The 288,358-nt window shown below is 44.7% G+C and overlaps 1 long non-coding RNA gene across 1 annotated transcript; it reads right to left on the bottom strand.

Annotated features, from left to right (window-relative positions):
* Window positions 1–84,714: 84,714 nt before the first annotated feature.
* On the bottom strand, window positions 84,715–284,084 carry LOC146862382 (uncharacterized). Its single transcript, XR_014978120.1, has 3 exons — window positions 283,713–284,084; window positions 213,039–213,203; window positions 84,715–85,810 (listed from the first exon to the last, which is right to left on the bottom strand). It is a non-coding gene; the product is annotated as an uncharacterized LOC146862382 (long non-coding RNA).
* Between the last annotated feature and the right edge of the window lie 4,274 nt (window positions 284,085–288,358).

Below are 288,358 nucleotides of genomic sequence, written 5' to 3'. Positions count from 1 at the left end.
ACGAGTCGAACAAGGATGTCCATCAAGTACTTGTCATTCCATACTTTCATGTGCAGGCCCTAGGTGTGTCAGCCAGTGATATTGCACAGGTCATCTCATCTAGTTGCACAATTGATGTGTGATGACCTGTGGACACATGTCATATGTGATGGGGCACTATGTGGCACACATCACCTTGACACTTGCCACATGTGTGTCTGTAGTCCAACTGTGTCATGCACAGCAGCAGTGGGATGGCACAGTCATCAACACCCGCACCTGTGTCCTGATGCCAGGGACAGGGACACTCTATCAACTGACATGTCACGATCAGCGTGCCCCTATGTGACTATGTCAGGTGTGTGTCATGTGTTCCCATGAGCTTGCTGTTAGTGTTCCATCAACTGCATCTGCTGTTGGTGCATCCAACATGGGTCTGTGTGGAGATGGGCATGGCACACATCTACGCACACCATGCCACATGTGGATTCCCACGTATGTAGGGTCTGTGTGCATCAGACATCATATTTTCCCAGGCATACATGTCTGCGTCGTCTCAATGGCTGTGTTTTTTTGTTGTCACGTGTACCCCTTCATCGCAATGTGTTTGATATGTACATTTGACATTCCATGTGACCTGTGCGTGTGCCTTGCAGTCAGCTGTCTGGATGAGATGACATCCTTCCAATACAGCTATGTGGATGTGTGTCACTCCGGTGATATCTCTGGCTGTTCACTCAGACTGGCCCCCAGCTCATTTCAGGGCATGTCATGTAGACTTGACAATCAGCAGATGTATCTGGCTTTTCGTAGGAGTGCCAGCAAGCTGGCATATGTGTCCTGGATGTATTGCACACACCAGACTCCATAGTTACCTGATGTTTAGTAGCAGTTTAGCATGTGCCATGTTCATTGACATTGATGTTGGCAGACTCTCAATCTTCATTATTCCCAACAATGTCCTGCAGGGCACCGGCTGTCCCAAGACCAATGCCAGACTTGGCAGCCCTGAGGGAACGTGCCTGCATCCGACATTACAGATTCACTTGACAGTTGATTGAGGACTTGACTAACAAGCAGGCACCACACCTCCAACCGTGACACAGGTATCCTACTGCGCTGACCCCTAAGATGAAGGTGATGGCAGTGCTACATTTTTTTGCCACAGGTACGTTTCAATTGACTATAGCTGATGTTGGTGGGATGTCACAAACAATGTTCCGCCGTGTCCAGCATGATGTTTTGGCAGCCATGTTGGAGCGCCGTGATGAATTCATAAAATGTCCTACTCCTGAGGAGTTGACAGATGTCAAGGGTGATTTCTATGCCCTGGGAAGGATGCCCCATGTCATTGGGTCCATTGATGGGACACATGTGGCTTTGGTACCACGACAGGCACAGGAGCAAGCCTATCGCAATCGAAAACATTACCACTCAATAAATGCCCTTGTGGTGTGTCTTGCTAACATGCTGATTTCCCATGTCTGTGCACGTTTTCCAGTATCAGCACACGATGCCTACATCATGAGGCGTAGCAGGGTGACACAAATGATGCTGCGGCTGCACAACGAATGAGCATGTCTTGTTGGTGGGTATACTCTGTTAGTCCTGTGTGTTGCGGTATCTTTGGCTCTTACGGCATCTCCTGACCCACTTATTTACATGATGTTTCCATTTAAGGGAATCTGGATATCCCAACATGCCATGGCTACTGACACCGCTCCGCAATACAAGAACAGCTGCAGATCACCGGTACAACAATGCACACGGGCAGACCAGGCGAGTGATTGAGAGGACGTTTGGCCTCCTGAAGAGCCGATTCCGGTGCCTTGACAAGACAGGCGGGTCCCTCCCATATGCACCGGAGAAGGTCTGCAAAATCTTCATCGTGTGCTGCATGCTGCACAACATGGCAGTTGAGAACGCAGTGCCACTCATCCTGGATCCGGATGAGCAGAAACATCCACCCGTAGAGGATCAAGGACTTGGTCACGAGGAAAGTGATGAGGAGGAGGAGGATGATATCCGGAGTCAACTCATTGCAACTTCTCATAATGGTGAGTCACTGGAAATGAGTGTGCAATCTTGTAGCATTGAGTGGCATGTGTTGCAATGTGTGTGTCCAGCTGACTGAATGCTAAGTGACTTTGATGTGTGTTCTGATGTGTCACTCGAGTGATGATGTCATGACACACAGTTTTGCGGAGAGACTTTCTTTGAAATTTGTATGTGTCAAACATTGTTCATGTATCGTAACTGACCATGTGTGCGGCGAGAATTGTTTTAGGTGACTTCTTGTGTGTCTGTCATTCCCAGGTTTTTGCGCCTGTTGTCTGCTCGTGTCATCTTTGTCCTCCTGCTATTCCTCATGAGGATTGGAACATGTGCTGAATCAGCGTTCCATGCACGGACATGTGGAAATGTCAGTTTGGGTAAGGACTGCAGCAAGGCTTTTTGGTGGTGGTACAGGTTGGGGAAGTGTGGGGACTGCTTCTGTGCATGTTGTGCTACCATGCATACATGTCTTCTCACCATGGAGCATATAACATGTAGCATCACTCCCATGACATGATAGTCACCCTTCTTGACAGTCATCTGTAGTGGAGTGTGGAGTCTGATGAAGGCATCAATGTGTGTAAACCTTGCCTCTGAAATATTGCAGATGCTACGGGTGGACATAGTGTGGGACATCACAACAACAGGCTCTATGGGGAATTGCAGCCTCTCCGTGTGCAGCAGGATGTGTTTGGCTCATCCCTTTAACTTGTGTGCCAGTTCATTGGGATTAACAACATCCGTGTTGTGAAGGGGGGGTCCAGCGTATGTCCCACATGTTATGTCAACTGACCTGTGAGTCTGTTCATATGGATGCATTTCCCGTTGTGTGAGTTTGTGTAATAAAGGTGTTCACCACAATCCAAAGTGCCTCATCTCTGTCACTGCAGATCTCTTGCCAGTTTACATGCGTCATCTATGGCATGATTGTCAAAGATTGAGCATATGAGTGTATGTGTACTTCGGCAACATGCATGCAGTTCTTAATGGCTAATAATCTCTATTGTGCATGAAGTACCTGGTTGTGTATGTATTTGTGCAGGTTGCTCCCCACAACGGGACGTCAACGCCTGCTGACGATGTGTCTCCTGTGCACAGCTCCGCATTTTGTTGCCTGATCCTGTGGCCATCATTTTTGGTGATTGTTCATACATTTTCTCGGAGTGGCCCATGAGTAACCTGACACTCCTTCCTTTAAATACACCTTTTGCACTGTGCCTTTCTGACCTCCTTGTCTTTGTGTGCTACTTTTTGCCTAGTTTCTCACCCCTTCCGCCTGCTGCTGCCTCACCTGCGGCACCGCCCCACCGAGTGCCCTGATTCTGCAACCCTAATGCCTCCAAAATGCTCCTCCCTTCCCCCCTCCACCCATTCTTAATGAAGCCAGCAGCTTGTCTGTGCCACTGTTGCGCCAACGCCGTGCCAATGGCATGACCGGCGGCACCTGCAACGTGCACAGTGCACGACCCTCTGGTCCTTGCATGACCCACGTCACACAACAGGCTCATGCAGCAGCCTCCCTCCAAGCAATGTCCACCAGACAATCAACCGCCTGCTATCAGGCAACCCCTAAGCGCACACACGACACCTTCGCATGCTGAGTGTGCAACTCCAACTGCCTACACAGCGCTGCCCCGCCTACCAGACCCACCGGCCTGGGCACCGCACCAGCACCCAGTGGCCACGCACGCAAGCTGGTGTTCATCATGGACTCATCGCTCACAATTACCATGCAACTCAACACCATCTGTACCTCATGCTGCAACACCCTCCGCATGCTGGATCCACTCCAAGGCAAAACAGACCGTCCCCCAGGTCCACGACACCAGCCGGGTCAACTAGAGCACCACCCTCTACGGAGGAACAACAGCAAAACTGCAGGAGAACTTGTCCACATCCAGGGTGCATCCGCACACCTCATCTTCAACATCCCCGCCCCAGCCACATCACTGTCCACCTGAGATAGCTACAATGGTTTACTGTCTGCTGCAGGATAACCTTCAGACTCCTCAACCACACTCAGGAGGCAGTCCACAACCCCAGACCCAAAACCGACCTTGGACATCTGTCATCCAACACACCGTTGGCCCAACTCCGTGCAGCGAACCTTACCCTGACCACCATTCATCACATCCACAGAACAAATGCATGCAGGAGATAGTTCTCCCACCTCACCAAAGAGACTTGGGACTCCCTCCCCGGGCACCTCCACATGACCCATGACCTCTACGTCTTCATGATACTCTTCCAAATTGGTCTGTCCGAGCAGTATTGCAAGCCCCCCCTCAGCAGCTTGAGGCCATCACGGGTGAGTATTGGGCTCCATGTCTGTGTTTGATGATACATTGTGACTCATGTGTGTCCTCGACCGGACTCAGATCCCAGTGTATGGATGGCTGGAGTTAGTTCCACACTCAGGCATACTTTGAGAAATCCCCACACGTATGTTGTGGACTCATGCTAAATGACTGCAACATAAAATTTCAATTATTCTTTTTTGTATTATAGGTCTGGGGCGTGATTTGTGCAAAGAAAAAGGTGCAATACAGGGACCATAGAATCCAAAGTTCACAGGGGGAGATGGGATCCTTGGCATTTGAAGTGAGCAGAGTCCAGACCACAGTGTTTGGCATCATTGGTCAGACTGTGACCAGCAAGTCCATGTGGCAGATAATGTCAGTCAATGAGGTGATGCTGTTGCACATGAAGGCCAGGTGACAGGCCAGGTGACCTGGGAGATGTGGATGGGCCGCTGCCTCTCACGGTCTTTTCCGTGGACGACCCACCTTCCTCGGGGGACCCTCAGATGCACGCCTTGACGATGCTTGGGACGCTCCGTCGGACGAATCCTCCTCCTCCTCCCTCCCTGTGGCTGGTGGTGGTCTTCACCTGGTGGCACAGGGAGGGTTGCCCATGTTGTCGGCGATCCGACGGAGTGAATGGCATATGTCCCTTTGCACCGCCAGGAGCTCAACCAGTCTTGCCTCCATCCGTCCTTGGTGTTCTTGTTGACTGGCGTGTTGCTCGGCCTGCTGGTTCTTCATCTCTGTGATGGTCCCCTTTATCTCTGTGAGGGTCCCCACTACCTGGCTGAACTCCCTGGTATCACGCCGGTATACGTCCATGATGTTATGTATGTGTGACATACCAGTCCCTTCAGCTGGCTGATCAGGTTCTCGCCTCCGCCTGCCTACACTCCCATCACCCCTGCCGTCACGAGCCTGGGCTGCCGTTGTGGGCACATCGGGTCTACGGGACCCCTGAGAGATGGCAGTGGCGGTGTTGTCTGCCTCCTCCTGGGTGCCCGGCGCACCTTGTCCCTCCTGGTCAGACTGGCTCAGTTGTTCACTGCAGGCACGGCTCCTTGGTGTCTCCTGGGATGTGGCAGGAATGGGGGTGGTGGTTGGCACAGATGTTCCTGAACCAGGTGCTGCAGGGGCTTGGACACCAGAGGGTCCAGATCGGTCGGGGTCATCCGCGGAGTGTTGAGAGGCATCGCTGCCGGTGGGATCAGGTTCCTCCCGAGCCTGGGACTGTGATTCTTCACCCCCATTGTTGAGGGGAGATTCATCACGTTGCCCTGTGTGTGAGAGACAGATAATGTTAATGCCGTTTCATGCAACATCCATGTTTCATACACATTCAAGTTGGCACTGTTCCTCCAGGTAGTTGTATGTGCCTAGCATTCTCCTCGATGTTCACTTGTGGATGGGTATATTGCGGGGGACAGATTGATATGTTCTCCTGAGTCTTTGACATGTAGATTTTTGGCTTGGATGCTTCTTCGGCTATGTATTGGTCTTGTTGTGTTACATGTCCATTGTGACAGTGGGTAAATCCATTGCCTGTCCCGGGGGTGTCTGCTTGTGTAAGGGGTGTGTGTGACAGGGCCTGCTGGTGGGTGTAGTGTGATTTGGCACTGGGGCTCCCAGGTGATGTAGCTGTCCCCCCATGGAGCATGCTGCCATGACAGTGAGTGTGAGTTCCTGTCCTAGATATCTGACCTTGTTGTCTTGGTGTTTGTGTTTGCACTGGTCACAGGAGGGCCTTGTGCTGCCTACACCAGGGCCAAGTGTAAGCTATCTTGTCAGTACTTTCCCAGTCCCTGTGCATGGTGCATGGGTATGTACCTGGGCCATATGGGATGAGGGCAATTGTGTCTGATTTGGAGTTCAATAATGCGTTTTGTGACACCCACCCTCCCAGCATACCGGACATCCATTCTTGGGTTAGTGCTTCGTGTAGCATGGGACATAGCATCGCCTTGCTTTCTCAATGGGGCATACACATGTTAGTGGCATTATCATTGTTTTTGACTGTGGTTCTGGCCGGTGAGGATTTGGGGGTAGTTGCGTGCATTTCGTGTAGTTGAAGTGTGGATGCCATTACCCCCATGTTACATAAGTTGTTTGTGTACTCACCAGGCTCTGGAAGTCCTTGAAGTCCATGTACTCCCTCCGGCGGAAGCAGGGCCATCACCTTCTCCTCCCAAGGATGGAAATGTACTGGTCTGCGAGGCCCACCACCTCCAGTGATGTTGCTCTGGGCGTAGTCGTCATTCATTTTTCGCTTGACTGACCTCCGCAGATCGTACCACCTGGCTTGGCATTCAGTCCTGGTCCTTCTGATGGGTGCAACAGCATTCACCCTATCGACGATCCTCTGCCACAGGCGTGATTTGTCACCTATGCTGGTCTGTCTGACCAATGTTCCAAACAGCTGTGGCTCGACTCTGATGACTTCATTGACAAGGATCTCCAGCTCCTCCCTTGTGAACTTTGGATTCTTGTCTGTGGGGTGAGGGTGTGGATGGTTGTGGGTGTGTGGGTCTGAATGTGAAGGTGTGGGTCGGAATGTGAAGAGGAGGTATGTGTGAAGGAGGTTGTGTGAAGGTTTATATGTTAAGGTGGATGGGTGCAGTTGTTGGTGTGTGCTCTCTAGCTGCAGTGAGTCTGTTGCAAAGGCTCATGGTTTGTATGTGAGGGCCCTTTTTATTGGTCCATTTGTGGGTGGGCCTCAGTTTGAATTTTTGGTGGGTGTGTTATAAGGGGTGGTTGTGAGTTTGCCCCTCTGTTTGCCTGTTTGGATGTGGCCAGGTCAGTCATTTCCATGTTTTGTGCACTGTAGACGTGTTTTGTGGTGTTGTGCGAGTCGAATAGACCCTCCATGTGCTGTTTTACAGTGTCCGTGGTTCAGTACGACTCGTTTTGTTGCATTTGCTTCTGTTTTTTTGTGTGTCCTGTGGTAAATAATTTAATTACCGGGACTTAATTTGATACAGAACATAATAAAAATAGCTCAGTAAATAAGAGGCAAAATCCGTGATATTAGAGGTTCAGAATGGGCTTTATTCTAATGGACGATTTCGAAATCGTGGCCTCCAAGTTCCATCACCACGGAGGTTCAGGAAGTGAAGTACATACATTATTGATAATTATTCACTTTTATACAATAGGCATTACAGTGAAGTAAATGCGAGAGGCGTAACAATTGATAGTGTAGATAAGACATACATACGTAGCAAAAGTAGGTGGAACTGGGAGTAACAGAAAAAACGTCATTGGTTGTGATGTCACATATGGGTGGACCTATGAAATAATTTCGCAATGTCAGCAGAAATACTTGGCAGAGATGCGCGCACAGCAGCATGACGTGTGATTGACGTGCAACTAGGGGGTGAAGGGGACTTGACATTTAGCTCTACATGTGGCGACAGAAGTCTGGAGGGTCAAGTCAACCTAATCCCAAATCATATCTAACATCCTATGTTTAAAGAACTATGTTATCCAGAAGAGAGGTCTCTTAGAGTAGAATCTTATTCTATACTGACTATACTGACTGTTAGTGCGTGTACAAGCGTCTAAGTGTCTACACTGGATGCGAGGGCAGGAATCTTCCATAGTAACAGGGCTATGAATTACTTGCATGAAGACAGAGAAGCCGGGCCTTTGCTCGGTAGCTGGCAGAATGTTTACTTAAACTACTAGACAGGAATGCATTGGGCAGGGATCGGAGCAGATAATTTCGAAGGTGAAATACAGTTCTTGGCAGGCAGCAAGCTGATGTCAGGCTTCGTGAGCCGCGCAGGGAATGAGACAAAGTTCATGGTCACAGATGCAGGCTCAGACTGGAGCTTCAGAGGCAGAAAGCAAGGAAAGCTTGATGACAGAATCAGGGCCTACTTGCCTGGACTGTAAAATAGCATAAGTGAACCATATAAAGGCGGTGGCCTTTTGTACTTAGGAATGGAATATCCGGCCCATTCATGGCGGATCTGAAAGAGGACATGTTAACGGTGGACGCACATGTATTTGCGTCTTCATAACTGGAACTGGAGGGAACATACATGTACTTGTAACATGCACATAGAACCGTTGGGGTCCAAGATAGGGGACATAACTGACCAGAAAAATCCATATTTCCACATTCCCTCCTTGTCCCCTACTTGCCCGTCAAGAAATATCAATCTTCATCAATCCATTGATCTGTTCATATAGCATCATTTGTTCTTCTTTCTTCTTCCGGGATTTTGAACGAAAATCTTGATGTGGAATGCACGATGTGGCACACAGACCACAAATCGCTGGTCCACATTGCAGGCATAAGCAGCAACTGAATAGTATGAGAAGGCCAATACCTAGGAAGGATAGAACTCTCCATCCCCAGGCGGATAACACGCTCCAAAACCACCCGGACCAAGTCCAAGTGCCTGGATTCTGGTGTATCTGGCTCACAATCTTATGAAGGCGGGTTATAGCTTTATATACAGATGGCGAATTTTCTGGTATGAATACGCAGCAGCTTGATCCGATGACCCTACAAGCTCCGCCCCTATCGGCCAGGATGACGTCAAGGACAAGACGATTTTGAAGCACAACAATCCGCATAGCAGACTGCTCTTCTGTTAAGTTGCCTAAGGCGGAAATAGTTTCGTTCACTACTGCTTCAAGGGTTCTGGTTAATCTACGTATCAGCTTACTATTAGTAACTGTACCTATATAGGGAAAGAGACCTTTATTGAAATCTGTGTATTTTTCCCATGCTGTTTCAGTGTAATCGACTATTGGGAGATCTCTCCTTTCTCTATTGTGTACTAAATGAGTATTTCTGTGATAATCAGGAGGAGCTAGAAAAACAGGTGGCAAAAGGAATCCAATGTAGCAGGTACCATCCCAATCTAGAGGCAAACGTACATATGCCGTCTGACCACATATAAAATAGGAATGGCGGGAAGCTCTAAATGTCGACTTGCCTTGATCACTAAATTCTATTACAGTGGTGCATCTACTATGGCCCATATGTATGGAACCATTCTTTCTTACACATAATTCACCTTTTACTGGAAATATTGACATAGCGGGCAAAATTGGAGTAGCTTCGGATTCGACATTTAGGATCATAAGATTAAGCGTGAAATTACCTAATCCATATACTTCATTTTCTAGATCAGTTCCTGTTCTTTTGGGAAGTCCCTCCTTGTTGGGGTGGCAGACTTTAAGTAAAACTAAGTTCAGATTTCCCCATACCCAGTTGTCTTGATAAACTGCAGAATTTGAATCTAAGGAATTAATTAAGCTAAACCATGCTCCACAGGAGCCGTTGTGTGTGAACGGGTATGGAAAAAGAGGTAGAATTCCTTTATAGTTCTGATAGGGAGGGAGTCGGCCACATATCCAACAATTTGTAGCATTGCTAACCTGATGGGAATGATGTAACATACTAATAAAAGTGTTATTGCGCAGCGCAAATCTGTATGACAATTCATGCGGAGGTAATTCACTAAAAGAATGTTCAGCAGTAATATTATAAGCATGTCTAGAAATAGGATAATATATGTGCAACAATATACTCGCAATAATTATAAAAAGACTTAAGAAAAACAAAATTAATAACGTCACTGTGCAATGACTACGCAGTGATTTACAGTATGCATGTCGTTTCAACATTTTTCGGGTTTTTCCTCTATTCAGATCTAAGGGATACATGTCGGAGACAAATTCAACCGCTTCACCTTGGAGAGGACTTAAACAATCAAATTTCCCGACTGATTAGATCTGAGTTTTAGTTTATAATGTTCGTGACTACTTGAGTCAACCAAAGGAAGTTTTGAGTCAATGGGTGAAGACACACGAGGTGTAGTTTTTATATCCGATGGTAGTCCATAAAATTTCTTGATATGACTTGAATGTACCCAGCCTTTTCTGCCTTCGATCTTCACGGCTGTCCTTGTGGTGAGCAAGACCAATTGTGGCGACCTCCACCTAGGATCCAGCTGGGTCTTTCGATCAAAGTTCCTCACTAAAACGAGATCCCCCGGAATTACGTCATGGGGTTTCACTTCAGTGTTGTCAGGAAAAGCTGCAGCTACCTGTGAACGACAAGATTGTAGTGCAGACATCAAGGAAGCCAAATAATCTGTCAGCATATTACAGTCAATATCAGTTATTTTACGTGGTATAGGCGTCCCCCACATATTTGGTGGTCTGCCAAAGATCACCTCATACGGGGATAGCCCTGTTCGAGAGTGTGCTACCATTCTCATGTAAAAGAGTGCAACTGGTAATGCTACTACCCAGTCGACACCTTTCTCCCTGCATATTTTGGACAATCTGATTTTCAAAGTTTGATTATGTCGTTCCACGAGACCTGCTGCCTCGGGGTGTCGGACACAATGAAACTTCCACTGATATCCTAACAAAAGTGAAACGTGTTTCATTAGTTCGGATGAGAACGGCTGGCCGTTATCTGAGTAGACAGCACGTGGTAAACCGTACCGTGGGAAGAATTCTCGAACTAACTGTTTGGCAGTAGTCGGGGCAGTGTAATCTGATACTGGGTACGCCTCTGTCCAACGGGAAAGAGCACAAACAACTACGAGAACATATTTGAATCCTCGACATCGTTCCATCTGGATATAATCCATCTGGAGGACTTCAAAAGGGTGATCAGGAGGCTGAAATCCACCCTGCTCTACGGGGATGCTTTTTCCTGGGTTGAACTGACAACAGATCATACAGGTACGAACTTTTTGTTTCGCTGCTGCTCGTAAATGTTTATTAAACCAAATGTATTGAATGCTATCTAGCATAGCTTTTTCTCCTAGATGTGCTGGACTATGTACAGTGTTAATTATAACCTGGACCATTGAATCAGGAAGGAACCACACAGACTTTTCCTTCATCAACCATCCTTGATCCGTTTGGATCCCTCCTAATTCAATCCATTTCTTTATTTCGTCTGGTGTAGCATGTGTCTGTATATCAATTACGTCAAGAGTAGGATCTTTAACCGTCATACAATGTGTTGGCGTCAGGACTATTGTCTTTGTCATGTCGGATGTTTGAGTTTGAGCAGTCTGTTTAGCTGTTCTGTCAGCTAAATCATTGCCTTGAGAAATGATATCAGTAACTTTCGTATGTGCTTTGCATTTCATAATCGATATTGCAATGGGTAAATGTATTGCATCTAATAAGGCATGAATGAGGGGTCCGTGCTGAATGTGGGCACCGTGAGAAGTTAAATAACCTCTCTCTCGCCACAGCACGCCGAAGTCATGTACAACTCCGAATGCATAACGTGAATCAGTGTATATGTTGACTTTTTTATTTGTGGCTTGAATACAGGCTTGTGTCAGAGCGACGAGCTCTGCTGCTTGAGCGGACAAGGTATTTATGCAATTTGTTTCAATAATTTCAGTGTCTGTTGTGACTGCGTAAGCGGCTACTAACTCTCCTGTACTTGTTCTCATACATGAGCCATCTACATACAACGTCAGGTCTGGGTCTGACAATGGGACATCTGTCAAGTCTTGTCTGGGTTTCGTCGTGATTGTAATAACATCAATACAGTCATGGGCTAGTGGGTCTGTTCCGATTACAGGTAAAAGTGTGGCAGGATTCAATGTGTTACAACATCTGATTTCTATATGTGGCTGAAACAATGTTAGTTCATACCCTGTAAGTCGTGCTATAGTCAAGTGTTGTGTTTGCGTTCGATTCACAAGAACCTCTACTGCATGTGGTACTTGAACTGTCAATGGATGTCCTAACACTATAGCATCGCTTTGTCTGATTGCTAAAGCTGTCGCTGCCACTGATTTCAGGCACGCAGGCAGAGCCTGAGCTACGGGATCTAATGTACTAGAAAAATAAGCACACGGTTTGTGTGATCCTGCTTGTTCCTGTGTGAGTACTGACAAGGCAGTACCTTCTCGTTCTGTAACAAAGAGTGTAAAATGTTTTCTGTAACATGGTGTTGCTAAAACCGGTGCTTGACATAAGGCTGTCTTTAAGCTTTCAAAAGCTTGTGTATGTTCCTGAGTCCAAGGGAGAACAGTCGATGTGGCTGCCTCCTGTGTTGTCAACTGAATGAGTGGTTTTGCTAGAAATGCATACTGAGGGATCCACTGTCTACAATATGAAGTGAGGCCTATGAAAGCCCGCACCTCCTTTTGTGTCTTGGGTATTGGCATGTTAGCTATTAACTGAATGCGGTCGGGTGTAAGCTGCCTTCCCTCCTTGGACAGCGAGTGACCAAGGTAAATAACTCGCTGGACACAGAATTGCAGCTTAGAAGGGGACACCTTGTGCCCCTTTTTGGCTAGAAAGTGTAAAACTATCAGTGATGCTTTCTCACATTCGGGTTCGCTTCTAGCGGTGATCAGTAGATCATCGACATATTGAAGCAAGGCAGTGTTAACCGGCATGTGGATGCTGTCGAGTTCTCGTTTCAGTGCTTGGCTATAGATGCTGGGGCTTTCTGTAAATCCTTGAGGTGCGCGTGAGAATTTGAAGCTACGTCCTTTTAAACTAAATCCGAACAAATATTGGCTTTCCGGATCTATTGGGACGCTGAAAAAGGCATTTTTGAGATCAATTACAGTAAAGAATGTTGCTTCGGAATCAATAGCTGTCAGTAATGATGAGATATCTGGGACCACAGGGAATTGTGGCATAATGCATTTGTTCAATTCGCGCAAATCAATAACCAATCGATATACTGGCGGGGCCTTCGGATCTGTTCGTTTAAGAATCGGAATTATCGGTGAATTACATACATTGGAGTCTGTTTCTACAACCACTCCTTGGGCAATGAGCTCGTCAATGATTTGTAGTAAAGCCACTACAGCATCTGGTGGTAACTTGTATTGTCGCATTCGTGGTAGTACCACTCCTGCCTTCAGTGTAACTCGATATGGTGTAATATTCATGCAACCAACATCAGTAGGGCCTTGTGCCCATAGATGTGTAGGTAAAGTCTGCAGTCGGGGATCCATGTCTCGAGACACATAGTGACCTTTGAAATCACGTAAAAACAATCTTACTCCTTCCGGAGAACAACATATTATAGCTCCTAGAGCTTTCAGTGTTTTTATACCTAACAAGTTTTCTGGACATGATTTAGTAAGCAATAAATCTGTAGTTCTGGTCAAAGGTCCTATCGTGAGTGGAAGAGGCTGTGATACTTCATTAACAATAGGTTTTCCTGAAAAACCAAGGGAAATATTCTGTGAGCCTGAGAGGGGTGCCCCTGGAACTTCACTACGTTTTATAGTTGTTCGACTTGCCCCTGTATCTAGTAAAAATTTTCTATCTTGGCCTAATAATTCACTATGTACATAAGGTCCTTCTTGATCTATAGGGACCTCGATAAGGGGTAAGTCAACTTCCCTCTCTAGGCTGGTTCATGCATATCGTTGGTAATCAGGATAGTCATACTGTGCGGTCTGGTACAGCTGTCGTGTCGTGGTTTGTGTGGCAGCAGCAGGCAACGCTGGTGCGGCTGGCACAAACTGTATAGACTGTTGTGGAGCTGGCATGGACTGTGCATGCTGCGGTGCTCCTTGTTCATTCTGATCCTGTCTAGGTGGCCGTGGTCTTTCTTTTGTAATACCTGTGGCGATATTACACTTCAGGACTGGGCAATCGTGTATGTAATGTCCTGGCTGTTTACAATAGTTGCATGTCCCTTTTACAGGTCCTGCTGAATCACCGGAATGTGTCGTACCCTTTTTATGTCCTTCAGCTGGAACTGTCTGGGAGACCAGCATTTTCATTTTTGTGTCTTTCATGCGTCTTTGTTCATGTTCTTGTTCTTCTCTAATTCTATTGTAATGGTACTGTAACATTTGTAACATTTGTGATGGGGTATTACCTTGCCAGGTACTCTCGAATTTTAATACTCTATTCTTCACTTGGGGCAAGGAATTTTCCACTAATTTTGTCACAAACAGATGTGGGTATGACTCGCTACTTGCTTTTATACCACTATTTATACCAAAACATTTTTCGAATCGGGCATAGAAATCACTAGTGTCTTCATCTTGCTTTTGTTTACAGGCTGAGATTGCACCCCAGTCTTCCTTTTTCGTGGTTAATAAACGTGGCAGTACCTGTACTAGTAAACCTGGCAGTGCTTTAGTTTTGTCCCCAAGCCCCGAACCTGGGCCTCGGGCCTTTTCTTCATTTTCTAATGCTGTCCAATCTATCTTTTGGTCTCCCACCTCCCACTCTTTTTCCTTGAGTTTTCATAAATGCCAGCAGGCATTAATACCTTTAATATTGTCATAATGTCGGGATAGGTATACTCTCCCATGAGTAACATGTCTTTAATTTCTCGGTGGAAACCCGCTGGGTCTTTGTCATGACTGGGTACCACTTTCTTCATTTCTAACAATTCTATTTTCGATATGGGCGTATATACATATACGCGTTTAAACTGATTGTCCTCGCCCTTTATTGGGTGTACTTCTCGTAAGGGATTCTGTCTGTCCACGTAATACATCGGTCTTTCCTTGATGGGCAATGAAACATGTTCTGGACATACAAAAAGAATGTACTGCCTTCTGGATTCTAGTATTTCCTTAATTAACTTAGTACCTGAACCTTTCCATCTATTCGTGAGTAATTCAGTCAATATGTCAGGTAAGGGACCAGGATCTGAATGTTGGCTTTTATATAGTATAAGAAGTTGTTGAATCATATAAATCCCAGCTAAACGCTGTTCATCTGGGGTGAGATTCAAAAATGTGTGTGCTACTGTATCATCATCATACTTTCCGGGACTGTCAATCCAATGAACGGCTGACCTGGCTAATTCTTGTTCATCCATAGAATCAAGAAAATGATAACCCCTTCGTTCTCGCAGTAATTTGTCAGCGACTTGGAACGAATGCTCGGGGGACCTCATATTTATTATAGGTGTTTGGAAATTCCTGTTATTATCTGGACGTATCGGACGTATCGGGTCAGTAAGACATCTAGTACTATTACAAGATCTTCCTCCACCTACATAGGCTATGGTTTCTGACTGTCCTGTGGGCAGTCCTGATCCTTCCTCCTCCTCATTTTGTTCAAACTGGTCTACCGCTAATCTTTCTTCGTGTAGACGTTCTATTTCTTTACGGATCTTTCTGCACATGGCTATTATACAGTTTTGCTTATCATGTCTCCCTTCTGATATATTCTGGCTCCATCTGGTAAGAATCTGCATTGCTTCCGGGTCTACCCCAGGTCGGTCTTGATTTCTGATCACACAATTTATGAGAAAACGTAACAGTTCCCCCTGTATTTCCACTTTCTGGTATTCCATAGCTCTGTTAATACTTTCAGAATCTCGCCCTGTTTGGACAAAATGATATATATTATCTAGATGCATAGTCATTCCTGGTAACTTCCCTAAATACACCGCGGCTCGTCTGATACGCAATGACGCCAGGATCATTTCGTCCTCTTTGCCGGGCACAGGGTCATATCTACAATCTACAAGAAGTTCCTTAAGCGTGCGGGAATTTATGAGTTTGGGGGTACGTGGATGTGCTGACACTTGAAAGGTAAGTTTATTTATTCTGGGTGGCGTAGAAAAAATATTGGTAGCACCTCCAGTAGCCCCGTCTGGAGTATCGGGCGTGAAAGGATTCGTTGAACGCGATACAGCAACTATAGGTGTGGACACAGCCATAGAAGTAGCTGTAGGAACAGATGTAGAAACGGACGTGCTTGCCGGAACTTGTGTCAGGTTTTGTTGTTGTAAAGGTATAGATACAGGATCTTGGCGTTGAACCTCCCCGGCCGACGGTCTGTGTGGGGCGGGGTTAGCATACTCGGGAGCTGCGTCATCTAAATATGAGGAAAGAAAAACATCTTCTGCGGTTCTAGGATGCCCTTTAGGATGTACCTTTATTGGAAATAATGGGGGTGGCAAGTCTTTTGGTATCCCCGCAGTAGCCTTAGGTAATCCCTCGGCCAGAAGGGGATACATACCCTTCATAAGGGCATTTCTTTGTCTGTTTATTTGTTCTGATTTTACTCGTGTACCTTCTTCAATTAATAGATTTTCTCGAACTTCATTTGAATTCTCTTTACTCTTCTCTTCCTGTCTACGTGCTTTTTCTGTACGTCTATATGATTCTTTACGCCATAATTCAATGGCGTCTTTCTGTGATTGTCTAGCTTTCTTTTTCCATAATTCTTCCTCTACTTTCACGATGCACTCTGCATCCCAGGTCCCAGCTGCGGGCCACCTCTGACTTTCTGGTAATTCCTTAGTGTAGTCTACCCATAAATCAAGAAATAATATAGCGTCTAAGCCGTGTTTATGATACATGAAGTACCCTGGAGTGTCCCTAGGAGGAATAGGAACAGCTTCTTCGAGTACCCCTTTTCTAGTTGTGATCTGTCTTAATTTCGAAAAGAGCGGCATATTGAGAACTGATCTGATACTTGATCTTGAACAAACTTAATACAGTAATCACAATAATGAACAGTCATTCATACCACAATATGCAGAACGTACTAAAAACATTTAACATTTAACATTCCTGAGCAACAATGATGATACGATCTAAGGAAACTTAATTACTGAACATAATACTCGGCATTAACTGAATTATTCTGAATTTATATACTAGATATACTAGATGTACTGCTAAACAGTACAGATACACTGCTAAAACAGTGCAGACCGGATTTGTGTACCCAAACCCGTCTGGACCGGCACAACTTATGTGCACGCCAGAACGCCTCCCCAGTAATGGTACTCACCGGGTAGCTCGGAACGGAAGGCCTCGGAACGGATCTGAACTGAACTTGAACCGGACTGGACTCGACTCGAACACTTCGGAAACTGGACTCGACTCGGGACTTCGGAAACTGGTGGGCCTCTGTATACCTCGGATCTTGCTCTCTCAGCTAGGCTCTGGTCGGGATACTTCGCACTTCTCACCGCCTCGTCTGGGTGTTGATCGCAGCCTCAGTCGCCCCCGCTTGACCGGAGGGAGATACAGGAAATCCTGCTGGTACGCGTTGTTGTCCGTCCAGCTGTGGCAGGAGACCGGGCCTGCAACGCACCACCGGCGCGTGAGATGAGAAAGTGTCCCTGTTCGGGCGCCATTTATGTGGTAAATAATTTAATTACCGGGACTTAATTTGATACAGAACATAATAAAAATAGCTCAGTAAATAAGAGGCAAAATCCGTGATATTAGAGGTTCAGAATGGGCTTTATTCTAATGGACGATTTCGAAATCGTGGCCTCCAAGTTCCATCACCACGGAGGTTCAGGAAGTGAAGTACATACATTATTGATAATTATTCACTTTTATACAATAGGCATTACAGTGAAGTAAATGCGAGAGGCGTAACAATTGATAGTGTAGATAAGACATACATACGTAGCAAAAGTAGGTGGAACTGGGAGTAACAGAAAAAACGTCATTGGTTGTGATGTCACATATGGGTGGACCTATGAAATAATTTCGCAATGTCAGCAGAAATACTTGGCAGAGATGCGCGCACAGCAGCATGACGTGTGATTGACGTGCAACTAGGGGGTGAAGGGGACTTGACATTTAGCTCTACATGTGGCGACAGAAGTCTGGAGGGTCAAGTCAACCTAATCCCAAATCATATCTAACATCCTATGTTTAAAGAACTATGTTATCCAGAAGAGAGGTCTCTTAGAGTAGAATCTTATTCTATACTGACTATACTGACTGTTAGTGCGTGTACAAGCGTCTAAGTGTCTACACTGGATGCGAGGGCAGGAATCTTCCATAGTAACAGGGCTATGAATTACTTGCATGAAGACAGAGAAGCCGGGCCTTTGCTCGGTAGCTGGCAGAATGTTTACTTAAACTACTAGACAGGAATGCATTGGGCAGGGATCGGAGCAGATAATTTCGAAGGTGAAATACAGTTCTTGGCAGGCAGCAAGCTGATGTCAGGCTTCGTGAGCCGCGCAGGGAATGAGACAAAGTTCATGGTCACAGATGCAGGCTCAGACTGGAGCTTCAGAGGCAGAAAGCAAGGAAAGCTTGATGACAGAATCAGGGCCTACTTGCCTGGACTGTAAAATAGCATAAGTGAACCATATAAAGGCGGTGGCCTTTTGTACTTAGGAATGGAATATCCGGCCCATTCATGGCGGATCTGAAAGAGGACATGTTAACGGTGGACGCACATGTATTTGCGTCTTCATAACTGGAACTGGAGGGAACATACATGTACTTGTAACATGCACATAGAACCGTTGGGGTCCAAGATAGGGGACATAACTGACCAGAAAAATCCATATTTCCACAGTCCGACTCGGTCATACGCGACGTTCTCCGCGTACGAGTCGTACTCCGACACATTCCCAGGGGTGCGAGTCGTACAGGGGTACGAGTCGTACAGGCATACATCCCCATGCGTTGTGTATGTACGGTGCATACCCCAACATTGCGTATGTATGGTGCGTACATACGCGATGTTGTTGTAAGGTGCATACATATGCATGGAGGGCCTGTACGACTCGTATCCCTGTACGACTCGCACCACAGGAACAACTTTTCCCAGGATACGAGTCGTACAAATTTCGCTTCGTAGCGGTTAAAGTCATTCCCTGTGTACGGGACGTTTTCCGTAAATCGGAAAGCCGGTCCGGATCGTACTTGTACGGTCGGACTGTATTTTTACGATTCGTACGGAAAAGTGTCCGGGTCCGTCTCATACAACTTTTCCCGATCCGATTCATACGGATCGGGCCGATCCATTTGTATTTTTCCCGTACGAATCGTACTTCACAGGTCAGACGGGACTTGCACGATTCGTACGGAAAAAATTACGGATATGAGTCATACGGAAAAAAAAAATACAGGATCGGAATCGACCCCCTAGTGTGCCATTTTTACCTAATAAAATCTAGGTAAAGAGTCTCTTCGAGTGCTGTACTTTGTACTTGGAGCAGGAGATGGTGGCTATCCGCCCGCCAATTCCCATCGCCCGCCTACCATTTCCCCCCGCCACATTACGATGGCGGGGGGACCCCAGGGGAAGGAAAGACCGTCCTCCCATTTTCCACTGGTCAGACAGGCGACCGGGCGGAAATGGCTTCTATATGGTGGTGGTGTCTGCAAGACACTGCCATCCATATTAGGATGGGTGGCGGTGCAGGGCTTTCCATGGCGGAGACCTTGCCATAGAAAGCCAGGCAGAGTTTGCTTTCAGGGGCCTGTTGTGGGCCCCCAGGGGTTGGGGGTTGGAGGTGCACTTGGGGGGTACCCATGGTTCCCCCCTCCATTTGCATGCACAGTGTGGCAGGCACCGCGCGGTGCCTGCCACGTTGTGAATGCAAATGCACGACATGCATACATTGCATAGTGGCGGGTGCTGCTTACAGCACCACCCGCCACAATACAATATATGCGGGATGCCACGGTGGCGGTGGCATCCTAATTTCCATGGCGGGACCACCGCACCTATAGCGGTCGGTCCCGTTTTCCGGTGCAGCATCGTAATAGGCCCCTAAATGATTTATCAATTTTTAAACTTTCATTTTGCACTCCGTTGAGTGCAACAGTAGGAAAATTGTTGAATAACGTAGGGTTAAATATTTACTATTCCCACTGCAATTACTGCAACAGTAGGGAAAGTGTTGGATAGCGTAGGGGTAAAAATAACTATTGTCACTCGAGACAGTGCAACAGTAGGGAAAATATTAGATAGCAGAGGGTTAAAATGAATATTTCCAATAAATTAAAATAGAAATTAAAACGAAACAAAATACCAACTACAATACAAAAATTGTTACTAACACAAAAATAAAAAATATATAAAAATATAATAAATTAGAATACAAAGTGCTAAAAATTAACTACAAACCTTATTTTATAGAAGTTAAAAAAATCTTTTTACAAACAAATAACTTTATTTAATATAAATACATTTGAATCCAAAAAATCATTAATAATGATTTCAAAAAATATTTCTTCACACTATATTCCCCTATAAACGTATAAAAGACTCCTACATAATTAACACAATTAACATATTTAACAATTAATTAATGATAATTAACAAACAATTAATAATTAATTAATAATAAATACATTACACAAACAACACTATAAAATCAAAATATAAAATAAATAATAATAAATAATGATTATTAATTACTTTACTCAAATAAATTAATTCCCACCCTATTCCTCTATACACCCACAACTCACTCCTAACAAAAACATAACACCATTTACATAATTAATTAATCAATTAATAAAATGTAATAACTAATTATTACTTAAATCATAAAAAATTAATTATAAATGCTCATCAATAAAAATATTAATTACTTTATTATAATTGAATTGCTTCCCACCTTATTCCCCTATAAACCCACAACCCTCTCCTAAACAAATAACTAAATTTACATAATTATCAATTAATTAATTACCTTTGATAACCAATTAATAAATAATTAATACAAAATATTTATAACTACTAATATATCAAAAATTATAAATTACCTTATTATAATCAAACTACTGTCCACACTATTCCCCTATATACCCACAACCCCCTCCTAAAAAAACATAATTTACATAATTATCAATTAATTAATTAATAAAAAATATTCTCCAATTAATAATTAATTCTCAAAAGATTCATTATAAATACTAATATATTAAATGATGAATTACTTTAATTAATGAAATGACTTGCCACCCTATTCCACTATATATCCACAACCCCCTCTTAAAAAAATGAACACAATTTACATAATTTTCAATTAATTGATTCATGAAAAATATTCACCAATTAATAATTAATTCATAAAAAATTAATTATAAATACTAATATGTTAAAATTATTAATTACTTTAAGATAATTAAATTACTTCCCACCCTATTCAACTATAAACCCACATCCCACTACATAACTAAAATAAGCAAAATTTAATTGACATAAAATAAAACACTTCTAAAAATTTCACACATACATTAAATAAAAACAGATATACTTACACAAAAAACATTAGATCACATACTTTTAACATACATCCTAAAATACAGAACAGTAATATAAATATCGATATTATTAACAACGATATTTTGACAAACGATATTACTGACCTCGATTTTACAGAAAACGATATTTCTTACCTTCAAGTCGATATTCTGGTCACAGATATATTTGAAGTCAATATTCTGCCACTTCGATATTTCCAACTCGATATTCTGACACTTCGATATTCCAGACTCGATATTCTGTCTGTGCACCAGTCTCTATGTAACAAGGGTTACAAAATATTTTGTGGGTTTGAGAGAGTGCAGCTCAATCAATGTAAACATTATGCAGAAAATTGGAAACGCAGAATTGAGGTGAATCTCATTTAAACAAAATATTTGCTAAATTACAGAAATAAAGTTGCTTTGCAGTTGAGGAAATTGCTAAATTAATATGTTAAGGTAAAATGTTTGAATGCAAGACGCGCAATCAGGAGCAAGGTAGTTTGACTGAAAAGCATGTCGAGTTCTGCATGTGCATATTAAACATTTGATGGAGATTTGAGACAGTCCCCTGATCACTCCTACATTGCACAGAGGTGTGCGTCTGCTAACGTTCACAGAGAACCTTCAGGATCCATTTTTGGTACCACTCCAATCTTTCCAGGAAACCGTAAGACAGAGGTAATAGCCAGCTCTCTCGAATGTCAGGTTCATTAACTTGATTGGCAGCCTTGCCTCTGTCATAAAGCACGAGCTGCAGCTGTCTGGATCTTTGTTTAAAACCTTTGGGAGATCTCTTGAGATAAATGATGGGGTTTCTTCTCCTCTTTTAGCGAGAATGCAACTTAATTACATTGTAAGCAAGCAACTATGCCTGGGGCGGAAATAATTGTCTCTCGACGCGAGCTCAGTGGGCTAAGAAGGTTCATCCTTGTTTCTACAAAGCAGGTGTTAATGTTATAAAAATACAAGAAATAAGACCATTACCTGCACACGTCGTATAATTAAGCATACATTCCTCGGACCCAGTGTTTAATTTTTAAAATAATGAATGCCTGTGAGGATCGGGGCCCGAGCTGTTAAATCTCAGTGCGCCGAATACCAGTCTTCAGTCGAACTCACGCTTCATTAAGGGGCTACCAGCCCCTTCCGGCCCCTTTATCTAACTCTTGCACGTCTCTGGGTCCCACCCTTGATGACGGATTTTCCTTCTTCCTCTTTTCTGAATTTTCACACATAAGTATAGGGAGTGCGTAAACGTAAAATTCTGCATGTAGTTTATGAATTGCCTTTTATAGTATGTTTTGTAGTATAACAAACATACTACAAAGTACAGTTTGAGAATCAGGCCCTATGTTTTTTCCCACTCATGCTCTCGGGAAATGGCTGATGAGGAAAAATAAGAGCCGGTCTCCATACATGAGTGAGTGGGCCCCACTACTATACCACCTTGCACATGCCACACTTGCTTATGACAGACAGCAGTATCAATAAACACATCAATGTCAATATTCAGAACATGTAAACCAGCATGAAAAGCTTTAAGTAATTATACTTCCTCACAGTCAATAATATCTATTAAGAATATATCGAACTAGTAAAAATTCTTCCTTACAACGGCAGCTGTCCTAGTGATGTCAGGCATTTCTTGAGACAAACTTGAGACACATCACATATGATGCAATTCCAAGAAAGTCCTGTGCAATCATACGTTACTGCCCAAGCAAGTATTTGTCACACTTGCCTTTTTGGACAATTGACTCTTCAGCACAGTCTTGAACCAGTATCGGTTGCTACCGGACCCGAGCGGTGGAGGCAAAAAAAGTAAAAAAAACACTTACCTGTCGCGGTCGGCCAGCTCCTCTCCTCCGGCCTCTTCCTCCTGACTCCGATTCCGCAGCAGGAAGCAGCAGGAAGCAGCAGGAAGAGATTGGCTCCCAGCCTCCTGATAGTCATTCACAACGCTGCCATGCAGTGTTGTGATTGGTCTGATTGCCGTGGGTCAGCCATGGAATGGGGACCTGGGTATGTTCTTCACACAGGCTGTAATGCAGCCTGTATGGAGAAGATGCAAAGTGCAAATAAATGCTTGGCCAGCCTCAGAGGGCCGGACCAAACAGTCATGTCCACTTAGGAGTGGGCAAACCACTCCTCCCCTGCTCTTCTGTGGTCGGAATAGCCCCACCCCAAGAGCAAAAGTTGCAGCAGAAGGAAACATAAAATGATAATAACACGCGTTCTTATAATTTATATTTCCTTGACTTCACTGCTGGGAAGCAGCGGAGCGACGCTCCTCTGCCTTAGGGGAGGAGCCGCCTCCCCTGAACTGAACCTAGGGCAGATTTGAATAAATTAATTACTACACAATCCGAAGCCCTTTTACCAAAGCACAAATATCGTTCTAAGCAAATTCATTGACACCCAATAGGTAATTCACATAGAAGGAAGACACCCAATAGGTAATCCACATAAAAGGAAGCAAGCAAGGCCAATAAAAAGCAAGGTTCAACTCACATATTTCAAGAACCTTGTCTGTTTCTGTTATATATTGCTTATGATACTATCAGCCACCCCTTGTTTATTTGTGTTATATACTGCTTATGACACTATCAGCCATGGCAATCTCCGGACCACCTTGGGGCAGGTAAAGTAATTTTTCATGTAACTCTGCATAGTAACCATATTTGATGGACTGCGTTGCACAAGAGAAAAACAAAGGACAGAGCTATATATACTAAGATCGGTTTGATGCTGCTCTCAGCACTTATGCTGCCACTTTATTTATGTATTCATCATGATGCAATCTTGCACATGGTGCAGAGATGGATGTGCTGCTCTTCGGGTAATAATTCCTTTGCCTAGACAAACTCAGAAGCATCTCACACATTTTATTGAGTCACAAAGTGCACATTACAAGCCAGAAAGCCATTTTTGACTCTCAATGTACCTTTAGTTCATTGAGACTTGGGGCCTAATTTGACTGCAGCCACAGTGGCGATGCAGGCACCGCCGGTCCGACGGCCCTATTACAAGTTAAGCAGTCAGACCGCCGTGCGACCTCCACAACCACCAGGGATCAGAGATCCCTGGTGGGGGCAGGGGTCTTGAGGCCGCAATATGATTGGTAGTTCAGCTGCAGCACCGCCAAGCATATTATGAGTTTCCTCTCTGCTGTAGTTTTAATAGCGGTGAGCCCACCATGAAAACTGTGGTGGAAAGGAAATAAAGGGGGCACTACAGAGCCACCTGTTGCCTCAAGGGGTGCAGGCAGGGGGCACATGTTGTGTGACCCTGTGTGCATGCATCCCAGTTCCTGCACAGCATGGACGGCAGAATCCATGCTGTACAGTAACTGACTTTGATGCTCCTACTGCAGTGCCCTTTTTCAGAGGTTCCTTTGGAACCACCAAAGCATCAAAGCAGCCTTCTGAAGTACACACCAGGCCACAGCAGCCAGCAGTCCCCAGAGAGTCCATCCCCAGAAAGTTAACTGAAGAGTGGGTCTGAGGGTCCTCTTTTTATACATGTGCTTTCCTTGAAGTAGGGGACATTTCTAGAGGTTCCCCTTGTAAAACAGCTAGAAATGTCCTGCCTCTCTGCCCAAGTAACAGTCTGTCTGAAGGCACCAAAGTCTACTGTGAAGTTGTTTGTGTGAGGGCAGGGCACAGCCTATTGACTTGCACGTGGGGCTGTGCCCAATTCTGCCCCCCATCCTGCCTGAGATTGCCCTTTCATGCACACCTAATCCGTGGCTCTCTGAGAGGAATATACAAAAGCCCAGTGCCAACTAAACCCTCTCCTGTGAAGAAAAGGAGAAATCCTGGAGTTTTGGACTCTGTGCAACAATTCACAGGCCCGTTTGTGTGGATATCTTGCCGCTTGTGATGAACATCAACGCAAAGCTTCAATTGACCCGACTCTTTGCTCTACTGCAACTGCCAGTGACGACTGGAAAAGCAAGATCAGCACTTCATGCTACAGGATCGACAGCCCGTGAGCATGCCAATGAAAAGCTCAAGCAATGACCATCTCGGAAGCACAACCAGAACTTTACACCACAGCGATAACAATCTGCGATACTCAGTTTGCTCTCAGTGGTACAGCGATGAGCATCCGCAGCGCTTACCTACTCCTCGCGGCCTCCTCCACCACGAACTTGACTCTTCACGCCACACTTTGAGAAGGTAACTTTTTCAGCTGGACTAATCTGGTCCTTGTATCTAGCTCATACTCCATTACAGTGTGTCTCAACTTCTGACTTTCCCTCAGTTTAGCACAATCAGATGACAGCAAGTGGTGCTTTGTGCTTTTAGGTGCTATACCTATTTTAATCTTTGAAATGTCATAGCTCCGGACCTACTGTTTAGATTTTTGTCATTTGAGTCTAATGTTTGTTATTACATTTTACTCTGTTTTTCTGAATTGGTGTGGGATATTTCTTGTATTGTGTTTTCACTTTGTTACTGTCTGCATGCTGTTTAAATACTTTACACATTGCCTCTAAATTAAGCCTGATTGATTTTGTGCCTAGCTCCTGGAAGGTTAAGCACAGGATAATTTAGTGATTTTTGTGGTTTGCCCTGAAAGAAATTATGGTTGCTGCTTAAAATGGGTATTTAACCTTCTCAACCAAGAACTAATTTTCTAACACCCGGAAAACCACAACAACATGTTTTCAGCTTTATATCCTGAATAAAGCAGAATAAGATTTCAAAATGTCAGTGTAAACCCTGGTCTAGTACTCAGCGGCCTTGAACATATAACATTGGTGAACTTAAAATGCATCCTACATTTAACATAACATCCTATCACAAACGGGTAGTGTCCAGCCCGCAACGTACCTCAAGCCTATTGTCCTTCACTGGGGTGGAACTCGGTCCCCCAGCCAGCACCCGTGCTCCTGCGAGTGGGAGGGGCCACTCGCTAAAGAAACGGACCCCGATCTTCCACAGCGCAGGATGCATGGGGGCTGGCACATCTGTGCCAGTCAATGTCCGGAGGTGGCTGGGATGAGCCCAGTCTCTTGGTTCTTCTGCTTTAAGTCTCCCTGCATCTGGACTTAGTCTGATTATCTGCAAAGAAGTGTCCCAAGATCTGACAGATCTTCCTAAAAGTAAATCTGTTGTGACCTTAAGATTGGAAAGAAGAAGGGAAGCCACTTAGACCCAATAAGGGAAAAGGGTGAGGCCCAATGTAATTCAATTACAAATTATTTAACTTCTGTTATTGGCGTCATTGAAAGTGACATTGGTAGGGTTGAGGCAAGGATGGACTCAGCAAACAAAAGTCTGGTTCTTCTATTGCCAAAACTACACAGGTTCATTATCCTGAATATGTACTGAAGGGCCATGATAGTCGGACCACCTCTAAGACCACCTCTTATGTGTGATTACAGATACACAATCATTATCTGCACTGAAAATTATATCTTGGTTGAAAAGCCCTCCAAGTAAGAAAAGTAGACAAGACCTGAATAGTGGGAATCCACAAAAGTTCACCCACCCTAACCCTAACTTCCGTCCTCTGACCATACAAGGGTCAAATAAAAAGAAAACCACAGGGGAAAAATGCTCAAGAAAGATGGCCAAGGGAGAGTCTGATATGAAGAAGCCGGGCACAAACTCTTCAGCCAGTTTGGATCACTTGGGCTAACAGCTAATCTCCATAGTTAAATTGTGTTCGGGGGCAGTTGAAAAATTACCTCTCCTTGAGCGAAAGATTGAGAAAGTGATATCAGCTCAAAAAAGGCTCATAAGCACAGTAACTGCCCTGGAAGAGCAGGGGACTTGTCAAGGGATTTGAAGGGCTAACATTGGACCAGAAAACAAAGAACATACCATTCGTAAAGGAGAAGAACTAAGACATATGCAACCCTCAAGCCCTGAAACCCCATTGGCAGCCGTCAGCTAACCAAGTGGTACGAGATTTATCAGACATTGACTACAGGGTGCCCCAAGTATCCAATAGTGTCAATCAATCAGATTTAAATAAAATGCGATCCCATATTCCACCGGCATGTACATCGTATATGATAGTATTGGAAAAGGCTTGGCTAATTTTATATAAGTGTCCTTGACAGACATCTCAGTTAGAGAATTATGTACATCCCAGTATTTTCAGCAGCTGATAATTACTAGGGGTGGGCGGAATATGCATAGTCGCGCTACGCAAAACTCCGTGAAACGGTAAAAAATCTCCGCTAGCACGCAGAAATTCCGTGAACACGCGGAATTGCTTTTTTCCTGTTCGCAAATGCTGTTTGCGTGCTCGGGGGGAGATATCTCGTGAACACACATTTTGAGAACGCGACCAAGCAAAAAATTCCACGAAGCCGCGGAATGCAGAATGTTGGGCAATTCCGCGTTCTCCGCGAAATGCGAAATTACCCAAATTCCGCGAGCGGAACGGAATTTACCACCCAGGCCTAATAATTACCCTGCCTGAATCATTTGATTTGGTCCTAATCAATTACTGTTATAATGTATTCGTTCCAACTGTGACTAAGATCATAGACGATCTAGAGGATGTAGTATATCAATCCCAGCATGATCATCTAAAGGACTTTCAAATAATCTGGGCCAGGGATTTTAATAGAGGAATCTGCGACCTTAGAGTTCAGGCATTGTGTGGTATCTGTGATGAGAGGGATCAGACCCTAATGCATTTTAAACATTCGACATATGGGGATTCATTGAAAAGAGTTATTTTTGTTAGGAACCTGAAATTTGCTCAAGATCTGGACAAGGCCATTTCACCCCAGATTCCTTCATATATGGATCCCACAACCAACTCGACTATCGATCATATTTTAATCAGTGAAGATTTATCACAGTCTCTTAAGGGATGTGTGGTAATGGCCAGCTGTAGAAGCAACCACAATCTCATTGTATTAACCCTAAATTTAGCCCTGAATAACAAGAGAGATTTGAAAATACAACACAGGGCAGTATATCATAAAGGTGTGAAAATTAAATGGGAGAAAATGGATAAGGTGGCCTTCCTTATAGATTTTATGGCAAATAATCAGGCACAAATTGAGATAGACCTCTCAGACTCTGCCACCACAGATGATGTTGTGCTGGCTTTTACAACCTATAACAGCTGAGTGGGAGATAAACTAAGTAAATGGCGAAGAAGAGCACCTGTTAGCCCAACATAGTTTGACAAGGCTTGCTCAGAAGCCCATAGGATACTACGGTGTGCTCTAAAAAAGATCCAGAGGAATAAGCTTGAAATATCAAAAGTTAGGAATAACTACAAAGAGGTAATTGGGAAAAGGAAATTATATTTGAAGGATGAGGCTTGGGAAGATCTAAAAACTACCTCAGCACTAAAAGATTCACATGCCTTCTGGTAGGTTGTAAACTCTACCGCCATGCTTGGTGATGAAATGCCCAAACTAGATTTCACAGTTTTAGCTAAAGATTGGGTAAAGCATTTCTCAGAATTATTCTCCCAGAACTCTCAGCTAGTAAATATGCCTTTGGCCCCAAAACTCCTTTTGACATGAGAGCAGTTCAGGCTCTGAGTAACTCATTAGAGGTGAGTGATGTACTCATTTCAATTGAGAATAGCCACACAGAGAAAGCCCCAGGTCTGCATAGAATTCCAGTTGACCTGTATAAGTATTTACCAGATTTTTAGGCCCCGTTAATAACTATTGTTTTAATAGCTGGTATAGTGGGACCTTTAGTAAAGACATGGCAAGAAGCCATTATATTTGCGATCTTCAAAAAGGGGAACAAGAGCCAACCTCATTGTTACTGCCCAAATTCCCTGCTCGACTGTTTAGTTAAAATCCTGGGCAGGGTTAGTCTGACGAAATTAAAACTTTGGGTGCTTGATTCCCAAGCACTCTCAATCTATCTGTTTGGATTTCGGCCACGACTTGGGACCGTGGAGTAGACTCTAAATCTGGCGTTAATTGTCCAAAAATATACAAAGGCACAAAAGGGCTGTGTACATTTAGCCTTTATGGATCTAACATGTGCCTTTGACACAGTGAATCGCTCCAAATTATTGTCCATAATGGCACAGATGGGGGTCGATGGAGAAATTATTACCCTGCTTAGTAGGCTTCATGAACACACATCAGCCTCAGTACTCTATAACAGCTAGGGGGACCTAGCAGAAGAATTCCCCACCGGTATGGAGGTAAGGCAGGGTTGTGTCCTGGCCCCATTCCTTTTTTATTATATATTAATGGGCTGGGAGAACAACTATGCAAGGTGAGAAAGGGCACCCCGAGGATTAACTCATGTCTAACCCCTGTAGTACTATATGCTGATGATGTGGTTCTTATAGCCAGGACAGCTAATGGCCTACAAATACTGCTTGATTCCTTCAATGTTTTCATGAATGACTTCGGACTAAAGGTCAACCGTACCAAATCATTTATAATGAAATGTGGGCCGAAAAGTCAAAAACAAAGACATTTTTATTAGGGGGTGAAGAAATTAAGGTCTCCCACTTCACCTATTTGAGGGTGCCATTTGATGTGCACTTTAATTGAAAATCCCTATTAAATGTCAGACCCATGCAATTTCAAAAGTCGATTGATGCCATTTTTAGATTTGGTAAGAGACTAGGCCATTAACCAATTAAAGAACTTTTTATGTATTTATAAAAGTAAAAGCCTCTCAGTGGTAACCTCCGGAGTAGGTTTCTGGGGATATGTAAACTGTAAATCACTCGAAATAGTAGAAAACAAGTTCATAAGAAGACTTCTCAATGTGCCCCAAAGTTCCTCTGACTCTTTTTGTCATGAGGAAGTCGGTTTGAGCTTTTTAAAAGATTACATCATGTTACAGCCATTGTTGCTCTGGGCAAGAATTTGGAATAATCCAGAGGCTGATTTTGGTAGGACAATATTAGTAGACTGTATGAAACTGGATAACAGCTTAGACATACCCTGGTTAAGGTTCATCAAAATGAGTTTTGCTAAGTTAGGGGTCTCAGAATACTACACAAACCCTGATACCTTGAGAAATGTGTCACCTGGTACAGTACGGTTCCGTCATGAGCAGGGAAGGGGTTAATCTGTATTTTATGCTTATCTTTTTGCAAATGAAAACGTTTGTATGTAATCTTTTATGGCTCTTTTTGAGTCGAATAAAGTATTTTGATCTGATCTGATCATCTTACCAGGGATGAATAAGAGTTTAACCACCTCATTTCAAATCCCAAAAAAATACCATTGCACCATATTTAAGACCTGTGAATCAGCTAGGAGGCTACAGAAAATGACATACTAGCTGATCAATGTAACCAACCATTTCTGATGGATGTGCCACACTAAGAGCTTGCACATTCACAAATTGAAGAGAAAAATTTGTGAGTAAATAAACCCCAGAAGACAGCATTCTTCGATTTACAAAAATTCCAGGGGTAGCGGAAGTGATATCATATGTACTTTAACCTCAATGACATCAGAGGAAGTAACATCATTTGAATCCCAGGAATTAATGCCGTGACCCTGAAACATATTTACCGTGTCACCAATCCCTTCCCAGAAAAATTTAAACTTTGGAGACGTTATATAGACGACATTCTGGTCATCTGGGAAGGTGACCAGATGTCTCTAGACGTTTTTTCCACTTGGTTAAACTTACTTGACAGGAATTTGAAATTTACTGGAGAAGCAAGTACATAATCCGTGTCTTTTGTGGACCTTTTACTGTATCCTAAAGAAGGAAGGATCTATACAGAATTGTTTCAGAGACCCATGGCGAGGAATTCATTTTTAAGTTATCATAGCTTCCATCCGCGCTCCCTACTCACTAATCTCCCTGTGGGACAATTCCTTAGGCTACCCAGGAATTGTACTGAGCTGACTATGTACAAAAAACATGCAAAAAAGTTAAGTGTCGAGCTAGCAGCAAGACAATATCCAAATCAACTTATACAGGGGGTGTCTAAGAGAGCACGCAATAATAACAGGGAGGCAGTGCTTGAATCACATGAAAAACCAAAAAGTGATAGAATGGTTTGTGTGACTACCTTCAGTAACCAAACAGATAACATTAAGAAGGCCATTAATAAAAATTGGCATATCCTAAATACAGGTAAACTGAATTTGGAAAAACCATTGTTTGTGTTAAAATGCAGTAGCAATTTACGTGACTTATTGGTACATACGAGACCAAGGACAAGACAGGTCTTGGTTAGACAGCCAACAATATGGGGAGCTTCCCCAGTGACAGGACACTTCCCGTGTTGTACCTGCTCTGTGTGCCCTTTCACTCGACACACCACACAACTCGACACACCACACAACTTGATATGGCTTTAGAAACACCATGGCAACTTAATAACCATACCAATTGTAATACAAGCGGAGTAATTTATATGATCATGTGTCTGTGTTCACTTCGGTATATTGGCATGACCACTCGGGAGGTAAAACATAGGATTGTCGAACATCGGAGTGCTTTCAGATATAAGAAATCCAATACCTGCATGACCGGACACTATCTAGAAATGGCCCACTCAGAAGATGACTTGACGTGGGTCATTGTTGATAAACCTACATATGACATCAATATGGGCCGTTTAGACGTGAATAGAGATGGGTGTTCCGTACCAAGAGTCATATTACAGGGCTCAATGAAGACATTCCGTGGTGCTCGCTCTGAGATAGACATTGAGTTATACGAAGAATATAAAATAATCATGTCCTTAAATTATGTAGTACCATGTAGAGAAATATATGTATGAAATTACAACAATAATTAACTCCCAATATACTCCTATAATGAAGTTCATGTTGCCTAAACCAACACAACGACAATATATTACAGAAGCTACTCCTGGAGCACTGTGGAAGATGCTATGTAATCTCTCTAATATAATATCAATCACACTAGTTAACTGCTAGTATGGTTTTTGGATAAGATGATCTGTCAATCGTAATCTTTATATAGATAGACATTGTGTCAAAAAACAATGAGCTGTTTAATTTAATCTATCATCTTAGAAATTTAACATTTTCATTTACTGGACATAGTCACCCTATCCAGTGAATTACCTTCTTAGTAAATCCTCTCATAATAATTATACAGAGTACATGTTTTCGATGATATTTCAAACCAAACTACAATTCCCATGACCACTAGGACCAGGAAGTGTAAAGCAATACTTCCAGGGCAGGACGCGAGCAACAGTGAAACTGACGTTTTTAAAGTGGAGGGTAATGAACATCCTTCCCCTTTGGTCTTTACTTGAAATGAGGCAGAGCACGGAGATGGAGGTGTTGCAGGGATTCTGCTTATGCACAGAACTATGCACAGGAAACCAGGACCTCAGTGAATTGTGGTGTACCAAAAACTCACCTCAGAACCCAGAACCCCTTATCCGACCAGCATCAGTGTCCCATTTATTATCCGAGTTTTATCTCGGCGGTCCCAATGTATAGACAACCCAGAACAAGCAACTTAGTGTATTTCTCAGGAATGGTGGGAATCAGAAATACCTGTTCGTAATTATTCTCATAGCAGTCCACAACAAGAGTAAACAGAGACACGGTAAAGTTCAAAGAGTTTATTTTATAAACCTTGTGTCTTAAGATGCAGTACTTTGGCTAACATAAGCAGACAAATTATTAAGATCAAAACCAACAGCATAGTTACAATACCATAGGGGATGAAAGGAGAAATCATAATCAAATGACAGTGGGTTACAGCCACCTTCCTTTCGCTAGTAAACTAATATTATTATTATTAGACTAATAGAGGGTCTCTAGGCTTGAATGGGGAACCCCATACCGTAAAAATCAGCTTAGTGGAATCACATCACAGCATCAGGTATACTCTGCTCCTGGGAAAGCTCTTCTTCCGAATGTGTATAAAGCCTGCAGCCTGCAATATCAAAAGCACTCATCTTTCAGGTATTTGCAGCTGCGTGCGTGTTATGGCTAAATAGTGGGCCGATCAACCTGAACCCAACAACATGGACCGTCTAGCGACCCAGACTGTTTCTTTACACAATGTTCAGACCAAGGTCGCAGCTCACTGTTAGGGATGTGAACAACAGAGAGTTCTCATGTGAAGCAGAGGCTAGCAAGCATTTATCAATTAATAACATGTAACTACAGTGTCGTGTGCAAAAGCAGCAAAAGTGGCAAGATGGCTTTCTAACATCTAACGCGGTTGTGCTAACTTAGCATTGTACGTATATAAATAGCAGTCCTCACTACACCCCCCCTTGATCGGACCACTAACCAGTAGGGGCGCAATTTCAAGAACGCAGAGTTCAAGTCCGATAGAACGGAACTAAGGGCACAAATTGTAAATCCATATAAGGTAAGTGAAAAGTTTGAAGAAAAAAAGAGAGAGAAAAAAAAACATTTAAAGGGGAAAAAAATATCATCGATGGATTTTCAACGAGAAGAAAAAAAAAAAAAAAAGGCATCCCACAGGAATTTCGGATGACTTCAAAGATAATCCATCAAGGTATAAGCACAATAAGTTGCAACGGCTTCCAAGAGGAAATCATTGGAACGTTCTGCAAAATTATCTGCCATCCAATTCAGCAAGGGGAATGAACATACATGTTCCTCGACAACCGGAGCCAGAGCACCATCAGAGGACAACTGGCGTGTTCTTCAAGATAACTTCTTGCCAAGAATTCAGCTGCAGCCGTTCCAATGTCCCAATTCCCTAGGACTCCATGTGCTGCTCCACAGGCCATAATCCTGACACCAGAACAGTCCAACTCATGAGCCACTAAGGGGCTCATTAGTCGATCATAATCCGGGGCGGGAGACACCGAGTTCGACAAGCACAAATCCAGAGCACATTGGAACGGACACTCTAGGCAATGAAAGACAGGCTATACGCAAGTAAAGTAGGGAAACCGGATGGACAATCCATAGGCTATGCTTAAGGTTGGCAGTGGTAATGTTCCATAGTATTCAAGCATCCGGTTACGAAGATGGAGCAGCCGGGACATGCTGTCGTGTGACGCAAGTTGTGCATCCATAGCGTAGTACGCAGATCAACATAAGTACCCCAGCTACGAGGGCGAGAATCAAAGGGAGACCTCCGAAGACGCTGGAAAAAATAGAATGAAAAAATGCCGGGATCACACCAAAAATAGTTTGAAAGGAGGTCACGAGACCGGAGCCCACAATTTTGAAAAAATGTGCCAGGCCACTTGTTGATGAGGCATTAAAGATAGTCTGAATCAGGGCCCCAAAATGAAGTGGGAGATCAGTATTCAAAAGCGCTTGCACCTCCGTGCGCATGTTTGCTACGTGAAGGACACATGTTTCCCGGGATGAAGTCAACGCGACTTCTTTTTGAGACAGTAGAGCCCTCATTCTGCTCATCTTGTTGAACTCTGTTTTCAAGGTTGGAATGGAAGGCCAGATGGATACATCGAGCCGTCCATGCGGGGGTGGGAAAAGGACGTTATTACAGCAGACTACTCTATGTGATACAGTCACTATGTAGGGAATTCCCACTAACATCCCACAGCAAGCTTAATTATTTAATAGCAAATAACTACCGTTAGCCAGCAGCGTAAAAGATGGTGTTATAACTGACACCGGGATCCCTTTCAGGACGCATGCTAAATTAGGAGCATGCACATTACATGCACCATGCAATTGAATGTGCCGACACACCACGGAGTTGTCCGGAGTTGAAGTGCACTCTTCTCCTTTTAAGTAAACCTCTTTTCCGTCCCTCACACATCTGTAAGTGAATGGGAGTGACCAAACTTCGTGCAGAAAGGCAGTACCCAGTTTTTCATATCGGCCTAGGGCATAATGTTTCATGCCTGAACTGAACTTGAACAGGGGAAATGGTAATGTGATTAACCCATGGATAAGCCACACAGGGGAGTTTAATTCGGCAACAGAAAAAGGTAAAGGTTCTAACTTTTCAATGTGCAGCAATGAGTATGTTGCATCTTTCATGGACATGAACTGTTGTTTTGCAGTTAAATTGAAAGGGAGGAATAAAGATGAAGTATTCATGTAATCCCAAGGGACTTTCCCAGCCTTCAACGTTTGCAATGTCCATGCAAACTGCATAATAGAACGCAATTGGTTTTGACCATGAGACAAAACAGACAAATCATCCTGCACAATGTCAATAACAGATGAAACAATATTATCTAACGTATAAATTCTGGAAGACAGGGTGTTAATGCTATTATCTATAACAGCCAATACTTTCTCCATATTGGCTTGGTCAATAGCTCATAATCTGGATGCAGCTTCAATCTGGGATAGCTTCCAAACTTTGTTGTAAACAGCATATACCCATCTTTTGGACCTGCCAACCGCAGGACCCTTAACAAAATCATTCAAATCTATTTTGTCGTTCAATTGTGATAAATGAAGTTTAACAGATGCTAAGGTGGAATGTTGCAGCCAAGATTGGCATAACTTCCCTACTGAGTAGGTAGTTACAGTGTGAGAGTATTCAAAACAGGGGTCTACACGAACTTGTTTATACTCCAGTCAAATCCAGAAACCGATGTTGACAGGAATCTGAGCTCGTTTGCCATATTAACCACCCTTCCGGATTTCATTTGGAAATATTGATGGAGGTGTTGGATATGTATGACTGCAACGTAGCAAGGGACAGATCCGTATGATTATCCCAATTAGGATAAGCACCCAGACCCGGAGTGGAGGGAGAATTTAATTTTTTAGAGGTAGCCAATCCAAAACAGGTGGTCTGAAAAGTTGACGAATTCAAAAATAACATGTGGTTTGGGATGAGGCAGGCACGATGCAAAGCTTTTGTTCCCTGTACCTGCCACGGTTTAGAACCCCAAACCGATTTTAGATCGATAGTAGATTTCCACAGATCATAACCTCCGATTGCCGACTCGTCCATAAAGGACTTGGAATACAACAATTTAGTGTGTGTCAGCCTAACTTTAGAGGCAGACTCAGCCGCAACCTTAAAATAAAAGGAGGCCGGATTCGACACACTGAAGTCAGAAAAATATGTGAATTTGTCCACTAACGTGGTGGAGCTGCCCAGCCTAGGGGCTGGACAGTGTTCCCATTGCGTATAATTTACAAAATTTCTAAACGTATTTGCTTTGTGTAGGAAATGCGTGCCATAATGTTGATAGCAAAATTGCTCATCATAATTAGCAGTGTCTAAATACAAATCCTCAGCATCAAATGCAGCATATTATTTCAAATCAGAAAACAGTGCTTCTATGGCTTGAACATCCCAATCGTCCGAGTGTATGTTTTGCTTAACTACATCACCCATAGAAACACGAAATACATTTGGCACATTGATTACTTCAGTGGGACCATGAATTTCAAATTTAACAGCATCCCACGCGATCCCATCCAGTACAGGCCAGGCAGTAATGTTCACAAAAGTCTGGTCCCTTTTCATGATATGTGATGAGGAGTGGGGGGGCAAAGTTCCATCAATTAGACTAATTGTAGATCTTTCTTTCAGGTAGTGTCCATTTATAAGTCTATAAAACACTACCACAAAGCCAATGGACATAAACAGAAAAATACATATGAGCACCAGCCAAATGTAAGTCCAAGGGGGAATTAAAAAATGTCTTTTAAACCAGATAGCAAAAATTGAAACTTTTGATGGGGCAATGGAAGTCATTGAATTAGTGCCAAAGGAGTAGCGCGACTGGTTAACTGTGGTGGATTGTAAAACAGGCAACGGGACATCCGCAGGATAAGCATACTCAATATCTTCAGGTAGACCACCAGCTGTCGGTGGCAACAAAGGACCAGTAACTGTATGCATCTCGATGGCAACATCAGGCAAGGTGGTAGAAGCTGGGGCCAAAACAGAATTTCTCAGCATCGCAGGGCAAGAAGAAGAATCGTCCACTCGCTGTAGCTTGACATTGTCAATAGAGATGTACCTGTTATCCTTGCGACCAGGAAGTGGAGGTAAAATGACTGTATGTGTACCCTGTACTCCAAGCACCGGAACTGGTGCACGATAAGAGGGGCCGAACTCCTTCTTGTTCTCCACCTTCTCAAGGACCAGATCACCAACTCGAGGTAGCCAGCCGACTACCGGAATCTGAAGCGCAGCATCAGATGTGGAGGGCACGTGTTCCTTCGCTAGACTGTCTCTGGCTTCTTGTAGATTCTGCAATACAGCACAGTGATCATCTACGTCAAAGGGTGCAGCCGACGCCGCCATGTCTACACCATCAAGGTCCGGGACAAACATTTGCATGCCAAAGAGCATCATGTATGGGGTCCGCCCACCCAGAGACCTTCTAGGGAGATTATTAAGTGCACGTTGTACGTTATACAAGTGGGCTAGCCAGTTCCGGCCAGTACCTAAAACCCTAGCTGTCAAAGATTGCTTTATGTCACGGTTCATTCGCTCCACCACACTATTACCCTCAGGTCGGTAGGGAGACGAAAATTTGACTTGGACCCCCAAATTTCTCATGGCTTCTTTGTACGCCTTAGAGGCGAACGCAGGGCCCTGATCAGAATGAAAGGTACCACATGCAAAACTTCCAACAAAGACACGCAAATCCCTGATGACAGTACGGGCATCAGCACTCCTTTGTGGCCATACCCACAGAAAACGTGTGCACGAATCCAATGCAACCAAGATGTACTTGTACACAGTATCAGAGGTGAATGGACCGCAATGATCTAAATAAACACACCCTCGTGGTTTATTAGATATGTACAACTGAGTCTGAGAGGGCGCGCCACAGTTGAAGGTTTTATCTGCTGGCAAATGTCACAATTAGGAACATAAGCGCAAGCTTGTTTATATAAACCGTACCACCAGTAACGTTGTTGTAACAGAGATACAGTAGCTGCAACGCCGGCATGGGCAGACGCCATGCCCTTGTGAGCCGCTAATATCAAAGATGGTCTGCAGTCCGCGTTGGGAATCAATCTGTCACCAACGTCGTTAATCCTCACTAACGGGACGTTATCACGACTTAAGCGATAATGGTAACGAGAAGGAAAACCTCTCGGGTAATTTGTTCCCTTCTCTGTAGCAGCAATAGCCGCCAAGATGTCATCATCGATCTTACTTTGTGATCTTGTAACTGCTGCTACTAAATATGTCGCCACTGCTGCTTTTGCTGCCTCGTCAGCTAGGCTGTTGCCAACAGCATGGACACCAACTAGTTGGTGACCAAGAGTGTGAATAACATTCACGAGAGGAAGATGTTCTTTAAGTTCCGCCACTCGAACCCAAAGCATTTTATGCTTAATTGTGCTACCTTTGAAATCACGGTAGTCATTTTGAGACCAAAAATGTAGATTGTCGTTGTAAGATTGAACACAATAGAACGAGTCACTCACTATAAGGGTAGTGACTCGAGGATCAGCAAACTCCAGTGCAAGCACCAGAGCACGAAGCTCCGCCAACTGTGTGGTACAATCACCCAATGACCGTGTATGCACGACATCAGATTGGAATTCACCATTCACGAAAGTACCGACCACAATTGCGCGGGCCGCTGAATAGGTATGCTTCGATCCAGTAGCCAGTTGCGCAGAACCGTCAGTGTAAATGACACAATGGTAATCCTAGAGCGGGCGCAAAGACAGAGGAGCTGGATGAACGAATTCATACTGTAAGAACTCCTGAGTCTGTAGAGCCGCGTCAAAGATATATGTGACGTCGGGCGATGTCAAGGAAGTGGCCCATTGTATCCACCATGGATGCAAAGCTTTCGAATTTGGTACACTTGCTTTTGTCACCGCCTCAAGGGCAGGATATGGTGTGACCACCAACATGCGTTTCCCTTGCGATAGTGCTCGTTCTTTCAGAATCGCCATCTGCACTGCCGTCAAAACTTTCTCGACAGCGGAAAATCGCAGTTCAGCCGAAGTGTACAGGTGCGATTTGTAGGAAATGGGGACAGTGTTGCCCTCATTGAACGTTAAGTACGTGAAACCCACTGCGCCTGGCACAATTCCAATGACCAGGTTAGTGTGGTTATCATGCGTCAGTAAGTATTTTGTAGCAAGAAGGTCCGCTTGCAAAGATTGCAATATAGCTGAATGCTCTGGCAGCCAGCATGATTTGGAAAAAGTAGGTTGTACCAAGGCATAAAGCGGCTTGATACGCTGGGCATAATCAGGAATGTACGTGCGACCGAAATTCAGAAAGCCCAGCAAAGATTGTAATTTTTTCAGTGTCGTAGGAGCACGTAGGCATGCACATTTCTCTAGGAAGTGCGGAGCCAATCCTCAACCTTCATTGTTGAGTTTGTATCCCAAAAACAACACTGTATATTCTGCAATGTGAGACTTCGCAAAGTTGAATTTGTAACCGAAGTCTGCAAACAAAACAATAATGCGATCAACGCGACACAGATGCGGCCATAACTCGTCATCTGTGAGATAAATATCATCTACATACGAGTACGCATCAGGGTCAATGCTCTCTAACAGAGAGACTACACGAGCGGCAAAGACACCAGGGCAGTTCTTATAGCCCATCGGTAATCTTTTGAAATGTTTTTGTTTGACGCCCGAGCTAAATGCTGTCCATTCACTACTAAGAGAGGACAGGTTATGGCTGTAAAAGCCATTGGAAATGTCAAGTGTGGTTTTAAACTGTTTTCTCATGAGACTATTGACGAGAGCCGAACTGTGGGTATTCTGTACTGCGCATGTCCGGCAATGAGAGTTTAAATGCTGGTAATCCAAAACGAGGCAGTACGACCCATCAGGCTATGTCACAGTGAATAAAGGATTATTCATCGATGACACATATGTTTCAATAACACCTTGATATTCCAATTGTTCAAGGATAGCCGCGACGTGAGTTCTTGCTTCGCGACGCATGGGACATTGGGGTTGTGGCTGGGGCGTGGACCGTAACGGAATCTCATGGCTGGGGGACAATTTATCCCAGCCTACCTGATTACGATACAAAGCAGGTGCAAGCACTAGAGCCCACTCCTCTGCGAACTTCTTAGCTTGGTCCTTCGGCACTGTGTGCGCAAAGGATGGGAGGATCACTTCCTCCCCTCTAGGAGCATCTAAAATGAAAGCCGGGGGCCAGTCTGCCTCCACCAATAAAATTTCGTACGAAGAGGTCAGATTATCCCAAAAAAAACCTTGGATCGTGCGTTGTATGTCACCTTCAATTAAAAGGACTATATTATACAGTCTGTCAGGGGGAGCCACTATAGTGTCAGCAGTTTCTACAGTAATGAACGTATCAGTTGCTGTTGCCACCAGATATGGAAGCGGTGCTTGTCGCACTACTGTAACTTCCGCCGCGCTGTCGAGCAGCGTTAGTGCCCATGTCAGGTTCTGAAGCTGCGTCCGCACTATCTGTGGCATACCTCGCTGTTAGCGCAGCAACTTTCTTCTTCTGAAACGGGGGTCGTTGACGTGCAGACTCGTCCTGCTTGCCTTTGCCGTCAGTCTGACGGGGTTGCTCCCGACCTTGGGCACCCCGTCCTTTCCCACGATCTCTGCCACCGGATTGTGAAGCCGATGTTTCCTGTGAAGAACGAGGAGAACGTTGTTCAGAAACCTGAAACCTATCAGGTGACTTAATACTAGATCGATCGCGCAGATCATATGTGCGTTCACTAGACGACTGTACGTGTGAGGCAGGACGAGACCCCTGTTTCTGTTGCTGCTTCCCCTGTTTCTTTGCCCGGCAATTTTGTTTAGGAAAATTTGGGCGTTCGTCTTTACCAGATGAGCTCACCTTAGTTTGCTGTACTATATCAGGAATTATCACAGTTGGTTTAACACCTAAGGCACTGCGGCCTATGGTCCTGTAGGCTTCCGCAATTATTTTAGCGTACTCCTTAGGCCTGTCGAGTTCATCCACGCGGTCCAGCTTATTAGCCACTTGGAACTGCATGGCATTGCCTTTGAGGTTGCCCATTACCATGGAAGCAACCACATCGAACACCCCGACAAGCCACATTCCCAATTCAACAGCAGCCTCCGCTCTGTGATTCTCTTGAACACGTTTAATGACGGAGGGTAGTACAGACATAGACGGAGTGCCGAAGCACTTCAAGTAGGTAGTGGCAAAGACCTTGCCCCAGTTTGCAAACTCGGCCATATCTGGGACCAAGTCTTTCGGCAAACTAATGGTGAGAATCCTGTGTTTCTCCACAGGAGTGGTATGCGGAAAAACCGCCTCTAGTTGGTCAAATTTCTCAGCAAGCCAATAAGGCAAATTATCCTTATTTTGGGGGCGCTTGCCCATCACCGAATTAACCATAACAGGACTAATAACCACCGCGTGGTGGTCCGTGGGTTGTCCCGCAACAGCAGGTGCCCCCACCTGCACGTTGCGTGACACGTACTGCACCAAAGCCCTATGTACTGCAATCGGGGCTGTGTGTAGTACCCGCAACTCCGCCACCGCCACTGTGAGATAGCGGGGATGAGGCGTAAATCCGGCCAGCACCGGCCATGTGGCCCCTGCAATCGACAACGGGCCCATTCTAGCCGGTGCAACCGCATGTGGAAGGGTGCCATTAAACCAAATGGTATGCTGCCAGGCAGAAATAGGAATTTCTTGTGTCCTATACGGTGTATAGACTGCAGGTAGCTGCGTGGGAGTAAAGGAATGAAACGTATCATCGTCTGCATCCACCACCGGAAAAGTCACCCAAGAGTAAAACAACTCATAAGGGTAGGACGCATCAGCGCTCATCACAAAAATAACAGCCATCCCATCATCCGGCACCCCATACATCGTCAAATGACGGCGCAGAGGTGCACGACTATGTGCGGCAATGTCAACAGCCATAAGGACACACCAAAGAGTAACAACTATATCAACAGTAGCACTGGGGTTCAGAAAAAACCCTTTTTAATGATCAAGCTTGAAAGAACCTATTAGTCGAGATACAGGTAGGTTAAACCCGTCACTCCCGTTATCCGGAAACAAGAGTGAGGGTGACGTGGACTAATATAAGCACTACTTAGGCGTTTCAAATCAATCGACCAAACGTTAGGTGCGCCATGTTGCAGGGATTCTGCTTATGCACAGAACTATGCACAGGAAACCAGGACCTCAGTGAATTGTGGTGTACCAAAAACTCACCTCAGAACCCAGAACCCCTTATCCGACCAGCATCATTGTCCATTCGTTATCCGAGTTTTATCTCGGCGGTCCCAATGTATAGACAACCCAGAACAAGCGACTTAGTGTATTTCTCAGGAATGGTGGGAATCAGAAATACCTGTTCGTAATTTTTCTCATAGCAGTCCACAACAAGAGTAAACAGAGACACGGTAAAGTTTAAAGAGTTTATTTTATAAACCTCGTGTCCTAAGATGCAGTACTTTGGCTAACATAAGCAGACAAATGATTAAGATCAAAACCATCAGCATAGTTACAATACCATAGAAAATGAAAGGAGAAATCATAATCAAATGACAGTGGGTTACAGCCACCTTCCTTTCGCTAGTAAACTAATATTATTATTATTAGACTAATAGAGGGTCTCTAGGCCCATACCATAAAAATCAGCTTAGTGAAATCACATCACGGGATCGGGTATACTCTGCTCCTGGGAAAGCTCGTCTTCCGAATGTGTATAAAGCCTGCAGCCTGCAATATTAAAATCACCTAACTTTCAGGTATTTGCAGCTGCGTGCGTGTTATGGCTAAATAGTGGGCCGATCAACCTGAACCCAACAACATGCACTGTCTAGAGACCCAGACTGTTTCTTTACACAATGTTCAGACCAAGGTCGCAGCTCACTGTTAGGGATGTGAACAACAGACAGTTCTCATGTGAAGCAGAGGCTAGCAAGCATTTCTCAATTAATAACATGTAACTACAGTGTCGTGTGCAAAAGCAGCAAAAGTGGCAAGATGGCTTTCTAACATCTAACGCGGTTGTGCTAACTTAGCATTGTACGTATATAAATAGCAGTCCTCACTCAGTCCTCAGTACCTCACTTACCTTCTTAGTAAATCCTCTCATAATAATTATACAGAGTATATGTTTTCAATGATATTTCACACCAAAACTACAATTCCCATGACCACTAGGACCAGGAAGTGTAAAGCATTACTTCCAGGGCAGGACGCGAGCAACAGTGAAACTGACGTTTTTAAAGTGGAGGGTAATGAACATCCTTCCTCTTTGGTCTTTACTTGAAATGAGGCAGAGCACGGAGATGGAGGTAAGGTTTAGCAGCCCGGGTTCAGCGTAAGAGACACGGTGACTATGCGAGTCCGGGATTTCCTCCAATATTGGCATCCGTTGTTTGCCTTTCCTACGTTTGGTTGTTTGCTTTTCGTGCTATGAGACAGATACAAGGTCATCTTTTTTGAGTAAGAAATACTGTTAGTCATGTTATCGAATCTAAGCATTGACACAGTCAGATTGAGGCACACATTGGACAGGATCAGTCCTAGATAAAAATATGCTGTGTCATTTAAAACTTTCATCACGTATAGGACTCCACATAGAACAAATAACACACATTATCAGGAGATTACTTATGCAGGGGAAATGTTTCTAACGCGGTATATATTGAACATGCATGAAGCATAATCAAGGCAGACGCATACACCCAAGAAGAGCTCTGAGAATATAATACGAGAGGTTATTAGATTATATTAGATATTTGTTTCATTAGTTGGGATTGACATTGAGGAAAATAACGAACCTAGATTAAACAAGAGTTTTATGGCTGTGTAAAACAGTAGTGAGTGTATAACATGTAAAAAGCATTAGAAGGAACATGATGCCATATGACAAGCTTAATGCCTATGTTTAAAATAGAGAGGGTCTGTGTTTTTAAATTGTAAATCTTCATTTTTATGTTATGACTTTATTTTCATGTCTACACCTTCAGACTTCTGAGATCTGTCAGTAAAGGACCCCTGGAAGGTGGAGGTAAATTAGTAGTACCCAAGTGGTGAGATGTATAACCACTACAGCATGCCCCAAAAAAACATTTTGTCACATGTGCTGTGAGGTGGGATTCACACTGGTGTGTGTGTACACAAATATTGTGGGAAATGTATTTACTATGTATCAAGACTAATGATTGCAGATTGTGGACCATACTGCAGCTGGTACCACTTTGACTGATGACATTACATTAAAGTATGGCATTGTTCACATTATAGAATTTATTTTTTTGCACGAAAATAGCAGAGTGACGACAAGTGGGTCCTGAAGAGTGTCATGAACCAGCAGGTCACACAGGCAGAAACATGTAAACCTTACCTTAATAGGGAATATCTATAGCTCTAATTTCTCACTTAGCTCTTTTAGCTCTAACCATCGGGGACACCTATTAAAGTCAATTTAGTCTCCCATGAGTTAGTTTTAAATCACTTTTTACATTTAATTTGCATTCTGCCCCTCATTCCGACTTCCATTGGATGATTTAAAAACACCTCACGCTCGTCTCCTGAGGGAGAGTTGTAGCCCACACTGTGTACCTTGGGGTCACAGTGTGCAAGAGGGAACCCAATGATGAAGCATGTCACCTTTGGGTGAGTGAGGGTTCTCGTCTTTATAAGACTAATGCCCCTTTTTCCCTACACCTACACCGCAGTTAATTATTTTCCATAAAATTTACAGACGTCCCGGTACTTTTTTGTGAGTATAATGACCCTGATGACATCACAATAATTGATGCTTCTGAAGCCTGATATCTAGCTCTAAACGAAAATGTTTTGCTGAGACACACGGAAATGAACATAGAAGACATATGAAAAACAATAATGGTCAAGACAAGCCCACAGTTACGAATTTGGACACCAAATATAGCAAATGAACTACCTAATCGGTATAAATTACCCCTTACCCTTTTTAACACAGTTTGTTTCACAACCACTAGTAAAAACTATCACAATATATACATTTCATGTATTCAGAACAATGAATTGAGGCAACATGTTTAAAATAACATGCATGTTTTTTAAATTGCCTCATTTTATTTTACATTATAAAGAGTGCGCATTACACTTCTGAATGCATTTATTGTACCCGACTGTTATCTCCCATTGGAAGCTGCAGAAAGTAAACCTTCCTCATCAGAAAACTATTTACCTTCTATTCTTGGAACTGTTTTTGCAACCTCTGAGGTCAGGAGTCGCAAAGGCAGTGCCAGACATCTCAAGGGATAAGACAGGGGTTGCTGCGACCCCTGGCAACCCCTAAATGGCGTCCATGGAAGATATTTGTAATTGCTTTAATTGCTTGATTCCACCTATCGTGGACACCTTTAAAACATTTTGTATTGTTTGCGGTTCTGAGAATGAGCAGTTGTGAGAAAAGTAAGGGTGGTTGCTGGTGTTTAGAGCCTGTGGAATAATGGCTATGTTCACACATCATCACTCGGTGTTATAAACTGCAATCTTTGGCGACTAGTTTTCCACGACTCTGTGGCTGTCTCCATATATTACTGGCTGCGCTTCTCAGAAGATTTTAATGAAGATTGATGGCATTCCTGTGAAGGGGATGTGAGCAGTTCTTTCCTGCAGGGTAAATGACAGTACTTTCAACAGGCAGGTTTTAGGTTTTGGCTGGAAGGAGCAGTGGCTACGGGGCTATCATTGCTGTGCGAGGTGGTTGTAGCAATGTTGCTCCTGCATGTGAGCTTCAGCTGAAACGTCACGGTGTACTCACTTATCAAGTGATTGATAAGAAGGAAATGTAGATTTTCAGTGTGCTGTCTATCTGTGTTTTTCAGATGCATGTAACGCTGAGTGTCTTTTTGGTTGATCAATATCTCAACTGAGGATGGACTAACTTTTTTGTTCTGTTTGTTTGGACAGTGATAACATGAAGACTAGCGTCTGCAGTCCTTCTTAAATGCAGTAACAAAGCTGGATGACTCGCCGAAGGATCGAGGGGACATAGTTTGTGGTGAAATTAAGTTCTTCTTGTTGCCTACTTTTAATAGAGAAAACAATGAGAAAAAAACTGCTCCTAAACACAAAGATAAATCCTCATTTTCATTGTGGATGTTTGCTTTGAAAAAAATGTTTAAGAGAAAAATTATTTTCAGCTTTGTTTATGCTTTGGGTAAAATGTGTGACGAAGGAAGGAATCAGTTCTTTGGGGGACAATTTGACGCAAAGCAACACAAAGTGACAAGAGTGATTTACTATCCAGACCAAAAGGTGTTTCACATTAGAAAGATGCCCTTTTCACAGAGTCAAATCTACCTAGTTAAATTACGGGGCACAGACCAGATTACCATCTGGTCAGAGGGAAAAACATCTCTCCATACCCAAACCCTTTGTCCACTGCCTGGAGCAATATACATCTAATCCCAAGAGAGCCATTAGCACAGCAGCGGTCCGTGGAGGGAGTTCCGTGGGGAGGAAAGGCGGGGCGGGTGAGGGGCAGGGTTGGGGGGTACTAAACACCGGAACATGGATATTTGAAGGTAAGTAAACAATTAAATAAATAAAACGAATTTCGTAGCGCGCCCTGATTCACAAAATGCAGTGCAGCGCGCGCTACGAAATTCGTTTTATTTATTTAATTGTTTACTTACCTCCAATTATCAATGTTCCGATGTTTAGTACCCCCCACCCTGCCCCTCCCCCGCCCCACCTTTCCACCCCACGGAACTCCCTCCACGGACCGCTGCTGCATTAGCAGTCAGGTAACACTGGACCCTGGCAGAAAGGCACATTTGACTTATGCAGGAAAATGCCAACTTTTGAAAGTGGCATTTCCAAAATATGAATCTAAAATCCCACTTGACCATTATGTTGAATTTTAAATTCCGATTAAAATCAGTTTTCATAACTAGTCTCAAACAAAAGTCATGCATTATAAGGCGCTTTAATATAACCTAGGGCTTATATATGGGCGACCCAACTTTGCAACATTGAAAAAATGACTTTATAGATTTTTCACTACACTGTCATGCATAATTTAAGCACACTTCTTTTTCATCACTAGGTACCTTTACCTATGGGCACATAGGGCTTACTTTAGTGGTGACTTATAAGTATATAAAAGGAAAGTTTAAGTCTTGCAAAAAAGGTCATTTTGCCAAGTCAAATTTGCAGTTTTAGAAGCATACACTTAAGCTGCTGTGGAAGGCCCAGGGTGCCATTGTACATGGTCACTTTAGTGGTGGCACATGAAGTGTAGTAGTCACCAACTAGTGACATTTAACTTACGGGTCCTGGGTATCTGTGGCACCATGTATCAAGGATGTATAGGTAAGTTATGTGTGTCATTCAGATTTTTTAACCAGGTCAACACGTTTTTAAGAGGTAAAGCACATGCACTGGGGTCTGGTAGTGTTAAAAAACAAACAGCATCAGTAAAAAAATAAATGGTGCTGAAAAGAGGCATTTTCTTACATGGCCACCTTCAACAAATCATTTCATTAGTAGTTCTTAGTATTTAACTGAAAGAACCTGGAAAGGCCATCTGCATTGGCATGGTCAATTCCCAACCTGTGTTCTACTGTATAGTCCACTCCATGTAGGAAGATGGAACATCTCAACAGATTGGTGTTTTCCCCTTTCATCTGCATTAGCCATCTGATAGGCATGTGGTCACTGTGAACTTTGCAGTGAGTCACAAACTGGTAAAGTCTTAGCTCAGCTTTTCCAGTGACCAAACCACAGCAAAGGCTTTCCTCCCAATGGTACTCCAACACTGTTCTCTGAAGAGCATTCGCCTATTAATAAAGGTAACTGGTGTATCCCTCTTTCAGATGTGACAACACTGTCCAAATCCAATGTTCTGAAGCTTATGCCTGAATTACAAACTCTGAGCTAAAGTCCAGTGCCTTGCCTACAGATGTCAAATGCCTTCTAACAATCTTCAGTCCAAATTACTTTCTTGGGCTGTTTCTTTGAGGTCAGGTCTATTAGGGGGCAACATTTTGCCATTTCCCTTCACAATCCTGCTATAGTGCCCAGTCAGGCCCAGGAAGGCTCTGCCCTGAGTCTGCGTTTTGGTAGCTTGGTTCTTGGGTTGCAGAGGCTGTGCATGTCCTCCATCGACACAGTGGCCTAGGTAAACTACAGATCTCTGCCCTATCTTGCACCATCTGGCTTGAAAGCCAGGTTTGCCTGCTGCAGGGCCTGAAGCACTTCTCTGAGGTTGGTCAGGTGGTCCTGGCACATAGAACCAAGCAGAGCTACATTATGCATTTATGCTGCACTAAAGGTCTCCAATCCAGACAGTATCCTGTTTACCAGTATATGCAAGGTGGCAGGGACATTCATAAAACCAAAGGGAATACCCTCAACCTGGAGGTGACCCCCAGAAGTGGAAAATGCTGACCTCTCCTTTGACTTCTCATTTAAGGCAATCTGCCAGTCCCCAGAAGTGAGAAAGTACTGGGGTGCTCAGCAGCTCCTAGTTTGTTAATAAGCTCATCAGCTCTGGGGATAGTATTTGCATCAGTCTGGGTGACAGCAAGGAGTACTCTGTGGAGTACACAGAACCTGAGCAATTGGGTCCCCATTTATGTTTGCTTTTGGGCACCGGCACCACTGGACTAGCCCACGGTCTACTAGAGAGTTCAATCACTCCTAGGCCCAACATTTTGGCAATGTCTGCCTGAATGTTGGCCTTGAGTTTGTTTTTGACAGGTAAACTGTCACCAGTTTATATATCATGGACATACTACTGGGTCAGACCAGTTGTCAGGGTAAACAGTCCAGCAAAATGATCCAGTAACTGGCAGCAATCCTTCTGCTGCTGTTCGGTCAGTTTTGGAGAGAGGGCTACTCTCATCACTGACCCATCCTTGGCATTTTTAGATAAGAGGTATGGGAGAGGCTCACTTTCCTCTTCCTCTCCTCTATCAGTCACCATGAGCATAATCACGTCTGCCCTGTCAAAGTGTGGTTTTAACTCGTTGACATGAATCACCAAATGGGGATGCCTGGGAGTGCCCAGGCCCATCAAGTAGGTGTGCTCTTCAATTTATTTCAGCATCATGTAAGGCCCAGTCCTGGAAAGTCAGGAGAGCCACAGGCTCCACCACCCACACGTTTTGACCTGGTATTCTAGCAAGGATGCCTTTTGGTCATGTAAGTGCTTAACAAGCTCCTGGCTGGCCTCTAGATTGTGGGAGGCCTTCTTCATGTACTCTTGAATGCTAAAGTGCAAGCCTAGCCCACAGTCTACTATGTCCTATTTGGCTTCTGCTGCCCTCCGCAGACTAGATTTAAAGAATCTCTAACACGGTGCCTATACAAACATTTGAAGGGGCTGAAGCCCAAACCCTTTTGGTATTTCCCTGTAGAAAAATTAAAAACATGAGAGTAGGACATCATAATTCCATCGGATTTTCTCAGACAAACCCATAATCATGCCTTTAAAGATCTTGTTAAATCTCCCAATAATATGATTTGTTTAGGGGTGACAAGGGTTGGTGAACTTATAAGTAAGCTGACACTCATCCCACATAACCTTCAAGTACGTAGAAAAGACATGTGTCCCTCTGTCAGATAGTCCCTCTTTGGGGAACCTTAGTCTGGTTAAGATACCATGCAGGGCTCTGGCCACTGGGGGCATAAACACAGTTCTCAGAGGCATTGCTTCAGGATACCTTTTTGCATGGTCTACCATCATTAAAATGAACCTATTCCCTGAAGCAGTTGAAGGGTCCCGGGGACCAACAAATCAATCATCACACTCTAAGAGTGTATCACAACCACAGATAGTGGAATTAAGGGAGCCTCGGGTCACCCTCCTGTCTTGCCACAGGCTTGATAGATTGTGCAGGTGTGAAAGAACTGCTTCACATTTTCAGACATCTGGGCAGGGGCTGGCATGTAACGAGGGTGGTGGGGTGGGGATGCACAAAAAAAAAATAGATTTACCTTCCTGGCTTGCAGCGTGACATTCTCCTCCATCGGGTGTCCTCTCGGTGCTCTGTACCCATTAAACTGCACTAGCCAATCCTGGCTCTGCTCTCACAGCATGAGAGAAGTACCAGATTTGGAGAGAGTAGCCTCACTCAGCACTCTCAAGAGCACTGGTGGCCTGCCCTTTTTCTAACCAAACTGTCTAAGACAGCTAGGTTAGAGACGTTTGAAATGAGCATGTCTTGCTGGTTGTCGCAAGATGACCGACCAAAGAGACATGCGTATTTTCAACGTTAGCACACAGCTCCCTGCTGCTTCCACTCGGCAGCAATGGCCCTGCCCCTTCCTGACACTTAGGTCAGGATGGGTTGATGAAAAATTAAATGGTAATAAATAAACTTTATTACCATTTTATTTTTTAGCTTTGGGGCTTGTAGGACGATGCTTCTCTGCTCAAAAGGAGGAGTCACCCCTGCATCTGTTGCTAGTAAAATTGGTTGACCAGCTAGTCTGAGATCTTGGTCTGCCTCAAATGTCCAGCAAACAGGATATTATAGGCTACATTTAGAAGGAAGGCCACATGCATTAGGGGGACCACCAATCTCCTGGTTGCCCCATGTTTTGGGCCCTAGCTTCGCTGTACAAGACACCTTCCTCCCAGTAGATTTACTGGTATCCAGATGTGCACGTGCTTCAGCCTGGTGCTGAATCCCCTCAATAGCAGGACGTGTCTTCTGCCCTTGGCCAAAATATTCCCTGGAGCATGTCTCAGAGGGGCTTCTTCCCCTTTAGTTTCCAGATCCTCCACATTCTCTTTGGATCAAGGAAACAGTTTAACTTAGTTTCATGTGCCTCTTGCCCTTACTCTTGATTTTGGGGATGTGGGCCATTGTTCCAGATTCAAGGCCCACCTCAATCCCCTGACGTACTATCTGGGCTCTTGTAGCCATACACATCCACTCCGGGGACCCAGTATTTCTGCATGGGTCTTTCTTCTGCTGAAGTCCATGCAGACTCTTCTAGGTAATTTCCCATCAGACAATCCACTGGACTAGCAGGTCTGGGAGCTACCTTCTTCAGGACAGTAATCCCTCCCCACTCAAAGCTGACCTTTGCCAGGGGATGAAACTTTACCTCATTGTCATTGTTGATACTTTATCAAGAACATCTGTGATACTTTGCCCTTAAAAAACTAGTCAATCCACCACAGTGGTCATGCTCGCTCCTGTACCCCTGAGAGCTTCTACTTTGGTCTTGTTGATGTCCTGTACTTCCCATACTGTGAGATAAGGTGGCCGGGGATTCAACATCGACCTCACCCACAAAGGTGAAAGTGACTTCGGTGTAACTCGTGGTCTCCCCATGGCAAACCTCTACCCCAATTTCTACACTTGCAATTCATTAGGATGAACCACTTGTAGTGGGGATTCTAAGAACAGACAGTGTTCCTTCTTATACCCTAGCTGATGACAGTCCAGCCATAGCCGAGCCTTCACAGGGCCAAAAGGTTTCCTATACTTGTGCACTCCCCACTAAGTTTTGGCAGCGGCACAGGACTTTCCCTCTTGGACTGGCTTTTGGAGCCCTTTGGGAACAACTCCTACTTTTTACTCGTGTTGCCCCCCTTTTTTCCTTGTTGAGGGGGCTTGATCTCCTTTCTTAGGATCACCCCCAAGGGCAGAAGTATTCTAACTGTGGGGTGTGCACCACTGGAGGTCCATGGCTGCATTCCCAGGGGGGTGTAAATGAGCCTGCAAGGACTTGTAACTGGAGATGGCCAAGATGCACAATCTTGTTTAGTTAGCATGCTTGTAGCCTGTCTTCATCTCCATGCGAAGATTTAAAGGCTTTAAAAAAGTGTGAGATTGTACCCCTGAGTGCGCTGGGGCAGTGCCAGTGAATAGTGTGGAGTGCTCAAAGATGTGGGTAACAAGAGGAGCATATTTAGTAACTATTTTGGTTTTTTCACCTTGAGGTAACTGCATTTGAAAAATATATGCGCACACTTGAAATAAAATATCAATGAAATTTTAACAAATTGGTGAAAAATTAACTCTTTTACCTTATAAAATCTCAGTTAGCTAATGCGATCAGTGCAGAAGTCGGAGCATGAATAGAGAACCAAAGAACTGAATCCTGGTTGGCGCAGTGTGGAATAGTGACTTGTCTATTTATAGTGTTATGAGGTGCCATCCTGTGGAAAAAATGCACTGTGCACATGTAAATCTTTATGTATATCTCTATGTTTTATATAATAAGTAATTAGACTATACTTGCCTCCATTTAAAGGACACACTTTGGAACTCAGCTGGTAACATGCTTACATTACCCCTCAAGAAGTGCAAATCTTTGTTAAGGTGGACCTTCAGCTGACTCCGTCAGCTAAAGCCTATGCTTACTCTCAAGCAGCCTTTCCATTTGATGCTTAACCAATTGTACGCCTTTGCTACAAATAGGAGAGCCGTGGGAGTTTATTTTTCCCTTAAAGTAGAGAGATGTGGAATAATGGTGAGAACAGCCACGTTTGGATCTGGAGAACCAGATTAAAGGCTGTGGGCTCAACATTCTGTGATTCGGGGCAAATCACTTAATCTCCCTGTACCTGAGAAAACATTGAATATGACCTTGTGCAATTTAACTGGTATTCATGTAAAGTGCTGTAATGCCCTGGGCCGAGTCTGTGCTATATAACACTACCACACAACAGTGACAGGAAGCCTGTTTGAATATTGAAGCGATGATCAACCATAGTGAGGAAGGGGTGAAAGAGTAAGAAGACACAGCCTGCTACTCAGGGCCACAACTATAATTAGTGCAGTAGGGGAAGTTGCATTGGCGCCCAGGAATGCGAGGGTCTCAAAATACCAAAATTATTGGGAGCAGAGTTTTCTGGTCAAATTCTGTTTATGTCTAATGAACATGCCCTTTTGGTCTCACATTTAATGTGGATTATGAACTAAAGAAAAAGCACTGATGCAATGATCTCAAACGTTCCTCCCCCTACACTCAGCACTGAACTTCCGTTTCCCCGAACCTTTCAATAATGTTTAGACGGGAGCCCATCTTCAAAACATTTTGATTGTGGGGCTCAGAGCAAAAATATTTGAAGACCACTGTTGAGGTTCCGTGAGAATCTGACTGACATTTTGGGTATGTTCGAATATGGATGAGTTTGGTATCTACGAACCGCAAATGACGAGTTTAGTGGGTGTACGCGTTTTCGCTACGCTACTATGTATGGTTCGTCTCATTCTTGGGTATGTCCATCTGAACCCTTGGGTTCCATTTTAGATACAACGTCCATTTTGTCTCTTGCCCTCAAGTAGCCAGCGAACGGACACTGTCCGCTTCGTGACCCTGGGATTCCCAAGCTTTCGTGGAGGACACATGTTCCTTTGAAGGTGTCTTTTATGGTGAGGGGGCTGACACGGCAAAGGCAGATGGCCCCGCTTAAGGCTCATCTTGCCATGCCGTTTATTGTTTCAGTCGTGCATACATTAGGCACGAGTCCTTTGATCCTGCAATCAAGTTTCCGTTATTGCTCTCTACACTGTTTTTTAAACTGTTGTACATCCATATCTATTTCCTTTGCATCTGTTTCTGTCCCTTCCTCTAATTCGTTATAGTCAGAATGGAATGTGTTTAATGTGCTTTTACAGTTGGGAACCGGCAATGCTGCTGTAATTATGTTTCGGGTTTCTGAAAACATGAATGCGACCTTTTTGAAGTTTATTGTGGGAACTGAGTTGTAACCTTTGTTTGTTATGTTGTGCAATGACGAAAATGTGTATAAAAGGAGCGATCCACTTGTGCAATTCGAAGCAGTCTCTCAGAACCTACACGTTGTGTACTTCTTGCGATTTCTGTATCCCTGCAGTGAATAAATGCTGATCTTTGACGCCGCAGGAAGTGTCCCATGTCTCTGTGTTTTGTACGCCGGAACAGGTAACCCACGAAGGTTTCAGGTGTTGTCCCCTGGCACCGCTGGGCCTTAGAATAGCCCAGTCCTTCACTGTTCTGGGGATTTGTTAGATTCACATGTGCGCACCCACTCATGAGCTGTCTTACCCAGCTCTCTGTGATTAGACAACTTTAAAGCCACTAGATACTTGTGTAACAACTCTGTAGAGCAGTTAATTTTAGTGCCTTCATTGAAATATCTACAACGTCTACCCAGGGCTGTTGTGCATCTTTGTGGGTGTCTCTGGAACTTTTGCAATACTAGTCAGGTGTAAGCCTCAAAGTTTCCACTATGGCATCTCTTGTGTGTGTTGATATGATCCAGCTACCCCTTCATTGAAGGTGAGGAGGCTATCCCTCCCTACCACATTCACTAACTCCCACTGTAAAGAACCCTAGCATTGTGGTTCCATCTTGAATATTCTGCAAGCCCTCTCAAAACAGGCAAATCATTTATATATGTCTTTCCCCACCACAAAGCATGGCACAATGCCCTTGGGCAAGCGAGAGTTGTGTGATCCCCCTGCAGAAACCGCTTCATTGCTGCCTTCATGGCTGCTGTGCTTCAGGCCCAAAGTTGACTCTTTTCTTTTCCCAGAGCCAGTTTCCTTTCCCCCAGTGCCAAGGTTTGCCAGAAGGGCATCCAGCTCTCTCTAATAGAAGGCCATCACGAAAGTGTTGGTGCTGGTTGACATTAGCTAACACCCTACCCAGGAGGGTACTCTTGAAATGGTAGGTTGGGACAAGCTGTCCTTGTCTCCTTCCTCTTCATTTACTGGAGTTTCCTCTGTCTCAGAGGTGATCTTCTTACCAGGCCTGGGAGCTTTTTAATAATATTTGTCCTAATATTCACTGTGGCTCATTTTCAGTCCCCTGTCTTTGCACAAGTCATTTAGCTCTGCTACTTTGAGAGTGAGAAGGCTAGAAGGAGCTAACTGCATATTCCCATTAAACTTTTAAAAGGTGCAAAAATTAATGTCAGTAATAATTTAGAAAAATCCAAATGACCCAATTAAAAACGTAATACTAATTAAACATCAAAACACATTCAGTGAAATTAGGGATTTTTATTTTCTAACTTGATAGCTGAGTGGCACTGCTCAACACAAAAAAGCATGGATTTTTCTGGGTGAAATATGATGTTTTCAGGTCAGGTTTCGGGGCGGTTTGTATCGCAATCGCTACGCCCAGCAGTGGCGTAACGAAACCTGAGGGGGCCCCCCTGCAAATTCCAAAGAGGGGGCCCCCCGATTCCCTGGACCCAGTAAGGAGCTTTGAGGACAGTGACCTCATCGCCCGTGCACAGTGCAGTAGGGGGCACCCTGAAGCCCGGGGGCTAGCCTGTATGTTTGGCGCACAAAACATCATCTGTGCTTATTAATGCTGCAACTCACGTGCGATTGAACCCCGCCCAAACGTCAATGGTACCAGAGGGTGCTTTGGTATTATCATGTAAGCACCTTGCTTCTCAGCACACCCTGTTCGTTGCCATTACAATTACGTTTATCCAAGCATCAATACCTGATATTCGATATGCATTTTGCAGATTTCAATTAAGGATATTTAGGTCGGAGAGTTATGTTTTTTTATCCTACAAGCAGGTTCATGCCTTTCCAGACACCTATAAAATAATTACTTTTTTATGGTCGGAGAGGTTATCTTTAAATCATTATAACATTAACTACAGCATCCGGTCTATTGCTGCGATACCTTGGAACAGTTACGACAACGGGGCATGCGTGAGTAATCCAAAGGAAAGCGACTAAAATCAATAGTAATTAAGCAGAGGTACCGAGGTCAAGTATCGCTCACCTCAATGCACAGGTCATCTCTATGGAGGCGAGAATTAGGGCCCACCTCCTGTCAAACGGCGAAGGCGATTGGGCAAGGGCAACAGAGCCCTCAATGACAGCACCTGGCAGAGAGACACTCGCCTATTGGTGGGGGGCGGGGGAGACTAAGAGCTTCACGTAAGAAACACAGCCCATACTCCATACCCTAATATCCCCTGCCCTCCCCAGTGCAAGAGAGGCCATGGACACAAGTCCTTTCCCCACGAAATAGCCACTCCTTCATAAGCACATGTTCACCGCTTAACAGTGTCTTAGAGCTGATCAGGTTTTTTTGTTCCCCAACTCAACCATGAAATTGTATCGGCCCCAGAAGATGAGAGGCTGAGTAGGTCCATCATCATTCTAACTTATGAAGACATGGCTGTAGACAAGCTCCTGCTGTGCCGCATTAATCTACGAGCCATCAGTAGGAAACCCGAAAACAACCAAGGGGAAAAAGCCAGTTCCCAGGTTAGAATTTGAAGACAGGAGGCCCTTGTATATTTAGAACCATTAACAACTACTTTTCACGGTAAGCGCCAAAGCTTTGGTAGCATTGGCATTGAAGGAGTGCTCCCCTTCAACATAACTCCTCATATTCCATTCTTTGTCCACTCAGGAGTAGCACCCACGTTCAAAAATGTCGTTCGAATCGATAGCAAATATCACGGATAATAGAGCCACCACGATGGTTTATACGTCAGATCAAGCCACCGAAATCTATTCATTAATACAGGAAGTCAAAAGCATGGATACCCACAGCGGCTCGATCTCACAACTCAAACAACTTGAATATATCACCAGACGTCAACTGAACCAACAACTACACGCATCCACTTTGGTACAGTACCATAAAGCTAAACGGATTCCCAGAGGACTCAGGCTTTCAATAAAACCCATGTTATTCCGTTTTCATCTTAATCCAACCTTCATGAACAAGTGGTATTCAATTTTAAACAAATGTTCTTTGGACCTTATCCTATTGATTATAGAGGAACTTTCTAAATCCATTAAAGACCTTGAGGAGGAAATCAATACAATCAAAGACGAACTACAACTGAGGTTAGAACACGATACTTGGAAAATCAACCTGGAAGGCCTCAACATAAAACTTGATAAATACAGTAAAGAACTCCAAGAGGGCAAATTAAGAAAATACAGAAGAGATACCATCGATTACAAACTGAACGAGGTATACACTTGGGCCGAAATATACGCACGCAAGAGATATGAACAACGTAAACCGAAGCGTGGGTGTGGTTCTTTGGGGACCTTTTTCCATATTTTGTGGGAATGCCCGGAGGTGGAGCGATTCTGGCGTGGTGTGCATGAGGTCCTGCGGGTGGTTACGCGTGTGTCGCTGCTGCCCGAAGCGAGGAGATGCCTGTTGAATGTGTGGGAGCCAACCGACTACTTGGTGCCGCAGACGCGGTGGGTGACTCTGGGATATATGGTGGCCAAACGCGACATTGCTCAACTGTGGGGTTCCCAGAGGTCGCCGACTGTCTTGGCATGGAAGGATAACATGGACTGGTGCATGTTTCGGGAAAAGGTGGTGTATGTTGCGAGAGGTAAGCCTGGGACATGGGTGAACGTATGGGGCCCCTGGAACGCCTACCGCGGGGGAATCTGTACCCCGCCGTTATTGCCCGATCCGTCACCGGCCTTATCCCCTTAGCCAGTTTAACTCCCCGGTCCCGGGCACTGAGTCCACCTAATCCCAGTCTTGACCTTTTTCCCCCCCTTGCTACTCCTATGGATTGGTAGGGTCCCCCCCGCTAGGGGAGCACATGCTGCTGTTTCCGATTGTGGGTTGCCTTGTGGATTTGTTCTTTTGTTGTTATTTCTATTAAAATGAAACCGTTATGTGGGCCCGGATGGTGTGGCTACCACCGCTTCTAACTCCTGTGCATTTCCCTTTGCCGCGGCATGCGCGCTATTGTTTGTATCACATGCTCCTCTTGCTTGCTAGCGGCCGGCCTGAAGGTTGTAGGCCCATCTTTGTATATTTTTTGAATTTTGTAATAAACGGCTTCAAAAAAAAAAAAAAAAGAAAAAAAAAAAACAACGTAAACCGAGCACACATTCTTCGGAAGAAAGTCTGGTCACAGACAAGGACATTTCATCATCTAGAATACCCGTTCAGCCTGGAACTTCATCTACAAGCCATCAAACAGCAACTATGGACAATACTGAACATTCAGAAAAGTCGCGAGCAGTGTCTTTTTTATCACAGGCACCGGATCAAGGTTTATCTCCAGCTCAACCTTTAGAGAAACCAACCACCACAGACCGACCAGGCGAGGAAAGGGGAGGAAAATCGCTACGCAGCGGGAAGAACATTCCTTAATTGTTAATATTTCCTCCATTAACATTACACCTCATGAAAAAGCAGTATTGAATAAAGGATTGTCATTCGTACCAACCCACCACACGAATCGCTTGGAAATTGATGTAGCCGTGTACAGATTCATGCGCACCCTGCGCCTCCGTCACTTTTTCACAAATATTGTGACTCAAGAAGCAATCCCATCAACTTCACTAGCCACTAAATTTAAACCTAGGAGCACTTTTCAAGCTCCGGTGTCACATAAGATGTTAGACACGTTTGAAATCATGGTGAAAAAAGACATACAAAATTTGAACTTGACCAAGAACAAACACCAAAACCTCACCAAACATGAAAGGATTACCCTCAAAACTTTAGCCAGTAAACCTCAAATCACGATCCAACCAGCTGATAAGGGAGGAGCTATTGTTATTATGGACTCTGAATTCTATCATCAACAAGTCAATATTCACGTAAGTGACCAAAACACGTATTTACCACTACAAACTGATCCAACAATGCAACTTCAAGCTATCCTACAAGAGATTCTACACAAAGCTCTCACTGAGGGTTGGATTGATGAACCCACTAAACAGTTCCTTACCACTTCGGATCCTCGTAGACCACATCTATATATGATACCGAAGATACACAAAAACTTACACAAACCGCCATTTAGACCTATAGTATCTGGCTGTGGATCATTGTTTGATTCCATTGGCAAATACCTAGATTACTATCTCCAGAAGTTCGTACAAAACTGGTGGTCATATGTCAGAGATACCACGGATTTTCTTACTCAACATTCATTCCAACATTGAGCCCTCATGGTTACTTTGCACAATTGACGTGGTGGCATTATATACCTCAATTCCCCACACAGCTGGCATGGAGGCGGTTGAATGGGCCATCCTACAAAGAGAAGATATTGAAATTGACAAAGTGTTTTTATTACAACTATTACATTTTTGTCTACATCACAGCTACTTCAAATGGGAGGAGAAGTACTACGCTCAGCTCTCGGGAACCTCTATGGGTTTTCCAGGGGCACCGTCGTACGCCAATATCTTCATGGCAATGTTCGAACAGGAATACATCATGGACATTCCACAATGTTGGTCTAACATCTATACTTATTGCCGTTACATTGATTAAATTTTTCTTATCTGGACAAACTCACAACAATCACTGGAGCATATGATTACCACACTGAACTCCCACAACCCCAGGATTCAATTCACGTATAAAATTGACAAACAAACCATTGAATACTTGGACGTCACCATCAACAAAGCTCCAGGAGGCCACAGTTTAATTACCACAGTTTACACTAAACCAACGGACCGAAACAACGTACTGGAACACTCAAGCTTTCATCCAATAAGTCTCATTAACAATCTCCCATACTCTCAATTCATCAGGATAAAACGCATTTGTTCAGACACACAGGACTGTAGAGCAAAAATCACAGACTACAGAGAGAAATATCAACAACGAGGCTATCCCATAAAAATTCTTCAAGAATGTGAACAAAGAGCGCTGCTAAAATCGCGGGGAGAATTATTAGCAACCACCAAATCTTCCAGTAAAAACAACACAGTATTCATTTCTAAATTCTCTACAAGTTCAAGAGCCATCAAAAAGATCATCAACAAGAGATGGGAACTTTTATCCAACGAACCTGATTTCAACAACATCTTTCAGCAACCACCATTACATGCCTACACAAGAGGTCAAAACTTACGGGAACTCATAGCACCAACTAAAACCTCAAAAAACAGAACAACAGACAAAGGAACCTTGAAATGCCACAATTGTTCACATTGTAACAACATAATCCCAGGCAACATCTTGACACATCCAACTACAGGAAAAGATGTTTTACTTAGACATACCAGTGACTGTAATACTACCAATGTAGTATACGGAATCAAATGCCCATGCGGCAAATTATATGTGGGTAAAACGGAACGTAAAATTAAAGTACGTCTCACAGAACACAAGAGCCGCATCAGAACTAAGAACACAAATTCTCCTCTGGCTATCCATTGGAATGAAGCCTGTCACTCGATATCCCAACTCAGATTCCAGATCATAGAACACATTGTGCCACAACATGGAGTAAACAATCACCGCAAACTATTGTAGAGAGAGGTATACTGGATAAAATATCTAGATACAATGTCCCCAAAAGGATTGAACGACAGATTAGACATGTCATGCTTTATTTGAATATACATGCATAGACATTTTCCTCACAGGACCACCGCGAGTCTCAGTAATCTCACTATATTATTCCCCTCTTAATTTACTATTCTCTATCCCATGACATTCTGCCCTTACTGTTATACAGGGAGGAACACAGTGTATGAACTTGACCTATAACACCCAAAACACACTATCTACTTCAGATACACCACATGTAACTCTAGCAAGCTTATTCAGGTTCCTTCCACCTTATTTTTAGCACACCATAGCACCGAGCTCTATTACCACATGTCATCACCAATTACGTGACATCTCTTATTTTCCACCAATCCATCCACATATGTTCGCGGCCTCTCGTAATATTTTTTGTTCGCACTTTAGAACGCAGCCCTTTGTTTATTCTATTTCCATCCTCCAGATGTCAGTGCACCAACATTCTATATTAACGTTCATTTCCAAACGATCATTTTCTGACGTTCTTCACCCAAAGGCTCAAATATAATGTATATGCATCCACAGCCACTGTTAACGGCGTTTTAGACAGACCGTCTTTAAATTCTTTATTACAAAACTTTATCAACATCAGCTCTCTTCCTTTGAGGATGTTTTACCATTCTAAGATGGCGTCTATCTCACAATGTCATCACGTATCTCTAACATAGTCCTCTTTCGATATTTGGAATCGGAGTTTCTTTCCGGTTTCCTTTTCACTCATATATTTGAGCCCGCTGGCGCATTATACTTACCTCTTCCATTGACGGTGCACTGCAATTCACGTTACGATCTTCTTATTAGGTAAGACCTTTATGAGGTTTTCATGCTAGACTTAAACACTTTTTTGTATCTTCACTCCGGCATGCTTACTCACGAGATGTTCCCTCTTCTTTACCTTCCGTTTTTTTAGAAAACACCGTATGCATACACTCAGGTAAGCTTTGTGAGCGCTAAATCTTCTGCTTCAGTTTAGTCCCACATCAAGTATTTCCTTCATGGAATTTTATAACGAAGGTCAGTTTTACTCTCCCCTTATTGTTTGTGTTCACACAGATATCGACTCACATGCTCTCAGGTAAGCATGACTTCCGACCTTATATATCCTACTTCCTTATGACACAGAGACTCAGACACTAACGTTCAATTCCACTCCTTGTTTTCAATACAGTGCACCCTTCAGAGTATTGACACAGGTAACTACATTCAGTTAAGTCGGTGTTAGACCATCACATACAGTGATTGAGCCCACTTATAAACATTTATCCGCATTTGTTTATTCTATTGCAGATTGGCCCCTGATGAAGGAACCGGCTGGTTCCGAAATGCATTGGGCAACTCTATATGTGTTCTTATTAATTTGTTAATGTCAAACAACTTTATTTGTATGTTAATCTATGTATATAGCACAACAATGATTGCGAAGTGTTACCATGTTTAAAGCTGATTGTATGGCTCACTGATAAGTATGCTTGAAACAGCATTGTTGAAAATGGTACACATTTACACAAAGTGCCAGTTGTTACTTTGAAAAATAAAAGTACAACGTGTGTAAAAACAATATAGTGTCGGAGTAGACACTTTGTGAATAGTGCACAGCTAAACACAGGTCCTTATCCTGTCTTTAACCAGTTTTCACGTCGTAGAAGAGGACAAACTTCTACATAACTGTCGCACCACAGCCAAAAAATGTATTCAAAGAACAAGAACCAGTTTATCAAGGAGTGCTCCCCTTCAACATAACTTCCCTTTCAAAGCAGTAGGGCACGCCATGGGTGCAGCAAGGTCCAGAGTTCTGCACGTTATTCTACACAAATTACTGCATTAGGGGCTCTCAGGAAGAGAAGTTGTCAGTTAAAGAATTCAATATGCTGAATATGAAAAATATGTAAAAAGATAAAATAAGATTTATATGCAGAGATCTTAAAACTTTTTGTACGGAGTATTGGGGAAAAATAGATGGTTTGTAAATGTGAAGCCTGTAAAAATACATTGTTTGATTGTACATATTGTATATTAGGCAAGTCAGTAGTAACATAAGGTTGTCAGCAAAATTAAATATCTCACTGTAGTTGCTTAGATGTTAAATCTCTGTTACAGTAGTGATGTGTACAATGTGCAGACTCTAGTATTGTCAAATGGGCTGTATTCATTGTGAAATGTGCACAACTGACTTTACTTCTTTTGTGATTAACCTATAGGAACGTTTTCTGGTTTTTAAACGCTTAGCATAGGACCCAAGAATGCAGATCTGAATTTGGAGTCAACACGACTTGCATACTAGATCTTTGAATCCAGCGCCGAAAAGAAAAACTGCGTGTCCCAGAATGCAGTTTGTTTTTGGCAAGAGATGTCAGAAGTAGCAGTTACCATACATAAGATTGTGTCAACTTGGCAACTCTTCTTTGACTCCTGACACTAAAAACACAGATTTTACATTAGTTTTAAGACAGGCTGGCCAGGTTTCATAGCTTGTACCATGGACAGCAGGATATTTGCCTAACGTGCAGAATGTTTTTTCTGTAGCGGCCCCTCTCAATATAGGGATGCGTATTTCAAGGAGATTTGTTGTAATGCTGACTACTTAAGTCAGAAATTGTGTAGATATTATGTTGGTAACACTTACTAACATAGGGTCTCATTTATGAGGCCCTACCGGCACTATTACACCGCTGGACCGTCACTTTTTTTTACGATCCGGTGCCACAGTGTGCCACTGGCATATTTATAAGGCCACGTAAAGCAACGTTACGTGGCTTTTCATGGCCTTATAAATATGTGCCCCAAGGGGTGTTACTGGGGGAATTCCCACGAACGTCAATGGCTTTTGGACAATGCCCCAGAATTACGAGAAATCGTAGGTCTGAGGCAGCGCCAATACCGGAAGCCTCCCAAGGGGAGGTGTAAGGGAGGCACAACGAGGAGAAATATATTTATTTCTCCTTGTTTATCCTCTTTCTATGTGTGCTGCTTACTGCACACCCATAGAAAGAAGAAAAAGCCTCTTGTGATTGTTTTTGTGCAGGAAGGTTTTACCTTCCTGCACAAACATAATCATCCCCGCAACGCAGGCACCCTTTCACCCTGGTGCAATGGTGCCTGCATTGGTGCACGGCAGCCCATTGTGCGCCGGCCCAGCGGGGAAGGACAGGAATGCGCCGTATCTAATAGATACGGAGCATTCCTGCCCTTTTCTTTTGCCGTAAGGCAGTGCAGCAACAAGGCCTGCTGTGCTGCTCTACGGCAAAAAACCCATAAATTAGGCCATAATATCCACTTTTTAAAAGGCAGCTCCATATTGAGGCCTTTCTGTCAACTGTTGTCCATAATGTCAAGGTTGCAAATTTTAACACTGGCAAGGCCTACTCAGCCTTTCATCGGTATGAGCTTAAACAAAACTTTGCTTTTGATTGCACATTGACACGTCACTGATAAGTCTTCAGTTCACTTGTGAACAATACCTGCGGCCAGTCCAAGCTTTATAAGCAACGTCATGTTGCATGCTGGATTTTTTTGTAGACCATTACTTGAACAAATGGGGGCTTTTTCTAATATTTCTCTCATTAAATTGACATTACAGCTTTGTTCTACTCACAATGAAGTGGCACTCAAAGTGGCCACATACGGCATGAAAGCTCCCACATAAGCGCTCTAAAACATGAAAATGTCAATCATAGTCAAACTATAAACTTGTCGGCCATGCACTAGGTTAACCTGTAATCTGGCACTGAAATGACTTGTAGATCGTATGAAAAGCATGAGCTTAAAAATCAGTGGACGAAAAGTAAACATCGCAGCATAAGAATAAGGGGAACAAAACTGAGCGGCTAAAATCTGAATTTTGGAGCGGGGACGCCACCGTTTTATGCTAAGGGTAAGAGAACATTTCATTATGAATCGAGTAGTTTGAATGTATGCTCTGCCGCAGCTATTGAATAAAAACCTTTCAAATTATTCTTCTAAAGAATAACCGCAGCATAGAAAACAGCCTTGTCGCCAAATCTACTTAACAACCTGGCCATTTTTAGTAAAAGATTCTAAAACAAATATTTTTTGTTTTTATAAAAGACACAGAAGGCTAGATCTAAAGGCCACGTCTCAAAGCAGAATATATTGCAATAGAATTACTCTGCAACATTGACTTTACATATAGATCATCATACGTCAGCCATAACTCAGTGTGTGCGCGCGTGTGTGTGTATGACAAATACAGTATGAAATATTATAAAAACCCATTTATTACCCTGAGATATGGAAAATATTTAATGGCTGCCAGTAAACTACGTAATTCATCGTCAAAATGACAGCCCCCAAAACAATCTGCAGAGCTTTAACAATGACAGGGCTAATAGGAATTATGCAGGTAGGTTAGCCAAATTAATCAGCAAAAATGCAAATTATGTGTTATATCCTCTGCCAGCAATATTTTTATGTATTTGAGCTGGAACATTTTTTGGTTTGATCTGCAAAGTATGTGGCAAATATGGTTCATCCATAATTACATAGTAAATGCTGCTGCCATAGAATTACCTAAATCCAAAATTACCTGATTCCACCTCAGTATATTAATTCAGTGTACCTCCTGCTAGGTATCATATAGACGAGCACTTTGGTCCTACTCTTCTGCTAAAGTTCACAGAATCAAAAGCACTGGTTATGAGGTTATGGATTTCCGGTATAGGGTTGGTCTAGAGTTGGCTCTAAAGAAAGGCAAGACTAGGCAACTGCCTTCCATGGGAGATTGCTGACATTACGCCCGGAAGATGAGTGGCAAAATATTGCTGTGACGGAGGCAGTCATAGATCCTTGCACTGAGCAGGAGCCCCTCTGTGTGAAATTATCGGTCTTCCCAGCTAAATTCCAGCGCATTATCTGCTTTCCACTAGCCACAGTGAGCTGGCATGCTAGAAGTTGGTACCATATCCAGCAACTTCTTTTTTTCTCTGACCATGTGTAAAGCGGCTCAGTACACACAAGGCCTTGTGATTTTAATACCGGCTGCCACCGCGTTTTACTATGGAAGGCAGATATAAGCGCGGTGCCAGCCGACGTTTAAAATCAAAGCTCCTTGCATGCATGGGGCCAGGGGCCGATTTACTAAATATGCGCCCATGAGACCAGGAGTTGAGTTCACTAACCGATCTGCTGCTCTGCTGCTCTGCTAGGCGTAGGATCAAAAGGCAGATTTCTAAACATGCTGCAAGCCTGGAAAAGGCGGATAGTGTGGTTCCCGCTTGTGCCAGACTTTAGGAAGAACGTCATGTTCTTCGGCTTGCCCCGCCCCAGCTCAGCTCAGCTCAGCCAATCTGAGCAGCTATTTTGTGTTAGGGCGGGCAAACACAGAAAACAGGGTAAAAAGACAATGAAGGGCAAATAAATAAATGCTGGAGCTCCGAACAAAGCCTTAATTATTAGATGCCGGCATGAGATAATCCCAGGGGGGTACAGGTAGCTCGCGATCGACTGTTTGAGACCCCTGGTTAGTGCTAAGTGCTGCGTGACGGCGGAGGGGGCCCCTGTAGCATAGGGGCCCTCAGGGGCCCTCCCGCAGCGTGGGGGCTGCGGGGGCCTGTGTTACGCCCTGACGCCCAGCTCCACAAGTGGGTTACTGTTTTTATCAGGAGACGTGGAAACACAGGACAGTAGAACATTTGTTTTTATCAATTGAATTTCTCTCCATTGGGGCTTTTCAAGTGTAGGGCAATGTGTAAGAAAAGACATTTTGCAAAATGTCCTCTAGATCACATGATAGTATGCATAACCACAAATTCAGAGGTGCACACATAACCGCTAGTTGTAAACTCAGTATCATTTGAATGTTGCAGAAATACATAGATTTGCTTCATACCAATTTTCCATTCTTTACATTTTACCATGTAAATTGCTCCATAGTCTGTACACAATGAAAAATCATTGTAAGGTACAATTCAGTTGTAGGCTCTGGCTGTCACATGTTTCCTGTGAACCTACAAACCATATTATTTGCCACAACCAGAAGGGCCTGTCAGACGTGATGCATTGCTTTTGTAAATTGCTCATAGTGACAAGAAGTTACAGATGAAACTGTTGTCACAAATGGCTGTTTAGTCCTGATCATTTTCCTTATTGTTTTATTTCAACCATTAGCTTATTCAAGAAAACATTAAGGAATCTACACAAATTACCCCTTGTTGAATTTAGAATGTTGTCACCTTTTCAGAAATTTGTAGCTTTCTAGGATCACCCATGGCTTTCATCTCTTTTCCTACAACAATCTGACAACAGGTTAAAAGCACAAACATTATGAAAAATGGACTACCTCTTAGAAAAATGCAAAAACGGTGGTGAAAATAAAAAATAACAAAAAACGTATAACTCGGCTTTCCCCACAAAGCTGATAAACTTTCATTGATGCAATTTTTTGAAGGAAAAAAAATATGCTTTCTTGTACAGCAACTTTTTTCATTTTTCCCCAAAAAACCCAAACATTTAGCTGTATGGTGGCAATTTTCTCAGTCCCCTCCAGAGAAGTCTACAAACCCTATTTACAGTTACAATCACCAGGAGGTTGGAAAACAAGGAAACAATTCTGGTGTGGATACCTGTTAAAAAAAAATATATATGAAGGTTTAAATGGGGAGTATCCCTATCATACGAAAAAGGGCTTAGCAGTGCTGTGGGTACGCCCTAACAGTCAAAAGACTCAACGATTATTAAAGGTTCTTGAAGATAAGGGTGTAATGTTTAGATTACTAAATGCTGGTTTGCCAATCAGAGTTTAATTAATCTTGGTCATGAAGTCACAAAAGAGGGAATGAGGCCAATACGCAGCCGCAGCCCATGCAGGTGTGAGCGGTGCGGAGGTAGGGCTGGGTGGTGGCGGGATTTCGACAGACGACCACAAGGGAAAATTAAATAAATAATTATTTTTCGCTCGTCGTTGTCTGTCGAAATCCTACCCCCACCCGGCCCTACCCCCACCGCCCTTACCTGCATGGGCTGAGGCTGACAAGCTGTTATAGAACCACCGCCTCTAGTGAGTAAGAACGAACTTTGGTCTTTTTAAGGCTTGCCGAGTATTTTTATAAATGTGTGCAGAATGTTTCACATAATAAGTTTTCCTAGGTGGCGGTTAATGTATAAAGGGACCGCGTTTGAGTCGAGTGATGAGTGGTAAAGGGTAAAGATTGTATCGTTTTATCAGATTCTCATTCCTTTTCTAATGGTGAGGTATTCAGTAATTGAGCTGTAGATTCATTTTCTGTGTAGGAACTGAAAATTGTAGGCAGTATGTGTGGGCATTTATAATTTAAATAGTAATCTTAAATCTCTCACTCTATGTTACATTAGTGATGTGCATTCGACATTAATGTAGTTCCTCAAAGCTGTGCAGTACCATAGCAACAAAATGAAAAAAATGAACAGCGCTCTATTCCTTCCGGCAATGAAGCCTCTTAAAATGCTGCTTCCCGAATATATAAGTCCCTTCTTGATCAACTCTAATTTAGAATTTTTCCTTTAAAAGTATACGTGAGATGAAATGTTCTTTTTATTAGTGGCTGTGTGGGTTTTTCAAGTGCAATGATGGAGGATGTTTAGTTTAATAGATACGTGATCTCAATGGTTTATCTTGAAGTGCATGTTTTCCAGGAACTGTTTGGAGAGCGCAAGGAGAAACTCCTGTGTGGGATGACTTCATTTAATGCTCAAGTTGCGCAGATAGTTACGTAGATGCACTGCTTTTGACACAGTCCTTCTGACAGCATTAGAACGGGGTACCTTTTGGCACAATATGCAATCCTGGGATGGTCAGTGGTAGGTTTGCCAGCATATTCCTTTGCATGACAACAGCTTGCCCAAGAGGAACGCTCAGATGCATTTGGAAAGCTGACTGTTATGTGATGGTAGTACAGAGTGCGAAAAGAGAGAACGGACAAATTGTGCAACCCGTGATTGACAGCCATTTTAATCTGGATGCTTTCGTGGTATAAATTTAACATAAATGTGCACCAGTTAATTCTAAATTGGTCCATTTGGCGTTTGGTCCCAGAAAGTTATCCTCTTTGATGTTGTTTTCCAGTCAGCTTACATTCAGTAGGTCGTCTTGATTTGTAGTTATAACTGCAAATCATGTTTTTCAAAGATTTCTGGAACTTAATCGGATCTAACATCAGCCAGATGGTGCTGAGGCAGTGATGATAGTGTTCATCACACATGCGACAAGAAAGGTGGTGAAGGGACAGGTTCAATTAGACCTCTCTGAGTAGATACCATCCTCATCATTATTTGAATTAGAAAAGGAACGAATAACACAAGGAAGGCTGTTGGTGGAGGCCGCTTTTTTGATGGAAAAAAGTGTGGAAAGGAGAAAGACTTCTTGTAGTGAGTCTGATGATATTTATTATGGATGTGCTAATTCTGAAGGATTTAATATGAAAGTTAAACTTGTTTGTAACTGCCCGGGCGAGGTGCCACCTGACCCCATCTCAACTTAGCACAGCAAAGAAAAAAAAGCAACCTGTTAATAGGACAGCATACATGACAGTACAACATGTAAACAATCAAAATGCACTTAAAACGACTAACTGCAAATAATATGCAGAAACAATGGGGCATATTTAGAAGGAGCTAATGCCACTGCAGGGTCACTTTTTCGACACTGGATCTGCTTTTTTGGTGCCATATTTAGAAAGTGACACTTAAGCCCTTTATTGTCACTTTTTCACGGCTAGAGCCTATTTTTTTTGTCGCCAGATCCACTAGCAGTAGTTTTCGGTAATGATATGCAAGTCAGGCCTTCCATCGCACAACCGACACAACCGTATGTACAAGGATTCCCAGAAATGGAGCTCCTTTTAAAAAACAGGCGCAGTCACATTAGCGGCAGTTTTTTACTGCTACAGAAAAGCAGGGTTGAAAATGACACATGGGCACTGGCATATAAGCCAAAGATACCCAAATCAATTTGAGAAGCTCAACTACACCCTGGATCTACTACTATTGCAGCTCAGAGCACCAAGGAGACCACCACCACCACAGAGGAAGAACAGGGGAAGGCAGTGGACATACCACCAGCAGATTACCCTCATTGACCTCAGGGAGGAGGAGGAGGTCATTGCCTGTTGGACTTGGCCCTTCTGGCAGGTTCACCCCTGAACTTTTTTGCTTTTATTGGTGACTTGGTGATAGTGGTTTTTGGTTCCTGCGCACTTTCCCTGTGTCCCAGGGTAAAGTGCGTGCGCACTCTGAGTGCATGTGGTGAGATAGGCCTGCCCTCCCATAGGAATGCATGGGGAATGTATGCGTCCCTGGTAGTTCCTGATGCGTGGGGTGTGCATGGTCGAGTCTGGTATGTACAGATTCGTGTGGTTAAATGCTGCGCAATGATGCGTGCGGCATGCGTGTAGCTAGTATGGAAGTGCCACTTCCAGAAGTGGGCACTTCGGTGTGCAGTGTAAAATGTGTGCCGTGTCGCGTGATTGGCTGGCTGAGGTCATGTGACGGGCTAGGGATTCCCCAGAGTCAGGAGGAGTCACCCGGTGGTGAATAGGGAGATCAGCAGCTAGATGGGTGGGAGGAGTACACCTGGGTCCTGAATAGGGCAGGGCTTTCCCCACACAATGCTGGCTCCGCCCCCTGTGGTGCGACTGACGACCCTAGCCCTGCCAGTGAATAGAGTGAGGGGCTGAGCACATCAAGGGTGCTCCCCAACCAGCTGCGACTGGTTTTCCCCCTCACCCTGAACCAAGAACAAAGGGTTTTACAGTATAAGAAGGGGCATTGCCACTTTAATATGATTTTAGTAGCTGCTCCACCAGAGCATCATGAATATTGATAGTCCATCCACACAGTTCACTTGCACATGTTTCCCACAGAGGCGTAGGCGGTCTCAACATATGTGACTTATAGGATTGTGTAGCGCATATACCATGTAGCATGCTGCCATATGTAGGCCCACACAAACTACATATGCTCTGTCTCATTCAACCATATTTCAACGCACTCCTACATAATTGACTGTCATGTGGTCTTTAATGCGCCAACCAGGAGGCCAATTGTAATGGGCAATTTCTAACATTGCCCATTACAGGCTCAGGATGGAGTCCATTGTCTGCCTCCTGTGCCATATTTTACTAAAGCTGCAGCAAACATTGCAGCGGTGCACCAACATACCTCCGCAGGCCAAGCTACTGACTGTCCTACAAATTCTGGCATCTGGAACTTTTCAAAACACCGCAGCCAGAGTGGCAGGAGTATCCCCGGCATCCTTCTCTAGGTTCCTCCCCTTGTGGAAACTAGCTGTTAGCATCTGCTGAAGCCATTTTGTTTGTGGCAGCTATTTTAGTTAGCCATGTGCTCGTCATGTGCTTTCTCCCTCTTCACTGCAGACTGCCCTTGTATTCTGCTTGTGTCATGTGATACAGTTAACTCCTTCAGCACTGAGCCAGAGCCTTGCACATGCTCAGAAAGACTTGTAGCTGACAATACATCTGCTCCTAGTGTATAACTGTCAGGCTGTTCTTACTGATGTAAGGAGAAATGTCTTCCCTCCCACTTTGTTGAGCAAGCAATTTTTGTATACCCATATTAGTCAATAACTATTCTTGTATGTGCCAGTACTTCCCCTTGGTCTCATGCTGACTATGCAACAAATGCATATATAATGCCCCTGTTCTTTGCACTCCTTAGACTGCCTCCTACAGTGGCCTGAGGGTACCGTATTGACGCAGTCTCCCTCATGTGAGGTTAATAAATGCATTCTTTTGATATTACAGCTTCCGTGCCAATCTCTTCTTTGTTGGTTTAAGGACCAGGTGCATCAGTGAACCCCTTAAAATGTTTTTGATTTCTACACCCTTCATCCTGAATGCCATCATCAGCCTCACACCCCAGTACCTGCACTTTCTTAACACAGCACAGTAATAGCAGGAGAACAAGCAAGGCTTTTATTCTATTGCAGGATTTTCACATGTGTTGGGGGCAATGGACTGCACTCCTGTGCAACATGTGCCTCCAGCTGCAACATCGCAGCTCTACTGGCACAGTAAGCACACCTATCCATTGAACGCGTAGGTAATCGTGGACCATCTAGGCCTCTTCATAAATGTCCTTGCAAAGCACCCTGGCAGTGCTCATGACCCCTTCATCTTCAGGCATTCCACCATCAATGAGCACCTCCAGGATGGGACCTATCGGAATGGCCTCCTGGTTGGCGCATTAAAGACCACATGACAGTCAATTATGTAGGAGTGCGTTGAAATATGGTTGAATGAGACAGAGCATATGTAGTTTGTGTGGGCCTACATATGGCAGCATGCTACATGGTATATGCGCTACACAATCCTATAAGTCACATATGTTGAGACCGCCTACACCTCTGTGGGAAACATGTGCAAGTGAACTGTGTGGATGGACTATCAATATTCATGATGCTCTGGTGGAGCAGCTACTAAAATCATATTAAAGTGGCAATGCTAAGTCTGTCTGCATGACATTGCATGGCCTCATAGGTATGCAGTAAGGCCAGCCACAGCAAAGTGCAGCATTCATTCACCCTACTTTAAGGATGTGTACAATAGGGCCTGTGGTGGATTTTCCCATGCAACACCAATGAAGATCTCACACATTCGCACACATCCTGTTCAGGGACCCTGGGACTATGTGAAAATAGTGTGCCTCCCAAGGAGAGGTGAAATAAAGATACATAAAATGTCTCTTTGTCATGTCCAATTGCTATGTGTCTTGTATATCATGTGATGGTGCATATACGGACAAACTGTGGATGTGCTGTATGTCAGCAAAAAGGCACATTCCAATTCTTAACTTTGGATGCAGGTCAGCACAGCCATGTTACATCTGTTGCTGCTCACTGACAATCACTGCTAAATAAGGCCATGTGTGTGCATTCAAAACTATCAAAGGCCTTCAAAAATGTAACATCTTGCAAAATGATGCACCCAAACACCCTGTTGTAGCACGACAATTTCTGTCTCTAAACTGTGTGCCCACGTGTAAATCCCATGGTCATGAGGCATGAGATATATCCGAGATCTGTGAAACTGAGAAATATTGTCTTATAAGGACCTCACAAGATCATGTCTACCATGATACATAATATCACTCATCTTAATAAACACATCACATACTATGTGCACAACATTTTTTTGCACACAAACCACTACAGCACTTCCTCGAAGGCCACAAACTATGCAGCAAGGTGCAGCCTCTTGCACAAACTGCATCTCCCAGGACAGCCAACAGCACTGTTATCTGTGGAAAAATGTGCCTGTCTTGGAGCAATGCTGCACAGGTCCTGCCAGCAGAGCCACAAAACCTTGGACACTGAATAATGTGGAAAATAAAGCCTACACCGTCCACAAGTCCACCGTCCACAAGCAGTGTGGCACTATAGTGTAGTTAGTCTACCAGTTGCACTGTACAATGCACAATTAACACATCTCTCAAACCCCTGTTGTACTGTCACCATAGTGGACACTGTGCACTGCCATGTGTACACTATCATGTCCCACATTGATATCCATTCACTATCCTTCCCATGGCAGTAAACATTGAATGACATTTACTCAAACTCTCAATGCCAAATATGTGTGACTGAACCACCACATCACCTGCTCCAGTTACATGTTGTCAAATCAGAGAGGTATCAGTCCAGGAATGGCAATAGTAGCCAAGAATAGCCAAAGCATAATAAATGAATGTGAGACGTGTCTACTCAATGGCAAATTGACTCTCCTTATTGGTGACAAATCATCACCTGCATGACATTGGCACTCATCAGTATGACAAATAGTAAGTGAATTACAGAGAACAGCACTTCTGCATATTTAGCATAGTCTCAGTTATTTACAATCCCTACTTGCTTGTTTTCCACACAATGTCATAGGACGTCTGTTACAGCAAGCAAGGTGTATCAGTCAATCCTGACACATGATGGACATGAATGTTGGGCCATACCGTGTCATGACTCTTAACTAATTGTATAACTCCTGTTTTTGTACTAGACCATGACCATGACTCCTCTGTAAAACACACAAACGGAAGCCCAGTGAAGCTACAATCATGCCCTACGCAGCACTAGGTCTATCACTTAATGGACATTTGGAGTTTTAAAATCGCTCTTCAGGAGCCTTGACATATCTAGGGGCTGAATGCTATACTCGCCACCCAAGGTGTACAAAATATTTTGCTGTGCTGCACATTGCACATCATATGTGTAAGGACAAATGTGCCATGGGCCGATGACAATGGGGAGCAGGAACTGCCAGACAATGAGGATGAGGCATATGAGGAGCCTCATTAAACTGTACCATTCGTTGTCGCAACACTGCGGAGGGACCACATCATCAATAATTTGTTCACAGAAGCAAGAGTGATGTACATAATGTCACACAATGATTGCAGATTTAACTTTGCTAATCTATATGTAAATAAATATCTGAGTACCACCACTGTGTATGCATTTTTATTCCATAGTCACAATAAACACCTAAGCAATCACATTTGACCTGCTACTAATTGTCACACAGATAATGTATGTAACTATGTGTAACAAACACCATTGAACACCATCTGGAGCAAATGAAATAGTGTGTATTGCAACTACCTGTAGCAAATAGTCCTCCATTGCCGGACACGATTAACATGGTGTGGTAACATAAATTGTGTGCAATGACATTGTGTGTGGCTCTGCTGCTGCTAGCCATTCGTATGGCCTCATACTTGTGGACAATATTAGAGCCCACTCTTAGTATGATGACTGCGTAGTGTTCCACAAAGTATGTGCATAGGAACACAGTCCCAAAACTACAGTCTATGTATGCTACATCAATAAGTGTATCCACATATTAAATCCATTAGGTGATCTCATATCACACATACAAATTCTATATACTATACTTTGCCTGTGCAACTATATTGCATGTGAACACCTACTGCTATTCAGAAGCAACACCGCCTTGATGCAGAGCATAGTTATGGTGTGAGTTATGCACTCTAATTATCAGCAATACGTAGGAGGTCACACAAAAGCATGCATAGTGATCTACTATAGCACCATCAGCATGGGTAAGAATCATGCTGGCCACAAATGATGACACTGTTATTTTTGCATGGATATTACCCTTGGGTATGATTGGCTAGTACACAAACAAATTTCTCCATCCATACATCCCCTTCCAGGTGGGTGCTGTTAATCACTGCACACTCCCAAATTTCTCCACAGCCTGATGCGTTCACTGTGGGACATGGCACTTTTTAGCAGTATGCTGAGCTGTCGTTGATGTTGGTGCACTGACCCCATGACAGTGCTAGTTTGTCACACCCCTAGGGTAAGCTATTACAATGTAAAGGGGTACTAACAATAAATTAGCACTCAGGGCACCTCTGGTAAGGTGTGCTTTTGTGCTACCACAGTGTTTGGGCACTATGCGTAGTATGATCCCTGAACAGCATTAACTCACACATATGTTCACTGTCAACACACATAGTAAACACATTTAAAGACTGTAAACAGGTCAACTCCACATTTCACACCCAGCACAGCAATCCCTTTACATTATTGCATGCATTGTGCATCCCAATACACAAAACCCACACATTTGCCCAATTGCATAAAAAAACAAGCATTTGCAATGCAATAGGTCTCGCATTGTTAAAACTTTGACCTATTGGCATCGTAAATGACAATGTCTTTTATTATTACAGGTTTCTGAAACCCATAAATGAAATGCATTGTTATTTACAATGTCAATAGCTCAAATGCTCTCAAATGCGAAACCGATTGCATTGCAGAAGCGAGTTTATTTTCTCTCGAGGGCTCCTGCACTTTATCACGCAAGGTGCCAAATGACATCTTCATGATTAAATGAGCAGTAGCAGCCCCAGCCTGCACTGTTTGGACATTCCCACTGCCTGCTGCCGAAAAATGGAAAGAGGCTGGAGAACGCAGTGAAGGTGTTGCGCACCTGTGTTGAGGCGTATAAATGTTAACAGTTTCCAGCATGGGCGGCCCTTTCACCTCAAACTTCACTCCCTCCACACTGTAATTGCCCCGCCTCCAGGAGACACAACGCCCTTTTAAATGAAGTCATTAACCGGACAATGTTCACGTCAAAAGTGAAAGAACAATGTTACAAGTTAATGAATTTGCCATTTCACCAGTGCAATCAAATGTGCACATTTCACGCATATAATACAACTCAGTTATCAAGTTGAATTACATTGAAACAGCAATTATTTGCGAGAACCTGTGTGCATGCCGTTTATGTTTGTGTCCCCGCCAGGCATCGAATCCAAAGCATGCAGGAATAGCTTTGGAAAGACGCCTAAACATGCTCGACTCCTATCAAAAGACGCCCAACGCTAGGAAAGGTAAGGACAATAAATGCAAGCAGCGGCAGAAAGTAGCAATCGTAAATAAGCTGAAGAAATGCTTCTTCGCGAGCATATGCTGCATTCAAAGGGCATTTATGTGATTCAGTACCAGTGACTTTGCCACTTCCGACGCTATGGCGTTTGCAACCGGTGGCACTGCTGTTTGTGATTAGTGGGGGCGGGGTCAGGGGGTGTCATGTGGTGCCGGGGCCACAGCAGTATCAGAGGACATGGAGCACATCCGATACAATGAAGTGAAAGCACGGTATGCAGCGTTGTTAACAAGAGAAGCCCGGCGGAGCGTGGCGCGCGTGCTTGGTGGGGGCGGGGGAGCGGACCCTTTGAAGTGCTCCCAAAAAGCGGAGCGTGGCGCCCGCGCTTGGCGGGGCCGGGGGAGCGGACCCTTTGAAGTGCTCCCAAAAGGCGGATTGCATGGCGGCACGATGCGCGTGATTGTGCGCGTGCTAGCAATGCAATACGCTTTTTGGGAGCACTTTTCAAACCCGCTTTCTATAGTCTCGCTTGGCGATCGCTTATGCGATAGCAAGGTCGAGACCTAACAGTATGCATGAGCATAAAGTGTGATTTTTGCTTACACCACATCAGCGAAAATTACTCTTCACAGACGACACGTCTAAAAACACATTCTAACTTGTCAGGCCCTGTGTGAAAATGATGTATTGACTGGTAGGGTTAAAAAGAAATGACCCATCAGCTGAAGACGTGCCGCATCCACTCAGATAGTGATGTTATGGATAAAGAGAAGTGATGTAATGGATCCTGCATTCTACAAACAAGTAACTGTGAAGTTCCTTTCATTTTCACTTTAAAACACAGTTTTACTGTCTGAGCTTTGGGGTGGCTGTGTTTTACTTGTGCTGGAGAGTGGTTTTGGTGTGGTTGGAGCTGGTTCATCATGTTTGCTGTCCCTGTTGTGTCCTTCAAGTCCTTTTCATGCGTAATTGCTGTATATTGTTGTGTATTGTTCTGTGTGCTGTCAAGTGTTTGTCTTTTGTGGTATATTTGTTATAGGAGTAGTAGTGGGTTTTTGAGGCGTTTAGCTGTGTTTGGGTGTTATATTTTGGGTGGGATCATACTGGGAAAGCGTTGGTCTTGCCCCATGACTGAGCAGGAGTTTGGGAGCTTCCTGTAGCTGGTCACACATTACCTGACTGCCATGGTAGACAGTGGGGGATGTGTCATCCAGGGCTATCCCATGACGGTCTGCAAACAATGGATATTTTTGCAGACCGTCATGGGATATTTTAAGGCTCCAGATGCAGAGAATGTTCGAAGTGAACGGCAACACCCATCAGTTAAAATATCTCTTGACAGATGTGGTTGGCAGAGAGTCTGGCCTCCTGGACTATGGTGGCATAGATGTTGGTGGTGCAGTTGATAATGTACATGATGTAGCTGCTATCCTATGTCTCTCATGTACCTATTGAGGATTTTTTTTAACATTAACTATGGCTTGTGTGAATTTTGCCACAAAATAGCAATGCCCCGATACAAAAGCAGGAAATGTCATCGCTATAGTGCTGAAACGATCTGTGTACCAGTGCTATCTGTGACACTAAGCAGGCCACACAAGTTTTCACTTCCCTATAGGTGTTATGAATGAGCCCTAGGGAAGTATTGAGCTGATGTACATTCCCATAGCCCATCCAGACAACTCATTTGATGACAGACCAGGTAGTGCACATCAGCACCAGAGCTGCTTATTTTGCAACAAGCATTTACCAGGTACAGTTGTAGTAGGCCATTACAGAACATACATTACCCATGAAGTGATTTATTTACAAGACCCTTGCACTGCTGGGTTTTCACTTCTTACATTGTCAAAAGTGATGCACCAGCTGCTCAAGGACCTTATAAATAAACCCAATAGTGATGTGCAGATGATACTCCTTGGCATAAATCCCCTGGGTTGTCAAGGATTAATGAGGCCTTCCATGGCTTACATTGCTTAGCTAACCTCTGAATGTGGCAAACACATATCACTGGTCTTGAACAGCATTTCCTATATAAAAGGTATGGCTTCTTGATATCCACTATAGTTATGCTGTGCTTTGCACTGATTTGCCTGACTACATAACTCTGAATGCATAGCAAAGCCCACATGTTGCCTTTGCATGGCCTCATGGAGGAATGTTTTAGACCAGATCCACTGGAGCTGTCCTTACATATGAGGCTCACAAGTACATGCATCTAGTATGAGAGGCCCAATGTATATCAGTTGGAAGCTCACTTGCACAGTACTGTATCCAAGGTTATGCTAGCCTGAATATAGCACATCTCAACCCATACCATATGTGTTGATGTTCTATTCTTCTATTTCAAACTTTGGGATGCATGGAAAATATGTGAACAATATCATGTACTCAGCAGTACTGACAGGTACAGAACTCCCCTAACTTAGAGAACAAGTGTGCATGATGTGAGGTGTATGAGATATATGTAGCGTATTCATTTCCTGGTCTCAGAATTTAAGAGAGCCTGGGTATTGCTATATCTCTCTGAGTATGGTATGTGATTTATGTAGATGCAGAGAATCATAAAAGTCAGCTACCATAATGAAATTTGGTAGTGATGAGGTTCATGACCTGCTTCCGCAAGTTGACAAAGTGGTGCATGTTTTGGTTCTTCATATGTATGTACACTTCAGCCAGCCTTACCGATGTGCATCATTCAGGCATGCCAGCTGTGTTATTTTATTACTTACAACCTGAAGGGTTACATAGTCAATAGCTATGCATATGTATTGTGCTTCTGCTGCATATAAAATATGTGTTCTGAGTTTACTGCTGTGTTTTACATGTTATGTCTTGGAGCTGGACCCCCATCATTCACACATGGTGAGGTGAATAACTTCAAGGGCCCCAACTTCACCAGTAAGTGCCTTCATCAATGGTAATTGTGTAGTGCAAGGATTGAGAGTTACATCAGATGCTGTGTGACTTGCCAGATTCAATGTGCATAGATAGATATATAGGTCAGGAAAAGTGGATGTTAAGTATTGCATGTCTATCAGCCTCTGACTACTGTCAAGGAGGGCACATTGCCAATCTGGGATGGACCACAAGATAGAAGCTTGACAGGAGAGCCATAATCACAGTGGTGGACTATGTATATATGGTAGTGGATACACATCTGAACATGGCTGTGGTTGTGAAGTATTCGGATTACATGTCAGTTGCACATGCTATGATATTGGGAGCATGTAATGAGAAGTGGCATGGTCAAATATGGACTTACAAAAGTTCAGATAGGAGATATTTCATGGGCATCTGTGCAATATGAGGTACTTATCCAGTGTCCATTGCTACATGACATACCTACCAAGAGTTCAGTATAGTTAGCAGTGTGTGCTGATATGGGTCCTTGCCATATCTGTTACACTACGTTATGAGACAATACATGCACTTTGCAGATATTGCACATCTTACTGTGGCACATGCCTATGGCATAAAGGCCATTGCAGGATGCAGAAGGCACACTAATGTACAATAAATGTGATATGTGTACCATTCTATAGCTACCAAAGAACATTGTTGGCAAGCATACTAAGTACTGACATGGTCATACTAAGTTGTACCATGGAGTTGCAAGTGCATTGTGCAACAATTGCCCTGCCTTTGTAATTAGGGCTTAATACATCTGATATGATAAATAATAGGCATGTGTATGCTCACTCTAACTGCAAGATAAATGTAGGCTGTATGGGTGCTACCCTAGATGTTGTGGAAATAATATTGTTTCATGATATTTGTACCTGTTCCTAGTCACCCTTTGACTGACAGCTATCCTTATTGCTTCAACAGACAAAATCACCCCAGAGCAGAGGAGGCAGCATAACAAATGAAAGGAGTGCTACCACCCCCTCAGACGATTTGCAAAGGCACAGAGGGTCAAGAAGAAATGGTTCGAGGAGGAAAAGGCTCAGGGGAAGTGGAAACGCTTTCCTCTAGGACCACTGACCTGGGAGCAGAGGGGCTCAGGCAGGAATGGAAAATCAGGGGAAGGTTACTCCAAGGCAGTCATACCCAGACCATCCACCAGTGGACCTTCCCAACCACCTGGTCCCACACCTCAGACCACAGGAGGCCCTAGCTCTTTGAACTGGACATGAAGAAGGACAGAGCCGAATTGAAGTTGCGGGTGGCTGGTTTGGAGAACAAAATGGACCAGGCATTGACTTTGCTCCATGAGATCACGCACGCAGTGTGAAGACCCAAGCAACAATAGGCACAGAGAGCCTCTCTGTTCTTCCCCTTGTTTATAGTTTTAATGTTTTTATAACATAGTTTAGGTTAGCTAGTGTAGTGGTAGTGTAGGGATAGTGGCTTTAGGGGTTTTGTAGGAGTGGGTTAGAATTTTAGTGGGTAGGCTTACTTTTATTTTTTTGGGGTGGGGGTTTGATGTGTTTTATATTTATGAAAGAAAATACAAAAACAAATATAATTTCTTTTAAAAGTACATAAAATAATGTGATTGTTTAGGATTCTATGTGTAGGTAATTGATGTTTGGGTGTAGTTTCTGTTGTCCTTGTGTGAAGACGTGTCTTAAGGGTTGGGGGTTAATGTTTATCATGTCATGCTAAATGTGTTCAGTAAGCTAGGTTAAGGTAGTTTTAGATAGTAAGTAGTATAAGATAGTGTAGGTTAGGATAGAACAGTTGGTTAGTATAGGTGAGGTAGTTTTATAATTTGTTTACTTTTCTATTGATATTAAATGTCATTGTTTGCTACATACAGCTCTGTGTCATGATTTACTGGGTGGGGGTTAGCATGTGTGCTCAGTTAATGTTAGGTACATGCATATGTCTGTGTTAGCAGTGTTTGGTAACATGTGTGAGTAGGTGTCTTACCTATGGAGAGGGATCTGTCTGGTTGGCAATGACTTATAACATCTTAGTATAAGACATTGTTGAGCAGTGGACATGGCAATCATGATGGAAATAGTACACAGTTATTATTTACTTATTTGTTTATTTGAAAAGTTTTATAATGCGCAAACAAGACCCAGACGGGTATCAGAGCGCTGTACAAAATAACTAATGTTGACCAGAGGAAACAGCATGAGTACAAAACAATAAGGAGACATAAGAGGTACCTGAAACATAAAATGCAAGGGGAAGGTTAAGTTGCAAGTGATCAACAGGTAACAGCCCTACTAGAAGGCGCTATGAAGTTTTAGCAGAGCACTATGTCAAAAGGACAACAACATACATTTTGAAACACAATGTAAAACGATTGACAAGCAAGAGAATGAAGTGACTTGCAAATGTCATGGAGGCTATTGCTGATGAAGTTCATTCGAGAGTAGCCATTTTACATGTTTTTTAATTCTTGGAGCCAGCCCTGAGAAGGCACGGTTGTAAGTTATTTTTTTGTTGAATTTAGGAGAGTTCAGTAGTAGCGTATAGGAGCTTCTTAATTTCCGACTAGAACCGGAGAGCTCAAGCTTTTTTGCCAGGTAAACGGGGGTGTTGAAGTGAATAGCTTTATGCATCAGACATGCTATCTTGAAGCGGATCCTTGCTTCAATGGAAAGCCAGTTAAGTTGAATGAAGTCAGTTGTAATATGATCATGCTTTCTGGAGCCCGTGATAAGTCTGGCAGAGGTGTTCAGAGTAGCTCTTAGCAGAGCTAACCTAGTCTTAGGAAGCCCAGCTAGGGTCACCAAACCATACTTTAATCGTGAGATACCCAGAGATTGGACTGCTGACTTGATGTCCTCAGGAGGTAGGAAAGGCTTGATTTTCCTAACAGTGTTGAGCTGATGATTAACACTCCTAATGGTGGCATTGATGTGCCCTTGCATATTTAGGAATTTGTCCAGGGTGACGCCTTAAGAACAAGCTGGGTCCACCATATGAGGGGGCAGTTGAGTGCTGAAAGATGTTTGATCCAGTTTTACGTAGGGGCTGAGTGGTTATGGACTTAATCAGGAGAAATTCTGTTTTGAGGGTATTTAGTAATAGATGATTATGCGCCCCATTAAGAGATTTAATGTCATCTAGAGAGGAGATCTTCAAATATAGTTAAGTGTCATCTGCTTACATATGGTACTGGATGCTAGCACAGTTCAGAATAACAGTTAGAGGTTCCATGAAGCGATTGAAGAACATGGGCGAGACTACAGATCCTTGAGGTACCCCAATAGAGACCGGGGTACTGGCAGCCAGAGATTGGTTGACTTTGATTCTTTGGGGGTTGTTATGTAGGAAAGAGGAGAACCATTTTAAGACAGGGCCAGATAACCCATCCTATGTTGAAGAAGAGTAATCAAGTTATCATGTTTGATAGTGTCAAAAGCAGATCACAAGTCAAGAAGGATCAGAAGACAAGGAGCATCTTGGTCAAGAACCCTCAAGGCGTCATCAACGATGTGAGTAAGAGCTGTTTCTGTCCTGTGCCCCGTTCTGAAGCCTGACTGGTGTCGGTCTAGGAGCTGAAATTTCTCGATGTGGTTGCAAAGCTGTGTGTGAATGCATTTCTCGAGCAATTTCACTAAAGACATGATGCTGGTGATAGGAGGGAAATTATTGGGATCCGCTAAGCCTGCATTAGGCTTCTTGGGGATGGGCGTGACTTGCCCAATCTTAAGGCACTCAGGAATCCTCCCCTGTATGAGAGATTGTTGAATGATCCGGGTCCAGAGAGGGAGAATGTCAGAGTTGAGATCTTTGAGAAACTTAGCGGGAAGTGGATCACTGAAATGGTTAGATGGTTTAAAAGACGCCAAAGAATGTGACAGCTCCTGCCCATCGGGAGCACAAAGGAATTCCAAGAGGCATTGTTTTTGGGAGTGTACTCTGTGGGGTGGAGAGGAGCACACGCTGCTGTAGGAACTGCCGAAACCAGGGCACTCATAGACAGCAAGTTAGTAGCTGTACATTGTAGCTCTTGTTCAATAATCCTAGACTTTTCTCTGAAGTGTGCCGAGAAGTCCTCCTCACTGGGGCCATCAGTCTTGATTGTCGGGATAGGATTAGTAGATTGGTTAGCCTGTTGTTTGATGATATCAAACAGTTTCTTGGTTCGGTTTTTAGCACTGTCTAGCTGAGCCCTGAAATAATCTGTTTTAGCAATGCAAATGTGTTTGTTGTATAAGTGGAGGGAGCATTTCTCCAAAGTCTCTCAGAGAGCCTCAGTTTACGACGTTCGTCATTAAGGGAGCCATTGAACCAGGGTATGGATTGTTATATTCCATATAGGTACTATAATATAGGCCTTGGTAAACTTGTTACGCTTCACCCATATTCTCTCCCTACATTACACTTGTCACGGTTTACAGGGGCTGACCTTTTACCTGGATATTACACTGCATTCAGAACGCAGGCACTGACCTTTTACCTAGATATTACACTGTATTCAGAACGCATGTTTTCACGAGTTAGAAATCTCCTGAGGGTTCTTGGAAGCACAGCAGGACTGCCATCTCTTGTATAAAATCTATGTACAAAGTTCAGGCCTGACATCATTCTTAGGCCGACAGAGTAATACATGCAAGTTAGGACCACTGGGGAGACTATGGGTATATATACACCACATTTGCTAAGAGAACTAGAGGAGATCGAGACTTCCCGACCGACACACTGACCAGAGACGCTGAGGTTCCTGCATGCAGACACTCCAGCTCACAGTGGTCTAATATCCCTCGTGGGGTGTCCAGCCCGAGACCAGGATGGGGTTCCACACTCTCACTTAAGGTAATGGGGTTGAATCCTAGAGGAATTCTTTACTTAACACCTACACCCATGCTAGGTACACTTAGGTACATCTAGATAGGGAAGCATTGTAGGAGTACGCATTTTTTATCATGTGTATTCATGATTTCGGTAAGATGGTAGAACTATACCATCCTTTTACTTTCATAGTACTGTTAATCATTTATATCTTATAGTGTCTAACGGTTGTTGCAGCACATCTATTTTACACCAGAATAACAACTGATTATTGAAAATGCCCAGCTTGTTTTATTCGGTGCATCTCTCTGAGACAGACTAAGTAAGCACAAGTGACTGAGCATAAGGTAGTACATTGGTTCCACAGTCCTGAGGGATCAGGGTTGTCATGTTCTGAGGTTGCCAGAATCTATTCTCTCCTTGGTAAGAGGAGATTATAGTGGCACTGTGAGCTAGCTGATACAGACAGGCTAACGTACCCGGTGGGGGTGCACGGAATCAGTCTGCCACCTGTCCCGCAGTTTATGTTATCCAAACGCACAGATCCTGTATAGGTCATATAGGAACTACACAACATCGTTTTATGGAATCCTTTTGAGTTGCTTCGGAGCAGCAGAGTTGAGAATACTTGACATGGAGTTGATGTAATGATCCGTCAACTCATCCAAAATGTTCATGTTAGGGGGAGGTTTCAGCAGATTCTTGCTCAAATTGGATAGATTGGAGATGTTGATGTGTCTCAGATTACGAGGCAGCTGTTTGTTTTTCAGCGTTTGACCTTGTCTGAGCAATACCTTTTCCAAAATGTGAAAGGAGATTTAAATCATGTGTTCACATACAGTATCTCTGTGTGGGTACGTCATGGAACATGCCTTGAAAGATAGTTGTAGTGAAATGCAATTGCCAAATAGATAGGTTTTTAGACTCACACACTGATTGCTGCCCCTAACCCGCTCACACTTGCAGCATGTACTTGTCATCCCAATGGTGTATGCTTGCTAGTAGCCATGGGTGGGCCCGGCACTTGTGAGATGACTTAAATCACCATTAACATAGACTGCATAACGCCAGTTGAACTTCATACTTGCAAGCTTGAGTAACCACTTGCTAGTCAACCCACAAATAGTGTTTGCCAAATATGTTACACACTCACTGCCTAGCATTGTCAGTGACTGCACAAAACACATGTCACTTTGGTAAGTAGTTGGTGTATATGCCTCACAGAATAGCCAATGGTCAACCTGGTCCTGACTCCTACAGACAGACAACACACTGGGAGTTCTAAGTGCATTTATTTACATGTGCAACCGCTGAAGCAGCATACAGGTAAAGTTCATTGAAAAACAACCCCAAAAGATGTTTAGAGCCAGTGGAAGACCAGACAGAGTCCATGTGGGGAACAGTTCATGAGACATGTGGAAGAGATGAGTCAGGAGGATGACCACAATTTCATTAAGGAGGATCGGTCACATTGACCGTCCACAAATGGTCAAGGTGACCAGGATAAAGTCAAAATGAGGACACTGGCAGAAGATGTTCCCTGGCATCTTCATAAGCACAGGGTAGAGGAGAAACTGGGTATGTGGCACAGATGAATGCTACCGGACACTTTTCCGTTGGAAAGAGGTGCAGTCCACATCTTCCTTCTCTGTTGTGTGCAGTGTCTCCGGTGACAGGGGTGTTGTAGGTGCCACAGCCAAGGGAGGCACACACATATCAGAGGTGAAAGATGTGGAAGATTCATCCATGCCAACACATGAGGCAGCACAGCAGCAAGAAGGATCTGTTGTTTTGCAACACAGCAGCAATGTCATGGTGGTAGACAGCCATGGCAGCAATGTGGGAATCCTGCTTCTGCTCCATGGACTCCAAGATGTTTCTCATTGCCCCCAGCTGGTTGTTCATCTCGCTGGTACCACTTTGGCTGGGCATTTGTACAAACCTCTGCCTCATGACACCAACAATGTCAGCCAGGAACTGCTAGTTGCCACGAAGCGGAAAGTAGGTGCCTCTACTTGGACTGAGGCACCCACAGACTCTCCCTAGGGTGGCCCCCATGGTCTCCATCCCCACCCAGACCTATTCTACCAACTCCTGTTGGACTCCTACTGCAGTATGCTAGAAGGAAATGTGTGGGTCACTGGAGTCTAGGGATCTGGGTGGAATGGCAGGTGGTGCCTGTTGGTTGGTAGATAGGGGATGTTGGGACCCTGTGACATTGTTGACCCTCCCCGTCTACAGAGATGTTGTCCAGATGGAGTCTACGAGTTCTTGGAGAGTGTCCTGGTAGATGGATTGCAGGTTGCCATCCTCCCCATCATCACTGAAGTCCAGAACATCTTGCTGACCAGGACGTTATGGTTCCTCCTCTGCAATGAGATGGAGAAATGTTATTGCTGATCTCTCTTAAATGTTGACATGAGCAATACAGTTGACAATCAAGGTAAGATACATTTCACTATCAGTTCCTCATTGATGCATAGTACACCTGTTATTCAAGGGTATGGATTGCAAATCTCACTGTATTTACCTTAAATATGGCTGGGTCTCAGCATTGTTCTCACTCCCAAGGTGTGCCTACTCTGAGTAGCTAGGTCCTGTCATTGTAGTCAGATTACGATCACTGACGTTCAACCTATTTCATCAAGACTAGAGTTGGTTATCTGCACGGTGTCACACATCGTTATATTCAGACCCATCCACTTGTATGTGTACATGCCTTCTCCTTCCAAGTATAGTCCAATCAGTGGGACAGGGAGCTATGGGTGGAGGTGTAAACCCTACCTCTATTTCTGTAACAGTACCTCCCCAGATACCTTTGGCAGTTCCCGAACGTTTCTCTGGAGACCCTAGTAGAATTCAAGTCTTTCTTATGCAAATTGAGTTAAATTTTACTTGCAAACCTCCATCATTCCCTGATGCTCAATCAAAGGTGGCATTCCTTATCTCCTACCTAATTGGCAGTCTCATTAGTTCGTGAGGATAACGCTATCTTGCATAATTGGAAAGCCTTTGTCAAAGAATTTGAAAAAGTATTTGACCGCAGAGCAGCTACCCTGCCCGCAGATAGGGAGTTATTAGAACTACGTCAAGGCAACCGAGATCTGGTCACCTATTTAACTAATTTCAATCGTCTAGTGTCTGAAACCAAATGGCCTGAAGAAAAAAGAGTCACGTAGGAAGAACTGATTGTGTCTGTACTGTGGCAAAAAAGACCACTTTGTAAAAAAGTGCCCTAGCAAACCAAAGAATAAAACCTTTCAGCCAGCCAGATTCAACTCCAACCCTGACGGGAAACTAACTGGCTCAAACGATATAAAGGGGGCTCTTTTGAGTATTGGGCAAATCCCCTCTGTTCATTCTTCAGATAATGATCGAGTGACTCATTTGACTTTAGACATGCTTCTAGAAATCACTCCCAAAATTAGACATCAATTACTGTACTTCTTGATTCTGGAGCCACAGGTAACTTCGTAGACACAACCTTGGCTCACTACTTATCCTTGCCATGTGAACTGAAGATCAAAAAAGAAATTGTTCAAACTGTTGATGGAAGAGTTTTAACCTCAGGACCAATTACTGAACAAACCAAGGCAATGCAATTGGAATTTACTGTAGCCTCTTTAAAACATATTGAAACCATCTCTTTCAATCTCATTGGTGCCCCTCAATATGGGTTATTTCCAGGAATGCCTTGGCTACAATCACATAACCACAAATAGATTGGGTTCAAAAGAAAATCATTTGACTTTCTGACTTTTGCAAACAACATTGTGTTTTAAGTGATTCAGAACAAAAGAAACGTGTTCAAGTACAGGATTATGCTCTTGCTATCGCAGAAGAGAAGGAAACCAGTTTGCCCAACAGTATGAGAAATATCATGATCTCTTTAATGACAAAGAAGCAGACATCTTACCTCTTCATCGGGCATACGATTGCCAAATTGACTTAATACCTGGGGCCGTGGTTCCTAATTGCCGTATCTATGCCCTGGCCAAAAAAGAGAATGAACACCTGAGAGAATAGCTGGAGAAATACCTGGCCAATGGTTTTATTCGACCCTCTAAATCCCCAGCAGCCTCTCCACTTTTTTTCGTGCCAAAAACCAACGGCGAACTTCGCTCTTGCATAGACTATAGAGCAGTGAACAAAATCACGATTAAGAACAAATACCCACTCCCGTTCATCCCTGTTCTGCTAGACCAAGTAAAATCAGCAGTGGTATACACAAAATTAGATTTAAAAGGTGCGTACCACCTTGTACGCATGAGAGCGGGAGATGTGTGGAAAACGGCATTTAAAACCCGATACAGTCTCTTTGAATATACCGTAACACCGTCTGGTCTGCAACGCCCCAACAGCGTTGGAGTTTTTTCTTAATGACATTTTGGAGAGTTTCTTGACAAGTTCGTCATTGTTTACATTGATGACATTTTGATCTATTCTTCTTCTCACAAGTTACATGAACAACACGTTTTTACGATTTTGGACCAATTTCAAAAACACGGTCTTTACTGCAAACTGAAAAAATGTGACTTCCATGTCACTGAAGTAGAATTCTTGGGGGTTATTTTAACTCTTGGAGGGTTCCAGATGGCACAAAGAAAGATCCAAGCAGTGCTTAATTGGCCAAGTCTGAAAACTGTCCGAGATGTCCAGTGTTTTCTGGGCTTTGCAAATTTTTATCGATGGTTGATTGATAATTTTTTCCAAACTACAGCTCCAATTACTCAACTATTGCGAAATAACATTCTTTTTCAATGGAACTCGGAAGCTCTGAAGGCTTTTGATCAACTTAAAAGAGCTTTTACTACTGCTCCTTTTTTAGTCCATGCTAACCCAGGACAACCATATACCGTACAAGCTGACGCTTCTGACATTGCAATCGGAGCAATCTTATCACAACGAAGTATAACCACAGGCCAGCTGCATCCAGTCGCTTTTATGTCCAAAAAGCTATCTTTGGCTGAAAAGGATTACACAATCGCTGAAAAAGAATCATTTAAAGAATGGAGACATCACTTGCTTGGTGCACGACATACCATCACGGTGTTCACTGATCACCGCAACTTACAATTCATGGAAACAGCTCGAGTACTAACACCTCGTCAATTGCGGTGGATGCTTTTCTTTTCCGAATATGATTTTGTGGTCACATTTCACCCTGGCGTTGACAATAAAAAGGCTGACGCTCTAACCCGTCAAGATTCAACACAACTCCCCCTGACTGAGAGACCACAAGCCATTATTGACCCAGATAATGTTATTTGTATTGTGACTACTGAGACCCTTTTAGACTAGACATAACTTTCCAGTACAAACTTGGAAAGCCTGGTTAACCAAGGAGGCAATTAGACAGATTATCCAAGAATTACCTTTCCATGAAAATGCCTTACTTCTGCCTACAGAACAGTTATGTAAGACAGTATGTGGTTGGCACCACAATCATCCCTGTTCAGGACATCCTGGTAGGTTAAAAAATATAACTGCGATAAAAAGGAATTTTTGGTGGCCAAAATTAACTCAGGATGTTTCACAATTTATTTTATTTTTGTTTAATTTATTTTATTTTATTTTATTTTTATTTATTTTATTTATTTTTATTTAACAATGGGTTGCTGATTGTGAAGTGTGTGCTCGCAATAAAAGTGAACATGGAAAATCCAGAGGTTTGCTACTACCCCTACAAACGCCACGAAGACCATGGGAACACTGTTCAGCAGACTTAATTACTGAATTACCAGCAGATCAGGGTCACACATGTATCCTTGTAATTGTGGATAGCTTCACTAATTTAGGACACTTTGGGGCATGCAAGAAAGTACCTACCTCTAGTGAGTTGGCTAACTTACTTCTTTTTCATGTTGTTCGTTTACATGGCATTCCAAAGAAAATTGTTTCTGACCGCGATACTCAGTTCACTGCTACATTTTGGTCTCAATGGTGTCGAGCTCTGCAAATCTCTCCAGCTCTATCTATAAGTTACCATCCACAGACCGATGGTCAAACTGAGGGACTTAATCAGACTTTAAAACAATATCTTCGTTGTTATGTTTCATCCACAAAAGATTATTGGGTGCATTTACCCTGGTTAGCAGAAATTGCATACAATTCAGCTCATCATTCATCTCTACAAGCCTCTCCCTTCTATTCTACATATGTTTTCCATTCCACCTACTTGCCTGTGGTTCTCCCTGACAACCAAAGCCTGGTCCCATCAATTACATCAGGAGTAAAGCAAATCCAGAAAGTACATTCCTCCATTATGCAACAGCTTGAAAAAGCAAAAGTAGCATACAAATCCTCTGCTGATAAACATCGCAATCCTGGCCCTCGTTATGCAATAGGTGATAATGTATGGCTTTCCACCACAAACATTACTTTCAAGAATAAAAAAGATTTTCATCCCAAGTTCATCGGTCCATATACAATCCTTGGACAAATCAATCCAGTGACATACAGGGTGCAATTACCTCCTCCCCTAAAGATCCACCCTGTTTTTCACACCTCGTTATTGAAACCTGCAACTCAAACTTGCTCTTCTCCCCCATGTCCTTTATCCATCAAGGGACATGCAGAGTTCGAAGTCCGTCGTATTTTAGATTCCAGGCGACAGGGTTCTCTGTTGTGGTATCTGATCTCCTGGAGAGGCTACGGTCCCGAACATGACTCTTGGGAGCCTGCTGCAAATGTGCACGCACCTTGCTTGGTGCGACAGTTCCATGACTCCTACCCTCATCTCATAAACCTGCCCCTAGAGTCCACTTGGGAGGGGGGAGTACTGTCATGGTCACGGGATGTGGTTCTAGGGGCACCTCCAACACTCGCCACGCCTCAGACAGTTTATGCATCGACTCTGTGACAGGATTCATTATCCCTATCCCTTGACCCGCTATTGGTGGTTATGTTGTCGATCTGCTCTCTCCAGAATGTATCACTGACTATTATGGTGCAATTGGCCCTCCAAGTACTTTAACATGTTTGTGCCCACCTTGGTACTTCGACTCTGCAACAAGACTAGTGTCACAACTGCGACTTTGGCAGAACGCGGTATCCAGTTACTCAACATTGTTTCATCTGGTGTATAGACATTGCTTCATCTGATGTGCTTCAAAGAAACAGTTACTTGTTGTGCTTTTAGTGAGGTATTTTTGTTTCCTTTTATTTTGTGCAAAAAGGGCCGGTTCTGAACATTTCTGGTTCTGTTGTGACCACGCCCCCGTGCAACGTCACTGGAGCGTCCCTAGCAGCGTGACATCCATTTTGGGCGGGTCTCTCCTATAAAAGGAGACCACACCCAATGTTACGCACTCGTTATTCCTCAACCTTGCCGGAGCAAGGATCTTCCCGGAGCGAGGAGTTTTTTCTTTGCTTTTTCCTGGATTAGGGCAGGGACTTCCTGGGCAGCTGACGGAGCACAGAGCGAGCGCAACAGAACAGCAGAAGGAGCGGGCTCATCTGAACCTGGGTAAGAACATCCTTTGCTGTACGTTCAGGAAAAAACGTAAGCATTGTATGCATTTGGTAGTGTCACGTTCACGATGATCTTTAAACTCAGGTTATTATATGAATCATAGTATCCGGATCCTTGAGGATAATATTTTTGGGGACATTTCGGTTTCGAACTAGAGACACAAAGTAAAAGCTCAAGGCCTACAAAAAACATTATGTACAAAGTTGCGTGGCAGGTCCCGCATGTTATTTCTTATTACCCAAAATGTCTAGGGAGTAAGAACATTGAAAGACTTTAACCCCTTCGCCGCGGCACGAATTTTGCTGCGGCGCTGGGGGGGTTTGGGGGGTTTGCGGCGCCGCCATGCTCGTAACGGAACCACTCCGTCATGAGCCACGGGCGCGCTGTGCTCATGATGGAGTGGCTCCGTCACGACTCCGCCCACTTGCATTGTTCGCCTGCACAGGCGGGGAATCAGTGCCGCGTGGGCGGAGCGGCCGCCAACGGCCGCAGCATGACGGAACCACTCCGTCATGAGCACACGGCGCCCGTGGCTTATAACGGAGTGGTTCCGTCATGAGCAGGGAAGGGGTTAAAGAAGGAACCTGGTGGGTATCATTCATATTCCTGTTTTATAAATCTACAAATCAAACTGTTTCATCAATGTGCTGAATATACTAAATGTTCTCCTATGTTCTATTTATAGCTTATTTTAAACTCACTTCCTGGCAGAACAATAGGGAAGGAACAGGAGATTATAAGTATATACATATACTCAAGTGAAATCTAAATAGCAATAGATGTTAGAGAAAACTTGTCTAAAGTATTTAATTAATTGTTACAGGTCTCCTTCCCAGCAGTCCCCTTCCCAACACCCTTTCCCCCACCTGGCCACTCTAAAGCTCTGTGTGATAATCACAAGCAGAGATTGGAGCAGCCTGGAGGTGGACCCTTCTAGCATCGCACAAGTCCTGAGGAACTTAGACCTGACAGTAGCTGATCACATCCTGTGGGCCTTACTGGGAGCTTGCTCCCACCCCTCCCACCCCTCCTTTCCCAGATTGAGTTGTCTTTGCACTGGGCTCCATACTGAAGCTCAGAGGACCTGAAGCCAGCCACTTTCTGGGGCACCTCCCAGTACGCAAACAACAGTCAAGGCAAGAGAATGCCACATTCTACCTCAAGGGCTCTGACAGGCCCATGATCATGCCTCTGAGGATTTTGTTGAACCTCTCAACAAGCCCATTGGTATTGGAGTAATAACGAGTGGAGAACTTGTAGGTTACCTCACACTCCTTCAACGTGGCCTTCACGTATGTTGACATGAAGATAGTACCACAGTTTAACACCACCTCCTTGGATAACCCCACATGGGAAAACATCCCCATTAGTGCCCTGGCTACTGCAGGCGCGCTGCTGTCCTGAGAGGGATAACCTCCAGGTACATGGCCCACCAAAACCAGAATGAACCTGTTGCTCATGGCTGTCTTGGGGTCCAGAGGCCTAACAATGTCAATGCCCACACTTTCAAGGGGGGTACCAATGACAGGAAAAAGTTGCAGAGGAGCTTTGTGCTTTCCTCTTGACTTGCCACTCCCCTGGCAGGTAGAACATGAACTGTAGAAAGCATCTGAGGATCTCCTCATCTGGGGCCAACAAAAGTGTGTGACAAGCCTATCAAAGGTCTTATCCTGCCCTGGATGACATGCTCATGAGCCAGCTCAAGTAGGAAGGCCCTGTAGCACAGGGGGGCCTCTAACACATGTGTTGCCCCAGGCTCAGGAACTTTAGGCTCAATTTGCAGGAGACTATTCTCCCAGTATATCAGGTAATCACAAGAGGTATTGACAGCTGCCTGGGCCATGACCAGCTGCCAACGGTCCTCCTGAGTAGGGCACTCCATCAGCGCCTTGCAGAACTCTTCCACTGATAGGGTACCTTTCCTGCTGCCAGTTGACCAGCTCAGGTAGGTTCCCCAGGGTGGCAACAACTTCCCCTGTAGGCTCCGGGGCATACCCCTCAGGTTCAGCCTCCACCCAGACAGTGGGAGTTTCAGGAGCGGGTTTCCTGCACCCCTTAACATTTCTCTTTTTGGCAGGCACTTGGGTCGTTTCCTAGGCTCCAGGTCATCCTGACTGGCCTCTCAGGTGGCCGTTCACCGCGGGGTCAGTCACACCCACTCAGGCAACCCTAGCATCTCCAAGTCTGACCTGTGTTCCCCCTCCTTCAAAACAGTGTGCTCCAAGTCATTGCCCAGCAGACAATCCACAATCATGGACGGACTCACACCTAACCTCAAGGAACCTGAGAGTCCTCCCTTGAAAGGGAACCAGAGCCACTGGGTAGTTACTCTGATGGTTGTGAGCTGCAACAACTTGGTGGAATACATTAGGAACTACCTGCCCTGAGGTTCTCAGATGAACATCTAATTGTTGTCATGCTTGCTCCAGTGTCCAGTCTCTGTGCGTGGATGGTGACCACCTATCAGTATTTCCTAGTGTTACAAGACATGCAAGTTCTCTTCACCATTTCTCTGTCGCCCAGGCACTCTAGGGTGTCCTCTACACTGTGCCCCAGTAACTGAAACAATCTCTTTAGCAAGAGCTACACTAGTCAGCCCCAGTGACTATCCACCAATGGTAGCTTGAGACACTTGGTATCCCTCTTGAAGAGCCCTTCCTGCTGGGATAGCACTCGGGGTGCCTTCCCTGAGGATTTATTGTTGGGAACCACTTCTTTTTTTTCTCGGTTGTGGATTTGGAGTCCTAACCCATGGAACTGGTTTTAGGTCCTTTAGAGAACTTCTTAGGTTTTTTCCCCCCTCGCCTTCTGATGGGAACCCTGTCCACCCTTGTGGTGATCCCCTCTGATACTTTTTTGTGAACCCTGGCGCTGACTCAGTGGTCTGCCTCCTTAGTAAGCTCCCTGGATTCAGTGAGCTTACTATCAATGAGGCATTTGTAATCAAATTGTGCAGCCCTTGATAATCCTTGACTTCACTGCTCTTCTCCCAGACATAAAGTGCCTTGCAAAATGAATCCACACAATCCACCCAGGTCTGATGGGCCACTTTCTTTTTTGTTTAAATATTCTTTATTCAGGTTTTGCACAGAAAGAAAACAGAACGTAAAACAGGATACAAAGTATGATGCAATGCCACGGGAGCTCAACAAACACAGGACACAAGCAGGAGTGCAGTAGGGACATAACTGAACAGGGAAGCACTGGCCCAGAATAGACGATGGAGGACAAGCTAGCCAGGGCACATGGAAGGAGTAGGTAGGGGGACGGGGGCTAGAGGCCCAGGGGTGAAAAGAAGACAGAAACAGCAGAAAATTACAGAAAAGTAGAACAAGGAAAGAAGGGGGAGAGCGAGCAGGGAGTGGAGGGCGGGAGGTATGGGAAGGAGGGTGACAGGCAGACAAGGGGAGGATAGAGAGAAGAAGACATGTAAAATGAAATGGTTACAGGGACCATCCATGGGGGATCCCTATTGTCCCAGGACTGCTGCAGTGGGATGGGGCAGAAAATAAAAAGACGGGCCGTAGGGGCAGAGGAAGTTGTGAAGGGCCACAGGGGCCCCAGGGTGGGGGGCAAACATCTGACAGGGGTCAATGACTGCTCAACGTCTATAGTCTAGCAGGAAAACTCCCCAGCCTAAGAGAAAAGTCTATACCTTGCCTTGTAGGTTACAAATGATGGGCACGATTCACAAAGGTAAACTAGGAGGAAAGTCAAACCTTACGACTTTCGTAATATACACAAAGGGAATTTACTACTTGTAAATGCTCTTTGTGAATACCAAAAGTCGTAAAATTCAACTTTCGGTATTCACAAAGAACATTCAGGAGTAGTAAATGCCCTTTGTGAATACCAAAAGTCATAAAGTTCAACTTTCGGTATTTACAACGGACATTTACGAGTAGTAAATGCCATTTGTGAATACCGCAAGTCGTAAAGTTCGACTTTCCTCTCAGTTTACCTTTGTGAATTGGGGCCGATATGTTGACCTGAGGCTGTCTGGCACATGACCGAAAGCCACACCTCCTGCATGGGGGAGTGGGAAACGTCAGTGTCAGAAGACACAGTTCTTGGCCATAGCAAGTACCATGTGGAGCAGCCCTCCCTCATGCCTGGACAGGACAGGAGAGTCTTTGTGATTATGGAGCAAGATTAGGGGCTGGGCCAGAGGCACAGAGACCTGCAGGGTTGCTCAGCGTGCCACTGACTGTCTTCCAGAAGGGTTGGACAGTAGGATAATCACAAAGGATATGGACCAGAATGCAGCATTCACAGTCATAGTGCCAGCACTTAGAATGAGGCAGAAAACCCACCACCAGCAGTTTTCTTGTGGGCCTATGGTGTAGGGACTTAAAGAGACTAAATTTCAGCTGTGCTTCTTTGGCCCCTCAGTTCTGTGCCTCCAGCATTCTGCCCCTGTCCTCTGGCTTGCACTCCACCTGAAGGATGGACTGGCACTTGATGTGGAGACTTTCCAACAGGGACATAGAATAGAGGTGATAAGGCAAAGATGATAGAAGCCCAACAGCACCCCTCGCAACTGGCACAAAATCCTGAGGTCGGAGACCATGGGGGAAGGCTGGAGGACCCAGGCCATAGCACCTAAGTGGCAGGTGAGGCAAGGGTGCAGCTGGAGGTAATGCCACAACTAGTTAGGATGGAGGCTATACTCCTATCAGAGAGTTGTGATGGACTTAAGGGTACCCTGGGTGAGCACGAGATCAAGGGAATTGATTCCTGTGGCATGACATATGCCTCAATTAAGCCCCTTACCCCAACACACGGGCCACTATTGCCCTTTAAGGATGCATGATTGTGCAAGCGGATGTACACAGAGAAGAGACAGTGGGCTTGTGGCTAGGACTTGTCCATCACCTGCAGCATCGGATTCTGTGAGCCAGGGGCCGAGGCTTCGTACCGATTGAGCAGGTAGAGCCCTGAGGGCACTCCATAATGATAGGTTCATTCGTGCCCCACAGCAGTAGATCTGGGTCCTGGGGAGACCATGTAGGCCAGCTGCATCAGATGCAGTGTCAAAGCATAATGCGCCTCTAAAGGGAGTCTTAACCTTCCCCATGAATAGTGGGCCATGACTCTGCTGCCAGCCACCAAGGGCTGAGATGACCCCCAAATGAAGGATCTAATGTCGCTGTCCAGCATACATAAAAGCGAGAAAGACATGAGAATGGGGAGCATGCCCAGAACATATGTGAACCTCAGCAGGTTCACCATCCTGACCGCCTGTGTCCAACCCCATAATGAGAGGGCAAGATGAGGCCATTTATCACAGTCCAAAGCATCGCAGGCCGCAGCGGCTCAAGGTTGTCTGCCACTATTTGCTCCAGGCCAGAGTGATGTAAATTCCTACATATTTAAGACAGGAGGGCTTCCCCTGAAACGGGTAGGCTGACAACACCACACAAGAGGCAAGTCATTGGCAAGGCCTCACTCTTGTTCCAATAGATCCGGTATCCTGAAAGGACCACAGAGTCGGAGATGAAGTCTAGTAGGGCCGGGATCGAACCAGGAAGGTCTGAGAGCGTTAACAGGGAATCATCTGCATATAGGTATAATGGCGGAGCCCCCCAGGTTGGGATACTGGTTATCCACTGTAATTGTCAGAGGAAGTCTTCCAGCGGCTCCATAGCAAGGAGGAAAAGGGAGGGTGACCAGTGGGCACCTCTGCCTCTTCCCCAGCAGACTAAGAAGGGGTCAGAAAGGAAGCCCCTGCAGTTGACCTGGGCAGTAAGAGAAATGCTTTCACAGCATCCAGGGTGAGAGCTAGTGCATCCTCTGGCAAGTCCCTGGAGGATCATAGCGCTGTGCGAGGGAGCAAAGATGATTCGGGATGAACGCTTAGGGATGAAACCCACCTGGGAGTGTTGGATCAACTTGGGATCACTGTCCGAAGGGGAGTACCTGCCTGGATCTTTACGTCACCATTGAGCAGAGATATGAGCCAGCAACAGCCACAGAAGATGGGATCCTTCCAAGTCATGGGGAGGACTGTGATCATAGCCTTATTGTAGATAGAACAGAGGGATCCCATGTGTTCTTCCCTCCCAGAAGGTCTCATTGAGGGAGTCCACCACACCCTCTCCAGGCCATTTGTACAACTCCATTGGGAATCCATCCTCCTCCATGGCCTTATAACATCACATGGGGGTTTATAAATAGCGTGCACTATCTATATCTTGATGACCTCTCCCTGAAGGAGAACTCTGTAGGTGTCATTAAGGTGCAGGAGGCATTTTCCATCAAAAACAGCGTCCAGGCGAGCAGGGTCTACTGCCACCTCCAGAGTGTACAAGGCCTGTTAGAAGGTTGCAAACTCATTGACAATGTCCTGCAGCTGGCTAAGAATGGTGCCATCTGCAGACCTTAGAGCCAGGATAGCCAGAGCTGTCTCCTGTTGGCGCTGCTGGGCCACCAGTAGTCTCCCTGCCTTCATGCCTTGCTCATAGCACTGGCCCTTCATCTGCTGCAGCACATCCTCAGCCTTGGATGTGTAGAGTGTATTGAGGTCCATGTGGGCCTTCTACATATGGGGCCAGAGAGAAGTTGCCCTTTAGGTTCTCTGACGCGCCATCCACTGGCTGTTGGTGAGGGCAGCATCTCTCATACATTGACCCCAGATAGTCAACTTTGTGGCCGCCCATAGGGTGCTTGAGGAGGTGAAAGAAGAACCTTTGTTAAGCTTCATATATGAGGAAACATGCACCCAAAGTTGAGAATTGTCCAAGGGGGAATGATAACATGAGATTCTGAGGCACTATAGCTCAGGGCCCCGGGTGGACAGCCCAAGGTCCAAGGACAGATATATGTGGGAGTGATTTGAGGGCACTCCCTCAAGGATCCACACGCCCCACATAAGGGCTACCACAAGTTGGGAGATGAAAAAAATCCAGACGGGACTGGGTGCTATGCACCGGTGAGAGAAAAGCAAACTCCTGCTTCCCCGGTTGGGAGAGATGCCAAATGCCCATAAGACCATGGTCCGCGATTACATCACCTAACACAACCCAGTCCACATTGTTGCCCACAGCCAGCGAGCCAGTGTAGTCTAAGACAGCATCATGGCTCAAGTTCCAATCTCCCTCAATGAATCAGTGAGTGGCAGCAATTTTTATTAGAAGGTGGTCAAGCTGGAGATAAAGTAGCCATTTGTGTCACTTGAGAGCATATATTGAGCCCACGCAGAGTGTCCTTCCCCCAGTTTGATGAACATTTGATGGCTATCGGGATCTATCCACATTCCAAGGAAAGTAAAGGGCAAAGACGTATGCAAGAGGATCACGGCACTGCATTTCTGAGGCTGCCCTGACCCATCTCCAAGAGGAGGAGGACAGCTGATGTGTTTAACCCTTCCCACCTAGTCAACACATAGCTTCTCGTACTTCTTTGTGGAGAAGTGGGTCCCCTGAAGGAGGGCCACCTCAGCACCCTTGGATTGGAAGTACGCCATCACCTTCTTGCATTTGATGAAGTGGGTGAAGCCATTCTCATGCCAGGAGATGGCAGTCAAAAGTCTGAGGGGACAGGGAGCACAGGTGGTAATCTAGATGTAGGGGTGCTAAAGAGGGGTGAACAGAGAGGGCAGGGCAGTGGTAGAGGAGGGACGAAGAAGAAGGGAAAGCAGTGAAAGAAAGCAGGGAAGGAGAGAAAGAGAGAAGACCCCAGGCAGGGGGAGCGGAGAAGGTGGGAGGGTGGGGGAAGAGAGAGGAGAGCGAGGAAGAGGAGAGCGGGGAAGGGGAGAGCGGGGAAGGAAAAGCTGTGGCATGAGAATCGTGTAAAATGACATAACTGTCCAGGTACGAAATCGGGGCTCCTTGCATTATTTATCATTATTAATTCACAGAGAGATTAGTTGTTCTTATACTTTCATTGTCTTGAACTCTCTTCACAGAATACAAACATGTAACTCATGTGAACTACTGAAAGGTATCGTATACCTCATTATTAAATTAAAAAACACGACATTCTGTTCACGCACCGTGCAGATTCTGACATACACTCTCCTTTCTTCTCCAACAGCTTACCCCTGAAGAAGGGACCACAAATGTCCCGAAATGCATTGGGTGTTTGAAAAATTATTTCATTAGTAACTTGTGTTTATTACTGTATAAATGTATACACATTGAATGATCATGTATATTGTGGAAGCTCACATGATAAAATTGCATACGATCATTGTTTATTTTGAAGTGAAATGAATTAAATGTTGAAACAATTTTATAGCTGTGCATATTGCAGTCCTGGTAAATTTTATACTAGGCCACCCCCTTTCCTTCATACTACGTGCCACGCAAGCATAAGGCAATATTGCACGCCTACCGTCATAATCTCAGTTTATCTCCTAAAAAACGAGTGCGCCCACCACCCATTTTCAACGTTTTCACTTTTGCGACTTTGGTGGACTGCACCGCATAAAAATGTCTTTCGAATCTATCTCCAGTATTACTGAAAATCGAGCCACAACTAAAGTTTACACAACAGAAGACGCAAATGAAATTTACAACTTAATTAAGGAGACAAAATCATTTGACGCACAGAGCGGATCAGTCACACAACAATTACGCCAACTGGAATACCTCACCAGAAGAGAATTGAACCAACGTTTACACGCTTCTACACTTATACAATACCATCGAGTCAAACGGATCCCGCGTGGTTTAAGACTATCAATACGTCCAATGCTTTTCAGGCTTCAAAACAACCCACAATTCATGGAAAAATGGTACTCCGTTTTAAATAAATGTTCTCTGGATCTGATACTGCTGATAATTGAGGAACTGTCCAAAACAATTCGGGATTTAGAAGAAGAAATAAACACTTTAAAAACTGAATTATCAACAAGAATGGAAGTTGAACCATGGGGACAATTCCTAGAAAGTCTCAACCTTAAACTAGAGAAATATGGAAAAGAGTTACAAGAAACCAAATTGCGAAAATTTAAGAGAGATACAATTGATTATAAGCTGAATGAAGTTTATACTTGGGCCGATGTATACACACAACGAAGATTTACCACCAAAAAAACCACCCAAGCATCCTCAGAGGAAAGTGTTGTATCCGATTCAGACATTGATACTCAGAGAGCTTCATTTACAGGCAGCGCCAGTTCAAAATCTACGACCAAACCACCAACAGAAAGTTCGTCAGGTGCAACACCTAGCACTTCAGGTTCTTCATCTTCTTTTTTGGACTCCAGCAGAGAGCAAGGGAGACCCCCAGACAAGAGTCAAACCAAAACAATCAGCGGTACCGAAAAACAAGGAGAGGAAAAGGACAAAGACAAAAGCAAAAAGGGCCTGAGGAGCCAAACAAAAGCCTCATCATAAATATCTCTTCTCTAAAACTAACATCGTTCGAGGAAAAAGTACTGAACATAGGCATGTCCTTTGTGAGCACCTATAACAGCACAGAATTGGAGACAGAAGTAGCTCTATATAAATTCATGAGAATCTTGAGACTTCGTAACTTTTTCACCAACATTTGCCCCCAAGACACATCGGATAACTCTACTACAGATGTATCACTCCCAATTTTCAAACCAAAGAGCACTTTTGTTGCTCCAGTGTCCCACAAAACTCTGGACACATTTGAACTATTGGTACAACAAGACCTAAAAAAGATAAAATATTCTAGTAAAACAAACAATCTGAGTAGAGCGGAAAAAAGTGTTTTAATCAGACTCGCCAGAAACCCAACAATTACAATATCAAAAGCAGATAAAGGGGGAGGATTAGTAATCATGAACTCCGAGCATTACCAAAGGAAAGTTCTCGAACACATCACAAACGAAGACACTTATGGAAAACTTGATAAAGACCCTACAAAGGAAATTTCCAACAATCTCAATCTCATGTTGGATAAAGCGGAAGAACTTAATTGGATTGACCTACCAACCAAAAAATACCTTTGGACTGACTTCCCAAGGAGACCCAAAATTTACCTACTACCAAAGATCCACAAAAATTTGATGGATCCTCCATTTAGACCTATCGTCTCCGGATGCGACTCAATATTTGAAAAACCAGGCAGGTTTATCGATACATTCTTACAGTCATTTGTTCAAAATTGGGAGACTTACATTGAAGATACTACGGACTTCCTGAGAAACTTACAAATGTTTAATCACCTAAATACAGAAAATTGGATTTTATGCACTATTGATGTAGTAGCATTATACACTTCGATACCACATGCTAACGGAATTGAAGCAGTTGAATGGGCTTTATTGCAACAAGAAAATACACAAATACCTAAGCATTTCATTATACAACTACTGGAGTTTTGCTTACAAAACAGCTACTTTTGTTGGGAAGAAAAGTTCTACATACAACTAAATGGAACATCTATGGGATTTCCAGGAGCACCAGCATACGCTAATACGTATATGGCAAAATTCGAACATGACTATATCCTCCGGGACCCCACATGGAAAGAAGGTCTTATATTCTTCAAACGCTTCATAGACGACATCTTCCTCATTTGGAATCAGTCAGAACCAGAACTTATCAACAACATACGTACACTTAACCTGATCGATCCTCGAATTCAATTCACTCATACAATAAGCCGCAAATCTATTGCTTTTTTAGACGTATGGATTGACATTGGACAAGGCGAAATACAAACGAGTGTGTACAAAAAACCAACAGACAGAAATAATGCTCTGCTTTTCAGCAGTTTCCATCCTCCTTCGTTGATCCGGAATCTACCAGTGTCCCAATTTTTGCGAACGAGAAGAATTTCTTCTACAGATATGGCATGTGAATCCACATGGCATCAACAAATAACGAACTATACAGACAGAGGATATCCTGAGAAACTTGTTTTAGAACAACTAAACAAAGTCAAGACCCGACCACGTGAAGAGTTGCTGAAGAAAGTTCCAAAAGACACGAGCACACGTACAGTTTTTGTCTCTAAATACTCCACAGCATCCAGGAAGATTAAACAAACTATCAACAAGCACTGGAACTTACTCCAATTGGAAACGGACTTCAAAGATCTCTTCAAAGAGAAACCACTATTCGCCTTCACAAGAGCCCAAAACTTGAAAGAATTATTATCCAAAAAACAAAAACCAATAAGGTCTCTTGAACCAAGTAAAGGCACACAGAAATGCTGGAACTGCACACATTGCAACAATGTAATAACAGGTGATACTTTATTGCATCCATCCACGGGTCAAAAAATTAAAATTCACAGCAACACAACATGTAACTCAGAAAATGTTATTTACACAATAAAATGCCCTTGTGGGCTACTATACGTCGGTAAAACAGAGAGGAAAATGAAAATTAGATTGACGGAACATAAAAGCAAAATACGCACCAAAAGCACGACGTCTAGCTTAGCGACACACTGGGAGGAATCACGGCACCAAATTGCCCAACTGAAATTTCAGATCATCGAAGAAGTACCAAAACACACAGATCGCGACAATACAAAGTATCTTTTACAAAGAGAGGCATTCTGGATTAAGAAGCTTAAAACTCTTACTCCGCACGGACTCAACGACAAATTTGAGATGGCTTGCTTTCTTTAAAAGAATATTCATATCTGATACTTGTACTCCACCCTGGGACCCCGACTCCATATGAAAGCACTTTAACTTCATAATGCATTCAACCCACGTTTATTTCCTACCTGACATTACACGCACATATATTTCCCCACACACTGGTCCTTTTTTTTTTTTTTTTTTTTTTTTTCTGAACTCCCTTAGACATAGACCATAAAACGTAATATTTGATTATGATCATGTTTTTTATTTGTTGACGTTATGTTTGACCATATGATTCATATGTATTATTTGATTATGTTTAAATTGATATACTGTTGCTGACATTCAGAGTATAAACTACGCTCACTCACACTATTTTATGAAGCCAGGTACACTCTGGCGGTCACATAATTTATATACATCCATCAACAACATTCGTTCAGGTTCCATTTTTTTCAGAACTTTATTGACATACGACCCGGGCACACTAAGCATGCTTCATCGCGTCTTCATTCTACTCTGAAAATTATTCGAACCATTTTTGATGGTTCTAATAACATTCTATTTTTCAACCAGATGATCTATACACTGCACTTAAGGTGAATAGATTTCGTAGATTTGTATTGAGCGCAGAGGTAACGCTCGAATCTTTCTTCGCGATCATGGTGCTTCGTAGTCTTTTTTTAGTTTCTATGTCCACGCTTTACAGCGCGACTATTTACTCACCTGATACTGATGAACTACCAACTTCGACCGAGACATACTTCATCACGAACGTTTCTTCGAATCGGTAAGGACGTTATACTCTACGACCCCATTTCTATGGGCTTGCACTTAAAAATTTGACTGGAATGTAAGGTTCGTCCTTTATTTTCAGATCAGTAACATACTGCTCCAGTAACGGTTTTCACCGCCACCTGAACTGTTGTTATTAAGGTGAGCTTGGCTTTAAGCATTGAGTGTATCCAGACATAATGCTTCACACAACGTAGTTAATATAGAGTTTTTATTTCTGCAGATTCTTCCTCGTTAGCAACATGAGAATCGTGTAAAATGACATAACTGTCCAGGTACGAAATCGGGGCTCCTTGCATTATTTATCATTATTAATTCACAGAGAGATTAGTTGTTCTTATACTTTCATTGTCTTGAACTCTCTTCACAGAATACAAACATGTAACTCATGTGAACTACTGAAAGGTATCGTATACCTCATTATTAAATTAAAAAACACGACATTCTGTTCACGCACCGTGCAGATTCTGACATACACTCTCCTTTCTTCTCCAACAGCTTACCCCTGAAGAAGGGACCACAAATGTCCCGAAATGCATTGGGTGTTTGAAAAATTATTTCATTAGTAACTTGTGTTTATTACTGTATAAATGTATACACATTGAATGATCATGTATATTGTGGAAGCTCACATGATAAAATTGCATATGATCATTGTTTATTTTGAAGTGAAATGAATTAAATGTTGAAACAATTTTATAGCTGTGCATATTGCAGTCCTGGTAAATTTTATACTAGGCCACCCCCTTTCCTTCATACTACGTGCCACGCAAGCATAAGGCAATATTGCACGCCTACCGTCATAATCTCAGTTTATCTCCTAAAAAACGAGTGCGCCCACCACCCATTTTCAAGGCGGGGAGGGGACAGGAAGGGAGGTCATGGAGGGGAGGGAGAAGGCAGGGGTAAACCTAGAAGAAACTTGAAACTGGTGCCTTGGGGAAATCTGGAAGCCTTGTGTTGCAGGCCCAAACCTGGGAGTAAATAAGTCAGTGAGGACAACAGGTGAGCTGCATTGGCCTGACAGAGGGCGGGTGAAAAGCAGGCAGTGGGGCGAGGGTGGAGGGGAGACAGGCAATGAAGTGGGGCCAGCAGGAGAGGATAGCCAGGTCTGAAGCTGCAAAAATAATCATAACACCTCAGGAGGGGGCAAACAGGGACCCAGCCAGGACTACAGGACTGGATGGGAAAAGAGGAGGGAGGGGAACAGGATGTCACCGGAAAGGATCAGGCCAGAACAACATTGGCACCAGGAAACCTGGGGGCACCAGGCCTAAACATGGCAAAGCACGGGCAACATGTGAGGGAGAGGTGCTGCAGAGCATAGCGGCCCCAGGGGTAGGCAGAGGGCAAGGAATGCTGCAGAAGAGAAGCAACCAAGGAAAGTTTTCTGGCAAAGCGAAGTGGGCATAAGGCCACACCCTGCGCAAGCAAGTGGCAACTTAGAGCAGAAGACAGGAACATAGCATATAAACAATGGAACAGCATAACAATAGCCAATGGGGCAGTCTCCTAAGCAGAATGCCAATTCTCCTCCAGCCGTCCGGAGGATATCGAGGCCACAGGCAAACAGCTGGTGGATTATGCCAATAGCAGCAACTGAAACGAGATGGGGGGATGGTTCCTCTGTCCCCAGGCAGTCCAGGCTTCAGCGGGGAGCGGGATGTATTATGTCTTTTTCACTCTGGTTCCTGACAGGGCGGTCCTTCAACCTGTCCATGCATCTACCCCCTTGGGGGCTGTGCTCCTCTTGCTAAAAGGGAGGGGCATCCTCTGAGTGAGGCCCCACTGAGGAGTCCACAGGCACCGTGTTCATCCCCTGTGTGCGGGTTCATAGAGAACGAACTTCTTATACAGTTTAGGAGGCCCTCCTCTCATCATTGGTTTCCTGGGACAAGTGTGCTGCAATTCAAATCTTTACAGTCATATGGACCATGGGTCCGGGCCATGGAAAGGAGTTGCCAAACTTGCTCATGATGAAGGAAACAGACGATGAGGGGCAGAATCAACCCTGGCGCAATCGAGCATTGTGGGCCAAGTCGATGGGCCCTCTAGAGGAGGGGAGAAGGCTAGCCCAGTGAGGGAAGGGAGGAGGTCCCTCAGAAAACCACAGACTTCAGACCCTTCCATCCATTCCAGAAATCTGAAGAAACTGAGATTGTACCTGTGGCCCAGCCTCAAGGTAAGTAATTTCATTGAGGGGGTGTGACAGTTTTGAGTTTCGGTCCGGAGCCCAGTTGAAACCCACTTCCACAATCAACTAGTGGTGCTCCCCTCCCTCTACTCTGTCCTAAAAAGAAGTGATGTCTGCCCTGGATAAAACTTGATTCACTAGTGAGGTTGGTCATCTATACCCTCCAGGCATTGACCCACCATGGTGATCTCCTGAAAGATGTGATCCATTGTGAGGTCTGAAGGGGCAGCAGCCGGGGCTGGGGCGATCGAAACAGGCAGGACGGTCAGTGAACTCCACAATGAGACCACCTCCATGAACAGCAACTTTCAGCTGGACTTACCGGAGGGCATCACTGGGGCCAAGGGCAGGAGAAGAAGCTGCAACTCCCAAACAAGGCTACTGAGGACCCCAGCAGCCAGATATGTGGGCCGTGCTGTGACAAGAGGAAGTTGACAGCAGACACCCGGAGCCATCCGTGGTCAAAAGGCTGGGTAGGGTGGGTGGGCAATGAAGAGGATCCCCCAACACAGTTACCGGTGTCCGGCACAAGAGATCCAGCACCCAGGGCATGTTACAGCATATAAAAAATTCGGTCAAACCCACACAGAAAGCTCTCGGAATCCAAAGGAGGTTGTAGGCCGGACACAGCTGAGCAAGGGGTCAGGAATCGCCGAGTCACAACAGGCAGGGAGAAGACAGAGCATCGGGGACCGGCATCAGACTAGAGAGAACAAAGAAGGTCAGTCCAGGAGGCGCTCAAGGGTGCTTCAGGAGAGCCACAGAAGAGGGAATTGGTAGGTGGTTGTGTAGGTATTTTTAACTATATACCCTTCATGTGGCTCCCTGTTATCCAGTTTGATTTAATTTAAGAACTCTCATTCTATCTTTGGTTGAGTCCACCCTGGTGGTATTATTGTGCCAGGCTGTGGATAGGTGCTGATGATGAAGCATTGCATGATATGTGACTGAGGCGTCTACTCCAATATCTTGGGATACCCCAGAGGTGTGAGGAGGGACCTCCTTTGAACAGGGCATAGATTCCCCCCTAAATTCATTTGAACATTCCAGTTGTTCTTATATGTGATATTAACTATGGGAAAATGTAACTGGTCTTATTATCTCTCAAAAGGTTGCCAAAAAGGGATGCAAGTCTGGGAGATGTCCTGGGGGCCCTGCCACTGGTTGGAACGCTGCTGATGGTAGAGGGCGATGACCCCGACAGAATAGGGAATAGGGCATGTGGGTCACTTCTCAACCACACAGCCCTCTTATTGGGGACAAGCCTACCCTCCTAGACAGGCCCGTTGGATGAAAGCTGGAGCCTCTTGTGAATAGAGGGAATGGTCCCGAAGCTAAGGCTCCGACTGCTTCAGGGCGAAGAAAGTCGGTGGGCCCTGGGGACTGTCACGGGGCAGCAAAGTCTGGATCTGGTGCCGGGAATACAACAGCAGATGCGGTGAATGCAAACAACAGGCCATTCCCAAATCACATGACCTGTGATGCCCGACTTGTCGGAGCTCCCCCAAGTAGGCCCTGCAAGCCTGCAAAATCCCCATCAAAGGTGGGGCCCGGGAGCTTTGTGCAACAAGGATTCACACCTCTCACAGCCTCCAAGGCTCCCCAGCGCTGCGGAGCTCCATCAACTGGCAGCCATCTTCGACAGTGGCCCGACTCCACCCTGCTGATGGGCCAGTTTCTGACTGTCCCTGAACTTCCGCCTATACTTCTCTGGGATGAGTCCATACTTCCTGACAAGGGCTTCATTCATGGGGGAATACCTCCTTCTGTGTCCCTTCTCTAGGGCCAGTGATCCTCCCCTCACTAGGGATGTGCATCCATGGACTAGCCCTCAAATCCTCCTAGGCAATCTTGTAAGGCAACCTCATAAGCTTCAAACCACTTGTCAATATGGTCCCCCACAACAATGTCAGGCACTAGACCTTTAGGAATAAGGATCCTCTAGTCTCCCGAGGGCACTGTAGAAATGCTGCCACCATCACTGCTGGATTCTGCCTTCCTCACCTCGAGGTCCAGTTCATGAGACTGTAAGACCCTTTCTCCTCCAGGACTCTCTCAGCCTTCTTCTCTTCCATGTCCAGTTTCCCTATTTCCATCTTTAATGGGGTCATCTGCAGCTTGAACACTCTCTCCTACCTCTGTTCTGCCAGTTCCTGTAGGGACAGACTGTGGGAAAAACACTGCTCCTTGTCCTGGCAGGGGATCCACTTTAGGGGTCAAGTCATCCCCCTCAACTGTAGGTAGCACCACAGGGCGGTCTTCTCCAGGACTTTCCATCTCCATATCATCATCATCCCATGTGCCTTCAACCAATGACTGATGAGCTTCTGCCCAGGCCTTCAGTGCCTTCTAGAGCTCCACCTTCCTGGTTGTGCTTTTAGCTGGAAGAACCCTCACCTTGCAGAAGTCCTTGAGCTGGGCCACAGTGTTGATATCAATGTCTGCCAGCTCAAACTCCTTTCTTGCAGGTGTGATCTCAAGCGCAAAAGTCAGGGAGAGAATTTAGAAATAGCAAAAACGCCAATCATTGAGAATTAATGATTCAAATTGATCTCAGGTATTTGATTGTAATGTATACCAAATCACTGTATGGCACTGCACAAAAACAAGTCCTACTCCTCACCACCGATCACCAATGTGAGAAATTGGGTTATTGGTTGAGTGGGGTGTGAACCCCGGTCAAGCAGGAGCCACGGTCCTTGTCAGGGTGAAGCACAAGCTAAACCTAAAAAACACCTGTGCTGAACCCTCTGACAGCTTGGCACAGAGCAGTCAGGCTTAACTTAGAGGCATTGTGTAAAGTTTTTGTGCAACACTTTAAACAGTAATTAATTCAAAACACAAACAAATATAATTCTTTACCACCAATTTAGGAGAATACTGCAAAATGTAATAAATAAAACAAGACACAAATTACAAAATATACAATCAGTAGAACTGGAGTTATACATTTTTTAAGAATTCAGCAAAATTTGCACCAAAAAACGCAAAGCGCCAAGATAAGGATATCTAGTTGTGCTGGACCGGGTCACAGTCACACTTTCAGATGGTGCGCAGGTCGGTTACAGTCACAAGGTTAAGCCTGCTAAGGTTTACCTTTTGAAATCCGTGTCAAGAGTCCCGCTTGTAATGGAGGTGGCAGCGAGCCATAGGAAGAGCAGCACAGTAGGCTAATGGCGTATCATGAAGAGCACGCCAGGCATGGTAGATGGGCATTGCTGGAGCTTCGTGGTGATGGTCCCGTGATGGTCGATACTGTATCCCAAAGGGTCAGGCTGCCAGCGCTTCATGCTCAATCACGCTGCAAGCGATGAGGTCTTGGTGCAAATGGGTCTGTTTGCGGTCATGAAGAGCTTCCCGCTTCCTGCCAAGATTTTTGAGAGACACCTAAATGACCACCTGATGGAGTTTGTAGAAGATCGAGGACAGTTGGACACATCTCAGTTTAGTTTCCGTAAACCTCATCGAACAGAAATCGCATGGGTTTCTGCCACAGACTATTTATGTGGTCAATGGACTAAGGGTGTGGTGTGGCTCTGATTCTGTTAGACTTGTCCGCAGCCTTTGACAGCATATCCCCTTCTCTGCTGATTGAACACCTACAACAAATAGGCATTACAAATAGGGCTCAGGCACTGTTGTCTATTTTTATTAAGGACCACTCTCAGGGGCGATGCTAAATCAGTACCACTCAGATGTTTCTTTATTGCCATGTGCAGTACCACAGAGCTCATCTTTGAACCTTACTTTATTTAGCCTTTAGAGTAATGTAACCCTGCGCAAATTGCTGCTTTGCATTTCTCCTGAGACAGGAAGGCATTTCCATGGGTGTTGCATGGAGGTTCCCACACAATATCCATGGATTTTGGCACATTTCCAGATTTAAACCTGGGAATACGCCCAAAAAATATGCCTCCTCAATATCCTTATTTCTCCTCGTTATTTCCTATGTGTGCTGCATTCTGCAGCATACATAGAAAGACGAAAACGCCTTTCAGGACTATTTTGTGCAGGAAGGTGCCACTACATGCACAAAACAATCCTGCATGCAATGCAGGTATCCTTGCACCATTGTGCAAGGGTGCATGCATTAGTGCTAGGCAGCCCATTGTGGGCCAGCACCAGGGACAGGACAGGAATGTGTTTTGCTATTTTAAATATGGCACATTCATGCCCTTCCCCTGACACACAGTGCAACAAGGTGACTTTTAAATACGCCCCTAAATGAACATCTGTTTCTGGCCTTGTTTATTTATCAGTTTTGTTTTCAATTTTTTATAAATAATTCTTATTGAGGCAACACTGTCCTTTTGCTTAAAGTTATGTGTGCAACAACTTTAGTAAACAGAGGATATGCTTCAGGCCTGCACCATTATGGGTCAATTTTCTGACTGCACAGTTCCTGTCAATATCAGAGGCTCCAGCAAGCATCTCAGTGCTATATCTGTATTGGCCTTTTTGTGCTTGTAGTAGTTCCATGTGCATGTTCATCAATGCTTTGCCTTCTGCAATCCTAATTTTAATAAGTCCTTCAACATGTGTAAGGCTGCTGTGTTTAGGACACCATCTATGGAATGCTGACTGTCAATCAGTACAGTTAGCTCACGACATCATAGCTCTAAGGGAAGGATAACAAAATATTCCCTACAAAACATACGTCACCCCCAGTAGATCAAGGTAAATGTGCACATTCAACCCCAATTCACTGCTCCTCTTCTCTCTATTCATTCTCTGTACATATCTGAGTCAGTGCATTTAGAGCCCAGTTTTGAAATCACGTGATCTCTATTCTGCAGTACGCATAGCTTGCAAAACTTACGTCCCTCATTAATGGGATTTTGGCATAGGGCAGCGCAGCAAGTCAGCTTGCTGCACTGCCCTACCCCAAAGTCAAAGGGCAGGAATGCGCAGTATTTATGCATTGTGGTGCATTCCTGTCCTTCCTCCGTGTGCTGGAGCTGTTTTGGCAGTCCAGCGCCAACATAGGCACCATGGTGCAAGGTGCTTCTGTTGCATGCAGGATTGTTGCTGTTCATAAACGGGCACCTTACTACACAGAAACAATCCTAAGAAGTGTTTTCCTTTTTCTGTGTGGGTTGCAGAATGCAGCACACATAGAAGGAGGAACGAATGGGGAGAAAAAAAACATATTTATCCTCATTACGCCTCACCTCAGGAGGCGTAAGGATTTGTTGCTTCTCCAGGTTTACCTGATTTTTTTAATCTAGGGCAGCATCAAAATCCATGTGTGTTTTGCTTGGAAACACCCACCGCAACGCCCATGGAATGCCATCCGAGCGCAGAGTAAGGTGACTTAGCGATTTGGATGCATTGCCTTACTCAAGATTTATGAGGTCGCTCAGAGCCATGAAGGGTGGCTTTGCCTGGCTTCATAAATCTAATTCAGAGCCACTTTACATGGTGCAAAAGTGACGCGAGGCTCTCATAAATAACCACCTACTTCTTTGAAAAAAGGGCTGCTTAGCGAGTAACTGTCACAAGTGCTAAATGCATATTTGTAATCTTGCTATGGCACCTCTTACTGTAACAATATTTTAACATCAGTAGGACTAGCCATTAGAGAATATGCCAGGATTGCTGCATCATCAAAATGTTGTCGGAAAACGACTGTGCCAGGATAAACATGTTAATAAATATCCAGTAAAGATGAATACATTGTAAAACAGTTTTTAAATGGGTTACGCAGGTCTAGTTCTTGTGTAATCTGCAATGCTGCATTCCATGTTTGGAACCTAACCAGAGGAAGGGTTTTATTAACGGATTTATTAGTTCTATTCTTTTTTCAAAAATCTACTTTTAGAGTCAGAAAATTTCACAGTGTGTTGTGTGCATTTTTAGACATTAATAAGACAACATAAAAACATTAACAGAACAAAACTTAACATAACATCACATAACAACATAAAATGGCATGACATAACATACCATAACATACCATAACATAATATTACATACCACACACTGGTTAAAAGGTCCAAACCACAATATCAACAAGCATTGGCATGGCTAATACGTCTCCCTTTTGGGACCTTATAAGTCTTTAGCCATGCAGCATATTACCCTGTGTATAAGTGTTTAGCCATGAAGCATATTACCCTGGGTGCTGTGCCATCAGGGATTGACGAACTATGCAATTACTACACAGTGGGTCATGCAGTTTGATTCATAAGTATTAAGCCATGCAGCATATTACCCTAGGTGCTGTGCCATCAGGGATTGACGAACTATACAATTACTACACACTGTGTCAAAATGTTGATTCAGCAATACATGTTTGCCTTAGGAAACAGAGTCAAACCTTGGTTGTTGTAGTAGAGAATAGTGACTTGTGAATTGTTAGTGCTACGAGGTCAGAGCCTGTGTGACTATGCAAGTTATTATTAAAATCTGCATCACACACAGTATAATATAGACTGATACAAAATGTTTAGGATAAAGTGGTGAATCCAAATTATATATGTCAGTAATTCCCACAATGTAATTTTTTTTAAGTGTGAGTGTATGTGTCTTTATGAGTTTGTGCATGGGCCTCAATGTATAATTCAGTATGTAGGTGTCTATGTGTGGGTGTGTTCAACTATATTGCAGCATTTGTATAGCAGTTGCCTCTTTGTATATCTGTGGGTGCCCAATTGTTTCACTGTATCTTTATTCATGTGTCTGTGAGTATATGTTTGTATGCCTGTGTCTGTATGAATCTGTATGTGTTGGTGTATGTTTGTGTGTGTGCGTGTTTGTGTGTGTGTGTGTAGGTGTATTTGTCTTTAAGTGAGTGTGTCTATTATGAATTTAATTTGTATGTGTGTCTATCCATGTGTGCAGTGCGTGCAACCATGTGTCTGTTTTGATGTGTGTTTGTATCTTCCTGTGTCTGTATATCTCTGTGTATGTTTGTGTGCCTCTGTGCACCTCTGCGAATCTCGGTATGGTTGTCTGTATATATCTGTGGGTTTGTGCACGCCTATGTTTATACGCGTGTGTAAAGCCATTATGCACCTGTATATGCCTTTCTTTCCCTCAGTGTATATATGTAAGTGTCTGCATCCCTCTGTGTCCTGTACATAAAGTTCAGGAGGTTAAAGCACCTGCTGCAGCTAAATATCAGATCAATAATGGAAGTTCCATTGTACACAGGGATTATTGTTCAACAAACTACACATATGCAGCGGTAAAATGCAGAGCGTGTGCTAGAATTTTTGCCACCTTAAGGTAAGCAACATTTTACTAGCCCTTCCCCATCGAAGTTTGGCCCTAGTTCATGATTCACCAGCCTAGCTGGCAGGTCCGTAGTTGAAGGCATCACATTCAGCATTGGAGCTGGCCGCTCTGGAGAAGGAGGAAAAGAGCCATCAGGCCCGCTCGCCGTTGGTCCACTCCATGAGTGTGAGAGAGCTGCTGCCAGGCTCCGTCACTGTCCCTGGACACAGGCAGGAGAAGCTGCTGGGAGCGGCTCGGAACCTGATTCCTGATCAATAATCCTGCAGGAACTGGATTGGACAGTTGCCATGCCATTCCTGCACTGCATTCTACACAGAAAGAAGGACAGGCTTCACAAAGAACCGCCTGATATGCCACGAGCTGCGGCAGATCAAGCATCCCTCGTACAGGAAACAGATCCAGAATGGAAAAGAGAAGTGCAAGCTTCCATCACACACATCAGCCTGATACAGCACAGAGAAGCAGCAGCTCAACTTACCACACAAGCAGAACAGAACAAGTGAGGAAATAAAAAATCCGAGCTTATCTGACACAAAATACTGGTATGGGAGTACACGAATCACAATGGCAAACCTGGACTCATCATAGAGGCAGAGATCCCGCAGCCCACGGCAGTGCCATTTCGCCTCTTTTAACTGTCGGGCCGAGCAATTACTAGTGTTCTTTGCATAAAGTCAGCACTGGCCCCTGAGTGCTGCCTGTGCACTATTCACTGCATCACCAACATGACTACCTCATTAACCCTGCAGCGGCGGTAGTTTGAATGTCCAGATTTCCAAACGCAGAGGATATAAGCTCTTCTGCTTATAAGCTTTAAATGCACTTGTTTTGAAGTAACCTAACAATACCACCATTTTAACAAGGCAGACCTAAAGCTGAGACCAGCTCCCACTGAAATGGAGAGTTACTCTAACGGGTTTTGGAAGTAACATGCTTCTGGTGCACTATGGTTAATGTAGTCATCAAATGAGTGCCTGCACTGTTCTCACAGTTGATTCTTGTAGCTCCAACAGCAGGTTTATGTCTATTTTAAATATGCTGCCTTCCTTTCTTCATACCTTTCATCTGTTATAAAATCCAAACTCTAGACAACCACCCATTTATATAAGCAGCAGTTGCTTGTGCTTCCCTCAGCTTCATTTAATGATGTCAAATGAATAGCGTAAGCAACTTTCCATTTTTAGTGTGCAGGATATTTGCTCACGTGAAGACTCTTTTACATGCAAAAAAATGTTTACAACCATATCAAAAGATATTTATTTTACGGGGATTATGATTCACGGATCACATTTTTCGATTTCCATTTCATGACACCATCTTCTAAATCACACGGCTAGGCTCTTTGGAAGAGATAGGTCTGACCAGACATTGAATTTATTAAGTGTGTTTACCCTGTTATGTTGTATCTGAGCTGCAGTCCTTCTACCAACTCCTAGAGATAGTCTTTACTACTCATTAATACCAACACCACCCTTGTAGACTCAAACATACAAAGAGAATAGCTTGGGTATTCTGTTGAAGTTAAATAGTATCTTAGCCATAGGACACCAATGGAAAATATATAGAGGTATGGATGGGTAACAGTGATTTACAGACATGTCTTTTACTAAGGGGTTCCTACTGACATTGAACAGACAGCAAGCATGATTTTTCAATAACTCAATAACTCACTATTTACCTAACTATAATGTTGTTATGTTTGGCCCTTAAAAACATCTGCCCTTGCTTTCGATTGGTACGCAAGGGCAGCGGAGTAATGGGGGAGTCATATGTGACATGGCTTCTCCTTCCTGACCCAAATGTAAAAACAAGTAATTTCCCTACCATTCTTATCGAACGCGCACCACCGTCCTTGCCTTCCTTTCCCCTCCTGCAGCTATGTTTTTTGTCTTTAGTCAAAGCAGACAAGCAGCGCTGCGCTGACTTGATCTCAGAGAGCCCCGTCAGCCTGGCGGTCTGGAAGGCCTTTATAGCCTCTATTGCTTATTTCACTTTCTAAATGTCATAACTCACTGCTAAGATATAGCATCAGTTGATAACACAACTGGCTACCCACTGTTGTGATGTCATAAGGGCCTTCCAGGCCAGACTGACAGGGATCTCTGAAAACCTGCCAAAGCAGCACTGACGGTCTGCATTGACTGGAAGCAGAAAGCACAGCTGCAGGAGGAGGAAGTAAGGCATGGAAGGGGGTGGAGGCCGGTCAAGGATGGCAAGTAAGGACTAGTTTTACTCGGACAGAGATACATGATAGAGGCCATGTTATGTATGGCTACCCCATTACTCCTCTGCTACTGCATAGCAGCTTAAAGCAGGGGAAGATTATTTGGGGAGACATACATAACATAAAATTATAGATGGATAATAGGTGAATTATGGGGATGTTTCTCACCTCAGGATTCTGTGTGATGGCATAGACAACACGAGCTTCACTCTCATTGTCTATTTGATGTCACTAAGAACCCTCTTGATGAAAAACATCACCTTAATTATCATGCCATTAGCCACAAAAACTCAAGCCTCTTAGAAATAGGTTCAATGCTGTTGGGGAGTGCTACCAAAAAACAAAACGTGATATGACTCCATAAAGGTGAGGAGCTTATTAGGGTGGGCAGATGGCACAAATCCCTACACTCGAGGCTGTCCAGTAGTTGCATTTACAAAGAGATGTTGATAATAAGCATTGCATTAAAATATGTGCAGGGTTCCCCACACAGTGGCTTTCTCCATGGATAGCAGACCATGGGCCTAACTGTCAAACCTTTCCCTTACCCTGCCAATAGGTAGTGGGTAATTTGGAGTATTTTTTGTCTTGTCTTGGGCAGTCACTTTTTGAATATATTCTTCTACTCCCACTTCTAGGTTGTATTGGAGAGTGCAGCTTTTGTCCAAGCGTTGCCCCCCCCCCCCCATTAGGTAAGAGAAGCGTCACCCCCCCTACAGCCAAATGCAGCGGAAGTGAAAAATAAAATGATAATAAAATGAATTACCATTTTATTCTTCACTGCTCCCAGCCCGAGCAGTGTTTGAGGTGGGGCATTGCTGCTGAGTGGCAGCAGGGGAGTGGGCCTCACTCCAACAATTTACACTGCACAAGTCAATTTGGCCGACCAGCTTGCGACGGTTAGCCTGACTTGCGCAGTGTAAACCTCTCCACCTAGCTCTCTCAAACAGCTGGATGGAGAGCAGGCACAGGCCTCCTGTGCCTTCTGGAACATCGAGGCAGCCCGCTCCAGCCAATCCTGGCACTGCTTTCATGTTGCTCATCTGCAGCATAAGAGCAGCATCAGGATTTGCAGAAGGGTATGCCTCAGGCTCCACAAGGTGCTGTTACGCTGACGGCCTCCAAGAAGAAGGAAGAAAAAGATGGAGAAGAGTGTAACACAGATAAGTGCATTTATATTTTTATCTTTTTGGACCCCACAGGGTTCGTCTCTCAGTCCCCTCAACGTCCCTCTAGTGTTGAGGGTCACCGCTCACCACTGTTTCTGCCTCACCTTATGTGATAAACAAGAATATTAGTGAGAACAGGACTTTGGCTCTACCCACATGTTAATCTGTCTACTGAGCAGAAGTTGCATGCTTCTGCTGGAAATGAGTACTTATATTGCACAGATTATGAATAATATGCCATATATAAATTGATTATGGTGACAAGCAAGAAGTCAAGGCCATGGGCCTGATTGAAAAGTTATGTTAAATGCCATATATGTGATTCGTTTATGATTATGGAATGTTAAGAAAATACATCAGGCCTGATTATTGTGACATTCAAGTATTAAAGCCAATTGGCCTATTTGAGTGGCTGTATTATTACACTGTGTTAAAGCCTACCTTAGTATTCGAGGATTTTGTTTACGTACTGTGAGTCAGCGGATCCTTGGGCACACTTCAGGTAGCCTGGGATGAAGGGAGCAGGTCCAGTCTTCCTTCTCAGGCAGCAGAGCAAGCCTCAAGCAGCAGGGCAGTCCTCTGGCAGCAGAGTGGTCATTCTTCTGTAGTAACTACAGGTCCAGGAGTGTACAGATGAGCAGGTCTCAAGGTTCAATATTAATACCTGGTGCCAGCTTTGAAGCAGAAGAAACTTCTAAACTTTCCTATCATATGCCTCTCGAATTTCCTTCCTTCCTCTACCCAGGCCCCAAGGTGTCTAGGGTGACAAAAGGCTAGTGTTGGTACTTAGGTACCTCCTTTGAAGTGCAAGTGTGTTAGGTGACAGATCTATTCCCACCCAATACTGTCAGGATTGCACATACTGTCAACACCAAATCCCCCTTTGTGACACTGTCCAGGAGGAATAAACTGCACCTAGTCATGTGACCGAGGATACACAGGCTGGAAGCAGCAAGTGGTTAGGACAAGTGAATGTACATTTTCTAGAAGTGCCATTTTCAGAATTGTGACTGAAAATCCGACTTAACCATTAAAGAGGGTTTTAAGTTGTCATTCTTTAGAGACCAAACATGGCATTTTAATGTTCCCAGACAAATGATATCACCTATCAAATGCAGTAAGGTTACCCGATGTTATCCTTTAGGAGAGGTAAGCTTCACAGTAGTCAAACATGAATTTAAGACGTTTTGACCACCAGAACATGTAAAACTTAAAAGTAGATGTCCCACATTTTAGCTACAATACAGGTGGCTCTATGGACTGTTTAGGGCTTAGACTGGGGTTAAGTTATAGATATTATAAAAGGAGGTTTGGCCTTGGCAATGGTTTATTTTACCAGGTCAAAATGGCAGTTTAACATGGCACACAGGATGCAGTGATGCATGTTTTAAAAGGCTATTTAAGTGGGTGTCACAATAGGTGCTGCAATCCCACTAGTACCATTTAATTTACTGGTCCTGTGTACATGTAGTACAACTTTACTAGGGATGCATAATTAAATTATAAGTGACAATTTTGTGTAAGCCAAATTTATGTGTTAAAATGCAAGAGCAATGGCATGTTCACACTGGTTAGCAGTGGTAAAGTTAAAAGAGTCCTAAAAACCAACAAAAATTGATTCAGAAAACACTAGGGGTGAAGGCAAATGGTTTGGGGGTGACCCTGCAGAGAGGGCAGAGCCCATAACCTACTTTGGATAAAACCCTGATTTTTTAGGAATTGCTTTGGTTTTTAGACCTGGCCTGCCTGTGAAGGTTTATGTTATCACCAGAGAAAGAGCTGTTAGAAGTAGACAGGGGGTGGCTCTGCATACATGTTGATCATTTTCTCCTCAAACATTTGATTGAAAAATAGTTCTGTTAGGCTGCCTAAGAAGTAGTTCCATGGCTCATAACTAATTGGGATATAGTTAACTTAGTCCCCAGGTCAAGTACAGTAGGAAGGGTCTGCACAATGTAACCTTTTGACCAATACAGTGGAAAGGTATTTCACATTGTGAAAACAGTTTTACAATTAACTCCTTGACAAACACCTTATGCAGAGGCTTTCATTGATAAACCCCGACAAATGCAATAGCAAGCGATTTGCATTGTGAACTTTGACAAATATAATAGGAAGGGGTGTTGCACGCTGAATGCCATGGCAAACACCACTGAAAGGAGCTTTATGTTTTTTTGTTGTTGCAAATTCTGTTTATTGAATATATAACAAACGCCAAAGATCAGACAAACTGAGGACACATGTCCCTGTAAGAAGAACAACAAGTTAAGGCCATTATCCACATTGCATAGTACGACAGTGTGACAAGAGCATACATGGTAGAATCAATACCATCTAATACATCCCTCAATCAGTCTCCTCAAGCTAAGCTAGGGTAGAAAGGAACAGATTGTAGTATCCCCCCATCACACATTATCTCGAAGGAAACTTTAGTGTCTAGCCATGTGGGACATTTCAATATACACATACTGTCCTCTGTTCATGGGGCCCTTTAAACTATGGAAGCAGCAGGGAACTGTCATCAGTGCCATGCAAATAAAACATGGGAAAGAAAGGAAAAAAAAGAACTCTCTTAGGGAAGAAAGGAAAAAGGAGAAGATGCGCTTAGGGGGTATAATCTCCATGAGAAGAATGTCGAAATCGTCGGAAGGGAAGAGAGGAAGTCCTCCGACCTAAGTGGGTCTTTCCGGGGACTTCAGCTTCCAGCACCTGGAGTATGGTTCGAGCGAGCCATCAAACAGTTGTAGAGCGCGTAGTTGGGGTGGAACCAGTCGGGAGTAAAATAGTGCATGAGGGGCTGCCAGATCTGAGTGAATCTGGCTTCTGTGTAGTTAATGCGAGCAGTAATCAATTCATGGGCTAAAACATTCCACAAATGGAGGAACGAAGTGGCTATGAGGGGGGGGGGTGCGGTTTCTTCCAGAATAAGGCGACTGACTGCCTAGCCGCCCCTAACAAATGTAAAATTAAGCGCCAGTCCGTGTGTGTCTTCGCAGTTAGTGTTGAAGGCTTAATGCCCAGTAGGGTAACTATCGGAGCAGAAGGAATAGGACACTACTATCTATTTAATGTGACTGAGGACTTTCTTCCAGAACATTGTGAGGTTCGGGCATGACCACCATATATGTATAAAGTCTCCTCTATCTCCCTGGTACCTCCAGCACATTGGGGGGGGGGAGTTTGGAAACATTTGCTGCAAGTGGGTTGGGGTATAGTATCATCTTATCATTACCTTGTGCGCTGATGCGCTTTGCAGCGTACTCTGGTATACTTTTGGGGTATCCCGCCATAGTCGGTCCCAACCCTGTGGTGGTATATCCTCTTCCAAATCTGAAGCCCACTTTGTCTGATATCCATGAGGTATGGGGCTCTGGGAATGCTGTAGTACAGAATATGTGTAGGGCAATCAGACCCTTTGAGCCCTCAAATTTGCGAACCAGGGATTCAAAACCAGTATGTTGTCTGGTGGCCCCTTGGGTGAAGGTCTGGGATTTGAGCCAATGACGTATCTGGTAATATTGCATTTGTGTCCCTTCCGTGAGGTGAAAAGCCTGTCTCCATTGATCAAATGTAAGGAACTTGTCGTTCCGTAAAAGGTCTTGAATGACTCGGCATTCACCATCCATCCATGCATGCAATGCCTGTGGTTGCATGCCAGGGGAAACATAGGATTACGAGTTATAGGTGTATTGGGGGAGGGGAATGTAGTCAACCCTCGGGGTATTGCTAACTTATCCCAGATCTCCAGGACTGTCCTTGTGGGGGTAGCTATGTATGTACTGTGAGGTCGAGCCCCACACGAGAGTCAAGCCAAGTCCCATAAAGGTCTACAGGATACCGCACGGTCAAAGAGAAACCAGTGTTTTTCGCTCTCGCAAACCATCCATTCCGATATGTGCTGAAGATGACAAGCCCAGTAGTATTCCAGGAGATTAGGACATGGCAGTCCCCCCCAGTCCCGCGGCAGCATCAAGATCCTATTGGAGAAGCGTGGTCGGGTGTTCCCCCATATAAATTTGGTGAATTCCCGTTATAAGGCCAGGATGTCAGACTGTGGTATCATAATGAGGAGGGACTGAAAGAGGTATAATATTTTGGGGAGCGGAGACAATTTAATGGTGTTAATGCGGCCAAGCCATGTAAGAGGAAGGCCCTTCCATCTATGCAGTTCCTCCCGGATAGCGCGTCTATATCTCGGCTAGTTGGACCAAGTCCATGTTGAGAGCATGGGAGTTAGATCGAGGCCCAGGTACCTAATCGATTCATCAGTCCACTGTACCAGGATCAGTTCCCTCAGGATATGGACCTCTTCAGTCGGAAGAGTAAGGTTAAGGGCATGGGCCTTATTTCGGTATCCTGTTGCCTCTATGATAGACCACAAGAGAGTAGCTACCTCTGGGAGGGAGGTAGAGGGGGAGGAAAGAGAGAGAAGGAGGTCATCAGTGAAGAGGGTGGCTTTATGTTCATAACCCCCCCATAGGGATACCCCTTATAGTCTGGTTGCGGCGGATGGCAATGGCCAGAGGTTCTACTACTAGGGAAAACAATAACGGGGATGGGGGCATCCCTGCCTGGTACAGCGATGGATGGAGGTAGGGGCAGTAAGATGCCCCTGGAAGCGAATAAGAGTGGTAGGTCGCGCATAGGGCACCATTAGTTTCGACATCATCTCCAGGCCCAGTCCCACCCTTTGTAAAGCCGCTCTGAGGAAACCCCAATCCACTCGATGAAAGGCTTTCTCCGCATTGAGGGACACCAGGCAGGCAGGGATGTTTCTATAGCATGCTTTTTCCACCAGGTGGGCTACCCTCCGGATATTATCCGCTCCTTGTCGCTGGGAGATGAATTCCACTTGATCAGGGTCAATGAGACCCGGAAGATGAGGTTCCAAGCAGTTTGCTAGAATTTTCGTGTAGATCTTGGCGTTGGTGTTTAAAAGAGCAATAGGGTGATATGACGTAGGTAGGGAATGATCTTTACCTGGCTTGAGGATAAGTACTAACTCCGCTTCAGACATAGTTGGAGTAGGACCCGAGATATTTGTGTAGCTTTTCAAAAATGTTGAAAATGTTCCCGTAGTGGAGGGTAGAAGACCTGATAGAAAGTGACTGGGAGGCAATCCGGGCCCGGCGTTTTGCCAATTGGGAGTCGTTTTAGGGCCTTCGCGATTTCGTCATGGGTGATAGGGTCTTCCATTAATTTCGCATGATGGGCATCAATAGGATCCCAATGGCAGGAATTTAGAAAAGCACTGACAGCTTTGAGAGAACAAGGTGTATTGGCGTAGAGTTCTTTATAGAAGGTTTCTAATTCCAAGCTTCTATCCGCCTCCGAAATAGCCCATGTGCCGTCCGGGCATTTAAGTTTAGCAATATGAGCTCGCGTGGTCTGTGCACGGAGGCGTCGTGCCAAACATGCCCTGACCTTATCCCCCTGTATAGACTTTTAGCTTAAGGGCAAGTAAGAGTCTCTCTGCTTTATTGGTGCGGTGCCAGCGCAGTTGGCCCTGCAATTCAGCCAGGAGGCATTTATTTCGGAGGGATGGTTGCAAGTGATCTTTGCGTTCTAGGGTTTTATCCCTAGAGAGGGTGGTTTTCACTATCCGGGCATCTCTAGTTCTAGCGATAGAGATGGACATGATGACCCCTCGAATGCTGGCTTCAAAAGTGTCCCACCTAGTGGCTGCTGAGGTGTCAAGAAGGGTATTGGTCAGAAAGAAGGCCTCTATCTCTTTTCGAATATCTGCCACATCTACAGGATCTCGCAGGACCTGACGGGGTAATTTCCATCGAGGAATGGGATCCCTACGTGGGTTGGGGGTTGTATCGATATTAGAACATGGGCATGGTCTGACAGAGATATGTCAGATATTTCAGCGCTCCTCAGTGCGTATATCAAGGGAAGTGAGAGAAAGTAATAGTAAATACGAGAATATGACTGGTGTGAATGAGAGAAGAAAGAGTCATCTTTAGTGTCCGGATGTAGATGTCTCCATGCGTCAACTAAGCCTACGACGGTAATGACGTTCCTCAGCGATGCCGACATTGCTCCAGCTCCCTGATGTGCCTGTGCGGAGCGGTCCCATTCCTAGCCCCAAACCAGGTTAAAGTCACCTCCAAGGAGAATCGGTGCTGTGACTGTCTGCAAGAGATCCCTAAGGTGTAGACTTAAGAAAGTGTCCTGATTTTTTTTAGGGGCAACTATATTAATAAAGATCAGGAGGGACCACCTACCCCATGTCAATTGAGCTTTAATAAACCTCCGGTCATCATCCATCACAGCCCTAGTATTCATTGTCTTCCAGCTGGGTTTAAAAAGGATTGCTACTCCCCTGGTTTAAGAAGAGGAACAAGCCCAATATTGAGTGGGGTATTTAGGGTGGGCCATGAGGCAAGTATCTGATGAAAGCAAATGCGTTTCTTGTATAAAGATAACATCGGGATCTTGATGTAGTAAATATCAGCAAACCTGACGCCTCTTATTAGGGGAGTTCAGCCCTTTTACATTGAGGGATAGAAACTTAATAGGACTAGCCATAACAATCCCAGAGAAGAAAGGAACCCTCTGTAACCTTCACAGTAATACCATAGGCATGCACCTTCCGCCTCAATACCCCACCACAGGCACGTAGGTATTCTTCACGAAGCCCCATAACAACACAAGACTCTTGAGCCAGACCAGAAATGCCACAATGACGCACTCCCATCCCGCAATCCCCCAAAAACAGTGCATCCAGAAAAAAAAAATAAACAAGTGGGGAAGGGAGAAAGCTAGGGAACATAAGAAATACAATAACAATTGGCCAACTGGGCCACACAATATCAGAGTCTGTCGAGAACAGCCCATTGTCAATCCGACGGGCCATTCAGGAAAAGTCACTCTCCTAAGAAACTCTGGGAAGGGGGGGTGGCAATCAAAAGAAGTTTGCGGGTCTCCGCTACCACTGGCTCATGACAGTACAAGAAAAGGTAGTGGTTGCTCCCACCATCGGGCCATCTCAAAGAAAATATACATCAATGTTGATGGCGGAGGTCTCCCAAGCCATCTCTGCGCCCTGCTGAAGATCCTGGTGCTACCCTCAGGTGTATGCAACATCTCATACCTCATCGAGAGGGAAAGTGGAAGCAAGACTTTATGTCCCAGGATGAAGTTTAAGCATTGTCGGAAACTAGCTGTAAGAATCGCTAGGGAAGATCTGAGAACAGGCATATCCAGAAAATGTCAATCCTTGTGGTCTGGCGATCGAGCTGGAGAAGAGGAACCGCTCAGAGAACGAATGTGGCTTATGATATCTTGCTTGACTTGGGCAAGATTCAAGTTCTTGCATGCGGCGCTTGGACCTAGACGACATGCCTGTGGAGCATATCGGGTGGAGGGGCCCATCTCGGCGTTCCCACGGTGACAACAGGTCCTCTCTTTCAAGCTCCGAGGGAAGTTGCAAGAACTGTTGAGCTTCCCTCAGAGACCGTAGGACATGTTGTTTGCCTTCCCAGACAAACATCAGAGCAAAGGGGTGGCCCCACTGATACTTAATGTTGAGGTTCCTGAGCTTGTTTGTTACGGTTTTAAAGTCATTCCTCCGCCGGAGAGTGACTGGGGTCTGGTCCTGAAATATTTGAATTGAGAGTCCATTATACGAAACAGATTTGATCCCTTGAACTTTTTTCAAGCTGGCTTCCTTGTTAAAGTAATGGACTCTGGTAAGGATGTCTGGAATAAAGTCAGGCCGATTGCGAGGGCCAAAGACTCGATGAGCTCTATCAAGCAGAGGTGGAGAAGGGTCTTCGTTCTCTCCGATAGCCTGTAGGAGATCCTCCGTATATGCCATAATGTCCTTTCCTTCCATACCCAGTGGGACCCCCCTAATGAGCAGGTTATTTTGCCTTCTGCGATTTTCAAGATCTTCTTGCTTCAGCTTTAGGGTGAAATTTTGCTCTTCTATTTCTGTCAGTTTTTTCCACAGGTTCTCATGATCCCCCGCCCTTTTGTCCCTGGTGCGTTCGAGGTCGTCCACTCTACCACCGATCTCTGTGACCTCCCGGCAGATATCCTGCATTCCAGCCTTGAAGTCCTCTTTAAGGGATCGAAATTCGTCCTGAATTTCCTGCAAAAAGGACGCCATAAATGCCTGGGTGATTGGCACTTCTGAGCTGGGTTTCCCTGACTCTGGGATGGAGGAGTTAGAGTCTTCCTGAACCTTCAAGTTCTTTTTGGACCAAAGGGACATCACGAGGTTGCGCCTCGACATGACGGATTCAGCATCCTTATTTGCTTTGTTTTTAGAAGGCATGGCGGAATGCTTGGTGGAGACCACAGTTCCAACCGTAGATAAGAGCCAGCCCCCAAGGCAAAGTGAAAGGGTGGTTAATAGCGCAGGTGTGGCAATCCCTTCCCTATATGGTCAGATTAGTCTTGGGTGCGGTGAAGGTGTCTAGCTGTCCAGCAGCTCTCTACTTGTCCCTAGCCGACTATTCCATTGCAAGTATTTGCCAGGTGAGGTCCCCGTGATCCACAAAAGGCCCGTGAAGTGGGAGGTAGCTCGGGATTCCCCTCCGTTCCACAGCTCGCGGCACAGATCTCAAAGTCAAAAAAAGAAAAAGGGGGACTCCCGCCTCGCATGGGGGGCTTCAGGACCCAGTTGTAACCTATTGGGACTCTCTTCTTCGCTCAAGCCTCAAAATGGTGGCGGGAGGCTGTGCTTCCAAGAACCCCCGTACAGTCAGACCCGGGACGTCGTGTAAGGCTCTCCAACTGCTCAACACGGCTCCCCAGTGCAATCACACCAAAAGAATCACTGTGTTTCCCTGGTCTGTATGCCACCACTGCACCATCCACATCCAGTAGGCCGGGCCTAGCTATGTCGTCGTCGGGGATCTCTTGGGGGTACAGGCCGCCCGCGCACCGCCCCCAGCATCCAGAAGGCCCCAGGGGACAAGTGCCAACTCCGGGGCCACTCTTTTGCGCTATCCCCTCACTAGCGTGTCCCGGGTCTGGGCCTACGGCCCAGAGAACTGTCTCGCTGTAGGACTTGCCCCTTAAGATGGAGGCAGAAACGAACAGCAGGGGAGCCACCAAAGTTCGCAGGCTCCCAAGCACGGCAGGATCCCCCTCAATCTGCCAGGAGCTCTTCTCAATGCCCCCACCTCCAGACAAGGCGCCCTACCCCAGCTAGCAGCCCCGGAGGCAGGGAACAGCAGCAACACTGGAACACAATGAGGGTACGAGGCGCCACCGCACCATCCCCGGTGTCCAGAAAGTACTTTGGGGCAAACGCTGACTCCTGGGTCGCCCTGGTGTGTTATCTCCTCACCTGCGCAACCCTGGCCCAGGATCATGGCTCAGCGGCCCTTTACACTGCAGGACCCTTCTCCCAAGATGGTGGCCTCCAAAGTTCCCAGTCTGCAAGGCACGAACAGCAGCACCGGGATGCAGTGGGGGTAGAAAGTGCCTACGCATGGCCCGCAGTGTCCAGAAGGCCTTAGGGGGCAGGCACCGACTCCAGGGTCGCTCCAATGCGGTATCGCCTCACCGGTGCACTCCAGACCCAGGCTCGCGGCTCAGCAGCCCTTCACGCTGCAGGGCATGTCTCTCAAGATGCGGCGGGAGCAATCTCTAGGGAAAACTCCAAGGATCTCTGGATGTCGAGCACGAACGAGTCCCCTCAATCAGCCAAAAGCTCCCCACAATGCCACTGCTTACAGGCAAAGCTCCCTGATTAGCAGACCCGGCGGCAAAGAAGAACAGCAATATCAGAATGCGGTGGAGCGGAGACCCGGAGTTGCACGTCTCACTCCATCCACGTCTTGGCCACGCCCCGGCTTTATGTTTTGAACTACTTGACAAAGCCATGTAAGAATGGGTTACAAATTGGGACTCTCCAGGGGAGATGGGGGATAATACAGAGCTCTCTATTTAGGTTTGGCTACATGAAGACTTAGGCCCTCATCATGAAGTCGGACGGACTTGCGTCCGCTCGACACCGTTTTGGTGAGGGAACTGCTGGACCACAGGTCAGCGGTTCAGCATACTGAATTAGGATGCAACGCTCATGGTGCAGTCACAAACTTCCAGTTTACAATGGGAGCTTGTGCGGCAGTCCAAAACAGGCCACAGCAAAAGCTCCCATTGTTAAATAGAGGTTTTTGCACATCACTGCACCGTGTGGCAGGTACATCATGGTGCCTGCCAAAGTACAGGGATGTGAAGGGAACACCACAGGTGCCACCCAGGGTCTCAATTGGAGGGCCCGGGGAGAAGGGGGCCCCTAGGGAAGCGGGCCCTGCTAGGGGCCCCCAAAGTCCCTCTCTGTCAGCCTCTCCATGTCAGAAAGGCCGACGTATTAAGGCTGTCGGAACCCGACATCATAAATTTCAATCGTAAAACGCTGTCCTTAAGGGATTATGTGTGGCTTCTGACTGGCCCACGGGCTCCCTGAGCCTGTCGGCACTCAGCCGTTTTCCTCAGCCGGTTTACATTCTGACCGCCGACATTATAATTCAGCGGTCAGAATGTAAACCTACCATGTTGGTTGGTAAGCCTCAGGCGAGCGGAGGCTTACCAACCAACATTGTAATTAGGCTCTCACTTTTCATGTCAAGACATCCGTTGGGCCTGTGTAACGTATTTCAAGAGTCTTTCTACACAATGATCACTTAGTCATTTTTATGTTCATGGTACAGCCAACAGGTTTACTCTATTGATTTTTAAATGTGCCGACAAAGGTGTAGGTTTCTCATTTTACATTGTGTACAACTTGATAAAGACTGTAGACATAATCTTATGATTCTGAAATGCCCCATGTTTTCCAAATAGCCCATATAGGAGCATTACTTTTTTCGATGGGAGATTTCTGGTGTACCAGTCCTCACATATTATCGGACAAATAATTGGAGCAGAATACATTTAGAGGGTTAGTTTTACCCTTCAATATTACTTTATAAAACATGTGTTACAATAGGGTAAGGAGCACCAAGTTCATGTTTCCAAGATAGGCAACTTTTCCCGGTTTTACTTTTTAATTCGATCATGAATATGATTTAATCTTTTTTTTTAGGTTAAATTCCCACAACAGGCACCTTTTCCTGGTTTATATTTTTAATTCCAATATGAATATGATTTCATTTTATTTTTTAGGTTAAATGTGGTACATTTGACAGGTAATGACCACGTGAACCATCACTTTCTTTGATTAATGAAACATTGGAAAACAGTATTTATCTCTTTGCTCCAATGTTATGATTACTATAAAGATGTACAGAAATATCACGATTTCAACAATACCCTGGATAGAGAAAAATATATTGAAAGATTCCTTGAATAACTTAAGACCCAATGTACAAATATTTTGTCTATTTTCAAACCTCTCACAGAATGATTTACAGCAGCAGAAGCTGAACAATAAATTGTAATAAACTCCAAAATTCAAAGAGTGTGCAAACACTGCACAATGATTCGATAATACAGTGACTTGGTAATTTAAAACGTGAAATGGCAATTTCCTAAATATGAATTCCAAATAGTGAATTGCAAATGCTATGTACAAAACATTTGCATTCTATGAATAGTAGAATGCACTCACATATTACCATGAAGTGGAAGCGGGAGGCAACTAGGTGGAAAGTACACAAAGGTGAATTTACACTTTTGTGTAAGTTTACTTTTTTTTGCTAATAAAATTACGAGTTAATAGTAAATTCACAACTGCGAAGACTCCACAGTTGGGGCAGAGAACTCCACACATTGAAAAATAGACCTGTCCTATCTTATAATATGCGGAGGTCTCCGGCCCAGAATGCAGAGTATCCCCAGACGTAAACGCACTATAACTCGTAGTTTATGAACACCCAAAAAATTGTAAACTTACACAAAAGTATACGTTTACCTTTGTGAATCAGGCCATTTGTTTCCTAAAATAGCTCGTTGTGAAATATAAAATAGCCACTTGTAAAGTGAGGCAATCCTGCGAACCCTTGCTGCATTCCTAATCAATTACAGAACAGGTTTGATTCAGAAGTTATCATGACTCATTTGTTCCAAAAGCCACACCATAATTGTGATGTAGGAATGGACCCATATCCCTTCATAAAGCAACAAATCCACGTGTTTCTGCTACACTTCCCAATGATATAAAAAAAATATCCCAACCCTCAATCTTTATTATGCTGTTTTCTATTGGTCATTTCTTAATGATTTGCAGTGTGTGGCCATTTATAGGCTCTTGTTACTGATAACTGTCTTTATTAGCAGAGTGGAATCTGCTAAAGGAGGATTTCCCTTTCGCCAGCTCTTGCATTACCCAGGTGTTTGTGGGAGTCGACCCTGGAGTGCTGGTAGGGTGCCTCTAAGGGAAAGGTTTAAATTAGAAATGGAAAGAGTAAGAGCCATTGCTTGCTGGGGGTGTTAGTCAGATATTTGAACAGCCCAGATTACAGCCACTTGGTATTGGCACTGTAAGTCATCAATATTTGGAATTTGCCCTTTCTGCAGGGAATTCGATTAGGATAGCATTTGTCTGAGGCTGCACAGACGAGGCACACTTCTAATATTTAATGCAACGCCTTCTTTCTTATCCTGCCCCTAGCCGGAGTCATTTTCTGTACTATGGAATCACAGACAGACGGCACAGAATATTCTGGCATTGATTATTCTGCAGCTGATACCCTCAGCGTCCTGGTCCATTTAAACTACATTGTGTAAAATGTAATGCTTTCCCCACAATTTACCAACAATTGGGATCTATTCGTTGCCAGAACACCCATTTTCTCAGAAATAACAGCGTGTCTCCATCTGCGGCACACCGTGGGTCACAATAGTAAGTGGCATAGAATGACTGCATGCACTTGTCCTTGGATTCTAGCTACACCTGCCACAGCTCGCATTATAAAAGCAAAAGCGGAGCTATGGAGGAGTGGAGGCTGGCAGGAGTGTTGCTCTCTCCTTTTGCAAGCTTAAGCTGCTGCGGCTCCTATTAACATACATGGCTGCTTAATGATGACAATACAATTGACATACACAGCTGCTCCACTACCATTACCACCTTCCTTTCAACCCCAGCACCAGCAGTGAGAGAGAGAGAGAGAGAGAGAGAGAGAGATGGTCAGAGTTATCGTTGCATACCTGACCCACATGGCACCTTGTGTCCCCACTTCCCTTCATGGTGGTTCCAAGAAGGTGACTACTATTGGCATAATAGAGCTAGTCCTTTGTTTGGCTTGATGGTACCAACTTCAACCTTAATTCAGACACTTGCATTATAGTCCTAATTATTTGCATAATGTGGATGTCAATGGCTACTTCTACATCAGTGCTGAAACTGCAATGATTTCAGTAATTCCTGGTATACCATGGGCACCCATGGCATGATGGCACTCACATCTGACATAAAGATGTTGCTAGCGGGCTGGCAGTGGCATCACTTTATAGATATACATGGCATGCAGAATCACCACATTATATATTGCTGCTACAAGCAAATTTATGTTAATTCTTGGCATATATTTGTCATCTATCCTCTAATGGTAGCCACTTCTTGCATAATGCTGACCCTCGGATGATTGCACCTACTTCTGGCATTATACCATCCTTGACATCATAGATGCAAATGTTAGCATATTGAGGTCATCCAGTTGCATGCACTGTCAGTCACAAGTAAGGAAATCTGAGGATATTTGTTTATTTGTATCATGTTTTAGTTTTCTAAAACCATTACATGATAAATGTAAAAATATAAAAGCAGATAAACAATAATTGATTGCCATTTACCACCTCACATACGCCATTGAAAGTGATGGGGCAGGATTTCACAAAAGAAACCTGCTCAGTTGAACAACCCTATAATACGTACTAACAGTACGTAATGTTAGAATGATTAATGTGCACAATTACTCTACACGTGGGAAGTTTGCTTTGCGAAATGCATGTATTAACCAAGATTAATGCGTAAATAACCAGAGATGTAATATTCTTGTGTATAGAAGGAATTAAGAAGGTTTGCATGTCAAGGCCGCATGAGTATGTAGTAAAAAGCATGACGTGTATTGCTTTATCCTAATAAATAATGCCGCTCTCCTGCTTATGCTATGCTAGGCTAACAGATAACATGAAGTAGAGTTAAGGTGGGTGGTAAAACAGTGAAAATGCATTATCACATAATTAATAAATGTTTGTTTTCCGTTCTTTTAGTAATGGACGAATCCTCCATTTTGTTAATTTAGCCTCACAAAGGGCGGGTGAAGTTGGGAGCGAGCTGGAACCATGTGACCACATGACTGAACTGCTCTGCAAAGCGGAAAAAAGCGTGACCGGGTGAAGGACAGAACATTGACAAGTGGCCAACACCAGTGTCATCATGGGAAATGGAACCTGAAGTAATTGAATTTATTAAAATGTACAATACATTGTTACATGTGTGCTCATGAGAAAGAAGGGGTATTGATGACTATGTAAAAAAAAATGTGTAGAACAATGTTGTAGTCAAGAGAAATGATTTCATGGTGTGGTGACATCCCACCCCCAGAACTTAACCAATCCCTTAGCTAGAAATTGTTAATTAGCAACTATTGTGGGATGGACATCTATTTTTAGGGTATAAGAATAGGTGCTTTAGGTGTGTGGTTTAGGTCGCTTAGGCTGAAAGTGTCCGAGTGAGGGATGCGCCGCTCCTCGTTGGGTTGTAGAGAGGCCTAACTGTTCCTGTCCTGCCCCTGTCCTGATTCTTGAGTCTTTGATCCCTGACTCTTGGTCCAGGGGTCCCCACTGCTACCTAGGCCTGGAGGGTAGTTTTCCCCTTACAGATCCTCTGGGTTTGTATTTGATCTAATTTAGTATTGCAGAAATTCATTTTTGCAGTCGTATTTCTTTTCTCTGTACCTTTTGTCTCTTCATCTATCCCTCCGAATTGTCAGTTTAAAAATCGATATATTTTTACTTGCATCTAATGTTGCTTCATCTATCCACTCTTTGCAAAGTATATTTGAAATGACAGTTCCGTTATTGCTATGATTAGATTTTTGCTCTCTCTCATGAGGTTTCCAGTATTTGAATTTATAAAGTAATCAATATGAGCATTTATATTTACCACATAAAAATAATTAAATCTCACTGAGAGTCTGTGGTTATTTAGTCAGTATACTGATTAATTTGTTTCTTTAAAACATTTCCATTGCCATCAACTCTTCAACTAATTGCTCCATCGACCAAGTAGATGAAAAGTCGATTGTTATTTTATTCAGATACGCAAAGTACAGCATGATTACATTTTGTGTCTAAATAGCAAGAGTAAATTGAGACAAGGTTAACAAACCTGACCCCAGCGCATCAGGGATTTGGGTAAATGAGTATGGGCCAAAGTACATGATTTATTGAATATTTATCCCTGATCAATTTAGTGGGTTCACGCTGGATCAGTTTCTTGGCAGCAGAGGACAGTTTAATTATTGATTAGTTTGGGAATGGCTATTAAATATGGATTATATGTCTGAACATGAAGAGTTAGTGTCCTGTTCTATGTTGTCTGGTACAGAGTTGCCTGAGGAATCCCGGGAAGGAATTCGCCTGAAGTAGGCAGAAGAAGAATCTGGTAAAGAAATCACACTGCAGAAGTACTTTGTCTGTACTGAAAAGCTACGTAGGGCTGTCAGTGATATATTTAGGGAAATTTCGTATATAAGGAGGCTGTGAAATGGCAAAGGGTCCTCTTCGGAAACTCTGGCAGTAATTCTCGAGGAAGTAACAAGACACATTTTTAATGCCAAAAAGACCTCTTGTGAAACTTGGCTTTATCCCTAGAGGAGTAACAGGTCTTCCCGGAGCTTGTTAGAGAAGTGGGATAGCACTGGTCGTTATTATTACTTGCGTGAAAGGATCTCTTGGAAAGGTGAAGACTATCTATTTAGCGGAGCAGACAAGGCAGCATTGTCTTTTATGCTGTCACTAAAAGAGTTTTGAATTAAGAAAATCTCAGAAAAATATTGTCGTAAGATTTTGTGAAGGAGGGGTCAGTAGAAGGAGTGATACTGACGTCACAATGTGCCGCGCTGGTATTGGACAAAGCAGCGGGTGTGTATCGAGAGCAAATTGTAAAGGGAGGGTCAGTAGAAGGAGTAAAAACTGACGTCACAAAAGGCCGCGCTGGCATTGGTCAGACAGTGGGTGTGTACTAAGCTCTGATTGGTTAGCTAGTGTGAGTCGCGTTGACATTGGACAAGACTGTTGTTGCGTAGTGAGCTGTGATTGGTTGATTGTGTGAGTCGCGCTCGTATAGGAGGGAATTTAGCAATTAGGGAAAAGAGAAATACAGAGAAGTTTTGTTATTCTGTTTGCTGAGAATATTAATAAAAGAGTTTGAAAATGGGTTTGCTAAAAACACTAAAGAATTTATTTGAGAAAGACAAACCAATTGTGACTAGAGAGAGGATTCTGATTCCACCCCCAAAAACGCCTGCCTCTTACATGATGATAGAGCGAGGGTACCATACGTGTGTTTGGTTTGAAAACTGGATGAAATATACGCAGGATGATGGTATGTTAGCTTTTCCTGAGTTTGTTACATTCAATGTAAGAAGTTTACAGAATTTGAGAGCTAGGATGAACTCGCTAGAGCCAAATCCAAGACATACTCAGTATGAAGCATTGGAAGAATGGGAAGTAGAAGCTTATGAGCGAGAAAAAGATCGAGTGGTAGAAGATTCAGAGGCTTTATGCCTAGATATCCATTTGAGAGGCGAGAAGATCAAATGAAAAGATGGAGAAGGGCTGTAGTGACTGAGGGTCTATATCCAGTATTGACAGTTGGGAATAAGACGGGTACTAAGTGTGAGGAGAAAAAGAAAAATATAGAAATGTCTGGAGAATGTTTGGATGAATCTGATGATGAATTATTAGAAGATATGAGGACTAAAAGACCTCTGCCATATGAAGAAAACTCAGGGGAGGTGATTCCAAGAGTCCCACAAATGGTAACTCCCTTGACTCCCCAAGTTACCGAAATAGCTAGAATAGTGCGAGAAAAAAAATGAGTTTGTTAAATAAAGGCAGAATGGAACAGGTACAGAAAATAAATCAGCTACATCTGAATGCAGAAGCTTTGACTGTGCCAGTGACAATTGGTCCTGTGGTTTCATTATTTGGAAAAATATCGACTTTGCCAAAAGTGCACACATTGTCAGTTCCAAGAAGTAGTGTAAGGAGAGAAGTAGTGTCGGTAACAAATGAAACTAGACAAGATGACTAAAATAACACACTGTTAGACCTACCGGTTGGTGACTTTTTAACAGAAACGCAAGGAGAAGCATTCAATTAGACCCAAGAAAAATGAGGGAAAATTTTACTCCATTAGCAGGGAGTTCAGCAGGTCCCTCTCAAGAAGAATTAACTAATTGGATAAAAGAAATTACCAAGTCTAAAGCTCAACCACAAAGTTTAAATGTGAGCCAGTTGAAAGTAGATTTATAGGACATGATTATTGGAACAGTAAGTCCAGATAGACTAGAAGCATATAGTGATGAAGAGTTACAGTTTTTGTGTAAAAGTATTACTTGGAGAGCGAAGAAGTTTCATGAAATACTATTCAGAAGTTGCTAGTGAGTTTGGTGTAGATATAGAAAAGTCGAAAGTGTTGCAGAAATCGTACAGAATGGCTTTTATTGACAAGGATTTAGAGAGTTTGAATATGCCAGGGAGAAGATTGCAGATAAAGGAATTAATGAATATTTTGAAGAAATGGGGAACTGTAGAACAATGGAGGAGAAAATGGGTGAAAAAGAAAAAAGAGACTACTGGTAAACAAGCTTCCATGTTTCTTTTAAAGGAAACCGAGCGAGTTGAAAGGGCATGTCTCATGAGAGAGGTTCCAAGTGGTGGATATGTTCATGTACCTTGGACTAGACAGGATATATTGTCATTCACAAATGATTTTCCCTGATTACGAGAGAAGCCTGTTGAATGGTATAAACAAGTGGACAGATTTGTAAAAGTTTCAAAAGTCTTGCTGAAGGATTTAGATGGTCTTTTTGAAATAGTGGTTCCGGCTGATTTGAAGACAGAATGTAAAATTACTGTCAACTGGCCTAAAGATGAGTATCCCAGGGATGCAAAAACAGGTGCACCATCTGAAGAGTTGATGGAAAAGTACCATCAGGTCATTACTTTCTTGAAAGGAAAGATCTCCCCTTAAGAAACGGATTGGGTTAAGATTGACAGGACGATCCAAGAGCCTTAGGAATCGGTTCATGCATAATATGAGAGATTGTTACAGGTGTTTAAGCAGTACAGTGGGTTCATAAATATTGGAGATAAAGATATGGGACAATTTATGTATTGATTTGTATATGGAATGAAACCAGAGATTAGTGCAATGATACAGCAGCATATACTCTGCTGGCAGAATAAGTCAATAGATGAAATTTTGAGGTATGCAAAATAATGTAGTGATGACCATGAGTCAAGGCTTATAAAGTTAAAGGAGAAAATGATGTGAGCACAAGTGAAGATGGCTGAACCGCAACAGGAAAATAGTAATGTGCAACAAAGTCAGAAGCAGGTTGGTCACGTAAACCGTAGAGGTAGGGGAAATGAGTAAGAAAGAGGCTAAAAAGAAATTTCCTTGTCCTGTGTGCAGAAAGCTTGGACATTGGAAGAACAAGTGTAGATCTGGACAAAAGGGTAGTGAAATAAATCAACATTTAAATCCACTGATTCAGAATGAGGTGGTTGGGAATCAACAGCAGCAGCAGGTAGTTACTCCACAGTTACAGGTGCCACTGCCTCCTGTACCCTGTAATGTGAATACTCATATGCAGATGTACAATGCAAGTTCTGGATTCCGAGGAGAAGAGCAGTTTGGTAAGAATCCACTAGTTTCGCTGTATTTGGTGCATTGCAATGAATGATTGTGATTCGGATTCATCATAATGATGGTGCCTGAGGGGGGAGGAAGAGTGTGTACTTGGCGCATCTTTAGCGGTAGATCAGTCAGGTCCATTTGTTGATGGAAAGATAGAAGGTAAAGATATCACCTTCTTGTTGGGCACTGGTGCTACCCGTTCTACTGTGTGAGCAGCAGAAATTCCAAACCTACCCCTCTCAGGAGAAACTATCCAAGTTGTAGGCATTGCAAATAAACATATCAGATCTCCTGCCACAGCCTGATAGAAGTTCATATTGGGAACTTCAAAGACATGCATCGGGCTGTGGTATGTGATACCAGTCCCGTTAATCTCCTGGTCAGAGATTTGTTGTGCAAATAGAATTGTACTATTTATTCACACCGGATGGTGTTGCATTTATGACACCTGATGAGGATGTTGAATACAAAGTCATGATGGCCTAACAAGAGTCAGAAGTGAGTGAGTTATATTCACTGCTCACTGAGGAAGATTTGCCTGAAGAGTTAAAAAGTACAGGGAGATCAGATGTGTGGGATTTTTCAGGAAAAGAGATTGGGTTAATGATAATGTAGATCCAATTAAGATTACATTAAAGGATGGTGCTGTATATCCCAATACCACACAGTACAAAATGAGTCCAGAAGTAATTGCTGGAGTCACACCTGTGATTGACCAAATGATGGAACAGGGGATTATGAAAGAAATAATGAGTAGTCCCTGTAACTCACCCATTATTGGAATTAAAAAGCCTAATGGAAAAAATAGAATAGTTCTAGACATGAGAAAGGTGAATAAAATTGTACTGCCATGTTGTCGAGTAGTGCCGAATCCAGCAGTAATTCTTTATCAAATTCCCTGTGATGCTGAGTGGTACACTGTCATTGATTTCTGTCAGGCATTTTCCTCCATTCCTTTGCACCCAAAAAGTAAATATTTATTTGCCTTCAGGTTTGAAAACCGTGTCTTGGCATGGTGCCAAGTTCCACAAGGGTACACTGAGAGTCCTTCGATCTTTAATCAGATCTTGAAAAAATGTTTGGAGACTTTGGTTATTCCTGGAAATTCTGTTTTGGTTCAGTATATTGATGACCTACTGGTGGCATCAAAAACACGAGAAGCATGTGTAACAGACACAATTGCTTTACTGAACCATTTAGCAGAAGGAGGACATAAAGTGTCACCATCAAAATTTCAATACTGTAGACAGGAAGTTCAGTATTTAGGTAACAAGATTGAAAAGGGAGTCAGAAAGGTGACGCCAGAAAGAATCAGTGTGATCAAGATAATGAATCCACCCAGAAATCAAAAAGAAGTGCGAATGTTATTGGGAATGGTTGGATACTGCAGGCAGTGGATTTGTGGTTTCTCATTGATTGCAAAACCTCTACAGAGGTTGACACAGAAAGATGTGAAAGATCCAATTATGTTGGACGAAGAGAGTATGGAATCTTTCTCCAGATTGCGAAACAGTCTTTGTAAAGCACCTGCTTTGGGAATGCCAGATTACTCTAAAGAATTTGCATTGTACTGTTGTGAGAGAGATGGATATGCACTTGCAGTTTTAACTCAGAAGCACGAATGGCATGACGCCCAGTGGCATATTGTTGTGCTACCCTGGATTCAGTGGCTGCAGCATTACCAGGCTGTTTAAAAGCAGTAGCAGCCACTTGTGTAAGTCTAGAACAGAGTGAAGCTATTGTAATGGCTTACCCTGTAAAAGTGTATGTACCACATTCTGTTGACATCGTTTTAACTCGCATTCGGACTCAACACATGACCGATAGTCGGCTGACTAAATATGAGAGAGTCATTCTAGGTGCTGGAAATGTGTCAGTGGTGAGGTGCACTACTGTGAACCCTGCCAGTTTGCTACCAAATTCAAGATGTGAGGAGGTGAAAGAGAAAGCAGAACATGATTGTCTGGAAGTGACAGAACTCTGAACTAAACCCCATCATGATATAGAGGATGGACCCTTGGAAGAATCAGATTGTGAGATGTTTGTGGATGGATCATGTTTGAGAAATTAAAAAAGAGTGAATTGTGTGCTGGTTATGCTGTATGCACTTTAGCAGGACCACTAGAAGCCTCCTGTTTGAAGGGGGTAAACTCTGCTCAGGTCACAGAGTTGATTGCTCTGACCAGAGCATGTAAATTGGCAACAGGTCTAAAAGTAAAAATCTACACCGACAGTCAGTACGGATTTGGTGTCGTACATGACTTCAGTCAGCTATGGATGCAAAGAGGATTCATGACTTCCTCAGGTTCCCCAATTCAGAATGGAAAAACTGTTAAGGAATTATTGGCGCTTTGCAGTTACCAAAAAGAATTGCAGTTTTAAAATGTGCTGTACATCAATCAGGAGATGATAATGTGACAAAAGGCAACAGATACGCAGATCAATTACCGCTTTTCTGTACACAAAAAACGATGGCCATAAACAGATCATTTGAGAGAGAAAATTCCGAATGCCAACTTATGCTCACAACCACATTTGAGACTTGGGACGAAAAAAGGCAAATGCAGGAAGAGGCCAGTGATAAGGAGAAAGAAGAGTGGAGTAGGACAGGTTGTAGGAAAAATTTAGAAGATGAAGTATGGGTTTATTACGATGGAAGACGAGTATTACCAGATTGTTTACTTTCTGACATGGCCAGGATGTACCATGGATGACACATGTTGGAAGAGACGCAATGGTTAGACTGTTCAAGCAGACATGGTACAATACAAAGTTCAGGGTCATCGCAGAAAGTTTATGCCAAAGGTGTGCCATATGCCAAAAACAAAACCCCGGAAGAAAGACAGTTATAAGTTGGGGTGTAGTTGGGAAAGCAGGAGGTCCTTTCACTAGACTTCAGGTTGATTTATCGAGTTACCACCATGTAATGGGCTGAAATACGTCCTTGTCATTGTCTGTTTGTTTTCTCGCTGGGTGGAGGCCTATCCAACGAGAAGGAATTACAGCCGTACTGTGGCTAAGCTGTTGTTGAGGGAACTGATCCCTAGATTTGGTTTTCCAGTCACTTTGGAATCAGATAGAGGATTGCATTTCAAAAATGAAATAATTCGGATGATTTGTGCAGCATTACAAATTGAACAAAAGCTGCATTGTGCCTATCGACCAGAAGCATCTGGTATTGTTGAGCAGATAAATGGCACAATAAAATCAAGATTAGGGAAGGTACGTGCATCCACAACACTAAAGTGGCCTGACGCTTTACCCCTTGTACTGATGAGTCTTAGAATTATTCCTGACAAAAAGACTGGATTAAGCCCCCATGAAGTATTAATAGGAAGAGCCATGAGACAAGCATACATACCTGTGTTAGATTATTGCAAAGGGCTGGCTGATCTGGTGCGTTCTGTGTCTCGCCAGGTTGGAGGAGATGCAACAACGACACAGTGGAACCAACCTCATGATTTGAATCCTGCACATGAGGAAAACATGAATAGAACCCCGTTGGAGCGGCCCTTACCAGATCATATTGGTGACGATCACAGCAGTGAATTTTTTGGGCTTACCAAACTGGATACATGCAAGCCATACCCACCTAGTCCCAAGTCCAATTGAAATACCAGAAGAACAGCAACTGGTAAATCAAAATCAAGAACCAACAGCTGAAGTGTGCGAAGCTGAAGAGTCTGGAGTGATGGATTCTGATGAACATTTGGATGATGAACAGCCAAGCACAAGTCAAATAAAATGGACACCAGATACTGGGACAGAAAAGACTGCTGTTGAGTCAGAAGAAGGTGAGGTTGCCTTTGAGGCAGAGGAGATTGAAACAGCTGTTGAGACAGAAGAAAGAGAAACTGGTGATTACACAGAAGCAGGACCAGAGGAAGGAGAAGTCACTAAAGAGCTGGAAGAAGGTAAACTCACTGATAAATCAGGAAAAAGTGTAGAAGCTACAGAAAGAGGAATACAAGAAAATAGAGAAAAAAGGATAGAAAGAAGACTAAATAAAAGAAATGGTGAACAAAACACAGAAGGTGAAAGTGCAGTACAGGAAAAGAGGCCTAGAAAAGGAGAACATTGGCCAAGTGGAGCAAGGAGACTAAAGAATAAAATAGTACAGAGAAGATTGAGGAAAAGACCAGAGCAAAGCAACAAAGTGTCAAGCCAAACAGAACAAGAAAACCCAAGAAGAAAAACAACCCGAAAATCAAAAAGAGCAAGAATTCCATGTAGAAAGTAGAAAGCTCCAGAAATGACCTACATCATACTAGAAGAATTTGAAAGTTTGGATTTAAGAGAAGCACACGACAGTAGTGATATTGAAAAGGAAGATGAGAACAAACTGAGACCACCTTAAAAGGAACTAAAAGAGATTAAGGTGAAAATGTATCAGAGGAATTGAATCAAAGACTCAAGAGAGACTAAAAGGACTGAAAATAAACGAAAGGGGTGAAGAAGAAAGTCATTAAGTGTAGGATTACACAAAATCTATTTTTAGAATTATTATTTTAGAATAGAATTCATATAGATTTTTCCCCGATTTCTAGATTGTAGACTAAAAGATTGTTAGATTTTTGAATTTTTGTAGTATATCAAAATGGCAGAAACAGAAGTGACTGAACAAATAAAATCTTGTCTAAAACGTAGATTTATTAAAACGAGCTTATGTAGTGTTTTCCTATTAACCATCATATGGGTCCGGTTAATTATTTTCATACCCACTTTTAATGTGAATAACGTTGGAAATAATACTAATGATGTGTCAATTAAAGGAATTAAAGATGTTTCTACACAAACTATGAATACTAATAAGGAACAAATGGATTGAAGCATTCTCCATCATGACAAATCAATTAGTGATTTTTCATTAAATGTTTTTACTAAGTTGTTGTATGAATATACTAATACTATGAATGTGAGTGATTGGTATGTCTGCATGAAATTACCATTTTCTGTCTCTGAAGGTATAACATATCATCATCTTTCACTAATATGTGGTGTATCTTGTAGTGTTCGTAGCCTATTTTACATGACAGGTAAGCTGGAATATCAATATAATGATATAGATTTAGTATTTTCAGAAGTACCAATTGTAAGGGAACTAAATAAAGTAGTAAGTGAAAAAAATGCACGCTATTTGGGAGAGTTTTTCCATATCACTAAACCATTAGATGTAGAACATGCTAACAAAAATATTCTAACATGTAGTTTGCATATTGAAGGAAGGCTATTTTTGAACATGGTGGAAAATAGAGAAGTAAGTTTCCAGAAGAAAGCTGATGAACAAAAATCACCGGCACCACCTTGGGCATTTAGAGAGAGAAATTATGAGAAAGGTGAGACATACGCTGCGATGTCCCTGGACTGGTCACAGAAAGGGAAACTATGTTTGTTTTGATCAAAGACTAACTATAATAATTATTTCATTGGCACTAGTAAATGTGAGCATACTTTACAAATTACTGGAGGATGGGATTAAAGGGTGGAACGGATCCTGTTTTCCCTGGAATATATTATGTGTGTGGCAAGAAAGCCTACTATAGGTTACCTGCACATTGGTACGGGAGCTGGTATTTTGGGATTGTTTTTCCAAAGATTTATCATGTAGACCGTGAGGACAATAGTGTCAATGAAATAAAACAAGGACTAATACGTATTAAGAAAGAAACTTTGTAGAAAATAGTAGGTGATATCTTTGGTGCACAGATACCCTCAGTTGGAGGTGTTTTAAATTCACACAAAATTCGAAAATTGTCCACAGTGGTTGACCATTTATGAACAGATACTGTTGGTGGTTTCTTGATGATTGATACCGAAATGGTGGCAATCAGATCAATGGTTTTGCAAAATCGACTTGCCCTTGATATTCTTTTGGCAAAAGAGGGTGGAGTCTGTGGCATGTTGAAAATTCAACACTGCTGTACTTATATGCCAGATAAAAGTAAAGGGATAGAAGGATATATTACAAATATTACAAAATGACATAATTATTTAACGAAACTGGAGTTTGACGATGTTTGGGAGAAACTTGGTAAGAGTTTCTCTGTGGTTAGTAAGTGGTTTTCTACCTTTGGAAGTAGTTTATAAGGGAAAATAATAATGCCAATACTTTCAATAGCAATGGTAGCTCTAGTGATATTAACAGCATATAAGTGTTGTAAATGCATAAGAGAAGGAAAAGATGCAACAGACAAAAAGTATAAAAGAAAAGAAATAAAAAGAAAGAGATAGAGCTAGAAGAGGTAAATGAAGAATTCTATGAGAGGAGGAAAAAGCTAGATGAGAGTGCCATAAAAGAAGAAAAAGAAAATCAAATCTAGATAAATGGAAAGGTGGCCCTCGGTATAGTGAATATTTATGATGGCTCCTAAAAGCCATCAGAGGGGGGATTGATGGAGCAGGATTTCACAAAAGAAACCTGCTCAATTGAACACCCCTATAATACGTACTAACAGTAAGTAATGTTAGAAGGATTAATGTGCACCATTACTTTACATGTAGGAAGTTTGCTTTGCGAAATCCATGTATTAACCAAGATTAATGCGTAAATAACCAGAAATTTAATAATCTTGTGCATAGAAGGAATTAAGAAGGTTTGCATGGAAAGGCTGCATGAGTATGTAGTAAAATCATGACGTGTATTGCTTTATCCTAATAAATTATGCCGCTCTTCTGCTTATGCTATGCTAGGCTAACCGATAACATGAAGTAGAATTAAGGTGGGTGGTAAACAGTGAAAATTCATTATCACATAATTAATAAATGTTTGTTTTCCGCTCTTTTAGTAATGGACGAATCCTCCATTTTGTTAATATAGGCTCACACAGGGAGGGTGAATTTGGAAGTGAGCGAGAACCATGTGACCACATGACTGAATAGCTGTGCAAAGCTGAAAAAAGCATGACCTGGTGAAGGACAGAACATTGACAAGCGGCCAACGCCAGTGTCATCGTGGGAAGCGTAGCACGAAGTTGTTGAATTTATTAAAATGTACAATACATTCTTACATGTGTGCTCATGAGAGGGAAGGGGTATTGATGACTATGTAAAAAAATGTGTGGAACAATGGTGTAGTCAAGAGAAATGATTACATGGTGGGGTGACATCCCACCCCCAGAACTTAACCAAACCCTTAGCTAGAAATTGTGAACTTCGCAACTATTGTGGGATGGACATGTATTTTTAGGGCATAAGAATAGGTGCTTTAGGGGTGTGGTTTAGGTCGCTTTGGCTGAAGGTGTCCGAGTGAGGGATGCGCCGCTGCTTATCGGGTTGCAGAGAGACATAGCTGTTCCTGTCCTGTCCTTGTCCTGATTATTGAGTCTTTGATCCCTGACTCTTGGTCCAGTAGTCCCCACTGCTACCTAGGCCTGGGTGGTAGTTTTCCCCTTACAGATCATTTGGGGATGTATTTGATCTAATTTAGTATTGCAGAAATTAATTTTTGCAGTCGTATTTCTTGTCTCTGTACCTTTTGTCTCTTTATCTATCCCTCCAAATTGTTAGTTTAAAAATCAATATATTTTTACTTGCATCTAAAATCCCTTCATCTATCCACTCTTTGCAACGTATATTTGAAATGATAGTTCTGTTATTACTATGATTAGTTTCTTGCTCTCTGTCATGAGGTTTTCAGTATTTGAATTATGAAGTAATCAATATGAGCATTTAATATTACTATATACAAATTATTAAATCTCACCGAGAGTTTGTGGTTATTTAGTCAGTGTTATGATTAATGTGTTTCTTAAAAAAACATTCCATTGCCATCAACTCTTTAACTAATTGGTCCATCGACCAAGTAAATGAAAAGTAGAACGTTGTTTTATTCAGATACGCAAAGTACAGGATGTTTAGATTTTGTTTCGAAATAACAAGAGTAAATTGAGACAAGGTTAACAAACTTGATCCCAACACATCAGGGATTTGGGTGAATGAGTATTGGCCAAAGTACGTGATTTATTGAACATTTATCCCCGATCACCTAATTGGGTTTGCGCTGGATCAAAAGTGTACAACAAGAGGTCAATTGGATCAGTATTAAAGAGCAAATGCAGATTTTAAGTAAAGCACCTATTACTTGTTAATAAATAGGCATCTATCCTTAGCTTAAAATAACATGGGATAAATGACAGACATAATGAAGTGGTACCATTTTCAGGAGATGGGGACCGTGCCCCTGGCCCCTGTAATGGAGGCCACAACATTTTTGGTTGTGTTGGTGCCAGCAAATCCGAGTGAGTGCTTTTTTGAGACTCACTGAATCCTCTTGCTACTGAAATATGGCCAATGGCGAAAAAGTCTCTCACGCCCAACAGTCAATATATCTATACTTTAATTTCTTAAAAATGACTAAATGGATATACATCAAATCACAGAAAGCATGCTTTCTGGGTAAAGAGGTAGCTTACTGCCAAATTTGGTATAATTCAGTTCAGGCATTTTGGCTTGAGCGGTGTCTAAAATTTCCTATGGAAACTGCATGTTGACGTTGCTTTTTGGGACCCCTTTTTTCTCTGCCCCCGCTTGATGGATTACCCCAATACTTTCCAAGAAGCAGCGGAGGTGGGGTGAGATTTGTCAAATGGCACCAAAAGTATTGGCAAATGAAGAATCATTTTCCTATGGAAACGTCATCCTAACTATATAAATACCCAGTGATGACTGCCACTTGGTAATATAAGAAAAGGTTCACTTGAAATGTAGCAATGGCTGCTGCCAACACCTGCAACACAAAAAGAGGAAGGAAATTGTCAAACAAGGAACACATGTTGATGAAAGAAGGACCAAAAAAGAAACAAACATTGGCACAGCCAATAGGTAGGCACTGTCAGTGTGTTTCTTAGCCATGAGGTACAACAGTGTGACTGCTGTGAATTGTGTGGTTTGGTGTGAGTTGGTATAGTATGGTATAGTAAGCCTGTCATTATACAATAGGGCATGGTATAGCTTGTCATTGTATGGCATGGTATAGTATGGCCTGTCTTTTTATGGTATGATATTGTATGACCTGTCTTTATATGGCAAGGCATGGCACTGTATGGCCAACAGATTCCTGAAATTTCCTTTATAGAAATGTGAGGATAATGTGGGTTTGTTAAGCAATGTTTGATGATTTTAAGAGCTTCTGGGTAAGAAAGAATTGTGAGATCCATGCAAGTTACACCATCCTGGACTCTCCCAGCTGTCTAGTTTACATAAATGCATACATTTGGTACATTCCCCTTGGTGCCAGCTGAGCTAGGGCCCATACTCCACAGCTATGAAGATTGGGTAGAAACATTGGATGCATCCATTGCACAATTTGGACTTTTTCCTATCATGAGTGTTAGGCTCACCTAAGTAGTAGTGGGGTACTATTTTTATCGGGAGACGTGGTGAAACACTGGGTGGTAGGACATTTGTGGATTCTTGCAGATTGCAGAACTTTCCTTCACTAAAATGTGAGAAAAATGTGTGTTTTCTTCTGGGCAAGAAAATCTTGCGAGATCCATGCAAGTCACACCGCCCTGGATTCCCAAAAGTGTCTAGTATTCAGAATTTTGGGCTTTGGTAGGTTCCCTTGGGTGCCGACTAATCTAGGGACCAAAACCAACAGATACCAAAATTTGAGGAAAATAATTGGTTTTGAGTGGAAACATTGGATGCGTCCAGGTTGCGTTTGGACCCTTTTATAATCACAGGCACTAGTCCCCCCCCATGTGGGGGGGTCAGCATTTTTACTGAGAGATGTGTAGGAATGCTCGGTGGTAGGAAATGTGCAGATCGCTGCAGATTCTAGAACATCACTGCACGGAAATGTGATGAAAATGTTTTTAGCCAAAGTTTGAGGCTTGGAAAGGCTTCCGGGTTAAAAAACATGTTATATCCACACAGGTGACACCACCATGGACTCGCCCCAAGTGTCTAGTTTTTAGAAATGTCTGGGTTTGTTCGATTCCCTGAATGCTGACTGAGCTAGGGCCCAAAATCTACAGCTACCCATATTGCAAAATAAACTTTCAGTTTTAAGTGGAAAAATTGATCTGTCCACATTGTGTTTTGGCCATTTTCCTATCAAAGTTGTTAAGCCCATCCACACAAGAGGGACAGCATTTTTATTGTGAGACATGTGGGAATGCTGCATGGTAGGACATTTGTGGATCCCCACAGATCTGGTACTTTCTCTCACAGAAACGTGAGGAAAATATGTGTTTTTAGCCAAAGTTTTAGCCTCAGACATTGGCTAAAACACATATTTCTGGGTTGGAAAACCTCACAAGGTCACACAAGTCAGACCACCTTGGGCTGTCATGGGTGTCTACTTTTCAAAAATGTCTGTTATGGTACAGATCCTTAGGAGCTGGCACATCTAAGGCCCCACATCTTCAGCAACCGACTTTGTAAAAAATAAATAATAATTCAAGTTAAAATGTGATGTATCTAGGTTATATTTTGGGGTATTTTGTGTTGCACTCGCTAGGGCCAGTCACACAAGTGAAGTATCATTTTTATCAGGAGACATGTGGGAACAGCGAAGAGTAGAACATTTTTCATTACCAATTGCATTTCTCTGCAATAGTGCCTTCCAAATGAAAGCCTGTGTGGAAGAAGGAAGACAGTTCGCAAAATACCCTCTGAATCATGATTGTATGGGTGCCCAAAAATTCATAGGTGTAGAAATATCTACTGTTCCTAAACTCAGTATCTTATGTACATTTCTGAAATACCTAGGTTATCTTCCTACCCATTTTCAGTTCTTTATATTATATGATATAAAATGTATTTTCAGTATAAAATGAAAAATCATTGTAAGGCGGAGATCAGTTGTTGGCTTTAGGTATTGCCAGTACTGCATGTTTATGGAGAACCTGAATTCACATATATACATGCGAATAGAAGGGTTAATATGATGTAATAATATATTTATTTTGTCAATTACCCCTCGTGACTGGAAGTTACAAATGAAATCATTGTCACAAATGGCTGGTGCAAAGAAATTAGGTTTTGGATATGAGGGGGGTGGAATCCTCACTCAGGCAACAACCACAATCCTTCTCAGGGTGAACTATGAACAGTCACTAAATTGACATAGCTCTGGTAGATTGACTTAAAGTCGTCAGGCTTAACAGAGAGGAAATAGGTAAAGCACACAAACAGCAATAAAGTAAGAACACAACAGGAGAACAAAATTCCAAACCAATTTAGGAAGTAGAGTAAATATTAATACATGTAATGGTTTCAGGATAACAAAAATCTAATCAGTAAAACTGGAGATTTGCAATTTAAATTTGTTTAGTGGAAATAGCACCTAAAAGCAGAAAGCACCACTCCTGGTCATCTGGTTGTTCTAGACCAGGGGAAAATCACATGTTCAGGCCAACGTTATTGAGCGTGGGTCAGTTACAAGGATCAGGTTAGTCACGCTGAAAAAGTTACCTTTTCAGAGTCTGGTGTGAAGAGCTTTGTTTGCGCTGGGGGAGGCCACGAGGAGCAGGGAGAGCATTGTAGATGGATGTTGCTGTAGAGCAAAGAGCAGGCCGGGCACCAAGGGCTATCATAACTATAGCATGAAGAACTGGTTGGTGCTCTTTTTGATACACCTACTCCATATTACAGATGCAGTTGATGTGCAAAAATTCTCCAACTGTGTAACTTAGGAAATGAACAATAACACATGGAATGTATCTTTACTAGGGGCACAAAGCATTCCACTGACCCCACAGGGAGACATCACAAAGTATGTGCCCTTGAGGAAGTCTGCTATACTCTTCCAAAGGAAGAAATGGAATGCACCTGAAGAGACACTGATAGAAAGTCACTCAATAGCAAATAGCACTGCTGACAAGAGGTGCCCTCAGACACTGAATTATGCATTTATCTCACTTGAGCCAGCATTTCAACTCACCATTGGCTTTGTGGCAGCAATGAAATGAGTTGTAGATTCCATGAAGCATGTTTTCAACATACCAGCAAAATCTATGCAAAGCTCCATAATAAAGATGATACTTATATTGTATGTATTTATATGGATCACTGCACAATATCGAAAACAAAAATATCATGATACAGAAGTATTGCATTGAAAATATTGATCACAAAAAAATCTAAATTACAAAGGTAAGTAAAAAATATCGTTTTACCCTTACACCTGAAAGTATAAAAAAAACTTTATATCACACATATAGTTATAAACAGTAAATATTGACTATAACATTAATATAATGTTAATTAAATATGTTTGAGTAATATTTAAAGATTACAGCTCCACACTGCCAATCGGTAATCATACCGGAACACAGACGACAGCACTCACGGGGGGAAGGTTCCAAGTAGTGATTTATTAGGAACCCTGGGCGCTCATAACAGACGCGTTTCGGCAACTTGCCTTTCTCGATGTTAAGCTCGGAACGCCGACATCGCCATTGTTTTAAATTCGTAATTCGCGCTCACATTAACAATCGACATGGTAGAAGGACTAACAGAATCCTATAATCAGGATGTTAATGTTCCGCCATCTTTGAACGTACCACAAGGTAACATCAAGTATCACAATAAATGCAATTCACTGACAGTGATGAAGCCCGGGATGGGCATACATTCTTATTACGCGAAAGCAAGCATAATATCTCAGTATTCCGCCTTCTTAGAACGTGCCAAAAGGTAACACAGAGCATCACAATAAATGCACTTCACCAACAATAAAACCCTGGATGGGCATACATTCTTATTACGCGAAAACTGACATAAAACAATGGACAGCGGCTTTCAATCCTCAACGCATATTGGTTAAAACAGTGCCTGTAGTGACATAACAGAAAAGAAGAAGAAAGAGAGAGAGAGAACTCAACGAATACAAACGTCCTATACAGTAACAGACAGTAAATATACAGTGAATATACAGTAAAATATTTGATATTTCAATCTCCCAGATGCACCGCTAACTACTCACTGCTGTTCAGACCAGACGGATTTTTACTTTGCAGATCAATAATGTACCGTGACTCAAGACGTCTAAGTCTTTGAATCCTGTCACCTCCCCTAGGGTTGACGGGTACTTGATCCAAGCAAAAGTACGTTAGCAAATCTCGATCTCTCTTGTGACACTGATTAAAGTATCGAGCAACGGGATAGGACTCGCCAAAATTAGCAATAGCCCTCATGTGCTCTAGGATCCGTATTTTGGCAGGATGAATAGTACTGCCAAAATACCGGAGTCCACAAGGACAGGTCAAACAGTATATAGTGTAAGGAGTGGTGCATGTGAGAAATTTAGTGATTTTCTTCGGTGTTGCTAAGCCTGGGACAGTGTAAGATAAAGTCCTTTTGCTTTTCTTGCAGGCCTTGCACTTACCACAGGGAAAGAAACCATTTAGAGCCCCAAATGGTGATTTTGGATCTGCAGTAGGTTGATAACTGTGTACCAGGGTGTCCCTAAGGGATCTGGCCTTCTTGAACGTTATCTGGGGATTGGGAGGCAAGTCACTACCAATGATGGTATCTGATAAAAGAATTGCCCAATTCTTTTTTAGGATGCGTCTCAGATGACCTGCATCCTTTGAAAATGTAGTGATCAGTCTGAATGTTCCAGTATTTTCTTCCTCCCTCTGTTTATATTGGTTGCTTAAGAGGTCCGTTCTACTAGCACATTTGGCCTTGCTGAGGGCTCTGTTCAGTATATTCTCACTATACCCTCTCTGTCTAAAGTGTGCAAGGCTTTCTTTTGCTGAAGAATCAAAATCTGTCTCCCTGGTATTGTTTCTTCTTAAACGTAGCAGTTCCCCACTGCTACGTTTAAGAAGAAACAATACCAGGGAGACAGATTTTGATTCTTCAGCAAAATAAAGCCTTGCACGCTTTAGACAGAGAGGGTATAGTGAGAATATACTGAACAGAGCCCTCAGCAAGGCCAAATGTGCTAGTAGAACGGACCTCTTAAGCAACCAATATAAACAGAGGGAGGAAAAAAATACTGGAACATTCAGACTGATCACTACATTTTCAAAGGATGCAGGTCATCTGAGACGCATCCTAAAAAAGAATTGGGCAATTCTTTTATCAGATACCATCATTGGTAGTGACTTGCCTCCCAATCCCCAGATAACGTTCAAGAAGGCCAGATCCCTTAGGGACACCCTGGTACACAGTTATCAACCTACTGCAGATCCAAAATCACCATTTGGGGCTCTAAATGGTTTCTTTCCCTGTGGTAAGTGCAAGGCCTGCAAGAAAAGCAAAAGGACTTTATCTTACACTGTCCCAGGCTTAGCAACACCGAAGAAAATCACTAAATTTCTCACATGCACCACTCCTTACACTATATACTGTTTGACCTGTCCTTGTGGACTCCGGTATATTGGCAGTACTATTCATCCTGCCAAAATACGGATCCTAGAGCACATGAGGGCTATTGCTAATTTTGACGAGTCCTATCCCGTTGCTCGACACTTTAATCAGTGTCACAAGAGAGATCGAGATTTGCTAACGTACTTTTGCTTGGATCAAGTACCCGTCAACCCTAGGGGAGGTGACAGGATTCAAAGACTTAGACGTCTTGAGTCACGGTACATTATTGATCTGCAAAGTAAAAATCCGTCTGGTCTGAACAGCAGTGAGGAGTTAGCGGTGCATCTGGGAGATTGAAATATCAAATATTTTACTGTATATTCACTGTATATTTACTGTCTGTTACTGTATAGGACGTTTGTATTCGTTGAGTTCTCTCTCTCTCTTTCTTCTTCTTTTCTGTTATGTCACTACAGGCACTGTTTTAACCAATATACGTTGAGGATTGAAAGCCGCTGTCCATTGTTCTATGTCAGTTTTCGCGTAATAAGAATGTATGCCCATCCAGGGCTTTATTGTTGGTGAAGTGCATTTATTGTGATGCTCTGTGTTACCTTTTGGCACATTCTAAGAAGGCGGAATACTGAGATATTATGCTTGCTTTCGCGTAATAAGAATGTATGCCCATCCCGGGCTTCATCACTGTCAGTGAATTGCATTTATTGTGATACTTGATGTTACCTTGTGGTACGTTCAAAGATGGCGGAACATTAACATCCTGATTATAGGATTCTGTTAGTCCTTCTACCATGTTGATTGTTAATGTGAGCGCGAATTACGAATTTAAAACAATGGCGATGTCGGCGTTCCGAGCTTAACATCGAGAAAGGCGAGTTGCCGAAACGTGTCTGTTATGAGCGCCCAGGGTTCCTAATAAATCACTACTTGGAACCTTCCCCCCGTGAGTGCTGTCGTCTGTGTTCCGGTATGATTACCGATTGGCAGTGTGGAGCTGTAATTTGATGGCGGGAGCACCCCCGCCGTGACAAGCACCGTTCATGCGTGCGCTGGGCTGGTGCCTAACTCAGGAGCAATTTAATATTTAAAGATATATAAATACATACTTATTTAATCAAACAAACACACACACATATAAATGAATGTGTGTATATTTTTTATAGACATACATGCTATAAAATTATTTGAATTTTCTCATGGTTTTTAAATTTATCAATATATCAATATAAAACCTATGAATATACGCCTTAACTATATACATATCTCCGAAATTAGTAAATATGATGATCATTCAGGGGCTATCTTTTCACCACCAGATCTCTTTAAATTTCAGTTACACGTTTCGCCTGTCACAGCAGGCTTGTTAACACACTGAAGTGTGGGTTTAAAGTTACGTATATACTGATAACAATTAAGGCAGAGAAAGGACTTCAGTTGAAATGTCCATACATCTGTCATGTGATTTTGGCAGCAATTTTAAGCTAGTTAAATGCAAACATTATATATACATTCTGTTCCATTCGGTCTGTATTTGAATTAAATAGCATTGTTTTTCGCATTCTTTGTTCGACATAGTGCCATGAAAAACAATAATCTAATCATTTACAAAACTAAGTAGATTCAATCCATGTATAACAGTGTTGAACATTCTTTCCTTGACTTAGTGTCACCCACTGGTATTCTCACCATATTCTTCATTTGACATAGTGTCTAATGCCTAAAGCCATCTTCAAGAATAGTGTTCATTCACACTATTTGTACCTCAGATATAAATCACAGTAATCATTATGTTATTGAGATAGTGCCAAACTTAATGTGCCCTTTACTCAGGCCATCTATATCCTCTTTTGTCTTATACGTAACGATTATCCCACAAATTAAATTTAAGACCAACACCAAAAAAGAAGAAAGTGAATAGATGTAAATACATACATTGCTAGTGCTACCTATTTCCCTTTACTAAATATAAATATACAGAATAGAACATAAACATATTATTAGGAACATGAAGGTTCTCTTATCTGTAATATAACAATTTCACATATGTTGATATGACGTTCTGGAAGAAAAGGGTAGGGGTGAATCTCGATCGGCCCCTTCCTTTCCTCCTATAGTTAAAACAAAAGTACAAACACAATAAAGAACTATTGGTATCTAATAGTAAAGGTTAAAACACTCTAAATATCATTTTCACATTGCTTTGTACAGTTCTTCTAAATTTTTTCAAAAATTATTGATCAGTCAACTCTTTTTCATAAACTCTTTTTCATAATATATCATGGGTCTCATTTTTATTTCCCAAAATCCTCGCAAATGGACACTCAGTTCTTTGACCTGATTTAAACCTCCTGGATGTTTACTCTGCAGGTTAATAATGTGCCAAGATTCCCTCTGTCTAAGTTGTAATTCTTTATTACCACCCCTTCTGTTGTACTCTATTTGTTCTATTGCATATAATGATAACAATGAACTTTTTGACAGGTGGTGTTTGGCAAAATGCCTGGCTGCAGGATAATGCGGGTCTTTGTTGTTTATTGCCCGCATGTGTTCCATCACTCTTTTCTTGGCTGCTAGAGTAGTACTCCCCACATATCTTAGATGACAGAAACATTCGAGAATATAAATAACATAGGTGGTTCCACATGTCAGAAATTGATCTATATTTTTTTCTGCTACTGGGGTGAGATATTTCTTTCGCATGTGGTTGTTACGGCACGCCCTACAGTGCCCACATGGAAAAAGCCCTTTTAAATTAAGAAGCGTATTTGTCTCGGGTTTTAGATATATCTCCTTTCATCAAAATGTCCTTTAGATTTTTACTTTTTCTGTATGTTATTAGGGGGCATTTGGATAAATCATTCATCAGGGCAGGTTCACATTTTAATGTGTTCCAGTTTTTACTGAGAATTTTGGCAATGTTATTAGATTCTGCGCTATATGTGAGGATAATTCTAGGTTGATTTTCACCTACTTCCCCCCCCCTTGGATCTTTCATCAAGAGTTTGTTCTCTAGGGATATTTTTCACTTTTTCTTTAGGTCTCTCTCATACCCATTTGGGATATCCTCTTTATCTGAATATCCTAAACATGGTCTCCTGTTCAATGAGAAAGTCTTCCGTGGTACTACAGTTTCTCCTTGCCATAAGCAGCTCCCCGAATGGTATACTCCATTTTAATGTTTCTGGGTGGCTGCTTAGAGCACGGAGAAGACTGTTCCTAGCTGTTTCCTTTCTATGTAGCCTGGTGCATATTTTCTTCGGTCGTATTTCTGCCACCACGTCTTGAAATTCAATAGATGCCTTATTGATGTTATATGTTAATTTCAGGTTATAGTTATTGGTATTCAGTTTTTCAATAAACAATATGGCTGATTCTTCATCCCCTTTCCATATAATAAAAAGGTTGTCAATATATCTAAGCCATTTAACTATCCTTTCTCCTGTTTCTGTATGTTCCATACTCTTTTGCACTTCCTCCTCCCACACCCCGAGAAACAAATTTGCAAAACTCGGGGCAAAACAAAACCCCATAGCTGTACCAAGGACTTGTTTAAACATTTGCCCATTGAACAGAAAAATATTATGTGATAGACAAATTTTTATCATTTCCAACAGTATCATAGTATGTTCCATATAACAAATTCTTTTTTTTTTTAGATATTGATGGCAACATTGTAAACCTAATTCATGGTCTATTATTCATTATATAATAAATTAACATCCATAGTAATAAGTTGGTAATCATCTTCCCAAACAATATGTTTTATTTTTTCTAGGAAGTCTTTAGTATCTTTAGTATATGATGGTAAATTCAGAACATACTCTCGTAGAAAATAAGCTACATATTTTGATATGTGTTCAGAAACACATCCAATTTATGAGACTATTTGTGGTCCTGGTGGAATAGTGGCATTCTTATGGATCTTGGGTAATAAGTAGAAACTGGGTAATTTTGGATAATCCTTTTTTAGATAACAGAATTCCTCCCACTGTAGGAGGCCTTGATCTTTCAATGTTGTTAGCATAGACCAGATTTTTATTTTGCTTTCATTATATTCTTCCATGTTAGTTTCCACATAGTACTTGGTGTCCCCAAGTTGTTTCAGGGCTTCCTCAATGTACATCCTACGGTCCTAAAGGACGATTTTTCCTCCCCGTGTCGACGAATCACTAGATTTTGATCTTCTGCTAGTGATTTCACCAATTCCCATTGTTTTTTTGAGAATTTTTTTCCGGGTGTTTTATATGTGGATTTGTTAATCTTCATTCGAAAATTTATAAGATCTTTCATCACTGTGTCATGGAAAGCGTCTATATTATCATGAGATGCCGTCGGATAAAAAATTGATTTTGGTTTAAATCCAGTACGGGCTGGACAATCAGTAACTATTTCCTCTGTACCTGTATTAACTTCACTCTCAGGATCATCATATAGATCAGCATGAGTTCTTATTGTGTTGAAATCATCTATGCTAGTATAGGCTATTTCCTCCATTGCCTCATTTTCTATATTATTATTGCCAGTCTTATCTAGTGGTCTTAGCCATTTGTTACTGTACCATTTTTTAAGCTTTAGTTTGCGTACAAATTTGAATATGTCAATTCTTGTTTCTGGATAATTAAAACTTCCAGTGGGACAAAAAGAAAGTTCTAAACACAATGTTCTTTTATCCTCCATGCTAAGTGGCCTGTATGATAAATTTACAATGGTTTTGTTTACCATTTCATCTTCCATTATTGTTGTTGTCTTGGACCACTCTTCTTGTTTCCCATAGGTCTTTGTCCACATCCTCGTCCTCTTCTTTATCCTCTGTCTTCTTCGCTAGTTTCTTCTGTGTTTTTTCCTCTGCCTCGGTTCGGTTGTCCTCGACCTCTCCCTCTTGTTTTGGGTGGTTGCACTCTTCTCGGAATTTGCCTCCCTGTTCGCATGAGGCAATACTCCTCTAAAAAATTAATCTGTGGACTTATTCCACTTGCTTCTTCATTTTGGTTTGTACTTGTTTCCGGTTTTTCACCCTCCATGTCACTGCTAGTTATTGATTCAGTGGCACTTGGGATACCTGATACATCTTCTAGTGTTACCCCTTGTGCAAGTTTCTCGTATAGATGATCATATTTGTGGCTATAAGTTAAAATTCTGCCACTTTCATAATCACAACAGTCACGATGTAACTTCCATTGTTTCCTTGCTTTTATATAATCTTCATATCGTTTTAATCTCCCTTTTAGATCCATCATGAATTTATTTCCAGCTTCCTGTTCTTTGTGTTTCATTATTTCATCTTCCAAGATTTTCAGTTCTTTCATTATTGCCTCTCTATCTTCCCAGGCATATTTTTTTAAAATCATAAGCATACGTTTTGAACTTTGTGCTGAATTCTCCACCCATTCCTGGAGCATTTGAGGATTCGGCGATTCATAACTTGGCGTGGTATATATACGAAGACCTCTAGGTATCATTTCTTTTTCAACATACTCTTCCAGCGATATGGCCTCCCACCATTTGGAAGTTTCAGACTTCTTCAATTTTTCAAATATTTTTAGTTTATCTTGTAATGAGATGTCCTTTGTATTTATTTCTTTAGTTGTACTTGCAATTTTATTTGGGGCTCTTGCAAACAGGCTTTGCGCAGCACTTCTTCTCTCTGTTTCTTCATCCATTCTACTATCATATATTATGCCTTGAATAAAAAAGCGCCAATGCCTCTGTGAAAATTAACAAATTGTGTTGGACTGAAAATTGTTGGGGTGAAAAGATAGCCACAGTCTTTTCTCACAAAAATACAGAAAAGATTCCTGCTGCAGTTTAAGCTCTGTGCGTGCTTTTTAAATATTCTGTTGCACGTTCTCATATAATTGATTGTGGAAATCCACCAAATGAGGGAATATCTGCTCGAACTGTGTAGTCAAAGGATTTTATAAATTTATACCTGATTGTGGTCACGTAAGTATGCAAGTATATTTTGCAATTCGTTAGTTTGAGTGACCCTCAAAATCAGAAAATTGGCACTCATCAAGCTCGGGAAAACCTGAGTGTCAATTTGCGAGAATTTTAGGAGATAAAAATGAGACCTATGATATATTATGAAAAAGAGTTTATGAAAAAGAGTTGCCTGATCAAGAATTTTTGAGAAAATTTAGAAGAACCGTACAATGCAATGTGAAAATTATATTTAGAGTATTTTAACCTTTACTATTAGGTACTAATAGTTCTTTATTGTGTTTGTATTTTTGTTTTAACTATAGGAGGAAAGGAAGGGGCCAACTCCGGAAGGGAATCGAGATTCACCCCTACCCTTTTCTTCCAGAATGTCATATCAATATATGTGAAATCATTATATTACAGATAAGAGAACCTTCATGTTCCTAATAGTATGTTTATGTTCTATTCTGTATATTTATATTTAGTAAAGGGGAATAGGTAGCACTAGCAAAGTATGTATTTACATCTATTCACTTTAATGTGTGGGATAATCGTTACGTATAAGACAAACGTGGAAATAGCTGGCCTGAGTAAAGGGCACATTAAGTTTGGCACTATGTCAATAACATAATGATTACTGTGATTTATATCTGAGATACAAATAGTGTGAATAAACACTATTCTTGAAGATGGCTTTAGGCATTAGACACTATGTCAAATGAAGAATATGGTGAGAATACCAATGGGTGACACTAAGTCAAGGAAAAAATGTTCAACAATGTTATACATGGATTGAATCTACTTAGTTTTGTAAATGATTCGATTATTGTTTTTCATGGCACTATGTCGAACAAAGAATGCAAACAACAATGCTATTTAATTCAAATACAGACCAAATGGAACAGAATGAATATATAGGCGTCAATTCCGATCCTGGAGAAACCGGGTACGAACCGTCGGACGGAGCATTTTCTCCGTCCGACTCGTACCCGGTGAAAAAACATTACAAAAATGCAAGTACGATTCGTATGGAAACACTATTTCTGTACGAATCGTACAAAACACCGACCGACGAAAATATACATACAAATGTGATCCGGGAAAGTACCGACGTGACGTCGGGACGCATGCAGGCTGCGTTTCACGAACCAGGAAGTACGATCCGTACCGACGTCACCCTGCACGGATTATCTTTTCCGACTGCCAAAAACTGCTGGGAAATCAGGACGACGCGCGCAAGGAGCACCTGTACGCGACGGACAGCCATGGACCCGAACCTACGTGTCATCCCAGCCCTCATAGCAGTCCACCTGCTCTACAAGAACCGACGCAGATGCCGCAGAAGGTCAGAACAACACCCAGGGGCAACGGGGGGGGGCAGGGGCAGGACACATAACCCCCACCCAAGTCACACATCATACATCGCCCTGGACATACCTGATCTGCAGGGCCTGGTCACTTCGAGGGGGTGGGGGCGTGTCCAGCAACGGATGTGGATGTAGACGCGAACCGGCAACACAACAAGTCCGGTACGTACCGTACCCATGCCTTAAGAGCGTGGGTACGAGATGTACCACGCCCACCCCTACGTCACCCCAATAATGGCAGTACGGCCCGTACCCACGTTCTAAAGGCCTGGGTACGGGCCGTACCCCCACCCGTGTATGTATGGTGCGTACCAACACCCCACCCGTGTATGTACGGACCGTACCCACACCCGCGTACGTATGGAGCGTACCCCCACCCCAACAGTGTATGTACGGACCGTACTCACACCCGCGTATGTATGGAGCGTACCCCCACCCCAACAGTGTATGTATGGAGCGTACCCCCACCCCACCAGTGTATGTACGGACCGTACCCCCACCCGTGTATGCATGGAGCGTACCCAGACCCGCGTATGTTCGGAGCGTACCCCCACCCGTGTATGTACGGACCGTACCCACACCCGCGTACGTATGGAGCATACCCCCACCCCAACAGTGTATGTATGGAGTGTACCCCCACCCCAACAGTGTATGTACGGACCGTACCCCCACCCGTGTATGCATGGAGCGTACCCAGACCCGCGTATGTTTGGAGCGTACCCCCACCCGTGTATGTACGGACCGTACCCACACCCGCGTACGTATGGAGCCTACCCCCACCCCAACAGTGTATGTATGGAGCGTACCCCCACCCCAACAGTGTATGTATGGCGCATACCCCCACCCCAACAGTGTATGTACGGACCGTACCCCCACCCGCGTACGTATGGAGCATACCCTCACCCCAACAGTGTATGTATGGAGCGTACCCCCACCCCAACAGTGTATGTACGGACTGTACCCACACCCGTGTATGCATGGAGTGTACCCAGACCCGCGTATGTTCGGAGCGTACCCCCACCCGTGTATGTACAGACCGTACCCACACCCGCGTACGTATGGAGCGTACCCCCACCCCAACAGTGTATGTATGGAGCGTACCCCCACCCCAACAGTGTATGTATGGAGCGTACCCCCACCCCAACAGTGTATGTACGGACCGTACCCCCACCCATGTATGCATGGAGCGTACCCAGACCCGCGTATGTTCGGAGCGTACCCCCACCCGTGTATATACGGACCGTACCCACACCCGTGTACGTATGGAGCGTACCCCCACCCCAACAGTGTATGTATGGAGCGTACCCCCACCCCAACAGTGTATGTATGGAGCGTACCCCCACCCCAACAGTGTATGTACGGACCGTACCCCCACCCGTGTATGTATGGAGCGTACATGGCCAGACACAGGAGGGGTGGGTGCAGAGTCCTCCCAGCAGTGCCCAGACACAGGAGGGGTGGGTGCCTATCACTCCCAGCAGTGCCCAGACAGAGGAGGGGTGTGTGCAGAGTCCTCCCAGCAGTGCCCAGACATAGGAGGGGTGTGTGCAGAGTCCTCCCAGCAGTGCCCAAACACAGGAGGGGTGGGTGCAGAGTCCTCCCAGCAGTGCCCAGACATTGGAGGGGTGGGTGCCTATCACTCCCAGCAGTGCCCAGATATAGGAGGGGTGGGTGCCTATCACTCCCAGCAGTGCCCAGACACAGGAGGGGTGGGTGCAGAGTCCTCCCAGCAGTGCCCAGACACAGGAGGGGTGGGTGCAGAGTCCTCCCAGCAGTGCCCAGACGCAGGAGGGGTGGGTGCAGAGTCCCCCCAGCAGTGCCCAGACACAGGAGGGGTGTGTGCAGAGGCCTCCCAGCAGTGCCCAGACACAGGAGGGGTGGGTGCAGAGTCCTCCCAGCAGTGCCCAGACATAGGAGGGGTGGGTGCCTATCACTCCCAGCAGTGCCCAGACACAGGAGGGGTGTGTGCAGAGTCCTCCCAGCAGTGCCCAGACATAGGAGGGGTGTGTGCAGAGTCCTCCCAGCAGTGCCCAGACGCAGGAGGGGTGTGTGCAGAGTCCTCCCAGCAGTGCCCAGACACAGGAGGGGTGGGTGCAGAGTCCCCCCAGCAGTGCCCAGACACAGGAGGGGTGTGTGCAGAGTCCTCCCAGCAGTGCCCAGATATAGGAGGGGTGTGTGCAGAGTCCTCCCAGCAGTGCCCAGACACAGGAGGGGTGTGTGCAGAGGCCTCCCAGCAGTGCCCAGACACAGGAGGGGTGGGTGCAGAGTCCTCCCAGCAGTGCCCAGACATAGGAGGGGTGGGTGCCTATCACTCCCAGCAGTGCCCAGACACAGGAGGGGTGTGTGCAGAGTCCTCCCAGCAGTGCCCAGACATAGGAGGGGTGTGTGCAGAGTCCTCCCAGCAGTGCCCAGACGCAGGAGGGGTGTGTGCAGAGTCCTCCCAGCAGTGCCCAGACACAGGAGGGGTGGGTGCAGAGTCCCCCCAGCAGTGCCCAGACACAGGAGGGGTGGGTGCAGAGTCCCCCCAGCAGTGCCCAGACACAGGAGGGGTGGGTTCCCATCACTCCCAGCAGTGCCCAGACACAGGAGGGGTGGGTGCAGAGTCCTCCCAGCAGTGCCCAGACATAGGAGGGGTGGGTGCCTATCACTCCCAGCAGTGCCCAGACGCAGGAGGGGTGTGTGCAGAGTCCTCCCAGCACTGCCCAGACATAGGAGGGGTGTGTGCAGAGTCCTCCCAGCAGTGCCCAGACACAAGAGGGGTGGGTGCAGAGTCCCCCCAGCAGTGCCCAGACGCAGGAGGGGTGTGTGCAGAGTCCTCCCAGCAGTGCCCAGACACAGGAGTGGTGGGTGCAGAGTCCTCCCAGCAGTGCCCAGACATAGGAGGGGTGTGTGCAGAGTCCTCCCAGCAGTGCCCAGACACAGGAGGGGTGGGTGCAGAGTCCCCCAGCAGTGCCCAGACGCAGGAGGGGTGTGTGCAGAGGCCTCCCAGCAGTGCCCAGACACAGGAGGGGTGGGTGCAGAGTCCTCACAGCAGTGCCCAGACATAGGAGGGGTGGGTGCCTATCACTCTCAGCAGTGCCCAGACGCAGGAGGGGTGTGTGCAGAGTCCTCCCAGCAGTGCCCAGACATAGGAGGGGTGTGTGCAGAGTCCTCCCAGCAGTGCCCAGACACAGGAGGGATGGGTGCAGAGTCCCCCCAGCAGTGCCCAGACGCAGGAGGGTTGTGTGCAGAGTCCTCCCAGCAGTGCCCTGACACAGGAGGGGTGGGTGCAGAGTCCTCCCAGCAGTGCCCAGACATAGGAGGGGTGTGTGCAGAGTCCTCCCAGCAGTGCCCAGACACAGGAGGGGTGGGTGCAGAGTCCCCCCAGCAGTGCCCAGATGCAGGGGGGGTGTGCAGAGGCCTCCCAGCAGTGCCCAGACACAGGAGGGGTGGGTGCAGAGTCCTCCCAGCAGTGCCCAGACACAGGAGGGGTGGGTGCAGAGTCCTCCCAGCAGTGCCCAGACATAGGAGGGGTGGGTGCCTATCACTCCCAGCAGTGCCCAGACACAGGAGGGGTGGGTGCAGAGTCCTCCCAGCAGTGCCCAGACACAGGAGGGGTGTGTGCAGAGTCCTCCCAGCAGTGCCCAGACACAGGAGGGGTGGGTCCAGAGTCCCCCCAGCAGTTCCCAGACACAGGAGGGGTGGGTGCAGAGTCCTCCCAGCAGTGCCCAGACACAGGAGGGCTGGGTGCAGAGTCCCCCCAGCAGTGCCCAGACACAGGAGGGGTGTGTGCAGAGTCCTCCCAGCAGTGCCCAGACACAGGAGGGGTGGGTGCAGAGTCCTGCCAGCAGTGCCCAGACACAGGGGGGGTGTGTGCAGAGTCCTCCCAGCAGTGCCCAGACACAGGAGGGGTGGGTGCAGAGTCCTCCCAGCAGTGCCCAGACATAGGAGGGGTGGGTGCCTATCACTCCCAGCAGTACCCAGACACAGGAGGGGTGTGTGCAGAGTCCTCCCAGCAGTGCCCAGACATGGGAGGGGTGTGTGCAGAGTCCTCCCAGCAGTGCCCAGACGCAGGAGGGGTGTGTGCAGAGTCCTCCCAGCAGTGCACAGACACAGGAGGGGTGGGTGCAGAGTCCTCCCAGCAGTGCCCAGACACAGGAGGGGTGGGTGCAGAGTCCTCCCAGCAGTGCCCAGACGCAGGAGGGGTGTGTGCAGAGTCCTCCCAGCAGTGCCCAGACATAGGAGGGGTGGGCGCCTATCACTCCCAGCAGTGCCCAGACATAGGAGGGGTGGGTGCCTATCACTCCCAGCAGTGCCCAGACACAGGAGGGGTGGGTGCAGATTCCTCCCAGCAGTGCCCCCAGACACAGGAGGGGTGGGTGCAGAGTCCTTGCAGCAGTGCCCAGACGCAGGAGGGGTGTGTGCAGAGTCCTCCCAGCAGTGCCCAGACACAGGAGGGGTGGGTGCAGAGTCCTCCCAGCAGTGCCCAGACATAGGAGGGGTGGGAGCCTATCACTCCCAGCAGTGCCCAGACACAGGAGGGGTGTGTGCAGAGTCCTCCCAGCAGTGCCCAGACACAGGAGGGGTGGGTGCAGAGTCCTCCCAGCAGTGCCCAGACACAGGAGGGGTGGGTGCAGAGTCCTCCCAGCAGTGCCCAGACGCAGGAGGGGTATGTGCAGAGTCATCCCAGCAGTGCCCAGACATAGGAGGGGTGTGTGCAGAGTCCTCCCAGCAGTGCCTAGACACAGGAGGGGTGGGTGCAGAGTCCTCCCAGCAGTGCCCAGGCATAGGAGGGGTGGGTGCCTATCACTCCCAGCAGTGCCCAGACACAGGAGGGGTGTGTGCAGAGTCCTCCCAGCAGTGCCCAGACACAGGAGGGGTGTGTGCAGAGTCCTCGCAGAGTCCTCCCAGCAGTGCCCAGACACAGGAGGGGTGGGTGCAGAGGCCTCCCAGCAGTGCCCATGGAAAGAAAAAGGGTGGAGTACCCACAGATCCAATGGCCACAATTGTCAGTCAGGTGCACAAAGACCCTGCAGTACATGTAACACATGTGTGTGAGGCTGGGAGTACACACGTGCATACTGCCTAAAAGGGAACATGTCCACATGAAGTGAAGTCAACAGACTACATACACAAGTACAGTGATCACCAAGGATGCCACGGATGATGCAGGTGAAGACATCGCTCAGCATGCATGGCCAAAGTTGAAGGGGTCCGTCACACACCCAGCTAATATAGACACAGCTCAGCACAACATATTGGAAACACCCTGCAGGGAAGATGTCAGGGTACACAGAGGAAGGAACACACCTTGGGACAATTTCACCATGCAGTAACTGCTTACATGAACAAAGAAACTTAGCTAACACCTTGTGATGGCACACAGATACCAGGGTCCCCCTATGACCAGCACACTACTACATTTCCCCCACACCCAACACATGATCACCACCCAAAATCATGTAGCAGCCCCACCAACATCAATACCAGAAAAGCAGTAGTGTTCTAAGGAAAAAAAAATGCTTTATTCAGCAGGATCAAAAAATGTTTGTTTGGATAAAGTTCAATATTTACAAAGCCCATAGGGCAGTCCATAAGTCATAGCTGGATGGGGGACACAGTGGGACGCGTGTCCCCTAGCTTGCCTGCACAGTTCAGACCACCCTGTCTTCCACAGGGGGGGGGCATCATGTGGGGGGGAAGGACCAGTCACCGCAGGGACAGGAGGGGCAAGGGTAGGCGTTGTGAGTGCAGTGACGGAGGACTCCACCACAGGGGGGGGGGCAGCGCCAAAGGAGGTGGTGAGGATGGCACTGCACACGTCAGCAAGGTCCCCCAGCGTCTCCTCTACACCCGAAGGAACCACAGGCCCCAAGGAGGGGGGGGGGGCAGAGGGATGGGTGGCAGCGCTACTGGGGGAGGGTGTGGACAAGGGGGGCACTCAACTACCCTGACCGGGGACTCCTTTGCCCGCTTGCGGGGTGGTGTCACTGTTGGGCTCAGGGACAGAGCGGCCATGAAGGAATCTTTGCTGGATTCGTAGCCAGGAGAGCTGAGGGGAGTGGATTTGGAGGGAGTGGATTTTGCGGAATGCGGACTCCCACTCTGGCTGCGTGACTTACGTTTGCCCCTCGTCCCAGTGGGTGTGCCTACCTCACCCTGTGTGTGCGTGCCAGGAGGTGTGCGCTTGCCCTGCCCTGCTGGTGTGGTGCCTGTGTCTGGTGGGGTGCGTGCATGCTGACGTCTGGGTGTACGTGGGACAGGCATGGGAGTGGGAAGTGTGGATGGGGCAGGGGTAGGGGGTGGGACGTAGCACTGCAGGAGACCCACTGCTGCAGTCAGTGTCGAGTCTATGGACCTCAGCAAGTTGCGTTGGTCAGACTGCGCGGCTGAAATACCCTCCAAGTATGCCTCCATCTGGTTGAGCACTCGGCTGTGGCCATGGAGGACATTAAGCGTCGCAGTCTGACTAACCCGCAACTGCCGCAGGATGTCCACAGACTCGGCATTGGTGGCAGCAGTGGAGACAGGGGCAGGGGGTGCAGTACCTGCCAAGAAGGAGACACGTGGTGACCGAGCACGGCGGGAAGGGACACGAGCAAGTGGGAGGCCGGTGATCGGAATGGAGGGGGCCGGTAGTGATGGAGTGCTGGAGTGCTGGTGTCAGCTATGGGACCAGCCTCCACCCCCTCGGAGTGCTCAGCCTCGGACCCGTCTGCGTCATAGTCGGTGGTGGTTTGACTGGACAGGTCCTCCGCTGCATTCCCGTCGGCCTCCGTGCCACTTGATGTGCCAGACAACTCTGCACTGCTGGCACTGGTGCTCGCTCCCTCCTCACGGTCCGTGCCAGTGTCTCCCTCGGTGTCCCCCGACGATGCTGTGGGCAAGGTGAAGAGACAGGAAATAATCAGACACCTGTATACATATGTCACATGAGTCAAATCCACATAGGTCACAGTGCATAGCCTGAAAAGCAACATGAGTAACATCTACAATACAAGGTACATATGTAGGCCCTGCAACACACAGTTGGTTGACCCACCATGCCACTGACCAACTATGGAGAGCTTGACACAAAAGCAAATAACATGATATGGATTTGGACAGAGGAGCCAGGCACTGGGGACAATCCAGCACAGCATCTGCAGCACACAGCGTTGGCGTAAAAAGGGATGAGCAGGAACCATGTCTATTAACTGTAGGCACATGCTGCAAAGGTAATACTTAAAAACATGCCCAACATTAATGGGTCACTGCACCTTGAGTGTATGTCCAGACAAACATCACACACTGGCCAGACCTAGCAAGGAGACTTCAGGTTTAGACATGTAGGCCTTGCCGGCACCAACCACCCCCTACAAGAGACAATTTTTTGAGACACAGGAAGCACTTACATCTCTTAGTCTGGAATAAAAACAGATGGCCTGCAAGAAATCCTGATTGGACACAAAATACCCCTGGTGCGCCGGTACAAATACATCATCTACAAATGGCCATCATCAGATTTTACCAAGACACACAGGCACTGGCCCCCGTGAGTATGAACAAGGGACATTTGGTCAGCCTGTACAGTGGACACATGTAGCAGAGTTTAAGTAAATACAAATGGTGCCAGGGTACAATGGCACAGAGCACAAGCTATGCTGTAGACACAGAGATTGTCGACATTTTTGGATTACACACATGATACCTAGGAAATGATGCCCCAGGGGACAGTAGTGGCCACACTACTCCATGGTCCTGAATGGTAATGACTGCAACACAAGCCACCATCCCTGCACTCTGCATATCTCACACTCATGCACATCATGTCACAGGCCACAAAATAGGACATGCATGCTGTAAAGCAATACACTTTTGAGACACACTCCTATGTCTGGACTCAGCATCAGTGACAACTGACATGGACCCCACAAGTACTGAACTGGACAGGGCACAGGCAAGGTCCCAAAACCTGTTACACACCACCCCCACACATGAAGCTGCAAGCATTGGGCACATCGATATACTGGCAGCCTAGATAACCTTGTGCAAGTGTGACTACACACAGACCAGGGTACACATGGCAAGGAGGGGAAGGGAGGAAGGACAGCACCGCTACACTTTGGGGACCAGGAACTGCACTGCACATGTAAACCCTGGCAGTGTATCCATGCAACTGTGCAATTACAAATGCTGGTGACACACAACAAACACACATGTACCTACCCCCTTCCTGCTGCTGCTTTTCCCGTAAGCGCCTGTCCATGTCAGGGAAGACGACCGCCAGCACACGCTTGTGGATGTGGGTCAGACGGCGGCGCCCATGGTTCTTTTGGCTCACAGGTGAGTCCCCCAGCAGGACCCGTGCGATCCTCCGCGTCCAGCACCGGATATCCTGCCAGCGTTTCCTCACCTGGGCTAGGCGCCGCTTCCGACCATCCGTCTTCCTCACGGCACTGACGGCGTCCTTCCAGATCTGCTCCTTGGCACAGGCGCCTACCTGTGAGGATGAAAAAGTGAGACAACATCAATACACCTGCGACATGTCCCAGAGACACACATTAGAACAATTTGGCTGGTTTTAACAGGGCATAGAATGCATCAAACTCATTACACCTGTGTCATAGGTACATTTTCCTCTGTGGAAGGCAAAATGCACTAGGTGGCATTGTAGAGTACACAGGTGGCATGAGGGGTACGACACAATCAATCATCCAGGCTCACACTGTGCATCACAAGCGACACCAGGATTATGTGCAGCACCTCAAAGCAGTCACATGCCACAGGCCACTGAGGCGCCCTCAGCAGAGTACACAGACATACACAGCCACAGGACAATCACCTGCCATTGCCAACTGCAGCTACACACCTCACTCTGCACATGTGCCACTAGACTGGGGGGTGTCACAGGTGTGGAGCTGGCCCATCACCGCAGACACACAGCACTGCTCCCTGCTCACATCAGATGGGCAGGGTATATCCATCCCTCATGCAGCTGGGGTGCTACACTCCACATATGCACTCACCCACATGACAGGGGACTTACACACACACACCAATGTCCAGGGGACAAACACATCATTTGTACACTCTCAGCACAGGTACACTAAACAAACACACATCTGTGGGTACTGCCACCTGTCACACTGGGGGGACCACAGATTCACATAAGGACTGTAGTAACAACATTCCCAGAAGGATTAGACAGGGAGAATGTGTAATGCCACATGCAGTGATTGTCACAGTACACACAATGCAAGTGAGGAGAGCAGACATGCACCACAGCATGCTCTGGCTGGGAGACATTAGGCATTCCCCCACCCGGGACCCACCCTACAGTACATTGCATGTGTGTTACACCTGGACACAATGGCAGAAGTCACAGTCACAAAAAAGGGGCACAGTCTTTGCTAGTGGACTCAGCACTCACCTGAACCCCTGGTCGACCATACAGCATGATGTACTGTGGGAGGATCACATCCAGCAGGGCTTGGTTCTCCTCATGGGTGAAAGGCTGGGCCCTCTCCACAGACCTGGACATGGTGCCAGAGGATTCACGAGCAGCAGCAGTGTTGTGGAATCAAAGGATGTGCAGGCAAGTGCTCTCTCATGAGACCTGGCTGCCTTATATCTGCCTTGCTGCCCTGTTTCATTCACAGGAGTACAGAGTGATTGGTCACTCACATTTGCATCCTATGTTTCCTCCAATCCCTTTAAACCTACCACAGTCAGTGGCTTTGCTTTTTTTTTTTATTGAGCATGATGTCAACTCAACAACCACTTTGCAACAAAGTAGATTCTTTCAAACCGACTTTAGCTGGCCACCTGATGAAAAAAATTCAAACTTTAAACTCGGTCTCCATGACAACCAGCATGCATGTAGGGCTTTATACTTGTCCCTCATGTGTCCCCTATGTAATTTGGACATTCACACACAGGTACGGTGAGTTCCAGGGCCCTAGGGCACCCCAAATGCATAGAAACGGCCCGTACACGCGCGTGTACGGGGCGTATCACTATGGGTATGCATACGTGAGCAAACCCATAGTGAAACGGCCCGTACACGCGTGTGTACGGGGCGTATCACTATGGGTACGCATACACGAGCAAACCCATAGTGAAACGGCCTGTACACGCGTATGTACGGGGCGTATCACTATGGGTACGCATACGCGAGCAAACCCATAGTGAAACGGCCAGTACACGCGTGTGTACGGGGCATATCACTATGGGTACGCATACGCGAGCAAACCCATAGTGAAACGGCCCGTACACGCGCGTGTATGAACCGTTTCACTATGGGTTTGCTCGCGTATGCGTACCCATAGTGATACGCCCCGTACACACGCGTGTACGGGCCGTTTCACTATGGGTTGCTCGCGTATGCATACCCATAGTGATACGCCCCGTACACACGCGTGTACGCTCCGTATCACTATGGGTAGGCCTACGGCAGCACTCCCATAGTGGTGGGGAACGTACACACGCCCTCAGAGCGCATGTACGGTGCATTTCACACCTGACAGTGGTGACAGGCAGCACACAGAAAGGAATAGAGCTGACATACTTGTCCAAGGCTGGACATCAAGGCATTGTCTGTGCAGTACTACATGTGTGGGGCACAGGTGTGTCAGGCTGCAATGTGGCACATTACTCCTGAGTTGTGAAGGCAATAGATGTATGATGAGATGTGTACAGATGTCATGTGTGATGGTGGACTATGTGCCAGTCATCCCCTTCACTCCTTTGTGTGCATGTAGTACAGAACACTTGTGAAAAGCGTCACTGCCATGGCACAGTCAACAACACACGCAACTGTCCCCTGATGCCAGCTACAGGTGTTTTCACACCTGACATGTGACTACCCGCGTTGCACGATGTGACTATGTCATGTATGTGTTGTGTGTTCCCATTAGCTTGCTGTAGGTGTTTGGTCAAATGCATCTGCAGTTGCTGCAACCAACATGTGTCTGTGTGTAGATGGCCATGGCACAGTGTTACGCATACCAGGCCACATGTGGAATCTGACGTAAGGTGTGTATGTATGCATCGACACAGAGTTTCAAAACAAGGACATATCTGCATACTCTCAATGTATGTGTGATCATTCTTGACATGTAATCCTTCATGGCAAGGTGTGTGGTGTGTCCTTTTTCTATTACATGTGACCTGTGCCTCTAGTGTTCCGCAACCTGTCTGTACAATAAACATCCTTCCTCTGCACATATTTGGATGTCTGTAACTCCTGTAATGCGTCTGCCTGCTCACTTACACTGGCCCACAGCTAGTTTCATGGCATGGCATAATGAGGTTGAGAATCAACGTTTGGAGCTGTCTCTTGGTAGGAGTGTCACATGGCTGGCAAACGTGTCCAGGGCATATTGCACAGACCTGACTCTGTATGTAGCATATGTGTATTGCCTGTTGGGCATGTGCTCTGTACATTGACATTGACGTTGTCCCTTCTAATTCACTGCAGGGCTCCGCCTCTCCCTCGAGCAATTCCGGACTTGGCTGACATGCGGGAAAATGACTGTATACGCCGCTACCGCTTCCCCCAACGTTTGATTGTGGACTTGATGACACGGCTGGCAGCACACCTCCAACCGCTACACAGGTATCCTGGTGCACTGACACCCAAGATGAAGGTGATGGCAGCCCTACATTTCTTGGCCATGGGTACCTTTCAACATACCATTGCCCATGTCGGTGGGATGTCCCAAACCATGTTAAGCCATGTTCTGCATGATTTTTTAGAGGCCATGTTGGAGCACCTTGATGAGTTCATTAAATTCCCAACTCCTGAGCAGTTGACAGCTGTCAAGCGTGAGTTCTATGCCCTGGGAGGGATGCCTCATGTCATTGGGTCCATAGATGGAACACATGTGGCTTTGGTACCACCACAGGCACAGGAGGTAGCCTTCCGTAACCGCAAGCATTACCACTCCATTAATGCCCTTGCGGTGTGTCTTGCCAACATGGTGATTTCACATGTCTGTGCTCGTTTCCCAGGATCAGCACATGATGCGTACATCATGAGGCGTAGCAGGGTGCCTGAAATTATGCTGCAGCTGCGCAACGAACGGGCATGTATTGTTGGTGGGTATACTCTGGCAGTCCTGTATTTAACCTCATCTTCCTGTCTTACTGCTTCTCCTGACTCACTCTTGTCCATGATGTTTCCATGTAGGGGACACTGGCTATCCCAACATGCCATGGCTGATAACGCCTCTCCGCAACCCCAGCACGGCTGCCGATCACCGCTACAACAACGCCCATGGGCGGACCAGGCGAGTGATAGAGAGGACGTTTGGCCTCCTGAAGAGCCGATTCCGTTGCCTCCACAAGACCGGTGGCGCACTCCCATATGCACCGGTGAAAGTCTGCAAGATAATCCTCGTGTGCTGCATGCTGCACAACATGGCAGTGGAGAAAGCTGTGCCACTCATCCTGGATCCAGATGAGCAGGACCATCCACCCGTGGAGGATGAAGGGCTTGGGCACGAGGCAAGTGATGTGAGGGAGGAGGATGCGGTAGAGGACATGTGGATTCGGCTCATACGCGACTTCTTTGCTTAGTGGTGAGTTCCAGTGTCTGAGTGTGCACGCATTTGGCTGTGTGTGGCATGTGTTGCAATGTGTGTGTCCATCTGCATGTCTTTCAAGTGAGTCTGAGGTGTTTGGATGTGTCACTCGAGTGATGGTGCAATAGAATAATGTTGTTCCAGAGTCATCATTGTCACCTCGCATGTTGACAACCTAATACGTGTCGAGTACATGCACATGCATGCGGATGTGCTTCTTTTGGCTGACTTCTGGTGTGTCTCCCATCCACAGGTACTTGCGCATTCTGTCTGCTGGTGGCATTGTTGTGCTCCTGCTATTCCTCATGAACACAGCAACATGTGCTGAATCAGCGTGACATGCACGGACAAGTTCGAAAATCTCCTTCGGGTAAGGGATGCAGCACGGCTTTTTGGGAGTGGTATTTGTTTTGAATGTGTGTGCACTGCTCCTGTTCATGTTTGGATACTTCACATACATGTAGATTCACCATGGGGCACATGACCTGGAGCAGAATTCACCTGAATTGATGGTCAGACTTGGTGACAGTCATCTGTAATGGGATTGTGATGGAGCCATCAATGTGTGTAACACTGGCCTCGGAAACATACGGGTTGCAACGGGTTGACATGGTGTGTGAATTCCCCATTAGGGGCTCAATTGTGTATTGCAGGCTCTCCGTGAGCAGCAGGGGGTGTTTAGCTGTAATCCGTCACTTGTGTGCCAGTGCCATGGATTTCCAGCATCTGTGGTGGTAAGGGGGGTGCCAGTGTTGTTCCCACGTGTTCATCCACATGACCTGTGTATGTGTTGACAGAGTTGCATCAGCATTCCGACACACATGAGTAATAAAGGTGTCCCTCTGCCTCCAAGGTGCCTCATCTCTGTCAATGGTGGTCTGTTGCCACTGTGCATGCGGCATGTCTGGCATTGTTCTCAGAGAGGGTGCATATGAGTCTATGTGTAGAGTAGCAAGATGCAAGCTGTTTGTCAGGGATTAGATTCTGTATTGTGCATGATGTCCATGGCTGTGTAGGTTTTGTGGCATGTCAGTCTCCATGACGGCCACTGTGCCATTGTGTGTATGTGTGCCATGTTGAACCAGACATTCCTTCCTTGACATACACCTTTTGCATGGTTCCTTCCTGAGATCCTTGTCTTTGTGTGCTACTTGTGGCGTTGTTTCCTTGACATGGCGCGTGCTGCTGCAGGCCCTGCTGCAAGGGCACCCAGTGTCCACGCAAATGAGCTGGTGTTCAGCAGCATCTGTGCCTCATGCGGCAGCACACTCTGCATTATGCATAAGATCCCCAGTTCCATCCACCTCAAGGCAAGAGGGAGACCATCCCCCAGGTCAACTATGACATCCGTGTCTACTCCTACCCTGCACTCTACGGACATGTGCGTTAGAAATCCCATGATACTTGTCCACATCCAGGGTGCATCTGCACAGCTCTGCTACTACATCCGGCGACCAGGCCACATCAACGTCCAACAGAGATGGGGGGAGTGGATCACTGCCAGCTGCAGGATGACCTTCTCAATCCACGCACACACTCAGGATGCAGCCCACAGCCACAACACAACCTTGTGGCACTGTGATCCAACACCCAATTGTGCCATCTCCATGCATCCAACCTTGGCTGGCCCACCATTCTCCACATCCACCTGACTCATGCATGCAGGACATGGTTCTGCCACGTGTCTACACATACCTGAGACTCCCACCCCAGGACACTCCACATGATCCCTGACCTCTGCGCATGACTGTTGCTCTTCTAAATAGGTCTGTGGGCACAGTTGTGCGGGCACCCCCTCAGCTGGTTGGGCCCATCACGGGTGAGTATGGTGCTCCATGTCGGTCTTGGATGGTACGTTGTGACCCATGTGTGTCCTGTGCCAGACTCAGACCCCAGGGTATGGATGTTTGGAGTTAATTCAGTAATCAGGCATGGTTTGACTTTACAACACAGACATATAGTGGAATAATGCTAAATGACGGCATAATCTTGTGATTTTGATGAATTTTATTAGTGCTGAGGTATGTGTTTGGGGGGGTGACAAGAGGTGCTTGGCGGGAGTGTAGAATCCAAAGTTCACAGGGGGAGTTGGTGTCCTTGCCATTGACAGTCATCAGAGTCTGTGCCAATGTCTTTGTCAACATTGGTCAGACAGTGACCAGCAAGGCCATGTGGCAGAGAATGTCCTTTGCTGCTGTGCTGCTGTTGGGCCAGAGGGTCAGGTGCCAGGCCAGGTGACCTGGGAGATGGTGATGTTCCGCTGACTCTCACGGTCTTTTTCGTGGACGACCCACCTTCCTGCGGGGACCCTCAGACGCCTGTCTTGACGATGCAAGGGACGCTCCATCAGATGTATCCTCCTCCTCCTCCCTCCCTGTGTCTGGTGCTGCTCTACGCCTGGTGGCACAGGGAGGGTTTGCCAGGCTTTGGGCGATCTGATGGAGGGATTGGCTCACATCCCTGTGCACCGCCAAGAGCTCTGCAAGTCTTGTCTCAATCCTGGCATGATGCTCAACCTGCAGGGCCTTCATCTCATTGAGGGTCCCCACTACCTGGGCGATGCCTCTGGAGTCACGCCGGTATGCGTCCAGGATGGTTCTGACGTGTGCCATAGCCGGGTCCTGAGCCAACTGGTCAGGTTCACGCCTCTGCCGTCCTCCACTCCCACCACCCCTGCCCACTTGCACCTGGCCTGCCGTTGTGGGCACATCGGGTCTCCGGGACCCCTGAGGGATGGCATTTGCGGTGTCGCCTGCCTCCTCCTGGGTGCCCGGAGAACCTTGTCCCTCCTGGACAGACTGGCTGCGTTGTTGTGTGCGGGCAGGGCTCCTGGGTGTCTCCTGGGATGTGGCAGGAATGGGGGTGGTGGTTGGCACAGTTGTACCTGACGCAGGTGCTGCAGGTGGTTGGACACCAGAGGGGCCAGGTTGGTCTGGGTCATCCACGGAGTAGTGAGAGTCGTCGCTGCTGGTGGGGTCCTCTTCACGCAGAGCCTGGTCCTGTGAGTCTTCCCCCCCAGTGTTGGGGGGAGATCGATGACGTTGACCTGTGTGTGAGAGAGACAGTGTTAATTGTGTTACATGCGACATCCATGTTTCATTCATTTTTGATTTGGCACAGTTCCTCTGGGTGGTTGGATTTGGCTAGCATTCCTCACACAGTGCACTTGTGCATGGGTATGTCCCTTGGCCACAGCTTTCGACACTTTACCTATGTGTGACACAGTCTTAGTTGATGCATCTTTTGTGAACGCAGTCAGCAGTGTAGTGAGCGGGCGTAGCAAGCCATGCAGAGCCGCCTTACGTGTTGCACTGTACGTCGCCAAATGGTGTTTATTCCATGCTATTTGAGAATGCAGGTAGGTAACTTAACAATTTGTGACAGGGTTCTGATGAACACAGTGGGTAGGTATACTGGGTGTAAGGTTCTGTTTGTGCCTGCAGCACGGAGGTACTCGTGCACAGATTGACACATGGCCTAGTGTTCATCAAAGGTTGAAGGGGGGTGAAGGCACTGCCAAACCTTGTCTACATGCACACAGTCCACCTGCTGACAAGCGGACATGGCCACACCACCCAAGGGTGATTTGGTCTCCCTCTGTCTCCCTCCCTCTGTCAGCCTCCTCCCTCTGTCCGCCTCCCTTTCTGCCTCCCTCTATCAGCCTCCTCCCTCTGTCCGTCTCTCTTTCTCCCTCCCTCTGTCAGCCTCCTCCCACTGTCCGTCTCCCTTTCTCCCTCCCTCTGTCAGCCTCCTCCCTCTGTCCGTCTCCCTTTCTCCCTCCCTCTGTCAGCCTCCTCCCACTATCCGTCTCCCTCTATCTCCCTTTCTCCCTCCCTCTGTCAGCCTCCTCCCACTGTCCGTCTCCCTCTATCTCCCTTTCTCCCTCCCTCTATCAGCCTCCTCCCTCTGTCCGTCTCCCTTTCTCCCTCCCTCTGTCAGCCTCCTCCCACTGTCTGTCTCCCTTTCTCCCTCCCTCTATCAGCCTCCTCCCTCTGTCCGTCTCCCTCGGTTTCCCCTTCTCCCTCCCTCTGTGAGCCTCCTCCCTCCCTCTGTCTGTCTCCCTGTGTCCACCGCTGTCTCTGTCCCTCTCTCTGCCCCTCTCCCTCCCTCTGTGTGTCACCCTCTGTCACCTCAGCCCAGCTTCCTGGGCACACACAGTTTGCAAGTCTTGCAAAGGCCATTGGCTTGTTCATGTGGGTTTGTTTCTTCTCTGCCGGCACCCATTGGGCGTAGTGTCTGAGTCTGCGCTGCTGCTGTGGCGGTGTGTGCTGACACTCTTTCAGTGTGCTGCGTCTTGATTGGCTGCTGTTATGTGCAAATTGTGCCTTCATACCCATGTCGTCCTGCAACGCGGCCACCATTAGCTGGCAAAACAGTACTGTGTGGGGACACACTGTTGGTATGGCTGTGCCCTAAGCCATATGGGCTGAGGGCATTATTGTGTGCTTCAGAGTTGCTCTATGTTAGTTTTGAGGCCCACCCTCCCGGCATCAGGGACATCCTGTCTTGTGTTGGTGTTTTGTGTGGCCTGTGACTTGGCATGGCCTTGCTTGGGGCATGGGGCATGGAGGCGCTAGTGGCATGTGTGTGTTTTTGGAGTGTGGTTGTGTGTGTCCAGTGCTGGCTTTGGGGGGGTTGCGTGCATGATTGGTATTTGGGTTGTATATGGCGTTCCCCCCATGTGAGGTGAGTTGTTTGTGTACTCACCAGGCTCTCGGACTCCTTCTAGTCCGTCTACTACCAACGGCGGCAGCGTGGCCATCACCTTCTCCTCCCAGAGATGGTAGTGTACCGGTCTGCGGGGCGGCCCTCCTCCAGTGATGTTGGCCTGGTTGTGCTCGTCCGTCATTTTACGGCGGACCGTCCTCCGCAGATCGTACCACCTGGCTTGGCACTCATGCCTGGTCCTTCTGGTGGCCCCAACAGCATTCACGGAATTGAGTATCCTCTCCCACATGGCAGTTTTTTCTGATATGCTGGTCCGTCTAACCAATGTTCCAAAGAGCTGTGGCTCGACTCTGATGATTTCGTCGACAAGGGACTCCAGCTCGTCCTTTGTGAACTTTGGATTCTTGTTGGTGGGCATGGTGTGGGGTGTGGGTGTGGATGGTTGTGGGGGTGGGGGTATGGATGGGTGTGGGTGTGGATGGTTGTGGGTGTGCAGGTGTGTGTGTGAATGTGATGAGGGTGTGTTTGTGATGGTGGTTGTGTGAAGGAGTGCAAGTGTAAGGTGTATTGATGGTTGAAGTATGGTGCAGTGCGTTGTCTCTGGGGTCTGGCAGCAGTGGATCTGTTGCAAAGGATCATGGTTTGTGTGTGTTGGGCCTTTTTATTGGTCCATTTGTGGGTGTGGCTGTGTTTGAACTTTGGGTGGGTGTGTTATAAGGAGTGGTAGTGGTTTGGGCCTCTGTTTCTCTGTTTGTCAGTTGCAGGTCAGTGTATAGGATGTATTTGGCCTTGTTGGATATATTTTGTGGTGTTGTGTGCCTCGGATTGACTGTCCTTGTCTTTTTTTGGTTAGTTCTGGTTCAGTAGGAGTGTTTTTAGCCTCTGTACGGTGCGTACATGGGCCATGTTGTTGTACAGTGCTGTCCTTTGCTATGGCTTAGTACGACTCGTACATGCCCGATGTTGTGTGAGGGTGCTGGTGTATGGGCCTGGGGTAGGGTGCGTACGAACACAGGCAGGGTGTTGGTCCGCACCGTCCATCGGTGGTGGTGTTTCGCACGGTACATACAAGGGGGGCTGGGTGTAGGGTCCGTACATACACGGGTGGGGAGTTGGTACGCTCCATGCATACACGGGTGGGGGTACGGTCCGTACATACACTGGTGGGGTGGGGGTACGGTCCGTACATACACTGGTGGGGTGTTGGTTTGCTCCATGCATACACGGGTGGGGGTACGGTCCGTACATACACTGGTGGGGTGGGGGTACGGTCCGTACATACACTGGTGGGGTGGGGGTACGCTCCATTCATACACGGGTGTGGGTACGCTCCATTCATACACGGGTGTGGGTACGCTCCGTACATACACTGGTGGGGTGGGGGTATGCTCCATTCATACACAGGTGTGGGTACGCTCTGTACATACACTGGTGGGGTGGGGGTATGGTCCGTACATACACTGGTGGGGTGGGGGTACGGTCCGTACATACACTGGTGGGGTGTTGGTACGCTCCATGCATACACGGGTGGGGGTACGGTCCGTACATACACTCGTGGGGTGGGGGTACGGTCCTTACATACATGGGTGGGGTGTTGGTACGCTCCATTCATACACGGGTGGGGGTACGGTTCGTACATACACTGGTGGGGTGTTGGTACGCTCCATTCATACACGGGTGGGGGTACGGTCCGTACATACACGGGTGGGGGTACGGTCCGTACATACACTGGTGGGGTGGGGGTACGGTCCGTACATACACGGGTGGGGTGGGGGTACGGTCCGTACATACACGGGTGGGGTGGGGGTACGGTCCATACATACACGGGTGGGGGTACGGTCCGTACATACACAGGGAGAGTGGGGGTACGGTCCGTACATACACGGGTGGGGTTACGGTCCGTACATACACGGGTGGGGGTACGGTCCATACCTACACTGGTGGGGTGTTGGTACGCTCCATGCTGTCAGCTGGCACCCCGGATGCTCACTAACCTCAGAAGCCGGATACAGCAGGAGCGATCCACGACGCTAGAGTCCTCTCTCCCCCAAGAACGGTATTACCTACGAGGACTCCAGAAACCCTCTATAAGCAACACCACCCCGGGGAAAAAGGAGGGAAGAAGGATAACAGGGGAAGGGCTGCGGCGACTACGTGGAACCTGCACTCACGACACCCACTCCTGTTGAGAGAGAGAATGGACAGTTGAGTCACCGGATCCCACACCTCAGGGAGAACACAAGTATAGAGGGGGTGATGTCCCCAGCACACACACTCAGACGGTTGTCCGTATCGCCCAAGCAGTCTCACACAGTACAGGGTACTCACGACTCAGCTGGTGCAGGAGAGGACGTGGAAGGAGTCCATCCCAGTCGTAGTCACCATGGGAAAGGAGGCGGGCCGCTCTCCGAGCCTTTCAAGCGTCTCCAAGCGCAGGATCAGCACACAGGACGGGCTCACGGCTGCAGCGCTGTCCAGGCGCTCTCCGAGCCGTTCAATCGGCTCCAAGCGGGAGGGGGGAGAAGGGTCTTGAGGGAGATAAGCAGCTCCCGAGGTGGAGAGAGACTCAGGACAGGCCTCTAGTCACGGCGGGGCCCCTCGGGTAGTGCGCGCTTCAGTGATGCCCGGAAATGAAGCGTCGCGGCGTATCCCTCGGAGTCACGGGTCCAAGCGGAGCGCCTTCGAGCGCTAAGGCCGTCCGTGCCGGAATCAGCGGGATAGAGATAGGTCCCTGCTCAGGAAGCAGGGAAGCAGGGAAGCTCGGGAGATAAGGAAATGCGAGGTCCGTTACCTCGCGGAACGCCAGGTGGAACTTGATTGACAAGCCCCCGGACTTCCATGTACGAGGCTTTTGTACTGCCTCCGGAAGTTCGCTCGGGTGATGGGTATTGTAGTTCCATACCTCTCCGCCCCCTAGCGCCGCTCGGAGCGTCGCGGTTTCCGCTCAACGGCGAAGTCTGACAGAACCCCCCGGCAAGGGCCGGCGTCTCGACGGGCCTCCGGGTTTTGTAGGATGAGTCGCGTGGTAGCGGCTAAGCAACACAGGGCAATGCAAATTGGCCAGAGGTTCCCAGGACCTCTCCTCGGGTCCATAACCCTTCCAATCGATCAAGTAGTGTAGCCTACCCCTGATGTACCTGGAATCTAATACCCATTTAACTTCGTACTCCTCCCCGCCGTCTAAAAGTAGGGGCCGAGGAATAGGGGGGAGTCTCGTGAGAGCGAGGCACGGTTTTAGCAAAGAGACGTGGAACGCTGGGTGTATGTGCAATGCTGGCGGGAGTGTCAGTTTCATGGCTACAGGGTTCACTACTTTTACAATGGGGTACGGGCCCACGTATTTTGGTTTCAGGCGGGTGTTCCCCTTTATTCGTAGGTGTCTTGTATCTAACCACACCTTGTCTCCTACTGCGTAGGCCGGCTCAGGGGTTCTTCTTTTGTTTGCGTAGTGTTTGTCTCGTTCTTGCGCTGTTTCCAGTTGGTTCTTTGCGGTCTGTAATACTTTTTTCAGGTGCGAGTGATGTTCTTGGATAGACGGGTGCTTAGTTTGTGCAGGCCATTCAAAGGGCAACATGTTTGGATGGTACCCTGTTAAACAAAAGAAGGGGGAGCATCCCAGCGAAGAGTGTTCGGCATTCTTGTAGGCGCATTCCGCCATCCATAGCAGCGTACACCATTCCTCCTCGTGGAGCAACGTGAAGCATCTGAGGTATTGCTCCAACGTCTGGTTCAGCCTCTCCGTCTTGCCGTCAGTTTGAGGGTGGTAGCTAGTGGAGAGACGGGCGTCCACCTTCATGACTTGACACAAGGCCTTCCAGAACCGCGACGTGAACTGCGTTCCCCTGTCAGTAATGAGAACCGCGGGGATTCCATGGCTTCGTACGATATGTTGTAAGAACTGCTGGGCTAGGCCCGCCGCTGAAGGGAGTTTCTCCATGGCAATGAAATGGCCCATCTTAGTCAAGTGGTCTATGACGACCAGGATGGTAGTCATTCCCCTACTGGGGGGCATATCCACTATAAAATCCATAGACAGAGTGTGCCACGGAGCGGGAGGGATTGGGATAGGTTGGAGCAATCCGCTCGGTCGTTGGTGCTGAGACTTCCCTTGCGTGCATATGGCACACCCTGCTACGTAGGCCGCAGTGTCCGTAGATAATGAAGACCACCAAAAATGGCGCTTCATTGCCATCGTGGTTTTATGTACTCCCAGATGTCCTCCCAAGGTGGAGTCGTGAACCCATCTCAAGGCTTGTTGCTGTAGGGAAGAAGTCGGCAGATATAAGCGTTCATCCTGATATAAGAGACACTGTTTGGAGGACCGATGTAACGGGTCTTCAGCTACCCATGTTACGTCATCGGTTCCTGAGGTTTGGTGTCGCACTTCGTCTATGAAGTCGGGTGTAGTGGCTGCTGCCGTCCTCATATCTGGAAATGATGCCGCCTTCAAGATAAGGGGGTTGTCTGTGGCGGGCGCAGGGCTCATAGTGAAGGGATGTTGGGGCCGGGACAGCGCATCGGCCTTTCCGTTCTGTGGCCCAGGACGATATTTGATTACGAAGTCGTAATCTGAGAAAAACAACGACCAGCGTAGTTGTCTGGGGGTCAGGGCTCTGGCAGTTTTTAAAGATAGGAGATTCCGATGGTCCGTATAGATTTCTACGGTGTGTCTTGCGCCGAGCAAATGATGACGCCACTCTTCACACCCTCTTTTTATGGCCAGAAGCTCCTTATCCATTATACTGTAGTTCACCTCACACGGAGATAGTTTTTTGGAAAAGAACGCAACGGGGTGCAACTGTCCGGTTTCTGGATGTCTCTGTGACAGAATGCCCCCTATTGCATATTGGGAGGCGTCGGTTTCGACCATAAAGGGACGTGTGGCGTCCGGATGTCGGAGCACTGGGGCGGTGGTGAAGCAGACCTTCAATGTCTGAAAGGCTTGTTCTGCTGCGGCGGTCCACTCGAAGGAGGCACCTTTCCTCAGAAGAAGGGTTAATGGTTGTATAATACCAGAAAAGTTCTTTATAAAGCGGCGATAAAAATTCACGAAGCCCAAGAAGCTTTGTAGAGATTTCACATTGGTAGGCGATTCCCACTGGGTAATAGCCCGTGTTTTCTTATCGTCCATACACAATCCGTCGGGACCGATGACGTATCCCAGAAATTCCACCTCTGAAACGTGGAACAGACACTTCTCCAGTTTGGCGTATAGCGCAAACTTTTGCAGGCGCTCCAGCAACGCCGCCACGTGCTTCACATGTTCTTCCATGGACGCGGAGTACACCAAGATGTCATCGATGTACACGATGCATGATACGTCCAAGAGGCCCCTCAGTACTTCATCCATGAAGTACTGGAACGCGGCGGGGGCGTTGCACAGACCAAAGGGCATTACCGTATATTCGAACAAGCCGAATTTGGTCCGGAAGGCGGTCTTCCACTCGTCGCCGCGTCTTACCCGCACCAATTGATAGGCTCCCCTGAGGTCCAGTTTGGTGAATATGGTAGCGGTTTTCAGTTGGTCTAGAAGAACAGGGATCAACGGCAGGGGATATCGATTCTTTATAGTGACCTTGTTGATCGCCCTGTAGTCGATGCAGGCCCGTAACCCGCCCTCTTTCTTCGGAATGAAGAAGATCGGAGAGGAGGCAGGCGAAGAAGAAGGACGTATGAACCCAGAGGAAAGCATGTCGTCAAGATAACTCTGGAGGTACGAGGTTTCTGCTTCAGTGAGGGCGTAGATCCTACTGCAGGGTATGCTGGCTCCAGCCTCTAGCTCGATAACGCAATCGTAGTCTCTGTGCGGAGGTAATCTTTTGGCCTCTTGCGTGTCAAAGACAGTCTTGTATCTTTCGTATACACTTGGCAGCTCTGTGATTGGACTTACACATGGCTGCTTGCATGTGCTGGCTAGGAACCCCGCGGAACATCCACTTTGGGGCGAGGTCCAGACTCGTTCTGCGGTGCAGTGTTCTTGGCAGAACGAAGAATTCAAAGTCACGGTGCGTGCAGTCCACCTCACCAAGGGATCATGGAGAGTCAGCCAGGGCATTCCTAGTATGAGCTTGAAATGGGGTGCGTCAATCAGGTCAAATCGTATCTGTTCGAAGTGATTCAACCCTATTTGCATCACGAGGGTCTTAGTGTGATAACACACAGGACCCGAGGTCAGAGCCGATCCGTCCACTGCCTTCACCTTCTCTGGAATCTCCTTTTGATCACAGGGTATGGCTAGTTCCTTGGCGTATTGTTGATCTATAAAATTACCGGTGGCGCCGGAATCCAGTAGGGCGTGGACAACCACAGAGATGTCATGAGGCAAGTTCAGCAAGACACACACATTCATGTGGGCGACTGAGGGTTGGATTGTATTGGCTGCAGCCGGGAAGACCTCATCACTTCTAGGCCTCAAACAAGCGGTCCTCTTCTTATTTGGGCTCGTCAGTTTCCCAGGTCCTCGGTCGTGTAATCCACTACGGACACGGTCTTAAGCCCAGGGCTTCCTGTAGTTGCGTTCTTAGATCGACTTCGGCAATCTTTGATGAAGTGGCCTGGTTTGCCGCAATACAAGCAGAGTTTCTGAGTTCTCCTTTTCTCTCTTTCTGCTTGACTCAGAGGACCTCGGATGCCACCGATCTGCATGGGCTCGGTCCCGTCCCCTTGGGAAGGCTTTCCTCAGGAACCGAGCGGGGCCGGATGGGAATGAACCTGGTATCGCTGCGATTCTTGTCCCCTTTCCGCTCTTGAAGCCGGTGGTCTAATTGGACGGTTAAATCGATTAATTCTTCACAAGTGGCCGGCATTTGTACCACTTGGGCCAGAACGTCCTTGAGTTCGCTTCTCAACCCTTGATAGAATAAGGATGTTCTCTTTTCCATCGGCCAGTCCGTTTCTATCAAGAGCCGGTTGAAGGAGGTAATGTAAGTCAGTAGGTCCTGAGACCCTTGTTTCAGGGTAAGGAGTTCTTTATCCAACGACATTTGATGTGCCTTGCGATCAAACAGCCTTCGCATCTCCACACCGAAGGCCGGGAAGTTGTACAGAACAAGGGTCGTCCCGTTCGATCAACGGGAAGGACCAGCTAGCAGCTTTGCCTCCTAAGTAAGACATGACAAAGGCCGTTTTTGCCTGGTCATTCGGAAAGACAGTCGGTTTGCACAAGAAATGGAGCCTACATTGGCCCATAAAGATGCCATACTTCTTTGGGTCCCCAAAGAATCGTTCAGGAGGGGCAAGGGGCAGCTGCATAGGCTGAATGATTTGAACCGGGGGAGAACCGGATTGTTGAGGTGTTGTGGACGCGTGATGCGGGAAGACCCCGGTGCTTGGTGATCCCCCCGCCGGCAGCCTGGGCAACCCCATCCGCTACATGAGTTTGAGTTCTTGCTGGCGGAGGCAGGGTCCAGTCTCTAATATAGGAACCCCCTTTTTTCTCGGCTGGAGGGTGACGGGACAGACAGGCTACCTCTCTCCTCATGGTGCCCATCTCATTCTTGAGCTCCAGATTCTCCACCCTGAAGGCGTCAACTTCTGCTCGAAGCGCGTTCAAGGTATCTAACATAGTGGCCAGGACGGTAGCGTTATCCATCGCTCAGGCTGTATTTATCCGTGGGCTTGTCAATCTGTCAGCTGGCACCCCGGATGCTCACTAACCTCAGAAGCCGGATACAGCAGGAGCGATCCACGACGCTAGAGTCCTCTCTCCCCCAAGAATGGTATTACCTACGAGGACTCCAGAAACCCTCTATAAGCAACACCACCCCGGGGGAAAAGGAGGGAAGAAGGATAACAGGGGAAGGGCTGCGGCGACTACGTGGAACCTGCACTCACGACACCCACTCCTGTTGAGAGAGAGAATGGACAGTTGAGTCACCGGATCCCACACCTCAGGGAGAACACAAGTATAGAGGGGGTGATGTCCCCAGCACACACACTCAGACGGTTGTCCGTATCGCCCTAGCAGTCTCACACAGTACAGGGTACTCACGACTCAGCTGGTGCAGGAGAGGACGTGGAAGGAGTCCATCCCAGTCGTAGTCACCACGGGAAAGGAGGCGGGCCGCTCTCCGAGCCTTTCAAGCGGCTCCAAGCGCAGGATCAGCACACAGGACGGGCTCACGGCTGCAGCGTTGTCCAGGCGCTCTCCGAGCCGTTCAATCGGCTCCAAGCGGGAGGGGGGAGAAGGGTCTTGAGGGAGATAAGCAGCTCCCGAGGTGGAGAGAGACTCAGGACAGGCCTCTAGTCACAGCGGGGCCCCTCGGGTAGAGCGCGCTTCAGTGATGCCCGGAAATGAAGCGTCGCGGCGTATCCCTCGGAGTCACGGGTCCAAGCGGAGCGCCTTCGAGCGCTAAGGCCGTCCGTGCCGGAATCAGCGGGATAGAGATAGGTCCCTGCTCAGGAAGCAGGGAAGCAGGGAAGCTCGGGAGATAAGGAAATGCGAGGTCCGTTACCTCGCGGAACGCCAGGTGGAACTTGATTGACAAGCCCCCGGCCTTCCGTGTACGAGGCTTTTGTACTGCCTCCGGAAGTGCGCTCGCGCGGTCGCTAGGGGTGATGGGTATTGTAGTTCCATACCTCTCCGCCCCCGAGCGCCGCTCGGAGCGTCGCGGTTTCCGCTCAACGGCAAAGTCTGACACATGCATACACGGGTGGGGGTATGGTCCAAACATATGCTGGTGGGGTGGGGGTACGGTCCGTACATACACGGGTGGGGTGTTGGTACGCTCCATTCAGACACGGGTGGGGGTACGGTCCGTACATACACTGGTGGGGTGTTGGTACACTCCATTCATACATGGGTGGGGGTACGGTCCGTACATACATGGGTGGGGGTACGGTCCGTACATACACTGGTGGGGTGGGGGTACGGTCCATACATACACAGGTGGGGTGGGGGTACAGTCCGTACATACACAGGTGGGGTGGGGGTATGGTCCGCACATACACGGGTGGGGGTACGGTCCGTACATACACGGGTGGGGTGGGGGTACGGTCTGTACATACACGGGTGGGGGTACGGTCCGTACATACACGGGTGGGGGTACGGTCCGTACCTACACTGGTGGGGTGGGGGTACGGTCCGTACATACACAGGTGTGGGTACGCTCCGTACATACACTGGTGGGGTGGGGGTACGGTCCGTACATACACTGGTGGGGGTACGGTCCATACATACACTGGTGGGGGTACGGTCCGTACATACACGGGTGGGGGTACGGTCCGTACCTACACTGGTGGGGTGGGGGTACAGTCCGTACATACACGGGTGGGGGTACGGTCTGTACATACACGGGTGGGGAGTTGGTACGCTCCATGCATACATGGCTGGGGGTACGCTCCATGCATACACTGGTGGGGGTTCGGCGCATACATCCGCGGTCGGGGGGTGTTTTGCGCGTACATGCGGGGTCTGTGGTGGGGTGTTCTGCGCGTATGCGGGCACGTGTCTCCATGGTTGCTATGGGAGTTCGGTTCGTACGGTGTTTTTTTCATACAGTTGTGAAATCGAAACGACGGGAGTGATCGTACTTGCGCGGTCGGACTTCATTTTTCCGATTCGCACGGTAAATCGTCCAGGGATGTGTCGGAAACAATTTCCGACTCGAGGACGTGTGGGGGACTTTTCCGGATGTGATTCGTATGGAGTTTTTCCCATGCGAATCGTACTTGGCAGTTTGTATGCTTCTTGTACGATTCGGACGGTAAAAAGTCCAGATTCAATTCGGACGGGGGAAATTTTTCCAGGATCCGAATCGGCACCATAATGTTTGTATTTGACTAGCTTAAAATGGCCGCAAAAATCACATGACTGATGTATGGACATTTCATCTGGAGTCCTTTCTCTGCCTTAATTGTTATCTGTATATACGTAACTTTAAACCCACACTTCAGTGTGTGAACAAGCCTGCTGTGACAGGCGAAACACGTAACTGAAAGCAAAAGAGATCTGGTGATGAAAAGGTGTGATCGTCATATTTACTAATTTGGGAGATTTGGAAGTCGGCGCGCTCCGCCGGCATCGTACGATCTGCCTGCCTTGGGCGGGGGAGACAGAAGGAGCAAACTACTGGAAAAACTATATACATATATATATATATATATTTTTTACAAGCACATAGAAAACATGATACATAAACACATACCCTGCAAAAAAAAAAGACTATAATATTTCTAAATTAATGATACATAAAACAGTAAATGATAGATAAAAATATATTTTTGCTAAAAATATGTTAACAACTACATAAATTAATATATATGAAATATAAAATTGAATACATAAATACAAAGTAATAATACATATTTAAACAGTACTAAAAAAATATTAAACTCCAAGAATAACAGATATACTATTTCTACTCCAGTATGTGCAACAGTAACAAAAGCATTGGACACCAAATTGAGAAAATGTACCATTCCAACTCCAGTGTGCACAACATAAGGGATTGTGTTGTACACATAGGGATAAAATGTGCTATTCTCACTTCAGTAGGAGCAACAGTAGGGAAAGCTTTGGACTCAGGAGGGGTTACATTTACTATTCCCACTCCAGTGTGTGCAACAGTAGTGAAAGATTTTGACTCATTAGGAGTCAAATCTACTATTCCCACTGCAGTTTGTGCAACAGTAGGGAAAGCGTTGGACTCAGTGGGGGTAAACATTTACTATTCCCACTCCAATAGATGCAACAGTAGGGAAAGCGATGGACTCAGGAGAGGTTACATTTATTATTCCCACACCAATCGGTGCAACAGTAGGGAAAGCGTTGGTCTGAGGAGTGGTAAAATGTACTATTACCTCTCCAGTGTACATAACAGTAGGGAAAGCATTGGACTCAGGAGGGGTAAAATGTACTATTCCCACTCCATTATGTGCAGCAGTAGTGGAAGTATTGGACTCAGGAGGGGTAAAATTTACTATTCCCAGTCCAGTTTGTGAAACCGTAAGGAACGCTTTGGACTCAGGAGAGGTTACATTTACTATTCCCACACCAGTCGGTGCAACAGTAGAAAAAGCATTGGACTCAGAAAGGGTAACATTTATTATTCCAACTCCAGTTTGTGCATCAGTAGGGAATGTGTTGTACTCAGGAGAGTTTAAGTTTACTATTCCCAAACCAGTCTGTGCAACAGAAGGGAATGCATTTGACTAATGAGGGGTAAAATGTAATATTATCACTCCAGTCTATGCAACAGTAAGGAATGCGTTGGACACAGGGGACGTTAAATTTACTATTCCCACACCAGTCGGTGCAACAGTAGGAAAAGGATTGGACTCAGGAGGGGTGGCCTTTACTATTTTCACTAAAGTTAGTGCAACAGTAGGGAACACGTTGTACTCAGGAGAGGTTACATTTACTATTACCAAACTAGTCTGTGCAACAGAAGGGAATGCGTTGGACTCATGAGGGGTAAAATCCAATATTCCCACTCCAGTCTGTGCACCAGTAGGGAAAGGGTAAGACTCAGGAGAGGTTAAATTTACTATTCCGACGCCAGTCTGTGCCCAAGTAGGGAAAACGTTGGACCCAGGAGAGGTCAAATTTACTATTCCCACTCCAGCCTGTGCAACAGTAGGGAAAGTGTTGGATTCAGGAGCCGTTGGATTTACTATTCCTACTCCATTCACTGCTACAGTAAAGAGAGAGCACTTCACTTCAAGCAAATAGCTTATTTTAAAAACTCTGTTGAATAGCCACAAATCTAAAATTCTAAATTTAAAAATGAAATGTCGAAATGTTAACACGAATTAAAAATAACATAAATCTTAATTTTTTGGCATAATTATTATCAATTAAACCAAATATTTTTAATATAAGTAAAATACCGCACTATATTCCCATAAACATAACAGCCAACAATTAAATTGTAATGAAAAGTATAACACAATTAACATATTAAATAATAAATGTATTTAAAAAAAAATGAATAAATATATTTTAGTTACTTAAACAACTTCCCACCCTTTCCTCTACAAACTAAACAATGCACACCCAAAATATATCTTAACAAATATGATAATTTCTCAATTGACATCATTATCAATAGAATAATTATTAATAAGGTAGTAACTAATTATCAATAAATTAATTCTTAATTAATTTCCCAACCTATAACTCTAAAAACACAAAACCCCATACTTAAAATATATATTAAAAATTAATCTAACTATACAATTTGCATCATTTTTTACCAATTAAACAATGAATAATAAATAACTAATAGTTTGATATTTTTTAATTATTTAACTTCTCAGCATTTACCACTAAAAACCTAACAACCCACACCTGAAATATAATTAAGAAATATCTTAATCACACAATTTACATAAGTAATTATCAATTCAATAATTAATAATTTAAAATTAATTATTGATTAGTTATAATTAATTTACTTCCTGACCTGTACCCCTGAAAGCCCCACAACCTGCAGCTAAAACTTAACCTAAATGCACAATTTAAATAACTAATTGCCAAATAAAGAGTTAATAATAATTAAAAATGTAATTATTATTCATTATAATTAATCTATTTTCTGCATATACCCCTAAAAACCCCACAACCCGCATCTAAAACTCAACTTAAAAAATAAATCAACTACACGATTTGCATAATTAATTCACAATTAAATAATTAATATTCATTACAAAAACAATTATGATCAAATTCAATTACTTCCCACTCTCTACCCCTACAAACCCAACATCCTACTACAACACTACAAATTACGTGGAACAATTACGTTTAATTTAAAAGCAACTACAATTTTACATGCTATATTGAAAAATATTAACAATAAATATACAAACAATTTATCATATATAAAATTTAAACACATACTAAATAACATGCAAATAATTTAAAAATTATATTAACAACAATAGTTTTAAAAACAATATTAACAACATAGATGTTTTTAACCTCAACATTAGCAACATAGATATTTTTGTAAACGATATTAATAACATAGATATTTTTTACATCGATATTGCTTACCTTAGAAAATCTATATTCTTGTCAACAATATTCCTGCTCAAAAATCAAAAGGAGGGAGAAAGAAGAGGCTTAGGTCCACTCAGCTTCCTTGTCTCAATATAGCAAAAATCAATAGGAGAGTGGATCACTGGTCCTGAGGGAACCAGGGTATTGCATAGTTAGTACTATGTACTGTTTAAGAAACCCTCATTCACGTTTTGGTAAAGGATCGAGGTAAGTGGTATATCTTGGTTCTCCGCTTGATTGTTATTAACGTGATCGCATAATCATTGGGTTACTCCAATGCTTCCTCCACCCGGAGGATTTTACCACTGGTGGTCTCAGTAGTGATTGTGAATCTTAAACCTGGTCTCCTCTGTTGTAGGTCACCACGAGTACTCTAAGGGGGTCGCCTCACGCTCTATTCGGCGTTGGTCTGGGACCAGTGCTGACTCTGCCTCTTACCGGGTCCTAAGAGGCAGAGTCAGCAAAGGAGACCAGGTTTAAGTTGAATGTGCGAACTAAAGAGGATTAATTTTCTTCCCGCACTTCCACAAGAGTACCTTGAAATTTAGGTCACTCAACATTGCACTAGGTCCTGAAGAAAGCCCACCGGGTGGAGGAAGCATTGGAGTAACCCAATGATTATGCGATCACGTTAATAACAATCAAGCGGAGAACCAAGATATACCGCTTACCTCGATCCTTTACCAAAACGTGAATGAGGGTTTCTTAAACAGTACATAGTACTAACTATGCAATACCCTGGTTCCCTCAGGACCAGTGATCCACTTTCCTATTGATTTTTGCAACAATATTCCTGCATCACGATATTTGTGGATCGAAAACTTAAAAACTCAATATTTCTTCATCTCGATATTCTTACTCGATATATTGTCCAAATACCTTTTTATATGCCACTTTCTGCATCTTTTTTGCCATTTCTGTAGGTCTGTGCAGAACAAATATAAATATTTTACTTGATGGCCATTCATTTGTAAAATCAGAAAGATGATATAGACCTGTAATATTGAAACCTTTGGTCTGTGAAAACTTTAATGTACTCTTCTATGTACTAACCAATACATTTGGCGATCAACCAGGTTTGTATTCTCTATGATTAAAGCATTTGTGGTGCTTTTCTTTGGCAGCATGTCCGCACTGGAATACTTTTGTGGACATTTCTTTATTGTGTTTTAGGATCTTTTTGGGGCATGGGTTTGAGATTAGGCCCCAACATATCTATATGATCTGAACCCATCGTCCCTATCAAGGGCATATGTTACGGTAAGTGGCATTATCATAAAGTATATTACCATTTAAATACAGACAAGGAGAGTGTGTCTCCCCAATTATTTCTCTTTGACGTTAATCTAATAGTAATCCTCATCAGAATTTGACCGATCCATAGAAGTATTAAAATTAAAGACACCAAACGTATTTATTTTTTTTAAAACAGATTTTTGCAAGGCACTAACAAGTCTCCACTCAATAAACATGTTCACTATCTAACATCATACCTTCATTCGTTCAACAGGGTATAGCCATGACTTATCAACCCAATAAGCTACTAAATTTACAGTCACTGCTACAATAAAAAAGGTTTGTTTATGTACAGGAAGGGACACTTTCCTGTACATAAGCAAACCATGGCATGTTGCTTTTTCCATGTGTGCTGCACAAGGCAGCACACATGGAAAAAGCAAAAAAGAGGAGAAATAAAGCATTTCTCCTCTTTTCGCCATTTTAAGACCAGGATTTTCCAGCTCTTAAGTTCAGTGCTGCCACCTATTATCACCACCCTTGATAATAGGTGGCAGCGTCGAATTCAATGGGTGTTGCGGTGGAACACCCACCGCAACACCCACTGCACGTCCCTTTAACGCTAAATTTAGCTTGAAAGGTGCACTATTATCAAGGCAGCGTTAAGCCACTTAACGTGGCTTTAAGCCACATTAAGTGGCTTAACGCTGCCTTGATAATAGGGAGCTGACCCTATCGCCACCAAAACGTCACAAAAAGTGACGTTGTGGTGGCAATAGTGGCTTAATAATATGCCCCTCAGTATTTAGCATGCTGGCATCTTATAGCACCAGCCATGGGTGTTTGAACATCGCTTTGGGCACTGGCACTTATTATTTTACTAATAAAGTACTCTCTATTTGTCTTCAAACGTTTTATTATGTCTATAAGGCAGGATAAAAAATATTAATTAAGTATTCAAATATGCACTAAATGGAGTGTAGTTAGGTCAGCAGTGAACTTGTTATCCCCATCCCTGCTCATGACGGAACCACTCCGTCATGAGCCACGGTTGCGCTGTGCTCATGACGGAGTGGTTCCGTCATGCTGCGGCCGTTGGCCGCCGCTCCGCCCACGCGGCGCTAATTCCCCGCCTGTGCGGGCGATTAGCACAGTGGGCGGAGACGTGACGGAACCACTCCGTCATGAGCACAGCTCAACCGTGGCTCGTGACGGAGCGGTTCCGTCACGAGCACAGCGTCACCGCACTGCCCCCAAACCACCCCCCAGCGCCGCAGCAGAATTCCTGCCGCGGCGAAGGGGTTAAAAATGACTGTTTGTTACTTACATGTGTGCTGCAAGAAGCAGCACACACATAAGTTATAAACTAGCATTTTTGGTTTGTTTGTGTGCAGGAAAGGACACCTTCCTGTGCATAAACAAACCTCCCTGCTTGCAGACACCCTTGCACTCTGGTGCAAGGGTGCCTGCGTTGGCGCTAAGTTGTAAAGCTTAGCGCCATCACAGGGGAAAAAGCAAGGCTGCACCATATCCTTGATAATATGATGCAGCCTCGTGTTTCCGAAGTGGCGGAGAGAGGCGTAAAGCCAAGAAGGCTAACGCCTCTCTCTGCCACTTCCTTGCTAATATGTCCCCCTGTGTGTGTAGTCCTGAATCCACTTCTGGCCTTTTTAACTCACTGTCAGACACTCTTTGCCTCATTTCTGCTTTCTCCCTTGGTGACGGATTTTCTGTCTCTCTCTTCCTTCTTTCTCTTTTGTGTTTTTCCCTCTCTGTAAGACAAAAAAGGTCCCCAAAATAAGTACCGGTGCCCCCCACTGGCAACCACTGTCTCAGATTAAGCACTGCAGATGAAGCTACAGAGGGCAGAACATTTCATGCCACGTGATTGTTAGGACTTCAAGGATTCTTCCCATGCCTTATCATACATGAAGCTTCATTTAGGGTTCTGCTGTGGAAACCCCTTCCATTGCCATACTGTTGGCAAAATTATTTAGTTCTACTGGATGGAAGCAGAATGTTTCTTCTCTAAAGTGTCGCGGAAACTGATATGTTGCTAGGTGGAATTTCTGCCATCTGCATGGGTACTGGAAACATCGTCATTGTCGGTGTACATTGCTGCTGTATATACATCTTCTTTCCCTGTCTGTGAAAGTCCAACCCTTATTGCATGGTAAGCATTCTTAGCACTAACTCCATCTGACTGGGCAGCTTCTGTGCCACTATTTCTAGAGAATAGCAACTGGTATCTCTGTGAACCTGCTGGTGGAGAAAAAGTTGACAGAATGTCCATCATGGAGCAGTTCATCCACCAGAGGCACGGAACGAGGAGCCTATAGCAAATCCTTTTTTACTGCCCACCTCTAAATCAAAAAATCAAGCCCATGGTGCATGCATATCCCTGCCAGCCCATTTGAGTGAAAGTCTAGCATAGTAGCAGAACATTGCAGAAAAAGATCATGCTACCAAAATAATGAAGCCAACTTGTCTACCGCAAAAAGATTTCCAATGTAAATACTTTGGTAAGTATGGGTTTGCTAAGATTAACTTCACATATATGTACCTTGAAGGTATGCTCATCCTCAAGGTGCATAGAGGTTGAATGAAGAATACTAAATCTATACTTACCTTGAGGATATTTTGGTGATCAATGTTTTGACTTTGATATTTTTGCATCATATTTATGTTCATGATATTATGACATATAACTATCAATGAGAAGAAGATTGACTCTAGAGTCCTGAACTCTCTAGACGTACACATCCATGGTTATAGGTCACGCCGATCAGTGTCAGACGGTGAACACCGTGTTTACTGAATAGCTCTCCATCACTGCTAATGAAGTGGCAATTTGTCTTAGCTAATGAATGGAATAGACGTATCGTCGACTTCCTGAGACATGGTGATGCTCTGAATCAAGGGTTCTGACACAGGATGTTGTCTAATGGATATTTCAGAAACAGTAATAAAAAACTTATCAAATGCACAACGGCAAATAAAAGTACCCAGAAAAGCTTCCGCTTTTAAAACAAGACCTTATAAAACTGTTAAAAGCATGCACATATGCAAACAAAATAAAACTGTGATGTCAAATAAAACATTCAGCTTTACATATCTTTTATCTGCAAACAGCAATGTTATAATGAATCAAATAACTAAAGCTGACTTGTGTCTATCTGTTTTTTCGGTGAACTACAGTGAATGTCTTTAAAATGTAATATAATTATCAGATTATATCTTGAAAGCAATCTTTTAAGCATCTCTCCACGGTAAACAGTTCGCTGACATGTTTGCATAGAAAGAAATTAGATGTCGCGGATATCTTTCTAGGTTTATTTTCTCACTGATGTTCCTTAATCAGTAGATTTCTCATGCTTTAGTTTTATTAATTAAGGCATCTACCGTTTATAATTTCTTGATAAAGCTCGGATAGGATTATTTTGCTATTTTTATGCATTACAAAGAGGTATTTGCTAGCAAGCCTTTGCTCTTTACCACTAGCATCACAAGTCTTTAACGCAGGTCACTTATAATAAGCGCTGCTCGCTCACCGTGTCTCTTCTAACTCATCTGCATGAATAATGCTGCGGTCTCATTATCCCCTCACTATCCTCAGATCCCAAATAAACCACTGACTGTAATGCCTTCAATTCATCAATTTGCATGACTTCCTGACACCAATAAAAGCTAATGGCTAGCAAATAAACAGTGTTGGTGGAAAATACAGCAAACACATGCATTTGAAAACCATGCATGGCCTGAGGCAGTGTGACGTGATAACCTGGCAATGTGAAAAATATATATTAACATAAGAAATCCATTTAATATACATGAAAACATATTTTCAAGCTTTGTTAAACATTTTACGAACCCTGTGGAATTTAGTGCAATTGGGAGCGATACAGCATTAACAACTGATTGTTACATATTAAAGCTATCCTAATACACACGGAAAGGAACAGGCAGCATTCACCAAAATGTTTTGTTCATGAACTTGAATCGTTCAATATTGTAAAATAATTTGTTAGCACAGCTGTAAAATTCTCATTCTGAGTTCGGTGGGGCATTCTACATGCTTGTTGCTGAATTATCAATCACCCTGTAGGAATATGAGTTTTACTGGGTGAAAACCAAATAATTTTTCACACTCCTTTCCACTTACTGAAAGCATGAACAAAGGATATGTTATCTGTAAATCTCATGAGGTAATCGGAAGATTGACCCCCGCATGTTACTGCCCATTCTGTGTCAATAGCTTCTGATGGCGGTAGCTGGAGTAATGATACTTGTTGTTGGTAGTGACGCCCCTGTTACCCAACACGTGCGACACAGGTAAACCACTGTGTGTGTGGATCGGAGGGGAAGTTGTATGTTCCCTCCTCTGTTCCTGGTGTTGTATGGTCCACCCTGCAACACGTGGCCGAGATAATAAAGGGGAGCCCGGCCGGACGTGATGGCATTGCGTGGCAGGCACAGCCGGGTCCCATGTATACCAACTCCAGCGTCCGCGTATTTATATATTTAAGTAGCCCCTCACGAGCGGCCGACTCACCGTGTGAGTCGTGACGTCACATCAGTGACGAGGGCTGTCGCTAGACACCACTGCGACGGCTCCATGGCGACCACACGTGCGAGGACGACGCACACGGTGCTGAAGCTACAGCACCTGGGTGGGAGCAGCGGAGTGCCTGCTGGAACATTGACACCCAATGGATGCCCACGAGGGGTGAAGGAGAGCCGGCAGGTCGAAATGCACCGAGCTGCCTGGCTGTAACAGGAACACCGTGCTCGTTAATGTCTCGGTGAGTGCCAGTTCTACACGTGCTGCACCCCACTGAGACACGGGGCCTCTCCTGCCCATGAGAGAGCACCAGCACCAGCCACCTGCTCCCTGACAACAAGAAGAGGTGACCGTGACCCAGACTGGGCAGCCACCAGAGACACGCGGGGGAAGACAACACAAAAGTGCCATCCTTATCACGAGCACACCCGACTCCACTCCCACACGGGAGCAAGTGCACGATCTGGACCAGACCTCCCACGGACACGGAAACACGTGTTCTGTCACTGGAGAGGGTGCACCCTCAACAAAAATAAAAATAAATACTTAATAAACTATACCTGAGCAGGGCAAGGAAGACAAATCATGGCCACCATACTGCCAATTGAGCCATTCCTAGTGTAAGGGGACATCTCAGCACAAGAGCCCAGATGAAAGGAATGGGTGGAGAGAATCCTTCTGTTTTTTTTAAGCCACTAAGGTAGCCAATGACCAGAAGAGATCCATGCTCCTACACCTAGGGAGAAAGGACATTTTTAAGATCTCAAAGTGCATCGCTGAAGCAGCCCCCAAGACACACCTTACCCTTTTTGCCGCCCTCGCAGCATACTTTGAGCCCATGGCGAATCAAGACTAACAATGTTTTGTTTTTTGCCAGGCATGCCAACAAGCTGAGGAGTCCATAGACACATTAAACGCTTGCCTCAAAGACCTATCAATCAAGTGTGGGTTTCACGATGAAGGGGAAAAGATATGAGGACAGATTATACAAGCGTGTGCCTCTGCCGAATTCCGAGTGAGACTACCGTAAGAGTCTGGAAAACCACTGGCACACATCCTGACTCTAGGTTGGACTAAGGAGCTGTCACGAGCCAGAGATGCCCACATGGAGGCGGCCTTACAGATCCCAGTAAAGATGGAATCGGTCAATGCCGTTATGACACGTTTCATGCCCAAGCAAAAGCTGAAAGGACATCGTGAATGCCCGGATGTGCGGATACTGTGGAGGAAGCCCCCATGGTCCGTCTGACTGCCCAGCACATGAGAAGAGGTGCACGGGGTGCAGTATGATGAATCACTTTGTACAACTATGTAGATCTCGAAAGAGTCACGGCCGACGGCCCACAGTAAACATGATCCCTGAAGCCAGGAGCGAAAACAGTAACATGGACAATGATGAAGCAGAAGAGCACACAGTCCACTCGGTGTTCACAACAGGCAAGGCTGCCCAATCATCGCGTCAACTGCCAAAATGTCAAGTACGAGTTTGAGAACAAGACACTGCAGCTGTCATTGACACTGGAGCGACCATTAACATCATGTCGGTGGAGGCTTATGAGACTCTGAAACAAGCTGCATCCCTGAACACTGCAACCATCAAGTGCTTGCATATGGCCAAGATCAGCCGCTGGTAATGCGAGGAAAATTCAAAACCACTCTCTCGGATGGCTCCAACACCATAGTGTCACAGATTTACGTTGCAGAGGAAGGGCATGGCATGCTGTTGGGATGTCGAGCAGCGAAAGTCTTAGGGATTGTCACTTTAGCTTTTGAAATTCACCAGGAAATCATTCAGCAGATCTTGTCAGGATTCCCACCGTCTTCAAGGGTTTTGGACAACTGAAGGGAAAGAAAATACATCTACATATAGACCCAACTGTGCAGCCGGTAGCCCTGCAACACAGGTGCATCACTTTTCATCTGAGACCCTTGGTTGAAAAGGAGTTGGCCAAGCTGGAGGCCGCTGGCATCATTGAGAAGGTAACAGGACCAACACCGCGGGTCTCCCCCATCGTCGTCACACGGAAGCCAAAGCAGCCCGGGGAAGAAAGGATCTATGTAGACATGCGGCTGCCCAATGCCGCCATAAAAAGAGAAAGACATCTCACTCCCATGATAGACAACCTTACAGGGGAACTAAACAGAGCGTGTTAGTTTTCCAAACTTGATCTCCGATCAGGATACCACCAATTGGTGCTCGATGAAGAGTCAAGATACATCACGACCTTTTCCACCCATATCGGCCTGAGGAGATACACTCATCTGAGCCTTGGTGTGTAAAGTGCGGCCAATGTGTTTCAAAACACCATTCAAGAACTGCTGATGGACCTCCCCAGAGTCGTGAATGTCAGTGACAACATTCTCATCCATGCCTTCGGTCAGCTATGGATGCAAAGAGGATTCCTGACTTCCTCAGGTTCCCCAATTCGGAATGGAAAAACTGTAAAGGAATTATTGGATGCTTTGCAAAATAATTGCAGTTTTAAAATGTGCTGTACATCAATCAGGAGATGATAATGTGACAAAAGGCAACAGATACGCAGATCATTTACCACTTTTCTGTACACAAGAAATAATGGCCATAAACAGATCATTTGAGAGAGGACATACCGAATGCCACCTTATGCTCACAACCACATTTGAGACTTGGGACGAAAAAAGGCAAATGCAAGAAGAGGCCAGTGATAAGGAGAAAGAAGAGTGGAGTAGAACAGGTTGTAGGAAAAATGTAGAAGATGAAGTATGGGTCTATTACGATGGAAGACGAGTATTACCAGATTGTTTACTTTCTCACATGGCCAGGATGTACCATGGAAGACACATGTTGGAAGAGATGCAATGGTTAGACTGTTCAAGCAGACATGGTACAATCCAAAGTTCAGGGTCATCGCCAAAGGTGTGCCATATGCCAAAAACAAAACCCCAGAAAAAAAACTGTTATAAGTTATGGTGTAATTGGGAAAGCAGGAGGTCCTTTCACTAGACTTCAGGTTGACTTTATTGAGTTAATACCATGTAATGGGCTGAAATACGTCCTTGTCATTGCCTGTTTGTTTTCTCGCTGGGTGGAGGCCTATCCTACAAGAAGGAATGACAGCCTTTCTGTGGCTAAGCTGTTGTTGAGGGAACTGATCCCTAGATTTGGTTTTCCTGTCACTTTGGAATCAGATAGAGGATTGCATTTCAATAATGAAATAATTCAGATGATTTGTCCAGCTTTATAAATTGAACAGAAGCTGCATTGTGCCTATCGACCAAAAGCATCTGGTATTGTGGAGCAGATACATGGCACAATAAAATCAAGATTAGGGAAGGTATGTGCATCCACAACACTGAAGTGGCGTGACGCTTTACCCCTTGTATTGATGAGTCTTAGAAGTATTCCTGAAAAAAAGACTGGATTAAGCCCCCACGAAGTATTAATAGGAAGAGCCATGAGACAAGCATACATACCTGTGAACAAACTGATGAATATGTACGATGATCATGTGTTAGATTATTGCAAAGGACTGGCTGACCTGGTGCGTTCTGTGTCTCACCAGGTTGGAGGAGATGCAACAACGACACAGTGGAACCAAGCTCATGATTTGAATCCTGGTGAGTGGGTTCTAGTCTAAAAGCACGTGAAGAAAACATGACTAGAACCCCGTTGGAGCGGCCCTTACCAGATCATATTGGTGATGATCACAGCAGTGAACTGTTTTTGCTTACCAAACTGGATACATGCAAGCCATACCCGCCTAGTCCCAAGTCCAATTGAAAGATCTGGAGAACAGCAACTGGTAAATCAAAATCAAAAACCAACAGCTGAAGTGTGCGAAGCCGAAGAGTATGGAGTGACGGATTTGGATGCGCTATTCCTGCTTGGGACTGCCGTGAGGGGAACAGCTCAGATTTTTCCCGTCTACTGCCCTCACCTTGCTTGGTCCTGATCGTTGCCGTGAGAGGAACGGCTCTGGGCTCCAGCTGCTCTACAGGCCCGCTGCTTCACCGCGAGGGGATTGGCCAGGCCAGGCAGCGGACCACAACGCCCAGAAGGCCCTGCTCAGCGCTGGCGATTGGTGTCATCAGAGGGCGCCAAAGGCCCTCATAGCCAGCGTGGGTCTCACGCAGCATGGGAGGCACGCGGGCATGCCCGGGCGCTGCCCTGGCAAAGCCCGGACCCAGGGCGGGCCCATCCGCACCCGTCGGAGCCCAAAGGAGGCCGGGCTGGACTACCCTCCCAACGTGTCCTAATGGGTAAGTGCAAACATCTGGGTAACTCAGACAAGGGGGGTTTAAAAGCTAAAATACCTAGAAAGTGCCCCTCCATAATTTCTTATCTGACTTCGGCTGTGGGTGCCCTGAATAAGGAAATAGCCAACGCGGAAAAGGACCTAGGCCTGGACATAAGTGAAGACTCTGGGGAGGGGATTATGGCGACTGTTACCCTGGCATCTGCCCCCGTACCTCTGGAGCCGGTGGTACTGATTAGTGGCCCAAATGTGAGGAGTGATGCTTTGCCCCCCGATATGGTTGCCATAGATGGTGTGGTTAGTCCTCAGTGGGCTCTTACTATGGCTCATGGTAAGCCTGAAAGGGTCCCTTCGGAGGGGTCTGTAGGAGCAAAATGCACTAACAAAAGAGCAATAAAGCGACTTAAGGGCCCTAAGAACAGTGCCTCCAAGATGGTCCCGGGAGTTGACGAGTCCATTCAACAGACTTTGCGGTCTCTTATTGAGGATATTTTTAGTACCAGATTTGAATCAATGCTGACTACTATTGCTAAGAACATAATCGATACTATGAACTGTGTGGCTGATTTAAAGAAAAAATGTGAGCGTCTAGTTATTATTATGGATTCCTGTATGAGGGAGAAATTGCGCTCCGCAGACGTTAACATTGACTTGGCCCTGTTACCTGCCTCTCCAGCAGCGACCAGGCCAATTACTAGAGGGAACCATCAATCCAGTCACTTCTCATCTTCGGGGGGGGGTTATTATGCTGAATTCTGGGGATAGGTCGGGTGCCCCCATATTCTGAGTCAAGGGATTTCTATTGTTGTCCCCTGTGCCTTTAAATCGCAACTGCGAGAGTCGTCTACAGCTCTAAGGGGGAACCTTGAACAACACAAGAATTCTAAATCCCATACCAACAATAGAATTGACCTCCCCCAGAAGATTCTCCTTTGGTCGCTGCTCTTGTTGGGGTTCCCTCCTTAGATTGTCCGAAAACTGAGTCAACAGCAGGTTTGTTGCTCAAAACAAAAAACTGGTGTAATCATTATTGTTCAGGTCCCTTTGAGATTTCAAATCATATTATAATGGCTAGCCGGGTGTCATGGGTGGGCAATCGATCCAAACAAGTTTCTGGCGACTGTATCGTAGTCAATTTTAACAAACCGGATATAGTGGACAGATTGTTTTGGGATGCCACTGACCTAAATGGGGGCGGCATAAGGGCTGTCCCGTTGGGTTAATTTTATCCACTAGTAAGCGCAAACTATCACCCTAATAGGATAAGGGCCAATAATACCTCCCAGCCATCGTTGTGCCCGCTCCGTCCTTTAAGTTCCGTCTCTAGCCCTGTAAGTTTGTGTGGGGTTGGAGTTTTGTCTCCTAAAATCACAGGATTGCTGTTAGGGCCCAAGGAGGAGGACCTACCACTGTCAAATAGATTCTCTCCACTAAGCCAGATGGTCATGAATGATTGACTAATGGAGAAAGAGGATAGTCCACCTGTACCAAGCCCAAACAACTTGGCTGGTATCGACACTGGGAGAGAGATTTGTTTATCTGCAATGACTCATACCACTTAGGTTGGAGATGATATTGGAGACGTAAACCCAACCAATTGCAGAATTATTAGTTGGAATATTGCGGGCCTAAGGTCCAAAAGAGATGATCCTAACTGGCTAGATTTTATAAAAACATTTGGTATAATTGCCTTTCATGGAACATGGGACAGGGGGGATAACTTCTGGTTGGATGGTTTCAGTTCTTATTTTTTATCAGCCTGAGCTGCCCCGGCGGGAAGAGCAAAAGGTGGTCTTATGTTTCTTTTATCTGTGAAATTAAGGGGTTCCATAAAAAGGATTGAGTTAGACTCTTTTAATTGCTTGGTAGTAGAAATAAGTTCCCCAAACTACCCGAAGATACTTCTTGTGAATGTTTATAATTCTGATTTGCACTGCTTAATTGACGTTGATTTTGGATATATTTTGCATCGACCCCCCCCACTTTGAACATTCAGCGTGGGGAGAGGGCTTAGAGTCCCTTCTGACTGAAGCTGACCTTTTTGAATCCAGCTTTGTAAACAATCTCGAGCGGTGTCCTACGTTTAAATCTACGGCTAGAGTTACCATTATTGATTATATATTTTTGTCTCCTATGTTATTAGACAAGGTAGTTTTCTATAATGCCAGGGAATCGCCTTTTAGTGACCATAATCCTGTCATTTTGGAACTAGATAAAAGTTGTAGTCTATTGGTTTTTGACATGAACTACTCTGCTCCTAGCAGTGTTGCCACTTGTGATAAGGGGAGGAGGCTAAGATGGTCCAAAGTCATGCCTGACATCTTCTTTATAGACCTGTGTGAGAAAAGCAAAGGGAACATCTTAATATGTGCTGATCCCTCTAGTCCGCAGGATGCTGTACTTAGAGCTTTTGATGGTATCTGTAGTCAGATAGCTTGTGATTTAACCATTAATTCCAAACAAAGAGCATTACGAGGTTTAAAATGGTTTGATGACAAATGTTTGCGTGCTCACCGCTCCCTTACTCTAGCACTGAAAAGTTTACCCCGTGATAGAGACATGGCATGCGTTATTATCAGTCGAGGAACTAAAGGATAGCTCAAAATTCTGGGCAATTATCAATACCCCTTTCTTCTCTGGTGTGGACAATGAGATACAGGAATGTAACATCACAGAGGCACAATGGTTGTCTCATTTTGAGGCAATTTATGCCTCTATTGAGGCACAGGACACGTTTTCTAGGCCACTACCTGATCAAGCTACAGTTCCACTTGTTTTTTCTGAAGAGGAAGTTGAGAAAGCTATTAGGGAGACCACTAGTGATAAGGCCCCAGGCCCTGACTGCATTCCAGGAGACCTCTATAAAAGTAAACCCACATTTTGGGCGAAAATATTGGCAAACGTCTTCAATGCCTATGGTTTATTAGGGTTTCCTGTATCATGGTCCCCATCGATCATTATTCCGATTTTTAAAAAGGGTCAGAGAGGGGATCCGCGGTGTTATACACCGATATCCCTGATCGACTCTTCTGTTAAAATACTAGGAAAAGTGATTTTAACAAAAATTTTGGACTGGGCTACTGAGAAGAATATTATATCTGTTTTACAATACGGGTTCAGAAAAGGCAGAAGCACCATTGACCAGTGCCTTAACTTATCTCTATTAATAAGTAAATATACTGTGGCAAAAGAAGGTTGTTTAAGGATGGCATTTATGGATCTATCCTCAGCGTTTGACCTGGTTAACAGGTCAAAGCTGTTGAATATCTTGATGGATAAAGGTCTTGACCCATGTTTAGTGCATTTTCTGGCTGACCTTCATCAAGATGTTACTGCCTCGGTTAGGATTTCACAGCATGGCAAACGTACAAGCATTTTTAAATCTGCCGAGGCGTCTGCCAGGGGTGTATTCTGGCGCCCTTGCTTTTTACACTTTATATTAATGACCTGGACAAGTCACTATTGGTGGCATCTCTGGATATTCCACGTGTAGGAGACTGTCCAATCTGGTTCTCTTATACGCGGATGACGCTGTCCTTTTAGCACGTACTGCGGTGGGCCTCCAGCGGCTCTTAGACGCCTTTGGGGCCCACATGCAGTCGTTGGATTTGGTAGTAAATATCGGAAAGTCTCACATTATGTCATCTGGTCTTAGAGCAAGAAAATCTAAATCTTTTTATTGTAATGGGCTGGAAATTACTGTGGTCTCTTCTTTTACTTACTTAGGGGTTGATTTTGATGATAGGTCTTCTTGGATACCCCAACAGAAAATTAAAAAGAATGCTATCATTCGATCCTCTTTAGGTCTAATGGGGTTTGCACAGCAGTTGGGGGCCAGACCCATTGAGAGTATATTAAAAATATATAGAGCTCGCGGACTACGGCTCCTCTATATGGGGTTTTAAAGAGCCGGCTGGTATGCAAATAGCGAAAAATAAATTTTTACGCAGCCTTTTGTCTGTTCCACAATCTACCCCAACTTTCTCTATACACCAGGAATTGGGGATAGGTTACATTTCTGATAATCTGAGTACAGCCCCGTTGCTCTGCTGGCTCAAAACCTGCTTAAACCTGGAATTGACCCTGAATCACCAGATCCTACGAGACTGTGTTAAATTATATAACTCCAATAAGATTAAGTGGCTGTCTTATGTTAAATGTATGCTAACTAAATTAGGGCGGCCAGAGCTATTTGAAGTCCCTGAAAAGATCCGGAAAGAGGATGTGTTGTGGGTGAAAACAAATTTTAAGAACCTATTGTCTTTGGAACGGGAAAAACATGAGTTATGTAATCCCTTAGTTAGGGCCCATTTTTTAACAAAAACAAATACCCTTATTGAACCTTATCTGGTAATAGTAAATAAGCCCTTCCATCGTTGGCTTCTAACTAGGTTCCGTTTTAATTTGGTTCCTTTTTTATTAGATGACTTCCAAGAGTGGTGTAAACCTGAGAATGCAGAACCTTGTCAATGTGACAACTATTCCCCCCAGGATACCCTTCATTTTATGATGTTTTGTCATTTTTACACTGTTATTCGTATGAAGTATTTAATTCCCACCCTGAGAGGAAGGGGTTTTCTAGAGGTCAGACCAGCACTACTTTATCTGCAGACATTGAGCAATCCCTGGGATATTTTCAACATTGCGTGCTTTCTGGTTGCTGCTGTGAGGCTCAAGAAAAATAGAAAATTGTTGTCGAATACTGTCTAAATCCAACTGTTATTATATATGCAAATCAAAAAGTTTGAGATTTTTGGTTATAATGAATTTTATAAGAGTGATTGTTTTATATACTTTGTCTGAAAGTTTGTATTTATTGTCCATGTATGTTGTGTACTGTACTTTTATGATTTTAAATTAATTGAATAAAGTGGACTTGACTTGACTTGACTTGAAATATGACTAAAACCCCGTTGGAGCGGCCCTTACTAGATCATATTGGTGACGATCACAGCAGTGAACTGTTTTTGCTTACCAAACTGGATACATGCAAGTCATACCCGCCTAGTCCCAAGTCCAATTGAAAGACCTGAAGAACAGCAACTGGTAAATCAAAATCAAGAACCAACAGCTGAAGTGTGCGAAGCTGAAGAGTCTGGAGTGACGGATTCTGATGAACATTTGGATGATGAACAGCCAAGCACAAGTCAAATAAAATGGACACCAGATACTGGGACAGAAAAGACTGCTGTTGAGTCAGAAGAAGGTGAGATTGCCTTTGAGGCAGAGGAGATTGAAGCAGCTGTTGAGACAGAAGAAAGGAAACTGGTGATTAAACAGAAGCAGGACCAGCGGAAGGAGAAGTCACAAAAGACCTGGAAAAAGTTAATCTCACTTATGAATCAGAAAAAAGTGTAGAAGCTACAGAAACAGAAATACAAGAAAATAGAGAAAAAAGGAAAGAAAGAAGACTAAATGAAAGAAATGGTGAACAAAACACAGAAGGTAAAAGTGTAGTACAGGAAAAGAGGCCTAGAAAAGGAGACAATTGGCCAAGTGGAGCAAGGAGACTAAAGTATAAAATAGTACGGAGAAGACTGAGGAAAAGACGAGACCAAAGTAACAACATCTCAAGCCAAACAGAACAAGAAAACACAAGAAGAAAAACAACCCGAAAATCAAAAAGAGCAAGAATTCCATGTAGAAAGTATAAAGCTCCAGAATGGACCTACATCATACTAGAAGAATTTGAAAGTTTAGGTTTAAGAGAAGAACACGACAGTAGTGATATTGAAAAGGAAGATGAGAACAACCTGAGACCACCTTAAAAGGAACTATAAAGTGATTAAGGTGAACATTTGTCAGATTAATTTGAATCAAAGACTCAAGAGAGACTAAAAGGACTGAAAATAAACGAAAGGGGTGAAGAAGAAAGTCAATAAGTGTAGGATTATACAAAATCTATTTTTAGAATTATTATTTTAGAATAGAATTCATATAGATTTTTCCCCGATTTCTAGATTCTAACGAAAAGATTGTTAGATTTTCGAATTTTTGTGGTATATCAAAATGGCAGAAACAGAAGTGACTGAACAAATAAAATCTAGTCTAAAATGTAATGTATTAAAATGTGCTTATGTAGTGTTTTCCTATTAACCATCATATGGGTCCTGTAAATTATTTTCATACCCACTTTTAATGTGAATAACGTTGGAAATAATACTAATGATGTGTCAATTAAAGGAATGAAAGATGTTTCTAAACAAACTATAAATACTAATAAGAAACAATTGGATGGAAGCATTCTCCATCATGACAAATCAATTAGTGATTTTTCGTTAAATGTTTGTACCAAGTTGTTGTATGAATATACTAATACTATGAATGTGATTGATTGTTATGTCTGCATGAAATTACCATTGTCTGTCTCTGAAGGTATAACATATCATCATCTTTCATTAACATGTGGTGTGTCATGTAGTGTCCTCAGTAGCCTATTTTACATGACAGGTAAGCTGGTGTATCAATATACTGATATAGATTTAGTATTTTCAGACGTACCAATTGTAAGGGAACTAAACAAAGTAGTAAGTGAAAAAATGCACGCTATTTGGGAGAGTTTTTCCATATCACTAAACCATTTGATGTAGAACATGCCAACACAAATAATCTAACATGTAGTTTGCATATTGAAGAAAGGCTATTTTTGAACATGGTGGAAAATAGAGAAGTAAGTTTCCAGAAGAAAGCTGATGAACAAAAATCACAGGCACCACCTTGGGCATTTAGAGAGAGAAATTATGAGAAAGGTGAGACATACGCTGAAATGTCCCTGGACTGGTCACAGAAAGGGAAGCTAGATTTTTCAGATCAAAGACTAACTATAATAATTATTTCATTGGCACTAGTGAATGTGAGCATACTTTACAAATTACTGGAGGATGGGATTAAAGGGTGGAACGGATCCTGTTTTCCCTGGAATATATTATGTGTGTGGCAAGAAAGCCTACTATAGGTTACCTGCACATTGGTACCGGAGCTGGTATTTTGGGATTGTTTTTCCAAAAATCGAGAGGACAATAGAGTCAATGAAATAAAACAAGGACTAATATGTACTAAGAAAGCAACTTTTTCGAAAATAGTAGGTGATATCTTTGGTGCACTGATACCCTCAGTTGGAGTTGTTTTAAATTCACACAAAATTCAAAAATTGTCCACAGTGGTTTATCAACAGATACTGTTGGTGGTTTCTTAATGATTGATACCGAAATGGTGGCAATCAGATCAATGGTTTTGCAAAATCGACTTGCCCTTGACATTCTTCTGGCAAACGAGGGTGGAGTCTGTGGCATGTTGAAAATTCAACACTGCTGTACTTATATACCAGATAAAAGTAAAGGGATAGAAGGATATATTCAAAATATTACATAATTATTTAACAAAACTGGAGTTTGACGGTGTTTGGGAGAAACTTGGTAAGTGTTTCTCTGTGATTGGTAAGTGGTTTTCTACCTTTGGAAGTAGTTTATTAGGGAAAATAATAATGCCAATACTTTCAATAGTAATAGTAGCTCTAGTGATATTAACAGCATATAAGTGTTGTAAATGCATAAGAGAAGGAAAAGATGCAACAGACAAAAAGTATAAAAGAAAAGAAATAAAAAGAAAGAGATAGAGTTAGAAGAGTTAAATGAAGAATACTATGAGAGGACGAAAAAGCTAGATGAAAGTGCCATAAAAGAAGAAAAAGTAAGTACAATCTAGATAAATGGAAAGGTGGCACTCGGTATGGTGAATATTTATGATGGCTCCTAAAAGCCATCAGAGGGGGGGGATTGATGGAGCAGGACTTCACAAAAGAAACCTGCTCAATTGAACACCCCTATAATACATACTAACAGTAAGTAATGTTAGAAGGATTAATGTGCACAATTACACTACATGTAGGAAGTTTGCTTTGCGAAATCCATGTACTAACCAAGATTAATGCGTAAATCACCAGAAATGTAATAATCTTGTGTATAGAAGGAACTGAGAAGGTTTGTATGGAAAGGACGCATGAGTATATAGTAAGAAGCATGACGTGTATTGCTTTATCCTAATGAGTAATGCTGCTCTCCTGCTTATGCTATGCTAGGCTAACTGATAACATGAATTAGAGTTAAGGTGGGTGGTAAACAGTGAAAATTCATTATCACATAATTAATAAATGTTTGTTTTCCGTTCAATTAGTAATGGACGAATCCTCCATTTTGTTAATTTAGGCTCACAAAGGGAGGGTGAATTTGGAAGCGAGCGAGAACCATGTGACCACATGACTGAATAGCTGTGCAAAGCTGAAAAAAGCGTGACCAGGTGAAGGGCAGAACATTGACAAGCGGCCAACGCCAGTGTCATCGTGGGAAGCGTAACCGGAAATTGTTGAATTTATTAAAATGTACAATACATTTTTACATGTGTTCTCATGATAGGGAAGGGGTATTGATGACTATGTAAAAAAATGTGTGGAACAATGTTGTAGTCAAGAGAAATGATTTCATGGTGGGGTGACATCCCACCCCCAGAACTTAACCAATCCCTTAGCTAGAAATTGTGAACTTAGCAACTATTGTGGGATGGACATGTATTTTTAGGGCATAAGAATAGGTGCTTTAGGGGTGTGGTTTAGGTCGCTTTGGCTGAAGGTGTCCGAGTGAGGGATGTGCCGCTGCTCGTCGGGTTGCAGAGAGACATAGCTGTTCCTGTCCTGTCCCTGTCCTGATTATTGAGTCTTTGATCCCTGAGTCTTGGTCCAGGGGTATTATTGCAGTCGTATTTCTTGTCTCTGTACCTTTTGTTTCTTCATCTATCCCTCCGAATTGTAGTTTAAATATCGATATATTTTTACTTGCATCTAATGTCCCTTCATCTATCCACTCTTTGTGCAACGTATATTTGAAATGATAGTTCTGTTATTGGTATGATAATTTCCTTGCTCTCTCTTATGAGGTTTCCAGTATTTAAATTTATGAAATAATCAATATGAGCATTTAATATTACTAGATAACAATTATTAAATCTCACCTAGAGTTTGTGGGTATTTAGTCTGTGTTATGATTAATGTGTTTCTTAAAAGAAATTCCATTGCCATCAACTCTTCAACTAATTGGTCCATCGACCAAGTAAATGAAAAGTTAAACGTTATTTTATTCAGATACGCAAAGTACAGGATGTTTACATTTTGTGTCTAAATAACAAGAGTAAATTGAGACAAAGTTAACAAACTTGACCCCAACACATCAGGGATTTGGGTGAATGAGTATTGGCCAAAGTACGTGATTTATTGAACATTTATCCCTGATCACTTTATTAGGTTTGCGCTGGATCAAAAGTGTACGACAGGAGGGCAATCGGATCAGTATCAGTATTAAAGAGCAAATGCAGATTTTAAGTAAAGCACTTATTACTTGTTAATAAATAGGCATCCATCATTAGCTTAAAAAAACTTGGGATAAATGACAGACATAATGAAGTGGTACCATTTTCAGGAGATGGGGACCAAGCCCCTGGCCCCTGTAATGGAGGCCACAACATTTCTGGTTGTGTTGGTGCCAGCTAATCTGAGTGAGTACTCTTTTGAGACTCACCGAATCCTCTTGCGCCTGAAACATGGCCAATGGCGAAAAAGGCTCTCACGCCCAACAGTTCATATATCCATAGATTTAATTTCTTAAAAACTACTAAATGGATATACATCAAATCACAGAAAGCATGCTTTCTGGGTAAAGAGGTAGCTTACTGCCAAATTTGGTATAATTCAGTTCAGCCATTTTAGCTTGAGCGGTGTCTAAAATTCCCTATGGAAACTGCATGTTGACGTTGCTTTTGGAACCCCTTTTTTCTCTGCCCTCACTTGATGGATTACCCCAATACTTTCCAAGAAGCAGCGGAGGTGGGATGAGATTTGTCAAATGGCACCAAAAGTATTGGCAAATGAAGAATCATTTTCCTATGGAAACGTCATCCTAACTATATAAATACCCAGTGATGACTGCCACTTGGTAATATAAGAAAAGGTTCACTTGAAATGTAGCAATGGCTGCTGCCAAAACCTGCAACACAAAAAGAGGAAGGAAATTGTCAAACAAGCAACACATGTTGATGAAAGAAGGACCAAAAAAGAAACAAACATTGGCACAGCCAAAAGGTATTGCCCGGGCAAGTTCTACTGGCTCTGTTAGTGTGTTTCTTGGCCATGAGGTACAACGGTGTGAATTGTGTGGTATGGTGTGGGTTGGTATGGTATGGTATGGTAAGCCTGTCATTGTATAGTAGGGCATGGTATAGCTTGTCATTTTATGGTATGGTATAGTATGGCCTGTCTTTTTATGGTATGATATTGTTTGACCTGTCTTTATATGGCAATGCATGGCATTGTATGGCCAACAGATTCATGAAATTTCCTTTATAGAAATGTGAAGATAATGTGGGTTTGTTAAGCAATTTTTGATGATTGCAAGAGCTTCTGGGTAAGAAAGTATTGAGAGATCCATGCAAGTTACACCATCCTGGACTATCCCAGCTGTCTAATTTGCATAAATGCATACATTTGGTACATTCCCCTTGGTGCCAGCTGAGCTAGGGCCCAAAATCCACAGCTATGAAGATTGGGTGGAAACATTGGATGCACCCATTGTACAATTTGGACTTTTTCACTCATGAGTGTTAGGCTCACCCACACTAATGGGGTACTATTTTTATCGGGAGACGTGGTGACACACTGGGTGGTAGGACATTTGTGGATTCTTGCAGATTGCAGAACTTTCCTTCACTAAAATGTGAGAAACATATGTGTTTTCTTAAGGGCTTCTGGGCAAGAAAATCTTGTGAGATCCATGCAAGTCACACCTCCCTGGATTCCCAAAAGTGTTTAGTATTCAGAAATTTTGGGCTTTGGTAGGTTCCCTTGGGTGCCGGCTAATCTAGGGCCCAAAACCAACAGATACCAAAATTTCAGAAAATAATTGGTTTTGAGTGGAAAGATTTGATGCGTCCAGGTTGCGTTTGGACCCTTTTATAATCACAGGCACTAGCCCCCGCCCCCCCATATGGCGGGTCAGAATTTTAACTGAGAGAAATGCTCGGTGGTAGGAAATGTGCAGATCCCTGCAGATTCTAGAACATCACTGCACAGAAATGTGATGAAAATGTTTTTAGCCAATGTTTGAAGCTTGGAAAGGCTTCCAGGTTAAAAAACATGTTATATCCACACAGGTGACACCACCCTGGACTCGCCCAAAGTGTCTAGTTTTTAGAAATGTCTGCGTTTGTTCGATTCCCTGGATGCTGACTGAGCTAGGGCCCAAAATCTACAGCTACCCATATTGCAAAATACATTTTCAGTTTTAAGTGGAAAAATTGATCTGTCCACATTGTGTTTTGGCCATTTTCCTATCGCAGTCGTTAAGCTCATCCACACAAGTGGGACACCATGTTTATTGTGAGACATGTGGGAATGCTGCATGGTAGGACATTTGTGGATCCCCACAGAGCTGGTACTTTCTCTCACAGAAAAGTGAGGAAAATATGTGTTTTTAGCCAAAGTTTTAGCCTCAGACATTGGCTAAAACACATATTTCTGGGTGGGAAAACCTCATGAGGTCCACACAAGTCAGACCATCTTGGGCTGTCATGGGTGTCTACTTTTCAAAAATGTCTGCTATGGTACACATCCTTAGGAGCTGGCACATCTAAGACCCCACATCTTCAGCAACCGACATTGTAAAAAATAAATAACAATTCAAGTTAAAATGTGATGTATCTAGGTTATATTTTGGGGTATTTTGTGTTGCACTCGCTAGGGCCAGTCACACAAGTGAAGTATCATTTTTATCAGGAGACATGTGGGAACAGCAAAGAGTAGAACATTTTTCATTACCAATTGGATTTCTCTGCAATAGTGCCTTCCAAAAGAAAGCCTGTGTGCAAGAAGGAAGACAGTTTGCAAAATACCCTCTGAATCATGATTGTATGGGTGCCCAAAAATTCATATGTGTAAAAATATCTACTGTTCCTAAACTCAGTATCTTATGTACATTTCTGAAATACCTAGGTTATCTTCATACCCATTTTCAGTTCTTTATATTATACAATATAAAATGTTGTATTTTCAGTATAAAATGAAAAATCATTGTAAGGCACAGATCAGTTGTTGGCTTTAGGTGTTGCCAGTATTGCCTGTTTATGGAGAACCTGAATTCACATATATACATGCGAATAGAAGGGTTAATATGATGTAATAATATATTTATTTCGTAATTTGCCCCTCGTGACAGGAAGTTACAAATAAAATCATTGTCACAAATGGCTGGTGCAAAGAAATTCGGTTTTGGATATGAGGGGGGTCGAATCCCCACTCAGGAAACAACCATCAGGGTGAACCATGAACAGTCACTAAATTGACATAGCTCTGGTAGATTGACTTAAAGTTGTCAGGCTTAACAGAGAGGAAATAGGTAAAGCACACAAACAGCAATAAAATAAGAACGCCACAGGAGAACAAAATTCCAAACCAATTTAGAAAGTAGAGTAAATGTTAATAAATGTAATGGTTTCAGGATAACAAAAATCTAATCAGTAAAACTGGAGATTTGCAATTTAAATTTGTTTAGTGGCAATAGCACCTAAAAGCAGAAAGCACCACTCCTGGTCATCTGGTTGTTCTAGACCAGGGAAAATCACATGTTATTGAGCGTGGGTCAGTTACAAGGATCAGGTTAGTCACGCTGAAAAAGTTACCTTTTCAGAGTCTGGTGTGAAGAGCTTTGTTTGCGCTGGGGGAGGCCACGAGGAGCAGGGAGAGCATTGTAGATGGACGTTGCTGTAAAGCAAAGAGCAGGCCGGGCACCGAGGACTGTCATAACTATAACATGAAGACTGGTTGGTGCTCTTTTTGATACACCTACTCCATATTACAGATGCAGTTGATGTGCAAACATTCTCCAACTGTGAAATTTAGGAAATGGACAATAACACATGGAATGTATCTTTACAAGGGGCACAAAGCATTCCACGGACCCCACAGGGTGACGTCATAAACTATGTCCCCTTGAGGAAGCCTGCTATACTCTTCCAAAGGAAGAAATGGAATGCACCGGAAGAGACACTGATAGAAAGTCACTCAATAGCACTGCTGACAAGAGGTGCCCTCAGACACTGAATTATGCATTTATCTCACTTGATCCAGCATTTCAACTCACCATTGGCTTTGTGGCAGCAACGAGACGAGTTGTAGATTCCGTGAAGCATGTTTTCAACATACCAGCAAAATCTATGCAAAGCTCCTTAATAAAGATTATATTATGTATTTATATGGATCACTGCACAATATCAAAAACAAAAATATCATGATACAGAAATATCGCATCGAAAATATTGATCACAAAAAAATCTAAAGTACAAAGGTAAGTAAAAAATACCCCCAAAATATCGTTTTACCCTTACACCTAAAAGTATGAAAAAGAACGTTCTTTTTTTATCATACATATAGTTATAAACAGTAAATATTAAATATAACAATAATATAATGTAAATTAAATATGTTTGAGTAATATTTAAAGATATAAATACATACTTATATAATTAAACAAGCACAGACACATATACAAATGTGTGTATATTTTTTATAGACATATATTATATAAAATTATTTGAATTTTCTCATGGTTTTTAAATTTATCAATATAACACCTATAAATATACACTATAACTATATACATATATATATATTTTACTAGCACATAGAAAAAATAATACATGAAGACATACCCTGCAAAATAAAAACTATATTTCTAAATTAATGATACATAAAACAGTGAATGATAGATACAAATATGTTTTACCTAAAAATATGTTAAATACTACATAAATTAATACATATGGCATATAAAATTGAATACATAAGTATAAAGTAATAATAAATATTTAAACAGTACTAACAAAACTCCAAGAATAACAGATATACTATTTCTACCTCAGTATGTTCAACAGTAACAAAAGCATTGGACACCAAATTGAGAAAATGTACCATTCCAACTCCAGTGTGCACAACAGAAGGGAAAGCGTTGTACACATAGGGATAACATCTGCTATTCTCACTCCAGTAGGAGCAACAGTAGGGAAAGCGTTGGACTCAGGAGGGTTTACACTTACTATTCCCACTCCAGTGTGTGAAACAGTAGTGAAAGCTTTTGACTCATTAGGGGTCAAATCTACTATTCCCACTCCAGTTTGTGCAACAGTAGGGAAAGCGTTGGACTCAGTGGGGGTAAACATTTACTATTCCCACTCCAATAGATGCAACAGTAGGGAAAGCGTTTGACTCAGGAGAGGTTACATTTATTATTCCCACACCAATCGGTGCAACAGTAGGGAAAGCGTTGGTCTGAGGAGCGGTAAAATGTACTATTCCCTCTCCAGTGTGCATAACAGTAGGGAAAGCATTGGACTCAGAAGGGGTAAAATTTACTATTCCCACTCCATTATGTGCAGCAGTAGTGGAAGTATTGTGTTGTACTCAGGAGAGTTTAAATTTACTGTTCCCAAACCAGTCTGTGCAACAGAAGGGAGTGCATAGGACTAATGAGGGGTAACATTTAATATTACCACTCCAGTCTATGCAACAGTAAGGAATTAGTTGGACTCAGGAGACGTTAAATTTACTATTCCCACACCAGTCGGTGCAACAGTAGGAAAAGCATTGGACTCAGGAGGGGTGGCATTTACTATTCCCACTAAAGTTAGTGCAACAGTAGGGAACACGTTGTTCTCAGGAGAGGTTAATTTACTATTACCAAACTAGTCTGTGCAACAGAAGGGAATGTGTTGGACTCATGAGGGGTAAAATGTAATATTCCCACTTCAGTCAGTGCACCAGTAGGGAAAGGGTAAGACTCAGGAGAGGTTACATTTACTATTCCCACGCCAGTCTGTGCCCAAGTAGGGAAAACGTTGGACCCAGGAGAGGTCAAATTTACTATTCCCACTCCAGTTTGTGCAACAGTAGGGAAGGTGTTGGACTCAGGAGCGGTTGGATTTACTATTCCCACTCAATTCACTGCTACAGAGCACTTCCCTTCAAGCAAATAGCTTATTTTAAAAACTCTGTTGAATACCCAAAAATCTAAAATTCTAAATTTACAAATTAAATGTCTCAAAATGTTAAAACGAATTAAAAATAGCATAAATCTTAATTTTTTTGATAATTGTTATCAATTAAACAAAATATATTTAATATAAGTAAAATACTGCACTACATTCCCATAAACATAACAGCCAGCAGTTAAATTGTAATGAAAATAATCAAAGTATAACACAATAAACATATTAAATAATAAATGTATTTAAAAAAATGAATAAATATATTTTAGTTACTTAAATAACTTCCCACCCTTTCCTCTACAAACTAAACAAGGCACACCCAAAATATATCCTTACAAATGTGATAATTTCTCATCATTATCAATAGAATAATTAATAATAAGGTAGTAACTAATTATCAATAAATTAATTCTTAATTAATTTTCCAACCTATAACCCTAAAAACACAAAACCCCATACTTAAAATATATATTAAAAATTAATCTAACTATACACTTTGCATAATTATTTACCAATTAAACAATGAATAATAAATAACTACTAGTTAATTATTTTATAATTATTTAACTTCTCAGCATTTACCACTACAAGCCCAACAACCCACACCTGAAATATAAATAAGAAATATCTTAATCACACAATTGACATAAGTAATTATCAATTCAATAATTAATAATTTAAAATTAATCATTGATTAGTTACAATTAATTTACTTCCTACCCTGTACCCCTGCAAGCCCCACAACCTGCAGCTAAAACTTAACTTAAATGCACAATTTACATAAGTAATTGCCAAATAAATAATTAATAATAATTAAAAATGAAATTAGCATTCATTATAATTGATCTATTTTCTACATATACCCCTACAAACCCCACAACCTGCACCTAAAACTCAACTTAAAAGATAAATCAACTACACAATTTACATAATTAATTATCAATTAAATAATTAATTTTCATTACAAAAACAACTATGAATAAATTCAATTACTTCCCACTCTCTACCCCTACAAACCCAACATCCTACTACAACACTGCAAATTACGTGGAACAATTACGTTTAATTTAAAAGCAACTACAATTTTACATGCTACATTGAAAAATATTAACAATAAATATACAAACAATTTATCATATATAAAATGTAAACACATACTAAGATATTTTTAACCTCAACATTAGCAACATAGATATTTTTGTAAACGATAATAATAACATAGATATTTTTGACATTGATATTGCTTACCTTAGAAAATCTATATTCTTGTCAACGATATTCCTCCATTACGATATTTGTGGATCAAAATCTTAAAAACTCGATATTTCTTCATCTCGATATTCTTACTCGATATGTTGTCCAAATACCTTTTTATATGCCCCTTTCTGCATCTTTTTTGCCATTTCTCTAGGTCTGTGCAGAACAAATATAATTATTTTACTTGATGGCCATTCATTTGTAAAATCAGAAGGATGACATAGACCTGTAATATTGAAACCTTTGGTCTGTGAAAACTTTAATTTACTCTTCTATGTACTAACCAATACATTTGTCGATCAACCAGGTTTGTATTCTATATGATTAAAGCATTTGGGGGGCTTTTCATTTGACAGCATGTCCGCACTGGAAAACGTTTGTGGACATTTCTTTATTGTGTTTTAGGACCTTTTTGGGACATGGGTTTGAGATTAGGCCCCAAAACATATCTGTATGATCTGAACCCATCATCGCTATCAAGGGCATATGTTACGGTAAGTGGCATTATCACAAAGTATATTACCATTTAAATACAGACAAGGAGAGTGTATCTCCCCAATTATTTCTCTTTGACTTTAATTTAATTGTTATCCTCCTCAGAATTTGACCCATCCATAGAAGTATTAAAATTAAAGACACCAAATGTATTTATTTTTTTTAAAACAGATTTTTTCATTCTTGGTGGACTATCTGTATTGCAAAGCACTAACAAGTCTCCACTCAATAAACATGTTCACTATCTAACATCATACCTTCATTCATTCAACAGGGTATAGCCATGACTTATCAACCCAATAAGCTACTAAATTTACAGTCACTGCTACAATAACAAGTTCACTACTGACCTAACTACACTCCATTTAGTGCATATTTAAATACTTAATTAATATTTTTTATCCTGCCTTATAGACATAATAAAACGTTTGAAGACAAGAAGAGAGTACTTTATTAGTAAAATAATAAGTGCCAGTGCTCAAAGCGATGTTCTAACACCCATTGTTGCTGTTATAAGATGGCAGCGTGCTGAATACTGAGGGGCATATTATTAAGCCCCTATCACCACCAGAACGTCGCTTTTTGTGACGTTGTGGTGGCGATAGGGTCAGCTTCCTACTATCAAGGCAGCGTTAAGCCACTTAACGTGGCTTAAAGCCACGTTAAGTGGCTTAACGCTGCCTTGATAATAGTGCCCCTTTCAAGCTAAATTTAGAGTGAAAAGGACGTACAGTGGGTGTTACGGTGGGCTTTCCACCGCAACACCCATTGAATTCGACGCTGCCACCTATTATCAAGGGTGGTGATAATAGGTGGCAGCCCCGAACTTAAGAGCTGGAAAATCCTGGTTTTAAGATGGCAAAAAGAGGAGAAATGCTTTATTTCTCCTCTTTTTTGCTTTTTCCATGTGTGCTGCCTTGTGCAGCACACATGGAAAAAGCAAAATGTCATGGTTTGCTTATGTGCAGGAAAGTGTCCTTTCCTGCACATAAACAAACCTTTTTTTTTAAATGACATTTTGTAACTTACATGTGTGCTCCATGAAGCAGCACACACGTAAGTTATAAACTGGCATTTTTGGTTTGTTTATGTGCAGGAAGGGACACCTTCCTGTACATTAACAAACCTCCCTGCTTGCAGACACCCTTGCACTCTGGTGCAAGGGTGCCTGCGTTGGCGCTAAGTTATAAAACTTAGCGCCATCACAGGGGAAAAGGCGAGGCTGCACCATATCCTTGATAATATGATGCAGCCTCGCGTTTCAAAAGTGGCGGAGAGAGGCGTTAAGCCAAGAAGGCTAACGCCTCTCTCTGCCACTTCCTTGCTAATATGCCCCACTGTGTGTGTAGTCCTGAATCCACTTCTGGCCTTTTTAACTCGCTGTCAGACACTCTTTGCCTCATTTCTGCTGTCTCCCTTGGTGACGGGTTTTCTGTCTCTCTCTTCCTCCATCTTTCCCTTTTGTGTTTTTTCCCTCTCTGTAAGACAAAATAAGTTCGAGGTACCCAAAATAAGTGCCGGTGCCCCCCACTGGCAACCACTGGCTCAGATTCAGCACTGCAGATGAAGCTACAGAGGGCAGAACATTTCATGCCACATGATTGTTAGGACTTCAAGGTTTCTTCCCATGCCTTCTCATACATGAAGCTTCATTTAGGGTTCTGCTGTGGAAACCCCTTCCATTGCCATACTGTTGGCACAAATTTTTAGTTCTACTGGATGGAAGCAGAATGTTTCTTCTCTAAAGTGTCGCGGAAACTGATATGTTGCCAGGTGGAATTTCTGCCATCTGCATGGGTACTGGAAACATCGTCATTGTCGGTGTACATTGCTGCTGTATATTCATCTTCTTTCCCTGGCAAATACAACACACCTGTCTGTGAAAGTCCAACCCTTATTGCATGGTAAGCATTCTTGGCACTAACTCCATCTGACTGGGCAGCTTCTGTGCCACTATTTCTAGAGAATAGCAACTGGTATCTCTGTGAACCTGCTGGTGGAGAAAAAGTTGACTGAATGTCCATCATGGAGCAGTTCATCCACCAGAGGCACGGAACGAGGAGCCTATAGCAAAACCTTTTTTACTGCCCACCTCTAAATCAAAAAATCATGCCCATGGTGCATGCATATCCCTGCCAGCCCATTTGAGTGAAAGTCTAGCATAGTAGCAGAACATTGCAGAAAAAGATCATGCTACTAAAATAATAAAGCCAACTTGTCTACCGCAAAAAGATTTCCAATGTAAATACTTTGGTAAGTATGGGTTTGCTAAGATTAACTTCACATATATGTACCTTGAAGGTATGCTCATCCTCAAGATGCATAGAGGTTGAATGAAGAATACTAAATCTATACTTACCTTGAGGATATTTTGGTGATCAATGTTTTGACTATGATATTTTTGCATCATAATTATGTTCATGATATTATGACATATAACTATCAATGGAGATGTCTGAGAAGAAGATTGACTCTAGAGTCCTGAACTCTCCAGACGTACACATCCATGGTTATAGGTCACGCCGATCACTGTCAGACGGTGAACACCGTGTTTACTGAATAGCTCTCCATCACTGCTAATGAAGTGGCAATTTGTCTTAGCTAATGAATGGAATAGATGTATCGTCGACTTCCTGAGACATGGTGATGCTCTGAATCAAGGGTTCTGACACAGGATGTTGTCTAATGGATATTTCAGAAACAGTAATAAAAAACTTATCAAATGCACAACGGCAAATAAAAGTACCCAGAAAAGCTTCCGCTTTTAAAACAAGACCTTATAAAACTGTTAAAAGCATGCACATATGCAAACAAAATAAAACTGATGTCAAATAAAACATTCAGCTTTACATATCTTTTATCTGCAAACAGCAATGTTATAATGAATCAAATAACTAAAGCTGACTTGTGTCTATCTGTTTTTTCGGTGAACTACAGTGAATGTCTTTAAAATGTAATATAATTATCAGATTATATCTTGAAAGCAATCTTTTAAGCATCTCTCCACGGTAAACAGTTCGCTGACATGTTTGCATAGAAAGACATTAGATGTCGCGGATATCTTTCTAGGTTTATTTTCTCACTGATGTTCCTTAATCAGTATATTTCTCATGCTTTAGTTTTATTCATTAAGGCATCTACAGTTTATAATTTCTCGATAAAGCTCGGATAGGATTATGTTGCTATGTTTATGCATTACAAAGAGGTATTTGCGAGAAAGCATTTGTTCTTTACCACTTGCATCAGAAATCTTTAACGCAGGTCACTTATAAAAAGCGCTGCTCGCTCACCGTGTCTCTTCTAACTCATCTGCATGAATGATGCTGCGGTCTCATTATCCCCTTACTATCCTCAGATCCCAAATACACCCCTGACTGTAATGTATTCAACTCATTAATTTGCATGACTTCCTGACACCAATAAAAGCTAATGGCTAGCAAATAAACAGTGTCCGTGGGAAATACAGCAAACACATGCTTTTGAAAACCATGCATGGCCTGAGGCAGTGTGACATGCGGGAACCTGGCAATGTGAAAAATACACATTAACATAAGGAATCCATTTAGTATACATGAAAACACATTTTCAAGCTTTGTTAAAAATTTTTAAAAATCCTGTGGAATTTGGTGCAATTGGGAGGGATACCGCATTAACAACTGATTGTTACATATTAAAGCTATCCTAATACTCACAGAAAGGAACAGGCAGCATTCACCACAATGTTTTGTTCATGAACTTGAATTGGTCAATATTGTAAAATAATTTGTTAACACAGCCGTAAAATTCTCAATCCGAGTCCGGGTGGAAGTCTGCATGCTTGTTGCTGAATTATCAATCACCCTGTAGGAATATGTGTTTTGTTGGGTAAAAACCAAATGCTTTTTCACACACCTTTCCACCTACTGCAAGCATGTATAAAATATATGTTATCCGTAAATCTCATGAGGTAATTGTAAGATTGACTCCTGCATGTTACTGCCCATTCTGTGTCAACAGCTTCTGATGGGTGTAGCTTGAGTAATGATACTTGCCGGTTGTAGTGTCGCTCCTGTGATGCAACAGGTGGAACACAGGAAAACCACTGTGGGTGTGGATCAGAGGGGAAATGGTGTGTCCCCACCTCTGTTCCTGGTGTTGTATGGTCCACCCTGCAACACGTGGCCGAGATAATAAAGGGAAGCCTGGCTGGACGTGATGGCATTGCGTGGCAGGCACAGCCGGGTCCCAAGTATACCAACCCCGTGTCCGTGTATTTATTTTTTTAATGGCGCAACACCCATTACTGGGCTGATATTCGATAAGCCTCTCATGAGCGGCCGACTCACCGTGTGAGTAGCCATGTCACATTGGTGATGAGGGCGGTAGCTGGACACCACCGCGATGGCTCTGTGGTGACCGCACAGTGCTTTGAGCTACAGCACCTGGGCGGGAGCAGCAGAGTGCCTGTGGGAACATTGCCACCTGATGGATGCCGACGAGGGGTGAAGGAGAGCCGGCAGGTCGAAATGCACCGAGCTGCCTGGCTGTAACAGGAACACCGTTGATGCCAGACAGCAAAAAGACACTGTGCTTGTCAATATCTAAGTGAGTGCCAGTTCTACACGTGCTGCACCCCACTGAGACACTGGCCCTCTCCTGCCCCTGAGAGAGCACCAGCACCAGCCACCTGCTCCCTACCAACAAGAAGAGGTGACTGTGATCCAGACAGGGCAGCCACCAAAGACACGCAGCGGAAGACAACACAAAAGCGCCATCATTATCACAAGCACACCCGGCTCCACTCCCACAGGGGAGCAAGTATACGTTCTGGACAAGACCTTCCACAGACAGGAAAACACGCGTTCCGTTGCTGGAGAGGGTGCAGCCTCAACAAAAATAAATATTTAATAAGCTATACCTGAGCAGGGCAAGGAAGGCAAATCATGGCCACCATACCGCCAATTGAGCCATTCCTAGTGAAAGGGGCCACCTCAGCACAAGAGCCCAGATGGAAGGAATGGGTGGAGAGAATCCTTCTACTTTTCGAAGCCACTAAGGTAGCCAATGACCAGAAGAGAGCCATGCTCCTACGCCTATGGGGAAAGGACATTTATTAGATTTCAAAGTCCATCACTGACGCTGCACCCAAGACACACCTTACCCTTTTTACCGCCCTCTCAGCATGCTTCAAGCCCATGGCGAATCAAGACTACAAACATTTTCTTTTTTGCCAAGCACGCCAACAAGCTGAGGATTCCATAGACACATTAAACGCTCACCTCAAAGACCTAGCAAGCACGTGCATGTTTCATGATGAAGGGGAACAGACACATGGACAAATCATACAAGGGTGTACCTCTGCCAAATTCCAAGAGAGAATACTGGAAGAGTCCGGAAAACCACTGGTGGACATCCTGACGCTAGGTCGTACTAAGGAACTGTCACGGGTCAGAACTGCCCACATGGAGGCGGCCTTACAGATCCCAGTAAAGATGGAACCGTTCAATGCCGTCATGACACGTTCCATGCCCAAGCCAAGCCGAAAGGACACCATGAATGCCCGAATGTGCGGATCCTGTGGAAGAAGCCCCCATGGTCCTGCGGACTGCCCAGCGCACGGGTAGAGGTGTACAGGGTGCAGTAAGATGAATCGCTTTGTGCAAGTATGTCGATCCCAAAAGAGTCACGGGCCACATTAAACGTGTTCCCTGAAGCCAGGAGCAGAAACAGTAACATGGACGACGATGAAGCAGAAGAGCACACAGTGTACTTGGTGTTCAAAGCAGGCAAGGCCGCCCAATCATCGCGTCAACTCCCAAAATGTCAAGTACGAGTTGGAGAACAAGACACTGCAGCTGTCGGTGACACCAGAGCCACCATTAACATCATGTTGGTGGAGGCTTCTGAGACTCTGAAATAAGCTGCTTCCCTGAATGCTGCAGTCATCAAAGTGTTTGCATATGGCCAAGATGAGCTGCTGGTAATGCGAGGAAATTCAAAACCACTATCTCGGATGGCTCCAACTCCATAGTGTCACAGATTTACCTTGCAGAGGAAGGGCATGACATGCTGTTGGGATGTCGAGCAGCGGAAGACCTATGGATTGTCACTTTTGCTTTTGGAATTCAGCAGGAGACCGTTGAGCAGACCTTGGCAGGATTCCCAACAGTCTTCGAGGGCATTGGACAACTGAAGGGGAAGGAAATACTTCTACACATAGACACAACTGTGCAGCCGGTAGCCCTGCGACACAGGTGCAACGCTTTTTATCTGAGACCCTTGGTTGAAAAGGAGTTGGCCAAGCTGGAGGCCGCCGGCATCATTGAGAAGGTGAGAGGACCAACACAGTGGGTCTCCCCCACCGTCGTCACCCGGAAGCCAAAGCAGCCCAGGAAGTAAGGATCTGTGTAGACATGCAGCTGCCCAACGGCGCCATAAAAAGAGAAAGGCATCTCACTCCCACGATAGACAACCTTACAGGGGAACTAAATGGAGCATGTTGGTTTTCAAAACTTGATCCCCGATCAGGATACCACAAATTTGTGCTCGATGAAGAGTCAAGATACACCACGACCTTTACCACCCATGTCGGCCTGAGGGGATATACTCGTCTGAGCTTCGGTGTGTCAAGCGCGGCCGAGGTGTTTCAAAACACCATTCAAGAACTACAGATGGATCTCCCCAGAGTCGTGAATGTCAGTGACGACATTCTCATCCATGCCAAAACTGTAGCTGGGCACAACGCTCAACTGACCAAAGTACTCCAGAGAATTCAAGAGTTGGGACTTACCCTTCACCGCAACAAATGCGAGTTCATCAAACAGAAGCTCCAGTTCTTTGGATTCGTCTTCTCAGCATCAGGCATAACACCAGACCTTGATAAGGTGAGAGACATTAAAGGGGCGTCAGCTCCTGCCACCATGACGACGGTACGAAGCTTCCTGGGTATGGTCAACTATTGTGGCTGATTCATCCAGGACCTCACCTCCCTCACCCTGCCCTTAAGAAAGCTCACCAAGGGGTCAGTCCCCTGGTCCTGAGGCCTCAAGCATGAATCAGTGTTTCAAGGGGTCAAGGTCGCCCTCACCTCCAACACCACGTTGGCCTCTTTTGACCCATGGAAAAAAACACCACAAGTGCTGAAGAAGTTGGCCCGAAGGATATGGGTGCTGACCTAATGCAGAGAGGCTAGGCAGGAGAGGATTGGGCTCCGGTGGCTTTTGCCAGTTGCTCCTTAACTGACACGGACTATAGGTACTCTCAAATTGAGAAAGAGGCCATTGCCATTCATTGGGGCTGTCGCCACTTCCACTTATATGTGTAAGGACACCCTTTTGTCTTGGCGACCGACCACAACTTCCATTGTTTTACAGCACAGCCACCAAACCACCTCTTAGAATTGAAAAGGTGATGCTCCAGTAGCAGGAATACAATTGTAAGGTGGAGTACCATTCTGGGTCGCTAAATCCTGCAGATTACCTATCGTGCCATCTTCGAGCAGCCACGCCCAAGGAGGAAGCTGAAGCGGAGGACACCGAGGACGACGTCCGCTACGTGATTGCCCGATCATGTCCCCTTCCGCTGTCCATGGAGGTCCTGGGGAAAGAAACCCGCCAAGACAAGTGTCTGAAAAGGGTATTGAATGTCATGAAACACAACCAAGTGGCAGGAAGCCAAGAAGGACTGGAGTGCTCTCACCTCAGAGGCAAGATGGAGCATGGAAATATTGTATCATGTCTCACAGGATTTGAATCAAGACTCAACAGGGTGCCTTTTGAGAGTCCATTGCCATCCCCACTGCCCTGAAGAACCGAGTCATACAACTAGCTATGCTGGGCACCAGGTCATGATGAAAACGAAAAGTCGATTGAGAACTAAGGTGTGGTTCCCTTTGATTGACAAGGAGGTGGAGTAGGCACTGAGATCCAGTGAGTGGTGCCAGGCCACTGGTGATAACAGTCCGCCGGCTCTGGTGATAATGGAACCTGGACCGCAACGTCCGTGGTCATGCGTCAGCCTGGAATTTGGGAGGCTCCCGGAGAATGGGAGATACACCTTCGTACTAATTGACAATCACTCCAAGTATCCCAACGTAGAAATCTTCCCGTCATTGAGTGCTGGGGATGTGATCCCTAAGCTGGAAAAATGATGGCCACTCATGGGCTAATAAATGAAATGAGAACAGACAATGGTCCTCCCTTTCCGGGACAAGAACTGGCCAGCTACCTATCCTCGCTCGTCATCACTCATAAGAAAGTAACGCCAAGGTGGCCCCAGGCAAATGGTGAAGCTGAGAGGTTTATACGCACCTTAAATAAGGTCATTTGCATTGCACAAGTGCACCAGCAATCTCTTGAACTGGCAATCTCCTCTGGGTCTACCGCCAAACCCCACATTCCACAACTGGAAGAGTGCCAGGGCACCTGTCCATTGGACGAGTGGTCATGGATTCCATTCCGCATCATCTGCTATGGCAGCTGGATGAACTGTATGAGCGTCAGGTCCAGTCCCGCCGCCAATATCGGAATGATTAAGCAAATCAACCAGGAAAAGCAAGGCCATCTGATATCAAAATGGGTGATGTTGTGCTAATGCAGAATCGCAACACCAGCAGCAAGTTTCAGTTACAGTTTCCCTTATAGGCTCTGCGTATTGGAATAAATATACACTATAGTTTTTGCATATGACTAAGGTCAGTATGCTCCTATCGAGTATATTAAACTTAATTACTTTGTGTGCCAGCTAACTCAGAGGTCACTAGAAACTTCTCGAATAAACAAGAAGGGATTTGTTTCTGACAACCGCATAAACATGACAACTTTGTTTCCCTTAGAATCAGAACGTGTCTCAGAATCGTGGAAACAATAGATAACAGTTTCCCTCAGTCAATCGTGCATGCTTAGTTTCTCCAGAGTTACACAGAAATAGATAGACGGGCGTTTTCAATAAAAGGATTTATTGAACAGTCTCGTTTCTCATGTAAGAGATATGAGCTGTTACAATCATTAGACTGTAAGCAAGATAAAATACGCACAGCGTAAGCCATAAGAAGAAATAATACGGTAATAGCATTGTCGTTTAGCGATGACATATATTCATATATATATATACATAACACAGGCTAAAAAGTGTATACTCGTCTGATGCTTCTAAATACTTCTACCCCAGTGTACCTAACCTAGGTGTAGTGCAAGGTAGAAGTAAGTGCTGCTTTCTATAGTATGGTATATACTAAGTTTGTATGCCAAGAGTCCCACTAGGTTCTAGTCAGCTCCATACCTTTAGAATGAAAGAGGTGGGAACCTCTTTACGGGTCTCAAACTCTAACACCCCGCAAAGGGAGTCAGAAAACTGGAAGCTGGATTCTCTGCGAGCAGGGATGACAGCGTCTGGTCAGTGCGTCAGGCCGGGATATAGTCTCTTCCGAACTTGCCATGGCGAACCGTGCAGTCAAGTCTTGCCGAGCCGTGGTTTGCCAAGGTAAGGGAAGGTATGTGTATACCTGGAAGGTGTTTAAGAATGCTAGCATTGATGTAAAGTCGGACAAAGGAAGATGTCATGGATGAACCCCTAAGGAATAGCAGTTCATGCATAATAGATAAGTTCTTGGAGAAATCAATAAAGCTAGCTGGGGAAATTCCCGACGGCTTAAGGGTCTGGTTTCTAAGAACTCGTTGTGACGTGGGATGGACGGATGTAGGTGACCATGCCTGTATTTGGTTTGCATGGCTAATGCCTAAATAAGGACTGGGAATCTATGCCTAAATAAGGGCAATGCGAATTGTGCCTATATAAAGACATGATTCAGGGAGACCTATGTACGGGCATCTAAATCGAAACACAACACACACTCCATTGACAAATGATCGATATTGCTAATTGCTAAACATGCTAAACACATAAAATTGAGTATCACATGATCACTAAAAACATTTGTAAAGCATATTTAAAATGAGTTCATATTAAAAGTTTCACCTAAACATGGAATGCAAAATGTGCTGTACATATCAAAAGCAATGTTTCATCCTAAACATATGTGTACAGTGGATGCTTAACGAATAAACAGACATATATACATATTATGAAATGGTTCATAATTACAGAAGAAAAAGTTCAAAGCCATTTCATATCATGGTACATAAATGCAAAGAAAAGTGACAATGTGTCCCTGGAAATGTTCCAAAGAAGTCTGTTCTCTATGAATAGTTCTACTCTAAGCAGAGTTGTTAGCCATATTAGAAAAAGTCAATATTCACAAAAGGGATCGTAGCCAAATTTAGTCTTTGTTTTGGAAAAAGAAAAAGAAATAAAGGCCGAATTCATAGATTATATGATACACTGTGTACCAAATCAAAAGTTATTTGAAGATGCTGGAGAAAACATGAAATCCTCTAATCTTGTAGACAAAAAGTCATCCACCGTTGTCGGTGATAGGTCGCTTACCTCGTTTAGAAGACTAACTGCACATAGATGTGATACATCGTCAGTAGCAGTGTTTCTTGCCAAAGTTACCTGTGTGCCTGTTGAACCATCTTGTACCTCAGCAGTAGCATGTTGCGTCTGTGAGATCTCAATGAATGCCGTCATCAGGCTCAGTAGCCTCTGGGGACAACACAATGCATGTACTATGCGCTCACAACACTTCCTTTCCAGGAGAGCATTCTTCAAGGTGCCAGGAGTGACGCTGCTGGATTGGCTTGCCATAGCGCAACAGTAGGAATAAAATAGGATCCCTGCGACGATTGCTAGAATGAGCGGCAGACCACCAAACACCGAGTGCATGAAGATTGGAATGATTCCGAGGACTGCCTGAAAAGGTGTTAACAGTCCCGAACATACGGTCTTAAATACATGCACAATACCGTTCATATCAGACATGTTTACGATACGTCCCAAAATTCGTGTGAAATGTGTGGGGCAATTTGTCCTTAACAGAGCCTGTATCTCAGCCCAAAGTCCTTGCGATTTGTAGATCATAGGTTTCCTTGGCCGACGTCAAAGGCACAGTTTGTTGTAAAAGAATGGCTTTTATTCTGCTTAAAGTATCAATTCGTATAGAAGAGATGCTTAGTGAAGGCCATAAAGGCAACTCTCTGACTGTGTCTATTTGGGGGAACAAGACTTGCATACAGCAAGTGACCCTGGAAGTAACCGTTACTAGATATGGGATACCTGGCAACATAAAACAACAGCTCTGATCATTCAACATGAGGTAACTCCCATTAGAAAGTTGTCCAAATGTTGGATTAATCACAGCGGCCGGTGAACCTTGCAGGTTGCAGGATAAATTTGCAGTGGAACCGCTACAGGCCCCATGTAAACTAATATCCCGAGATATGAGTGAACCGCTCAGTGCATTTTCACAGTGTGTACTGCTAATAAACACTTCACGCCCCCACTCCAACATCTGTGTGTGTAAGGTAAATCCCAGGATGTCCCGATGTATTCTTTACCCAGCCTTTCATATTTGCCTACTGGCATGTGTTTAAGGCAATACTGAAAATGGAAACTTGTAACAGGCAGAGTATTTTGCCATGTATGATCCATTTTGTGGCTGTTTTTTCTGCTACCATAAATGGCAATTTTTCCAGTTTTTCAACGCTCAGCACTGTATACTTTGCTCCCCTTTGTGCCAGTTCGATCTGTTTATCAGTGAGATTGTAATCTGAAAACAGAGAAGACGTATTGATGAAACGCCAAGGCACATAGCCTGCAAGCAAGTTTTGTAGCGTCCAGCCTAATAACTGAATAGAACGTAATTGAGACTGGCCTTGACGCAGCAGGACCAAATCTTGTTCCATAAAGTCTATAGCAGAGGATACAATGTTGCACAATTAATATATCCTGAATGACAGAGTTGTTAACCCATTGTCGACCACAGCGAGAGATTTCTCTAAATTAATACGTTCAATTTCTTGTATTCTTTCTGCGGCGTCTGTTTGGGTAACCTTCCATATTTCATTATAAGCAGCATAGATGCCTGCATATATGAAACGTTTTTGAAGCGGCTTTCATGGACCTAGCATGAATTCCCTAAGGTTTGCGTCTTCTTTAAGCAAAGATAAGTGTTGTTTCACATCCTCTAGTGTAGATGTCTGTAGCCAATCAAGGCATCATTTTCCTACACTGTATGTTGTTACTACCCCTGGATGCTGTCTTTGAACATGGAGTGGGTCTGGCCTTTTGATTGTTAGACCTTGGATCTTGTTCAGGAATCTTTCTTGACAGATGTTGTTGTCTGTGGGCCAGAGCAACCATTTTTTCCATTCGGAATCTGATCTGTTGTTTTGGAAAATAGTATGTACGTCGACCTCCCCCTGAGTAGTGCTATTACTTGCAGGTGTAGGTATGGACGGTGTGTTCATTTCTTTGATCTTGGCTAACCCACGGCAAGATGTTTGTTGGACAATGTCGTTCAAAAATATTATCTGCTGTGGGATGATGCAGGCTCTAAACAAAGCTTCTATCCCCTGCACTTGCCAATCTTTTGTACCCCAGACAGATTTGGTTTCAATTGTGTCTTTCCAAAAGTCGAAACCCTGTCTAGACAGTTGGGAAACAAAGGCTGCAGAATAAATCTGTTTCGTGTTGGTTAACTTATTGTTTGATCCTGTTTTGTTCACATTATTAAAGTAAAACGTTTCTGGATTGGATATATTGTACCCTGAAAAATATGGAAACTTATTTGCAAATGTTTTTGAACTACCCTTTGGTGGTGTAGGGCAATGTTCCCATTGGTTATACATAAATACATTTCTAGCTGTTGCAGATTTATGCACGAAATGATGACCATAGTGGTTGTAACAAAAAAGCTGTTCATAGTCTGTTGAACCCTCTACGTATTTATGGTTAGAGAATGTAGCAGAACTTTCTAGATCAGACATCATGTTATTAATAGTCTCAAAGTCCCAATCATCAGAATATGTACTGGAGGTAATAAAGTCACTTAATGAAATTTTAAATAAGTGTGGAATCTTCAAAAGTTCAGACGGGCTGAATATATCGGAAACCGTTTTGTCTCAAACTATACCATCTTGTATAGGAACGGCTGTGATGTTCACTGCTGACAAGTCTCTTGCTTCACGATGGGAGATTTATTTATTTTTTTCTCATATGACCACCGTAGCTACTGCCACCCCTCGACCTGTCCCACCACTGGCGCAGATAACTATTTGGTGGTACTTAGTCTCAGCTGAAGTATTCCAAACAGGGGGATACCCGTTTATACTCAACTTGAGCTGGCCCAGAGGTTTTAATCATTGGAAGTTTTCCTATACTCAGAACTAACCTTAGGTGACCCAAAAACTACTCAAGAAGGGTCATCCAACCAATTCCAAAACAACCCAATGTCAGGCCTTTCCGTGAAAACATTAACCCTCTGATCTACATCTCGGTAATACTTAACAGAATTCCACCAAGCATTCCAACTGGGAGAGATTTCCTGATGCCACAACATACAAATCTCTCTCCTGGCCAACAAAATCAAATAGAATACCAATTTGTGTTGGGGTTCAAGGTGATCTCGTATCCCACCCGGCCTAGGCACAAAACCAAAGAAAATAAGAGTTGGGCTTACCTCCACCTCCGCACCCATGACCCTGGAGATAGTCTTACCCACATCTGACCAAAATTTGAGTATCTTGGGGCAAGACGCAAATATGTGGACATCATCCACATTCTGGAATCCACACCTCCAGCATTTAGCTTCTCCTCCACCCTTCAATTTGGAAATTTTAAGAGGGGTCCAGTATATCCTATGGAGTGTGAAGAAATGATTTCTTCTGAGTGCAGCAGATTTAACCACAGAGTAAAGCAGGTCATTAGATACTTGCCATAACTCTTTCCGTTCCTCGCTAGGCAAGTAGTTCTCCCAGACCTGGTAAGGCTTTTCCATCCCTCGTTCTACTGCAGCCAGAAGCTAATTGTACCATAAAGCAACTTCTTTCTTCCTTGGGATCTGGGTTTGCAGGTCACTTTCCATGGAATTATCTTCACAACACAACCTCTTTTGAGATCTACATCATGAGGAGAGCTGATAGTATTTAAATCTGGACAAGGTTCCATTTGTAATATGGTTCCAGACATCCCAAGGATGACATATACTGTCCACCACCAAGTCCCCCAATGAAGGACTCCTGCTAATATCAGAGGCTGAGCTAGGGCATCCAAAAGGTACTCTGGAGTTCCAGGTGAATCCCACACCGGCGCCCATTCACTATAATAAGAGAGCCCCAAGCAGTTTCGACAATCTGACCAAAGCTTGGCCGCCATACTCAACGTCTTCAGACGGACCTTTTTATACAATTTCCAAGAGTCAAATTTACACATAAAACCATGCTCCCCTAGACCCACCAGCATGGCTTTGAACATATTACCAATTAATGAACTATCCGGAGTATGCAATAGCATCCTGACATTTTTCAGCTGATAGGCCCAACAGTAGAGCTGAAAGTCTGGTAAACACATACCACCCTGTGTTAGTTTGCGCCTAAGTTTTTTCCAGGACAGCCTAATCCCTTTTCCTGCCCAAATAAAAGAAGAAATCCTGCCCCGAATTTTAAGAATCTCATCTCTTGGGAATTCTATTGGTATGTTATTAAAAAGATAAGTATACTTCGGGAGGATAGACATTTTGACAAGATTAACCCGACCGTAGTGAGATATAGGAATATTCTGCAATCCTTTTAAAAGAAGCTCAACTTCCGTTGAAACTCTGTCTAAATTAACCTTTGGGATTTTCCTGGGATCTTGAGTTATTGTAATTCCGAGGAATCTAAGTTCTGTTGCATATGGCTCAACCTGATTAACAATATTCCAAGCCATAACCTCAGTCTTATCTTTATTTATTTCATAACCCAAGAATTTCCTGAAGGTTTGAGTTTCAAGTTTAAGTTCATGTAAGGTGATGTCCACATTAGATGAAAACACAACTAAATTGTCCGAATATAGAGCTAATTTCCTAATATACCCACCGAATTCGAAAGGAACAATTTTTTCATTTGATCTTAAGCTCTGAGCCAAAGGCTCCATGTAAATGTCAAATAAAATAGGGGACAGAGGGCAACCTTGCCTAGTGTCACGTTCTATGTTAACAATGGGAGAAAGATTTCCATTAACTAAAATCCGGGCCGAGGAGTGCTATACATTTTTTTAATAACATCTCTAAAGCCGGGAATAAAACCCATAACATTCAAGGTCCTATCTAAAAAGTGCCAGCTCACACGATCGAAGGCTTTAGCCGTGTCAACCGTGATAATTGACAAAGGAAGACCCCTGGATGAAGCCAAATCCACTGTGCCAACTAAAGTATATAAGAAGTCTGACATTTTTCTACCCGGAAGGAAACCCTTTTGATCTTCGTGAATTATTTGGGCTGCGATTTTACAAAGCCGTTTATTCAATATGCCTGCAAAAACCTTATAATCAACATTTAATAAGGAAATTGGACGGTACGATTGACACTGAAAGGGATCCGTACCATGCTTCAAAATCAGGGTAATAACTGCATCAGACCATGAATACGACAGGGGAGATGTACCCTTTAATATTTTGTTAAACAATTTTAACCAGACTGGAATAATTTCATCCTTCAGCATGGAATACACCTCCATCAGGATTGCATCGGGGCCTGCAGCTTTCCCCTTTTTTACCGTATCAAGCACTTCCAGTATCTCAGCCCCTGTTATTTCTAAGGAAGGTATTGTTGACTAGCCTCGGTTAACCTCGGAAGCTGTTTTTGTTCCAGCCAACTATCAATAGACTCCTCCACCTCCTGGAGATCTTCATGATAAAGATCTTGAAAGAACCCAGTAAAAGCCTGTTCTATTTTATCTTTCTCCTCATTAATTTGTGTGCCCACTTTAATCTTGCTAATATAGATACAAGCTCTGTCAATCCGTGACTTAACGGCAAGGAGCTTACCACAGATCTCCCCTTGGTCAAACTCGCGCATTTTACTTATCTCCCACTTTTGGTGTAAAACTTCTTCTGTCTTAAGTTTAAATTTTAACTGCCACTCCTCCAGTCTCTTTACCCAATGTTCTTTCTCTGGATCGTCATAAGGTCTGGCTTTCAGATCAGCTTCAGCCCCTGCTATCTATTGTTCTAAATTATCAATTCTTCCCTCTCTGACCTGGCCCACCCAGTTACCACCCCTTTTAATATCCCCCTCAACCAAGCCTTAAAGGCATCCCAGATGATATGTTGGGGGGCAGACCCTAAGTTATTGTGAAAAAAGGTGTCAGTTTCAGACTTCAAAAGGCCCGGAGTAGAAGATAGCAGAAGAAACCTCCTATTTAATGTCCATCTCCTTAAAGAATGGTCCGGAGAAAAATCGAGTTTAAACACCATAGCTCCATGGTCCGATAAATGAATGGGCAGATATTTAATTAAGCTCACCTTATGAGATTCCTCATAATCCATAAATACATAGTCTATCCTGGAATAGTGGGTGTTCTTTTTACTATAAAAGGAATACTCCCTAACCTCACCATGTTTTTTCCTCCACAGATCACATAAATTAAACTTTTTAAAAATATTTAACAGATGAGCTTTAACACGAGGGGCTGCTCTGTGAGTTCGGGGAGAAGACCTATCAAGCCTATTCTCTAATAGTACGTTGAAATCGCCAGCCAAGATCAAAGGGGCATCAAAGTCTGTGAATGCCAAGCAGATTTTGTACAAGCAGGAAATATCATCTTCGTTAGGCCCATAGTAACTTACTAAAGTATATTTAACCCCTTTAAATTTGATTATCTACCTGGGACTTAGTAAACTCGACTCCCGAGTTCGTTTTTAAAATTATCGCAACCCCCTTAGAGCAGCATTGCTTATCCGAAGCAATGATTTTATCCACCCATTTTTGTTTTCCAAATAGTGCCTTGCACTCTGCGAGCAAAAGATGGGTCTCCTGGATCAAGAGCAGTCTACCTGAACTATTTCTTAAATATTGAAGAATCAGGCGTTGCCTTCTCCTGACTCTCAAGCCATTAACATTCCAACTAAGACACTCAAGATATTGATTCCCATCACAGGCAGACCTATCCCCCATCATATAACCTAAAATTATACATTTCACTTTCAGAAGGCAGGAAACCACAGCTGCACCTGTGCTCCTAGATCCCTTAAGGCGTCAATACGCTTTCCCAGTTCCCATCTCCTGTCCTCCGTGACCCGGGAAATATCAGAACGGATTCTAAAGGAAGCAACTTGAAACTGAATAGTTTTAAGTTTGAGTGCCGCCCCAATAAATGCTCCTTTAGAGAATAGGACTCTATATAGACCAAGATCTTTCTAGGTTTTTTCCGAGCTGGATTTAACCTAAAGGGGTCTCTATGAATCCATTGAATTTCGACTTCCAAAACCGGAGCCAATGCAATCTGGGGGAAAGCTTTGGTCAGAATATCAATAATATAGGATTTTAGGTTATCTCCTTCCAACCCTTCCTTTAAATCTAAAATCCGAATGTTGTTCCTTCTTGACATATTTTCCAGTCTCTCCAATCTCTCTGCCATTTCCCGCTCTTTTGCTTTAAGGCTTAATACCTCTTGAGCATTGTCCTTTACCTCCTGGCTCAGTTCCCCTACTTTTAGTTCTAGATCTTCCATCCTGTGGGTGAGTGCCCAAAACATTTCTTTTAAACTAGTGCAGGTATCTTGTATTTTTTCTGATTCGATTCTGAAGTAGAAAAGCGAGCCCCAATTTCCAGAGTCAGCTGTTTTAACAGCCTCTGTACTGTTTCAGCACTTTGAGCAAACTCCTCCACTGGCGTAAAGCTCACCTCTTCAAGCTCTTCTTGTCTGTCCACCCCAGATGATGCAGGCATAACGCTCAGAGGGGCAAAATGATTAGAAAGTATAATAGAGGGGTCCACTTCACTATTTTCCTCTACAGTGGCTGTAGACTCAGACTGTACAGAGTCTACACTGCCCTGTAAATTAGCCATGAGGGGGCTACCTTTATGGGGACTAAGTTCTTATTTTTCTTACGGCTCTTTGCTGGGGTGGGCTTCACAGGTTTATTAGGTTTGCTAGATAACTGTCTCTGATTAGGATTCTGTCTGGTTTGGCCTTTATAGATCTCAGAGGTTTGATGAGACTGTGCTACCGGAAGATCTGCCCCTAAAATTTGTGTGATCTTAACTTATACCTCCTCCCCTGAGACAACTCAGTGGTTGAAATGGAAGAAGCAATGGAGGTGGTGGTAATAGTATTAGGGGTAGTAGTGGAGGAAGTAGTAGAGGTAGTATTGGGGCTTAAACAACCTGGAGTATCAGAAAACTGCAAGTTTAACTGTCCCTCCCTGACGGCCTCTACGGCTTCAGGGGAACCAGGTTGTCAACCAGATTGTTGAATAACTACCTCCATGGGGCAGGGGAAAAATACATATCTTAATTTCGTGCCCTGTATTATCTGCTCTCTCGGAGAGACAGAGATGTCATAAGAGGAGGCCAAACTCTGTTTTATCACCCCCTTTAGATCTGTACAAGGCTCAGAGGATGAACCATACTTAATTCCAAGCCTAACCCTGCCAGTAGTATCAGGGGCGCGGATACAATTGATAGTGCACCGAACACGACAATGCTTTGCAAGTGCACCAGATGCCCTGAAAAAAATGACGCCAGGAATGTCATGCATCTAAGCTAAAAAAAAACAAAAAAACTGAAAACAGAGGAGGACAGTACCGTAGTGGGGCGTCTGGGCCTTAATTACTTTGACTTTGGTGCCCAGGTCTCACTTATCTTAGGCTATAAGTTCTGAGGTGCTTCTAGATATTTATACATTTCAGCTCTGAAATAGAAAATAAAAGCCTAACAGCGTTTTTTTTTCCCCCTTCTCTCCTTCTTCTCTTCTCCTTCCAGGCGTTCACCGAAGATCACCGAAGATCACTGTCAGCAGCCTGCCTCGGCTTCTCCTCCAGCGTCTCCCCCCTCCTCCTTCCTCTTCTGATCAGCACGTCACCACAGAGGCCAAAGGGGACCAAACAGAAGGTGAAAACGAGAAGCAGAGAGAAAACTCTGGGAAGTGAAGCAAAGCCACCAGGACAGCACAGAGTCCCCCCCAAACGGCAAAAACAGCAAACAGGCAAGTCAAAACCGCACTGCCGACCCCACCGAGCGACTGCCATAACCGAACGCCAAGAAACCAGGAGTCAAAACAGCAGACGCCACCGGGGCAGCCCGCAGATCAATCCGGCAGCAGTCCGCCCGACCACCCGACCCACAAGGCACAGAAAAGATCAAGTAAGATCAAGTAAATCCAGGAGGAGTTATGTGCGTCATATGCTCCGCAGTGTATTTTCCGCTATAAATCAGCTGATTATCTGCACAATCACGGTACGGTAGAAACTAACTAGGGTGCTCGACTCGCGACCGGCTTCCTAGCTGGTCGCCATGTTCCCGCCAAACTATATATTGACATAAAAAACGATGGGATGATTTGTGTGGTTTCAAAAGTAAGTTCACATTTTTACTTCCTGTGTCCAAATGAATATATCTTCCATTTATCAGCATGCTCAGAGTCATTACTAAGGCTAGCCAAAGCAGAAAGAAAAATATTCCAGAAATAATCCATAGTTCAATCCATGGTGAAACCAGATAAGTCTTTTTCAGGTGATGAAAAACGTCTTGTGCTTGTTCTTTGAAAGTTCTTTTGGCTGGCGTAGTTTCAGGTTCGCTTGGATCCTCAGAAAATGTATCAAAGTTAATGAAATAGCCAGAAGCAGTTCTGTCAATGGATGAAATTGTATCAGGATTTGTAGAAATCACTGGAACCAGTGGATCACTTATTACGTTGGTGTAGACAGGTGTATCAGGACGAACTGTTATTTGGGTTTCAAGAGGAATGAGTTCCATAGCATTGTTGCTTAGTCCTTCATTTCCTACTGTTGGATTCTCAATGGTCTTTCAGTTTGAACCTCTTGGATAGAAGCTAGAGGATTGTGTCTGCTACTTGGTCGGAGTCCACATGGCCTACTGTTTAGTATTAGCCACATAGTGTGGTTTGATGAGGTCGATTGACACAAATATTTTCTCCTTTTTTCCAGCATGGGGCGGCAGAAGTACTGTTCTTGATCCGTGGATTGCTAGGACAGGTACCGGTTGTCTGTAAGAACGCCCAAATTCCTTCTTGTCCGCGATCTTTTCTCTGACTAGATCCCCGAGCTTTGGGATCCAGACAGGCCTTTCTATGAATGGCTGGATTTTCCCCAGTGGTGGTTGGCTTCAGGAACACGTTGCTTTGTTTCGATCTTAGTTCATTTAAGTCCTGTAAAACAGCCAAACGATCTTTGATATCAAATGGTTTATTTTCCACCACTGTGCCTTTACATTCGCGATCAGGAACCCACATTTTTGTCCCAAATAGGACCTCATATGGAGTGATCCCCCAGAGAACTTCTTGGCAAATTATTTAATGAGCGTTGGACCCCATAAAGATGTTTAACCCACCCATCACCCGAACCTAATGCCCTAGCTGTTATAGACCGCTTTATGTCCCAGTTTTTACTTTCCACAACCGAATTTCCCTCAGGATGGAATGGAGAGGAGTACCGCAATTCAACGCCCAAACTGGCTATGGCTTCTTTGTAAGCCCAAGAGCTAAACGCTGGGCCCTGGTCAGAATGTAGCATGCCTATTGCGTATGTGCCGATAAAGACTCGCAAATCTTTTAAAACAGTTCGAGCGTCAGCCGAGTGTTGAGGCCACATCCATAGGAACCTTGACTTAGTGTTTGTGGGATTGCATTCATCCAAGAAGATGCCTGCACATAGTTTAATGCTATCTAACAAAGGTGTCTGTACTGGGCAGACTACTTTGTAGTCTGGTGTCTGGTGGCGTTCTTGCCTGCGTTCTCTATTGGAGTCTATGCAGTTATTGATGAAGATGTGAATCAGTGTATTCATTCTAGGCGACCAGTACATCTCTTTTGATGTTAATATGGTTTTAGAGATCCCCTGATGAGACAGACCCTCCCAAAGATGTGCTTCATAAATCAAAGCTGCTCTACATTGCATGTTTGGAATTACCCTATCCTCCACTCCAGGGATTCGAGCAGACGGAACGTTGTTCGCATCAATTATATACGAGTATTATTGAAATTTAATGCTCGCTTTTCACCATGCGTCTTTTGAAAAAGACACGATCACTAGGCGTTGCCTGGCAGCGCGAGCCAGGCCTGTGAGCTGCAGGGCGTCCCAACCTCCGTTACCCCAAGCCCTGCCACATACTGTCTCGCCTCTTGCGGCCGCCCCGGCCTTAATCTAAATACCTCCGTATCCTCCCGGCTCCATGCAGCACGCCATTAGTCTTCCTTCCACCACTGCGATGTGCATTTCAATCGCGCAATGCGGGGGGAGGAAGATTGAAGGAAAGGCTGTAAGAAACAACTATGCATGCAAGAGACGTGCGTGGTTGTAATACCTACAGCAAGCAACATTTGTCAGTTGCTGCTGTTAAACCAACGCGACACAGATATTTTTACTGACTTGCACTCCTTCAGCTACAAATTAAAAAATTAACCCCTTTCTACCTCCTCCAATTATATCTCTGCCCTGATTTTAATCTTAAAAAAAAGAAAAAGCTGATAATCTAATTCTACATTAACCCCTTATTCTGTGTTTAAAAGGAAGATTATTATACGTGATTTAATATATTAATTATATATTTCACTTACAATGTCTCTTAATCCAGATTCCAACCTTGAAGGTAAGCTCGAATCAATGGTCTCTAAGGCCATGGATAAAGCCATAGATTCTTTTAAAGAGACAATTAATAAAAAATGTGAAATGCTGTCAAGGGCATGGCCCTTCACCAGTACTGCGCATATTTTTGGCGCAAAAGAAGGGGCAGTTAAGGCCCCAAAGAAAAGAGCCGCAGCAGAACACCCTGTTGATACTGCTAAAAAGACTAAGAAAACAGGAAAAACACATGATTCATGCTTCTCAGGTGGTGACGAGAACGATGCCTCGGGCATCACAGAAGGGCAACAGACAAACTCTGAACCCCCTATACACATTGACAGCGACGAGCGGGATGAAGAAGAGATAGCTCTCTCCTGTTCATCAAACTTTGACTCGGACGATGAGAACCTAGGAGACAAAACACTGGGAAGCTCTGAAGAGGCAAGTAAGGCCTCAGGCTCAAAAATGGGCATTACCGACCCATTCGGGGAGAATATGTTTGATCCCTTGCTAATCAAACACCCTTTATCCCCAGAATGGTTCCCTTCCCAACATGTAGCGGACTACATTTCCTTTTGGCTCAGAAGAGAAATCCTTAAGGAAGTCAGATCAAGGCTGAGGTCTGAGTGCCCGCGCCCATCCTTTCCTGATAAAATCGCTATAACCCCTGAACTTGAGCCTAAGGTCGTGACTTTTATAGCCAATAGTGCCAAAGACCCTAGACCTGTTAGCCAAAGGGGCAATAACAGAGAGCTCCCAAACAAGTTTTGTAAGCAACATATTCCTAGTGGAATAGAAAAACAAAGGGCAGAGATCTGTCATAAATTTGAAAAGCTTAAACGAATGGGTAACGTACCGCAACTTTAAAATGGAGGGAATACATCTCCTAAGGGACGGTTTGAGAAAGGGAGACTGGTTAACACGTCTAGACTTAAAGGATGCCTATCTGACCATCCCAATTTGGCACCCTCACAGGAAATTCCTCAAATTCACATGGGAAGGAAATTGTTGGGAATTTTGCATCCTAGGCAGAGGAACAGCATATTTGATAATACCAGGAATGCAGTACTTACAAGATACCTCTTCTCTCCTCATAGGTACCCTTAACTTGATTGTAGACTGGAAGCAGGAGTTAATTTCACCTACAGCCCGCTCCCAGGCCAAGCCTTGATATGTCAAAATACTTGTTGCACTCCATTTGCTGGCCATTTTATCTTTCCAGAAGGTCACTGGGGACACAGAGGGTATCTCAACTGTAGCCCAATCATGGTGTTTGCATAGGATACAACAATAAATCACCAGGTTATAGCACTACTACATCACCATGCTACTGTCGATGATGGATAGAGAAAGGGTGGCAAGGGAAATCTGTTACATTATCAACCACACTTAGACCCTAGGTGCCATTTATTACCCTCACATGGTAATTCAGCCCTCCAGCAACAGGGAGCACCTTTTCTGCAATAGAAACTGCTGGAACTCCATCTACTTGCAATCTGTCTGTGATGCCAGGGGCTGGTTCTCTGATGACCATTTTGGGTTTCCTGGGTGTGCACACAGCACAATAATTCTTTTGCCAATTGCATGTCAGATGTTTACTGTGGATTTTGATGACAATAGACACTAGGTAAATGTAAGTAACTCTCACTAGGATTGCATGTTGCCTAGCGAATGTCTTCATCCCATCCAAATTCACTCATGAGCATAACATTGATTGTGTGTGTGTACAGAATATTTACAGAAGTCTCATGATATAAACTGTAAAATAAATTTCGTATCTTTCTTGAAGCTGCTACTGGGAATGGCTTATCTTTCCATAGCCTTACCCCATTTCAACATTCTACTACAGTGCCTATGCATCTCTGTGTTTGCACACTATTGAGTCAAAGATGAATAGTGATCTGTGACACAATCTACACATAACATCTGGAGACACCATTGTTCCACAGCCATGATGCAATAACCAAACATACAATTCTGAATGTAACATGCGTCTGAAAACATATCACGCATATGTTCATCAATGCATTCAATCATATATTTGCATACATTGTTCACCCACACTTGTAATGTCCCATTGGATCAGGGAACATTACTTGCATTGTTTTGTGAAAGATACCTAGTGCATGTTGTATTACACCTTCGTACACTACTTTACACATTTTATGCTTATGTTTAAAACAGGAGTTATACAAATAAAAAGGGTTCAATTCCTTTCATAACCAAAGCATATTGTCCCCTTCACTCTATTTTCTTCTCATTTAAATACATACTTGCTGAAGATCTATGTTGCAAAGGTGTATTTCTCAGTGGAACTGAGGCATCAAACTATTTTGCAGAGGAGCTATTTAACCACCAACCATGACAAACAAGAAACTAAATACAGTATAGGGACGCGAGGCAATTTCTGAGTTATCTTCGGAACACAGCATAATCTTCCCATCAGCATCCTGATGCTCCTTCTGTTTTAAAAGTCCCCCAAATGTCTGAGAAGAAGAGAGAACAGAGGACACCTAGCTTCTCCCAAGGGAATTTCAAAGTGCTAAAGGAGAGGGTCATCCTAACAATTTCTCACTTCTAAGCAGGACCAGACAACTGACTTAACAATACAGCAATACATAAAAGTCTGCTTTGATATTGCAGTGTAGGAGTGTAGGATCTGCTTCACATGTTTACCCCCACTTTTTGCTGGTGTTTCACTGTTTTTCGACTTTAGTCTAGCTGGGAACCTGCTATTCAGGTCCCCAGCCTAGCTGCTTCCTCTCTAAAATGATTCCATGTACTTTAGGTACATTACAGATTGGATCTGGGGTGCCCTTATAAGTCCCTAGTACATGGTATGCTATGTACCCAGGGCATAGGTACCCCAGAGGCCTTCCAGGGGCTGGAGCATGTATTATGCCACCCCTGGAAAGCCACCCAAAATGACACCACAGGTCTGCTACTGCATCCTGGGTAAGGTGGTGCATACACCCCTTACTGTGATATAGGTTACCTATATCACTATATGTATACACACATATAAACCTATAAGTCACTCCTATGGCAGGCCTTATCAATCCTGAAGGCAGAGTGCTTGGTTCTTATGTGAGAGGGTGCCCCTGCATGAGCAGAGCCCCTCTGCAGTGTTCGGAGACCCTTCTCTGATGCTGTTTGTAGTGCAGCCTGACCATATACTCAAGTGCATTATAACCAAACGGTAAATGCTAACTTTGGACTGGCTGCACGGAAACATGTCGTGTTTGGTGTCAAACACCTTGGAATCAAACACCAGTAACTGGTGTGGGAGTATGATCCCACCCTTCTAGAGGGAGAGACATGGCCGCACTGGTATTCTCGGTAGAAACTTAATAGAGCCCTGGCATTACAAAATGGATGCTGCAGCCACAGACACAAGTCTGGCCTCCTACTGCTGACCGAAACTCCAGCAGGGAAGGCCTGGACAATAGGTTTCCTGTCACAGGGAGGTGTAACCACCTCCCAGACAGGATTATGTGTATTGGGGCTGGGTGGGAGCACTCTCTGAGTGCTTTGAAGTCCTGCACTGGGGGCACATTTAGTGTCCCTGTGCATAGTCCAGCTCAGACCAGTTCAGGGGGTTCCAGCCCCTGCTCTGGCACGAAACTGGACAAAGGAAATGGGTGTAGCCACCCCTCTTTCCAAACCCTCCCACAGGTGGGTCACCAGAGCTACTCCAACCCCTTCCTTAGGTATAAGTAAGGAACATCTGTAACCAGAACTTTAGATTACCCTGGATGAAACTCTGAAGCCAAATCCTGGACCTTCGACGCTCTGCTAAATACCAGAGGACTAAAGAAATCTCCCTTGGGGTCAAGGAGTGACTCCCCTGCTTGGCAGGCACCAATGAAGCAATTTGCCGGTCTGCATTTCCGAAGCTCCCACCAGACTCTGAAGTATTTGCAGCCCAGGAAGAGGATTTCCAGACATCTCAGAGGCCGACCCGAGTCCCCAGCAAACCTGAGACCCACAGCCCTCGTGAGTAGCGTGGAACCAGAACTCCTGGTCACCGTGCACTTTTGCAAGTGCGTTGAATTCTCAACATCTCCTGAAGTCGTGCTTGGGCTAACTTGTAGCCCCCACCTCGAGCACTGAATCCACCAAAGATTGTCAGCCTGGTCATTCCGAGTGACCCGTGGGTCACCATTTTGTGTTTCATCTTGAGAACCCTTCACGATCCCTGGTCTGTTGACTGGTGGGTCCCTGAGGGGGTAACTTTGAATTTCCTTGGGCTTCCCTGGTTGCTCCAGATGTGCCCCAACTCCCTACCAAGTGGTGAGTCCCTCAGACATTGCTGGTCTGCTGTAACGCCCTGAACGTCTCAGGATCGTTTAACAGACACGATAATGAGGACGCAACCACTTGTGAAGGGTTAGTTATTTTAATGAAGGCAAAAACAATACAACGAATAAACAAAAGTTATAGTCACTGGAATCCTCCAGGCTAAGTACGTTACCAGCCCACAGCACGGATGGTCCTAACCGTCCTCTGCATATACGCCGATCCCGGCGTATGCCAACAGAGGGCAGAAATGAAATGGCCGACAATGCCAATCGGTAGGCTGTGAGGGGCACGAAGAGTGTTGGGGAGAATCGAGGAGTCAGGGAAACACCCAGCCGGGGTCTCTACCTGAAGGGAGCAGCCGCTCAACCTCTTCCTCAGACTGCACCGGGACGCGGAGTCACCTCCTGGTGATGCGTCACCGATACTCCAATCAAAAGCAAGAAGACTGAACCGAGAGCAGCCGCTCGATCGATCCTGTGGACTTCCGAGTCTGTAACGCGGCAAACACCTCCTGGTGTGCGTTACAGCTGGCAGTCCCTGTATCTCTGGTCGGGCTGGGAGTTACGACTCCAACCAGCAAAAGCGCCACTGCGCTTTGACTCCGCCGAGTCAAAAAGCGAAGCTCAATGGTTGACCGGTAGAGCTTCCGGGTCCTTCACAGGTGACGATGGGGCAAGACACGGCCCAGGGAGTAACGACTCGACCTACCTCCGTTCTTGCCTTACTGGAGCACCACTCCGGAACACTGCTCTTCACGAAGCAGGTACGTCGGTGTAAACACAATATCCGACAGCGTTGTACCTCCCGGTTCCTCCCTTTATAGGGCGTGTTTTCCTTGAGTTATGTAACAGCTCTCCTGTTTACATAAGGGCGTGTTTTCCTTGAGTTATGTAACAGCTCTCCTGTTTACATAAGGGCGTGTTTTCCTTGAGTTTTGTAACAGCTCTCCTGTTTACATAACCTCTCAACCGCTAAGCATCCTGGGAGATGTAGTCCGTTTACGCTGGTTACCGTTTTCCTCCCCTCGCATGACAGGAATTCTTGACAGTACATCCTCCCTCTCAGCGGCTCCCCACGGGTCCAGCGCTGGCAGGAAAACGCCGATGGAACAAGGAGACCAAGCGCGGAGCATGAACCCCTTCAGCCGGTTCCCATGATTGCTCCTCCGGGCCATAGCCTTTCCACGCAACCAGGTACCACAGCTTCCCCCTGCGCCATTTGGACGCCCGTATGCCCGACACTTCATACTCCACCTCCGACTCCACGCATACCGGCCTAGGTGTCCCAGACGGCTTGGAGGGTGCTGGTTTGAGCAATGATACATGAAAGACAGGGTGTATCCGCAATGACTGGGGCAAGCACACCTTCACGTTCACGGGACCCATACACTTGGTAATTCGATAGGGGCCCATGTACTTGGGATGGAACACACTGTTCTTTCGAAACCTCATGTTTCTTGTGGATATCCAGACGTAGTCTCCAGTGCGGTACAGTGGCCCGGGCCTTCTCTTCCTGTCGGCCGCAGCCTTGTATCTTCTCTTGGCCTCTATTAGGACAGCCCTTGAGCGCATCAACGTGTCTTTTATGTGTGCCACCCTGTCCGCTGTGGCGGGAATCCTGTCCTCTCTGAACGGATGTAGAAATGGCAAGAACCTGGGATGCTGGCCATAGTTGCTATAGAACGGAGATGACTGTGTGGAGCTGTGAGTGGCGTTGTTATAGGCTATCTCTGCAACCCATAGCAAGTCGACCCATTCTTCCCTGCCCTGGTCCACAAAACATCGCAGATACTGTTTGAGCGTTTGGTTCAGGCGCTCGGTTTGGCCGTCCGTTTGAGGGTGGTAGCTGGTGGACAGGGCGGTCTTAACATGCAGCGCAGTGCACCAAGTCTTCCAGAATGGCGCAGTAAACTGCGACCCCCGGTCCGACACGATCACCCCAGGTAATCCATGCAGTCGTACCACATTCTTTAGGAGTAGTGACGCCAATTCCCCGGCCGTAGGGACTCTCTTGCAGGGGATGAAGTGCCCCATTTTCGTCAAGTAATCCACCACCACCAGTATTGCCGTCATCCCCTGGTCTACCGGTAGGCCCACCACGAAGTCCAGTGATATGCTATCCCATGGTCTATCTGGGGTCGGAAGTGGATGTAAGAGCCCTTGGGTTCGGCCATGGTCGGCCTTCATGGTAGCACACGTAGGACACTCCTGTCCCCACCTCCTGACATCCACTCTCATGGTTGGCCACCAGAAATGCCGTCCCATGCTAGCCACCGTTTTTTCAAAGCCCAAATGACCTGCGCATGGAGAGTCATGGCACCAGATGAATGCTTGTTTCCTTAGCCTAGGCGTGGGTATCAATAGGCACCTGCCCTTCAGGGGTATCCCGTCCTTCAGCTGCCATTCTCTGTGACTGAGGAGCCACCTCCGCCATGCGAATGACCTGATCCCTCTCTTTATTCCCCTCAGGAAAGTATCCGGTTGGATAACCCCCAATACCATCCTCGGGGAAATGATGGAACGCTCGGTCGCAGGCAATGGTTCCTTAACTGCAGATTGACGGGACAGGGCGTCCGCCTTCCGGTTTTCCGTCCCCGGCCGATATGTGATGCGGAAGTTGAACCCCGCAAAGAAGATCATCCACCGCAGCTGCCTGGGAGAAAGGTGTCTTGTGGCCGTCATGAACTGTAGGTTCCGATGGTCCGTGTACACCGATACCACATGTCTTGCCCCCATCAACCAATGCCTCCATTCGGTGAAGGCGTCCTTGATTGCGAGAAGCTCCTTCTCCGCAATATGGTAGTTGCGTTCGGCGTCGTTGAGTTTGCGGGACATGTACGCAACGGGATGAAGCACCCCTGTGTCGTGGTTGCGTTGGGACAAGATAGCCCCCAGCGCCACATCCGATGCGTCCGCTTCCACCACGTAGGGGAGATCCGGATCGGGGTGAGCCAACACCGGCGCCTTACCAAAGGCGCTTTTCAGGGCCTCAAAGGCTTTGTTCGCTTCAGGGGACCAGACAAACTCCTTGGACTTCCTCAGTAGCTGTGTGATTGGGGCCACCAATCCTGAAAATCCATCTATAAACCGCCTGTAAAAGTTGGCGAAGCCAATGAAACTTTGGACGTCCTTCACGCTTTGGGGCACCGGCCATTCTTTCACCGCCTTGATCTTTCGTTCTGCCATCTCCTGTCCCTCTGGACTCAGCATCACTCCGAGGAATTCCACGGATGTGACGTGGAAGTCACACTTGCTGACTTTACAAAACAGCATGTTTTCCCTCAGCTTTTGGAGCACAGCTTTGACGTGGTGTACGTGCTCCTCCACACTGGACGAATAGATGAGGATGTCGTCGATATATACGACCACGTAGATATCCAACTCCTCTCTGAATACCTCATTCAAAAAGTACTGAAAGACCGAACGGCATGACGAGGTACTCAAAAAGGCCGAACCTGGTCTTAAAGGCGGTCTTCTACTCATCTCCGTCCCTCATGCGCACCAGATGGTATGCCCCTTTCAAATCCAACTTGGTGTAGATACGAGCTTTCTTGACCTGTTCCAGAAGTACAACTTAAAAGGAACGGAGCTAGCGGTAACCCTCTGGGACAGCACCGGATTATCAATTACCCTTTGTGTTAATAGGTGATAAGATCAGATTCACCCTATGTGTGCGCTCTCGACTGGTACCCGCTAACACAATACCTCCCCAACCACTGGGGCAAGATAGGAACATAAACAGCAAAAGGCGCACCACAGCCTCAAATTGAGTCAAAATCAGTCCATATACATCCAATGTTTCTTTTCCAAAAACGTTCTTCTTTATTTTTCATATATTAAAAATGACATTTAAGAACAGCCAAAGCAGCCGACGCGTTTCGTCCACTTGGGACTTCTTCAGGGCGTAAGAAGTAGTAAGTCTGTTTATGGAATTCTTGCTTGTGAGTTCAGGAATGTCATTCAAAGTCAATGGATAATGAGTATGTCGAATAGAATAGTGGTCTGGTTTCGATGGGTAGCAAATGCGCGTCCCTTCTTATTAGAAATCAAACGTCCAATAAAGTAATAATAAGGTGGGATCCCGAATCTTTAGAATGCCCGATTCCGCATCCTTCGAGTCCTCGATTGTGATCCTCAGGTATTCCGTAACAGTTACGGAATACCTTATTGGACGTTTGATTTCTAATAAGAATTATCCATTGACTTTGAATGACATTCCTGAACTCACAAGCAAGAATTCCATAAACAGACTTACTACTTCTTACGCCCTGAAGAAGTCCCAAGTGGACGAAACGCGTCGGCTGCTTTGGCTGTTCTTAAATGTCATTTTTAATATATGAAAAATAAAGAAGAACGTTTTTGGAAAAGAAACATTGGATGTATATGGACTGATTTTGACTCAATTTGAGGCTGTGGTGCGCCTTTTGCTGTTTATGTTCCAGAAGTACACTGATGAGAGGCAAGGGGTACCGATTTTTTATGGTTATCGCATTCAATGCCCTAAAGTCCACACAGGCTCTCAGCTCCCCATTAGCCTTCGGGATGAAGAAGAGTGGCGAGGCGGCCGGAGACTTGGACGGGCGGATGAATCCTAGCTTGAGGAGTTTATCCAGGTACCCCCGGAGATGCACGTTTTCAGGCTCTGTCAGGGCATACAGCCTGCCGCTGGTAACGCTGGCCCCTGGCACCAGGTCGATCTGGCAGTCAAACTGTCTATGTGGTGGTAGCACTTCCGCCTTCACCTCATCAAATACATCCTCAAAACTGTAATAAGCCTGGGGGAGAGCCACATCTTTTTCTGCCGCTGTAGCCACCGTCTGACTCCCGCTCTCATCTGCGTCAAGGGATTCCGTTCTTATTCCACAATGCAGGATGCAATACGGTGACGTCATTTCGATGCGATGTGTTGGCCAATCCACAGAGGGGTTGTGTTTCTGTAGCCACGGCAATCCCAATATGACGCCATATTGGGGCGCTCGGATGATGTTAAAATCGATTTGTTCCAAATGGTCCCTCCCATATCTCATCGGAAGGACGCCCGTGTGCTGCCCGATGGGCCCCGTCACCAATCGCCTTCCGTCTACAGCATAGACGTCTTCGGGTACAGCTTTGGGAAGAAGCACTAGCCCTAGCCTGCATGCCTCGTTGTGGTCCATAAACATGCCAGTGGCCCCTGAATCCACCATGGCCACAACGGGTATCCACTGGTCATGCACTCCCACGTGCACCGTGAGAAACAGGTGTCGTTGTCCCTTAGTGACCGAGTTGGAAAGTGAAGGGATGGATGAGTGACTCCGAGATGCCCCTTCTTTGGTCTGGGAGTCCTCTAGTTTTCCGCCGGTATGTCCACCACGGCTGTTACCGACCGGTTGGCCCGATAACGTGACGTCTTCGGTTTGGCAGGGCATTCACGTACGTAGTGGCCTTTTTTGCCACAATATAGGCACAATCCTTGTTTACGGCGTGACTCTTTCTCCGTGGCTGTGAGGCTCGCTCGTATTGCGCCGATGTCCATGGGTTCTCCCTTGGATGTGGTGGAAGTTTCAGGACTTCCCACCGTCACATAGGATGGAAGGGATTTTCCTTTTCTCCCATGATCCCCCTTTCTTTCACTTAGCCTATGTTCCAGCCGTAATACCAGGTTGATAAGGCCCTCACATGTCTTGGGTTGAGGGTCAATATGAGCCACGGCATCCTTGAGCTCATCGCACAGCCCGTGATGGAAGAGCGCCGTCTGTTTAGCAACAGGCCACTTGGTTTCCGCAACCAGCCTTCGGAACGCGTTGAGATACTGCACCAGGTCGTTGGATCCCTGTCTCAACTCAAGCATTTCACGGTCCGCCGTGTACGAGTCAGCCCTTCTGTCGAATACCTTCAGGAATTCCTCGCGAAAAGCACCCCAATCACATAAGATGGGGTCGTCCCTGCTCACCAGAGGTACGGCCCATTGTGCCGCGTTTCCAGCCAAATAGGAAATAAGGAAAGCCACACGAGCCTGACTCGTGGGGAACGCCTTTGGTTTGCACGATAAATGTAGCGCCACTTGTGTGAGGAATACCTGCACTGTGTTAGGATCCCCACTGTACCTCTCTGGTGTTGCCAAGGGGATGGCTACCGGCATTTCCACTACTACCGCAGGGGTCTGGTTCGTGAGGGAGTTGCGGGGCGTGAGCGGGTCCAATTGGATAGCATCCAGTCTGGCTTTTACATCGGCTGTTTCTTGCCTAGAGGCAGCCACTTCAACTTGCACGGTCGCTAAAGCAGCCAGCACATCATCAAGTGTTGCCATGTCTGTTATCGACCGGGAGACAGTTAGTGTTATTACGGTCAGATATTTTGTAACGCCCTGAACGTCTCAGGATCGTTTAACAGACACGATAATGAGGACGCAACCACTTGTGAAGGGTTAGTTATTTTAATGAAGGCAAAAACAATACAACGAATAAACAAAAGTTATAGTCACTGGAATCCTCCAGGCTAAGTACGTTACCAGCCCACAGCACGGATGGTCCTAACCGTCCTCTGCATATACGCCGATCCCGGCGTATGCCAACAGAGGGCAGAAATGAAATGGCCGACAATGCCAATCGGTAGGCTGTGAGGGGCACGAAGAGTGTTGGGGAGAATCGAGGAGTCAGGGAAACACCCAGCCGGGGTCTCTACCTGAAGGGAGCAGCCGCTCAACCTCTTCCTCAGACTGCACCGGGACGCGGAGTCACCTCCTGGTGATGCGTCACCGATACCCCAATCAAAAGCAAGAAGACTGAACCGAGAGCAGCCGCTCGATCGATCCTGTGGACTTCCGAGTCTGTAACGCGGCAAACACCTCCTGGTGTGCGTTACAGCTGGCAGTCCCTGTATCTCTGGTCGGGCTGGGAGTTACGACTCCAACCAGCAAAAGCGCCACTGCGCTTTGACTCCGCCGAGTCAAAAAGCGAAGCTCAATGGTTGACCGGTAGAGCTTCCGGGTCCTCCACAGGTGACGATGGGGCAAGACACGGCCCAGGGAGTAACGACTCAACCTACCTCCGTTCTTGCCTTACTGGAGCACCACTCCGGAACACTGCTCTTCACGAAGCAGGTACGTCGGTGTAAACACAATATCCGACAGCGTTGTACCTCCCGGTTCCTCCCTTTATAGGGCGTGTTTTCCTTGAGTTATGTAACAGCTCTCCTGTTTACATAAGGGCGTGTTTTCCTTGAGTTATGTAACAGCTCTCCTGTTTACATAACCTCTCAACCGCTAAGCATCCTGGGAGATGTAGTCCGTTTACGCTGGTTACCGTTTTCCTCCCCTCGCATGACAGGAATTCTTGACATCTGCACCGAAGCATCTTTCTTGTTTCTGCGTGGGTTGCTGTTGCCAATGCTTGTTGTGTCCAATCCGGGCACCGACGCTGCAGCGCTCAACATCCTGGTTGTCCTCGACGCGTCCTGGTCCTCGTGGTTGAAGAGTCCAGCTTCACCTCTTTCACCTGACATCGGTGGGCATCTGTTCATCGCCTTCCTGGTCACTGGCTAGTGACCCAGACTCTGTCCCCTCTGCTTTCAGGTTCTTCTCATCTTTGATCCAGGCTTGGATCTCTTCAGACACTTCGCATCTTCACGGCAGCAGCACTTCTTCGCCAGCTCCCATTGATATCGATGACGCGACCCGACACTAAAAGACACCTATGCAACCGGCTTCCCTGGGTGAGGTAACACGAGTACTCCGGTGATCCCGCGGATGTTAGCCCTAGAACTTCCTAAGTCCAAGAGGGTTTGGTCCTGATGCATTTCTAAGTGTCCCTAATCTTTAAAAATCTAACCGCGACTTTCCCCATAGAAGCTAACAGGAGCTCGCGGCTGTGTTCACACACTGCACACTGCCCCCGTGGGTCCCCTGTGGCACTACCTTGGGTGGTTCCTTGGGGTCCCAGCGATTCTACAGGCTCTAGGCCTTGTGTCTAGTTAAGTCGTGGTTGTTATACCCCTATTTTAGTATATGGTTTGGCTCGCCCCTAGGGCCTGACGTGTATTTGTGCTATTTTACTGTGATTATTGAAGTGTAACTTAGACCTCTAGTCTCATAAAGAGACTAGGAGGGTGTGTTTAGTAATAACTACATATAATTTATATATATACCTGGTGTGGATATCTTTCATTTAGGAACTCTAGAGATTATAGACTGGTAAAATAAGCTGCTTTTCATTCCTCACGACTTAGCCTGAAGGCTGCTCTCCATAGCTACCACTAGGATAGCTTTCAATAAAGGTTGTCTTTAACCTAAAACCAATAAGGGGTTGTTTGGACTGATACAAGGTGACCACTATAACTAGTAGACAGCATATATCAGGCAAACTTCTCACATTGGTGAGCAGCGTGTGGGATTCCAGCTTGCTATTGTTTTACCAGATAAACTCATTTGAGTGACTAACTGAAAACCACGAAAGGTACCCTAGGTACATATAATACGAGCTTTAGAATACAGTAAGTTCTACTGAACTTAGAGTTGTGTGTTAAGGGCTAGCACACCCTTTCTACAACTCAAGAGAGTTTAGTAGGCCACATTAGAGTAGGTAGTGCAATACACCACACCCCACTAGTAATGTCTTCAAGGCCAGTAACCAGGAAGGTCCTTGCCAGAAGCCAATGGGCTTCAAGATTCCCAGTATGATAGCCTCCCATTCATGGAACTGAGAGCATTATGTACAGCTAGGAAACTGAAGACAGGCAAAAGTCCAACCACCCAGCATCTCATAGAGGTACTCCGGCTGGAAGACCTTAGCAGATCTTTAGGATTTGAAGGATTAGGCAGAGTGGGTGGGACATCACCTGAGGAAAGGCCTAGGGGTGTAACTCCCCATGACCTGACCTCTGAGGCTGGCCAGGCAGATAACAATGATCTGGACCTGGAAAATCCAATTTCCCTAGAAAGTGATGGAGAGGACCAAAATGGACCCCTCTTTGTCCCTCCTGAGAGAGTTGGTGGTAGGCCTAGAAGGTCAAGATCTTCCTCCAGGGAGTCTAACCATTCTAACTCATCTGTAGGGACCTCAATCTCCTCTCATAGGAGGGAAACCTCTCAGGAGAGAAGGGAGAGACTGCTTAAGTATGAGAAAGCTCAGCTTGAAATCAGAAGAAAGCAAGTAGCCCTAGATAGGGAGGCCCTAGAGCTCTACAGAGCTAGAAAAAAGGTGGGACTAGAGTGCCAGGGTGGCAGCAACATCCCTAGAGATAGGGAAAGGTCTTATGACCATAGAAAGCTGAATAAGATTGTCCCTCCCTACCAGAGTGGGGATGACATCCACAAATGGATAACTGCACTGGAAAGAGCCTGTAAAGTTCAAAGGGTCCACCAGGAGCAGTGGGACGCAATCTTATGGCTCTCCTTTGCAGACAAAGGTAGAGATAAGCTCCTCACTGTTAGAGAGGAGGATGCCGATGATTACAACAGTCTGAAGAGTGCCTTAATTGATGGGTTTGGCCTAACCACTGAGCAATACAGGTTAAAGTTCAGGGATACCCACAAGACACAGACTCAGGACTGGGTAGACTTTGTAGATTGTGCTTCTAAGGCTCTGGAAGGTTGGTTTCTTGGCAGTAAAGTGCATGACTATCAAGGATTGTACAATTTATTTATGGGGGAGCAGATCCTTAATAATTGTCAAAATCAACTGTTGCACCAGTACCTGGTGGACTCAGGTGACCTCTCCCCAAGAATTGGGAAAGAAGGCATGCAAGTGGGTCAGAACCAGGGTGAGGCAGAAGGTACAGAACCAAGGTGGTGAACCCAAGAAGCAATATCCTAAAAACTCTGACAAGGGTGGGGAGAAAGGTAAAGTCCAGATGTCTTTACAAGGGCCCCAAAAATCTTCTTCAGTTGGGGATTCACAGTCTAACAAGGGAAAAGGCCAAAAGAAACCATGGTGCAAAATCTGTAAGTAGAAAATTCACTGGACCAGTGACTGCACCAAGTCCAAATATTCTACTCCAGCCACCCTTGCCCCTAAGGCAACTGTTCCCCATAGTACAGCTACAATTGGTGGTGGTAATGTTCAGAATAAGGGTGTAGTTGGGTTGACCCTGGGTTCTGGGATGGACTCTGGCCTAGTCAGAGTTCCAACTCAGGCTGTTCTAGTCTGTGATGGGGGCATGGATATGTCCCCCTTTGTGAGCCCCAGTAATCTGGGGAAATACAGACAACAGCCTATAATAAATGGAAAAGAGGCTTTGGCATTAAGGGACACAGGAGCAAGTATCACAATAGTGACAAAAGATCTTGTGGATCCTGGGCAGAGTATAATTGGAGAAATGTACCAAGTGACCAATGCTACCAATGTCAGAACAGACCATTCTCTGGCAGTTTTTAACTTCTCCTGGGGAGGAGTAACTGGCCTTAAGAAGGTTGTGGTAAGTGCAGACATACCAGTACAGTGCTTGCTTGTCAATGATCTAGAGTCTTCTGCTTGGGCTGAAGTGGAGCTCAGGACACATGCAGAAATGTTAGGGATCCCTGCTCATGTCTTTGCTGTGACTAGGTCACAGGCCAAAATGCCTAACACTGGACAGGCCCTGGATTCTGGAATAATGGACCAGGTGCCTCCCAAGAGGAGGAGAAGTAGGGTTAAGGCAGTGCCTTCCCACCTGACTCAGAATGCAGATCAGTCTCCTCAGAGAGATGATCTTGAGCCTGAAGAAGGAACTGTCCCAGAGGAGCTTGAACCTGACCAGGTGGAGGTCTTGGGGACAGGGGGCCCTTCCAGGTCTGATCTGAGCCAGGAGCAGAAAACCTGCCCCTCTCTTGAACCCCTCAGAAAGCAAGCTGCTGATGAAGCTGCTGGGAATGCTAGTGGCACCCATAAAGTGTATTGGGATGATGGACTCCTGTACTCAGAGAGTAGAGACCCCAAGCCTGGTGCATCCAGGAGGTTGGTTATACCTCTGAGGTTTAGGGGCTTCCTATTGACACTAACCCATGATATTCCCCTAGCAGGACACCTGGGCCAGAACAAGACTTGGGACAAAATTGTCCCTCACTTTCACTGGCCCCACTTGTCTGAAGACACTAAGGAGTTTTGTCGCTCCTGTGTGACCTGCCAAGCCAATGCCAAGGCAGGTGAAACCACAAAGGCCCCCCTGATACCACTACCTGTGTGGAGGATTCCCTTTGAGAGGGTTGGGATTTACATTGTTGGTCCCATGGATCCTCAGACAGCATCTGGGCACAAGTTTATACTGGTGGTAGGGGACCATGCCGCCAGGTACCCAGAAGCAATTCCCCTAAGGACCACTACAGCACCTGTGGTAGCAAGAGCTCTCTTGGGCATATTCTCAAGAGTAGGCTTTCCTAAGGCGGTAGTATCTGACAGGGGTGCAAACGTAATGTCTAGTTACTTGACTGCTATGTGGAAGGAGTGTGGAGTGAACTACAAGTTCACTACACCCTATCACCCACACTGCAATGGTTTAGTTGAAAGGTTCAACAAAACCTTAAAGGGCATGATTAAAGGGCTCCCAGAAAAGCTTAGGCGAAGATGGGACATACTCTTGCCCTGCCTTTTATTTGCATACAGGGAGGTGCCTCAAAAGGGGGTTGGTTACAGCCCATTTGAACTTTTGTTTAGTCACCCTGTCAGGTGTCCATTGTGTCTGGTTAAGGAAGGATAGGAGATACCTCTCAAGCCCCCCAAACAGGTCATAGTGGACTATGTACTTGGTCTCCGCTCCAGGATGGCTGAGTATATGAAAAAGGCAACCAAAAACCTTGAGGCTAGCCAGGAATTACAAAAAGCCTGTCATGACCAAAAGGCTGTACTGACTGCCAAATCGAACAAAAAGACCTCGCAGTAATCGGCACTTTCCATCAATTTTTAAGTGTAAATACGTAGGATTACTCATAGGGTAATATATATATCTATTTCCCCTGGATCAGTCATTCTTTTCATGAACTGTGAAAAAATCCCCTGTGCCATGCAAGTTAATATTTAATAATTCCCACAATGTGAAAAAAGACCAGCCACAGATTAAGTCACTCGACCAGCACCCATCAATCTTGAAAAGTATATATATCTCATAAAGATGGTGAGGTGCAAAGAAAAAGTGTGGAGGAATGAGAAAGTATCTCACATGCGCACCACCAGAGGAGCTGCTGGCAGGTACTCACCAGCTTGCCCACGTTCTTATCATCATTGATAACTTTCTCATAAAAAGAAAATTGTGTCCAGAACAAAACCAGTGTGGAAAAAAGAAAAACAAATAGAAAAAATATATAAGCAAAACCCCAAAGAAAAAGAGACCTGTGAAGTCTCATGTAAAATTGGGTCTAACTCACTTCTATACTTCCAATTTCTTTATTTCATTGCGTGAATTGTCCCAAGGTTAAAAACACAGTCATGTCGTTTAACCACATCAAGGATGGCCAAAGTGTGGGTGTTGGAGCCTGTAGCCCCAGCAACCCTCCAGGACAAATGGAGTGGCCCCCATGCAATTGTTGAGCAGAAAGGGGAGGTCACCTACGATTCCTCTTGAGATAAACAAAACTTGGTTTTTAAAGTTAAATCAACTAGTCTTTTGGTTCTTATGGGCCGGGCAACGACCACGTAGGGCTCTTAAATACATGACCTTAACTAGAGACCGGGGAGGGTGGTCTGTGCCTAATTTTCAAATCTACTATTGGGCATCAGCTCTGAAACAGATGATTGAGTTGTTGAAAGGGGAAAATTTGGGATGTTGGGAAATAACAATTTATCATTTAATATACGGTGTAGAAGCTAAAGGACTTCTTATGCGCCATATAGACTATGCCTATTTCAAGAGGGTAAAATTCAAGGTTTTGCTTGGTGCGTTTAGGATTTGTACAGCTGTCAGGAAAAAATTTCTGATTGGGCGGATACATAGTTACATTGGTACAAGAAAGTAGTCCTGTTTATAGGAGACCTTATATCCAATACCGAAATACTTACTTTTGAGGCAATAAAAGAGAAGTTTGGGATCAGGAATAATTATTTTTTTTAATTTTTGCAGACAAGGGATTTTCTTTCCAAAAAATTGCTTAGTCAATCCGCATGCATGTCAGCAAATCTACAAGTACAATGTTACAAGACATGGTGTAATTTGTATATTACTCCGGCTCGTATTCATAGATGGGTAGGGATTTCAGGGATACATTGTCCTCGGTGTGTGCTGGCAGCAGACAGCACCCACATGTTTGCGACCTGCCCTAGCCTCTTTCAACTGGTGGGTAAAATTGAACAACGTCTTGACTCTATATTGGGATATTCTGTTGCATTAACCCCCCAGGTTATAGTATTAGGGATTAGTAATCAGAAAATGGAGGAATCCGATCGGAAATTGGTTTATATAAAATGGCAGTATTTCCGCTGTGTCTTGCCAGTGTTTGGCTTGATAAGAATCCTCCTTCTATACATGTTTGGTTTGGTAAATTACTGTCTATTTATAATTGGGAGATCTCAGTGTTTAGGAGAAGGGGAGTTAGGTCAAGGGTAAGGGGGGAAAAGATCTGGGAACTTTTAACCAGATGGTTAAATAAGTATTAATCGGCAAGTGTATGTATATAACCCCTCTGTTTCATTATTTTTCATGTTTGCTTTCTTTTTTCTTTTCTGGTATTATTCTGTGTTGTTGGGATCCACCGGGGTGGGGGGGGATAAAAGTAGAAACTTGGACCTCAGTTAATTCTTGAATTATGTAAATCTGAGTAATATTTTTTTTGTTCTGACGTCAAAATAAAATAAAAAATAAAATAAAAAAAGATTGTCAGAGTTCATTGAATCAGGCCGACCCAGGGTATTTTATCGCTAAGCCCTCACACATTGCTTCTGAGTCTAAAGAAGCGAGGAGCAGTGCCCAATGATGATGCTGTACGCTCGCAGGGGTGTGTGAGGGCACAACAATTAACACACAGGAGTACCTCTCCCTTTCTTTGCACACTCACACCTAATTTCAGAGACACCTTACGCCACTCACAACCGACCGGGTTGTTGTACGCTCTCCCTCTTTTCCTTCTACGAACTGATACTAATTATAGTGTTTATGCATTACCTTTAGGAGCATCGGTACAGGACCTATTTCCAACAGCTCCTTGTCAAGTTTAGTACGGCAGATAGCCGTGGGACATTCGTTTCTTCTTCTTTTTTCTCTCTTTTCCTTGAACACGTGGTCCACACTTCGGGGCCACCACCCACCTCGATTTACACAGACCTCACACTATTAGTAGGAACATGGACAACCCAGGTCTTAGTTTTGACAACGAGACGGTAGCCGAAATCCTTAGGGCACCCTCATTGCTAGCAGAAGACGGTAATACACCGACTGTCAGCAGGAATGATGACTGGAAGTCACTCCAAACACTCAGAAAGCTGCAGATTAAAACAACACTACATGGCACGATAATGACAGAATACCTCAGAGCAAACATCGCTCCCAATGGACTTTTGATAACGCTGGCTCCTAGAATATTCTTAGAGGACTTGACGTTTCGCCGTGAATGGTCACGAATCTCTTGGAAATGCACATGTGATTGGATGGTGCTAATCATCAACACAGCCAAATGATTATCGGATGAACTACTGATCCAAATCACTATCTGAGAATAGACTTAAACCTGGGATCTCTATTACGTCATTTAAATCAAGATTGACAGAAATCACCCAAGAAATGAATGACCACAAAGAATACCTCACTAAGCAGATCAATCAGCTACAGAAGGATGTGAAACTCTTCGACAAGGAAAAGATCTACCCCTACACTAAGGACGACTATGTCTTTCCGAATAGCGATACCACATCGGATGATGCAAGCAGCAGTCATCCCGTCAGATTAGATTCTACTAGTAGTGAATCCAGCTACGACCCCAGACAACAAAGACCTAGAGGTGGATATAGGCACCAACCACTACCACCATCCCTGTTTCAGGTTTATCCCTCTCACCCTTTCCAACCACCAATGTACCAGGGGCAATGGATGGGCCCACAACCGATGTGGAACGGACCGCCGAGACAAAACCCTAAGCAACAATACCAACAGTTCCAGAACCCCCCTTTTTTCAACAGAGGGAGGGGCAGAGGAAGAGGCAAGTGAAGAGGAGGAACCAAGAACGTCCACTGGCAGGCCCCGGAGCAGATGGTCCTGAGAAGCAAAACAGCGAGACCCTAGTGGTGAACCTCTCCTCCAGACCCTTGACGTCAGGGGAGAACAGGCTCTTGGAAAAAGGCCTCGGATTTGTCCCCACACCCAAGGAAGATGATTTCACATTACATCAGGAACCCCATCAATTTTTTTTTTGCTCGTGCTGTAAAAAAATACATTCTCGTGTGCGCGCGATTGCCTTACCTGAATCCCCGCGTTCGCCGACAAGTTTTCCCGATCCGGTCACGTTCTCCACGAGATGTTGGATTGTTGGCAGCCATTTGCGCTGTCTCGCGACAGTTCGCGCCCGCATTAACGTCATTCATCACGCGATCATGTCATTCGTCGCGCGATCACGTCTTTCTTCTCGTGATCATGCACCGCGAGACAAGTGAAAACAAGATGGCCGCGCCCGTGAGCAACCGCATGGGTAAGTTGGCGAGCCGCAATCACGCCGAAAATACCGTGAACGGGCGGGAAAAAAACTTCTGCGATATTTCCGCGTGTTTGGGGCGATTTTTAACATTTTCGTGATAGTTTGCGAAAGTGAATTTCGCAAATTCCGCCCACCCCGACTCAAAAGAAGAGAGACAACTACTGAAAAACATTGCTGAAGATCCTACAATCATTCTTAAACCCGCTGATAAGGGCGGAGCAATTGTGATACAGGACAAGGAAACATATGATGCAGAATGCTTGCGCCAACTATCCATCACCAGGTACTATGAATCCATAGAAGAAGATCCAACCACACGTTTGTCGACCAACATACAGAGCCTTATCTTTGAAGCCGAGTCGGAAGGCTGGATCACAAAGGACGAAGCCATGTTCCTTACCAAGAACGACCCACGCACTCCATAATTTTACTGTCTACCGAAGATTCATAAGGGAGTCAACCCTCCCCCTGGACGCCCCATTGTGTCCGGTATAGATTCACTGCTGGAACCCCTCAGTAAATTTTGTGATGTTTTTCTACGCCCTCTGGTCACCAACACTCCTACTTACTTAAGAGACACCACAGAGGTTCTCAACCTCATAGAACTCTTCGAGGAGCCGGAAACCATCTCCCTCTTGGTTACCTTAGACAATGAAGCGCTTTACACCAAAATTCCCCAAGACGCTACCTTAGTAGTCTTGGAGCAGGCTCTCCATAACCTGGAACCCTGGCTGTATGTAACACCGATCACTTTCATCTGTGACTCTGCTACCATCGCCCTCAAAGAGAATTTCTTTGCCTTTGAAAATAAACTCTACCATCAAGTACAGGGCACCAGCATGAGGAGCACCTTCGAGACGAGTCTGGCATGTCTCTATATGGCCAATTTTGAGGAGGAACACATCCTAAAAACGACCAAGCCGTACACTAACAACATCCTACTATGGCGATACTATATCGATGACATCATCATCTTCTGGAAAGGGGACGAAGAGACGTGCCGTTCCTTTTTTGGTTTGGATAAACACCACCAACCCCTTCCTAAAATTCTCTGGCACCATGTCACAAGAGTCCATTTCATTTCTAGACCTCTTGATCTCCCTTAAAGACGGTACTCTCATGACAACTAACTACAAGAAACCTACGGACAGGAATAGTCTCCTCGTGTATCAGAGTCACTACCCCAAAGCATTAAGAAACAACCTACCAGTGGGTCAATTTTTACGCCTCCGTAGGAATTGCAATACAATCAAAGAATTTGACAACCAAGCAAAATACTCACAGAGAATCTGAAGAGAGTACCCAAAAAGAATCACAAAACAAGCCCGGAAAAGAGCTAAGAACAATCACAGAGAAGCCCTGTTGGAAATCAGAGAAAAGACAAAAACAAACACATTGACCTGCATAAAATCATTCACACCAAACTCGAACAAAATTCAAAACAATGTGAAAAAACATTGGAGGATTCTAGAAACAGGGAACTTCAATCCTGGTCCTGAACCCTTATTTGCTTTCAAAAGGACACAGAATTTCAGAGATATCTTGATACATACACGTCCTAAAAGTACTGTCCGTCAACAACCAACACTATGGACATTGCCCCAAGTAGTAGGCCATTACCCTTGTGGTTCATGCACAGTCTGCCCACAAACCAAAACATCTAAAGAACTTGATTTAGTCCTAAAAGTGCAGCACAAAATCATAAAGGTGACGATAAAAATGGCTAGTGGAACTCAAATGTGCTTTAATTAGTAGAGTGCCTCTGCCATCGTTAAAAAGCAATATGGCAATTTAGCATAAATAATTTGTCATTATGCTCAACATCCATAGTAATCTGGTCGACATGTTTCTGCCCATTTAGATCTACACAGTATCGGGGGCATTCCTCAGGACCTTAAATGCTGCTACTATGTGAAAAAGTGAATCAAATTAAATGAAAAATTCACAGACAATCCTACCGCACCGGTCAACTCTACAGATATCGAAACCGGATACCCAAATACTTTGGGTGATACCCTCACCTCAACCTGGTCTGTACTCAGGGAAAGGTTTTGCTTGGTGCGTTTAGGATTTGTACAGCTGTCAGGAAAAAATTTCTGATTGGGCGGATACATAGATACATTGGTACAAGAAAGTAGTCCTGTTTATAGGAGACCTTATATCCAATACCGAAATACTTACTTTTGAGGCAATAAAAGAGAAGTTTGGGATCAGGAATAATTTTTTTTTTTAATTTTTGCAGACAAGGGATTTTCTTTCCAAAAAATTGCTTAGTCAATCCGCATGCATGTCAGCAAATCTACAAGTACAATGTTACAAGACATGGTGTAATTTGTATATTACTCCGGCTCGTATTCATAGATGGGTAGGGATTTCAGGGATACATTGTCCTCGGTGTGTGCTGGCAGCAGACAGCACCCACATGTTTGCGACCTGCCCTAGCCTCTTTCAACTGGTGGGTAAAATTGAACAACGTCTTGACTCTATATTGGGATATTCTGTTGCATTAACCCCCCAGGTTATAGTATTAGGGATTAGTAATCAGAAAATGGAGGAATCCGATCGGAAATTGGTTTATATAAAATGGCAGTATTTCCGCTGTGTCTTGCCAGTGTTTGGCTTGATAAGAATCCTCCTTCTATACATGTTTGGTTTGGTAAATTACTGTCTATTTATAATTGGGAGATCTCAGTGTTTAGGAGAAGGGGAGTTAGGTCAAGGGTAAGGGGGGAAAAGATCTGGGAACTTTTAACCAGATGGTTAAATAAGTATTAATCGGCAAGTGTATGTATATAACCCCTCTGTTTCATTATTTTTCATGTTTGCTTTCTTTTTTCTTTTCTGGTATTATTCTGTGTTGTTGGGATCCACCGGGGTGGGGGGGGGGATAAAAGTAGAAACTTGGACCTCAGTTAATTCTTGAATTATGTAAATCTGAGTAATATTTTTTTTGTTCTGACGTCAAAATAAAATAAAAAATAAAATAAAAAAAGATTGTCAGAGTTCATTGAATCAGGCCGACCCAGGGTATTTTATCGCTAAGCCCTCACACATTGCTTCTGAGTCTAAAGAAGCGAGGAGCAGTGCCCAATGATGATGCTGTACGCTCGCAGGGGTGTGTGAGGGCACAACAATTAACACACAGGAGTACCTCTCCCTTTCTTTGTACACTCACACCTAATTTCAGAGACACCTTACGCCACTCACAACCGACCGGGTTGTTGTACGCTCTCCCTCTTTTCCTTCTACGAACTGATACTAATTATAGTGTTTATGCATTACCTTTAGGAGCATCGGTACAGGACCTATTTCCAACAGCTCCTTGTCAAGTTTAGTACGGCAGATAGCCGTGGGACATTCGTTTCTTCTTCTTTTTTCTCTCTTTTCCTTGAACACGTGGTCCACACTTCGGGGCCACCACCCACCTCGATTTACACAGACCTCACACTATTAGTAGGAACATGGACAACCCAGGTCTTAGTTTTGACAACGAGACGGTAGCCGAAATCCTTAGGGCACTCTCATTGCTAGCAGAAGACGGTAATACACCGACTGTCAGCAGGAATGATGACTGGAAGTCACTCCAAACACTCAGAAAGCTGCAGATTAAAACAACACTACATGGCACGATAATGACAGAATACCTCAGAGCAAACATCGCTCCCAATGGACTTTTGATAACGCTGGCTCCTAGAATATTCTTAGAGGACTTGACGTTTCGCCGTGAATGGTCACGAATCTCTTGGAAATGCACATGTGATTGGATGGTGCTAATCATCAACACAGCCAAATGATTATCGGATGAACTACTGATCCAAATCACTCTATCTGAGAATAGACTTAAACCTGGGATCTCTATTACGTCATTTAAATCAAGATTGACAGAAATCACCCAAGAAATGAATGACCACAAAGAATACCTCACTAAGCAGATCAATCAGCTACAGAAGGATGTGAAACTCTTCGACAAGGAAAAGATCTACCCCTACACTAAGGACGACTATGTCTTTCCGAATAGCGATACCACATCGGATGATGCAAGCAGCAGTCATCCCGTCAGATTAGATTCTACTAGTAGTGAATCCAGCTACGACCCCAGACAACAAAGACCTAGAGGTGGATATAGGCACCAACCACTACCACCATCCCTGTTTCAGGTTTATCCCTCTCACCCTTTCCAACCACCAATGTACCAGGGGCAATGGATGGGCCCACAACCGATGTGGAACGGACCGCCGAGACAAAACCCTAAGCAACAATACCAACAGTTCCAGAACCCCCCTTTTTTCAACAGAGGGAGGGGCAGAGGAAGAGGCAAGTGAAGAGGAGGAACCAAGAACGTCCACTGGCAGGCCCCGGAGCAGATGGTCCTGAGAAGCAAAACAGCGAGACCCTAGTGGTGAACCTCTCCTCCAGACCCTTGACGTCAGGGGAGAACAGGCTCTTGGAAAAAGGCCTCGGATTTGTCCCCACACCCAAGGAAGATGATTTCACATTACATCAGGAACCCCATCAATTTTTTTTTTGCTCGTGCTGTAAAAAAATACATTCTCGTGTGCGCGCGATCGCCTTACCTGAATCCCCTCGTTCGCCGACAAGTTTTCCCGATCCGGTCACGTTCTCCACGAGATGTTGGATTGTTGGCAGCCATTTGCGCTGTCTCGCGACAGTTCGCGCCCGCATTAACGTCATTCATCACGCGATCATGTCATTCGTCGCGCGATCACGTCTTTCTTCTCGTGATCATGCACCGCGAGACAAGTGAAAACAAGATGGCCGCGCCCGTGAGCAACCGCATGGGTAAGTTGGCGAGCCGCGATCACGCCGAAAATACCGTGAACGGGCGGGAAAAAAACTTCTGCTATATTTCCGCGTGTTTGGGGCGATTTTTAACATTTTCGTGATAGTTTGCGAAAGTGAATTTCGCAAATTCCGCCCACCCCGACTCAAAAGAAGAGAGACAACTACTGAAAAACATTGCTGAAGATCCTACAATCATTCTTAAACCCGCTGATAAGGGCGGAGCAATTGTGATACAGGACAAGGAAACATATGATGCAGAATGCTTGCGCCAACTATCCATCACCAGGTACTATGAATCCATAGAAGAAGATCCAACCACACGTTTGTCGACCAACATACAGAGCCTTATCTTTGAAGCCGAGTCGGAAGGCTGGATCACAAAGGACGAAGCCATGTTCCTTACCAAGAACGACCCACGCACTCCATACTTTTACTGTCTACCGAAGATTCATAAGGCAGTCAACCCTCCCCCTGGATGCCCCATTGTGTCCGGTATAGATTCACTGCTGGAACCCCTCAGTAAATTTTGTGATGTTTTTCTACGCCCTCTGGTCACCAACACTCCTACTTACTTAAGAGACACCACAGAGGTTCTCAACCTCATAGAACTCTTCGAGGAGCCGGAAACCATCTCCCTCTTGGTTACCTTAGACAATGAAGCGCTTTACACCAAAATTCCCCAAGACGCTACCTTAGTAGTCTTGGAGCAGGCTCTCCATAACCTGGAACCCTGGCTGTATGTAACACCGATCACTTTCATCTGTGACTGTGCTACCATCGCCCTCAAAGAGAATTTCTTTGCCTTTGAAAATAAACTCTACCATCAAGTACAGGGCACCAGCATGAGGAGCACCTTCGAGACGAGTCTGGCATGTCTCTATATGGCCAATTTTGAGGAGGAACACATCCTAAAAACGACCAACCCGTACACTAACAACATCCTACTATGGCGATACTATATCGATGACATCATCATCTTCTGGAAAGGGGACGAAGAGACGTGCCGTTCCTTTTTTGGTTTGGATAAACACCACCAACCCCTTCCTAAAATTCTCTGGCACCATGTCACAAGAGTCCATTTCATTTCTAGACCTCTTGATCTCCCTTAAAGACGGTACTCTCATGACAACTAACTACAAGAAACCTACGGACAGGAATAGTCTCCTCGTGTATCAGAGTCACTACCCCAAAGCATTAAGAAACAACCTACCAGTGGGTCAATTTTTACGCCTCCGTAGGAATTGCAATACAATCAAAGAATTTGACAACCAAGCAAAATACTCACAGAGAATCTGAAGAGAGTACCCAAAAAGAATCACAAAACAAGCACGGAAAAGAGCTAAGAACAATCACAGAGAAGCCCTGTTGGAAATCAGAGAAAAGACAAAAACAAACACATTGACCTGCATAACATCATTCACACCAAACTCGAACAAAATTCAAAACAATGTGAAAAAACATTGGAGGATTCTAGAAACAGGGAACTTCAATCCTGGTCCTGAACCCTTATTTGCTTTCAAAAGGACACAGAATTTCAGAGATATCTTGATACATACACATCCTAAAAGTACTGTCCGTCAACAACCAACACTATGGACATTGCCCCAAGTAGTAGGCCATTACCCTTGTGGTTCATGCACAGTCTGCCCACAAACCAAAACATCTAAAGAACTTGATTTAGGACTAAAAAAGACCTTGGCAGCAAAGACGCCATACCAACTGTAACACGAAGAACTACGTCTACATGATTACATGCCCTTGTGTCTCCAAATACATAGGCATGACAGTCAGACCAGTCAAAGTCTGCATTGGTGAACACAAAAGCACCATCCGATGCAGAAGATCTGCAACTAGATTGCAGAGTCACTTTTTAGAGAAAAACCACACCCCAGAGAGCCTACAGTGGACTATCATAGAGTCTAACCCCCACTGGACAATGTCAGCACTGTTCAAACAGGAACAATGATGGGTCTTTAGACTCGGAAGCAATGTGGGAGGACTTAACGATGAAATACCCTGGGTCAACCTGATTCAATGAACTCTGACAATCTTAATGTATGTATGATATCCCTCCTGATATTGACATGAGCAACTAGGGGGTACTATAAACACTGAATCAACCCGGGTCTGGTGCTGTGTCAACAAAAAGAAGAAAGTATGTCTAGCTATTCCGACATCTCTTATTAATAGAGAACCCTTCTAGGAACAGAACCCATCAATCACAGAGGAGTAGTGTATTTGTCATCATTTGGGTCTGTATATCTCGATACAACGCACCAAGTCCTGATGGAACGACCTGGTGACGTGTAAAGAGAAATGGCATACAAGGGTTGCTGTCAGATCTCCAATGATAACAGAAATGTGATAAGCCCTCAAGTTTGTGAAAGGGGTCCTAAAAGTGCAGCACAAAATCATAAAGGTGACGATAAAAATGGCTAGTGGAACTCAAATGTGCTTTAATTAGTAGAGTGCCTCTGCCATCGTTAAAAAGCAATATGGCAATTTAGCATAAATAATTTGTCATTATGCTCAACATCCATAGTAATCTGGTCGACATGTTTCTGCCCATTTAGATCTACACAGTATCGGGGGCATTCCTCAGGACCTTAAATGCTGCTACTATGTGAAAAAGTGAATCAAATTAAATGAAAAATTCACAGACAATCCTACCGCACCGGTCAACTCTACAGATATCGAAACCGGATACCCAAATACTTTGGGTGATACCCTCACCTCAACCTGGTCTGTACTCAGGGAAAGGGGCCCCGCTCTATCCGTCGGTACCCCGGGGCGGTCTTTAAGTAAAGACCAGAGGGGGTACTCCATAATCTTTGGAATCCAGGGATTTACCGGGACACACATGAGTGGCACACGATAAAGAAACGCGGTTCGTCTACTTACACCTCTCTGAGGTCCAGACGGCCCCCCGGCCCCAGGAAACTGAGAGACTTGACACACCCACCTCTATACATTATGCTGGAGCATGCAACACGATCCTTACACTGGTGATGTCATCAGTGTATTGCTAGCAATGCCACCACTCTCGAAGTCTACCCCAAGATTACATCCTTCCATAAGAAATGAGCTCTTTTTTATAAACAGCACTACATGAAGCTCACCTACACAATAATAAGACAACATCCCTATACGCTCTATTTTGGCATATCTCACGCAAACCCAGTAATCAATCTGCAGAGACTGGGCTCATGTTATATTGTACAACATGTATCTCTCCGATACGAGAATAGGCACATACGAGTTTCCATCCTGTTACACCCGTGTATGCGAGTACAGGTTTTTTTACTCCCAGCGATGCAGCCATTCCCAATTTACAGCATACATCCAGTGAGTCGTCCTCCATATGAGCCCCCACCCAGTTTCATGAGGACGTAGCTGACATACTAGGTCGTTTCCAACCAGCCACTTAGGATTCCATTACTGTTCCAAGATGGCCGCCTTGTGTGCTTCACAACTCCTACGAGTGTTTCTCCGTCGCATCACTATGACGGAAACACTTGCATACGAAATTGAGTTGATTGGACGCCCTATATCAACCGGGACGTTCCCGTACAGAATTACCGGCGGTCTTGGAGGACGGGTAGGTTTCCTAATCACGGAAGAAATGCGAAAAGTAAGTAAATTTCCTGCTGCTGCTGACCTCACAAGATTAAGGTAATACGCTCACGCAACGAAATGGATACCTACGCTTCCTTGTTACTTTCTCTATTTCAGCTGCCTCTTTCCACCCGATAGTTACCGATGATGCAGCCCATCTTTAATCTGGGGAGGGTATGATGTTTGGTCACTTAACTGTGTGGTTACTCTATGTTGTGCACGCATAAAAACCTAAGAGTTTAACATAGGTTTGTGAGCCCGCTTTTTATGCCATTTTACGTCCAACTCCCATTATGGCGCCATCATTATACCTATGCTCACGCGCCTTTCTGCCTAGTGTGTTTTTTTATTGCTTTTCAGTAATTTTTATCATACCGTATCTAGCTAGGTGGGCTCTTAAGCAGCAGCCACTCGCCTTGTACTAGCGATATTTTTCACTATGCTTAAACCATACCACGTTTGGTCATATACGCACTGATACCCGCATTCACTATAGATATCAGGCTACGTATAGGAAGTCAGGATATGACACCTTTATACTTGAGCAAAGTCCTATGACACTGAACCACGATCCCGGTACATCATACTGCTGAAAGTATCAGATCAGCGGTTATATCCGTCAACTAGACCATTTTTAACTTCACCATTTGAGAACAGCCCCTAGCATACACCTAGCTACTCACCTTTATGCATGTTCTCACTATCACACCACATGTGCACCTTATTAGGGAGTCTTATTGCCATCACCATATTGATGATGTATTATATACACCCCCCCCCTTGTCTCCATTAGGCTGAGAACAGTGCACACGAATAATAACGTGTCCCGATAACAGTACCTGTTGACAAAAACCTCAACGAAGTTTAGGTGGGAATATAGGATGTCTCTTTCCCTGATTCTCACCATTCTCTCTCATCTCAGTGGTCCTGATGAAGCGCTCAGGGATCCACTAGGGACCCACTTACAGAGCGAAACATGTCGACCCTTTCCCACTTCTAATACTTTAGTGACACTACCACACAGGTTGAGAGCAGCGGGATCGATTTGCTTTGTTTCCCCTCTCATTCTGCATAATTTGCGTCTATAATCTCTTGAGTTCCTAAATGAAAGATATCCTACCAGGTATATATATATAAAATATATGTATTTATTACTAAACACACCCTCCTAGTCTCTTCATGAGACTAGATGTAGGAAGGTGGAATCTGACTATATGGTTGCCCCCACTTTTTTCCTGGTGTTTTGCTGGTTTATGACTTAGTTGGACTGGAACCCTGCTATTCAGGGCCCCAGTCTATCTGCTTTCTCTGTAAAATGGTTTCCATGTACATTAGGTACATTTCTAATTCGATTCTGGAGTGACTTATAAGCCCCTAGTATATGGTATACTATGTACCTACGGCATAGGTACCTCAGAGGCCTACCAGGGGCTGAAGCATGTATTATGCCACCCATGGGAAGCACTCCAAAATGACACCACAGGTCTGCTACTGCAGCCTGGGTAAAGTGGTGCCTGCACCCCTTACTGTGGTATAGGCTACCTATATCACTACCATTGCACACACATATAAAACCTATAAGTCACTCCTATGGCAGGCCTTAACAAACCTGAAGGCAGAGTGCTTGGTTTTTATGTGAGAGGGTGCCCCTGCATGAGCAGAGCCCCACTTCAGCGTTCGGAGTGCCTCCTCTGATGGTGTTTGTGGTGCAACCTGACCATATACTCTTAAGTGCATTATAAACTCGCGGTAAATGCTAACTTTGGACTGGCTGCACGGAAACATGTCGTGTTTGGTGTCAAACGCTTTGGAATACTACCTCCCACGCCAGTTCTGGTGGCGGGGGTAGAATTCCACCCTTCTAGAGGGAGAGACATGTTCACACTGGTCTACCCGGTAAAGACTTTCTACAGCTTTGGCATCACAAAATGGATGCCACTGCCACAGACACGGGTCTGGCCTCCTGCTGCTGATCGAAACTATGGCAGGGGAGGCCTGGAAAATAGGTTTCCTGTCCCAGGGAGGTGTAACCACCTCCTCAGACAGGCAGATGTGTATTGGGGCTGGGCGGGAGCACTCTCTGGTGCTTTGAAGTCCTGCACTGGGGGCACACTTGGTGTCCCTGTGCATAGTCCAGTTCAAACTGGTTGCAGGGGCTACCTGCCCCTGGTGCGAAACTGGGCAAAGGAAATGGGTGGAACCACCCCTCTTTCCAAACCCTCCCATAGGCGGGTCCCTTGAGTATGTCCAACCTTGTATAAGTATGGGAACCCAGTCCATGAGACTTTAGATTACCCTGGATGAAACTCTGCAACATATATCTTGGACCTTCTATGTTCTATGTTCTATTTCAACTAGAAGACTGAAGAAATCTCCCTTGGGGTCAAGGAGTGACTCCCCTGCTTGGCAGGCACCAAAGAAGCAACTGTCCGGTCTGCAATTCTGAAGCTCCCACTGGACGCTGAAGTCTCTGCATCCCCAGAGTTGGATTTCCAGACTTCCCCGAGGCTACCCTGAGTCCACAGCAAAGCTGAGGCCCGTGGCTATCGTGGGTGATGTGGAACCGTGATCCCTGGACACGTGATCTTTTGCTGATCCATCATCTTCCTGGTCTTCCTGATGTTGTGCTTTGGGCTCCAAGTAGCCCCAGCCTTGAGCACCTCCTGCACCAAAGATCTCTGGCATCCACTCCATGAGTGACCCGTGGGCCAATTTCAAGTGCGACCGCTAAAGGCTCCTTCGCGATTGCTAGCCCGTTGGCTAGTGGGTCGCCACGAAGGCAACTCCTCTTCTGATTAGGCTTTCCTGGTTGCTCCAGAAGTGCCCCAAATTACCCTCGCTGGGTGAGTCCCCCAGACCTTGCTGGTCTGCACTGACGTCCTTTCTCTGTTTCCAAGTGACTTGCCGTTGCCAAGGCTTGTTGGGTGCAATCTGGTCGCCGACACTGCAGCACTCGACAGACTTTGTGGGACAGCTCGAATCCAGCTCCTGGTTGTCGTCGACACCTCATGGACCTCGTGGCTGAAGAGTCAAGATACACGTCAACTCACCTGAAGCACCGGACATCTGTGGGAATTGGACTATCGTGCCCCTGGTCACTGGTAAGTGACCTAGACTCTATCCCCTCTGCTTTCAGGTTCCGCTTGGATTGCTTCGGACACTTCTCCTCTTCACGGCAGCAGCACTTCTTGAGCAGCTTCCATTGAAAACGATGCCGCGACCCGACACCATTTGACACCTATGCACCCGGCTTCCCTGGGTGAGGTAACTCGAGTACTCCGGTGCTCCCGTGGGTGTTGGCCCTAGACACCTCTAAGTCCAAAAGGGTTTGCTTGTAGTCATCCTCTAAGTGCCCTTAAACTCTTAATTTCCAACTGCGACTTTCCCCGTAGAAGTTAACAGCGATTCGCGTCTGTGTTCTCACACTGCACGCGTCCCCTGTGGGTCCTCTGTGTCACTACCTTGGGTGGTTCCTTGTGGTCCAAGCACTTCTACAGGCTCTAGGCCTTGTGTTTAGTTCAGTCATGGTTCTAATACCACTTTATTGGTATATGGTTTGGCACGCCACTAGGGCCCAAACGTGTATTTGTGCTTTTACTGTTGAATACTGACTTGTAACTTAAGTACTTCGAACTCCAGCCTCATAAAGAGACTAGAGGGGTGTGTTTTATCTTGAATACATATAATTTATACATATACCTGGTGTGGTTGTCCTTTCAAATGATCATTCAAGAGATTATAGAGTGGTAAAACAAGCTGCTTTACATTCCTTCAAGACTTAGCCTGAAGGCTGCTCTCCATAGCTACCACTAGGATAGCTTTCAATAAAGATTGTCTTTAACCTATCACCATAAGGGTTGTTTGGACTGATACAAGCTGCCCACTATAACTAGTGGACAGCATATCTCAGGCCAACTTCTCACACTAGAGGTCAAAACACATAAGTTACACTTCGATAATCACAGTAAAGTAGCACAAATACACGTCAGGCCCTAGGGGCGAGCAAAACCATATACTAAATTAGTGGTATAAGAACCATGACCTAACTAGACACAAGGACTAGAGCCTGTAGAATAGCTGGGACCCTAAGGAACCACCCAAGGTAGTGACACAGGGGACTCAAGGGGGCCGTGTGCAGTGTGTGAACACAGCCGTGCGTTCCCGTTAGCTTCTATGGGGAAAGTCGCTGTTAGATTATAAAAGATTAGGGACACTTAGAATTGAGTCAGGACCAAACCCTTTCGGACTTCGGAAGTTTTAGGGCTAACACCCATGGGAGCACCAGAGTACTCGTGTTACCTCACCCAGGGAAGCCGGGTGCATAGGTGTCTTTTGGTGTCGGGTCGCGTCGTCGATTTCAATGGGAGCTGGCGAAGAAGAAGTGCTGCTGCTGTGAAGATGCGAAGTATCCAAAGAGATCCAAGCCTGGATCGAAGATAAGAAGAACCGGAAAGCAGAGGGGACAGAGTCTGGGTCACTAGTCAGTGACCGGGAAGGTGATAAGCAGATGCCCACCGATGTCGTGTGATTTTAGGTGAAAGAGGTGAAGCTTGACTCTTCAGCCACGAGGACCAGGAGGTGTTGAGGATGACCAGGAGCTGGATTCGAGCTGTCCCACAAAGGGTGTCGAGTGCTGCAGCATCGGTGCCCGGATTGGACACAACAAGCCTTGGCAGCAACAACCCAAGCAGAATCGAGAAAGATGCTTCGGTGCAGACCAGCAAAGTCTGAGGGACTCACCAGTTGGTAGGGAGTTAGGGCATGTCTGGAGCAATCAGAGAAGCCCAAGGAAATTCAAAGTTACCCCTCTGGACCCACCAGTCAATGGACCATGGACCGCGAAGGGACCTCAAGAAGAAACACAAAATGGTGGCCCATGGGTCACTCGGGGTGAAAAACCCACCAATCTTCAGTGGATTCTGTGCTCGAGGTAGGGTCTACAAGTTAGCCCAAGCACGACTTCAGGAGACGTCGAGAAGTCAATGCACTTGCAAAAGTGCCCGATGACCAGGAGTTCTGGTTCCACGCTACTCACGAGGACTGCGGGTCTCAGCGTTGCTGGGGACTCAGGTCCACCTCTGAGATGTCTGGAAATCCTCTTCCTGGGCTGCAAATACTTCGGAGTTCGGCAGGAGCTTCGGAAATGCAGACTGGCAAATTGCTTTGTTGGTGCCTGCCAAGCAGGGGAGTCACTCCTTGACCCCAAGGGAGATTTCTTCAGTCCTCTGGTCTTTAGTAGAGTGTCGAAGGTCCAGGATTCAGCTTCAGAGACTTTTCCAGGGTAATCTAAAGTTCTGGTTACAGAAGTTCCTTACTTATACCTAAGGAAGGGGTTGGACTAGCTCTGGGGACCCACCTATGGGTGGATTTGGAAAGAGGGGTGGCTACACCCATTTCCTTTGTCCAGTTTCACACTAGAGCAGGGGCTGGAAGCCCCTGAACCAGTTTGAGCTTGACTATGCACAGGGACACTAAATGTGCCCCCAGTGCAGGACTTCAAAGCACTCAGAGAGTGCTCACACCCAGCCCCAATACACATAAGTCTGTCTGGGAGGTGGTTACACCTCCCTGTGACAGGAAACCTATTGTTCAGGTCTCCCCTGCCGGCGTTTCGGTCAGCAGCGGGAGGCCAGACCCGTGTCTGTGGCTGCAGCATCCATTTTGTGATGCCAGGGCTTTAATAAAGTTTCTACTGTGTAACCCAGTACTGCCATGTCTCTCCCTCTAGAAGGGTGGGATCATACTCCCACACCAGTTACTGGTGTGGGGGTATGATTCCAAGGTGTTTGACACCAAACACAACATGTTTCCGTGCAGCCAGTCCAAAGTTAGCATTTACCGTTTGGTTATAATGCATTTAAGAGTATATGTTCAGGCTTCACTACAAACAGCATTAGAGAAGGGTCTCCGAATGCGGCAGAGGGGCTCTGCTCATGCAGGGGCACCCTCTCACATAAGAACTAAGCACTCTGCCTTTAGGATTGATAAGGCCTGCCATCGGGGTGACTTATAGGTTTATATGTGTCTATAGGTAGTGATATAGGTAACCTATATCACAGTAAGGGGTGCCAGCACCACCTTACCCAGGCTGCAGTAGCAGACCTGTGGTGTCATTTTGGGTGGCTTTCCAGGGGTGGCATAATACATGCTTCAGCCCCTGGGGTACCTATGCCCTAGGTACATAGTATACCATATGAAAAGGGACTTATAAGGGCACTCCAGATCCAATCTGTAATGTACCTAATGTACATGGAATAAATTTAGATAGGACACAGCTAGGCTGGGGCCCTGAATAGCAGGTTCCCAGCCAGACTAAAGTAAAAAAAACAGTGAAACACCAGCAAAAAGTGGGGGTATACATGTTAAGCAGGTTCTACTCTCCTACAAAGGGTGCAGAAAGAAGCAAGAGGGGTACAAAAAAAGCCAGAGGTGTGTAAAACGGAGCAAGAGAGGTGAAGAAAGAAGCAAGAGAAGTGCATAAAGAGGCAACAGAGGTGTAGAAACAGGCAACAGAGGTGTAGAAACAGGCAGGAGAGGTGCAGAGAGAAGGAACAGGGGTGCAAAAAGTGGCAAGAGAAGTACAGAAAGAGAGAATAGGGGTGCAGAAAGAGGCAAGAGAGGTGCAGAAAGATGCAAGTGACGTGCAGAAAGAGGCAACATTGGTGCAGAAAGAGGCAAGAGAGGTACAGAAAGAGGGAAGAGGGTTGCAGAAAGAAGCAAGTGAGGTGTTGAAAGTGGCAACAGTGGTTTAGTGTAGAAAGAGGCAAGACAGGTGCAGAAACAGGCAAGAGAACTGCAGAAAGAGGCAAGAGAGTTGCATAAATAGGGAAAAGAGGTACAGAAAGGGAAAACAGGGTGTGGACAGAGGCAAGAGGGGTGCAGAAATTTGCAAGAGAGGTACAGAAAGATGCAAGAGCAGTGCAGAAAGATCCAACAGAGGTGCAGAAAGAGATAATAGAACTGCAGAAAGAGGAAATAGAGTTGCAGAAAGAGGCAAGAGAGGTGCAAAAAGGGAAGAAGGGTGCAGAAAGAGGTAAGAGGGGTGAAGAAAGAAGCAAGAGAGGTGCAGCAAGAAGCAACAGAGGTGTAGAAAGAGGTAAGGGGTGCAGAAAAAGGAAATAGAGGTGCAGAAAGAGGCAAGAGGACTGCAGACAGAGGCAACAGAGATGCAGAAATAGGCCGGAGAGGTGCAGAACGAGGGAACAGGGGTGCAGAAAGAGGAAAGAGAGATACAGAAAGAGGGAAGAGGGGTGCAGAAAAAAAGCAAGTGAGGTGCAGAAAGTGGCAACAGTAGTGCAGAAAGAGGAAAGACAGGTGCAGCAACAGGCAAGAGAAGTGCAGAAATATGCAATAAAAGTGCTGAAAGAAGCAACAGAGGAGTAGAAAGAAGCAAGACAAGTGAGGAAAGAGACAACAGATTGCAGAAAGAAATGAGAGGTGTAGAAAAAAGTAAGAGAAGTGCAGAAAGGGAAAAGTGAGGTGCAGAAACAGGCAAGAGGGGTGCAGAAGGAGGCAAGAGAAGTGCATAAAGAAGCAACAGATGTTCAGAAGGAGGCAAGAGAGTTGGAGAAACAGCCAAGAGAGGAGTAGAAAGAGGAAAGAGGGGTACAGAAAGAAGCAACAGGGGTACAGAAAAAGGGAAGCGGGGTATAGAAAGAAGCAAGAGAAGTGCAGAAAGAAGCAACAGAGGTGGAGAAAAAGAAAAGAGAAGTGCAGCAAGAGACAACAGTTATAGTATCAGGAAGGAGAGGTGCAGAAATAGGCAACAGGGGTAAAGAAAGAGGCAAGAAAGGTGCAGAAAGAAGCAAGTGAGGTGCATAAAGAGAAAATAAGTGCAGAAAGAAACAACAGAGGCATAGAAACAGGCAGGAGAGGTGTAGAAAGATAGAACAGGGGGCAGAAAGAGGCAAGAGATGTTTAGAAATTGAGGAGAGGAGTGCAGAAAGAGGCAAGAGGGGCACAGCAAGAAGCAAGTGAGGTGCAGAAAGAGGCAACCGTGATGCAGAAAGATGCAAGACAGGTACAGAAACGGGCAAGAGACCTGCAGAAAGAGGCAAAAGAGTTGCAGAAACAGAAAAAAGAGGTACAGAAAGAGAGAAAATGGTGCAGTAAGAGACAAGAGAATGGTGCAGAAAAAGGGAAGAGGGGTAACAAAAGTGGCAGCAGTGGTGTGGTGCAGAAAGAGGCAAGAGTGGTGCAGAAAGAAGCAAGAGCAGGGCATAAAGAACCAACAGTGGTACAGAAAGAGGCAAGAGAGGTACAGAAAGAGGCAAGAGAAGTGCAGAAAGAGGCAACAGATGTACAGAAAAAGTCAGGAGAGGGGCAGAAAGAGTAAAGAGAGCTGCAGAAAGAGGCAAGAGATAAGCAGAAAGAGAAAAGAAGGGTGCAGAAAGAAGCAAGAGGGATGCAAAAAGGAACAAGAGAGGTGCAGAAATAAGCAAGAGAAGTGCAGAAAGAAGCAACAGAGGGGCAGAAAAAGAAGATAGAAGTGCAGAGAGAGCCAACAGAGGTGAAGAAACAGGCAGGAGAGGTGCTGAAAGAGGGAACAAGGGTGCAAAAACAGAAAGAGAGGTACAGAAAGAGAGAAGAGGGGTACAGAAAGAGGCAAGAGAGGTGCAGAATGAAGCAAGAGAGGTACAGAAAGAGGCAACATTGGCACAGAAAGAAGCAAGACAAATACAGAAACAGGCAAGAGAAGTGCAGAAATATGCAAGAAAAGTGATGAAAGAAGCAAAAGACGGGTAGAATGAAGCAAGACAAGTGTTGAAAGAGACAAGAAAAGTGCTGAAAGAAACAAGAGAGGTGCATAAAAAAGCAAAAGAAGTGCAGAAAGAGGCAAGTGAGGTACAGCAACAGGCAAGAGGGGTGCAGAAAGAGGCAAGAGGTGTACAGAGAGAGAACAAATAAGTACAGAAAGAGGCAACAGAGGTGCAGAAGGAGGCAAGAGAACTGAAGAAAGAGGCAAAAGAATTGCAAAAACAGGCAAGAGGGGGGCAGAAAGAAGAAAGAGTGGTGCAGAAAAAGGCAAGAGGGGTGCGGAAGGAAGCAAGAGAGATGCGGAAAAAACAAGAGTAGTGCAGAAAGAACCAAAGAGGTGCAGAAAGAGGCAAGAAGGGGGCAGAAAGAGGCAAGAGAAGTGTAGAAAGAAGCCTCAGAGGTACAGAAAGAGGCAACAGAACTGGAGAAAGAGCCAAGAAAGTTGCAGAAAGAGGCAAGAGAGATGCACAAAGAGGGAAATAGGGTGCAGAAAGAAACAAGAGAAGTGCAGAAAGAGGGAAGCATGGTTCAGAAAGAGGCAAGAGACGTGCAGACTAAAGCAGCAGAAGTGCATTTAGAGGCAATAGAAGTGCAGAAAGACGTAGCAGATATGCAGGAAGAGGCAGCACAGGTGTAGAAATAGGAAACAGGTGCAGAACGAGAGATCAGGGGTGCAGAAAGAGGCAAGAGAGGTACAGAAAGAGGGAAAAGGGCTACAGCAAGAGGTAAGAGGGGTGCAGAAAGAAGGACATGAGGTGCAGACATAGGCAACAGTGGTGCAGAAAGAGGCAAGAGAGGTGTAGAAGGAGGGAAGTGAGGTGCACAAAGAAGCATGAGAGATGCTGAAAAAGGCAAGAGAACTGCAGGAAGAGGCAAGAGAGTTGCAGAAATAGGGAAAGGAGGTGCAGAAAGACAGAACAGGGGTGCGAACAGAGGCAAGAAAGGTGCAGAAAGAGGGAAGAGGGGTGCAGAAAGAGGCAAGAGGGGTGCAGAAATTTGCAAGAGAGGTGCAGAAAGAAGCAAGAGAAGTGCAGAAAAAAGCAACAGTGGTGCAGAAAGAGGAAAGAGAGTTGCAGAAAGAGGGAAAAGAGGTGCAGAAAGACAGAACAGGGGTGCGGGTAGAGGCAAGAAAGGTGCAAAAAGAGGGAAGAGGGGTGCAGAAAGAGGCAAGAGGGGTGCAGAAATTTACAAGAGAGGTACAGAAAGAAGCAAGAGAAGTGCAGAAAAAAAGCAACAGCGGTGCAGAAAGAGGCAAGAGGGGTACAGAAAGAAGCAAGAGAGATGCAGAAAGAAGCAACAGAGGTTTTGAAAGAGGGAAGAGGGGTACAGAAAGAGATAAGACAGGTACAGAAATAGGCAAGAGAATTGCAGAAAGAGGTAAGACAAGTATTGAAAGAAGCAAAGGAGGTGCAGAAAAAAGCAAGATAAGTGCAGAAAGAGGCAAGTGAGGTGCAGAAAGAGGCAAGAGAAGTGCAGAAAGAGGCAAGAGAGGTGTAGAAGGAGGGAAGTGAAGTGCAGAAACAGGCAAGAGGGGTGCAGAAAAAGGCAAGAGAAGTGGTGAAAGAATCAACAGAGGTGCAGAAGGAGGCAAGAGAACTGCCGAAAGAGGGAAGAGAGTTGCAGAAACAGTCAAGGAAGGTGCAGAAAGAAGAGTGGTGCAGAATGAGGCAAGAGGGCTGCAGAAAGAAGCATGAGAGATGCGGAAGAAGCAAGAGAAGTGCAATAAGAACCAACAGAGGTGCAGAAAGGGGTAAGAGGGGTGCAGAAATAGCGACAACAGTGCAGAAAGAGAGAACAGGGGTCTGGACAGAGGCAAGAGAGGTGCAGAAAGAGGGGAATGGGATGTAGAAAGAGGCAAGAGGGGTGCAGAAATTTGCAAGAGAGGTGCAGGAATTTGCTAGTGCAGTGCAGAAAGAAGCAACAGCGGTGCAGAAAGAGGAAAGAGAGTTGCAGAAAGAGGCAAGAGAGGTACACAAACAGTGGAGAAGGGTGCAGAAAGAGGCAAGAGGGGTGCAGAAAGAAGCAAGAGAGATGCAGAAAGAAGCAACAGAGGTGTAGAAATATGGAAGTGGGGTGCAGAAAGAGGCAATAGAGGGGCAGAAATAGGCAAGAGAAGTTCAGAAAGAGGCAACAGAGGTGCAGAAAGAGGCCAGAGAGGTGCAGAAAGAGGAAACAGGGGTGAAGAAAGAGGCAAGTGAGGTGCAGTAAGTGGCAACAATGGTGCAGATAGAGGCAAGACAGGTGCAGGAACAGGCAAGAGAGTTGCAGACATAGGGAAAGGAGGTGCAGAAAGAGAGAACAGGGGGTGGACAGAGAGGAGAGAGGTGCAGAAAGAGGCAAGAGGGGTACAGAAATTTGCAAGAGAGGTGCAGCAAGAAGCAAGAGCAGTGCAGAAAGAGCCAACAGAGGTGCAGAAAGAGGCAATAGGGGTGCATAAAGAGCCAATGGAAGTGTAGAAAGGAAAGAGTTGCAGAAAGAGGCAAGAGAGGTGCACAAAGAGGAGAGAAGGGTGCAGAAAGAGGCACTAGAGGTGCAGAAAGACGCAAGAAAAGTGCAGAAAGAGGCAACAGAGGTACAGTAACAGGCCGGAGAGGTGCAGAAAGAGGGAACAGGGGTGCAGAAAGAGGCAAGAGAGATACAGAAAGAGGGAAGAGGGGTGAAGAATGAAGCAAGTGAGGTACAGAAAGTGGCATCAGTGGTGCAGAAAGAGGCAAGACAGGTGCAGAAAGAGGCAAGAGAGGTGCAGAAAGAGGCAAGAGAAGAGCTGAAAGAAGCAATAGAGGTGTAGAAAGAAGCAAGAGAAGTGAAGAAAGAGACAACAGATTGCAGACTGAAGCAGCAGAAGTGCAGAAAGAGGCAAGAGAAGTGCGGAAAGAGGCAAGAGAATGGCTGAAAGAAGCAACAGAGGTGTAGAAAATAGCAAGAGAAGTGCAGAAAGAGGCAAGTGAGGTACAGAAAGAGGCAAGAGAAGTGCAGAAAGAGGCAAGAGAGGTGTAGAAGGAGGGACCTGAGGTGCAGAAGGAGGGAAGTGAGGTGCAGAAACAGGCAAGAGGGGTGCAGAAAGAGGCAAGAGAAGTGCAGAAAGAGGCAAGAGAAGTGCAGAAAGAAGCAACAGAGGTGCAGAAGGAGGCAAGAGAACTGCAGAACGAGGTAAGAGAGTTGCAGAAACAGTCAAGAGAGGTACAGAAATAAGAGGGGTGCAGAATGAGGAAAGAGGGCTGCATAAAGAAGCATGAGAGATGCGGAAAAAGCAAGAGAAGTGCAGAAAGAACCAACAGAGGTACAGAAAGAGGCTAGAGGGGTATAGAAATAAGTTACAGATGTGCAGAAAGAGGCAAGAGAACTGCAGAAAGAGGCAAGAGAGATGCAGAAATAGGGAAAAGAGGTGCAGAAAAAGAGAACAGGGGTGTGGACAGAGGCAAGAGAGGGGCAGAAAGAGGGGTGCAGAAAGAGGCAAGAGGGGTACAGGAAGAGGCAATAGGGGGAGCGACCGCTGAGCCTTGCTTAGGCCTGGTTGCCCCCTCGCTCCTCCTGCTGCCTGCCTCCTTGCTCCTGTGCCCCAGCACTCGCCAGCACTCGCCTAGGGCGACCCAGCCGCCGCTTAGCCGCCCGCCCGCACCAGACTTTCCCGCCGCTGCCTCCCTTCGCCCCCGCCAGCCCATTGGGCGACCCGCTCCCGCCACCCAGCTGACCCTCCCTCCCGGCTACCTTCTTATGTCGCCCCCACGCACGCGCAGGTGTGCGCCGATTGTGCGCCGAAGGCGTGCCAAAGGTAAGCCCGCCTGCGCCCGTCCGCGCCTGGACTGTGCCCAGCGCCAGACCCCCTGGCCCCCGAAGATGCCAGCCCACTCACTGGACTTACGACGCCGCCACCCTCAATGCACTCAACACCGGCCGGATCCCCGGCTGCCACCGAGCCACCCCAAGACGCACCCACGGACCCTTCACCTGCCAATCCTGCAAGTTCTCCTGCATCCGGACCTGCACCGCACCCGCCAAGACGAGCACCAGCAGCAACCACCTGAAGTGCATCCTGCTCAACACTCGCTCCGTCCACAGGCACGCCGTAGAACTCTGGAACCTCCTCGACACCACATCTCCAGACATCGCCTTCCTCACGGAAACCTGGATGAACGCCTCCTCAGCACCCGACATCGCCATCGCCGTCCTGGACGGATACAAGATCACCCGGAGGGACCGCGCCAACCAGACTGGAGGAGGCATCGCCATCGTCCACAAGAACACCATCCGTATCACGACCAACTCCGAAGACACCCTCACAGCTGCCGAACACCTGCACTTACAGATCCACACCGACCCCAAGACCACCCTCAGAGGCACCCTCATCTACAGACCCCCGGGACCTCGCACACAATTCAGCGAAGACATCGCCGACTTCATCAGACCGCACGCCCTCCCCTCCGCTGACTACATCCTCCTCGGGGACCTCAACTTCCACCTGGAGAACAACAATGACCGCAACACCACCACCCTGCTGGACAACCTCGCCAACCTCGGACTCAAGCAACTGTTGACCACCCCCACCCACTACGCCGGCCACACGCTTGACCCTGTCTTCTCCTCCAGCAAGGACATCGCCTTCAGCCACGCCACCGGATTCCACTGGACAGACCACAGCTGCGTCCACTTCAGCTTCAGAAGGACCATGACTCACCACCACCCGCAACTGGTCCCCCGCAGAAGCTGGAACAAGATCACTGCCGACCAGCTCACCACATCCCTGAGCCAGAACCCTCCCACCAGCTCAGCGAACCCCAACGAAGCCGCAAACAACCTCATGAGATGGATCAGCAACTGCGCAGACGACCTTGCTCCACTGAAGACCCCCCCCCGCCAGACCCAGCACCAAGAATGCATCCTGGTTTACCGACGAACTCAAGAGCTCCAAGAAGAACTGCCGGGCCCTCGAGAAAGCCTGGCGCAGAGACCCAACTACAGACAACATGACCACCCTCAAGCTCGCCACTCGAAGACATCACCAGCTGATCCACGCCACCAAGAAAACCGCATTCAAGGAACGACTGGACAACAACGCCCACAACAGCAAGGAACTCTTCAACATTGTCAAAGAGCTCTCGAACCCTAGCGCCGGAAACAACGACATCACGCCCTCCAAGACCTCTGCAACTCGCTTGCCTCGTTCTTCCACAGCAAGATCGCAGACATACACAACAGTTTCAGCACACAGCCGACGCACCCTACGACCGGAACAACGCCCCCCACAACCACCCTCCGCGCCTGGACCCCGGTCAACACCGAAGACACCATCCGCACGATGAACTCCATCCACTCCGGATCACCAACCGACCCCTGCCCTCACCACGTCTTCAACAAGGCTGACTCCGTCATCGCACCCCACCTGCGGGACATCATCAAAACCTCCTTCGACACCGCCACCTTCCCAGAGAGCTGGAAGCACACCGAACTCAGCGCCCTACTGAAGAAACCATCAGCGGACCCTACCGACCTCAAAAACTACCGCCCCATCTCGCTCCTTCCTTTTCCGGCCAAAGTCATCGAGAAGACCGTCAACAGACAACTGGCCGCCTTCCTCAAGATGAATGGATCCCTCGACCACTCGCAGTCCGGCTTCCGGGCCAACCACAGCACCGAGAGCGCCCTCATCGCAGCCACCGACGACATCCGAGCCTTGCTCGACAACGGGGAAACAACGGCCCTCATCCTCCTGGACTTCTCCGCGTCGTTCGACACGGTCTGCCACTGCACCCTAGTTCAGCGCCTCAACAACATCGGTATCCAGGAGAAGGCACTGGAATGGATCATCTCCTTCCTCGCCGGAAGAACACAGAGAGTCCGCCTCCCCCCGTTCAGATCCGAGGCCAACGAAGTCATATGCGGCGTACCACAAGGATCATCACTCAGCCCCACCCTCTTCAACGTCTACATGAGCCCCCTCGCAGCCATCGCAATCTCAACATCATCTCCTACGCCGACGACACCCAGCTGATCCTCTCCCTCACCAACGACCCCGCCACCGACAGAACCAACCTACACGAAGGGATGAAAGACGTAGCCGAGTGGATGATGAACAGCCGCCTGAAACTGAACACAGATAACACGGAAGTCCTCATCCTGGGATCATCACCCTCCACCTGGGACGACTCCTGGTGGCCCCCTGCCCTTGGCAGCGCACCCAAACCAACAGACCACGCACGCAACCTGGGCTTCATCCTGGACTCCTCCCTCTCCATGACCAGACAAGTCAACGCCGTCTCCGTATCATGCTTCAACATCCTACGCATGTTACGTAAGATCTTCCGGTGGATCCCCACCAAAACCAGGGAGACGGTCACCCAGGCCCTCGTCACCAGCCAACTGGACTACGGCAACTCCCTCTATGCCGGAACCACAGCCAAACTCCAGAAACGACTCCAGCGCAACCAGAACGCCTCAGCACGCCTCATCCTGGACATTCCCCTACACAGCCACATCTCCGTACACCTGAGAAACCTGCACTGGCTCCCCGTTAGCAAGAGAATCACGTTCCGACTCCTCACCCACGCACACAAAGCTCTCCACAACCAAGGCCCAAGATACCTCAACGACTGCTTGACCTTCTACACTCCCACCCGCCAGCTTCGATCGACCAGCCACGCTCTCGCCGCCGTCCCCCGCATCCGAAGAGCCACAACGGGAGGAAGATCCTTCTCCTACCTGGCTGCCAAGACGTGGAACTCCCTCCCCATCCACCTCCACCTGACCCAAGACCACCTCTCCTTCAGGAAGCAACTCAAGACCTGGCTGTTCGAGCAGTAGCGGACCCCCTCCCCCAAGCGCCTTGAGACCCTCCGGGTGAGTAGCGCGCTATACAAATGCTTTGATTGATTGATTGATTGATTGAGAAAGAACCAACAGAGGTGCAGAAAGAGGCAATAGGGGTGCAGAAAGAGGAAAGAGAGGTGCGCAAAGAGGGAAGAAGTGTGCACAAAAGACAAAAGGCAACTCCAAATGTAGGCTGCTCAACAACCATCTACGTATTTACAAACCCAATGTCAACATCCCGATATTTATGTTACTGTTCGCAAAGAAATGTTCAAGACTCCGGAAATTGCAATGTGGTAGTCTCAAATATCAAAAAAACATTGTTATGTAGCGCGTAATCAGCCGGTAATAAGCACATTTAAAAATCCTTTCATATGCCAGGCACGGAGACTTTCACACTCTGTAAAGTGAAGCCTCAAATGCTCATCGCAGTTCCCAGCACCTGGTCAAACTCGGCATTCTGAGTGAGGCAGACAACTCATGGCGGAAGGTGGAAACTCCATGCTGAAAATTTCCCAGATTTCCTCGCACTCGGTCGTGACCTCCACACAGGCTTCCACCTCATATTGCTCATCCGGGTCTGTCTCATTGAACTCCAAGCTTCGCGGTCACAGAGACCAGCCCAATTTTCGCTGGTGTTGGGTGCAAAGGTGCCGCCGCAGCCACGTATAACATCAAAGCAACATCCCAACTCCACCAAAGAAAAGGGAGCACGCACATGAGGATCCCAATCATGGCTGATGTAATGTAGTGTGTATGTAGGGCGAACAAATCACTTGCCGGAATGTCGAGGAGCGGGCGGGCTGTGGAGTGACTCCCGAGGGCTCGGACCACTGTTTGAAATATATATATATATATATATATATATATATATATATATATATATATATATATATGAAAATCACAATTCCATCTGTGCAGAGTCACAGGAACACAAGTACAGACCACAACGTGATGATATCGTATTCAGTGCAAATTTATTGCGGTTTAATTTGGCATGACGCGTTTTGGTCGCGTTACCACGACCTTGATCACATGACACGCCCAGAACCACTTTTTGTTTATATAGAAAGTGAGAAAGTGATGAAGAAAGCCCCTCCTGCATTGACAACCAATCATGGAAGATAGTAGGCATGGAAAACAGACTACAAACGTACTAGTGAACAGTGATAACACTTAACTTGAACATTTCATCTTAAAACATTATACATGATAAATACATGAATAAAAAGTTATTCGTGTGTTAAAAATATGAATAAAACCATAGTGGTTAAATAAATGTTCTCTTAACATTCAAGTGCATTTGTTGTTGATTAATCCTAAATTATGGTTTAAAGCAGGAGGCATAGACAAAAAAGAGTGAAAAAGAACTAATAGTGATAGTAGTGATATTTGGAATTTGGAAATTCAGCTCAAGTGAGCTGATAAAGTAAATTTATACCTCATATGCACGGCCTCTATTACTTTCATAGCCAGGCCAAAAAATTACTCCAAGAGTGGAACTAAATAAGCAAAGGAAAAAAAAGGAAAAAGAGAAAAAAAAAGACGAAAAGAAGAAAAAAGCAGAAAAAGCGAATAGAACAAAAGGGGAGAAAACATAGCGGATGGCTAATAGCTCAGGCAGTTTTAAGATCTCTGCCATCTAGCATGGAATAGAAGTAGAAGCCAAAAATCTAATCACATTTGAAGCAAAAATTTGCATTGTCATAGCAGATCTAAAATGGTGAAAAACCAGATGACATATTAGTACCAACACTATCATGAAGATATATTTAAAGCACGTTTAAATAGTATATCAGAACCTCTAATAGAAAGTTCTAAAGAATGTATATATTAGTAATATAAATACTCCAATGATTTATAAAGTGCATAGTACAATAAATAACGTCAATCTATGTGGATTAGAGTAAAATACATTAAAACCTGGGCTAAAATGGTTGGGATAAAATGAGGTTTAAAACATCGCATCAACAAATCCTAAAGTGCAAATGTAAATGTGCAAAAAATGCTTAGAGCAGCAATCAACAATCATAGGCCAATAGAACAACATAAATGCCTACCCACAGAACTGATTGGCGGGTAACCGTTCAACAATTCATGGATCAAAGATAGATAATGCCAATAAATGTAAACAAACCCCTTAAAAAAGATAATAAAAGGAGATAGACGTGTAGCACATTAAAAATCGTCTCGTAACTCCTAAGCCCGAACCACGGAAAAGACCCAATCCCAACCAAGAGGTTAAAAACTAGGTAAAAACCGAGGCACGAACTGGCTAAGAGAACAATTTCAAAACTGCACACTCTAAAATCCTCCTAATATGATAGGGTACCATGTACGGTTAAACAGACCTACAGGATCGTAATACAAAGTAGTCATAAGAAATTATGTAGGTCCCAGGCGGACGCCTGCGCATGCGCATTTCTCGCGAGAAATGCGCATGCATGGGCGTCCGCGCATGCGCAGTTGCATGAAGAAGTTACCGTCCGCAAGAAGAGGGAGCCCCGGGACGCCGCGCTGAAGGTAAGGTGGTTTATTTACCTTTAACGTTCTTGAAATTATTTTAAAATTAGGGCGGGCGGGCGGGAGGCGGGTGGCGGGCAGCTCTGCTTCGCTACAGTGTGTGCGTAGTGCTGCCTGCTACGCCTACTTCGTAAATGGCAAAGCAGGCAGCGCTACGTGCACTCCGTGGGCGAAGCGGAGCACGACGCCCAGGGTTAAAAAAATCTACATATTTGGACATTGCTTCACATATACTTTTTTGAGCTGATATAATGGGCCTGCCCGGAATTGGTATTTCTTGTTTGTGGACCTTAGGGATAAAGTATAGGACCGCAGTAATAGGGAAGTCTATCTTTAAGAAATTATACTCATTTTTATTCAATAAACCATCTCTTCTCCATTGTCCGAGTTCTTTGTGGACTGTGTCTTTCAGTTGACGTATGTCTTGAACTGTTTTTGTAGCATGATGCATCATTCAAATGGCGATATGCCTCCTGCAAATATTGGTCTTTGGGCCATAAAACAACATTTCTGCCTTTATCGGCCTTAGTTATAATTATGTCGGCATTGTCATTTAGCTTCTTGATCAGGGCTGAGTACTGTCTTTCGCGGAAAGATCGATTTTTCCTGGTTTTGTGTAACCTGCGAATCAAGGTTCTCAAGTCGTTGATAACACACTCACTGAAAGTGTCAATAGCGTCCTTTGGCATAAGAGGGACGAACGTAGAAGCCGGCCGAAAAGGACTGGAAGCTGGTAAATTACTATTGATGCCTAAATTATACATTTGTTGTTGTGTAGATATTGTGGATTCATCATTGGTGTCAGAATCATCTAATAAGGAGTGCATAATCTTTAAGTTGGATATATCACTGACTTGAAGTATAGCACTAGGTTTATCAGAGACTTTGATGTTAGCAGCAGTGACAGTGGCTTTACTAAGTTTAAAATGCTTTAGTAATTTAAGTTTTCTTATAAACTTGAATATGTCAATCCTAGTTTGAACATATTTAAATTGGGTTGGTGGACAAAAAGATAAACCTAAAGCTAGTAACTTAGTTTCTGCTGCGGTCAGATTCAGCTGAGTCAGGTTAATTACAGTGTTATCAATGGCGGCATCATTAACAGGGATTAATTATTTTTCTTTTGATTCCTCCATCTTCCCCTGTTGTTTCCTGATTTTACATTTCCGTCTTTCTTTTCTGCATTCATTTCTCCGTTTCCGCCTCTCTTGGCCTGAGTGGTTTGCTGCAACGTCTGGCGGCGATCCTCCACTAAAAAACCCAATTCTTCTGATGGGAATAAGCTGTTTGGTACAATGCCTTGCCCTATTTCTGAGCCACTGTCTGACCCAGCGCTGCTTGTGGCTGAACTGAATTCAATGTCACCAATGTCGGGATTCCGCACTGAGGTGGTACAAACTAATGGTGCCTTTAATCCTATGGCTTGCCTTTTAGCTGTGTCAAATTTCCACGCAAATGTAAAAATCCTCCCAGAATTATAGTCTTTTTTATCCCTTGTGAATTTGAATATTTTGCACTGTTTGATTGCATCTTTGTGTTTTTGAAGTCGCAAATCAATTTCAGCTCTGCTTTTACTGATAAAATCCTGTTGGTCATGTGTTGCCAGAATAGCATTCAGAGTTTCAATTTGTTTTAATATTTCCTCTCTGTCAATAGCCGCATATTTAATTAGTATGGTCACCATATTCATTGAGGCTTCAAGGTTGTTAGTAGCCCATTCTTTTAGCGTCAGAGGGTTAGGGTTCTCAAAAGACGGAGCTATTAGTACCCTTAACCCTCATGGCACACGTCCCACCTCCTTGTACTTTTCTAGTGATCGTTTTTCCCACCACTTAGTCATTTCGGTGCGTAGGAGTTTTTCCAAGTTTCTAAGTAGAGTTTTGATGTCACCAGTGTTTTGAGAGTCTTTCACATTACTTCCCCCAGATGGCTCAACTTGTTCGGGGAGGTTATCAAAGAGAGTATCCGCTACGGCTTCTCGGTTCCGGAGCGCGTCAGCCAAATAAGACATTTGAGACCCGGAAACAAGTCTCTATTGCACTTAAGGTCTTAAGCCCCCAATATTAGCGGCGTAAGTCCAATATAGTTCATCACAACCCCTGTTACCCACAAATAACCTCGAGTATGCCCAGAGTCCCGGCTTACCCCCAAGACAGAATCCAATGGGTCCGCTAGAATCCTCCAACTCCGGCTCTCCCACGTTTACTGCCTGGGAAACCGCCGAGACTCATCAGGCACTCTTCACTCGGCTGCGGGGGGGCTGACTCAAAAACAATCTCTTCCGGGTTTACTGACATATCGCGTCCGCGATGTCGGCCGTACTGGAAGCCAGCCTCAAAACACAGGGAGGGTCCATAGAGGCAAACACAGCCGTATTTTGCCAGAACTAGATGAAAATCACACGTCCATCCGTTCAGAGTCACAGAAACACAGGTACAGACCACAACGTGATGATATCGTATTCAGTGCAAATTTATTGCGGTTTAATTTGGCATGACGCATTTCGGTCACGTTACCACGACCTTGATCACATGACACGCCCAGAACCAATTTTTGTTTATATAGAAAGTGAGAAAGTGATGAAGAAAGCCCTCCTGCATTAACAACCAATCATGGAAGATAGTAGGCATGGAAAACAGACTACAAACGTACTAGAGAACAGTGATAACACTTAACTTGAACATTTCATCTTAAAACATTATACGTGATAAATACATGAATAAAAAGTTCTTCGTGTGTTAAAAATATGAATAAAACCATAGTTTATATATACAACCTATTTCTCGCACGTAGAAAGGACCAGCATATAAAATGTCCGGTGTCCTCTGATTTAATACAAAGGCAGCATTCGTAAGGACATAGAACGCGTTTCGGCTGCTCTCTCAGCCTCTGCCAACCATAAAATGCCTCAAACAAATGTAATTTCATTTACGTCTCCCCCACAGGTGTTACTAATTACACAAACAGAAAAGCGTTACTTTTGTGCTCCTTTTTCTTTCAGATTTGTTTCATGTTTTCACTGTCTCTCAATAAAGTTAAGTTATTCAAACTCCTGTAGTTTTAATTGCAAACCTTTTCTTTTCGATTCTAACAGCAAACTAAAATCACTGTATTAATTTTATTAGGAGCTCCGTGCTCATTGCGAAAGTCACCATGGAAACATGTGAAAGAAAAAAAGTCTGCAATTCACATTTCTCTTATTGCCCCTTCCAAACGTGCTTGCAGTCTATCTCTGATGATTTGTCCATCTTACCAGTAAGTAGTATGTTTTAATTTACACTTCATATCTGTCACAGTCATTTGAATTCACAATATGGGCAAGTTAAATCCACAGAGTAATACATCAGTGCTCACCTCTGTTTCTATTATATGTGCTGCTTGAGTTTTGCATTATCCATACTAGCGCTGCCGGATATTAAAAGGACCCCAGAGAATCACTGCTCAGCTAATACCTTTAGAAGTGCCTTGCTCCAAAGTTTTCCATTTGTAAAATGTAAAAGGTATCCCTGTAACATTTTAGCCCCCGCTAAGAGTAGCAATGTTGCTCCCGGTGCTGAACACTTTTTGTTACACCAGGCAGCCCTTCCCTATATATATATAGTTTGCATAAACCTTTCTCCACTTTAAAGAAAGCCCGCACTCGATTCCTTAGGAAATATCAGTTTAGCAACACTTGCCTATAGTATTGGAAGGTGTTTCGGCTGTTCTCACAGCCTTTATCAACCTAATGAAATGCACCATTTCTTCCGCATTTAAACCTTCAGAGCAAGTGATGTCACATGCATAAACATAAAAAAATCACTTTCATCTCAGTCTTTCTTTTTAATAATCATGTTTCAATTTTTGCCATCACTTTTATGTGCTAAAATAAACAGAATAATTCTCGGTGTAATAAACTGTTCTTTCAAACTATATTTTAGTTGTGAAGAGTTTCTTGTTCTATATTTTCAATGCATTAGTAGCGCGCCTGGTAGTGAATAAAATTCTCTCTGTTCAAAAAGCAGTCCTTGTCATTGATATATCCCACTTTTAAAGATATATATTTAAATGTATATATATATAAATATATGTAAATATATTTGTATATTTAGGTACACACATATATCTGTATGTATATATACATCTATATGCTGGGCACTTGCTGTACGAATGTAGCTGAATAAGGATGCAATAAGTCTGCACTGGAAACGCACGCTGTGGTCCGTACCTGTTTCTTTGCTGATAAGGAGCGAGTCAGGAACGCTTATCTTCATACATCTATATATATACACACACACACATATATATATATTCCACAGACGCGTTGTCCCAAAATTTCAATGAACAACACACCACGTCCCAACTTCTTTTAGGGTGATTATTTATTTGTACAATGACTTTGATAGTCAATGTCTTCCTCTGCTGATACACTTTTTTATTGAGAGTACAAGTATCCCCTGGGTGTTTTTGTGTTCTGGCATCTGGCTAAGGTCCTGAGGAAGGTGGTGTAACCATCTTTTTTACCACTGAAATGCGCGTCAACCAATATTGTTCAGATCCTGCTGAACGCAGTCATTCTAATTGGTCGTGGAGACAGTGCAATCTTGTCTCCCACTTTCGAGATATTTGCATTTGTGAATGTTGTATGAATTTGTATGAGAGTGGATGTTTGTGTTGTAGTATGCATGAATTCCTTTTATGATCTTTCACTCAAGGGTCAATTATGGTAGATTGTATTGCATTTAAATTGTATACTAGAATTGTGTTTATTTGTATGCACATGTTGAAAATAATATCTTTACACTAAAAAAGGAGAAAAAAAGTAAAGAAAAATATATATTTTTGTAAAATATAAGAATGAATTCAAATAAACAATGACAAAATGTTACATTATAAAAGTCCTTCTTGTTTTTTTTTTAAGCGCATTGTTGTAGCTGGTTAGCCCATGCTGAATGTAATCCCTGATCTGTGAAAGAAATATAGGTCACAAGGGAGTTTCTTTATATTGTACAATGCAACTCTACGCATTTTGTTGCCATTAGGTGTGGTTTTTACTCAAACATGTCACACACCTCCGTGTAAACAGTGAAAACAGACTCCTTAATGGATGAAACATTCAGGACTACAATGTGACACTGCAGTGTAGCACTGAAACTGTAACTAAACAAAAAACATCAATAAATACAACACATTGTCGTCCTTTGCAAGTGTGGCTACTTAATGTAATTAGTGAAAAAATATACAATAGATTACGGGACCAGCAATCTTAACTGCTGTGTTCCTCGTACCTTGTAACAATAAAGCTTTTTGATTTACACAGCTTTATCGAGACCGCACCACTGAATCTGCTCATGGGGATTTGAAGTAAGTACAGACATTGCCAAAATTCTTGCATAGTCATATGCCATTAATGCTTCACCAAACACATTGTGGATTAAGCTCAATCTCCAATATTAAAAGGGGAGCAACAGGAGGTCTCAAGGACTTGAAAAAACAATTCTTCCCCAGTGGGCTTGGGTTCCCTGTTTTCAGTTTATCCTCTTGCACTACCCATTAGAGAGTTCTCTTGTGTTATAGAAAAAACAATCTGTTTGTGATTAGGACCTGTGTGATGGTATGTCTGGTATCCAGTGGGAGACACTTGAAGATTGTATCTTATATGAGAAGGATGTGGAAGCATGAGGAGGTTACACCATTTACCTGGGACGTCATGGTGAGGTTGGTATCCAGGATGACGCCTAGGTTCCTCGCCTGATCCATTTGGTTGGCTGTACCAGGGTGAGCTCTTCTTCCCAAAGATCATTACTTCAGTTTTGTTGATGTTGGGGCAATTTTCTTTCATCCAACTGGCCACACGAGTTATAGATTATTTGAAGTTTGGCTTGGTGAGTATTGTCTGTGCAGGAGTGGATGTTGACTCTGTGGGATCCGATGATGTTTGCCAGAGGAGTCATGTATATGTTGAAAAATTTGTGGGGATGAGTGAGTTTTAGCCTATATAAAAATTTTATTTTCTAAAATAACACATACATTGAGACTCTATTTAGAACGCGGGCATGGGTGAGTGGTAGATGGTCTTGACTCACATTCAGTCCTAGGCATTTATGAAAAGACATAAACAAAATGTACAGTGCAAATGGTGTTTATTCAAAGTTAAACAAAAAAAAAGCTTTTTCTTCAGTGGTGTAATGGGTGATTACAAATGTCAGAATGTATATTTGAGGATGGGCTAGTGACTGATGGGCGAATCCCTCATGGTGATTTCTGCACACAACCAGATGAGAGGTTTGTCTGTGTCCTCGGGGAGACATTAGAGGGCAATATTAACCATAGAATCAGGTTCTGCCCGGAAAGCAGAGGAGCCGGAGAATTGCTGGAAAGCAATTGCTGTACTGTTTTATTTAAACTATCAGCAATGGTTATGTTTAAAGCATATGTAACTTTTCAACATATGGCTGTCATCTTTAGGTAGTTGTATGTTTTTGTTTGTTCTCTTTTTATATTTATAGCATAAACTTGTGTGTGTATATATATATATTCACTGAAAAAACCATAGGTTTCACACACGTTATAGTTAGGAATTAGCATTTAAAAAACCTTAGAAATTCAGTGAAAAAACCATAGGTTTCACACATGTTATAGTTAGCTGGACATTTTACTCGTAAAAAACCAATGAAATTGCCCCGTTATAGTTAGTTCAGCTAACTATAACTCGCGCGCCCGCAATGCACTGCTGATGACGTCACATATTACATCACTCATGACATGGTCAGTGACATCACTCATGACATCACTGATGACATCTCAAATGA

The sequence above is a fragment of the Triturus cristatus genome, chromosome 2_2, assembly GCF_964204655.1.
Source record: "Triturus cristatus chromosome 2_2, aTriCri1.1, whole genome shotgun sequence".
Classification (NCBI taxonomy): Eukaryota; Metazoa; Chordata; class Amphibia; order Caudata; family Salamandridae; genus Triturus; species Triturus cristatus.
This window is presented reverse-complemented; position numbering and strand designations above follow the sequence as displayed.